Here is a 240,293-nt window from a genome sequence, read left to right on the forward strand (position 1 = left end):
CCGATAATATCAAACAATACATATATTGGAGCTGATCCGCTATACAACATTCTTAATCCAACCTCTGCCAGCGAAGATCTCAGCCGGACTTTCGCTTAATAAACCAAATATGGGGTCCCAGCGAAGAACTCAAGCCGTGTCTGCCCCGAAGGACCGGGTCTCAGCGAATATCTCAAGCTGTATCTACCCGTTCTGTCCATATCCAACACTACACTACAGGCACATCAACGCATGCACACTGCTCCAAATTACTACAAACAACATCCATGGCACTTTAACAATTGTGAATACAATATAAAACGTATCTAGAATTTAACTACATATATATATATATATATATACACACATATAAGTGATGCATGGGCATGCTTGAACATATAATAATATCGAAGTTACAATTAAAATTAATATTTTATTCACAGACTTAACAATAATCGTGGCAGTATGGAAGAGAGGAAGGCATTCGTAGACTCATCTAACAATTTTTATCACAATTATTTAATAAATTTGACTCAATACAAACTAAGAAAAAAATCAAAGATGTCCTAAGTCGTACCGAAAATCCGGCAGAGTCTCCCTTATACCTGTGACCTACCCAACCTGCAAAAGGACTTAAAACGCATTTCTATATTCACAAACTATACACCCACAACTCAATCACATCACACAGCCCCTCCTGGGCTCATCCAAACAGTCATCAATCACAATATGTAAAATTACAGTTTACTCCTCATAATTTAACCCTTTTGCAAAAACTACCCAAATGAGTTCTAAAAATTTTAAAACTTTGTCCTGCGGTCCTTAGCATCATTACTAAGCTAATGCAAAAGGAATTATAATTTTCTAAGTTACTACAAATATTTTATGAATTTTTAATCCAATTCAAGCACTAAAAAATTACAAAAAAGTAAGGTTCGGGTTTACCTATGCCGATTCCTACTTCGGGGACGCGCTCAGGACGTCTGACAATGAGGGGATAGCCAAAATCTCGATCAAATTCCAAGAACTTTTTTGATAGCCTGTCTGTCTGGCCGGAAATTTATGGACACGGGTAATCGTGGAATTTCCGCGAATTGAAGGTACCTACATGAAGCCCACAACACGGGAGTTAGTGCAAAATTTTTACGAAATTTTCTAAACTCATTTAGTACTCTGAAAAATACTACGAAGTTTTCCTGGGACCTACCGAAAAACGGTGTCAAAAAATTTTAAAATTTATATTACCGCGAAGCTCTCGATGAGTGGAGGGCTTTGGTACTCTCGGTTTTCTCTTGGAGTTCACGATTTGCGAGAAATCTAGCTCAAAAGTCGAAATGGGCTAAAACTTTCTGAACAAAAATTGGGCAAACTGCTAGATGGATTTTGGTGTTCTTGGTGTCTATGGAAAGCTCTCGAGGTGTAGATGAGTATAGACATAAGACCCGGACCAAACGGTGGCCGGATCAATCGGACTTTAGCCAGGAAGTCGAAACTGCGCGAGAGCCTAGGTGGGTTTTCACGCGCATTTTCCGGCCGCTTGGGACGTTGGCTAGTCGTGGGGAGGCACTGGAGTGGCGCGCCGGTGAGGTGGGGAGGGCTAGATGGCGACAGCGCGGCGTGGGGAGGAGGGAGGAGAGAAAAAATGGGAGAGAGAGAAAGGGCGACAGGAACGCGCAAGGGAGGAGAAGGCCGGTCCAATTCGATCGGTTCGATCTGGTTCGGTTCGATTCGGTCGGTCTGATTCAAAATACAAAATTTTCATATTTTTACTCTGCTTTGGGATCGAAAATTAGGCCTAAAAATTTCGAAAAAATTTTAAAAAACTCAGAAAAATTCGTAGAGTCTAAATATATTTTTAGTTTTGCCATGTGGTCTTTAAATTAATTTTTAAAAATCATTAAAATTTTATATTTTTGAAAAATTGAATCCGATTTTTAAAATTCGAAAAATTTCAAATAATTTTCTCAAATTTAAATAAAATAAAATATTAATATTACTCATAAAATAATAAATTTAAAAATTATAAATGTTACAAATTCAATAGTAAACATTCAATTTGTAAAATTTGAGTTCAAACTTCACTCAAATTTAACATGTGTAATAACTATTAAATTTGATTTCATTACAAAATCAATAATATATTATTTAAATTTATTATATTAAAAATAAAATATTTAAAAATATATAACTCGTTATCATTCTTCAATTCAAATATTTAATTCATATGCGAGTTTAATAGTATACTTAAATTTTTATATAATTTAAAATATATTTCATAAATATAATATATAATTAATAATTTATAATTTCAAACATTCAAAATGTTATTTAAATTTCTAATAATAATAATAATCCAATTGATATTACATATATTGAATTGTAAAAATTATTTAAATTTAATTTTATTATAAATTTAAGACATTGTCCTGCATAGTATATTTTCATTTTCAACATCCCCGTCAAACAAAATCCTAACGTAAACACAACCTTATCCAATTTGGATTAATTTTTTATATAATATGCATTTTTTTTTTTCTAATTTTGTGGAGGGTTGGAATAATATACCGAAATTGCATCTGGGATTCAAGGGGAAATGAAAAGGTCAAATTGGTAATTTAAGCAGAAGCAAAACCCTAGAAAGCGCCCTTTATAGATGCCGAGATAGCCTCAAGCATTTCCCCTTACAGTTAGGAGGTCGCGTGTGTGCTGGCTCTCTCTCACTCTTCGGCGACCTCTCAGGTAACTGACTCTCTCTCTCTCTCTCTCTCTCTCTCTCTCTCTAGGGATCTTTCCTGCTTTTACTCTTTTTGCGGTATATATGTTTATATGATGATGATGATGATGATGAATCATTTACCACCTGTGTTTGACTTCCGAGAAAATGAGCTGGGCTTTGGAAATTGCTGTGATTTATTTATTTTACTCTAGAAAATTGAAAAATATCATGGCCTATTGTGCATGGGTTGTTGTGATGGTGGATCTTTGTAAACTGGAGATTTTTACATCGCATATTATTGTCCTTGTAGATCTCGTTGTTTCTTTCTTTGTTTATTCAATTGTTGAATATCGCTGTTCGGTGTTTTGAAATATAATTTGGGACCTTAATTACACTATTGAGTGGAATGTGCCAATTTATTGAGCTTAATTGGTTTTGAATTTGTTTGTGTTTTAATTTTGAGTTAATATATTGTTGGATTTCAGTATTTTTGTATCTACCCATTCTCTTCATATTCGGATAGGCTGTTTGTTTACTGGATAATCTGGGTCAAACAGAAGTGAGTGCGATCTTGATACTTGATTTACAAGTTGACTTAAATTTCTTTGCAAGCTGGATAATTTAGTTGTGCTCTTTTGGTTTGGAGCTTTTTAATGATTCAAGGACGTGTTTTTTAGTATGAATCATCAATGAAATGGTGTTTTACAATTCCTTTATATTTAATTCAAGTGTTTTTTTTTTTTAACACTTGGTTCTTTATTTTTCTTTAAAGGTTGTGCGCTAGCTTTTGGTTGCATTAGAGCTGAGACTTGAGAGACAGTCTTATAGAAAATGGTGTACTTTGTGAAATGATGTCTCATTGTAGAAGTTTATGTTGCCTAGGTGGAAGAAGGCAACAATTGAGGAACAGTTTACATATCTTCTTGCTGTGTTGATTTGTTTTGACATCTTGAAGTTTTGTATTAGATTTGTTACTTCAGAAATGCATACAAGCAAATTTCTTTCTGAATTGTAGTAAAATGAGTTTGAGTAGCAAATTCATTAATTTTATTTTGATGTCTTGTTGAATCATAGCAAATTCCTTGTTGATTTTGATTCTTTGTTTTGTATCTGGTAGCAGTTCTAGCTTATCAAATATGCTTTTGTACAATCCTTAAGTGAAGAAGGTTTTGTAAATGTAGAAGTGAATATAAGTTATGTAATTGCATGGTGAAGCACCAAATATGGTGCTATTAACATGTCAAATGGCCGTTGGCTATTTAATATAAATGTATTATATTATTCCAAATAATATGGAAAATTTTTTTCCCATGATTTTCTTGTAAAGCTGCTAATGCAGATTTATATTTGTATGTTTTCCTCCTTGGCTAGTGCTATCATGTTATAGCTTGTTATCAGGGTTTACTAGCTCTTCTGCTGTGAAATAGGTCATGTTCGTTTTTGGATTAGTTCCCTTTTGCTTTAGGCATATTTATTTCATATATATGCTGTGAATTTTTTTTTTCTTTTTTGAAGACATAAATTCAGAGGAGTTTCTCTGAAGCTCATCTGTTTAAATTGTTCATATGATTTTACATTTTCTTTTTAGGTCACCATCTTGAGTTGCAAACATGGCGGATGGATCATGGCATCCATCAGTGTATCATAAGATAAGTGGGCAGTCTTCTCTTATTTCTAAGCATTCACCCAGCTTGCACAACAGAAATTATGCCATGACTGGTGCACACGGAAATGGTCAGCAAAACCATTTGCATCCTGCACTTCATGGCACTGGTCTGGCACTTTTGTCACCCCCCTCACCTGTATTTGTCCAAGCACCAGCTGAGAAAGGTGCTAGTGGCTTTATGATTGATTTCCTCATGGGAGGAGTCTCAGCAGCTGTCTCCAAGACTGCAGCTGCTCCAATTGAGCGAGTTAAACTGCTGATTCAAAATCAGGATGAGATGATCAAGGCCGGTCGATTATCTGAACCATACAAGGGAATCACTGATTGCTTTGCTAGAACCATCAAAGACGAAGGTGTACTTTCTCTTTGGAGAGGCAATACTGCTAATGTTATCAGATACTTCCCCACCCAGGTCATTTCACATTTGCTTTTTTTTTTTTTGTTTCAGTTGTTTTTATCCCTTGATAGTTGTTTTTATCCCTTGATACTTTTCTCTTTGGGTTTAAAAAATGTGCATGCCCTGTAGCAATCACGAAAATCCAATTTGGCATCAAAGCTAAAGATATTTAATTTCCTAAGTGAAACAATAACTAGTATAATTCACTCCCTTCATAAGGAAAGAAACAAGGGAGAAAAATAGGAAATGAGTTTATAGTGTCTTTTAACTTCTCTACCTACTCATCTGGTACCTTTGTATGCATATCAGGCTCTGAACTTTGCATTCAAAGATTACTTCAAGAGGTTGTTTAACTTCAAGAAGGACAGAGATGGCTACTGGAAGTGGTTTGCGGGGAATTTGGCATCTGGTGGAGCAGCTGGTGCTTCATCCCTTCTATTTGTTTATTCCTTGGATTATGCTCGAACACGGTTGGCCAATGATGCAAAGGCAGCTAAAAAGGGCGGTGAGAGGCAGTTTAATGGTTTGGTTGATGTTTACAGGAAAACCATTAAATCAGATGGTATTGCTGGTCTATATCGTGGATTTAACATATCTTGTGTTGGAATTATTGTGTACCGTGGGCTCTACTTTGGAATGTATGATTCTCTTAAACCTGTTGTTCTGGTTGGTAATTTACAGGTATGATTTGTGCCTGTGGCACGCTTCCCATCTCTGTCTCTCATATTTGTTTATTATTCCAAGTTCCATGTAGTTTCTGTTGATGGCTTCTAAGGATGGGTAAGGAATAGCTACACCTGTGTTGTTTGGAAACCTTGACCACCTATGGCGGTCAAGTGCCATGCAACTTAAATTGGGAACTTGTCAATTATGTCTGTACCTTTTAAACATTGTTTGTATGAAATTCGCCCCAACACTTGATTGATGTTATACTGATTCAATCTCAATGCGTGTAAAGTAGGTTACTAGGGTAGGTCTTTGTTTGTTTCTCTTGTGTTTGAATATAAAGGTAGACTGCATGTTTAATGCTGCTGCTTTTTTTTTTGGGTCTCAACAGGATAGTTTCTTGGCTAGTTTCTTGCTGGGATGGGGAATCACAATAGGTGCTGGATTGGCCTCTTACCCTATTGATACAGTTCGAAGAAGGATGATGATGACCTCTGGAGAAGCTGTGAAGTACAAGAGCTCTTTGGATGCGTTTTCACAGATTGTCAAGAATGAAGGTTCAAAATCCCTCTTCAAGGGAGCTGGTGCAAACATCCTGCGTGCTGTGGCAGGTGCTGGTGTGCTTGCTGGTTATGACAAACTTCAGCTCATTGTCTTTGGCAAGAAATATGGATCTGGTGGTGGCGGCTAATATGGTTACTAGTTATGATGATGACGATGATGAAGAGTGATGCTTGTTTAGGTTATATTTTCAAGTTGAATAACTTTTGGAGGAACGTTAGTGATCCCAGTATTTAGGGAGTTGATATAAAGCGTATAGTTGCCTAGAACACTTTCAATTTTGAATGTTGTTAGATGGTCTTTATTTTGTTCTGTGTGTTCTTTGAGTGAGAATAATTAGACAATGTTCCTTTGGACTGGGCTTATTTTGTAATAGTGTAGTGTTTCCTAAAATTAAATATATCTTTCAATGTTGTTTCAAATATGACGCCTCTGCAGGTTTGGTTCAATTTTCTATTATGTGATTGATCCGGCATCTTCAGTACGAGATCGGTCGAAAACTTGATCCCGTATTACTAAACATCTGGAGTACATGATCCTGTATTACTAAACTCTGGCACAAGACGACCATTCAATGTGTATACCATTAGCTCAGCGACTAAAGTTTATCCTTGTAGTATAGATCATCAATTAATTATCTACTCATAATGTCCAAAAAATGAGCTCTAAAGAGGAAGAAAACACTCTTATGGTTCATTTGGTTTTGATTAGAACTTGAATTGTTGGAGATTTTACAATCCTTTAGACAGGCTCACGAATCATTAGGACCAAGTTTGAAGAAGATCTCAGACGAAATTTGTTATCGTCTAGATCACTCTCTCTGGTGTTACACATGTTTATTGATTGCTTCAATTGCAAGAAAAATTACGCCCTTTTTTCTTCACGGGGGGAGCTGTCTTTCTCCTTCTCCACTTCAAACAAACTGTGAAAACTACCCATAAAAATATGGAAGGAGGTAAGTCCTTATCATGCGCATCGTCTTCTCTTAACCCCATTTTTCTAAACCCTTCTTCTGCAACTAATTCTTGATTAATCCTATGGAAGAAAGAAAGTTTCTTGTTCAAACTGTATCCATCATCACCAATTCTTTGTCTGCTACTATTGCCATCTTAAGCCTTACAAAAAGACAACAGCAACTGCAAGAATGAGACACAATTGTTTGGCTGTTCTGTAATGCTCATTCTTATCTACTTCCCAAAACAATATGTTTTAAGGTTTTATGTGTAATGTAACGGTTAACTGTCGCTGTAATGGGTCGTTGAAAATTTTCTTTGTAATCTATCATCTAGAAAAGAAAATCAATGTTTTCAATTGGACATGAGCAGCATGATTAGAAGGAAGACCAGAATAATTCCAATTTGGCAAGAGGTAGCTCCTTACATAAACAGGTAGAGCTTACTACCTTACAACCTTAAACCCACATTACACAATGGCTTCTTTTTGGCTTAATCCTATTCCTTTCCGAGCTTTATTAATCCTCTTACTTTTGCACCTATCTTGCTTGTTCAACAATGTAGCTGCAAAGCATGGCTACTCTGCCCGTCATAGCCACCACTCTCACACATCAAACCGGAGGCTGCAACGAGCTTATATCGCTCTTCAAGCATGGAAACGTGTGATCTTCTCCGATCCTAACAACTTTACTTCCAACTGGGTTGGTCCTAATGTATGCAAATATACTGGTATTTATTGTACAGCTGCTCTTGAAGACCCCAAAATCAAAGTTGTAGCTGGAATAGACCTCAACTTTGCTGATTTAGCAGGTTTCCTTCCTGATGAATTAGGCCTCTTAACTGATTTAGCACTCATCCATTTAAATAGCAATCGCTTTTGTGGCATTATCCCACAAACTATATCCAATCTTTCTCTTCTCTATGAGCTTGATCTTAGCAACAACAGATTTGTTGGTCCTTTTCCTTCTGCTGTGCTCTCTCTTCCTATGCTCAGCTATCTTGACCTTCGCTACAATGAGTTTGAAGGGCCATTGCCTCCTGAACTTTTCCAGAAAAAGCTGGACGCAATATTTGTTAACAACAACCGTTTTTCTAATGTGATTCCAGCTATTCTAAGTGGAAGTACAGCCAGTGTGGTGGTCATAGCTAATAACAACTTTGGAGGCTGCCTGCCTCCCAGTATATCTAATTTTGCAGAAACTTTAGAGGAGTTGCTGTTGATCAATACCAGTTTGACAGGGTGTTTGCCACCAGAAGTTGGATATCTCTACAAATTGAGGGTGTTGGATGTTAGTCGTAACAAAATAGTTGGTCCTATACCTTACAGCCTTGCAGGATTAGCTCATTTGGAGATTTTAAATTTAGCCCATAATATGATGAGCGGACTTGTACCTGATGGAGTTTGTGTATTACCAAGTCTGTCTAATTTTACCTTCTCTTACAACTTCTTCTGTGAGGAAGAGGGCATTTGCATGAACCTGACATCTAGAGGCATTGCCTTCGATGATCGTCGCAACTGTTTGCCAGAGAAGCCACTGCAAAGGAGCAAGGAAGAATGCAACCCAGTGCTTGAGCATCCTGTGGACTGCTATGAGGAAAGGTGTGCTGCTGGTGGTGGAATTTTTGGTGGTGCAGCTCCTTTTGGTCCTGCAGTAGTGCCTGCAGCAGCTCCTATGTTGCCACCTTCCATTGCTCCAAGCTCTACGTAAATAATCTAATAATATAGTTATCATAAATCAAAATAAGTTTCAATCTTCAGTTTGCAACTGGCCTTGTAAATAAGTTTCTTTTTTTTTTTTTTTTATGTATATATTGCTTGGAAAAACTGTGCTTCACAGCCCACGTCCTCCATGACCACAGATATAAAAGGACAAAGTCAGTTTTAATTAATTCTCCAGTTTTCTAGTTTTCTAAAGCATACCCAAATCGTGGTCACAAGAGTTTCCTCTGTTATGTATGCCTAATATGGGATGTTTCAAGAACTCATTGGAAATTTAATCATGGCTCTCTCCTTATTTCTACTTTCATGAGATCTTCCATCAAGTCACTGTTAGAAACTTCCATATCACATTTTCCACCTTCATGAATCAAATACCTTCTTACATTTCCAGTATCTGTAAGTACGTATCACACATCGATGTGATCCTCACAGGTGATACAAAATTATTCATAGGACAGAAGTCGAGTCGTTTGGTTAGTCAGTAGACCTGCTATTTTTTAGGCAATGGCCTGGCTTTAGATTTCTTGAAAAAGGAAAAAAAATGATCAAATGTCTAAAACACCAACATTAGCTCCACGTCCAAGAAGGCTATTATATCATTATCCATCAACTGAATCCAATACAACAATTTGGATGAGGGGAGAGGGTTTGTGAAGTGAATGGTAACCAAGGCTACAACTTCTATGGAACAGAAACACCATCAAGCACTCGGCCCAAATTGCATATGCCTGACCATAAGAAAATTTATTTGCAAAAGTGGGGGAAAAATGCAGTGCGCCAACAATGAAATTGAAAATAATTTGCATTTCTGAAATTTCCATGAGTGTGCTAAAGATATACATTATACAATTACTACAAGAGATGTCAAGTACAATTTGTTGCAGCATCAGTAAAGTTCAATGTTGCTTATGCCTCTATCTCAACTATCTTCTGAAGATGTACCCAACCAAATATAGGGGTTCTTTTCCCAACCTGAAATAAAATAGATATGTGAGTACAGGATATGAAGAACATAATCTGATTACCAAGGCCAGCAACATGAGATTATGCAGTACTAGATCAATTTCCATTAGAGAACCATTATTTACTCAAAGCAAATGATGGATGAAATTTACATAGGCCAAGGATCTATATTGATGAGGGAAAAAAAAAATAATCTCACATAAATGTCAATGAAATTTGAAATTTGATGAAAAAGAAATATTAAGTATCCCTTGATCTGGAATCATTAGGAAACTAATGGAAATGGCAATATCTGTCATCTGCTTAATTACATGAAAATTTGAACTACAAATGCTGTACAAGACCTAAATGGGAAAAAGAAAATCTAGGGCCAGTAGCTCCCTAATGGATAAGTACAGCTATTGTTCAATCTGTTCTACTTTATTTGAAGGGACCTGGCAGCCTGCAACGGATAAAGGTATCTTCAAGTTTTTAACCCTTAATCCAATGGGTCTTCCAATGGATCCAAGAAGTGATATAAGGGGATATCAGTTCCCAGGTAACCAAAACTCTATTGCAAGAATCTCAACCTAAAAGTAAAAAGAGTACTTCAGGTTTGCATCAGGTCATTACCTGAATTAACAGTTGGGAAGTGCCAATCAATCCTATGTAATATAAATGGAAGTGGAATAATCTCCCTAAGCTGGTGGCAGTGGTCGCCGGCAAGTTGGGCATTCCATTTTGATATCCATCCACCTTTGTAGACAACCAGAATGAAAAAAATGATCACATGGAGTCACCTGTCAGAAAAATGCAACCTGAAGTGACTCAAGTGAACAAGGGAGGGGAAAAAATAGAACACAAAATCCCAACAGTGTACCATGCAATCATTAGAACGCTGAGTGAGATCAATTGCAGTCATGCAAATAACACAGTCTGTGGCCTGATTTGTATCCTGGTCAAACCTTCTATAGTAGCTATATTTCTCAGGCAGGATCTGCAAACAAGTAGACCACAGTGATTCTCCATAAACAAAGTCATAAAAAGCTTTAGAAGAAAAGAAAGGGATACCAAGAACTCCTATTGAAAACCTTGCCACATTTCAATAAAAAACAAGGTTTCTACTAGTCAGAAACATAGAATGTCACACCACTTGTGGTGCTGTTGTTGTTGTTGTTGTTGTTGGTTTTTTTTTTTTTTTTATTATTATTATTTTTTTTTAAGAACAAGATGAAGTAAAAAAATAATCAAGTATAAAGGCATTGCTGAGTTCCTTTACATAGATCCAGTATGCAATGCCTATCAACCAGAAAGCACAGCAGGAAAATAATCTAAGGTGAAATTAAACCTTCACAATTATATTCATCAATAAATTCTGGAAAATCCATTATATGTGAAGAAGTTTCTGCATCTTTAATTGGAAAACAGGACACTCAGGCGGAGCATCAAATGTGTGCACATCATACACTTAAGTTTGTGTACGAGTAAATAAAATAACCATAATAGTGAACATATTCACAAAAATTTCACATAATTTAATAATAAGATACACACACACACGCAAGCACACACACGTGCAGAAACGAGAATTTTGAAAACTGGTGAAAAAAATTTCATAGAGAACCAGATATTGAGTATCAAAATTGTTCAGCCAGGACAAATAATATAACTTCAGAAATTATTGCAATGAAAACATTCAGGTACATGCACTATGCATTGCTCAGTACCACATGGCTTGATCATCCAATGTACTCAAATTGCCTTCTTAATATATAATGCATAGTTTCTGTGTTTGCGCATGTGTGTATTGGCACATATATGCATGTGAAAATGTGAATAGGCACACTCATGACACAAGTTGACAAAATCCATGGGTAAAGTAAAGGAAATGATTTGGCACAAACAAAGAAAATATCTAGGATTGTGTCCAACCTGTCGAGGAATGAACCACCGAGACCCAAGATAGTGTTGAAGAAGAAGAACTGATGCTTGAAGTCCGATAAATATACTCAAACACATACACCAAGTCTTGTCAGGCTCAATGCGCATGAAGTTCTTAGGGCATCCAAATATATATAATGGGACTGCTAGCCGAGTAATGGTCATGCCTACGATATAATGTGGGTGCAAAGATTTTCTTGAATCACGAATAATATTAGTGATTATTTGAGGTATCCAAAAGGAGTACATCAAGAGCAGAATTGGTCGCAGAAAATTATGGAACTCATACATGACCAGAATGCCTCCCAAAAGGATCCCATCTGCAAATAGTAATAGAATTTATATCAAATTAGCCCAGGAAAACGAAAAAATAAACTCAATAATTTAAGCTAGCATTTGCATTTGCAAGCACACTTACACATATATGTATACACATATGTATGTATGTATGTATGTATGTATGTATAGCAAAATGTCAAGGGAACTCAAGAATGCATAAACCATAACTTCCAAATAGATTAATTTATCAGTACAAACGAAAAGCAATAACAATAGGTGAGCCTGTAAAAAATAGCAGAAGAGATATACCATAATGTGTGCATAAAAGATACAACTTCAAGAATGTTATGTACATCAGTGCATGGGTCTTTTTGCATGTGTGTATCATTGTCAGACAGTAGATCCAAAAAATAAAATTTCCACCCATAAAATTGATGAGTAGCATTTCCTAAGTGTTACTTACAAAAACGACTATATAGAACTGAGAGCTCGCGCCTCATTGTCTCCCAACCCTCCCCACTATTCATGGGCCTGCTTGCTTTCCAGATAGCAAGAAGATATCTCATCTCAAAAATTGAGAAGACTACAAATTTGAAAAATGCAGCAGTTGCAAAAGCATTAAATAAGGATTCTGCACAGCAAAGAACAACAGGTGAGAAAGAAAAACTTGGCAAAAACTAACGCAATAGGTGAAAATCGGCATGATGAATTAATCAGAAAAAGATTGTTGTGCCAATTCACATGATAAGCAAGTGCAGAAACAATAGCAGGATTAAGATGCCTCAAGACATAAAAAAATTAATAATAAAAATGTGAATACTATTCAAGCTTAAATGAGCAGCTCGAATCAGGGAAACCCCACTTGGAATTTCAACATGACACTTGCTGGTTTTCCTCACATGAACCATCTTCACTTTGGCATTAGAAAATTTTGAGGAAGCAATTCTAGGTAGACTATGTCTATGTTTAGCTGTAGACTAAGCCAATAGGAGCATGCCACATAAGCACAACTTGTACTTAATCATGGTTGAGGATGAGATTTAACCATGAATTTTGCTGATGTAGTGCAATTCTATTGGTATAGGCTATAGGCAAATTATGAACTGATTCTAAGAATAGATTTTGGGACAAATGGTTGCATCAGATATACATAGTTTGATATTTCCCAACCTAAATATATTCCATTTGGAGTCTGTAGGATGCATAGAGATACACAAATACATGTAGGCATAGTGTTTCAAGCATATCCACTCACAATTCTAAACTGAAAATACATAAAAATTGTTGGTAAGGGAAATGTCATGACATGAGTAAAGGGCAGGAGAAGAAAGTTATAATAGAACTCTCCATAACCATGCCTTTACTTTGACAGCTCCATACTAGAGATAATTTCTATAAGTATACCACAAGACCTAATATACAAAAATTTCAAAACATAAAAAAAAAAAAGAGTAAATATAAGTGATTTTGGACTTATAGTTGCCAAGATTACCAACTAATATTCCTGCTGTCAAATGTAAAAGGCAAAGATAAGCATCCATGATAGCCTGCTGCCCAATCATTAATATTGAAACTTTGGCAGCTCCCTGATTCAGGAAAATGAGAACCATTGTCACTTAATTGCAATCATACGATGTCACAAATATTAAGAATTCAGAACATAGAAAAAAGTTCAAAGTAAAAAATTAATTGCTTATAACATCCATACAAATTAATTGCTCATAACAGAAATACAAAGTATGGATCTTACTGATTGAGTGTTGCTATGTTCCATTTGTCGGATCAACAGAAGAACTTGGAGGAAAGAGACCTGATGAAATCATGTTAAGGAATCCACCCAACTCTAGCTAATAAAATGACAGCATGAATCCCAAAGAAGAATGATATATTAAGGATACAAAAGTGACCATCAAGGTATAGTTCACTGCTTTATTATAGTATACTTCAATGTTGACAGAAGTAGCATTTAGTAGTAAAGGTGAGAAGCAGTCCCCATCATCATCCACAGCAGGACTCTCCATTAACCCTTCCATGTGATAACGATCACGGTCTCCATCTACAAGAATATATAATAACATAATAAAGCATGTATACAAATTCTTGTTACACTTTATAAAAGTCAATTTTACATAAACAAGAAAGGGTAGAGATTTTCATTCCACTATGCATAAGCCACACAATTAGTTGTCTTCTGTTTATTCTTATATCTGTTTCCTATTGTGGACCAAATTCATCAAAAAAGGAGGGGAAAAGGGAAAAAAGGGTCAGGGATACATGTAACATTGAGCTTTGGTTCAATGGTTTAGTGCTAGAAGAGAAAAGAAAAAAAAAAATAGGGGAGATCATATGGTATAATGTTAAAATTAAGAAAGAGATCAAATAAAAATACTAACTCAAATATTAACTACACATCAAATAGTAAAGCAATGCAGAGAAAAAATATGGAAGTTTCAAAAATTAGGGGCCATTTTCGACATCCAAATTTGTTGCACATCCATACTTATGGTCATGTGCATTCATGATTCCCTACTTTAATCAAAGATAATTTACAGATAAAGTCATAAAGGAGTCCATATAGGAAACTGGCTACCGTTCAAACTTCCTATTCCAATTATTCAAAATGAGAATAATTAGCAATTAACTATTTCCAAATTAGTAATGAGTGCTGGAGAGACTACACATCATCAATAACCTTTAAATAAAAGAAATAAGTCTTGGAATTGATAGACATCAGTTGTGAACAATAAAAAGAAAATAATATGCTGAGAGAGCAAGTGTACCATTTTGGCTGGAAGAGACACGATTGATTTGGGCTGCAATTTCAATATTACAATGTTTCTCCATCTCATAAATGGGTGCTGCAAAACAAGGTAAAATTAACTGCATTTCTTAATTTTAACTTAAACATCAAAATCAGGTACAGAAAATTACAATTTTTTCTCCTCCATATTTTATCTCTTGTAGATTCTTGGAACACTTGAGATGAGAAAACTCCAAGCTGTTCAACAGAGCTGTAGGTTAGAACTCAACATCACCTATCAACCATTGAAAATTATTTAATATGATAATGCTAAGTTTTTGGTCAATCAAAATGAATGTCTCTGCTAATGCAAGTATTTATCAAGAAGTGGACAAGCTTGAGAGAGTCCAGCCAGAGTCCAGTGCTGCATATACTTTCTGCCAATACCAGTCCTAAAGCAAAACTAGATTCTACCAATACCAACTCAACACCAACTAAAGCATACACTCTAAGTCCATCCTCCTAGTTTGAATTAAATTAAAAAAAAAATAAAACTAATAAGATCAATTCGCCAGTCAACTTACACATGTACAAATAGTCAACCTACCATATTGCCAGATTATATAACCAAATAAAATGTTCACACAGGAAAAAGAATAGAAGGCATGACTAAGTGACAAGCAATCTTGCAGCAAGAAAAAAAAAATTGCAAAACAATAGGAAACTATCCTATAAGCATCTCTAAACAAAATATGTCACTCAAAAGCAAATTAGGAAGTATTACCAAATGATACGGGTTGGATAAAATATAATCTTCTTCTTGGCTCAACTCCCCCTCTTTCCCACTGCCATAGTGCATCAATAATAGAACATTAGTACTGAAATAAATCTAATTAATCATCTACATAAGATATATCTGCAAGGAAAATCATGCAAATATTTAGCAACTAAAATCATGTGTCTCGTCAGAAAGAACAAAAGGCAGCATTTTTCAATGACAACATTCTGAAAAATGCATTTTTCAGAACTTGCAGAGTGCAGATGATATGCTAACATCAATGAGACTCACCTGTTAGCCACCATTCGAAGTTGTCTAAAGGGCCATATATAAACACCTTCCACCCTGATTTGAGCACCACCAACATTATGTGTATTGTCAAACACATCATGGAAAATAATAACACCCTGTTGTCAACAACATGAGCAAGGAATAACATTTTTTTTAGGGAATATATGAATGTATCAAGAATAATCAAATATTAAAGCAAATAAAGATATGATGAAATTAACTTAAGTGAAACAATTTATATCCTAAGCGAATAGTTAGCATTTTGAGCTCTAGTTGTAAGCCATTCCATCAAATGAACAGGAAGCAAAGGTCCTAATGTGTGAAAAAACAATAGTCATGTTCCAGCAGTACCACAAGCTTCAGCGATGAGAACAGAGAACATCCAATGTAGAATACCCAATTACACCAGTCTAGATTCAGTTGTTAAACACTTGAGCAAAAGTCCTATGTTTCTTGGTCTTTAATACAAAATCGAATACAGATATCCAAATTTGCATAAACTTCCACTGAACCAATATGTTAAAGTGACATACACAAGTTCAACAAGACTTATCCCGCACAAGTTCTACAGAGTAAAGCAATATCAACCATCCAGCCCCATAACAAAAAAGTTGCACAAGAGCATTTTCCTACTATGTTAAAATTGCACTATTAATGAATGCTACAATCATCTAAAACACATATAAATAAGCTACAATTTTCATCAAATAACTTTTTATATGTAATTGTTGCATGCAAGTGTAGTGTCCCTTCATTCCATTCAAAATTGATGTACTATGCCTATCCATCTTTTTGCAAGCACTGTTTGCGGATGGTCAAAGCTCAACTAAAGAAGGCATAGAGGCCAATCAACTATAGATAGTCAACTTTTATACAAAATTTCAAGGTAGTGTGGCACACACCCATAAATAAATAAATCCAAGAAGAAGAAAATAGAAAATACTTCTACACACAAATGAATTTGAAGAAAGGAGGATCCTAAAATGAGGGGGGAAACAATCACCTGGACATAATGTACGCCAGTTATTTTTGTTGGTGTGCTGACTAATTCAATGACAGATTCTCCGGTGGATTTCCTGAAATCTGGAAACCTGGAAGAGCCATTTGTAGAATCTAGGGATTTCCAAGTCCCTGCAATCCAAAAAAAAAAAAAAGAAAAGAAAAAACAAATATGAGAATCACAGAACACATGACCCAATTATATGCAGATTGATGAACTGGCAATTTCAAATTGCAATGCATGAGATTCACCCAGTCACTTTAATAGTTTTGTGCATACATTTTAAAATGCCTCAAGCAATTCATAATCTTGCTATAAATTTTACTTTGTTTCATAGAATGCTAATAATGATTTTGAGTTATTATGGACATCTAGAATCACATGCCAAGCGATTAATCAAATTCAAGTGTATATCCTAATATATTTGCCAACAAATTGCCACTGATACCCCCCATTATGCCAAGCAACTTTAAAGGCTGGATAGAACATGATTAAAAGCTTCCTGCCAAGATTTGGGATCAAACTGAGAAATTCTGATATACTATCAAGATTGTTGAAATAGCCAAACACCAGAACATGCAAAGTACTATAAAAGGGAAAAAATGCATTTTGTAACTAGTACATTTTTATGAAAGGTATAAATGTGTTCAATATATGACCAAGAACAAGAATCACAAACCTCGGTAAGTTCCAGTTATGTTCCATACAGAAAATGGACCCAAATCATTTTCATCTTTTCTAATAAATAGCCACTGCAAAAAGCAATACCAGTACACAAATGTTAGGTTCAACCATATCAATGCTGCAGTTTCCTTAAAAATTTTAGCCATGAAATATGGTAACTTTCCCTCTTCCCTTCAAACAGAGAAAGGAAATATTTTATCCAACATGGTTTAGCTTAGTATATCTCTTTGATGCAGTGAATTAAACAAACAATTGAATCAAATGGTACAAGGCAAAGAAATATTTTCAAATAATTGGCTTGCTTGACATGAGTGAAGTTCAAAAGTCACATGCAGCAACAAAATATTCTAAATTTATTTCATCATAATCATCAATGCATCCAAACTGTATACAAACTCACATGCACATAGTTGTGAAGCCCTAGTGACTTCTTTTCTAAAAGGATGACAAGAGTAGGTGCCTTTTCTTTCCTTTTTCCCCTCAAGTTGTCAGTTAGTATATTAATTTAAAATATAAAAAGCAAGTTAAAAAAAAAAAAAAGAAGTCCACTGTTGAATTGAACTCCTCACAAGAAGTGAAAGTTATCTCTCCAAGTTTTTTATTTGACTCCAATGAACGAGTCCTCACCCAGACTATCTCTATAGGTGGCTTTCCAAAGTCCAAATAACTTAAATATATCAGTGAGAATGAAAGTAAAATCAGCACAACACGAGTCTCAGTTCCATAACATTCCTCTACAGTAACCAAAAAAAAAACTTATTGATTAAAGATTTGATGCCATCATTCAACTTTTCTAATTTTTAATCTGGGTACTAAGTGAGGTTTAGGCATAAGATGTACTTTTGCATACTCAGGAATAGACTGCTCTTTCTTCTAATCATCCACAAAGCAGCTGACAAGTATGTCATACAATGTGATACAAGCTTAAACTTTTTCACTAACTAAAAATCTACAATCATTAGGCTAAGTAGAGAAGATCCTTTTCTTCCCCATGCTTTGAAACCTGAATAACATTCACTGTGAATATCCCTTATTTTATGGCATTCTTGGCAAGTTGAAATCCAATGTGCAATAAAGTCTTTACTAATAATACTTCTAAGACATCCTCATCAACCTCACTTTCGCAGCATTATATATTCTCTTTTACCATTTTATTCCCATATACAAATTTGCTTGTTTGTTAATGAAAACGGTATTACACCATTGAGCTATTAAACTTGGCATTCACCATTCTCATTTCTGAAAATCGTCTTCAGGTATACACCAATGTAGCGCGTCTGATGTAATCATCTAGAATTCACTACTCATGCCCATCGAAATTTTACTTGGAGAAAAAAAGCACAATTTAAGTAAATTTGAATTTAAATAAGATTGTCAATAAAAGCTTGCCAAAACAATCTAAATTTGACATAATTAACAACAAAATTAGCTAATCAAAGGTCAAAATCTTAATAAAAAATTTACAAACCTCACCAAAAATTCTCATTAAATCAACAAATTAATCCACAATTAATCACTCAAAAAAAATTCTTCAAATTCCAATACTAACCTCATCGCCCCACGACCGATTCCGTTCCTTCAAGGGTCTGAGACCCGCCACAGGACGTAAAACCACAAACCCAAACCATAACCCAAACACAAGCCGAAAAACAAACCCTAACCGTCTCCTCCTGTGAACATTCAAAAAACCCAAATTCTCACAGTCAACCATATCAACAAAACAGCCCCCTTTCACCACCCACCAGCTCGAGGAGCAGCAAGACCTGGATTTAGCTCCAATTGGTTTCCAAAAAGGACCAGTCTTGAATAATAGAAAAGCAGATAGAAACAAAACACCCCATTAGATAGCAAGCAAAAGGGTCGACAGGAAAGAGGTTGCTTGAACTGGAGTCAAACAAACAAAATGGGAACTAACGACCTGACGAGAAAATGAGAGCTCAACAACTTAAATTAGGAGATTAATTAATGGAAGTAATCACCAAACTAAACAAAAGATAAGCCTTCACTGGAAGATTCTTGAACCAGAAAATCATACCCAGAAATCTACACGCAAAACTATTATGAATAATAATAATAATAATAATAATAATAAAGAGAGTAGATCAGAGCGTTAAAGTAAAGATGGGTTTTTTAGTAGTTGAATGTTGACATGGCTGATGACTGATAGCTGGCTGCTGTTTCTCTCCTCCCTTGCTTCTCTTATTTTGTTTTTGGTAAAATGGAGGTCAATAGAGAGAGAGAGAGAGAGAGAGAGAGTTCGGTTGGGGGCTGGTGGGGATACGCGCGAGAAGGGAGGTGAGAGTCACTCTCCAGTTCTGTAAAATCTTACCTTTTTTTGCTTTTATTTTCCCATGGAAATATTTTTGTGTGAGATTTAAATTAAAAAAAAAAATATATATATATATATATATATATTTGCCAAATTATATGGGTTAGAAGGAAAACTTTTGTCATTCAAAATTTAGTCAATTATCTCTAATTTTCCATTAATTATCTTGTTTATATATGATTTTAAATTTAAAAAAAAAACTGATAGATTGATTTTCTTTAATTTTTAAAGTGTAAGAAAATAAATTTTTTTAAATCAAAATTAAAAAAATAATATTTATTAACAAGAAAATTTTGTTTCTCTCATAAATCCACATATCGTAAAAATACAAATTCAGATAATTTATAATAATTTTTAAATTAATTTTAAAAATAAATTTAAATATTAAAAATATTAAATGAATTCAATTAAATTAAATTTTATGAATATTTTATTCGTTATTATCACTAATTTTAATTCTCTAAACATTTTACTTTTTTTAATAACATCCAACAAGTCTTTACCCTCTATTTTTCATAATATGAAGTAATCTTTTATATATGTGTCATTTAATTTGTATTACAAAATTTATTATTATTTATTAAAAAATAAAATATTATATATTGGAATGATATTTTCCACTATGCTTGGAAATTGACTTATCATCTTAAATTTGAACAAGTCTTTGCTCATTTAAATGAGAAAGATATAAGAAATCCTAGTACAAGTGCTAATCATTAGCAATCTTACATTAAAAAAAAAAAATCATTAGCAATCTTACAACATTAACCAATTCCATAATGTGTTGATGACATTAATGTGCACTCAAACTTGGTTTATATAAAAAAAAATGTCATCTTCCCATTAAGATTTTGTCTTGTTATCATTCTTATGTGAATTGAATTATATTATAATCATTCATAAAAATTGTTTTAATTTAAATGGGTATAAATTCATTTAAGAATATTCTCATAATAAATATAAAAACAATAATATTAAAAATATTTATTATTTTAATTACTTGAATTATGGTGAGAATTGGAATTTAGAATCTCATACATAAATTTGAATATGAATTCAGTTATTATTTTCAATATTTGAATTTATTATAAATTTTATTAAAATTTGTATTAAATTATATGAATCCATTTTAAACTTATTAGTATTGTTATTATCTTAATAAATTCGAATTTATTTAATTTTATATATTTTAATTAATAATATATATAAATATATGGACAATTTTTAATAAATTTTATATTTTACAATTTAAATTTTATAAAATATTTAAATTTTAATTACTTAAAATACAATACATAAAATTATAAATATTATTTTTACAAGCATACTTCCACGTAAAATTGACATTATAAGGGTATTATTTCTCATAGAGTGCCATTGTCACCTCTACTTGTATAAGGAAAAAAAGGGACCAATGTCCCAAGCAATGCGGTGCGTTTTGAGTTTCATTGAACAGTCCCCCTGCTGCTAAGCCCTCGCTGTTCTCTCCGCTTTTCCTTTCTTTCCCACGTCTCAAATTCTCCCTCCCAAAACTTCATTAGCAGCGCGAACTTCTCTCTCAAAAACAACAATGGAGGAGCCAGCGAAGGGAACGGTCACACCATTCGCTTCGATGTTTCCATTTGACGAAGCAAAGAAGGCGGTGAAGCGAGTGGAGGACGCGATTGCAGAGAAGCTGAAGGAGCTCGAACGCCACAAACAATTCATCGCCGATAACACCAATCTCGTCAACCTCGTTTCCCGTCTCCCGGACGAGCTCCACCACGACGTCATGGTAATTTCACTCTTCTCTTTATCTTCCTCCACCTCGCTATAAAGTTAACTTTGATCGTTTAAATTGTTATAGGTTCCGTTCGGAAAAGCCGCGTTCTTTCCTGGCCGATTGATACACACAAATGAGTTCGTGGTAGTGATTTTTTATTCTGAATTTATATATTTTTTAGTTCAATTTGAATGCTTGGACTAGATGCAGCTTAGAAATGGTAATTGTTTTCTGTGAAGGTTCTTCTGGGAGAAGGTTACTACGCCGAAAGAACAGCAAAGCAAACTATTGATATTTTGACAAGGAGAGGGAAGGCTTTGGATTCCCAAGTTGAATCTCTTAAGGTTAACATAAAGGATCTTAGAGCTGAGGCTTCGTTTTTTGGTTCCACAGCTGCTGAGGCTGCGGTGAGTTTGGTTAACTTTTACTTTTTGATATTGGAAATCTTAATTAAACACAATTTTTTTTCTTTTCTTTTTGGGTGCCTATTTGGGAGGTGTTTTTTCGATAGTTAGATTAGTGTTTGTCTCATGCTTAGACAATTATGTGCTTAATTGTTTCTATCAATATGGGCAACAGGAAGGCCTTGTGGAGATAAGAGAAGATTATGTGGAGAAAAGTTATACTGAAGAACAATCTAAATCAGGCAGGTTCTTGGCTCATGATTTTGTTGTCAGTGGCTTGTTTTGTAAACCTTTGGCTGCAATTAAATTATTGAAATGTATCAAGGATGTGGTTTCTATTGATGTGCAAAGTTATCTGTTCTCCATCTTGTTATTAGGCTTCAACTTGAAATTCTGGTGCTCACTATTGCAATAGTTAGACTGAGTGAAACTGCTTTTGGTTGTTACAATAAAATTGAAAGGTTCAGCAATTCAGATGATTTTATTAATTTTTTCCCAGAGAAAGTTGACAAGAAAGTTAGAGTTGAAGACGATGAATATGCTCATATAATGTCCAGGTTAGATGAACTTGAGAAAGAAGAACTTGCAGCTGAAGGTGATAACGAGAGTGATGAAGATGAGCATACTAATACAGCTGAAAGTGATAATGAGAGTGGGGAAGATGAGTGCATCGATATAGTTGGAAGTGATAATGAGAGTGATGAAGATGAGCAAACTGATGCAGCCAAAAGGGGTAGTGACATTCACGAATATAATCAAACTGAAGCTACTTTTAATAATTTTGCATCTCAGACTCATTTGGAGGTAAGGCCTGTGTTTTTGGCTTCTTGCAAATTGATTACAGTTGGATCATATTTGTGATGAGTAAATACTCAATTTCAACTTCTGACTAAATTTGAGTGTCAGACAAGGAAAGCACAAAAACAAACAAAAGTGGAAAATTTATCTGTTGAAGCATTATCAAATAAGTTTCACCATCAATTAGATACTACTGATCAGCCAAATGTAAGAGACAGCATCTTCAAATTATTGTCTTTCCTGTAATTTGTTTGATAAATCTTCATCAACTATTGATTCTAATATTTGATTTGCAGTGCACAGGTTTGACAGTACAGCCTGTACCCAAAGGTTAGCCCTCAACCATTTCATGGTGCTTTTATACCTGACTTCTGCATAATGCATATTATTTAAAATGGAACCCTGGGGGGTTGTCTGTCTGTGAAAGGGCAGCTCCCTTAAATGGAAGAGCTATGAAAGAAGCAGAAGAAAAATAATATAAAGATAAATGCAAACAAGCACAATTCTTGTTAATCTTATGAATGTTCTGATACTTCTAAATATCTTCCAAACATGCTTACATGACTTATTTCATTCGCTTATTGTATCTACAGATGATATGTCAAGTAGCAGAAGTTTGACTCAGATAAAGAAGTCTGTTCCTGCTGAGAAGGATTTAATGCTTCCTGGAGTGAAGGAGAAACTTGAAGCAGCATCTTCATCTACAATTGAGGTATCAAGAAAATTCTTGTGATAGGCTGTTTGCAAAGATTATTTAAGAGATGAGCCACTTATGATTTAATTATGTTGTGGATGAATTTAATCTGTATCATACAAATAGCACATTTTCATAAGAGAGGAAGATAAATAAATAAATCAATAAATAAAGGAATAATTTTAAACTATCCTGATTAAGATGCTTCTTTTTTTGCAATGCTCCCAATTGACAGTTTGCAATTGCAGCTAGATCCTGCTTGAGCTTGATGGGTTTTCCTTTCCTTTTACCCCATTTTCTTGTTTTGTTATTCACTCATAGGTGCCCATGTGGACTCCAAAATCCAGATTTGATAGTTCAAAGGTATGTTTTCACATCTGGTATCATTATCCTATCGGTTGACTAAAATATACTTCCATTAATTGTAAGGTTTCCTTGCTAATTGTTATATATTATTTGGTGTTTCAGGCTTTTACAGGCTCTATTGTGGAGCACTTGAGCAATATAGAGAAAAACTCACAAAACCAAACTGTGACCTCATCACAGGTATTATTCCTTACTTCTGGTTGGGGTCATGATTGCAGGTTACTGATCGATACATGATGTGATTTTAAGTGGTTTGTCTTGAAATCCTAACTGCTTAATGTTTTCTGTGCCGACCTCAAGACACCTGTACGGGCTTCAAGACCAGGATTCGACAGTTCCAAGGTATTACTGTTAATTTTATTTTCTGAACTGGGTGCTCATCCTTACCAATTTCCATCCATGTGCAGTCTTTCACAAGTTCAATAGTGGAGCATATTGACAACATGCCAACTTCACAAGAGCAAACCGCGACTTCATCACAGGTATAGTATTACTCATCTAATATGGTATTATGTTGTTTTTGACTTACTTTACATCCTAATAGTGTTATTGAACTTCGCAGTCACCCAATGCCCAGCCCTCAAAGCCAGTTTCTAGATTCAAGATGCAAAGAAGATAGCTCCTAATAATGTTAAAAATACATGTAAATGCAGAAACACCAGGGCTGTGTTTTGTATTGTGAGCAATTTGTAAGAAACTTGCTTGTGTTGAAGTAGCTCATTGGCTTTGTTAACATTTGAACAATCTTGATTGTTCGCACACCCATAAAAAGTTTAATGAGAATGTTTTTCTGGTCATACTCATTGCTTTTCGTTCACACTCCACCCTGGCATGATTGTTGGTTTGTAATGCAAAATAAATGGCTCTGCACTCTGCAGGTCTTTTTATTTAGACATGAAATTGACTGATTGAGTTTGATATTATCCCTATTCTAGAGATTAAACCAAAAGGCAACTCCAGTTGCAGCAGTATTTATAATATGGAATGTATTTTTCCGTTCCATGTTCAAGTTTGTCTGATATTGCTGACTGCTGAGTTATGGTGGGCATTTTCGAGTAAAACATTTAGTGCTCATCCTTCTGTTGCTAATTTATAATTGTTTTGTGCAGTTTATCTTCTATGGTTTTTCTATGTTGTGTGTGTTGGTTCGCCCGCTGGCAAAACTAACCTATAATTATATTGGCAAGCAAAGGCTTTGCACTGAACAGTGATACAGACCAAACACCAAATCTTGAAGCTCAAGGTCCCGGTTATCAAGTTAGTCAGGACTTGCTCATTTCATCAACCAACATTGGATGAACAGTACACCTACTTGTTTCGACGAATGCCACAATCCACCGATAACCCTTAAACTATTCATATAAAAGCTATAGAAATTCAAGTCATAAAGATGAAATGTAACTCAAACAAGCTAAACGGCTTGAAACTATGATGAAATACATTTACATTGGAATCACCACTGGATGCCTATTTCTCAAGCTAGTAGAAGGGTTATAATACTACAGTAACTATACAATGAATCGGATATACATAGAGCTAAAGTTAAAAACAAATAGAATATGTACTATACAGTTTTTTCTTAACATTCTGCGAGAAGACTATCCTTCAACCATTGGGTACCTTCTTTCTCTTCGTAAATTGTTGAAGCACGTTCTCCTTTTCTCCAGGAGTTGCAGATAGTACCCACTTGCTAAATTCAACCTCTCCCATACCCATGAATTCTGCAAGGAGGCTATATTGGATCTTTTTCTGATCCTTGGATGACGAGGCATTTTCTTTCTCACCTCCGTCATCTGATTTCCTTCTCTTAGCAGGGGCAGTCAAGCTAACAATTTTTGAGATGCTTTCTTCCTTGCTCTTTCTGACGCCAGGTCGACAATTGATTATGTCCTCATTACGGTGAGCATATAGAATACCTGAACAATAATAGTGTCAGCAGATTCAACAACTTGCTCAATCCAGTGCTTGCACTTTGATTCCTCTCTCTCTCTCTCTCTCTCTCTCTCTCTCTCTCTCATCCATACTTGTATATACACCCATAAAGATACTTACAGTCTAGGAAAAGAAAACAGAGAATCCTCAATCACTGCAAGACCCAAATTTAAAATTAGCTACATTCCTACTCTTTCCATCCATTTTTAGCAATTTTTTGTTTTACTCATTTATTTAGATGTTCCCTACAATTCTTCAAAGTATCTCCCTTTTCAACTTTTCCTTCGTACTATCTCAAAGTCAGAATTATTATTGTTTATAATGACATACTCAATGGTCATCTGTGATAAATCTATCATAGCAAATTCTCATCCATATCAATTGGTGCAACTGCAGCCTTTTTAGGAATATCCTCATTCTTACAACAAAATTATTAACCAGACCAGTGTAGCACAAGAATGAAAATTAATAGGGAAAATGAAGAGAACTATGCAGTATCTCAGAAGATAAGAACGAAGAATGAATTACAGCCTTAGCTTCATGCAGTTGAACATTAGCCCATCTCAAAGAAATAGGTAGAATTATAATAGCAGAAGAGATGGAAAATACAGAGGAAAATAAATGAATTTACCTAACTCCTCAAGAACAGGTTTATTTTTGGTAGCACTGTTATCATCACTTGACCTGTTGATCTCCGACTCCGATAAACTTGTTGCACCAACTTGTTTCTGAGGAAGAAAACAACTCGCAATTTCAGGAAGAAAACAACTCGCAATTTCAGGTAGTTCATGCTTTGTAGTAGAGCAATGTCCATCATCTTTTCCCTGTTTCTCATGCAATTCAATGATTTCACTGGTAAAAAGCTTATCAGATAGATCACGGAACAGATTGCAGACTCCAAAAAGCTCACCCTGAAATTGCTTACAATCCTGGAAAGAAGCCAATGGAGTGAATTGTAAGAACTCAAAATTTTCTAACATGCCCCAGTAACCAACTCCCTTCCAAGGGAAAAGAAAAGGCACCTGGACACCTTCAAAATAACGTTTTTCAATTTTCCCTGAGACAGCAATGTTTGACAGCTGCTGTTTGTACACTTGACGGGTATAAACAAGTTCCTCAAATGACCCAGCTGCAAGAAGGCGGAAAACTACAACATGCCGCTTCTGCCCAAAACGAAATGACCTGTCCTGGGCTTGCAAATCATAGGCAGGATTCCAGTTTGGATCAAATATAACCACACGATTTGCACTTACAAGATTCAACCCAAGCCCACCAGCTCGAGTTGAGATGAGGAACACCTGAAACAAGAGATGTAGTCAGGAAGAATTTGGAGCATGAACTTATTATCATCTTTTCACTTGAAAGAATCTAACTACCTGTTTGCTTGGGCTCGAATTGAAGTCATCAACCATAGACTGGCGCAAGTTAGTTGGAGTAGAACCATCAAGTCTCGAAAAGCTATACCCTTTACGTATGAGAAACTTTTCCAATATGTCTAGCATCCTGCAAAGCAGTTCAATTTCAGCAGCAGAAAAAAAGAGACAATCCAAACAACAGAAAGTAAGCAAAGGAAAATACTCCCATCATAGATATTGTATATACTTCATTGACAACTGCATAAACAATTTACTTCATGAAAGAGCAATGAAACCAAATCCCAGAAAAAAAGAGTCTAACAAATATAACATGATTAATCCATTGCACTTGCATTCAATTAATATTGCTTCTGTTGTCATAACCAACAATCAAAACTCCATCTTCCCCCCCATCACCTCCCTGTCTCTCTCAATTGTGCCAAAAGAAAACAGTATTTACAACCAACACCTTTTGGCTGTGGAGGAAAAACACTTGTGCGAGCATCCAAATTCCATGATAACACCAATAAGCAGAACTCAAGGGGGAGAAAAATGATGAAGTTACATGTTCTTAAGTAAGTTTCGACATGGCTCCAAATCTAACCAGCTATTTTGAAATCCATTTACTCATTTGATAAATTTGGGAAGAACATAACTACAAATGGAAAACTAAATTTGTACTGGATGTATTACCAAACCATGATTTTAACAACAAGAATAAAAAGAAAGAAATTCTACCAATGAAGGTCCTGTTATGAGTTAAGAAATGGAACATACCTCACTGAGTAGCTGAAGAGAAGAAGTTTGTCACCTCGAGAAGCCCAGGAGGACATTAACTTTTCCAATGCTCGCATTTTTCCACAATGTTTAACATCACTCAGGCCCATGAAACTCTCAGTCTGGGCATTCCCTCCCACCAAATCAATGTCAGTACCAAAGACAGCAGAGGCAAACTCTGCATCTTTCCTTTGTTTGTCTGGTTCATCCCTAGGGTTAGGCTTAATCAGCTCTAGGTGATTGCTTATCTGTTAGTCATATCAAGATATAACCATAAAGAAATACAGAAACATACTACAAAATATATCCCGACATGAGCAAAAGCAAATTCTTTTTCAAACCAATAAAGAAGCAGTTGACCTTCCCATTGAGCAAATAAATATAAACAATATACAAAGTAATAATCATAATAACAACAATAGAACACAGAAAAATTCATTAAATATATTCACCTGTTGGAGCTTGATAAGGCAAGGAAGTACAAGGCAAAAGGGGCAAGAATCACAACCTTCAGGGTTATCCCTGTGAAGGTAAGGCCATATAATTCCATCTGGTACGATCCTTTTGCAGCATTCTACTTGTTTAAGGGGGCTACCACAACTACATGGAAGGTCCTTATTTATAAGACACTGGACCTCTGGCGTTTGTAACATTCTCGTATAAACCCGTTTTTGTAATTCACTCATGGCACAGAATACAACATTATCTTCCTTTCCCAACAACAGATGCCCAATAGTCTCCTCCTTTGTCCTCCTAAGCATATATTTCTGAAGAACTGCCACCAGGTGCTCTTTACGCTCATCGGCAACCCGGACAAATCTTTCAGGTGCAGTTGCCCTCTGGCCATGCTTAAGAGGTTCATCATAAAACTCCCTAAAATGTTCTTTTGTTCCCAATGATCCAGGTGCAACCCAGTCAAAGAGATTAAAAAGTTCCATAATTTTATTCTGCATAATAGTTCCTGTTAAACCAATTCGTTTCCTAGTGTTAATTTCTAAACATGCTCCATACAATTTTGATTTCTCATTTTTAAGCCGGTGAGCCTCATCAACAATGACAATCTCCCATTTAAACTCTGACAAAATTCTCCCATGAATTCTGTATGTGTCAAAACTGGTAATCAGTATTTCGGCTCCACCTGCTTCTAATCTCTCAAGAATCAAATCACGGTATGCACCATTGTAAAGAGAGACATTAAAGGTTGACCACCTGGAGAATTCAGTCTCCCAGTTATGGATGACAGAAGTGGGGCAAATTATTAGCACAGGGCCTTTTTTCCCTACCTGATCATCCCTTAATATTATGGAATCAGCAGATTCTCCATCTTTCCCAAAAACAGCTGCCAAGAATGCTATTGTCTGTATAGTCTTGCCCAGCCCCCTGTTCCATGTTTCGATAACAAATAACAGCTTCATTAGCTCACCAGAAAGTGAGCACAAATTCACAAGTGCATGGATCTGCATATTCATAATTACATATACATACAAACTAAAAGCTTAAAAATAACTATATGGGATCAATACAGCACAAGAGTAGTCAATTGCTCTATTCGCTTGCTAAATAGAAAAATCACCAATATTGCCCCAGAGGCAGTCAGTTGCAATGGTAAAGCTTCCCAGAAAATGAGTTCCTTTGCAGATACTCCACAACAATCTATGACTCATATGTCACAATATTTAATGAAATCCGATCTGATGAAATGAAACTCAGATATATTATATACTAAATGCAGGAAAGCCAAGTTTATGTTCCATTAACCAGTAGCCTACCCTTATTCATACCCACACATTTATAACATGAGAATTCCTAAATGACAAACAAAATCAATAGAAAGAAGAAAGGATAATATCGTCTATGAAGAAACAATGCTGAAGGTGGTCATAGAAGACCATAAATATAATTTAGAAAATCACTAGGTTGCTATTATTTCCATCCACTACTGAAATCCTAAATTATAATGAGCCAATCTATTAAAGACTCAGCATAAAAGAGTATACTTTTGTACTCAATCAACTATAACCCTATAAAGCCACCTATAAGGAAAATTGCATATAATGAAACTATGAAAGAATATGGACTGCTAATGGTCAAAGTTGAAATCAAAAATTGGTTAGGTGATCATAAACATTGATACACTGTGTACACTTACATGTCATCACCAAGAACACCTCCATGATTGTTTCTGTATAGCTTATACAAGAATTTTACTCCCTCCTTTTGATGTTCAAACAACCTGGAGTTGATAGATGCAGGAACCTGAAATCAAAAGTACACTTCTCAATCCATACGAAAAAATGTTCACATTTCAAAACATTAAAAAGAAAAAAAAAAACGAATTGAACTCAAAAACAGTAATTACAATGACTCAAAAGAATAAAATCATATACATAATTAGTAATTACCTGTACAATAGGTACCTCTCCAGGCAAAGAAAGGACCAATGGCTCAAAGGGTCCTGTATGATCAAACTGAAACTGATCCAATTCTGGTCTCCCAAAATTCTCAAATTCTCTTTCCTCCTCTTCTTCCTCCAATTCATCTTCATTTTTCTCAACTTGGGATTGGTTTCCGAGGCTCGGGAGCTTTACGGACTGTTGGGTATCAAAGTGTTGTGATTGAGATTGTTGCAGCGAAGGGAAACAGTCTCCAAGACGTTGAATCTGCTTCGAAAGAGAGGATTTTGGAGGCTTTCTTGGGATAACTATTTCGGTTTCTGATTCTTGCGAAAACGGTTCTGCAAAAAGTGAAGAAGATGATGATGATGATGATGATGAGAGGTTTTTACAGGACCTTAGGGTTTCTTTAAAGGCTTTGAAAGTGGAAAGTGACATATAGGCAAAATTGAGAAAATTCGTTGCAGCCTATAACAATAATTTTCAGGAACTGGATTCCTCTGATTCTGTAATTCCTATTGATAATTTCCAGGAAAACAGAAACTGAGTCAACGTCTTACAGCATTTGCATTTAATCGGCAACTAACGATTCAACAGTGAGTAGCGAGCGGGGCTATCGAGCTCTAGTACGACGACGTTTTCCTCTGTTCTTTTTTTTTTTCTTATTATAATAGTTATTTTTCCTCTTAAACTTAAATCAACAAAAATTATTTTGCACTAAAAAAAATTATAATAAGAAGGAAAGTTATTAAAATAACCATTATTTTGCACTACATTCCTTGTTGGAGCAACGGGAGAGGGAAGTGGAACTCAATCAAGCACTTGTTAGGGGAGTAATATATTTTTAATTATTAGATTAAATTAAATTAAATTTAAATTAATTATTTTATATTTAGAATAAAATGAGTTTTATAATGAGTATAAATATGTACTTATTAAAATTTATTTAATACACTTATTTTTATGAAAAATTACAATTGATGTTTTTATTTATTACACACTTAAACTAATTCAATACTTATATTTTAAAAAATTATGATATTTGAGCTCCGTTTGTTTCACATAAAATAACTTATTGTAAAAAATATTTTTCAAAACAATATTTTTTCATAAAATATTTTTTATTATTTAGTTAAAATATTAAATTAATAATATATTTTTTTTTCATACACGTATAAATGTATTCATATTTTAATAAGATTATTAACGTTTAAAAAATGGAAAATGACATTCTCTTTTAAAAAATAGAAATTATTTTCCTTAAAAATGATTTAGTTTTCCTTTTGGTCAGAAGGAAAATATTTTTCATTAATCAATTTTTTTTTAGCGCCCCAAACACCAAAAAGTGTAAAAAATATTTTTTAAAAAAATATTTTATGTGAAACAAATGAAGCTTTAAATATAAAATTGTATAATCATGTTCTCACGTGATGCGAGTGAACGCACTTTTTTATTTTTCATTTCTACAAGCTTTTTCTTCCTTTTTAGACCCCATTTGTCCTCAAAGTAAATTACAAGTCCATTCCAGAACCAGAGAGAGAAGAGTAGCGACCGTAGACGCAGAAGAAGGAGTTTTCGTCATTATTGTTGGCAAGATATTTAGCATAAACCAAGAAGAATTAAAGAAGAAGAAGAACTTGAAATGACCTTGAAAACTGATGTTCCTTTCATCCCTACTTTTCCATGTACATGGAAAAAACTTTCTCATCTTTGGGAAAGTTACTTTATGTATATGGTTTGGAATTAAACTTTCCAGGGAATGTGAGATTATCATAGAAACCGAACCCCAAAAGTTAACATTCTCGAGATACTTTCTTAAGTGATTCTGTTGAGGCAGTGGGTGTAAAATAGGCTTTGAAGCGTGATGAATCACTATCTTTAAGGTATTAATTGTCCCCACTAGATTGCTGTAAAGTTATGGTAATATACCTCCAGGATATAACAAAGCCTGAAATCTGTAGATAGCAACTCCTGAAGATTTTCCTTAATAACTCTTTATACGAACCGAATTTAGAGAGACTAGAAAAAAGAAAAAATAAAAGTAGTATATTTTTTTGGATTGAAAAATTCATCTATATTTATAAAGAATGAAAAATTATAGCACCTTTTCTATACAGACATATCTATATATCTTCAATAGATATAACTATTTGTGTACAAATAGTTGTGACTGTTTGTATAGAATAGACATGTATGTTTGTTAATAGACACCTATACAAACAGTTGTGACTGTTTGTATAGAATAGACATATCTATTTATTAATAGACATATCTACTTGTTAATAAACACATTTGTTCGTAATTTATTTACAAAAATTACAATAAGATAATTATTTTATTTCACACATATTCATACCAAATGCTATAATAGAATAATATATATTTATTTGTATATATAATTCTATGCACATTTCACTTTTGTCATTCTTTTATTTTCTTATATTTTAACAACATAGGAATTCTCTCTCTCTATACTATCTAACATACAAGCTATTTATAATAATCCTCCACTTAGCTTGTATTGTTAGATCCCATTATTTTATGCATAATGAAAAATATCTTTTAATTTAAACTTTTTCTTAGTGTAAGCATTTCAAAGTTCTAAAGAAATCATGGTGACCTTAGTTTAAACTTAGATTCCTATTAAATAGAATCGAAAATACTACACACACGAATCAATTAGTTCGATTTAAAAAGTTCACCAAAATTTTAGCATGAATATGACCTTGTGCTACCTCCTATTTTCATGAACATTTACAAAAGTTATTCTCACTTTTGTTGAAGCGGCACCACTTCCTATGTTCATATAGGTGAAGTTTCTTTTGTAATAATATTAAACTTCATTAAGAGTATAAATACTCATCATTATTCCATTAACTTAGTATACTAAGTACTTAATTATAATATTTACTAATGACTTATTGTTACCCTTTAAACTTTATTTAATAATAATACTATAAATTAGGGTTTCTATCAGTACTAAATTTAATGGAATATTCTAAACCCTAATAAGCACATGTACTTATAATCATAACTCTCGAGAGCCCTTTTATTAAAGAATTTGCTAGATTATTATAGGATTTAACATAAATATAGTAATAATACTATTAGAAACTAATTGTCTTATATTTTTATGTCTTAAGCTTATATGTATATACTTTCAATTGTATATTTTACTATAAGCTTTAGCTTTCATGATTTGACTATCAAAATATAAAGAAATATATGACATGGGTTGTAGCCATAACTTAATATCTGGTAACAAGTTTTTTAGCCATTCTGCTTCTTTGGCACAGATTGTGGCCACAACTTAATATCTGTTAACAAGTTTTTCAACCACTCTGCTTCTTTACGAACATTTGCCAAAGTTATAAATTCGGATTCCATCGTAAAATGAGTTATACAAGTTTGTTTCTTTGATGCCCAAGAAACAGCACCTCTACCTAAAGTGGACACTCAACTAAAGGTTGACTTATTATCCTTAACATTAGTTATCCAACTGGCATTTGTATAACCCTAAGATCTCCACTATAATTGTTTCACTAGTCTACCATGCAATTACATGTTTATAACATGAACTACATAAATAATTCACAGTCTAGATATGTACCTTATTTGCAGAAATAAATTGCTCCACAACTTGTTTAAAATGAGAGCATCCAACAATAAAAAACCAAGCTAAACTTGCACACACACACAAATGCATACTCATTTGTCCTTTTGTCACTTCTTACAAATGACTTGTAAGGCTCTTATATTTACTACTCAAAATGTACCAACCATTTGGCCAATAAATTCATCTCTTCATACATGTAACTATTAAGAAGAATTACATCTTTTGGCCAAGGGATACAACTCTTTGCATGGATACAATCTTTATATGGTTTTAGCACAATTGGAAATTTATTGCAGAATAATCTATAGTTTATAATTCCTTTTTTAAATATCCAAAAACCCTTGAAATTTATTTCTAATATTCCACACTAAGATTATTAGTATATCTTGACAATTTACATACTGTAAAAACAATATCAGGAGTAGTGCAATGCATAACATGCATTAAACTACCAATAGCACTAGCACGCTCAATTTGAGCAATTGCCCTATCAGAATTTTTCAGTTAATTTGGAAGAAACATCATATGAAATTTTTTTGCTTCTTTGACTTTTAAATGATTAAATTTATTTAATATTTTCTCAACATAATGAGATTAGCAAAGAGCAAAACCCCCACTATATTAAAGCTGGGTAGTTTAAGTAGATTCCTCCAGGATAATAATCAAAATATAATTCTAGATAATAATTTTAAAATTCTCCCAATAATGAATTAAAGAATAATAGTGTTGATTGTAGGTAGAAATGAAGAGAAGAGACAAAAAAGAAAAGTTAATAGATTTTTTTTTGTTCCAAACTGCTATTTATGAAGCATTTACATCTTTTCAAACGTGTACAACAGTTCACTTTGTATCTATTAGAATAATTACATCTGTTTACTTATACATTTTAGAACAGATACAATCATTCACTTTGTATCTCTTAGAAAAATTATATTTGTTCATTTACACATTTTAAAACAGATATAACTATCGGTAATAAATAGTTTATTTTGATGTCTTTTAATGAATAGACATAACTCTTTTAAAATGAGACAAATTTTCCTATCACTTATATTTTTAACAATATCCCACATAGTTAGTGATAGACACAATTAATATGAATTATGATTTATGCATATAAAAAGTGTTTTTCGACTTACGCATATAAATTTTATTACCTTCTTTAACACATTCACCATGAGCTTTAGCATCATAATATAACCTTATATCTCTTCTAATTATAAGTATGTCATCAACATAAAGACAAATTATCATATAAAAAACTTTTTAATGTGTAAGTGTTTCTGAATCTATTTAAGAGAAAAGTCGTATGTCGCATACAATAATTTCTTCCTATAATCATTCAAACTAGAAGTATGATATGCTATTATTCCTCCTAATTGCAATGATTTAGAAACTACCACTTTCAAATCCTTAAACTTTAAAACAAAGATATGCAACTCATGGACTTATCCATAACAAGCATATTATTAAGTATTTAGAATTCAAAATATTTCATAATGATAAATTTATTCATATTTTTTTTCCTGTATTGTATTCGAATTCTAACAAATTATAGAATTCTTTTGGAGACTTGACAGAGGTAAACAAATCTTATAGCCTATCTGATGAGTTGTTGAGAATATGACCTCTGCATGACAATTTATCTTCTTTTCCTGATCTACTTTCACCTTCTCAGTGAACATAATTTGTTCCTTAAAACGATCAAGTTTCACTAACTCTTGATTCATCACGGAAATAACCTTAGACTCCATTGTGATTAATACCTTAAAATTGTTGAGGCAGTGGGTGTATAATAGGCTTTGAGACGTGATGAATCACTATCTTTAAGGTATTAATTGCCCCCACTAGATTGCTGCAAGGTTATGACAATATACCTCAAGGATACAACAAAGTCTGAAATTTGCATACAACAACTTTTGAAGATTTCCCTTAAGAACTCTTTATACGAACCGAATTTAGAGAGACTAGAAGAAAAGAATAAGAAGTAGAAGTAGTATATTTTTTTGGATTAAAAAACTTATCCATATTTATAAAGAATGAAAAGTTATTGTTTGTGTAAAAGACATGTCTGTTTATTAACAGACACCTATACAAATAGTTGTGACTGCTTGTATAGAATAGACATGTCTGTTTATTAATAGATATATCTACTTATTAATAAACACATCTGTTCGTAATTTATTTATGAAAATTATAATAAGATAATTATTTTATTTTACATATATACGTGTCAAGTGCCATAATAGAATAATATATATTTATTTATATATATATAATTCTATACACATTTCACTCTTGCCATTCTTTCACTTTCTTATATTTTAACAATATAGGAATTCTTTCTCTCTATACTATCTAACATAGAAGCTATTTATAATAGATTCTAGCAACTAAACACCTCCAGGAGTTTACATTACTGTCTATGTGCTCGTTTTATTTGGTGCATGAAAATTATCGGTTAATGATATTAGATTGGGTTGTCTTTTTTTTTTCTTTTTTTACTAGTTTTATATTGGTTAAAGCTTTTTATCATGTAATCTATTTTAAGTCTTGTTATCTTTGATATTTAAGTTCAATTTTCTTGAAATTTTTCTGTTCAGCTCAGGTATTTTTTAGGAAAACTTAAAAGCTTTTGGTCATTAAATAGTGATAGGGGAGTCCACTTCCATTCCCATAAAAACATGTGTTAGCTTGTGTTCCTGGGTAATCAACTTGCAATCTTGTACAGATGAATGAAGGTCTCTTCTACCCTAAAATTCTTTGTTACTTTAGGTTGCAATGGAGAAAGCTTTATTCGAAAAGTTGGAATGGTATTTAACTGTTCCTCACCATACGTCTTCCTTGTTAGATACATCAAAGCTACAGTTCTATTTGATAAAAAGATGGAGAATATGGTGTTTTTCCTTATTGAAATTGGTCTGATGCAATTCTGATAAAAAATGACAAAATGGCAACTCCAATGTTTGAGAGATGGTTTACTTGATAAGTGTGTAGATACTAAAGTGTTTTAGAACACCAATTTGTACAATATCTCGAGGAATAGTTCCTTGTTGTTTATTACTTTACATATTCAAATGCTTCAATCTAATTACACTTGGGAATTGGGATCTCTACTGTTTTTTTTTTGTTGGAAGGAAGGAATCTCTACTGTTATTTAATATCCATCCACTTCAATTTGGAATTTTATTTTCCAATAAATCATGCAAGTATCTGTCCCAATAAAACTTGGCATTATAATCAGATAAAAACTAATTGGTCTTATCATCAATGCATCTAGATTCATAATAAGTTGAAAGGAAAATTTTACTGTACAGTCATACGACCGGCTATGTTATATGGTAGTGAGTGTTGGGCACTGAAAGAGTCGTATGCGTCTAAGATAAGGGTTGCAGAGATGAGAATGTTAAGATGAATGAGTAGCCATACTAGACTAGATAAAGTCCGTAATGAGAGTATTAGAGAAAAGGTAGAAGTGGTGCCAATCGAAGATAAGTTGAGAGAAGGGAGATTGAGGTGGTTTGGTCATATAAAACGTAGATATACGGAGGCTCCAGTTAGACAAGTAGAACACATTAGGTTAGATGATAGAAATAAAAAAATGGGTAGACCTAAATTGACTTGGAGGAGAGTAGTACAACATGACCTAGAAGTATTACACATTTCTGAGGATTTAACCCAAAATCATTTAGAGTGGAGAAAGTAAATCCATATAGCCGATCCCAAATTTTTGGAATAAAGGCTTAGTTGAGTTGAGTAAAATCCATATATAAGAAATTAAACACAATATTATATGAGAACGAAATTAATAATTATTAAACTACATATTTATATTAAAATTTATCATTAGATTATATATTAATATTGAAATTTATGTAAACTAATTAAAACATATATAATAAATACATAAATTTAAATATACTCATACACATGCAGTTATGTGTCATGATAAAATACAGTATCACAAGGGCTAAATTTTGAGTTAGGCATGATTAGTGATGGATTTAGAAATTTTTTTTTTAGTTAATATATAAAAATTTTACTGTGGTTAAATTTTTTAAAATAAAAAGAATATCAATTGACTTATCATTTGCATGAATAAATCTATCATTAAAAAAGAGATTTAATAAGTCTGTGAGTGTTGAATATATATATATATATATAGATAAACAATAATCTATTTGAATGAGACGAGGTCATACAGTGTCAAGAATTCTGAAGGGGGACACAATAAAGGAAAATAGCCTATTCAAACAAATTATTACTGGATGAAATTCTCCACATATTTGGAAAATTTTGAGGGTTAAGCATTGAAATCTCAATAAATATGATATTATGAGGTTACCAATAAATCTATCTATTTATATAAAACATGGAGTTTTAGTGTTGCCATATAGATAAATATTCTGTTGATGTTTTCATATCACTTACCACGTAGATATTATCATATTTTATATTTATAGTCATTATTATCTCTTGTATATGTTAAGTATTTTTTTTTATTTAATTATCTTTTAATTTTCCTTTTAAAATTAATATCATTGTTAACACAATTTTTATGATTAAATATATTTAATTAATTGTTAAAAATTTATAAATTTCTTATTTAATTTTTAAAAAATTTTTAATATTACATTTAAGAATGAATATATATATGTATATATAAATTTTTTGGTGTTGTCATTTAGACAAATTTTTTCTCAGGATTGATACATGGCACACTTACTATATAGAGATTATTATATTTTATAATTATAGTAATTATTATCTTTTCTACTAAGTATTTAATTTTATTTTTTATTTAATTATCTTTTTATTTTCCTTTTAAAGCATCTTTATTATCATTGTTATCTCAATTTTTATGACTAAATGAATTAAAAATATTCGATATTTTTAATTCATATTTATTTAATAATTAAAATTTTATAAATTTCTCATTTAATATTTTTTAAATTTTTTAATATTTCATTTTATTATAAAAATTTAAGAATCTATATATTTATATGAAGCGGATAGAAAATTTTTCTTGGTGTCGCCAATTTGCTATATAGACAAATTTTCTCTTGGTGTTATCATATTACACTTACCATATAAATATTATCCTGTTTTGTAATTATAATAATTATTATTATTTATACTAAGGGTGTGTTTGGTGAAAAATTAAAAAATAAAGAGTTAAATGTTATCCTCATAAGTTTTAACTTTTAAAGAGGATAATTGTTAATTTAGGCCTTTAAGATTAACATTTAACCTCCCAATAAAATATAAATATTAATAAAGTGAAATGCTAATTTATTCTTTTTTAAATATCTAAATAGCATTAATAAATATTAAAAATTATAAGGGTAACAATTACCCCTTATTAATCTCGTGTCAAACACCTCCTAAGTATTTAATACAATATATATATATATATATATATATATTAAAATTAAAAATATATATAAATATCTTGTATATTAAAATTATTATTAACTACGTAGTAATTCCCTAATTCAAAAATAAAGAGAGGAGTTATAATTTCTTAAGATTTTCCACCTCTTCTCTTTTTCAAATATTGGATGATGTTGAAATTTAAGTACTGTAAATTATATGATTAACAATATGAATCTATTTTCGTTAAGGTTGTCAAATTCACTTTTTTAATCTAGAATCAGTGAAGGATTGCAAAATGGTATCATAAAATCATAAGACTTTACAACTTATCTAAACACCTTTTAAAAAAATATAATCATATGCATAAATAAATTTTAATATACATTTAAGGATAAGAAGTAATAAAAATACTTTTTAAATTTTATATTTAAATTATTTTAATTTTAAATGAATTATTTTTTTTACCGAATTATCAAAATGAGAATAATTAAAATTATATTTATATACATATATAAACTTCATATTTGAAAGTATAACTTCAAAGTCTTCAACTTTTAAAGATGTAAATACAAATAATAGAAATATTTGATGAATAATATATAAAAATTAGATTATATTTATAATAACTGAAATCTATTGTTAAAAAGTAATATAAAGAGTTATACTATATACACAGTAAATACTATAGCAGTAAAAATAATAGTTGTTACTATATTTAAACACTTAAAAAATTTAGAAATGATGATAATTTTGATAAATTAAAAAAAAATAATTGTAAAGTTTTTTAAATATATAAAATTATAGTCATACAATCATAAATTCATAAAATTGTGTTGTTTTATTATTTAAAATCTTGATTTTGTCTCGATTTTACTTAATTTTAATTTTATATATTTTTAACTATTTTGGTATTTCACATCGTAAAATCATATGAGTCCACCATGATTTTAACAACTACATATGGTTCTCATACATATAAAGCTGGGAAATCTGTGTATTTTTCATCTTCGCGTGCTTTTCCAGCTATGATTTTGGCTGCTTCTGAACAGAAGTCCAGAGTTACAAGCATGCAGGTAGCTAGGAAGCAGAGGCAGCCCCTTGTTTTCTTCTCATGTCCATTTCAATTTAGAGCTTGTTTCATTCCATTCTGTGAAATTTAATTGAATTCTATATTTTTTATGTTTGATTTGAAAAAAGAAAATTCAGGAATTCAAAACACAAAAACTACCCTCTCATGACCGTTAAGTCCCTTGCATGTTGCAACGTGTAATTCTCTGTAGCTCAGACATAATGCCTTTTTTTTTTTTTTTTACCAGTAATGCTCTTTGCCTGCTACATTTAATCACTCCTCTATATATTCACACTAGCCCTTACCTCATTCCCCATATATCCATATTCTCTTTGCATAGCTCTCTCTTTCTTCAGAAGTTGTCTGGTTCTTGAAGGTTCTTGGTGAGAAATCATTAGTCAACTATGGGGTCTCAGAGATTTCCTGGGTTTTTGCTTGTGATGTTCTTGATGATGGTGATGATGGGGTTTCTTCTTGGGTCATCCCAGGCTTACCAGTTCCATGTTGGTGGTAGAGATGGTTGGGTTTTAAACCCTTCTGAGAACTACACTCTCTGGGCTCCTAGAAACAGGTTTCAAGTCAATGATACTCTTTGTAAGTTCCAACTTTTTCATTCTAAATATTTCTTGAAATTTAATTTTAATTGATGATTATTTAAGTGTTAATTAATTAATTAATTTCATGCAGTTTTCAAGTACAAGAAAGGATCCAACTCAGTCTTGGTGGTGATCAAGGACGATTACTACTCATGCAACATCAAGAAACCTATACAGTCCTTAACAGATGGTGACTCCATCTTCAAATTTGATCGTTCAGGGCCCTTCTACTTCATCTCTGGCAAAGCTGATAACTGCAATAACGGCCAAAGGTTGATCACTGTTGTCATGGCTGTTAGACCGAAACCTCAACTTACTCCTGTTCCTGCTCCTCAATCTCCCTCTCCAGTGGCAGCTGCTTCGCCCACTAGTTCTCCTCCATACCTGCCAGAGACTCCGGCGGAGTCTACCACAGATAACCCAACAGATCCAAGTGCTCCAGCACCAGCACCAGCACCAGCAAATTCAGGTTCTGGGTGTTTTACTGGTTTAGTTGGGCTGGTTTTGGGTGCTAGTATTGGGTTCAGCAGTTTGATGTTGGGTTAGCTTTGTTGGGATGGTTTGATTTAGCTGTCTGCTTGATTAATTATTTTTTGTTCTTTATTGTTTTTCTATTTTAGCTTTTGTGATCAATAAGAATGAGCTAGTTTGTGGTTATTGAATTTTTCTTTTCAACCCAAATATATTAATTAATCATAATCAATTATTGGATTATAAATTGATTTTTAAATCATCAAACTTTATTTTTCAATTTTTTCAATAAATTTATATTAAAATTTAAATTCGAGACTTTAAAAATAAAATAATTTAATTTTATTGAGCTTCCATCCCAAACTAAATCATCTCATTCAAAACCTCCTAGCAGGACTCAAAAATTCATTTGCAACCCAAAAATTTAATGGTAAAACCATTAAAAATTCCTATCATAAAATCTTAAAAACAAGTGCTTATAAAATGTTGTTTTTTATTATAATTTGGTTTGATATGACGTAATTGAAAAAATAATGTAATTATGATGATATTATAAATTTCATTTCGTTATTGGTAATATTAAGCCACATATATTATTTTTAACAAGTCATGAAAATGAATGAAAAAAAAAAAAATTGGGGCACTTCAAAGACCAAAATACCCCAAACAAGTGAGGAAAGAAGAAACTGTCCTTGGTTTCGAAGAAACTGTCCTTGGCAATATCCCCATTTCCCTTGGAAAGTAAATTCCTCTACTGCCTCTAAATTCTAAAATTTCCGTCCTTTTCTCTCAGTCCCTCTTCAACTTCTTCCTGCACCACCACACGCTCGAAACCGCCGGTAACATCAACCGGAATCTTCTTCGTTCGAAAATTCAGCATCAATTATCCAAATCAATGTCGAGGGTTCTGTTTCCCTCTCCTCGCCACTGTTTCTCACTTAACGGTGCACCGCTTACACTGTCTCCACTGAGATTCAAATTTTGCCTCGCGTTTTAAGCTTGATTACGTCTATACCTTTATTGGATGATGAATTCAAGTACAATACCTGTATATAGAGTTAAATTAGAAGGTGAATCGATTTGAGTTTTGGAATTTGAATTGGTGGCAGTGAGAAGTGGGAATTTTTGCAAGATTTTGTCAACTATTGAGTTAAATGGCAAAAAGTCACTGCTTTGCTTTAGATAATCTGAAGTAATTGTTACAGTTTATCATTGATTTTTATACATTTCTTTTTTATTGAAATCCAAAATACAGTAGCAATGCTTTGCTTGTTCTTTCCTTTATTAAATGCACTTTGGGAAATCTTCTGCTTATGGATTCTAGGGGAAAAGGTGTGCGTGTCAAAGATCTCCACACCTAGGTGTACCAACTAAGCCAACCCAGTTGGCTCTTTTACGAGTAAATTAGATGAGGCACATTAAGGAGTAATGAAATCTCTCTGTTTGATTATCATAATGAATATTTTCTATGCTTGTTTCATATATCTCCCACATCTTGGTCTTTCTGTTTTCTTTCTTCGTTTCTGAATGTTATATTCTTCAATTTTTATTGTTTAGATATATGCTTCAAAGTTTTTGATTATGGAAACTCAAGATCCCAATAAGAAGATTCAGGACAAGAAGATGCTCCCACCACCGATTGGGATTTTTCAGACTCGTGAAGAACTCCTCAAAGATGTTCATGACTTTCTGACACAGGGTTATATGGTATCCATTAAGGATTCCTCCAAGGATAGGTATGTGACCATTGCTTGTGATCGAAGAGGTGTTTATCGCAAAAGGCTTAAGACTGGTGAAAACATGCATCAAAGAAAGACAGCTTCTCGCTTAACAAATTCTCCATTTGAAGTTGTTGGCAAAAAGGATGAAGACCTATGGGCACTTAACGTTAAAAATTTAGAACATAATCATGAACCTTGAAAAGATTTTACTGAGCATCCTTCTTGTTCTTCGTTTTACGGAAGAAGAAGTATTAACAATAAGAGATATGACTGCAGCTGGTAAGTGACCATGGCAAATACTCAAGACCCTGAGGCAAAGAAATCCTCATCTTGTATCAGATTCAAGGAATGTTTACAATGTCAAAGCTGAGATGCGTCGAGAGAGTTTATCAGGTGAGGCAAATAAACATGAGGTATATTTCATGATGTCTTTTACCTTTTCATGTGTTCCATCATCCCATGTAACTTAAACTAGTCTATGATCCTAATAGTTCTGCTTAGCTACCACTGCTTCCACATGCGCGATCAAATACTTAATAGAAGCTAGGATGGTGGGTTCTGCAATTTGCGTGGCTTATAGATTATCAGGAAACATTAAGTTTCTACTTTCTTCTTAGAATAAGCATGTTAGTTGTGAGAAGATTTAGGCCTCTCTGTTGCAAATGGAGCTAGAGTTTCGGGACAGGATTATCCACATGTGCAAATAACCTTAGTCAACTGATTTTACTTTGTGGAACTCTTAAATTCAGATGTAGAATAAGAAATCGAATAGAAAGATTTGTGAGAGATTGAATTCCTAATTTAGACAGGGTCTGGGGATATGTCACCTCTCCACACTTTTTCTACCAAATGGGGCTGCTCTACGAAATGGTGCCATTGCAAAGTCTCTGAATTACTGGCAGATATGGGGTATAGGAGTACTATGCAGCTGTTTCAACTGGCTGTGCATTGTTGTAATTGCTGGATCTGTCATACTGGGTCCTATTTGTTTTGCAGGTTGCTTCCCTGCCAACGTCCATGGCAATTGGCAAACATTATATACTATTTTCATTTTTCCACTCCATCTGCGTCTTTCTTCTTCTCTCTCTCTCTTTTTTTTTTTTCTCCAAAGGCATAGATAATTGCATTGATCATTAAAAAGTGACTTGTGCTGTTACACTAAAAAGGCTGTGAAGAAGCCGAGAAAAACTAAAGCTCATACAAAAGCCCATTGGCCCACAAATTAGAAAACCCTGGAGCTAAGACTAAGAAAATTAAGAAGACCAACTACGAACGCCGCCACCATGCATCTTCAACAACAAAACAAGCAGGACCACAAACTGAAGTATGAAAATGGCATCATGCCAAAGAGTCAAGTCGTGGTCCAGGAAAATAGAGAAACCCACAGCTAGACATTCTACTCGCCCATTTCTCGACCTTCCCAGCTGATGAGGGATAGAAAACCTGGCAATTTTTGGTACATATTAGAGCTCACGGCGTTGCACACGCCTGAAGGGTCGGCCATCGGACAAACAGCGGTCGATTAACGTAGTGGCCCCAGAGATGCCAGGCACAGGAATAAGCTAAAAAAATCCTCCATAGCCCAATTAAAGATGAAGCTCTCTCAAAGTAACACTGGACTTGCAACTCAAACCAATACAATTAAAAGAGTATGTACAGCTCAACCCGAAGGTGAGGAGGGCGAAACCCATATCTAAGTCAGCGAGGAGCCATCCCTTGCCTGGAAGGGATAGTGGACGGCTGCAAGTGACGGCCAAAGGCAAGGGTAAAGGACCCTAAAAAGACTACGAAAAGAGAGAAATTTCTCTCCATCTGCTTCTCTCTGGCTGAAGAAAATACTGGAAAGTCGGTCGTTAGTTTTTACATATTTTGTATTTATTTAAGGCATTTATTTAAGAATTTTTGTTTATATATTTATTCTTATTTTTATTGTATGATTTTAATACAATTTTGTTAGTTTAACTTGATTAGGAATCTATTTGTTAGCTGTAATTTTTTATATATATCTTTGATTTCTAGGACAATAAATATCAAAATTTTTATTCTAAAATTTCTTAATTCTTTTAATGGTATCAGAGCCATGGCTGATGAAAAGAAAAATGAGAGTTCTGAATCAGGGAAGAAAACTTATAGTTCTTACACACTGAATTCAAATGACAACCCCAGTAACTTGATTACCCAAGTAAATTAAATTATCAAAAAATTAGTGAAAAATCGAATCAAATTGATTTTTGATTGATTTTTTAATTTAGACTTGATTTTCAAGTTATTTGGTCTAATTTTAACTTTGGTTTGAACCTAATAACCATTAATCAATGAGATTAAATAATTAATATATATAAAATTAAATATAATTCATAAATTTTCCATAAAAATAAATTAATTCAAAAATCGATTACTATATAAATCACTATTCGGTTCGTTTTTCTCTTCTTTATAAATTAAAATATACCCAAGTTCAGTTGAAGGGCGAGAATTACGAAGAATGGGCGCGAGCTATGCGAACTACATTGCGGGCCAAAAAGAAATATGTTTTTATTGATGGATCTGTTAAGCAACCAGCAGATGGCTCACTGAAACTCGAAGATTAGTGGACATTTAACTCTATGCTGGTTTCTTGAGTGTTTAACACCATTGAATCGACGCTTCGCTCGACCATCTCTCACATGGAGAACGTAAAGGATCTGTGAGAGGATATTAAACAGATGTTCTCGATTGGGAATGGTCCACGAATGTAGCAACTGAAATCGGATCTGGCGAATTGTAGGTAGGAAGGTCAACCGATCGTGTCCTATTTCGGAAGACTCAAAACGTTATGGGATGAAATAAACAACTATGATCAGATACCAGTGTGTATGCATGCGCAGTCGCATGCAATCTTTCCATTGAATTGGAAAGAAAGCGTGAAGAAGAGAGACTTCATCAGTTTTTGATGGGCTTGGATGAAGAAGGATACGAAACAGTGCGCTCTAATATTTTGAGCACTAAACCCTTGCCCAGAATATCTAATGAATTATAACTCATTAAGTACCCTACAAGGAATTTTAAAATAATTTTCTTATTTTTGATAAGTGGTGAGCATTTCTAATAAGTATTTAAAACATGTAATTAAGTGGAATGCTAGTTGGAAATTTTGGCCCATTTTATTTTTCCGCAAATTTTATAAAAATTTTGATATTTTGATCTTCAAATACCTGTAAAAAGCACTTCTAAAAAATTTTTTCAACTACTACTTCAATTTCACAATCAAACTCAATCAATTTCACAATCATTTTAATAAATTTCTCAAGTTCAAAATTCAATAATCCTCAGCATACTAGCAACACATTTCATTTAAATTAAATAAAATAGTTGTACTCATATTTCATTAGAGACAAAATAATTTATATACATTCTTACAAAATTTACATTAAGAGAGTTTTAAACTACAATATATATTACAACTTTATACAAATTTTATACAAACTACTCAAGACCCATTTTTACATGTCCATACATTTATGTGCCATATATATACATCAAAAGAAATATTTGTATAAATTATATGATCCTCAATCTTGAAAGAGCGATCTCTTTGCTCCTCCTTCTCTCTAAATAATCATGAAAAATAAAAGCTATACTAGGTAACTAGGACTCGGTGTGAACATACTAAAATAATCTTTATGCAAAATATAAATCACATTTATTCAAAAATTTGACTAAACATGAACATTAAACACAAAACATGAATTATGAGGTTTTAATGCAAACCAAGTTCATTTCGAAGTATCAAAACACATTTCATAAAACCCTAGATCATGCCATTGAAACAAATAGAATCTCAGGCTAAAGAGAAATCACATTACAAGGCTAGCTAGCTCAAATATATGGATATCTATTCACATCCTCTTCTACACCTCAACACTTCTCCAGAAGGAATCAAAATTCGAAACTAATTACCTCCACTAGTCGTGCTAGTGAGGTGTTCAAATATATGGTCATGACACTGTGGTTTCAAAACTTATCTAACAATTTGCTAAATATTGTCATTTCAAATATACACAATAACTTTCAACAATTTCGATTAAAGCATCATAAATAATGTCTCAATTCACTTTTTCAAATCATTCAAAACAATATCCAGCAAAAAATTTATAAAAAGTACACATTGTGCACAAAACTCAAACATTCTTTTCCTGAAACACACAATTTCACAATGTTTACCATAACTTAGCATAAATCCAATAATAAATTTACCTTCACTTTTATGAAATTTTGTATTTGTTACTATTCACTATTCAAGTCAAATTATTGACTTTCTAAGGCTTAATAGGTATGGGAATTCCACCTTCACCCACATACCACATTTTGGTCACTAAACTTGTTGGTTTTGGTCATTCTCTCAAAACTTAGGTCTTTTAGGCAAAATTGCCAATTTTGTGTCCTTAATTTTGAATTTGACAAAACTTTCTTCATAGAAAATGTTCCTTAGTGTCTTAAGTTTATTCTCCTTTTTGAATCACCCCATTTGGAGTTTTGTAGCTCAAGTGATAAGCAAATAATGTTTATTATTGATTCCAAATTAATTTGATCGTCCATAATTTGGTCTAATTTTCTTCACATGAAATGTTCTACTATGTCTTATGTTTCCATCGGTTCAAGAATCGCCTAAATCGGAGTTTTCTAGAGAGAGTAATAGCCATTGAAAATTTACTGTTCATATGGCAATCAACTTTACTCAGTAATTTGATTGGGTTAATGGCATAATTTGGGTTGGTGTTCTTCATGAAAGTTTAGATCTATATCTCATATAACCCCTGGTAAAATTTCAGGTCATTTTGACCTGCTTAGCTCGAGTTATAACCAAATGAACCAATACTATTCATTTGGTCCACTTTGTTCACTAGGTTTTAGTCACTTTTTGGGCAGGCTTCCTGAATGAAAATTGTGTCATTTTATGTTTATTTTCATCCCCAATTGGTCCCATACCAATTGAACTTATAAAATTTCAGTTTTGGTCCTTCATTTAGCTTTCACTCCAACCATTCCAACACAACTCATTTGGTCACAAATGACCATTTTTCACTTCACAATAGGTCCAAGATACCATTTACTCATTTCTTATATTTTTTGTTCATAAACCCTAAGTGCAAAACCCTAACTTCCATGTTTAGTTCATTTATTGAATTATAAATGCATATTTAGTTCTCATTCACTTATTCTCACTTAACTACTTTCTAATTTGCATCAAATCACCCATTTCAAACATAAACCCTAGCTGGTTGAACTCATATATAGTCCCTCAATAATTGTTTTCTTTCTATTTAAAGTTAATTTCTAACTTATATCAATTACTTAAACAAAAATTCAATAGACAATTTGAAGAATTTGTCACTAACCTCTTGTGAAGTTTCCCCAAGCTTCAATTTCCCTTTTATTTTCCTTCAAATTTCCTTCTCAATAGGCTTGCCAAGATCTAAGAACAAGTTTTATTTAGGAAAATTATGGGATTTATTGGGTTGATTCAAGCTTTAAAAGCTTGAAATTAAGTAGCCATGGAGGATTTAGTAAGAAAAGGGAGAGGGATGAGGATTTGAGTTTTAACTTCTTATATTCTATTTTTCTTGTTTATACTTAACTAATTGGACATTACTAATTATTTGTGTTTATTGTCTTAAGTATGGTTCTAATCCCTTAATTGAATACAATGAAATCTATCGTTACACCCACTTTGAATCATGCCTATGCTATGGTTGTTCAGCAAGAGCGGGTACGAACTTTGACACGAACCAAGGAAGAAAGAGGCAATCCTATGAGTTTTGCAATTTGAGCAGGAAGTCGAAATTCAGGGGGGGATAAAGACAAATCCTCAATTTGTTCTAATTGCAACCAAGAGGGACATGATGCTGAAAGTTGTTTCTAGCTGATAGGTTATCCAGAATAGTGGGGTAATAGACCACGTGGAACTTCTACTGGATAAGGAGGTGGTCAAAAGCATGGCAATGGAGCAGGACGTAGCAAGGGAGGAGTTGCTCGTGCCAACGCCACACAAGCAACTGGAGTTGATGGTGGGCGTGGAATTGTGACAGATTCAGATCGAAAGGGTCTTAGTGGATTAAATGAAGAACAGTGGGCTGCTTTGCTGGGCATGTTGAATTCTTATCAGAATGGTGGCAATGAGAGGCTGACAGGTACGCAGAAGATATTTCCTTGGATTATTGACACAGGAGCTTCCCATCATATGATAGGAACGTTGGCATTTTTTAGTGAATTGCGTAACATTGTGCCATGCTCAGTCGGGTTTCCTAATGGATAAAAGACCTTGGCGGTGAAAGAAGGAACTGTGTTGCTTGGAGGAGACTTGAAATTGCAACGAGTCCTTTATGTGCCAAATTTGAATTACAATCTGATCTCTGTATCACAACTACTTAATGATTCAAATTTAGTTATTCAACTCACTAACAAAATTTGTGCTATACATGACCTAAATTCGAGGAACCTTATTGGAGCGGGTGAGCAAATCGAGGGGCTGTACTTTCTCAAGGGGGTGACATTGGTACATGCTTGCAAGGTAACTGATGTGGGGCCTTTTGAGCTTTGGCATAAGAGAATGGGTCATCCTTCTTATAAGGTGGTAGAGTTAATTCCAGAAGCTGGTAGCATAGTTAGGAAAACTAATAAAACTCATGAAGTTTGTTTTAGAGCAAAGCAAACAAGAGAGATTTTTTTTTCTAGTGACAATAAAGCTGATGGTTGTTTTGAATTGATACATTGTGATTTGTGGAGACCTTATAGAGTCCCAATTTCTTGTGGAGCAATTTACTTCTTAACAATTGTTGATGATTACTCTCGTGCTATTTGAATATTTTTGCTGAATGGAAAACAAGAAGTAGCTTGTGTTCTTAAGAAATTTGTTGTGATGGTTAAACGCCAATTTGAAAAAAATGTGAAAATTATCAGAAGTGATAACGGAAGTGAATTTATGTACTTGAAAGAATATTTTGATGAACAAGGGATGTTGCATCAGACTTCCTGTGTAGGAACACCTCAACAAAATGGCCGAGTGGAAAGAAAACATCGCTATATTCTTAATGTGGCAAGAGCCTTGCTTTTCCAAGCAAATTTACTCATAGAATTTTGGGGAGAATGTGTACTTGCAGCCGGGTATTTGATTAATAGGACTCCATCTATGTTATTAAATGGTAAAACCCCATATGAGATGCTCTTTGGGAAAGTACCTTCTTACAAACACGTTCGGGTTTTTGGTTGTTTGTGCTATGCGCATAATCTGAATCGGGATAAAGATAAATTTGGTAGTAGAAGTCGTAGGTGTGTTTTTGTTGGGTATCCATTTGAAAAGAAGGGATGGAGATTGTATGATTTGGAAACTAAAGAATACTTTGTATCAAGAGACGTGGTATTCACTGAAACAGAATTTCCATATGCAAATGAGAAAACAATGGGTGATGAACTCATTAAAAATGGAGTTGAGGAGTTGGGTGATGAAGTTGATGGTTTAGAGAACAACTTGGGAAAGGAGCACGATGAAAGTGTGGGTAGAGAAAGTGAGGTGAATCCTGAAACGGAAGAATTGATCCATGAAAACAGTGAGGGAGTGGATAGAGGTGAAGTTGTTGAAGAGCAACTAGGTAGGGGACAAAGGGCCAAGCAACCTAGTGTTCGTTTGAAGGATTATGTGACAAACGCCATCAAAACAAGCCCCTCGATATGCTCACCTTCCCAATCTAATTCCTCAGGTACGCCTTACTCTATAGCACATTATGTGGGTTATGATAAATTCTCTGCACAACACCGATGTTTTTTGGCAGCCATTACTACAGGACATGAACCAAGCTCTTATGCAGAAGCAGTTAAGGATGAACGGTGGAGAGCGGCTATGAGAAAAGAAATACAGGCTTTGGAGGATAATGGTACATGGACAGTTGAAAATCTGTCATTTGGAAAGAAAGCAATAAAAAGCAAGTGGGTATACAAAATTAAAGACAATTTTGATGGAAGTGTTGAATGATACAAGGCGTGGTTAGTGATATTGGGAAATAATCAAGTTGAAGGCATAGATTATCAGGAGACTTTTGCTCCTACAGCAAAAATGGTTACTGTGCGCACCTTTCTTACCGTTGCGGCTGTAAAGAATTGGGAACTCCATTAGATGGATGTCTAAAATGGTTTCGTACACGGTGATTTGGAGGAAGAGGTTTACATGAAGATGCCACCTGGATTTGCTTCTCAATCACCAGGGAAGGTTTGTAAACTCCGGAAATCTCTATACGGTTTGCGGCAAGCACCTAGATGTTGGTTTGTGAAATTGACTGCATCTCTGAAAGCTTATGGATTTCAGCAATCATATTCAGATTACTCTTTGTTCACTTTTCGAGCTGGGACTGTTCAATTGAATGTGCTTATTTATGTGGATGACCTTATTATCTCCAGCAATGATGTTTCCGCTGTATAAAAATTCAAGAACTATTTGAGTCGTTGCTTTCATATGAAAGACTTGGGGAAGCTGAAATTTTTCTTAGGGATTGAAGTAGCCAGAAACTCGAATGGTATTTTCTTGTGTCAATGTAAGTATGCGTTAGATGTAATTTCAGAAGTTGGATTACTGGGTTGCAAGCCAGCTAAAACTCCTCTTGAATGAAATCATAAGCTGGCCCTTACCGAGAATGATGATGTGGATGACCTTGCTCAGTATAAGCGTCTGGTGGGATGGCTTATTTATCTAACAATAACTCGGCCCGAGTTGTCTTATTGTGTGCATATTCTTGCTCAGTTCATGCAACAATCGAAGAAAGCTCATTGGGAGGCAGCTGTTAGAGTTGTGCATTATTTGAAAGGAAATCCAGGTCAGGGTATACTACTGCATGCCAATTGTGATATCAAATTGTCTGCTTACTGAGATTTTAATTGGGCTAGCTGTCCTTTGACGAGACGGTCTTTGACCGGTTATTTTATTCTTTTGGGTGAATCCCTTATCTCGTGGAAGACTAAAAAGCAACAGACAGTATCTCGCTCATCCGCTGAAGCTGAATATCGGTCTATGAGTACTATAACTTGTGAACTTAAATGGTTGAAAGGATTATTGAATTCTCTTGGTGTGGTGCATACTGAACCTATGAATTTGTATTGTGATAGTCAGGCAGCTCTACATATAGCTGCTAATCCTGTCTATCATGAACGTACTAAGCATATTGAAGTGGACTGTCATTTTATCCGTGATAAGATATTGAATGGTAACATTCAAACAGATTATGTACGTAGTTCAATGCAACCTGTGGATATCTTCATAAAGGCGTTGGGAAAAGATAAGTTTGACTTTCTTTTTCGCAAATTGTGCATTCGAGATCTCCATGCTCCAACTTGAGGGGGGTATTGGAAAGGGAGCTGTTAGTTGCCACTTATTTTGCATTTATTTAGGGCATTTGTTTGGAAATTTTTGTGTACATATATGTTTTTACCTTTTATTGTATGATTCTGATATAATTTTGGTAGTTTAGCTTGATTAGGAACATATTTGTTAGCTCTAATTTTTTATATATATCTTTGATTTCTGAGGTAATAAATATCAGAATTTTTATTTCAAAATTTCTTAGTTCTTTTACAGAAAAGGAGATCGTTGTAAATACTAGTGTAAGCACATTTGCCATATCATTGTTAATACCATATTTTAGGTATGCCTATGGTCACTTTTGTTGGCTAAAACTATACCCAATTTTTACTTCTAGCTGGGCTTTGCAGAATTGCTGCCAGTTATATGTTTGTATATTTGATTAGTTTTAAACTGCTTTTGTATTTTTTTTAATTTGACTTCAACTGCAATCAAACTCGAGACATTATAGATTGGATTAAACGGCTTTTTTTTTTAATTAAAATAAAATAAAATAAATCCTAGTCAACAAGCCTTGACATTCTATTTCTGTTCAATCATGCTCGTTCGTGGACTCTTCCGTGGACCATTTTTCTTCAAGATGGGCCAAAATTGGCCCAATTTTGTTGGGCTTTTATAATTAATAGCCGAATTTATGGAGAAAGTTCAAATCTCATCTTCAGATGCCAAGCTTTTAACTACACGTACACGTGTCAACCCTCAATTGAGGTACACGGAAATCGTATGACTTCGATGATTAATTGCGAGGGAACGGAGCTATGAATGATTGAACGTCCTTTCTGTTCTTTGTTTCAATGAACACTATCTCTAATGGCTCAAACTCCAAAATTTAACGTTTCCTCTCTCCTTTTCTCTCCAACAAGAAGGCAACAAAATGGAGCCTTCATCTTCATCATCGGGAGCAGTGAATGGGTGTAGTATAATGAGGATGACAGAATCGCTTTCGCAGCAAATTATGATCCGAAACGACATGGCAACCACGGCAAGGTCTCAGGCGTATTTGGAAACCAAAGCAGTGAGTGATGCCAAGAGCTTAGTGGCAGAGCTGTGCCGCCAATTCTATACGATGGGGTGGGTTTCGGGTACTGGTGGAAGCGTCACCGTCAAAGTCCACGATGACTCTGTTCCTCGGCCCCACCAGCTTATTGTCATGTCCCCTTCTGGTACTCTCTCTCTCCCCCCACATTAAGTGTGTGTGTATAGCTGCCTGCTAGCGTTGTTTTAAATTGTGGAGTTAACCAATCGATTGTTACTCCCTTCAATGGGTGTTGTTATTTGATCATCGCATTGATCAGGTTTTTATACTTGGTGTTTTTTGATGGCTTTGGGGAGCATCAATCTAATAATGCACTTATGTAATGTAAGTCCTTCAAGTTCCTATGTGAATGTGATGAAAGAGCTAGTTTTGGTCTAGGTGTCAATGTAATCTGAATTCAAAGAAAGATGAATATGTGCTTATGTATGATACATATATAAATTATGTAACATTTTTTTTCCTTTTACAGATTTTTCTGTTTGCATTTTGTGAAATTTGTGTAGGTGTTCAGAAGGAAAGAATGGTACCAGAGGATATGTACGTGCTATCATCTGATGGGTTTATATTATCAACTCCTACCCCTAAGCCATATCCTTATAAGCCTCCCAAATGTACTGATTGTGCTCTTCTCTTCATGAAGGTCAGAAGGTTCTTGTTCAATAGGTGATTTTTGGTTTTTAGTGCTTGTGAGCTGGTAAAGATTTTCATGTCACAAGAATTTTTTTTTATTACTTTTGCAGTAAGTGGGGATTTGTAGTGTATAAAATAGAAAATCTCTCCTTTTTTATGCTAGCCATGGGAGCCATGTGCACATTTTGATATTGAAAGTGATCATGTTTGCCACCTACATTATTTTTCAAAAACAGAAAGTTATTCATTTAAATGTTTTTGCTGGTTAAAATTAAAAAGTTTTTTTTTTTTTTGGAGACAACATGTTTAAGAAATGAAAAGTGAAATTTCTTTTCCAGAAACTGAAATTATGAGAGCATTATGGAAAATCAAAATTGCTGTTTTTTTTTTGCTTAAAAATTTTTGCCCTTGTTTTTCCTATGATTCAGTAAAAAGGTGGTTAGCACATGCTTCAATCCTAAATTTTCATTTTCTATATATTTTTTATTGGTTTTATCCTATTTATATATTCCTAAATCTGGTTCTTTCAGTTTCTTTTTTGTTCACATTATATTTATATGTTGGGCATTAATTAAAGACTAGTTCTTTTCCAGAAAGATAATTTTTTCGAAGCTAGGAGTCATTGAATTTGAACAACACGATGATAGTTGTTTTTAGTTATTTTTCCTCAATACTTGTTTCTTACAACAGTAATTCTTATCTTGTTTTTTTGTTCAGGTTTATGAGATGTGTAATGCTGGGGCTGTTATTCACAGTCATGGAATGGAGTCATGTCTTGTAACTATGATCAATCCTTTCTTGAAGGAGTTTCAAGTAATATATTGGATCTTGAGAAGTGAAATTTCTCTCCTTCATTTTTTTTTCTCTAGAAAATTCCTTTTCTTATTAAAATTGAAGATTTAACTCTTGCTTTTTCTTATCTTTCTTATGTGATAAATATTTGTTTTTACAGTGCTATAGCATATAGTATATCACATTTGGCTGCATACATTATATGATTTACCCTCCTTCTGAGAACAATGTTGTCCAATTTTTGCAGTTATTGTCAATTATAAAACCTCTCGTGTGGAGGAAAATGGTGATTTGTATAATTGGTGAAGAATATTAATGATTTTTTAGCATCTTCATTAGTGCATGGTTATTATTTCAAATGATGCAAAGTTATTGCTTCATATTATATTTAATCCTTTGGTTTACGTTAGCAGTCTATTAAAATCTTGCTTTTCTGTTGTGAGATGATCAAATCAAACTATGTGCTGAGCCCATAAGATTTTCCCCACACACACACACACACACACACACACACGTTACTTGGTATGAATTTTTGTTTGTGTTGCTGTTCTGGCATTCACCATGCTACACTTAATCTGGGAATGAGATTTTTTTCTTGACCTGCTAATCTGAAAATATTTTTGCCAACAATGAAATTTTAATGCATCATATGCTCCTCTAACAGTTGAAGTTTTTCATTGTATTTTCTGCTGTGCATACTGCAGTTGATTACACACTGATGGACATGTGCACAAATTAATGCTGTTTTTAGTTGGTTATCTTATGCAAGCTTTCTCTAATTAACAGATTACTCATATGGAGATGATAAAAGGAATTCAAGGGCACAGTTATTCTGATGAGCTTGTGGTCCCAATAATTGAAAATACTTCCCTTGAAGGAGAACTGACTGAGCCAATTACTGAGGCGGTAATCTTTCTTCTTCCTTAATTGCATAATGTATTAAGGTTCTCCTTAGCCTTTTGAATATCAATCTCTAGCTGTTGATGCTCTGTGTATATGAATAGATGTATGTATATTTCTGATAAGTAAGCTTCCCATCACATAGGCTTTCAAGAAATTAAATGTTCTTTTGAATTACTCCGTGGCATTCTTGTGCTTGGTTACATCACAAAACTCTTGATGCATTGCTGGACTTTACTCTGTGATTATGTGTTTTTTTTTTTTCAAAAAATTTTGCAAATGGTGGTTTGATGTATTTAGTTTCAGAATATTTGTTATACTGTTTGATCTTAATCTACTTACTAATTGAATCCTTTACAAGAAAAGAAATTGAACTACTTGACAAAAACAGGTTGTTATAGATTCACATGCTAGTTCAATGAAACTTGGAGTTCAATTCAACAGTGTCAATATGCTAATCATCAATCTTTTAGGATAATCCAAATATCTAATGGATTGCATTTCTTATGGTCCTACAGTAGCCCATATTCATGTTCTAACAATAACTTTCGAGTCAAAATGGGAAATTAACGATGTTAAATTGTTGAAATGAATTGGATTATGCCATGCTCCTGGAAAATCTTTTGACCAAATTGGGTATGTTAGTGCCTGAGGATATATCTGGATTATATTCATAAATATGGGCACAACCTTTTCGTGCTTCAACATAAGCACAGCATGTGGATGTTGCAACTCAGATATCGCCATCTTCTTTAACTTTCTACTGTTTGGTTGTTTTACTTTCTGTTTGGGCAATTATGCAGTAGTCAATCTACCAATGTTTTTAGTCATCTGGGTTCTTTATTGGTTAAGGAGTACGTAATGTGCAATTCATTGATGTTAAGATCCTAAATAGAAGGTTGGTTTGTTAGGTTTCTAATGTGATATTAGGTCTGTTTGTTTGATTAACTTTTGGCCTCATTCGTTCAGGTCTTGTCATTTACTTTGTAAAAGGATGTGTGTGTGTGTGTGTGTGTGTGTGTGTATGGATTTTTACAGACCAAAATTTTATTTGGTTGAAGAAATTTGGAGTGTGATGACTTAATTATGAACAAATGCCATTCTATGAGGTATGAGGAGAAGCCAAAGAATGGTTCTTTTGGCATAATACAATGATAAACAGTTTCATGGAAGGAAAATGCTCTATCTATTCCATGTTGATTATTAAGATGTACTAGTGTCTAAATGTCATGTTCAATATCTGTAGTTTCCCCCCATGGAGGTGCTGAAATGATTTTTTGAAATTTCTTTCTGACATTAAATCCTCTAATTAATTTCCTGCTACATTTTTTCCAGATATTAATTTAACCTTTATATTCTACAGATAAGAGCTTACTCAAAGACAACAGCTGTGCTTGTTCGCAACCATGGGGTGTATATATGGGGAGATTCATGGATCAGTGCCAAGACTCAGGTCAGTTTTTGCCAACCAAAACCCTTTTACCTATATAAATTTTGTTGAAGGTGGGCAAGCTTCTTTACTGGTAAGGGGGTCAGATTCTGCATGCCAGTTCCAATAATGATGCATTGATGCTTTATGCTTCCAATAAAGTAATAATGAAGTTGAGCAGCGAACAAAATTAAATATTGTCTCTATCATGTTGAAGTAATACTTGATGTTAAATTGTTAATATATTCAGATGTTGTTTCATGCATTAATATTATTGCATTAAGAAATTTGTTCTCTTCTGTTGTCTTTATGCTAATTAAGTGAATGTATTGTCACCAAAATTTGAAGCATAGTGCAGGATGACTGGAGACTGAAATTACAGTCCAATATACATACATTAGATAATAAATTAGGTGACAGCCTCTTGCGGAAGTAAACCACAATTGATGGAACATATGAAAGATTACACCATACAGAACAAACAACCCTTGAGTAGGGGATCTTCTTTCTTACCTCAGAAAGATTTCCTTTAGTCAGTTTCTTTATACTATTTGGCCTTTCCTTGTTCTCCAGCTAACGATAGTTCCATTCCACCATTTCAATCATTAGGCTTCTTCAGAATATAGAGTTTTGATTCCTGTCATCAGGTCCATGATATATTCTATAAACATGCAGGTTTGATAGCAACCTCATGTTCATTAAATTTGAAGGAGCTATAACAGATTTGTCTTCTTATTATTTGCTACTGTCAGTACAACACAGTTCACTTGTTATTTTTGCCTGGTAAGTTTCTTCTAATATATGATGTTATACCAGGCTGAATGTTATCATTATCTCTTTGATGCTGCTATCAAGCTCCACCAATTGGGGTTGGACTGGTCTACACCGTGTCATGGACCCATTCACAATTTTAATGGAGTTTGGGGATCTGGTGGAAATCTCAGCAGGAGTTTCAGAACAGGGGCTTTTGGTTTAGATTACATGATTGAGCCTTCCCAAGTAAGTTGCAGTGTATCTCCCTCCAAAGTAGAATGGATTCAGAACTTGATTGGAGCTTGTTTTTTAATTTTTATGTTTTAATTGTGACAGCATTGCATTCTGCTCGACAATGAAGGGACAGCTACTCCTATAACATTTATTACCAATGTTCTTGTCCCCTATGCACTTGATAACTTAGGAAAACATTTGGCTGCAACATATGACAGTGAAGAAACTCAAGAAGATATCAATTTGCTGCGTTCTCAAGTAAGATAATTTTTTTTCCTAAAGAAATATTAAATGGTTAAATTTATGGTGGCCTTGAAATATATTGTTATGGGGCTTATGTTTTTACTGGCATCATGTTGCTTATTTTGCTTTATGGGTTCCTTCTTACACTAGTATGGATGAATGATAGGATTCACTATGGGCAAGACATGACCTTGGGCATTACATCAACATTGATTTGTTTTCTGAATCATAGTTACCAGATCCACTTGACCCCCCAGGCTCAGAGATCTGGTTTGTCTGTCCCAATTTGCTAGGGGTCACGATCTGGATCGCTAAAATGGGTGGTCAAAATAGCTCAATAATTATTGCAGAAAAAATTCAGGGAGGAGGAGAGGGAAGGGAAGCCGTGAAGAAGAAAAAGAAGAACAAGAAGAAGAAGAAGAAGAGGAGTCAAATTAGAGAACTAGAAAAAGAGGAGTATAACTTCCTGTAAGTCTATATGTTTAGGTGGGGTTAGGCAAGAGATTTAAATGATTATTTAATATCTATCATGGGAAGTGGAAAGGTTCAGCTGTTTTTAAATCCTTAGAAAATACAATCACTCTAGTATTTGATAAAGGTGCAGTAATTATATATTCTAAAATGTCTAAAAATTATATGATTTTAATAATTTATGAATAATAATAATAAAAATACTAATATACTATTTTAACAAATAAAAATAATAATAGAAAAAGCCCAGTGAATGTATAGCAAACTGAATTGGCGTACCAATTAAACTACCCCTCAGTAACCTATATTAAATAGCGTGCCCCGTTACCATACTACAGCTAGAGACGTACCCATATTCTAGTTAATTATACATCCTACTTTAAGAAGAGATTGATTTAAACAATTGCAAGGAAGAACAAAGTAATACTACTTCTTTGTGGTTCATTTGCATTTTTTAAGTGCTTGTGAACATATCATGTGCTTCATTTGCATTTTTTGAGTGCTTGTGAATATATCATTGAAATAATGGCTTGTGAATGTTTTTCTGGTACGTGTTGAGATCCATAGAACCCAAAAAGTTTGGAGAGAATATTTCATGATGAACCCTTTAACCACATTCATGGGCTTGACACCTCATCAAATCCAAAACCATATGACAATGGATTTATAGGTCCTTCCTACTTATCTATTCTTCACTCATCTCATTCATTTCAATATGGAAAATCTTATTTCCACACAATTCACAACTCACACTTGTATTTTTCCAGCTATCTCCCTCTCAAGTGTGTATCTCTTCTACATTGGGCTTTACAAGGCCTACTTCCCCTGAATGGAAGCCTTTCTCTTAACTTGAGTATTTATAATGTCATAAAGAGTCTAAATACTCCACTAAGCCCATTATGAGCCTACTATCAAGCTCACTTTCACTCGAAGCATGTGCCTTTAAGGGCCATGATAGAGCCAGCACATGTGCTGGGAGTCACCACTCCGCCAATGTGCTCTTCTTCAGAAGCATGTGCCTTGCTGGCTTCTTTACTAGGAGTCACCATTCTACTTGCCTACTAGAAGTTTTGTTGCTCTTCTATCCACTTGTGGGAGGACTACAAGAATCACTGACCATTATCTCTACACTCGTTCATGTGAATCTTCAGCTTTGGTAACACTTTTGCGATCTGGAGAGTCCAAAATGCTTGGAGAGAATCCTTCTTAATGGGCTTGGGAAAGAACTGCACTTACGGACTTTACACCACATTCATTCTAGAACCTTAAGGCAATAGGTCTATGGGTCCTTACACTTCTGTGTCCTTCACTTATCCCATATCATTCCAATGTGGGAATTTTTTATTATCTCCACACAACTCACAACTCACTTGCGTTACAGTATGTTCCATATGAAATGTGAAAGCCTTTCCAAATAAAAGATGTTTCATGGGTTTAGTAAATTTTTCTTTCTGTGCCAGATTCAAGATGATTTTGAGAAAGGTGTTGTTGGTGCTGTGCCTATTCCACCTGATTATGTTGGGAAAGAGCTGGTAATTGCTTCTTTGGTTGCTAATGTGGAAGCAATGATGAGAACTGATAGGAAAGTCATTGCACTGAAACAATTGCAAGTGAGTTAATTATATGTTTAATTGTGTATGTTTCATTTGAAACTATATTTTGTTTCCACTACATTTTCTATGTGCAGGGTCATATATGGAGAACTGGATTTCAAAGCAATGAGTTGGTTGGTGTTGTATTTGATGATGTGCAAGAAGCTCTTCAAAAGTGGCATGCTTCAGGCATCAAGGTACCTTCTCTCTCAGTCTCATGCTATGTTTGATTTCTGGTCATTGGCCATTTGGAGCATAAGAAAATGATCCTTGAAATCTCTTTCATTTTTCTTCCTCTCTTCCTTTCCTTATTCATTTTCATCTTTATTGTCACAAAATATTGACTGCTTTTATGTGCATATGGTCCAGTTGCTTCAAGTTGTAGTTTTTGATAGGAACTGCAATGTAAGTTTGGAAAGCTATAATATATGCTTGCTTTGGTCTTTAAGCAAGGAACAAAATAATAGTGTTCTTTCATTATGTTGTATTCTAGACTTGTACTCTTGGTAGGTATAGGATTACGTCATTATAGCTGCTTTCTGGATGGAGCCAAATAATACATTTATTTATCGGAGCATTCCTTGCACGAGCTCAAGGCCTTGTCTTCCCTTTAATTGTATGCATGGATGCTGGGTTCTATTCGTTTTCTTCCTCTCTGTTAAATATTGTAGATTCTTTACATTTTTAATTTCTATTTCTAAGATGGTTTATCTTGTATGCCTCAATGTAGCGCTTGGTTATTGCTTGAGCACCAGTGACCTATTTGCTTTTATATTTGAAGTGCTAGATTCAGGTGCTGATGGGATGTGCTACAATTGGCTGATTGTGGAGTGGTTGGTTCCTTTAAGAGCCTTTGAGCAACTCTCATGAAGTAGTTGAGGAAAAAGAAATAATGAATTACCTCAAGAGCCAGAAGTTATTATTGAATATTTTGAAGTGCATCTTATCTCTTATAGAGTGAAAAAAAAAAAAAATCGATTTGCATGGCTAACTGTCATTGCTTCTTGTCTGATTTAAGGTGTATGTATATTCTAGTGGTAGCAGGGAATCACAACAACTCCTTTTTGCCAAATCTAACTACGGTGACTTGAGAAAATACTTCTGTGGATTTTTTGATACTACAGTGGGGTAAGTTCTGTTCTCAAGTCCTACTATCATATTATACTTGCTATGCTTATGATATAGTAAAATTATTTTGCTTGTGATGTTCAGGGATAAGAAGGAAACACGAAGTTATTCTGAAATTTTTAAAACAGTGGGAGTTGATAAGCCATCAAACATTTTATTTGTGACAGACGTCTTTCAAGAAGCTTTGGCAGCTAGGGCTGCAGGTTTGTGTTCAAAATGCCCATTTTTAGGCTTACTTTCACCCATCTTTACTTAGCACTAGCAGTTAATTTTGGATGGCGATTGAACTTCAATTTGTTGCAAAAAAATGAGAAAATGTTTCATTTTTTTATTGCAATAGTTTCTTTGATGCTAAATTCTGATCAATAGCTGCTAGAAATCCACTTGCATTGGATTAAGTCTAAAGTGTGCCTGATCTTCTACTGTAACTTGTTTCACTGTTTGGTTAATTTCTGTGTGATGAAATTAACTTGTTTTCATGTATAACTACTAAAATGGGGAAACTGAGTTGTTATGAACTTCGTGGTTTTGGTTTTATCTGGAGTGGCTTGGACCTACCAAACCTAGCACAAGCATGGAGTTTTTAGAAGTCGATATGAGGGCAGGCGTTCCGCCTGCAATTTTATGGCATCATGTCTAAACAAATAAACGAATTTCCAAATTCATCCATCACATAGTAAGAGTGTTGATTCTGTTGAAACATGGTTTCAGGTTTGGAAGTCATACTCTCACTCCGGCCAGGAAATGGGCCTTTACCTGAGAATCATGGATTTAGAACTATTGAATCCTTGTTGGAAATCTAGTTATTATTATGGTTATCTTGTAGTCTACTACCCAAATGTATTTTGCAAATTTATTGCTGGTTTTCTCGTCTTTAATAGAAAAGTTCTTGCTTATTAAAGTTTCTTCATTACATTGGAATGGCTGTACCGTTTTAAATATAACCCTTCTAGTCAAGTCCAAAACGTGATAGGTGACAATTCTTATTATGTTTCCTGTGAAAGATCAGAAGGTATGTTGCCATTTATTACCATCTAGGTGAAGCTGCAGTTGGAAGATGATGAAGTTGCAGTATAATTGCGTGTCATTAAGATGCTAAGCAGGGTGACCATTATTTGGTTTTGAGCTGAAATTGAACCGATAAAATTTATTTTTTTATTTAATTATTTTCATTTTCATTTAATTTTTAGAATTTTATTTTATTAATTTATAATAAAAAATGAATTAATTGAGGTGATCAAAATTATGTATGATAAAATATTATATAAAAATAATATAGTTTTAATCAATGAACTTTAGATTAATAAACATGAAAGTTGTCTTGAAAATTGTGGCATGTGAGGTCTTGAAGCTAAATGAGTAAAAAAAAAAAGTAAATATATTTAACAAAAAATTGAATTGAATTTTTTTTTTATTTTGGTTTAATTTTTTTTTTAAATTACTTGTTCAGTTTTTATTTTATAAATATTTTCAACCTAATAAATAGAACCGTCTGAGAGGGACTTTTTGATCTTTTTCCGTCCATGGCGACATACTAAATCAAGGAGTATCCCATGTGAAGTATTCTCTGATTTTATTAATGTATACTTAGATTTCATCCCACACACTCTTCATCCTCCCTGCATCTCTAACACCACATTGAGACTTTGAGTTCAACTTAAAAGCTAACTCAGGAGTTAAAAATCCAAAATCTTAACTCTAATAGACTTTAAATATTCAAGCGATATGAGATGCGGCGCCTAAATCAATAAGTAACCATGGCAATACTTAATCTCAAGGCATTACCTTTTTTATATTATTATATAAATTAGATTACAAAGACCGTGTTAAATGAATCATTGATCTATGTATCAAAAAATACTAAATCAATGAATCATTAGCTATAATCTTTCTAATTTGATTTATATAATAATATAAAAGAATAATGTTTGAATATTAGGTATTACTATAGTGATTTATTGATTTCAACACCATATAAATATTATTATATTTATTAGGTTGGAAGGCTCACGATCAATATTGGGTAGCAAACAGATCATTCATACAGAGATTAGAAATGAGCAAGAATGGAATGTATGTATTGATTTGGCTTTAGTATTCCAACTCTACTCAAGAAAATGGGAAGTAAGACAATAAATCTGTGGCCGACAATTTATTGATAAAACTGTAATAGTTATGAACTCAAGCCAAGCCGTACGTATTTTAAATGAAAAAGTTTTTGAGTAAGTCAATGCATCTGCTAACTATTTTAATTGGTTTCACTTTTAATGGCTGACAAACCCTATTCATAGCATTTGCATATGCTGTCATTGTACAATTTAGACTTCTTTTAGCATTAAATCTTAAGTTTGAGAACTCGTGACCTCACAGCCAAAAGGCAACAACTAGGATAATATATTTTCCCTACTTTTAGTTAGGGGTGTATAAATGATTGGTTCGATTTCGAATCGAATCGAATTGATAAAATTAAAAATTAAAAATTTTAAAAATCGAATTAAATTGATTAATGTGAAAAAATTAAATCAAATCAATTTGATAAATATCGATTCGATTCAATTTTAAACTAATCAAACCTAATTTTATAAAATTTTATATTTTCAACATTAAATTTAAATAACAAAAACATAAAAATAAAAAAAAATTAGAAATCAAAGCTAAAAAAATCTTAGGGTTTAGTTTAGTTTTCTTTGATTTTTCTTGATATATATATATATTAATAATTTTGGTTCGATTCCGTTTTTTTAATTTTTTGTGAAAATAACTAAACCGAACCAATTAATGGAAATTATCAAAAATTATAAATCAAACTAAACCGATTAAATTTTAAAATCAAACCGATTGAACCAAATTGACTCAGTTCAATTCAGTTTTTCAATTTAAACCTAAATATGCTCTCCTCTACTTTTAGTTACCTTAATTTTAATTTTTTTTCTCCCCTCTTTGCCCGTAGCCCCAACAATTTAAATTGCTCAAATCGATATTCCAGTAATCTAAAACATTTTTTTGAAAATTATCGATTCATAAAAATATAATTTTTTTATTGGATAAATATCACATTATTATAAATAATTTATAAATCAGTTACTAAAAATCACAGATATTTTATTTTATTTAAAATAAATTAAAATTTTATTTTACAAATTAAAGTTTAGGTACTTTATTGTTATATAATTTTAATAAGGCGTTTGATACGGGATTAATAAAAGTAATTTTTAATCTTATAATTTTTAATCTCTCAATAATATTGTTTAAATATTTAAATAAACTAAGTTAACTTTTCACTTTATTTATATTCATACCCTCTTGAGAGGTTAAATGTTAATTTTAAAGATTAAATAGACATTACTTTGAATGTTAATTTTGAAAGATTAAATACACATTACTCTTACATAGTGCTTGGGACGAGATTAACAAAGCATAGTTATTATTCTTGTAATTTTTAACTTCTCATAAATGTTGAGTGTTAACCTATAGAAACTAACTTTTATCTTCTACTAAATAATCTTAAATTGAAATACGTATAATTTATTCAAAAGGAAACGGCATATGGCAAGTTGCATGTGGAGTCTGGATTGCAATATTGCACCGAATTCCGACCCCAACCATAAATCGGGCTAACCACCCAACATCAAAACCAAAGCTCACAATCGACAAAGAAATAAATATTCACATGCATTTCTCTAGCACCCAACTCATTTGTAACCTTTATTTGTTGTGTCACTTGCATGAGCATTCTTCTCCAGCTATATATAATAGCTTTCAAGTTTACAAGAGTTGAAGCCAAAGTTTATGGGAAGTGAAACTCAAGAAAACATATCGATGGAGCGCTCGAAGCAAGAAGAAGAAGGAATGGCAGAACCTGTGAGTCCAACAGGGCAATACTTCAATAGCTCAGTGCTTTCAATTTGTGTTCTTGGTGTTTTAGAATCAGAAGTTCCGATTGATGACTCGCCTACCATGTCTTTGCTTCAAGATGTTTTCCTCCCTATCAGCCCTCGATTCTCCTCCATCATGGTATCTATGCCCCTTCCTCTCTCTCTCTCTCTCTCTATAGATCTCTGTATATTATATATGTATCCTCATCGTAAAGGAAAATAAATCTCTTAAAGATGTAAAACTTAATAAAGAAATCGATTTTTTCTAATGAATACAAAATTATATTTATTAAATTAATATGTTTATTTATTAATAATTTTATATTAAAAATTACTATATTGCGTCAGAAATAGTATAATGTCACATAAAAAAATATAAAATTTTATATTTTCTATACAAAATTAATAACAAATAAGTATATTAAATAAACTTGATCGAGTAAAATGATGCACTCTTAGAAAAATCAATAAACGAAACACCAACTTGTAAGTCTTGCACGAAGATTGAGAGTTAACTAAAACCCATAAGAGCTCGCATTTATTAGTTCAGGCTTATTCAAAGCCCTTACCTACCAAGATGCAAAATTCTTTCAAATATTTCTAAACGGAAGCTGATGGAATCTTTCACTTTCATTGAAAATTTAAGCTCATAAACACTTCAAAATTTTATTGATCCAATTCTCTGACATTTTAGTTGACACCCTACATGAACAACATTTATATTTTGTACTTATGGAAATTGTTGTTTTTAATTACCCTTCTCAATAAATCATTAATGTTGCTAACTATTGAGGATTATGTAAACAGATCAGTGATAGAAGAGGTGAAAAACAATGGAAGAGAGTTGATGTTAACCTAAAAAACCATGTAAATGTCCCCACTTTCCCTGCTGGATTATCACCAAAGTCTTATGACAATTACTTCAATGGCTATTTATCAAAAATAGCTTTGGAACCTCTTCCTCAAACTCAACCCTTATGGGAAATGCATATCATAAAATACCCTACAAGCAATGCAGCTGGCAATCTCATTTTCAAGCTTCACCATGCTCTTGGAGATGGATTTTCTCTTATGGGAGCTCTTCTTTCTTGTCTCCAAAGGGTAGAAAACCCTTCTCTTCCCTTGACATTTCCTCCTCTTCAACTACGCTCCAAACCTGAAATATTCAAGAGTAAGAAGAGTACGGTGTCTGAAACTTTTAGCTCAATCTTTAATACCATGTCTGATTTCGGATGGAGCCTTCTTAAGAGCAGTGTGGTTGAAGATGTTCAGTCCCCTGTAAGATCTGGGGATGATGGGGTTGAGTTTAAGCCAATTACCATTTCAACAATGACATTCTCTCTTGATCAAATCAAACAAATCAAGACCAGGCTTGGAGTGGTAAGTTAATTAATCCTTTTCTTTTTACTTACATATGAACTGGGTTGCATCTTTTGAATTAATGTTAGACTGGATCATTACATCCATAGACATTTTCATTCTTGAAATTGAGAACTTCAAATTTTAACTATTCATGCATCTTATTGCTTAAGGTTTTCAATTAAGTTAATTACGTGAAAACTACATCAAACAAGATTGATTAGTATAATACATTTGAGATAATTTGAGCCAAACATCTTTATCAGCACTTGTGTACTTCTGACTAGAGGTTTCAGTGTATCAGATTAAAGCTTTTCCCTTAATAAATAGAACTACTACTTATCATTGCTGTGTAGTTGGTTTTGTTGATGAAGTGGGTCCCTAGTCCCTATCAATTTTTTTCTTTTCCTATTAACCATAAATCTTAATTTTCTGAAGATTCCAAACATACAATTCGAGTTTTTTCTTTTTTAATAATTGGCTTATACTTGAAATCTCACGGTACAACTCCAGTGCCACAACTATCATTACCGGTATTGGGCTATTAATTAGTCCATTGGTCAAGTGCCTGTTTAACTGCATTATAACACACAGGTTAAGTTAGCAATAACTCAACCGATGCACATTCTACAGCATTGTTGATGATGTCCATGCTAAGTTTTTCCTTTTGAATGAACATGGTAATTATAACACAGGAGATTAAGAGTTCTTGGGGTAAAAAAGCAACTGTATTAGTCAAATTTTGAATGAACATGATAATTATCCATGGAATCTAATATTTTCATTGTTTATTTTTGCTCTTTGCAGACGATAAATGATGTGATTACTGGGATAATCTTCTATGGGATTCGATTGTACATGCTAGCAGTTAGCAATAACTCAACCAATGCACATTCTACAGCATTGGTGTTGCTCAATACGAGGATCATTGGTAGCTACAAATCGGTAAAGGAAATGGTGAAGCCTAATGCAGAGTCACCATGGGGAAACGAATTTGGATTCCTGCATGTTTCAATGCCTGAATTAACTAAGGCTGCAGTAACTAATCCACTTCTGTTTGTTGAGAAAGCACAGCAAATAATCAAGAGAAAAAGAGGCTCTCTTGCTGTTAACCTCACTGGCAAGCTCCTGGAGGCTGTAAGGAAACTTAGAGGCCCTGAGGTATGTGCATTATGTTTGTGGTTTTATAAAGGATGGGGAGGGAAACAAGGACTTTAACTCGAACTCAAACATGATATCGTGAGCTCTGGAGAGTGTAAGATGCACACAGCTTCATTTAGTTTAGTGGTATTAGAGTCATTTCCTTGATTGTAAATTTTCGAGTATGAATTTCAATCAAAGCCAAATAGGTAAAAAAGAAAACATTACATTCAAAGACTCGTGATGTAAAGACTAGCATGCATCCAATGCAATTTTACCAAGTGATGAACTTATTTTCATAAATTAGAAGTAAGACTTGACCAAGAAACTGATTTGGAGAACAAATTGTTGTTGGAATGGCAGGCAACAGCCAAATACATCCATAGCACACTCAAGAACTCAAGCATGACAATCTCAAATGTTATTGGCCCAGTTGAGAGGATGGCTTTGGCTAATCATCCAGTTAAAGGTTTATACTTTATGGTAGTTGGTGTACCTCAGGTATTTATACATAAATTATTTCTTCCCTTTGCAAATTTTTACACACAAATGGGAAGACCTCTAAGTTTTCGTAACTATAATATTACTACCAGAAATTACTTATCTGAGGCATTTTAAAAAGTTCAAGGATTCAATTGATAAAAATAACAGTTGAAGTCCTTACCTAAAAATTCAAAAAAAAATTGAAAACTTCTAGTATAATGTTTATACAAAAGAAATAGGTTAACTTTCTTTTGATTGTGTTGCAGAGTCTTACCATAACCATGGTGAGCTACACAGGAAAGTTCAGAATTGCTGTGGGAACAGAAAAGGATTTCATAGATCCTCAGAAGTTCAAATCATGCATAGAGAATGCCTTTGAGATGATATTCAAGTCCTCTTGTGAAGCACTTTCAAGGGCAAATTAGTTTAAGAGAGATCACAAATATATATATATATATATATATATATATATATATATATATATATATATATATATATATATATATATATATATATGTTTGTGTGTGTGTGTGTGATAATATGATATGTGGGTGTGTTTTGTAAATCTTCTGTTGTTTCTTTATGTCTTGCTCATATAAAGAAAAGGTGAAATAGGTTTTTTCACATGAAGATTCACCAGGCATTACAATTAATATATGACTCTATAGTCATATACATTATAATTACTATTCTTTGATTTGCCATGAATTGCAATTATTTCAAAAATTCTGCACTGTTGCTAATTTCTTGTGGTATTGGAAACTGGATTTGCCATTTTTTTTAAGGAGATTTTGAGTTCAATTCTTGAAGTGTGGGAGACTCAAGGCAAAAGAAAAAAATGACCTCTGATACAAGGAAAATTTAACTCCATTAGTAATTTTATATATACATATATATAATTTTTTAAAAGTAATTCATCTTTTCTTAATATAATTAAAAATTTAATAAAAAATTATTAGTTTTAGGAATATATAATATGATGAATATAATTTTATAATGTTTGAGTTGTAAATTTAAGAAAATTTTAAAATTCTTAAAAAATATACTAAAAATAATTTTAGATTTTAATAGTTGAAATAAGATTATAGTAGTTGAAAATTAAAAATATTTAGATTTAAATAAAATTAATATTTAATACAATAATTTATTTTTTATAGATAAATTTAAAAATTATAATAATAAAAAAAATACTACATGATAATTTTTTAAGCATGCTTATTGATCTACAATAAAATCTTTTATATATATATATATATATATATATATATATATATATATATATATATATATATTCTTTCAAATTAAGTCTTATAATCTTTTTTAAGGATTTAAGTTTGACCATTTAAATTTTGAGTTTATTTAAGATATTCACTTATTTTGAGTTAAAATATTATTTTTAAAAAAAAGAATTAATTTAGGAGAGCATTTGCTATCCATTATTAATTTAGACTAATCCTATAAATAGATGTCAATCAATTAAATGCTTATATTTGAATGGTTGTAATTTAATTCAACTATTGTTTAGTCAATTCCATGAACAACCTTATTAATTTTCTACAATAATGAGATCTTGTTCAGTCAATTCAATCAACAACCTTAATAATTTTATTCAAAAATAATTTAGAAATATGACTTTTGTACTTAATTTTGTGTTTCTTTTCCCTCTTGAATGAAGATGAGCAATTAAATATAATATCCAAAAATTAAAGAAATTATTTAAATAGTTAAATATCTTACTTGAGTGTATGAAGTTAAAATTCAATTTTTAATATTTCTCCATTCTTTAAAACTTTTTAATATTAAAAGAAACTCCTTAGAAAATTATAGAAAATAAAATATAATTATCTTTGGGTTCAATTTTTTTCTTTTAAAATAACAAAAATCGTCAATCAGATAATCATTATTCTTCCTTCATCTTTAAGGTATAGAAATTGAAGAGATCTCGAGTTTAAGTTTTTTCAATTTCCTATTATAAGATAGTTTATCTTTATAGTGAGAAGGGATACAGCTACCTCCCGATATTAAAAATATTATTACAATTCATTGGTTTTGATTTTAGTTTCATTTCAGTTTGATTTTGATTAAATTGATTTTTTTTTTAAAGGGAAAATTTTAATTTCAGTTTCAAACTGAACCTTCTAGCCTATTTTAAATATGATTTCAATCCATTCAAATTTAACCGGTTTAGTTTCAACCCGAACCCAGTTAAGGCATAAACTACTTCACACCCTTCTCAAAGTATAGACCCAACCTAAAGGATTCGGGTCAGGCGGATCCCAAACCCATGAGACGGTCTAAATCTACGACAATAATCATATTCCCAAGCCCAAAATGGCAAAGCCGATGAAACTGTCAGTGGGCAACCCCAATAGTCTTCGAAAAATAATCAATGCAAAAGTGAACTTGACAGTACATAGGTGGACCTATTATATGCATTGTTGGAAGGGCTATGGCCTCCCAAATTTTGTGATATATAACTCTTTAATTTCTAAAATTTTTATATAATTTTTAAAAAATTTTATTATCATTTTTAATTTAATAATTTCTAATCCCTTAAAATATATAAAATTTTACTTTTAACTCTTGAAATTTTTACATTTTATTATTATTATTATTATTATTTATATTTTAGATATATTAATTATTAAATATAAATTATAATTAATTTGAAGAATTCATAATACGATTTTGTTATGATATTTTATGAGATTCATAATAATAATAAAAGAATTAAGCTGAATAAATTAATATAAATATTATCAATTTTATCTATTACGATAAATTATGAGATTTGAGTAAATAATTAATAATATTTTATTTATTTTTATTTATTATTTTTTAAAAATTATTTTATTTAAAATTATTTATCATTTTAAGAATATTAAGATGCATTGATTAATTTTTTTCAATATCAACCTATCTTTATTAAGTATAATAATTATTTTTATAATTTTTTATAACTCATCTTACCATTTTTTTTCCTCTTTTATTTAGATAAAATAAAAAATAATTTAGTTAAATTAAATATTATTTTATTATAATTTAAAATAAACGATAGATAAAAATTGACAAATAAAAGTAGATAGAATGAATAATTTATTAAAAAATTGATAATTAATTAAATAAAAAAAATTCCATCAAGAAATCTGGACCAAAGTAAATTGAAATTTAACTAATTTCTGGAAAATGTTGAACAACAATAAATAGGCAATTATCAAGAACAACGTTTGATAAGAACATGAAATTAATTTTGTTGTCATTTATTAATTATTAACGACTCGTCAACTGTACTGATGGAAAACCAAAAAAAGAGAAGATAGCCTCTAGTTGGCGTTGCTATCTGGTTATTGTTAAGCAGATGGATGCATATGGGACGTCTCTTTTTAGACTAAAAGCTCAGTCCCACATCTTGATTTCCTTGTGATTTTTCTATTGAAAAAGGCAAATCCCTATTATATATATATATATATATATATATATATATATATATATATATATATATATGAGTCTTGTATATGTAGTCTATTATATAGAAGATTGGTGCTTCAAAATTTCATATTTACTGTGTAAATAACTGATTTTTTAAGATTTTATATCAAATATAAATAGTGCGTGTAAGCGATTTATATGAATTAATATATCTTAATAAAATTATCATAATTTTATAAAAAATGATATGTCATCTTTCTAAATTATATGTATATATATATTTATTTTTAAATAAAAAAAAAGAAACTTTTTTTTTTTCAAGATAAAAAGGACAACAACAAACTTATAAGAACCATCATAAAGAATATTTAATCAATGGAATTAAATAGAAAAGACGTGTCATGCATGCAAAACTTGACTAACAAGCGGGTAAGCTGCTTAATTGCAGTTTCTGTTCATAAACAAGAAGGAGACCTTCTAGAGAGAGAAAGCCAAAGCCAGCCACTTGATGTTCCCTGTTTGACAATGTACATATGTGTATCAGTGAAGCTCCCATATCAATTATTTTACCTGGTGGAAGTTTATGTTCTAAGAAAGTTAGTTGAACCAAACAAGGCAAAAATAATAGCTAGTGCCTGAAGTGAGAAGCATAGAAGTACAGATCTTAATTTTATTTGGTAATAGTTGGAACTCCAAATTGAATTTCTTTCTTTCTTTAAAAGATATAAATAAATGTTGCAACAAGCAGGTGGCAAGTAAGAGGGCGTGTCACGCGTGTAATTGTAAATAGACTTTCATTATTCTATTCAAGGTAGTGAACGATGAATGCTGGTGGATACATCTAATTTCTATTAAAATGTTCTATATAACAAATTAACAATAAATTTACATATTTTTTTATTATTCTAAATTTTATTTTTATATTATGAGTATGTAATTTATTAAATATTTTGATTTAAAATAATAATAAAGCCTTTGAGCTCAACTCAAAAAGTTAATTGTTAAATTGAAAGTTTTCAAAGAATACATAAGTCTGGTGTAGGAGTGAGAAATATTCGGTTTAAACTAAATAAATGGAACCAAACTTCCTTAATTTAATTTGATTTTAAGATAATTCAGTTTAGTTTGATTCGATTTTTAATTTAAGATTTTCAATTATTTCTGTTAGGTTTGATTTTAGAAAAAAAATTAATTTAACCGAAAAGAATCAAATTACTTTCTTGATTTTTAAATTGATTTATTTTTATATAGAATTTAAGAATTATATGTAATTATATATATATATATATATTATTTAATTTCATTGATTAGTAGTTATTAAGTTTAAACTAATATCAAAATCAAATCAAATAACTTGAAAGTCAAGTATAAATTAAAAAATTCATTAAAACTTAAAAACTGATCGATTTAAATTGAACTGAATTAAAATAGAGCGGCTCGGTTCAATTTGATTTTTCATTCATTTTAATTCCATTCGATTTCTAAAATTCGGTTAATTTGATTTTAATGATTCGGTTTAGTTCGATTTGAACCGAATACTCAGCCCTAGTTTGGTGGGCGTTATATATTCAAACGATGTGGGATTTCATTCCACACGCCCTTCACCATTTTTTGCAACCAAGACTCTGTTACCACTTTGAGCGTTTTAGTCCAACTCAAAAGCTAGCTTATAAGTTATAAGTCCTCAAAAGGTATATAAATCTAGTGAGCGTTAGATATTAAGCGATGTGATATTTCATTCCACACAACCTTATTTAATAGATAATAAAAATAATTCAATATAAACTTATAGGATTCTCATTGATGCTTTAATTTAGCATAATTATATCATATTAAATCCATATCTTTGACTTTAATTTTTAGTCCTAATAAAATTATTTTTTTTTTTAAATAGTTACCTAGTATTCCTAGTAGCGATGTGAACCTAATTAAAATTTGAAAATTAATACGAAAGAAACAGATTCTTATTTTTTAAGAATTTTGAGAAACATTAATGTATAATACAATTATCTTTTTAATGAGTTTGACATTTGAGAAATTTTTAGGTGTATACCATTTATAACTTCATTATTTGACTAAATTAATAAAATTATTTTATAATTAAAAAATTATGAATTAAATATATAACTTTTTTATAAGCGATTAAATGTATTATTTAATCTTAATTTTTTTATGTTTTAATTATGTATATTCGTTTGAGATAAAATAAAAAATTTAAATATAAAAATAAAAAAAATAATTTTTTAAAAATTAAATTTAAGAAACGCACACACACATATGATACAGGTTATTCATTAAGATAACTTTGAAAATTAAATTAGATCGACTCTGTTTTCTTAGCTTTCATACTTAAATGTCAAACTCATCATCTAGGTCAATGCAGATTTAAATATGAGGGCCCAAAATTTAACAGGAATGACAATGATTTCCGACTCAATCCAATTCACCTCACATTCAAACTCTGCCCGTCGCCGATGTTATGTGAGGTAAGGATGGAGAGACATTTTTCCGATCTCAAATCCTTGAAATTTATCCTGATAATAATATATTATTTTTTATTTAAAATTAATTTATTTTTATATCTTTATGTAATTAAATAGTAAAATTTTAATATATATTATTAAGATTATATTTAAAACTTAGCATATAATGTAATAAATAAATTTATATTATTTAATGATAAATTAAAATAAAAAAAAACTCCATGAAAAAATTTACCCAGACCCTCATCCTCTGCAGGACAAGGATGAGAGGAGCATTCCCCACCTTATTGCCATCTTTAAAATTTAAGTAGTCATATAATTATATATTATAATTAATAAAAAATTATAAATTACACTATCATCAAACAATATAAGTAAAATATTCATACAAATAGACCAAGGCTTAGATTTTATATGTCGTACAATCCAAAATCATTGGTACACATACTTTCAATTGAGAAGATTTTGCAATATAATTGTTCTAATATTAGATTGATTTTACTTTATCATTTAAGAACCTAACATATATTATAAAATATGATTTGATTTCACTTACCTTCGCTTTAGAGTTTGTGATTCATTTTGCAATAAACTGAAACTAGCAAATTGAGCTTTTATAAAGGAATATATATAAACTTTTTCATGATATTTCAAAAGTGAAAGATCTCATATTCTGACTGTCTTTAGAGTTAAATAATTCATTTGGTTTGCTAATAATGTAAAATTTTAGAGTATCACTTTGTTGCAAACTAAATATCAAATCCTAAAGTGAAAATGAGCAAAATTACAATAAATTTTTTTATAATTTTTTTTTGTTTCATATAAATAAATTTCTTTTTTATATCAATACTTTTTACTTAACGTTTGGCGTCTTTTAATGAAGAGAGGATGAAAAGTTATCATTTACTAACGATATGAAATCTCAAGATATTATTTTATCAAAAAGTGAATCACAGACTCTCAAATGAAAAATGAATGAAACCATTTTTTTTTATAATTTTTTCTAAAAAAATTATCAATTAATCTCTTATAAATTAAGCATATAATAAATACTTTATTTTTAGAATATTCTAAACATAAATTCTCACGTTATAATATTTAATTATTATATTTCATTTATAAAATATTTTTTAGCATAATAATATTTTAACTCTACAAATTTATTATTATTATTATTATTTTTATTATTTTTGTTTTAGAGTTAATGTGTTATATTTATAATATTCCAAACTTTTTATAAAATGGGAGGGGAAGACCCACTTATTTTTAGGTCCATGACTTTAGAATTATATTATAACATATAATTTTTAAAATAAATAAATAAATTGAGGGGCGCCACCCTTGGTCTTCGGTCCACCCCTTCCCATCATGCAACACAGTATAGATAAGATGTTCAGTCTTGCTTTCTTTGGGCAACTGTAAAGAAAGAGAAATAATGGAGATCGAGCAAGAAATAGAAGTTTCAGAACCTGTGAGTCCTACGGGACAATATCTGAGCACTTCTATTTTATCACTTTGTATTATTGGAGTTCTGGAATCTGAAGTTCCCATCGATGACTCTCAAACTATGGCATTGCTCAAGGATGTGTTCCTTCCTATCAATCCTCGTTTCTCTTCTGTTATGGTACTTACTCTCCCCCTCTCTCTCTCTTTTCTTTTTAATTCATATGATATAACACAAAAGAAAAGGAAAATTATTGATTTCCCTGGATTCAAGAGAGAATTTGGTAACAGGTTATAAACAAAAAAGGAGAGAAACGTTGGAAGAAAGTTGAAGTGAGGCTCAAAGATCACGTAAAAGTACCTATATTCCCAGCTGGAAAGTCAAGAAAATTTTATGACGATTGCCTTGACGATTATCTATCAATGATAGCCATGGAAGAGCTACCACAAAGCCAACCATTGTGGGAAATTCACATAATAAAATACCCAACTAGTGAAGCAGAAGGAAATGCAATCTTCAAGCTTCACCACTCGCTCGGCGATGGCTTCTCTCTAATGGGAGCTCTTCTTTCATGTTTAAAAAGGGCTGATAATCCTGCAATGCCCTTGACATTTCCATCTGTTCAGTTGCATAATAATAAGTTGGAGGGAAAAAAGAATAGCATATGCAGAAGCTTGCTAAGTTTTTTCTCTTGGGGGTTGCATACTATATCGGATTTTGGTTCAAGCATTATAAAGAGTAGTTTGGTTGAAGATGATAAATCTCCTATCCGATCTGGGCATCCTGCAGTGGAGTGTCTGCCTGTTTCTGTTGTAACATTGTCTTTCTCTCTTCATCATATCAAACAAATCAGGACCAAGCTTGGAGTGGTAAGTTCATCTACTGCAGTTCTTTTTTCTAACTGTTAGTATACATTTAGTATAAGCTTAAAAACATAGGTTTAAGTGTTAATTACCCTTATTAATCTTCTACCAAAATCCCATAACAAAATTTCATACAGAAGAAAAAAATTTAGACTTATGATTTATTAAGCTTATTAATTAACTTTATATCAAGAGTTTTTTACCAAACAGATGTAACGGAAAAAATAATATACTAAACAAGGGTGAGTTTGAACTTAATTATCAAAAGGCTGAAATTATTCTAAGTTAGAAGATTTAAGGGGGGGACACTAATTATAATAGTGCTTTGAAGACAGGATGTTAATTATAATATCGTTTTGAAGGCAATACGTTAATATATATATATAAAAAGATGTATTTCTAAAGATATGGTACGTGATACTTTTTTTTTTTTAAATTTACCATGTGTCATCTTTCATAAATACTATCTTTTATATTAATTATTATTTAATTTTTTTTCTCTTTTAATTATCATTATTATTTATAATACTACCTTCACATTTATGATTTAAATTATTATTTTATTTAAATTTTAATTTTTAAAAATTAAAACATTTTATAAATAAATGTAATATTTAAAAATTATTTATATTATTTTATAAATATTAAATATTATTTATTTTTTTATTTTCCTTTTAATTATCATTATTATTTATAATGCTATCTTAACATTTATGATTTAAATTATTATTTTATTTAAAATTTGATTTTTAAAAAATTAAGACATTTTATGATTAAATGTAATATTTAAAAATTATTTATATTATTTTTTTATAAATTCATTTATATAAAAATATTATTTACTACATATTTTCTTAATAATAATAATAATAATAATAATAATAATAATAATAATAATAATAATAAGGTCATTGATGGCCACTAGTTTCAAAAAATTGCCTATTAATATGTGATCTCATAATCAATCATAAATATTCTTTTTTATACTAATTATTATTTATTTTTTTATTTCTCTTTTAATTATCATTGTTATTTATAATATTACCTTAACATTTATGATTTAAAATATTATTTATTTAAATTTTAATTTTTAAAAATTAAGACATTTTATAATTAAATATAATATTTAAAAATTATTTATATTATTTTATAAATACTAATTATTATTTAATTTTTTTTTATTTCTTTTTTAATTATCATTATTATTTATAATACTATCTTAACATTTATTATTTAAATTATTTTTTTCTTTAAAATTTAATTTTTAAATTTTATGATTAAATTTAATATTTAAAAGCTATTTATATTATTTTTTATAAATTTATTTATGTAAAAATATTATTTACCACATGTTACCCTTTATTATAATAATAATAATAATAATAATAATAATAATAATAATAATAATAATAATAAAAGGTCATTGATGGCCATTAATTTAAAGAAAATTGACTATTAATTTGTGATCTTATAATCAATTATCATATAATTTAATCAATCTTAAATTATTTCATATATTTAACAAATATTTTTATTATATTATTATATTTTTTATTATTTTTATGATAAAATTTTTATGAAAATTTTTGAGAGACAAAAAGTGTATATATAAAATATTAAAAAAATAAAATAAAAAAATTTAATTTATTTATAATTAGTATGCATTATTTTTTATATTAATAATTTAATATTCTTTTTATTTTACTTTTTTAAAATTAATTAATGCTTATTATTATTATTATTATCATTATAGCCAACTTCTAACAATTTAATTAAAATGATCAAACAAATATGAAGCATTTTACTGTTATAAAAATTGAATTTGAATGTTTATTACCGTTTTTCAATTAAATAATATTTAATTATAAATTAATTTTTATTTAAATGATTTTTATTTGTTTATCTATATATTGTATATCGAGACATTTAATATACACTAAGTATTTTTTTTACCAAATATTTTTATTTTACCTAAATACTTTTAAAAATTTTTTTTATTTATACTATTTTTTATTATTTATTTCAAAGTTATTAGTTATCATTCCTAAAATTTATTTATTTAAATCTATTTAATTAATATTTATTCAATTATTAATTTCTTATAAATTTCTTATTTAATATTTCTTAAACTTTGAATATTTTATTTCATTATAACTACATATTAAATGCAATGATAACTAATATTTTGATTATTCATATTTTATTATTATTAATTTTTAACATGATTATTTTTAAATTTTAATTAAATATTTATATTTTTATGCATAAATTATCTCTCCAGTCTCAATTATATTTTTATATAAAAATAAAATTTCAAAAATAAATTAAAAAGGATTGCATAAAAAATTTAGCTATAAATAAAAATGATTAAAAAAAATTAAAGTTATAGTATTAAAATTATGGAATTTGTTTTTTGAAAAATATTATGTATTTTTAATATTTATTATATTAATAAAAAATATGATATTTTAAAATTTTAATTTTTATGAAATATATTTATTTTATATTATAAATTTATATAAAGTGATAAGCATTTTTGTCAAAAAATTATTTTATAAAAAATATATTTGATTAATAAAAAAGAATTTATACTTTCACATAATATTTTTTAAAAAATAATATAATATAATATTATCTTTAGTTAATAATAATGTTATATATTTTCATTACTATTAAAATCAAATAATTTAATTCATTATTAGCCATTTAATTTTTTTACTATATTAATAGCAAAAAAATATTATATTTATATATTTTTAAAATAATATTATTTTCTCATTAATTTAATATATTTTTTGTAATTGATAAAAAAATAAATATTGATTAACATAAATTATGAGATAAAATATAAAAATTTCACAAAACTTAAATTATTTTTTGAATAAAATATTTTTATTACATTTTAATTGAAATAATCATGAAAACTACAATTAATACATGTATGAAAAGAATTAAATATGTATTTTCATTAATTATATCATAAATTAATTAAAATTTTATTATTATAATAAATAAAAATTTATTAAAATTAAATTAAATAAAAAAAAATTTTAATTTAAAATTAATTTAATATTAATAATAATTTATTTTATTTAAAACATAATTAAAAATTAAATTAAAAAATAAAAATTATAAATTAACTATGCATAGCATAGACATTATGTTAGTTATAATAACATTTAAAATCGAATGATTAAATAAAATTAAAGGAAAGCTGCACGCTACCATAGCCAATATCAAACTTTATTGTTTTATTAATTGTTTTATTTTATATTTTTAAATAAAATATAAATATTATTTTACTAAATAATATTATAATAATTAATATTGTAGACTATAATATTTTTATTATAAAAATTATTTTTTAAATTAAAATTAAATCAATTTTTAATTAATAAAAAAATAAAATATAAAACGTTATTAATTTTGTTTAATAATTACTTTCAGAGAATAATAAATTACTAAATATTTAATTAAATTTTAAATTAAATAAAAAGTTACAATAGAAAATATTGTTAATTTTGTTTTAATAATTATTTCAAAAAAATATTTAATTATTAAATTTAAATTTTATTAATTTTATTACTAATTATAAATAAGTATTATTATTAATTTTTTTCTAATTATTAATTTTACAAAATAATTCATATTATTTCATAATATAATGATTAAATCAAGATTCGACTCCAGTTAAATCTTAACTCTTAAATCTTTTGTCTTCACTAGTTTAATTATTGAATCAATTTTAAAAAATTTATTTGTCTCAATTAATGTGTGCATTTAATCAATATTAATTTTATTACTATATATTTAATTAATTTTAGGCTAAATGAAAAAAAAAACCTTTATGTTAATTATTAATTTTAACTAGGGGTGGCAATAGATCTAGTATTCACGGGTACTCGATTTGAGTAAACTCTAATTGAATAAATTTAGGTAGTATATAATCAGATTTGTGACGAGTTTGAATTTGAAAAATAATATCTGTGATGGGTTTGAATTTAGGTAGGGCGATTTTCGCTAGTACTTCACTTATTATTATCCGTAATTTTAATCAAACCTTTCATTTTTATCAATTTAATCATAAATTTTTCATATTATTTTCAATTTTAGCAATTATACATAATTAAAAATAATTAAACTCATCAATTTACAAATTATTCAAATATTTTCATTTATAGGTCAGTTTTAGCTCATCTATTTAATTTTATTAATTTATGCAATAAATTTAATACTTTTATTATTTTTAACAATTTTTTTGGTAATAAAAATATAATAATTGAATAACATATTTAATATTGAAATCTTAATAATTGAGGAAAATTAATAGTAATGCTTAATTAAAATTAGTAATTTATTTTTTTTGAAATAATTATTAAAATAAAATTAATAACATATAAAATTAATAATTAATTATTTTTTCAAAATAATTATTAAAATAAAATTAACAATATTTTATATTGTAATTTTTATTTAATTTAAAATTTAATTTAATATTTAGTAATTTATTATTTTTGAAAGTAATTATTGAAACAAAATTAATAACATTTTATATTTTAATTTTTTTATTTAATTGCAATTTAATTTAATTTTCAATTAAAAATAATTATTTATAATAAAAATATTATGGTCTGAAATAATAATAATTGTCTAAAATAATAATTATTATAACATTATTTATTAAAATAATATTTATATTTTATTTAAAAATATAAAATAAAATAATTAATAAAAAAAATAAAATTAGACGCTACCACAGAAAATGTCCAATATTTCTTTAATTTTTTTAATTATTTAATTTAATAATTTTTAACTGAAATCAAGTGCACGATATTATGAATAGCGTCTGGCTTAAAACGCCATTATAATTAGCATCTCGTTATCAAAATATTATTATAATTAGTGTCCGACTCTCAAAACTTTCCACAATTTCACTCCTTTTAGTAATTAAGTTCAAACCCACCTTTCTTGATATATTATTTTGTTTATTGCACCTATTTGGTAAAAAGCTCTTATATTTAACTCTGCCTTCTTACATGTTCAAGAATAAAATTCTCTTATTTTATTAATGATGGTAGTTAGCTTTTTAGACCCTTATGTTATTATTAGTTAATTATAATAATTAGTTTTTAATGAAATAATGTTTGTCTCATCATACAATTAAATTAAATTAATGGTCGATTTTTTTTTTAATTTTGAAAATATCTAAAAGACATAAAAATAAAATATAAAAGCTGAAAATAAATATGAAGTGATAAATATTCTTTTGGGCTTTGGTTTGATTGTCAGAAATGTCTTCACCACATTCGCTCTCCAACTATTTATGAGTCTCAGCCATTATTTAAAGCTCAAATTTGATGTCTCAACCACTTGATGATCAGTTCCTATGTCTTTTTTAATGTATCTGATTTATGATTTATTTATTTTTATTATCTTCTAAAAAATATAATATAAAATAAAATTTTCACGATGCATTTAATATATACTCGATCTATTATAATAGCAGCAGTTTAATTTGTTGTTGTCTATTGATAACAGACGATAAATGATGTAATTACGGGGACAATTTTTCTGGCAACTCGATTGTACATGGAAACAGTGAAGCAAGGTTCAGGGAAGGCACGAACAACATCATTGGTGCTGCTAAATACAAGGATGTTTGGAGGCTACAAGTCTGTCCAAGAAATGGTTAAACCTGATGCTGAGGTGCCATGGGGCAACCATTTCGCATTCATGTCTGTGTCCATTCCAAAATTGAGTGCCTCAGATGTTAAAGATCCTCTCCAATTTGTTTGGAAAGCTAGGAAAGTCATCCAAAGAAAGAGAAGTTCTTTTGCCGTTTTCCTCACTGCTAAATACCTTCAGCTTGTCAGGAAATTTAGAGGCCCTGAGGTATGACATATGTACATACATAGAAACTTTTGAACTTTTGTTCACTGATTCTGAGTGTTTGATAAGGAAATGATTTTGCAGGCAGTATCTAAACATCTCCATGGCACATTGAAGAATACAAGCTTGGGAATCACAAATGTGATTGGACCAATGGAACAGATGGCGTTAGCTAATCATCCTGTCAAAGGCTTATACTTTGTGGTCACTGGTGCACCTCAGGTAAACAACTCTGCTCTCTACAAGCATACAGATTTTACTAGGATTTATAAACGACACACATGTTTTTTTATGGAATTGCAGAGTCTGATGACAGGGGTGTTAAGTTACATGGGAAAGCTTAGGGTTGCTGCTCTAGTAGAAAAGGACTTCATAGATCCACAGAACTTCAAATTTCATATGCAGAATGCTTTTGACATGATATTCAAGGCTGCATTTGGCGCTTCTCCTTCACCAGCCAATTAAAACAAGACGCATAGTTTCTGTACCAAACTTTCCTTTCCTGTTCTTAATTCCCTCCCAATCACAGATAAATATCCGGTATATCATGTATTCATATTCAAGATACATGTGTAAGACCCATATATTTAATGAGTGGATTCCATTACTTGAATCCATGATAATTTGAAAATTTTTTTTTATCATATATGAATATGACAGATATCAAATACTAAATATGATAGATATGATAACTGCAAATAATTGTTTCGCTGCCAAAATTTATATAAATTTGTAATATAATGTTATTATTTTATAATTTAATTAATTGAATTTGCAAATTCTTTAGTTTAAATTTTATTATTTTGATTTTTATTGAATGGAGGAGATTAATTAGTTTATAATATATAAAATTAATATTAGAAATGCTTAATAAAACGGATTCGAACTAAAAAAATAAAAAATTAAATTGAAAATTTTCAGTTTAATTCGGTTACATCTCCTGTTGGATTCGGCTCAATTTTTTATAATTAATAAATTTAATTTTTTAATTATTGGGTTGAAATCGACCGAATGCTTATCCTAATTGGTACACAAGAAATGGTGGGCTGGGCTACATAATGAGGCCAATCAGTTCCACGTGAGGCTCAAACTCATTTCTCTTCGCAGTCCAATTAAGACAAGCAAAACCCCCTCAAAACCTCAGGCCCCGGTATAGGGTTTTCCCTCGTCTCCGATCTCATTTCCACCTCCGCCATGGCCCGATTCTCTAGAGGATCCGCTACATCGCGTCTCCTCTTCTCCCTCTATTCTTCCACCGCGAAAACGACAGCGACAGCTCCAGCTCCGCCGTCTCATTCCCCGACCGCTGCCCTGCTCCTCGGCAACTTCAGCCTCCGCCAATTCTCCAACGTCGCTCGCGCCAAGGAAGAGGAGCCATGGTGGAAGGAGTCCATGGAACGCCTGCGGAACATTGGAATCTCTGCTCACATCGACTCCGGAAAGACCACTCTCACTGAGCGCATCCTCTACTACACCGGCCGTATCCATGAGATCCACGAGGTCCGCGGCCGCGATGGAGTCGGCGCTAAGATGGATTCTATGGACTTAGAAAGAGAAAAGGGCATCACCATCCAGTCCGCCGCCACATATTGTACTTGGAATGGCTATCAGGTAGTTGAGAATTCCCTCACTCATCCAATTAATGCAGTCTTAATTCTTCGAGTGAATGAAATGATTTGGTTTGAAATGGTTTAGATAAATATAATTGATACACCGGGGCACGTAGATTTTACCATAGAGGTGGAGAGGGCTTTGCGAGTGCTGGATGGTGCAATTCTTGTGCTTTGTAGTGTGGGTGGAGTGCAGAGTCAGTCTATAACGGTGGATAGGCAAATGAGGAGATATCAGGTCCCTAGACTTGCCTTTATTAACAAACTTGATCGAATGGGAGCTGATCCGTGGAAGGTTCTCAACCAGGTGATGCTATTTTCTTTTTAAATTATTCAAATGGATGTGTTAATTTACTTGGTTGAATTTATTAACAGAAGAAAAATGTAATATTATTTTTTGTTATTTTTAGTTGCTTTGTGCTTTTATTCTTGAATTTTATTTTGCAAAAATGTCATTTTCTGTTCACATTTTTTAGCCTTGCAAGTTGCAATGATGTTATCCTATTGTAATTGTTTGTTCTATATCTCAGGCAAGGTCTAAACTGAGGCATCACAGTGCAGCTATTCAAGTTCCAATTGGCTTGGAGGATGATTTTCAAGGCCTTATTGATCTTGTGAAGTTGAAAGCTTATTATTTCCATGGTTCCAATGGGTGAATTGCAATTTATCGTTTTTGTCTAGTTTCTATGGAGCAGGCCTTGTACTGCTTTATTTTCCTTTTTGCTTATCTGTTTTATTACCTGTTGCAGTGAAAAAGTTGTTACTGAGGAAGTGCCTGCTCATATGGAGGCCATAGTTGCTGAAAAACGACGTGAACTTATAGAAGTTGTTTCTGAAGTTGACGATAAACTTGCTGATGCTTTTCTTGCAGATGAGCCTATTTCATCATCAGATCTTGAGGTATGTCAAAAGGGCAAAAATGGGTTTTCATTTCATGTATTTCTCCATGTGTTAAAAGGAACATTACGCTGGCTAATGGCCTAATGATAGTGTTTATTTGACTGTTTGCAGTAGCTATTGCTTATTTTACTACTGTGTGCCATTGTTTTCATCCTATGTGCTACCACATATTTAGTGTTTTTTGCTCTTTGTTAGTGTCTATATTGTACTTCTTACTTGCTTTTCACAAGAATTTAAATAGCAAGTATGCATAATTGCTGTGGTCTTGAAATGTAGAGTTCATTTGTCTTGTTGAGTAGGAGGCAATTCGCAGGGCTACTGTAGCAAGGAAATTTATTCCAGTATTCATGGGAAGTGCATTCAAGAACAAGGTAGTTTATTTTCTTGCATCTCTGAATCAGTTGTGTATTGTCAGTGGTAACCGTTAATCTTATCTGTCTATTAATTATACTCTTCATATCTGTCATTTTTACTGCAGGGAGTTCAACCACTTCTGGATGGTGTGCTTAGTTATTTGCCTTGTCCTACTGAAGTTAGTAACTTTGCTCTTGACCAATCTAAGAATGAAGATAAGGTATTTAGTTGAACAATTTTATCATGATTTCTGTTTATATTATTTGTCTTTCAAAAATCTGATTAAATGAGGTGTAGGTCTTGTTGGCTGGAAATCCAGATGGACGACTTGTGGCATTGGCTTTTAAATTAGAGGAAGGGCGTTTTGGTCAATTGACATTTCTAAGGTGTGACTTAAAGTTGGTTTAGTTTTATTTTGAGTCTTTTCCATTTTTGCATGGGTATATTCTTATGTATCATTTGTCTATGCTAGAACATGTGTAATTGTCCACTTAAACATTTTTTTTTTATTATTTTTTTTAATTTCTTGTGAAGAATCTATGAGGGTGTCATTCGCAAGGGTGATTTTATAGTGAACATAAACACAGGCAAGAAGATTAAGGTGAGTTCAGGTCTTCAGGATTCAGTTGGGTGTTAGTTTTTTTTTTTTTTTTTTTTTTTTGTATTTATTTTCTTTTTGTGATATTGTGAGCCTGAGGTCTTTCCCTATAACGGTGGCTAAGTGAGTCTCTCAGACCTGTAAGCATAGGCGCTTATAATTCTAATTGTTTAATTAATGACACCGTAGATTCTACATTCCTATAAGCAAGCATATATGTTGTCTGTTTGTTGTGGACCAGTGTTCTATATGATATTAGCTGGCCTGTTAGATTTTGAAAAATTTTAAAATTTTATTTGTCAATTAATTGGAATTTTTTTTGCTATGTCATATGGTACACTATTTAAACATGTGACCAGGTTTCTGAGTCCTAGTAGCTTGATAATGTTCTAATAACATTTTTGGTATAGGTTCCTCGCTTGGTTCGGATGCATTCTAATGAAATGGAGGTATTTCACTTAATATTTCTCTTAGTTCTTTGTGCAATTGAAATTTTGGATCTTCATAAATTTGACTATGAATAAAGTATTATCTTTACATGTCTTTAGAGAGGCTAATTGTTTTAAATTCATTTAAAGTTCTCTTATCTGTTCTTGGGGAATTTTTATGCTATAGGACATTCAAGAGGCACATGCTGGGCAAATTGTTGCTGTATTTGGAGTGGATTGTGCTTCAGGTCTAACTCCCTCCTTCACATGTGTGCATAGAAATGTTAGTCTTATTTTATAGTTGTCTAAGGGGAATAAGCATAAAGTGAGAAGTCACAAGTAAAATATAATTGGAAAATGCAAGAATAGGCATTGATAGTGTAGCTGCAAAAAGTTTTATGGGACAACTATGGAGTGAAAATAGTTGAGATGGGCATTGATTATTATTCTTTCTTCCTATATTATACATCTTGGTCTCCAGTTAAATTTCTTATATTTCCTATTTTTGAATCTTGTTTTAATTAAATATTTTATTGGATCAACAGGAGATACTTTTACAGATGGATCTATTAGATACACTATGACATCCATGAATGTTCCTGAGCCAGTTATGTCATTAGCTGTTCAACCTGTTTCAAAAGACTCTGGAGGACAAGTGAGTACTTTTGAAGGAAATGCATGTTTCCCTTGTTTTGCATTGCTACCAATTAATCTATGCATTATTTTATATTCCTTTTCCAGTTTTCGAAAGCTTTGAATCGTTTTCAGAAAGAGGATCCTACTTTCCGTGTTGGTTTGGATCCTGAGAGTGGGCAGGTTTGTACTTGAGATCAGTTTCTTCTTTATTGGTTTCTTAATCATACAGTTAGTCATTGGTGTAATGTCCTGATGTCTTTGACAGACAATTATTTCTGGGATGGGAGAGTTGCATCTGGACATATATGTGGAGCGCATTCGGAGAGAGTACAAGGTATCTGCCTCTTATGACTGGAAATAGGGTTTCCCTTTAGTAACGTTATACTGATTGAAAAGTACTTTCTATGTATTCTCTCCATAACTTCTCCTTGAACAGGTTGATGCAACTGTTGGGAAACCTCGTGTTAACTTTAGAGAAACTGTTACTCAGCGTGCAGAATTTGATTATTTACATAAGAAGCAAACTGGAGGACAAGGCCAATATGGAAGAGTAATTGGGTAAGCAAATATGATTTTCTTCTGGGGTTTATCATAATTGAGCTAGTTCAGAAAACCCCTGTATGGAAATCCAGTTGCCAAGAGCTATGCATCTAAATTCAATTTCCCCTGTTTATTTCATTGTTTTTATGTTGTTTTTGGTGCATCTTCCTCTCTATGCATCTGTGGGAGAAGAGGTAGGATTTTTTTGTTTTTGGTGAGGGGTGGGCTGTGGGCATATTGCTACCTTGTAGGAATTCCATTCTCATGAAATCTCAACTTTTATTTTTCATCTGAATTGTGTATTGTTGTGGAGTTACTATTGATTATGGTTTATATTCCACATCTCATGCAATTAGTATAACATTTGGCATGATCAAAGCGCCCAAAGGGCGCTTGATAAAAAGCATTTGTTACTGATTAATTATCTCAAAAAATACAAAGACTGCTAAATTTAGATTAACAATTTAAATGGAGTATTAATTATAATTAGTTATTTCTTAAAAATGACAAACTTAATTAAATCTACTACGAGTTATGTGTATCAATTATATTTTTGAAAAAAAAAAACTATCAAATGACCTGCGGAAAAGAAATTTTGAAGAACAATATGATGCAATATTTCTGTTTTTAATTAAAAAAAAAAAAAAAAACCTCTCATTCTCTTTTTCCTAGAAATTAAAATTTGTGTTATCTATACTGTTATGGTAATATTAATTAATTATTACTTTGTGCTTGTTATGGTTAACAAGGTTTGTATATGCTGTTGCCTTCGTATGTTTGGTTTTCATTTTTCAAAACCTTTATTACTGTAAACTGAAGAATTTTAAAGATCGGTTTGTTGTGACATCAAGTAGATTAAGTAGATTTATATGTTGTTATGATGGATTTTTTTTTCCACTCCATGGATTTTTTGTTTTTCTTTTTTTTTTTTTTAACTTGTATTTCCTTGTGGGCAGGTTTATTGAGCCACTTCCAGCAGACTCGCCTACCAAATTCCTGTTCGAGAACATGATGGTTGGACAAGCTATACCATCAGGTTTTATTCCTGCAATTGAAAAGGGCTTTAAAGAAGCTGCCAATTCGTGAGTTCTCTTTGCTGTCTAATAGAGATAATAAGTGATAACTGAATACAAATTTGTCATTGCATACACCGTGGCATCTACTTTTATCCTATTTTTCAATTCTTGTATCCTGTTATTGTATGTCACTAGAAAAATGTACACTTGAAGAAAATGAAAAAGATACTCTAATTCAAAAGGCATATTATGGTACTATTGAAATATAATAGAAGCAACCTATTGATCCAATGAATTGCTAGATAGGCAAGGATACTTCAAAATGATTTCTAAGTTGGATAATATACCCAGTTAATCTGATTTACTTGTCATACCAGATTGATAGATGTAGTTGCATACATGGTGATAAGATGCTTATCAGACAGGTTATGTGTATAATTTGGTTCTTAGTGTGTTAGCTGCCTACCTAAAATGCATGTAAAATATGCACCTGGTGATCTGATGATTGTCAGATGGGTTATGTGTATTATCTGGTTCTTAGTGTATTTGTGATTATATACCTGATTCATGTGAGTACAGATAATACAACTACGGTTTTGTTGGCTTTGATGTACAGAGGCTCTTTAATTGGGCATCCAGTCGAAAATGTTCGTATTGTTTTAACAGATGGTGCTTCCCATGCCGTGGATTCTAGTGAACTTGCATTTAAATTAGCATCAATATATGCTTTTAGACAGGTCCTCCTCATATCCTAATGTTTATGGGGTGAATTTTTATGTAGAATTGCCTATCTTTTGAGGTTAGGCCTGATCTTCCTTCTTTCTTTGTCTCTCTTCTTAATCAGTGCTATGCAGCTGCAAAGCCCGTTATACTGGAACCTATAATGCTGGTGGAACTGAAAGCACCAACAGAATTTCAGGGTACTGTAGCTGGTGATATTAACAAGTGAGTGCTTTTATTTATTTTTTTATTTTTCTTTGTAATAAGTTATTGAGGAAGCTTCTTCTTTTCTGAAACTTAGCATGTTTCTGTATTTGGTGCCATAGGAGGAAAGGTGTGATAGTTGGAAATGACCAGGATGGTGATGACTCTGTAATAACTGCCCATGTAAGCATAGCTTATCTCTTTACCAAAATTATATATGTGGAATTTGATGGCATTGCTCCCAAACGGTGAAAGGGAAAAAAATTTGATGGAATTTTACTACAAACATGAAATGATTGGTCATGTTTATATCACATGCTGATTATCTAACTTTGGGACATAAAACTGTTAAACTGACCTTATGGATTATGTCATTCTCTAATTTACTTCAGGTTCCCCTAAACAATATGTTTGGGTACTCGACATCCCTTCGTTCCATGACACAGGTATGCATATGGCAGAAACTCCAATGATGAGTGCAAAATGTTTCAATGCTCAATATCTCTATCAGTAGGATTTGATAATCCATGTATTTGTGCAGGGTAAAGGTGAATTCACAATGGAATACAAAGAGCATTCGCCTGTTTCACAAGATGTGCAGATGCAATTGGTGAACACCTACAAGGCCACCAAGGCTGCTGAATAGATGGGAATTTTGTTAAAGCTGATGCCCCCTACACAAGTCAAATTTTTTCACTGAAAGATGCTATAATTTTTTCATACATATATAATCTTTGCGTGATAAAAACGTGAGAAATATTTATTTTTTATTCAGTAGCCAATGGGTCAATAGCAAGGATGAGATTCCAATAGAGATGGGATTAAAGGATATTTTTTAAATGCAAATGTCACATTGTAATTGTAATAATTATTACATCACCTCGAAAGTTAGTTTTGCAGATTGTTGACTAAAACATCTGTTTTCAGCTTGAAACTGGACAATTTCTTTGCTGTTATGAATTTGAAGGAGATGATTACGTCCTTCTTCTCATGCTGTTTTCTTAGTATATGCGCTTGCGAGCTTCACCCTTTCTTCAGGCTGCTGCTGCAATTTTGTGTGCTTAATTTCAACCCTAGGTGCTAAATTCATCTCTCTTAATTCCTCTAATTCCTTGTCTGTGAGCTGCAATAAAATGAACGTGTATGCCGTTTGATGTTTTCAGAAATCATATTCAGGAAAGGATCACAGGAAAGTAAAACTATGTAAGGCTCTTTTTAATCATAAACTTCCACACCTTCCAAGGAATAGCTTGAACCAATGTATAATCTTCCTTGACTTCCATTTTTACTCTTAAAGGTGTTTTCCAGCAGCCAAATTGTTGGCTTATTCATCTCTCTTGGTATCCATCGGAGAAACTTAGCTTGTCTAAATCTAGTTTTAGAGGATCCAGTTTCTCCTGCCAAGTTGCATCCTTTCTGAAGAACCAAACCTTTTCCAACCTTGAGATTACCCCATCGATCCATCTTTCAAAGAAAACCAACAAGACGTGTAAATTCTTGATGTTTGATCTACGCCACCCGCCATTACTTTGTTATAAAGAAAAGAATCATTAGAGAAAGGCAGAAATCAAGAAGTCTGAAAGCCTTTTTGTCCTTAATTTATCTTCTTGGAAAGTTGTTTGTCATCCATAATTGTAATAAGTTTCTCAGCCTTTTCAATCTCACATTTGAAAATTGGGTCTTCACATGGCCCAAAATTGAAGAGAGAATATTGATGAGCTCTATTTGGAACCTGCTCTGCAAGAGCAAAATTAACTTCCAAGTCCTCCATGGCCCCCATTTTTTGCTTAATCTCGATAGGAAAGAAAGGAATCACATAAGTTTAGTTATGTTGAACATTTCAATCACATAAAATATCCATGAGATCAGAAGAAAGAAGAGAAAGATGGGAATTGAAGAACATTAACTAGGATGGGATTGAGAAAATAGGAATTTATGGAGGATTATCAGAAGGGAATGAAAGAAATTTCGTCAGGATTCTTGAATGTTACCTTCTGAATGTTAACAGCTATTTCAACAAACCAATCAACTTCAGCTTACTAGACAACTGATCCGACAGCTGATTGAGCCACTGACTTGGCAATAGCTTAATTAAATTTTTATTTATCTTACATCATTTTATTTTTCGGTCTACTAACGTGCAGCAGCTGATAAGCTACTGCCAGCATGAGCCAGAGTTTATTATCTTATGGCTTCCATAATCTTTAACCATTTGAAATCCTCCTCTTTACTTTCTAGATCTTCTTTGTAGGTACGAGGAGCATAGCATTCCCTTGTGGTATCTACTTTTGTTCATTGCTTTTCCTTGAATTCTTTTCTAGAAAGTAATGCAAATAACAACATCTATGACAATTATCTGTTTCCAATTGTAGCCAAAGAGAATTTTCCCTTTCTTTAGCCTCTCCTCTTCAATCTTTAAGTTACTCATCAGGAATTACTTTCAAAGATAGTTTGATAGGAAAGTTGGCATCCTATAGTTGCCCATATTATTAAAAGAACAAGAAGGCTTCTTTGCTGTTATCATACATATCTATCTATAAAATGTAACGTATTTCAAGTACCATCCAGATTCAAAACTACAATGGAAATCTTTTAAAATGCCCATGTCTCAGGATGAAGATCATTAAAGTTCCATAGCTCTGGTTCTGATTCTATTTCACTTGTTGATCCATTGATAAATCTGCTCAGTCTCTCACTTACTTTTGCAGCTCCAAAACTGAAATCAGATTCTCTCATCTGCAGAAAAAGAGAACCAGAAAAAAAAAAATTCAAATCAATCATTGAATTCCTTACAATAACGAATTAGTATTTATGATTATATATACATAGTTAATTACCTGTGCATGAACTACATGGAAAATTGAATTGCCAGAAACTGAAAAACTAGCACTAGCAATCTCTACACCTTCATCTTGAAGAATGCGAATGATATCATAGAAAATGAACTGATTATCTAGCCCACTTATCAAAACTATCTGTAGAGAAGAGCCCATTTCTCGGATTTGTAATTGAGGTGCTCTTGAGGTTGATGTAGATTCAAAAGAACTGGTGCAATTAGAAAACGGTCTTTTTCTGCCTGATAAGCTTTCTTTCTTTTCCTTGGATTTCTTCAACTTTGCCTCCAGACTTTTTATGTAGTTTATAGCTTCATCTATCTGATCAGGAAGTGACAATGCTTCCTGCAGGGACCAAAATCAAATAACTTTCATAAGAATCATTGCATTTGTAATTCATTTCCAATTTTCTTCAAGAAACAAGTAAGAAAAACTCTAAATTGAAAAGGAAAAACACATGCAATCATAAAATATTCATGAGAAACTTGAATTATGATGTCATATAAGCACACCAAAAAAATCAAATCATGGCATGTTAAACAAGAATTTCTCTCAAATTCTAAGTTGTGGCCTTCATCATATATTCACCAGGCTAATTACAAATAAGGGTTATGATTTATGAATATGAAATTGAAGTCATTTTTCCAGAACTATAAATAAAAAAAGGAAAATTATAACGTTCAGAGAGACTGAGAGAGAAAGAGAGAGAGAGAGAAAACCTTGGACGTTTGTTTAGGGAGGAGAGAATTAAGGTTGGAGAAGAGGGTCTTCATTTGAGTTCTTCTATTTTTCTCTATGACCTTTCTTTCTGTCTTTCTTGAAGAAGTAGAATGAAGCATAACAGTTCTTGAAGAAGAGTGACTCATCTCCATTATTGTCCCTCTTGAGTTCAGTAGCACGTCTCCCATAAGAAAACCTAGATGTGTGAATATGGTAAAGAATCATTGGTGCTGTATAAATACCCCATCTGAACAAAGCACAAAAAGAAGAAAAGAAAAGAAAAGCTTGAAATGGGTGAGACTATCAAGCTGATGTCAGGTAACGAACGTCACCAATCACTCATCAGCCACCATTATGGACTGTTATGTGGTTTTCTTTGACATGTCTTTAATCTTTATTATTCAGTCTTTTCTAAAAATGAGAAATTTGATTCCATTAGGCAACAAAAACAATCGTCCATTTAACTTTTAAGATAACAACGAAAGTCTTTCCTTTTCACTGTTATTAGAAAGAAATCAAGAATCTTTTCCCTGGAATTGTCTTGAGGGCTAGGATGACATAACAACAGCTAAAATACTCACAAAAATTATTATATTTAAATTTAATTAGTAATTCAACATATAAATTCCTTTCTAATTTAATTTAAACTCAACCTAAACTATTCATACTCATTTTAAATTCAATTATCATTATTCAAATATTATCCAAATTTATTTAATTTTACATATTTTAATTAACAATTTATATAAAAATATATTTTTACTAATAAATTATATTTTAAAATTTTATCTATCTAAAATATAATATTTAAAATTATAATTATTATTGTAAAATATTTATTAATTTACATAAATGAATTTAATAACAATACTCAACACAAAATTTAAACTTGACACATATTATTTCATAAATTTGAACTCATCCTAACCTAGATTATATATCATCTAAATACATCCAAACAGGACTTGGTTGGATGAAATACCTAAAATTATTCAATCTATTATTATATCTATTCATAACTCTAAATTATCAAATTCAAACCTTAATTGGAATAAGTGAAAAAAATATATTTTTTGAAAATAATATATATATATATATATATATTCTTTAGATAAGTACAATAGATTTTCTTTTATTTTTAACATAGATATCAATTTTTTTTTTTTTTAAAGAAGGGATGTCATTTTCCTTAAAAGCCTTTAAAAGGCAAATTACAATACAAGAAAAATTTGAAAATATATGAATGATGATATAAATATTAATAACAAGAATTGAAAGTTAGAGTCTTGTTTATATTATAATATAAAATCAATTGCATTTTTTTATTTCATAAATAAAAAGGATGAAGTTATTAACATTTGAATTTCTAGCATTCCTCATAGACACTCAATTAAAGTCATATAGTTGGTGAAGTTTTTCATTGAATTATGACATGGGCTAACGCTTTTCATTCATGAAATAAAAAAATAAAAAAGGTTGGAATTATGGAGTAGATATCAAGTATGTCCAATAAGAAGTTCAAATTGTGGCAAATAAATTATAATAATTTCAACAAATCAATCTATTGTTGTGATAATTAAGGACTTTCTTTGTTCGCTCTTAGAATTGAAAAGATAATTCTCTCATTAAATTAACAGAGTTAAAAGAGTGAAAACTCAAACTTAAGTCTATCAAGTAAGTGATACACGTTTATATTTATTAATTGACAAAGTATGTTTAATTAGAAAACATTGACCTGCATAACATAGACTTGAGTCAAGTTAATGCCATGATCCATTACAATAATATTAAAAGGTTCATTAATTTTTGTTTTTCTTCAATTGTAATCATGGCAATAAGCATGCTTATTATATATAGTTAAGATATCTCTACCTTAAAAGGAAAACTAGTTAAAATATTTCAGTAGCCATTTCTATTGACCTTCCCCACATGATCAGCCAACATAAATTCTTATTAGTAGTTGGTCATTTTAACCAAACTCTCGTGTATTTCATTCATTTTGTTTTTCAATTTTGACATGCTGAATATCATTTAATAAATCTTTTTAGATTGACACAATGCAAATGCAATCAAGCCTCACTTTAATTTAACATCTGATCAACCACTATAGATTAAATCTTTCCTTAGCATTTAAGGTAAAAAGTATTTTCGAATTAATTTTTTGTGCATCGAAATTAAATTTCTTTTTCAGGTGATTTTAACAATGTATTCTCTCACATTTACTTAATACATTTAAGATAGATAATTCTTAAATATTTTTTTATAAAATTGAACCCAAATTGACATGGGAAAGAGATTTTTCTTTTCTTATCAACCAAATTAGACCGATTGAGTTTTACATTATGTTTGGATTGGAGGAAGGAAAATAAGTAGAGAAAAATAAAAAAGTTAATAATGATGAGGAGAAAATATATTTTTTATTTTCCCCTTTATGTTTGGGGAGAGAAAGAAAAATATAAGAAGAAAAGTTATTTTATAAATAGTAAAATTATAATTTTACCCTTAAGTTAAGAAATAAAAACTTATATAAACATAAGGGTATATTTATAATTTTTTTATATTTTCCTCACACTTTCTCTCCAAAGTAGAAGTGGATAAAAAATTTTTTTATTTTCCTCTCAAATTTTCCTTTTCTCTTAATTTTCTATCAATCCAAATACAAAATGATAGAAAATTAAATTATTTTACTCTCAAATTTTATTTCCTCTCTTATTTTCTCTCTATCTAAACATAGTGTTAGAGTTTTTTTTTTTTTTTTACAACTTTTTAGCTCTTTGAATATGATAGTTATAAATTCTTTAGACTCGAGACTCAGAATCACCAATTAACATCTTCAGTTTAATTTAACTTCATAAAAAAATGATTTACCACTGAATCTGATATGGTATCTCGTAAGAGACGACATTGGATAATCAGTTACTGACTCGTTCACACTTTAAAATAAAAATAATATTTAGTCATTAATACTAATGTGAGCTATTAAATTGAGGTAAACTAACGTGATTTGATTTAGTATGATTCTATATTGAAATTAGAAATTTTTTGTCTTTAGAGTTGTGAGCTTGGCATCGGACCACAAGCTCCTCTCCATTTTGGCATTGATTCCAGTTTGATCTTGTTTGCATTAATATTCAATAATTGAAAATTATTTTTAGAGAAAAAAATATCGATTGAAATTGAATTGGATCTGCTTAATTTCAGTCTAATGTAAGAGGATGAAGAAAATAATTAAAAATTTTAATTAAATTCTATCTGATTTTGAGTCTGAATGAGAATGTGGGAAGCTGTCAGGAGCACTAGAGAAATCCAGCAAATGGGGTATGTGGCAATTAGACACAGTTTTGGTAATGGCACTTTTTTGCTTTTTTTTTTTTAAGCCAAATTGATTCGTCGGTTCTTTTATTGGAATCCCACTGTACAAATTTCGGCCATCAAATTGACAAAAACTTGACTTGACTTCCATTATAAGGTTACTTTTTTTATTTTTATTTTTATTATTAGTATATCTCCCTGTTGGTTTTCTGGTTTATAGAAAAGGATTTGATCCCCATGCCAAGAAATCTCCCACCAATATTAAATTGCCTGGAAAGATGAGAATGAGTGGATATATTCGTTGACAATACTATAGGATGCTCCACTCTCAAGTCAATTCTTCATGTGGGTAATTTTATTATTAAAGATTATCAGTTTTATTTTACCAAACTTCTTCTTAAATAATTTATTTTATTGTCATTTCATATCTTAATAACACTTGTTGTTCTCTTTGGATTTAAGCATGGGATGGGATGTCATATCTTGCAATGCTCTTCGATCGGCCTTGTTGAACATCAGGAAAAAAAAAAATTATTTTAATAATAAAGAATACGAAGTATTTTCTAAAGAAAAATGGAACCATAAACCAAGAATCTCCTCCCTGGCCATGGATTTGCCTTTGTGTCTTTCCTTCCACTGGCACACAAGGTGCTAGCTCATCTCATTATTGGGTCTCTTTAACCTCACAAATGGTGGTAACCCTGATAACCATGTTTTGGGGGTTGAATTTGATACATTTATGAATCAAGAATTCAATTGTGTTAATGATAACCATGTTGGTTTTGATGTAAACTCACACCCAATGCACAGGATGAAGCAGGTTTTTGGGGAGAGGAAGATGATGCGTAGTTTGAGGAGATGAAGCTTAATAATGGGGTTAACTACCAAGTTTGGATTGATTCCATGGATTCCAGGATTAACGTAACTACAGCCAATGGAGGGGCAGAGCAGACCTTTGATAACGGAGTTTGTTAATCTCTCTGGGGTATTCTGCGGCTGCAGGTAGGCATTACCAGAACTTTGGTAATCGAGAACATCCAACTTTTGATGAAATTTTGCCGCCTCTCTAGCTCAGATATATCCCAAAGAACCCAAAATTTCGCTTGTTCCACGTTTGTTGTTGAACAGCTTTATCGGGTGTGAAAGATTATATTTAAATAAAATCTTAGAAGATGAAAATCACAGCACCAGTGGTCTAGTGGTAGAATAGTACCCTGCCACGGTACAGACCCGGGTTCGATTCCCGGCTGGTGCAATTTTCTTTTTGCTCTTTTCTTCAATTGGTTACTCTAGATGAGTTCCGAAATATCAAATCCACATTTAAATAACAATCATTTTTAAACTAAGAAACAAATCCTATTTAATTAGATGTAATAAAATAAATTATATAATAATATAGTATCATCCCTAAAATCGAATAAATTTTCACTGGGACGGGCTCTTTATACCTGACTTAATCTAGTGTAGACAGGCTAAATCATCTGAGCTTGACATCGACAGTTCAATTAGGATAGCGTTCGGATAGAGCTTTGTTTGTTAGAGGGGAGCTCTATCCGAAATACATAGATATAGGGCAAGTCGATAGTAAGCATAATCATTGTCGATAATCAAGCTAACAAGGTTTCATAGAATATGGCTTTACCTTTATTAACTAAATCCCCGTTATCACGTTGAAAATCTCTCATCAGCTTTCAATAAGTTCCAAACACCTATCCTGGTATGTTTTTTACATTCTATATATTTTCTTTCTTGTGACATTAATTGTCGTAGCTTTCTTCAAGTTGAGCGTCGGAATAGTTGCCTTTAGCTGCCGGCCTCACTTTCTCTTTGATTTCAAGCAACACAGAATCCAACAACAACTGTGACTTGAGAATATCAATCAGTATCATATAATAAACTGTGATTTTATATAAAAATTCAATACCCAGCAGAACTAATAAGAAAATAACTTTTAAGAGAAATATATTGAATTGATAAATCAAAACAATATTGAATTGCCGTTTCTTGTAAACAATCCTATATCCAACTAAATAAGTCATTTTAAATTTTTACAAGAAATCACAGCTTCATAATATAATATCCCAATTAATATCTTCCTGAATACAATTAAAAGGCTGAAGTGTAGTGTTTCCGAAACCATGCATTCATTCATTGCAAATGCAGAAGATTAACCAATACCATCTGTCTTGAACACTAAATTTTCCTCAAATATCATCATTACCAACTCTTCAATGGTTTTAATTGATTTTTCTTTTATGCTATGATGTATGGATAAAAATGGTACAGACCTTGCCTCCATAAATGTTTCATTCGATATTGTTCCAAAGAAAAAAAGAGGCTTCAAAATCGACCTGGATTTGATTTTTCTATTTTTTGTGTAGAAATTTAAGAGATATATTACTAAGGCATACATTATATATACTACAAAATAATTATTTAAAATAGTTGGTTTTAAAGAAAATGCACCCTCTGTACAGTGCGCCACGAGGTAATTAGCTATCCCAACGGTCAAGCCGGTTCCTTGCAAAGAGAAGTCGAGGTTTCATTGTTGATTTATCCACCTGAGTTCTTAGAGATGTACATCAAATTCTCAGTTGATTGCCTCGCCTGGATAGTCATTTTCCCATGTTTTGTCTTGTCCAGTCGTCTTCGAGCATATTCTTGAATCTTACGATCATGATCTTTGAGCATTTGCTCCACATTGTTTGATGGAACAAGTAATGGACCAGAGACATAAATCTTGCTTCCCCTTGGCCCGCGACCACACTGGGAGAGAAACATGAACAAAATGTTATGATCATATGGTTAAAGAAGGTCCAGTCCTTAGATATAAATTGAAAAACCCCTGAAATGCGTTGCTGCACGCTCAGAGAATCATCGGACTTTCATTTAATGGGAGATCAACAAAAATCAGGTCAGCCATGCATATGCAGCGGGAATCATTCTTTGGAACGATGTCAAGTAACTTACCAGACTTGCTTCTCTGGATTTTTCGCTATCTGCCTGAGGAGAATCTGCAGGCTTACGCACTTGATGTTTTTGATTCTGCTTTGTTGTGGGCTCTAATCCATTTGAAGATCCCTGAAACCCACCTACCTGTTTCACTGCTTCTGGCTGTGAACTACTAGGCTTTCCCTGCTGATCATCAGCCAATGAAGTTCTAGCTGCTACTAAACCAGATATGGTTGATAGGTTGGTTCTGATTGATGCCACATTAGGATTATCAAGATCCTTTCCAGCCTTTGTCCAGCCTGTCCCCTGGACCAGTGGCCCGGAATGAGAAACCTTCTTGCGTTGATTCTCTGGGAAATCTTTCCTCCCTTCTTTTGCAGCTTGAGTTTGTTTAGAAGGATCAACCAGAAAACCAGAAACAGTTTGCCCCTTGTGAGAGTTGAATATTTCACCTCTGCTATTTGCATTGGAATGTCGTCTTTCCTGTTAATATAAAGCAAAATGTCACTGTGTTGAAAAGAACTTAAAATTAAAGAGAAAATGAAGCAATATGAAATAAGATAAAAAGAAAAACTAGCATACCCCTTATGCATGCACATAATCCATGATTATGTTGCAAATTTTAAAGAATATGGATATCTACAAGATTGCCACTTCGTTTAACCAGGACTGGGATCCATGATAAAATGAACATATAAACCATTTTTCAGAATTTACCTGCATCAATGTTGCTATTTTGGAATTGGTATTACATGCTAGAACAGCACCAGATTCACGTGGTCCATTCCCCCCCACTCCAATTGCTCCTTGCCTATGAAAATTAATGAAGATGTTAACTGTATATACCACTTCTTCCATAGAAAGTGAATCTCCCTTTGGAGCAACTAGAATTGTGTAGCAACTCAAGAAGACAAAATCAGCAACTTCATCACATGTAAACTCAAAATAGAACCAACCAAAGCATATAATCAAAGGCAAAATGTTTAGTTGCAGACTACGAAAACCAGTCAAATAAAACAAAAGAGTATTTGATAGAACACATGAATTCTACTTGTTTTTCAATATTTCCCCACTCCCTAATATTGATTTTAATGTTGTGTTTCTGCCACCAACACAATATACTTCCTTCTAGTGATGAGTTAAAGCAAAATGCTAATTTTCCACTCCAAAAACTAAACAAAAAGGAATATTGATTGTTAAGAAATGACAACCAACCAAAAAGATGTACCTTCTAGCTTCTTCATCCCGCAATTTAGCATCAATCTCCTTGCTCGGAGGATACTTGGGCAAACTTGAAGGATCACAAGCAAATGGTTTTGATCTGAAGAACTGTTTTTGAGGGGAGAGAGGGGTCAAAATCAAAATCCCACAGAATGAGGAACTGTACAATTAGTTATTCATTCAAACATCAGAAAGCAAATTAGCAAATCAATGCTCAAGAAAATCATGAGAAATTAAACTAGAGAGTTATATTTCCCCACAGGATTACAAAGGGAATAATAGCTCAGAGATTAAATTGACAACTGATAGTGCAAAACAATTTCTGCAGACAAAGTCCAGTAACAAACAAAAGGATGCACAAACAATTGCATAAACACATGCCTCTTGAGCAACTCATCCACCACAGTTTCGAGTAAGAACAGAAACTAAAATGAAAGCAAGTTATGTGTGAGTAATGTGATTTTCTTCAAAATACACACAACTCATTCTTCTTCTTCTTCTTCTTCTCTCTCTCGCTCTCTCTCTCTCTCTCTCTTTGCTAAAAGAAGAAAATTTATTGAGAAAGACCAAAAGAAAGTACAGTGTGGAGGACAACAGATCCTCCTCAAAGACTCAACAAATATTTATTGAATTCCAAATATCAAGTTGTGCATACCTTGTCCCTAAGAGCAAAAGCTGCAGTTCCACGGTTGGCTGGATCCATGGAAAGCAAGGTCTCCATAAGTCCAACTGCAGAAGCGGGTAAATCTTTAAATGTTTCTGCAACACATCGTCTATATGGTCGTTGAGGCTTGATTACAGATGAATGAGGTAGCTTCAGTTTTCTCCAATAATCCTCAGAAGGTGAACCACAGAGCTTAAAAATCTTATGCAGTTGCTCAACCTACAAGACAACAATTTAAATTATAGTAACATATTGAACTTTTGCCTAAAATTTATAGCATTTCACAATATACAACATAGAAATAAGCACACAGCCCAAGCATGTAATTTATAATTTCTTAGAACACTACAGCCTCAGGTGGCGAAGAGCCGACATTGAGGTGCCAAACCTTCCCGTTGATGTGACTCTTGGGGAAGATCAGCCTAAACCATAAGTTAACAATGCCTGGAACCTGCATAGAAGCATATCAGGCTCCCATCTGAAGAAGTAGGTTCATTGTGAAGAAAATTTCCAGAAACAGCATTTTAAATATTCAAAAACTCTCACTATTGAATATCTCTTATGATAAGGAATGAAAAGAATAAGTTGAGTACTGAAACTAAACCCATCTTACATTTTATATAATTCTAGTTTTTTTTATGAAACCCACCATCCACCCCTCTATTTATTCTGTTTGTTTTCCAATGCGTGTAAGGCAGGAATCTTATCTGCAATTATTAGAATTTTCATTGGAACTCATACCATGACAGCAATTACATCCAACAGGTAGTAAACAGCATCAATAAAAAGAATACAGAATTACAAACAGATACCTCAGTTCTTCCTGGCAAAATAGGTTTGCCAGCGTACAGTTCCCCAAGAATGCAACCAGTACTCCATAAATCTACAGCAACTCCATAGCAAGAGGCTCCAAGTAAAAGTTCTGGTGCTCGATACCAAAGGGTCACCACACGGCTTGTCAATTGAGCACTACCTTTAGGATCAAAGAAACTTGCTAAGCCAAAATCCGCAATTTTCAAGATGCCATTGTCATCAATAAGAAGATTAGAACCCTTTATATCACGATGCAGAAAACCGTGACTATGGCAATGATCAAGTCCACTTAAAAGTTGCTGCATGTAGCATTTGATCTAACAGAAACATGAGCATAACATAAGGATTTAAGACACAGATGCTTATCAACCAAATAAGAATTGCATCCAAACGTATATCTGATTCAAAATCATACAGAAGCCTGAGAGAATAATATAAAACATGACAAGAGTACCTGTGGTTCTGTGAACTTGATGCCAGGAAGTGAGGCAAGTCCAGTAAGATCATGTTCCATGTATTCGAAGACAAGGTACAAACTTGAAGATGTCTGAGATGTTATCAAGCCTTCCAATTTAATTATATTGGGATGATCCAGCCTACGCAAAATATGAATTTCACGGGCCATAAATTTGATGCTTTCTGGATCACTATTATCAAACCGAACCTTTTTTATAGCTACAATTTTATCATGAGTGACATCACGGGCCTTGTAAACATTACTGTAAGTTCCTTGGCCAATCTGCAAGAATAAGATGCCATTCCGACAGAAATAAAAAAAAAATAAAAGGTGAGGAAATCAACATACAGTACGTACAGTGACACATACAGAAGAAAATCACTTCCCAAATCCAAAGTGTGGGATTTCACAAAATGTTAGCTCAAATGTGGAATAAATTTTATACAACCTATTCTGCATTCTCCAAACAATTGAACATCAAACTGAAAATTTAATGCCAATCTGTATGACAAAGGGGGTTCAGAGGAGATGGCATACTGGGAATATAGATGCATCAATGAATTTCATGCTTAGGTATTATTATGCAGGTATTTGTGTGTGATACAGTGAAATGATCTCATAAAGCATTAGACATATCATAAATCGCTCATTGTTGACTGTTGAGCTATCGCAAAATTCTTTTTTTGAAGTGGCAAAGTAAAAGCATATATTCAAGCCCTTTTATCTGTTGAACACTTAATATTCCAAACGTGTATAAGTGTTCAATTTATTACAGTTTCTCTATTCAGAGAGAAAGAGAGAGAGAGAGAGAGAGTAGATGAAATAAAGAACTCCAACTGAAGAGTATTAAACAAAAATAATTTATACCCTCCTAACTCAAGTTGGATATCTTTCAAATAGCTCAAAGGGATTGCCCCTAAGAAGAAAAGAAGAATAACATTATGAATCCTATCTCAAAAACACAAGATTTTATTTATATCAAAGACTATTTTAACAGAATCTAGACAGCAGATTTATTTGCAAATAAATAAGCAAAAAAATGATTTACAGCACTGATCACATATTGAAGTAGGCATAAATTAGGCATCAATTAAAGAAGGGAACGTACTCTATCTAATTTCTCAAATGTATTAGCACGTCGAGGCAGCCATCCCCTGATAGCTTCTCCAGCTGCTGAGGCAAGCCAAGATGGCCATCCTGCCGCAACCTGCTCTGCTTCCAAACTCTTTGGCACCCTTCCCCAACCCGGATGACTACAAACTGAAACATCACACTTCTCTGTCTTCGTTCTCTCAATCTGAGGATGCCTTATAACAGCAACTTCACAATTCTCTACATTCTTTTTCTCGATCTGATTCTCTATTTGCTTTTTCTCTATCTGATCATCATGTAACCTATTCGAACCATTTGTTTTCTTATCAATTAGCACAACCTTAACATCTCCGCTATCTGATTTAGACTTTGACCGAATCCCATCATCCCTTCTAGATGAATTAACATGAGCAACACGCCTGTCCAATGATCCTTTACGTGATAGCCTCTCTTTTGGGCTGTTTGGCCTACTATCCTTAGAAGAAATGCAACCCATGTTGCTGCACTCCGAAAAACAAAATCCAAAAAGTATCCTATATATCTGATATTTCCTTCAAAATCAAAATTCAATACCAAAAGTTAAACATAAGCTCAACCAGAACTCCTTCTGCCACCTCCATTAATATAAGCCATAAACTTATCTCAACCAGTTTATGAACACACAGATGATCAAATAATCCAAATTGAAGACCCGTGAATTAAACTTTTAGAAAAATTGACTATGAGGACCAGAAATTCAAAGTCACCACCCAGTACCCAAGTTTCAATTACGAGTAAACTAATAGATATCGAAATCAAAAAAGAAAAAGAGCCATTACAAATCAATGGATGACAAGTACCTTAAAACCTCTACGGATTGAAATTGAGAAAGAGAGAAAGATCATTACCAAGAAAGATCGGATTTTTTTTTCTGGGGTATAGTTTAATTGGCTGTTCAACGCGTATAACACTAACACGGCACACGGATAATACATTACACACACACACATATATATATATATATATTATATAAAGACGGCTTTAGCCGGCTGTGCTTAGTCAAAAGAATCGACCACTCTCAGCTTCTTTCTAAAAAAATTTTGCTCTTTTCCAATTCTGTGAAGACGTAGAAATGGAGGAAAAGAAAGAGAAAGCTGAAAGCAGTTAGAAGCCGGTTTTGGGTTCAAAAAGTAAATCCAGTCTAAATTGTTTGCTCGTTTCGTCTTTTGAATGCTACATTTAACGGACATGATTTTGACACATACGAGCTACAGCGATGTCTTTTCTGTCTTTTTATTTTTCTAAATTTTTTATTTTTAATTTATATTTATTATCTTTAAAATATAAATATAATTAATTTTTACCGTCGAGGGGTTCACCTAATCAATCAAAACGAATTCACTCACTATTATACCTAATGGGGGGCCGGTTTCGGTTTGAATCGGACTAAATTCGACTCTAGTTAAGATACATGGCCTTGTTCAATGGTTTATAAGCTCAAATTGACTCTCATACTTATAAAGGAGTCGATTTTTAAGTTTTTCTTTTCAACCCTAAATCAGAATCGATAAATTAGCATATTAAAAAGGCTCTATTTAGATCAAACCACTTAAGAATTAAAATCATCGCAAATTGAAATTCTATTGAACTTACCGAACCTAATCTTAAATTATCTTTAAAATGATTTTTTTTTCTTCTTAAATTATTCTTCCTCTCTAATTATGGTTTTGAATATTTCTTTTGAATGGGGTAGATTCAATTTTAGTTCATCTCCTTCTAAACCTTAAATTACTCTGATTTCAGCTTAAAATTGACCCGAACCAAACAAATGGCTAGATCTATCCACTATTTCATTCATATTCATCCCTATGATAGTGTCTAAATATTGACCATTTCAGTTCAAAAAAAGATGTTTGGGTCGACATCTACAAATTGAGCTTAAAGTTAAATAATTATTGTGATTCATTAAGAAAAGGACACATATTTTGATAATTTTTGGTGACCGTCTTATGAAAATGGCTTAAATTAAGGAAATATATATGGGAGTTTCTATACTTTTTTTCCATATCCAAACAAGGCCTTGGAATTGGGATTGTAGACTTAGAAGAAATATTCAAAACGGTGCGTGTAACTTGATAATACTTCTTAATAATAAATTTTAGAAGATATTGTAATTTCAATCACAAAATAAGTTTATATGTAATAATAATCATTTTAAAGAAAAAAGTTTCAGTAAATAATAATCATAAAAAAAATAAATTACAAAAACTATATAAAAAATTTGCTTTATTTAAAGAATAAATTGTTTTAAAAAAATTTAATATTAAAAAAGAAAAATAAATATTATTTATTTTCCAGTTAATTTTTTTCCTCTATCAACATAAAAATAACTTATCCTTTAAAATAAAATGTCCAAATTGAAATTAGAAAAGAAAAAATTAATTAGAAAGCAAAACTAGAAAGTTGATTTCACTTTCAAGCAGGAAAAGAAATGAAAAGGAAAATTAGTTAAAATGGTCAAAATTAAGAACTTACTGAATGAGTATATTACAATCAAAAGATAGCTAATCACTTAATTAATGAAAATCAAGCAAAAAAATCAAAAGCATTTTCTGCTAAAATGCTTATGGCCTTTTCTCCCCACTTATGGGTATACAAATGAATATGGCAGGTGGAAAGTTGAAATAGGTCATTATTATCTTAATAATTCATCATCAAATCTTTTGAATACCTTCTGATCAGTTTGTCATGGACATCCATTAATTAAGATTTATTATTAAAATATATGCAAAGGAAACTAATCCCTAATAGCTGTTTGGCATTGAATTTAGGGGATTAAAATTATTTTATTTTTAATATTATTTTAAATATAATTAAAAAAATAATTTACAAAATATTATTTTAATATTTTTATAATTAAAATTTATTAAATTTAATTTTAAATTATTTTTCAATACTCATTAATTAATATATTAAAAAAAATTTAATTGCAACTCTAACAATAATGCCAAACAAGTCATTAATTTCTCCTGTCTAGCTACATTATGAATTTCACAATCTTGATAATTCAAGTTAAATGTTATTTTTACTATTGAAAATATAGATTACATTGATGGGATTTGAACACTAACATAAACTTTTTTTTTTATATAATTAAGTATATTAAAATTCAAATTTGAAATTTCATAGTTCTGAAGATCACTTTTGTAATACTAAACTAAATATAATAAGTGTTATTAGTTTATAATCTAATATTCATATAAAAATTCTTTCAAGAAATTTGGGTAGTGGAGAGCACACCAAAGTTTAAAAAAAGGCAAAATCTTTACTAAGATATGAAAATCAATTTCTTAAGATTGAAGCCTTTATCAAGTCTAAACTCAAATGTTTACCTTTCATCTTTTTTTACCTACCTAAATTTGTCTTGTGTTATCATAAAACTTTCAATCCAAGATTTCATATGGACATCAATTCCACCACTAATTTATAGTTATCATTTTGTCACACATTGTATGTCTCTATAAAATTTAAAGATTACCATTATAATTGAGATTAAATTTTCTATTTAGGTCAATTGTTAATAAGTGTATGTTGAATTATATGAGCATAAAGATTCCTCAAAATTATCATATTTTGATATATGGTCTATTTACATCATTGATTTTGGGTGTACATATCCATATCTATTTGACAAAAAAAACAAAAAAAGACGGCCATAGAGCTAGGATAGTGAGCCCTGATGTGGCCTAAATTGTTGAAATTCTCCTTTACATAGGGCATGCTAATTTAGGATCCCACACCAATTATGAATACGTGTGTATTAGGTTATATGAAAACAAGAATTTCTTTAAAATTATCATAATTTTGAGATATAATTTATTTACATAACTGATCTTGAGTGTGTATATTTCTACTTGATAAAAAAAGAACTTTTTATTTGAACGATTTTAATGACGTATTATTTCATATTATTATAATGCATATTAAAATTTTTTAAATAATATTAAAAAACTCTCTGGTAAAATGGGACCTGATTAATAAGAAAATGAGTTATCATTCTTACCGTCTAAAATAATCTTATTAAGTGTTGATAATATATAATTATAATACTTTTTTTGCTATTCCCACACCAGAAATTGTTAATCGAATTACTATTATCCTATTCTTAGCAGGAAGCAATGGAGCGAGAATAACGTTTTTTGGAGCGCTAACAGTGCTTCATTGCCACACCAATAAGCAGACAAAATCAGAGAGCAAAGCGCCAAATCCAGCTGCCACGGGACAGCACACATCTCAATAACCCCGCCAATTTGTCCTCACAGCTCCTTCGGTGATCATTTCCAATTACAGATCAGACTCTCTATGCATCCACATTGAAACTCTCAATCTCATAGCAGATCTCAACACAAGAATTCCACTATAAATCCATTCAATTTTATGGCCTTTTCAGGATGAGAAACAGTCCTTCAATTGTTCATTAAAGGGTTCGTTTCTCTTCTTCTCTGATCGTTCTCTTCTGTGTTTTTAAGGTTTAATTCTTAGTTTTCACCAATATTGATTATCAAATTACTTGAGTTTTTAAGGTTTAATTTTTCATGGGTTCTTTGGCTTATGCTGTTATGGGGTTTTTGTGATGAATCTATCCATATATAAGGAAGATAGAAACAACTGCGCTAGGGTTTGCGTATCCTTTGTATTGATGGTTTCCTCTATGTTTACTATCATCTGTATTCTGCATTCTACAGTTGCAATAGCATGTGGCTCCTCAATAATGTTCTATCTTAAGGACATCTCTGTTCTTGGTCATGGCACTGAGACAGCTCAAAAGCTTTTAGGTTCAACCCCACATGATCAATTACTGATCCAAATATCCAATTCCTTTGCGGGTTTGCTTCTGTTTGTAATTGGGTTTTTAGTGTTCATGGTAGCATTTGTGAAGGATAAAGAGTTTCAAAGCTTTTTTGCTAAAGGGTGTGTGCTTCTCCATGTAGCAATGGCTCTTTGGAGGTTTTACTTTGAGCGGAGGCTTGAGGATTTGGCTTGGCATTGGCCAAAGCAGGTGATTGGAGATCTTTTGCTGGCACTTTCTTGGGTGTTCTTTCTGGTGTATACTTGGAGGGAAAAGTATGATTAGTCTGAAGAAGAACTGGAACTAAATCATTTGGAGCAACATTGGATTTTGAGAGCTGTCACTGATGAATGTAGGTGTGGATCACAGCTTTTAAGTTCAAATGGGATTAAATTAATTAAGAATTTTCTCAGTTCTTGCAAGAAGCATCTCAATGTGGGAAATTTTGCTGATTGCCACTGTAGATTTTTCCATCCATATTTTCACTTGGTTTGGATTACTGTTATGGATCATAGCAGGAGAAAAATTCTAGGGATTTCTTGTTATCAGTTTTGTTTCAAAACCTTGTGTAAGAGTACTTAATTGTATTACAATAAATTTTACATTTTGGAACAGATCTTGAGCTAATAAGAGCCTTAGAATCAGCGAAAATGTATTTAAAATAATGTTACCAATGAGTTTTAATTTATTAGTGCTGGATCTTCTCCAAAGCTGTAAGGTTTGGGGTTCGAGTTACAGCCGGAGCCAATTGTACAAAAGAAAAATGGATTGGCTTCGCCATTTTTCAATCCAATGGTTTGGAGGTTGGAAAGTCCTTTTTATGGGTACCATTTCAAGTTTTTCAAGTAAAATGCTGTATAAAGAGAGAACAGTTATAATGTGGAGGTTCTAACTAATAATTTAAAGGGAAGGAAAAATTACCTTCTGTACTAGCATGAGATGATGAAAATAGGACACCTAATGCTAGCTATTTATTTACCTTCTGCTAAACTCGCATGAAATAGTGAAAAATAGTAGGATACCTAATATTTGCAATTTATAAGAAAATTAAAGTTAAATGTTGCAGATTGTTGTTCTTGGGTATTAATTGTTAGTGTCATAAAGTCTTCAACTTCCAAATATACATTCAAAGCTTTAGCTCGTTAGCTGACTGGAACTTCTGAACTACTAGCAGTAAGAGATGTGATGTTCCCATTGAATTCCATTGGTAATTTTTTGGTGCTAAGAAGAAGAAAACAATTGCAGCTTTGCTTATGAAAGTTGCCTTGGAAGAAATGATAATTCAAGGTTAAATTACTAATCCAAGTGGTAAGCCATATTGATTTTTAACTATTTGTTGAACTTCCTTACGTTTTTTTCAATTTAGTTAACTTGTCCACCATCCCCACATAGAAGGTTCAAAGTTTCAAGCTTATCTCCAAATTCCTTATTTTTTTTCAATTTAGTTGACTTATCTCCATTCTGGTCTGGCAGAACACATTTCTAGAAGCACCATTCTATATTTATTAATTGCTGCTAATCTCCACTTTAATTTTGTTAAATTTTAGACCATTTTGCATGGATGCTGAAAGATTCATAAAGAGGGGAAAGAAAAAACACTACAGGGGAAAAGTAGCCAGGTTGCCATGGAAAGGAACTTTGAAGATTCTGCTTGGTGCAAATTTAGAGCTTGGCAACTCTCTTAAGAAAACTGCCCTTGAGGGTATGCAAAAGAGGCAAAGCAGTGTCCCCAAATATTCTCTGTCACAGTACAATTCAAATTTGAGATCACATCAAAATTAGATTATTTTCTTTTATATTTTAAATTAAATTGAAATCAAATTAAAATAAAGTCAAATTGGTTTGATTCAAATAAATTTTTTAGACTAAATAGAATTGAATTAAAATTAAAATAGAAAATTGGAGCATTACAATTCAATTTTGAGCCCTTGACTTTAAGTATCAAAGTTGATGATTTTAACTCAAAACCAGACCAGATTGGCTCGCTACCCAAATGCCCAAATTGGAGTTTGGTCCAAAGCCATTAGCATAAGCTCCAAAATCAAAGCCCAAATATAGCTGGTTATTCTGACAGGCAACATGATTCAATCTAAGAAAACAAATAGACTGTCACTCGCATCCCTAGCGAGTTCATATTCCAAATCAAATGATTTGATTCCAAAATTTCTAGTCACTCTATGGTGTGACAGTGATTACACGCGCTACAACTGCAAGTGCTTTTGATCCTATAGACCGTGGTAATAATTCTGTCAGCTTTACCTTTCTCATCTCAGGACTCGACACAGTTGGGTACTCAGAAATTAACGAAATCAACCCAAAGTCCAGAAACCGATAAAGACGGAATCCAAGCGTCAATAGAGAAAAATCAAAGCTTTGTTTGAAGGGTATATAGTTTTACAACAGGAACATGGAAAACCAAGAAGATGATACTGCACCACCAACTGCAAAGCAGCAGCCATCATCAACATACCATTTATTCCTTACAATTATGAGCAAAAGGACAACATGGGTTTGTCTTTTTGTGTTAGTATATGCAATCCTCTTATCATCCTCATGGAATTTCCTAAAATCTGTACTTTCTTGGTACAAAGAACAAGCACAAGTCACTTCTGCAGCTTCTTCTGGGTGGCCTGCCTTGTATGCATCAGTTCTTCTAGGGGCTGTTTTTGGTCTCCTTTCAATGGTTGCAGCTCTTGCAGTGGCTGTGCCAGCCACCTTGGTTATATGGATCACAGTTCTGGTCTTATTGACTTTCTTTGGAAAGCCAAGGAGGGCGTTGGTGATTGAGGGAAGGAAGATCACTAGAGATATTGTTGGGTTTGTATTCAAGATTTTGTTAAAGGAAGGGAATGTTGTGGCTGCTGTTTGTGCTGTTCTGGGCTACTTTGCTCTGTTTAGAAGGAATTCCGAAGGTAATAATTGAAGGGTTTCTTGTTTCCATTAGGTGGGTTAGTTGTTTAGGGCAGATGGGAATGGATTTGGGGAAAATTTCCCCTTGTCTCTGAGGAAGTGTTTGATAATTTTCTTTTTGTTTTATGGGGTTTGAATGAGGGATAAGAACTGGGAAAGCTAAAGGGTATGTGTAACAGTATTACTGGTTACTTTACTAATTCTACTGTAATATGTTCTTTCTAATTAATTTGGTGGGCAGTTTTTTTTTCAATTTTTCAATACAGAATTTTTTGTCATGGAAACTAATTATTAAGTGCATTTTCATGAGCTGCTTTCTTGTTGAACTGAGCATTGGAACTGAATGACAGGAGAACAAAAAAGTAAAAAAAAAAAAAGAAGGTTTGGGTTCTAATTAAGCATTGGAAATTGATATATTGCCCTATTAACTCTTCTTCACTATATTCATTTTTTCTTTATTTTTTCCCCATCTTATTGTACAAATTGCCAGGATTATATAAGGAGGGCTCTTCTACAATTTGTCAGTACCATATGCTTGCAATTGCATTATGTGGAAGCTGAAGGAGAGGACAGTCTACATAAATGGGACGTTTGTGTGGCATTCTGCAAGTAGCATGCCTGAGTAACTAGTGTCCATAAGCTGCCTGTAACCTGCCAGGGAGCAATTAGAACAACCCTGGTGAGAAGATAATAACAGTCTCGTAAGTCATTTAGGAACAGAGGAAATTGCAGTTCATGAATGTTGTGATTTTTGCCATTCCAAAAGTTCTAGGTTAATAGGAAGAAAAAAAAAAAGAAGAAGAAGAAACTATTGGCTAACTGGATAAGCCTGAATGACTATTTACAGAAAAAACACCCATAAAATGTTCAGTGTGAAATTTCGAATTTGAGTCTCCATTATCTATCTAACGATGAGATAAAAATTATGAAAAAAAAAAGAATTTACAACCATTTTTGGAAAAGCAATGGAACAGAGAATCAAAGATGCAAAATGATTAAAATTAGCTTTATTTTGATTATATTCATGACTACTGCTATCACTTGAGGCTGCATTAGTTTGCTTATCTTCATCACTTTCAACTGTATTAGTAAGCTTATTTTCACCTTCAACCACAAGTTCTTTGTCAAGTTCATCCAACCTGGATATTAATCAAGCACATGCATCCATCATCTTACCATTGAGTCACTAGCTCAGTCGAATGTTTATCTTGTAGTGTAAGACGTCAGAGTTCAAATGATGTAGTGTTTATAGTAGTATTCAGAGGTTAAGAGAGCATTTTGATTAGGGTAAATAAGATGATACAATTATTCTTTATCGAACACTTCTATTTTAAATCACTGTACAAACAGCTAACAGCTAATAAAACAACAGATAACTATTAAAACAGTTATCGGCTATTAGAACAACTAATATTGTGACCTTAAGCAATTATGATTATAGTTGAGCAATCTAGAACAACCTTCTAATTAATGCAACAATAAGCAGAAAACTTTCATATTAAAGTTTAATAACAAGATATTTGCATATCAACAGAATCCAGAACCATCATACAGCTTATAAATTTAAGGGACCAATCTGAAGCGGAAAAGCCTAACCAGCTGGGCCAAGCCGATACTGACGAATCAACTCTGGAGTCCACTATCGTTATAACTTGAGCCTCGAGTAATTTTGGATTACTCATTGAATTATTATATATAATTTCAAATAAATTTAACTTATTTAATTGACTATTATTTTCGTTAACACTCTTAATTCCTTCACTTTCCATTAATTTACTTATCCCAATTTATTTATATGGAGATAGAAACTCCCCCAGTTGTATAAAGTCATAATCTTTTAAGTTAAGACAAGAGATGCAGAAGAGACCATATTTTAATTTACTTAAACATTAGTGGGGCTCAATGGCTTTCGTTTCACGTACCTCCTTAGCGTCGGTGACTTCTTTCATTAATTTGAAACTATTCTCCTTATAGGAATCATCAATTATTTTATTTTTCCATACACCTATGGTTTAACTTAAATGGTTGAGATCCTCTTTTGCGTAGAGCGTGTCCATTTGAGATAGTCCTTCAGGATTCCACATCAATTGTAAATGAGTGTATATATTGAGTTATATAAAAATAAAAATTTCTTTAAAATTGTCATAATTTTGATGTGTGATCTATTTCTATCATTGATTTTAAGTGGGTATGGTCATTTTTTCTTGGCGAGAAATATTAATCCGTTGTAATCCCGAATTTGATCGGCTGATTCTGGACCCAAACCGGCCCTTTGGGAAGCCTACTTTCACATGCTAAATGCCTAGAGGGATGAAAGGTGACCAATGAGCCAAAACCCAGCGCTAGAGATTGGTGGACAAAATGACCATTTTGTCTTTGTCGTGAGCTTGGGGGCCTGCTATGGTTCGGCATAGTAAAAAAAGAGAACATAAAAGAGGAGAAAGAAAGTGAAACATGATAGATAAAAATAATATGCATTTGCTTTAAGAAATTGATTCATTCGATTTGACAGGTTTTATATTTGAATTTCGCAATTGACTTAACATATCTATGTTTAATGTACAGTAAAAATACTCACATATTTTATCTTTTAAAAATAAAATTAATTATGCGTCTAATGAGGCCAAAATATGCCCATAGTTTTCTTTACTTGCCCCTCTATTAGAAGTGGTCCTTCTCTCCCCACAGATTACGCCTTGGTAACCGGTGATTTGGTGATCATTGTCTTTTAAGTCTCTTTTTTCCTTTTTTTTAAAAAAAGTTATTATTTCATTGAAAGAGCTATTTGTTAAGTATTGTGATAAGACACACTATGTTTGAGAGAATTATTATAGACATGAAAGCATAGTATTAATTTTATTATAAGTAGTGATTCAGATTGTAATTATATATGCCTATATATCAAATTTTATAAATTAATTAATAAGGAAAACTTTAACAAATTAAAGTAATTTGAAAAGCTTAGCATCATTAGTTTGGAAACTGAGAATCATGATGAACCAAATTCTAAGATTGTAAATGAATGCATTGGAAGGTGATGATGGTGATGATAAAGAAGAGAAATCATTCCATTGTTGGTTAGACTGAAACTTCTCCAATGAGAAACATGCAATTCATTACTCTTTCTACTTGAAAAAGACTCCTATTACTTCATTTGGAATTATTATCAAAAGATTGGAAAGTATGTATATTCAATAAAATTATTAAAAATCAATTTATTAACAAATATTTAATTATTTTAAAATTTGTATATTAGAATATACTAAATTTAACTTAAAATTAATTTTAATGGTTTTATAATTAAAATATTTAAAAATCACATTTAATATTTTCAGTTGATGATTATGATTATATAAATAACTACAATGAATGAAAGATTATGCTTTCTTCTAAAAGGTAGAAAATTGGAAAATAATAAAAATTAGGTCATAAATAAAAAAAAAACAATTGTTTTATTATAAGACAGTCTATTCTGTGAGGAAATTTATTTGGAAAAATAATTAAAAAAAAAAGTGAAAATGGGAAACTGTAAAAGCGAAAGTGCCTTGAATTGGCAACATTTTCTGGGCTTTCACATGGGAGCAGTTCCAATATAATTTGTAAGGTCTACCAATCCTAGAGATTATAATCTGACTATTCATGCAATGCTAAGCACTTCAATTATATACCAAACAATTCTTTAAACTTTAAAGATGCAAATAATTTGTAGGATGCAATGGAATTTGAATCAAGAACACACATGTGCACATGAGATCTGAGATTTTCCCATTTCTTTATTTCTTGTTTTATATTTTTTATGTTTCTTTTTTTTTTTTTTTTAGCAAACTAAATTTGGTAGAGGAAATTGAGAGATAGGGCAATCAGATATGGGGCCATGAGCGTTGAATGAAGTTGGAAACTTGTCCTGTAGAATATTCAAATTGAAGGAAACTGAGAAAAATCAGATGCTTTAGATCTGTTTATCCATCAGGTTGATACCAACATTCCACCTCACCACCACCACCACTTTCTTCTTCTTCTTCTTCTTCTTCATGCTTCTATCTCTCCTTCAGTCTTCGATGGTGTTGACCTGTTAGGTGTCCGTTCTTTATTTCTTAGACTTCATTTTTATTTGAATCTTCCTGCTTAAGGACCTGCTTCTTTTACTTGTTCCATATAAATACCAAAACCTTAAGCTCAGGACAGCAACATGCAAACCCCTCTCTCTCTCTCTCTCTCTCTCTCTCTGTAGTTTGATGTGGTCTGAGCTTTATTGAGGGCTTTTATTTTTTGGTTTTTGGGGTATCCTTTTCAAGGAAGGATCTGGGTATTCTTGCCATTTCTTATTACATGCATTTCTGCGTAAAGTTTCTAAAAAAATTTATCGTCTGGGTATCTGTAATTGTGAGAGTCTATTGAAATAGAGCCGTAAGGTATCCAAGAATTTTATTGCGTTTTGTTAAATTTTGGTGTTTTACCATTTTTCAGATCCTATACACGATATATAAGAAAAATGATGGCTGGAAATGGGCTATTTTACCCAATTCTCGGTTTTGCCTCCTGTGTGGCATTCATTTACATGTCTTTTGGTGACTTGATGCTTACTTATCATCAAGAACCAGAGTTAGCTTTTGTGACTAGAAATGGAACCCAGTTTATGGTGGATGGTAGGCCCTTTTACATTAATGGATGGAATTCTTATTGGTTGATGGACCATTCTGCGGAAGATGATAGGAAACCCAGGGTTAGTGCAATGCTGGAAGCTGGTGCTAAGATGGGTCTCACTGTTTGTCGAACATGGGCCTTCAATGATGGTGGCTACAATGCTCTCCAGGTTTCCCCAGGTCGATTAGATGAGCGGGTCTTCAAGGTATGCAAATGGAAAGTTGATAAATCTTTCCACATCTATCTGCCTGAAATTTCTCCCGTGAATTACTGGCTTATTTGAGTAGAAAAATTTAACTTTGAAACTTTTGAATTTAGTTTGTTCTATAAACTTAATGTTACAATTATGGGTTATTTTATTTGTCTGGTGTTCTGATTTTGTGTCTATTTCTATTATTGTTTAAAATTTTTGGTTTTATTTAAAGAGTCTTCATACACGTGAACTGTCAGTAATGATCAGTGACTTTACTGGTCATAAAGTAAGATGATGAAGCGTAACACAAAGAGAGTTCATATGGGTTGTTTTATTTGTTCGATGTTCTCAACTAATTAGGTGATTCATCAAATGTTTGATCAAAGATGATATGGTTTTTGAGTTATGAATGAGAAAAAATAAAATAGAGAACAAAAAGAAAGAACTATCCTGATTGTTTTAATGCCTTCTGAAAGTTAGAAATGTTTAATTAAAGGTCAACAGAATTTTTAGTGCTTGTCCTCTTCTTTTATAAATTGAAAATGAACAAACTAAAAATTTAGAAATTTCTTATTTTCAATATTATAATAATTTTTTCATATTGGCTCGTTACCTCTTGGCTCATCCTTCCTTTCTCTGCTACAATTACAAAATGTAAGAGGTTGCATGGCTGAACATAAAATTTAGTTTAATAGATTATTTATGCTAAGGCAAGTTTAAATCTTTTGTACCAAGACTTTCCTTTCTTAACTGTTTACATTGATGATCATTGATAATTCAAGTTGTCAGCATTTTTTACCTTATCGTAGTTCCGCTGCTAGTGTCATTGAGGATGATGGTGGCATTTTCCCATTCGCATTCTTTATTTTAATGACTCTGATTGTGGCAGGCCTTGGATTATGTCATTGCAGAAGCAAGACAACATGGAATCAGGCTGCTTCTCTGTTTAGTTAATAACTTAAAGCCATATGGTGGGAAAACACAGTATGTTAAGTGGGCATGGGAAGAAGGCATTGGTTTGAGCTCTTCGAATGATTCTTTCTTCTTTGATCCAACCATCAAAAGATATTTCAAGAACTATGTAAAGGTAAATGGTTATCTAGCTTTCAAAAGGCAATCTATGAGATGTTATTTTGCTAACAAGCCAAATTAATACTGCACTGGAGTTCTTATGTTCAATAGTAGAAATTATGCATACCATATAATTGGAACAACTGAGTGCTCTCTTTCCAGTTCTATTGAAACAGAATTTTGTCCTCTTGCATCACAAGGCACAGGTAAAGGCAGTTTGTGAGTAGACTATTCAAATTTGAAAAGCCCCAAAACTAGAAGAAACTAGACACTAAAAGTGGGAGTCTGTCAGTGAAAAGGTCTAACCATTTACTAATTGAAGGCCCTTAGGATTTCTCTCTCTGTTGCTGAAATAAGCTATATGAACTAAGTACCTTGAAGCTGGCGTCTAACCATGAATGTAATTAATTGCCACAGAGTGACAGAGCACTGCCCCTGGCATCACAATCTGTAAAGGGAGAAAAACCCTCAGCTATCGCACACGGACTTCGACAAAGTTATGACTTGTCGAAAAGTATTAAGCTAACACTCATATGGATCACAAAAGGCATGGTCATGTAAAGAAAAGTTCTTATAATAGGTTCTTTTGTTAACTCATTAATTATTTTGCATTCCTCTCCTCATGCACTTCAAGGTTTGGTTTTTTTTTTTTTTTTTTGCAATTGAATTTCGTCTTTAATCATGATAATTGTCCTTTTGAATTCCATAAGCATATGATTACTAAACAGATACAGGACAGTAGATTTCTAAACAGTGCACTATAGGCTATTTGTGCATGGAAAAAATCAGATGTGTAAGTCATTAAAATTACTTCTTTCCTTATCTTCCTTCTCCAAATACAAAGCTCATAGAAATTTTCTTACAGTGATTCTATAGTTGCATCAATTCATATGCCAAATCCATTCCTCCCATTTGAGCTATGCGATTGATTTAGATCAGTAATTGCATGCTTTTTCGCTTTTTAAAGCATTTTGAGGTATTTGTGAAATATATGAATCTAAACTATTGTAAATATCTTTAGCTTTGAGAATATTTGGTCAATTCTAATTTAAGTCCTCATTCTAGACTTTGTTGACTAGAAAAAACACCATCACGGGGATTGAATATAGGAACGATCCCAGCATCTTTGGATGGGAGTTGATGAATGAACCTCGTTGCATGTCTGATCCTTCAGGTGACACTCTCCAAGTAAGTTTGTGAACTCCTTACTCCACTATAATCTCGTAAGTATCAAGTATGGAAGGGCTTGAGTCATCTGATTTACAATAAATCTTCTAATAAAATAGTAACTTTTCTGGGGAGTTTATATTATTCTGGGCCTGAATTAGGTCAAAGACTTCAAGGATATTGTTTGAAAACTGCTATTATTATGTGCAATTATGACCTCAGCCTTATTTTTTCTGAATGCAATTTTCTTTTTGACCTCAACTAAAATGTTGCTAACATCATGTGGAAAGTGTATGCTTAGATGACTAGTAAATGTATGTTGAACTCCGTTTTATTGATTGTGCTTATTTCCTTGACAAAATCTTTCCGTTTCTCTGGAAATTTAAGCCCAAAAAAGCTCCTCTTTTGGCACCTTTGCTTAAATAATTTCACAAGTCAAAGGTTTCAAGATTCGTTGCTAGAACTAGTTGAATTAGAAATCACTTTCTACAGAACTTATGCAGGCATGTGCTTGTATGTGCACTTAGACAGGGGAAAGAAGGAGAGGGAGAGAGGTTGGTTTCCCCCCTCCCTATTTTTGATTGATCTTTGTGCATGCATTGACCTTATGGCATGGAATTGTAGGACTGGATCGAAGAAATGTCAGCATTTGTGAAATCTATCGACAAGAACCATCTGCTGACTGTGGGCCTGGAAGGATTTTATGGTCCCAAAAACCCAAAGAGGTTAACTGTGAACCCAGAAGATTGGGCATCAACCTTTGGATCTGATTTTGTTCGCAACTCCAAGGTCCCAGACATTGATTTTGCCTCTGTCCATATATACCCTGATCATTGGTAACATTGCATTTCCCTTAACCTTACACGTAATTTAAAATTGCCACAAATGTTTCTTTTTGGGTGTTTGGTTTTTATCATCTGCTGTTGCAAATTTCCTTTATTTTTTTTAATCATCTTTGTGGCTGTATATGCTGTTGAATTTTGTTTATATTGCTCAATGTGTGTTGAGTCTTTTGTTGCTCATACTGCTTACCTATATGAAATTGATCATTTTTTACTAGGATTCATGATCGAACGTTTGAAGAGAAGCTGACATTTGTGTCCAAGTGGATGCTTTCTCACATTGAAGATGCTCATTATGATCTAAGAAAGCCGGTCTTTTTCACTGAATATGGATTCTCTAATCTGACCAATGACTTCCAGCATTCTCAACGTGAGCAGTTTTACAAAACTGTTTTAGACATTATCTATAAATCCGCAAAGAGAAAACGAGCTGGGGCAGGTGCATTGGTCTGGCAATTGTTTGTCGAAGGAATGGAAGAGTTCAATGATGATTTTGGGATTGTCCCTTGGGAAAGATCATCAACATACAGGACTTTTACCAAACAATCATGCAGGTTAGCCAGAATCCAGGGAACTCTTCTGCAAAATCAAATTTTTAGAGAGTTGTGTTTGCAGAGACGGTGAAAATGAGTTCTGTTAAAATGTTTAAAATCTGTGGGAAAATGTTTCTCATTCGTTGTGCTGTTTCGCCCTGGGAAGAAATGTGGGTCACTTTTTGCTTTCATATTCTTGATTCTACACAAATTATGTAACTCGTGTTGGGTTAGACAAGTGTAGGTACATTGCAGCAGAGATTATAGATACTGCTGCAAGAATCTGTGTTCAAGAGCTTGCTATGAGAGATATATGTGTTGAAATCTCAGAGAGTGCAGTTAGGTTAGGGATTCTGTTTGCCTGTATATCAATTTTAGCTGTGATGATTTCGGGATTGCAAATTAAAGGTTAAATTATCTCATGCTTTGCTTTTAAGCTTGCCAGAAGTTTCATGTCATCGTGGGCATCTGGAAATAAAATTTTGGCCAGATCTGTCTCAAGATCAGGGACTTAAGGAATGAATTTGAAACTACCCTGTTGTACGCTTGTCCATGTAATAATAAGCCTAGAACAGGGAATGTAAACAATTCCATGCAAAGTTTGCATATAGTTTGAAGTTATAGCTTAAGCCTAAACCATTTCTGCTGGGATTCTACCAGATCGTATCTGGTTGCTAAAGCTCTAAAATTAACCCCAGGGAACAAAGAATGAAATCCAACAAGGCTTCAAGTAGCAAAACAAGAGATTTGCATTTGTTGCACAACTGGTGTGTACTAAAATGAGGATTTAGAAGGCCCAAGGAACCAAAATGAGGGGGTTGTTGGCAATCAAGAACATCAATAGGAAAAGGACAAAGAGGATATGAAATTGAACCCATTTAGCAAGGCAAACTGTATTAATAAAATTTAGCTAGAGTATTATGAAAAATACATTCAAGAAAAACTAATCCCTTGTGTTCTCATGAACATCAATTTCTGAAACAAGGAAACTGGAAAAAACAAAAAGAAGAAAACTAGAACTAGGCTATATGATTATATCAGGATCAACCTTAACATACATCATAATCACAGATCTAATTTTGACCTTTGTTTTGCCAATCTTGGCGAAGTCCTAACACCATTCCCAGAACTGGACCCATTCTCCCCATCACTTTTGCCCTTCTTTCCACCCTTCAATTTCTTCACCCCAAAATCCTCTCTATTCAACTCCTCAACCACCTTCATCACCGCATCACCCACACCACCGGTACCGCCTTTCTCCAACCCCCTTCTCCTTGTACTTACCCTGACCGCATCACTAGTCTTTCCAATCTTATTCACATCATTCTCCTTAGCTACCTTTTCGAAGTCTCCCACAAGCTTTCTCACCGGCTTCTTCTTACCAGAAGCCTCCACCTTCTCCGTAACCTGTTGTTCTTCCTCTTCACTATCCTCGTCAAACAAATCCATAAATCTCCTTCTTTTTGTCACCATAGGAGCCGGAGGCGGAGAATCAGAGCCAACCCTCTTCCTGTTGTTCTCGTTCTTAGCTTTAACCCCACCTGGTAGTGGACCTCTTGAGACTTTGGGGCTATTACTGACTTGTAACTTTGCTAGTTTCTCGCGGTGCTTACGGAGCTTGTTGACATTGCCCTCGATGCGGCCTTGAAGGCGGAGACGCTTGAAGCTAAGACCACCCATAGACCAATGAGCCTCCTCTGCCCAGGAGAGCAAGGGGTCCATGACGGGCACAGGTGGATCCACCCTATGTGGATTCAGCTTTACGTCGGTGTAGATACGAGGGCGAGGGAGGCTACTACCATAGAACTTGCCGGGACCTAAAGAGACTACCATGATCAATTAGGCTAACAGCTAGTATGAGGGTGGGCTGATTTTCTTGGGGAAATTTCAACGAATGGTTGGTGGTTTTCTTGTTAGTCGTTTGGGTTATAAACAGAGAGCAGTAGGTGGCGCGGGGAACCTTGGCGGGAGGACTTGGCGCCAAAAAGTTGGCGCCATGGATTTTTGGGATTGGAAAATTGGGCTCTTTTGAGTCGTATATAAAAGTGAGCGAGAATTTTTCAGTGAATTTGGCGGCAACGAAACATCTCCAAATCGAATGGTAATAATTTTAAATTGAGATGAAAATTTGAAATGCTATAGCCGATAGGCTACAGAACTCGAGGCTAATAAGTGGATATAATTGTAGGTATTTCAAAAAGGAAATTTCTTAATAAGGGATCGATTCCCAGCTGATTCTGATTTGAAATCGATAATTTCTGTTCACGGTCAAGCTTGGCTCTAAACTGAATTTTATTTTATTTTTTTTTATTTTTATAAATTTAATTTAAATTGATTCTACTTTTAAATATCTGGATACTCTGAATATAGAGATTTTTTCTGATTAAAGAAAAATTAAATTATTTTTTCTAAGTTTCAAATTTTATTAAAATATAAAATCATCTATATACATACATGTGATATAAATATTTATTATTAATTTAACATTGTAACTAAATATAAAAAATAATTTTATAAAATAATTTTTATAAATATTCTTTATATGCAAATAATTTTTTTTTTAAAAAACCTTAAATGATTTACATTTATAAATTTATAATTTTATTGATTAGTTTTAATTCATAATATCATAATAAATTTTAAATGTATAAATTATTGAGTTTGAGTTTCAATCAAACCTTATATAAAAAAAAAAAAAATCTACAATTTTGTTCCCTCAAATGAAAGAAAATATTGATTAATATCCAAGTTCTGTTAAAACTAAAGTACTGAAGTGGGAAAGAACTAATATGGTGCAAAGCCTTTAGGTTATTGAGACATAATTGTCTATTTTCCTTTAGGAAACACAATATAAAATACATCACCTTATGTACAGGGTTTTCTTCAATTTCAATATCATCAACCAAAATGTTGGAATCAAGATTCAAAGTTCATTTATATATATATATATATATATATATATATATAATTTCATTTTTTAAGTTGAGGTTATTTTTACTTTATAAATAACATTTTTCACCGTATGAAATGAAAAATAAACCAGAATATTTATATAAAATGATTTAATCAACTATAAGCAAGTCGTATTTCTATATGATTCAAAAGAAAGTTCTAATTTAAATCTAATAATTTTTCAAGATAATTGGGAAAAAAAATTGAGAACTTCACAATGCAAATAATTGACAAATATTCTTATTGTATTGATTGATTATTTGCACTGGAAGCAAGAAACCAGAAACATACATATTATGTAGCAACAAATTTCCTAGTTGCCCATGGGAAAATGGGACTGCTTCAGGATTTACATGTATGCATACACAAGAGTCCACCTGAACAAATACTTCATGCTGATTGAAGAGAGGGTTGAAGTCATTTTAAGAGGAGCTGCTTCAATCAATAATTTTCAATTTGCAGACTCAGCACCAGGTGCCGAAGCAAACAAGCAAAACATTCCCTGCAGTTCTTTCAATCTTTGCCCTAATTAACTAGGATGAACTATGTTAAGAAACCAGAAACTGCAACAACAGCAATGAAGATTTCAATAAGATTTAAATACATCACATCACGTAAAGAATACTTGGCAAGAGACGCTGTCATTAAATTCACTAACCAGAATTACAGATTAAAAGGAGTTTATGGTTCAGAGGACTGATTTTGACCGAGCTCTGAGCTCAACATATGGTGGAGGAGCATATCAACTCTTTGACTACGAGTTTTTGTGCTGCATCAATCAAAACAATAAGTTCAGAGTTCTGTTAGCACCTAATATGTGAATTAAGTATATTGCAGTTTTTCACTTCCATAAACAGCTAAGGACATACCCAACATATCGGTGCCGAGGCCTTGCATCTCTTTCATCCTAGAATAATGTGGAAAGTAAAAAAGATATCATTTAGATTCAGTAATTAGCAAAACTGTGACCATCATCGGGTGATAAATCTAATAACAAACACCATAATTGTAGAACAAAAAAATTGCAAAAACTCAAAACTTGATATGGATAAGAAGCAGTATCCTAATGATACAAACCGGATAATAGGGTTGTAAATGAAACAAGTTGAGCTTTGAAGAATTTAGGCTCGGGTCATTAGATTTTTACTGAGCTCGAGCTCAGATTTGAAGGTCGAGCTTGGCTCATTTAGATTTATTAGGCTCAAGCACAGCTCACATTTAACTCATTTATCAAACTCATGAGCGCAGCCTGCATTAAACTTGGTAATGCAGCATTCTATATCATGATCTACTCACAAATAAGACTCAGGTTTAGCTTTCTTAAAACAAGCATACAAGTCTTCTGAAAAAACAGAAAAAGGGTTTGCAACAGGTACCCACCTTATCTTCGCCTATCTCTAGTTCCATTTCAGCAAAGAATGCCTCCAGGACAAAAGCAACAACCTGAAATGCATTGGTAACATTAAGTTATACATTTAGCTACAGCCTTAAAGTACGAAAAATGTGCATTCCAATAAGCAATGTAGCTAAGAAAATAAGGACCCACAACATATCGGCCAATAATATCACAAAAGAAAGATCCAATTCAATGACAATTAATTTCCAACTACCATGTTACCAATCACAGGAGTGCAATTCCAGAATTTCTTAAACCTCAGCCCTATCATGATTAGGAAATACTGAAAAGAAAATCATCCTATCTTCAACTTTTTCTATTCATGACCATTGCACCGTGGGTTAGCATTTATCCATGTTTTGATGTTTGATAACACATTTGAGTTGTTCAAACTTTGAATGCTAGATTGCTTTCTAATGATAACATATATCTTCTTTATCATTCAGATGAACCATCCACGCTAATGTATCATTGAGAAGCTTCTGGAGTAGCCAGTCACCAATTTTTCACATGTTGTGAGGCTCATTGGATGAGAAGAATACCCACCGTGCAATTGAAATGACCATTTGCTTATTTCAATACTTGAAATGCATATCATTTTACAAAGGAATGTGTTTAAGGTATTGATGGAAATTTTCTTTTAGAAGTAAAGACTCAGCATCCACACCTCTGTTATGAGTAATAAGGAGAATAAGGGGTGTTGCAAATAAATAGAGGGCCTTTGGGGTTGAAATTGTAATAAAGGAATAGTATGGAAATTAGTAGGGACAGTTAGGAATTAGTTAGAGAGTGGCAGGAACAGTTACTAAAGAGGTCTATAGCTGTATAAACAACAGCTATTGTAACAAGAGAAACTATTCCACAATATTATCAATGAATTTCTCATTCTCCTCTCTCTAATTTTGTTCTTTCTCTTCTCTCTCTGCCTTTTCGCTGCTTCTTGCTCTTCTTTTCCTATCCTTTCCTCTGTATTCTCAGCTATACTGGAGAGTAGGGTTCTGTTACATAACAACCTCTCTCATAGCTAATGTGTTCTTTTTCCTGCCAATGATAAGGCAAAAGAGTAGAACTCTATTCAGCTCTACATTAGTCATTTATCTTCAATGGAAAACTTCATGTATCTCTAAGCTGTTGCTTTTGTGAGACAGAAAATAGATATAAAAAAAATTCTAGAAAGCTGAAATACTAAATAGACTTACCAAATTCAAAAGCAGTAGAACAGTTATAAGGTAGAAGCTGATGAAATATGCAAGGGACCAAGAGCTTCCTGTCAAGTCCTTATAGCTCTGAAATGGTATGGGCAAATGACGGATCGAGTAATTATAAAATAAAGGAGTAGGAAAGTTAAAACAGATAAAGATATATTTTAACAGGTAAAGATTACTTTTGTGATGTTGAATGTCATATGCAATGCAAAATATCCAGCATGTAACATATGATGTTCCCAGAAAATTACCACAGAAAGACAGCAAAATCTGGTAATTATGATAATAAAAGTGAAAAGAAAAAATAGGAAAGGTGTAGAAAATCAAGAAATAATTATGTTACCTGCATCCAAATTTGCCAATTTCCCATCACTAGCAGATTAAAAAGTGTCACCATTCCATTTGGATAGTCATTAAAATTGAATAGTATATAACTGATTTTGTCAAGGATTGTGAGTTTCAGGAACCAACAGTAACCCTAAATAAAACCTATCAGGGGAAAAAAAAAAAAAAAGAAATAAAGGCAAGTAGCCTAAATGAAAATGCAAATATTTAGCTAATTTTTTATATGATCACGGGAAAGGACATCCTCTCACAATTACACATCAGCAATCCACAGGCAGATTAGAGGCTACTTATGTTTTACAGTGCCAAAGTATTACAGTTGTATGAAAAAAGAAAATGTTCAGTTTAAGATAAAGCCATAAAGGATACTCAGAATCAGCAAGATCTGTGTCTTCCAGATTGGGGTTCCCAGCATTGACAAGTCCACCAAAGATCTACAAATTTAAACGAGTAGAGAATATTATAACATTAAATGGAATATCACCTAATGGAGTGAATAGAATCCCAAAGATATGCCATTCAAAGAAATGATGATCAGATAACACAAGTGATCAAGCAACGAGCAGATTGAACAAAATGATGAAACATTTAACTTAGGGCCAAAATTATATTAATCATTCACATAATTAAGTCCAAACTGTTTTATCTTGTAAATGTATTAAAATGCTGCCTGTAGATAAAGAACAATTTTCAAAGCAAAATAACTTGGTTCTAAATTTTCATGTTGAAAAAAAAATATAAATAAGTGGATGCAATACATGTTAGAAAGTTTTTCTGCACTTTACTTTCCTATTACTGGGAAGCATAAGTTGACGATGAAAAGAAAATCCTATGAAATAGAGTGCAATTTGATTGATTTGATAGGTAAGCAGGTGAAGAAAGCACCCAATGTACCTGTACACCAAGAGAACAATAGATACATAGTACACAAAATATTGTGCCCAGATATGGCATCAAACTTGGTATGAGGGTTAAGAATGTGGCCACAAAAGCTCGGTAACTTCGGACATGCATCAACAACCTTATCAATCTTAACATTCTTGCCAGGAGAAGGTAACGAATCCTGTCAACAAAAAAAGAAACGATCCATCACAAATGAAGAATTGATATTTGTATCTAATGAAATTTACAATTTCCTATTAGAAAACTAATGCTCACAGGATGAAGATAACAAAATAAGAGCAGAGTGAACAATGTCAAAATGCAAATTCACATTTGATTTGATGAGCATCCATCGTACACATGTATGATATCAATGAACCAACAAAGAAAAAATATGTGAGAAAAACTAATGCTCCTGATCATATATGAATATATGAGGGCACAGACATGCAACTGTCCTACATTACCTAGTTGATCATTGCAATCTTTCGATAGGTAAGGCTACCAACCAGGAACTAACCCTTAAAACCTGGGAAATTTACCACAAAGAAACTGTAGACATCTCTTAAGAATTCACTCCATTGCATCAGCAAAATTTTCAAAAGAATTCAAGTAAATAGATCAAACAAGTTTACCCTAATCATCCATCTCATTTGCCATTACTCATTGAAAAATCTAGTAAACAAAAGTGAAAATGAAAGAAGTATGATGCAAAATATTTAAAGATATGCATTAGCCAGAGATTTGAAGAATCAGTAGTCCTTACCATTCTCCATTTGAAAGAAAAGTGAGTCCATGAGGCGATGCAAAAGTTAGAGTTTCTCCAATAACTGCAAATATAAAATTACTGTCATGGTTATATGTTGCAGCCTAAAATACCATGAGTCCAGCCAACAAATATTTTCTTTCTTGACATTATGTCAAAAGCAAGGAAAAATCAACATGACCAAAGAAAATTGTCCTTAGAAAAATTGTAATGTACATAGCAAAACATCTACATATTTTTCTTTCTTTCTTTCTTTCTTTCCTTTTCTTCTTCTTTTTGCTGTAACTAAGAGGCCAAAGATCCAAGCAATCTATATTGCTGTTGACACACATTTTATGGCTATTAATATTTAAAAAAATAAATTGAATTACAAATTGCAATCTCTTTTGGATGCCCTACTGTTGGAAAGCTTAATATTTTCCTTCCATTGGGGATTTTCCATTCCTAATTCTAGGTTCAAATTTGGAACTGGATATCTTAACAAACTTATAACTTTGTGGTCCTTCTTGGATCCAAACATAGAAACTAGAATAAGAGTTATGGAAAGGAAATGAGGCAATAATCCCATTCCAGGCAACCAGCATTAAGATACAAAAAGAAGTCTCCATCCAAATTATCTATCCAGTGTGACGAAAAATTGAGACAAAGGAAGTAATTATTCTGATCAGATAATCCTACGTCGTCATAAATTCACTCACTAAATGATAAAAAAGAAAAATGACTCTAATTAACTATTTCTTTGTTCAATGAACTCCAAAGGATAAAAAAACTATAATAGTTTTTTACTGAAATAATGTCAGAGCAATAATCACTAGAAATGAAAATGTTAGGAGAAAGAAATTGTGGATTAAAGGAGAAAAAGGAATTAACTCCTGGCAATGGTTATGCAAGAGAATTACCTATTACCCATGTGATCAGAAAATCAAAACGATTTTGACCATCCCTCCAGTAGTTCTCAAAACCAAAAGAGTATACTTTTAGTGCCATTTCCAGAACGTAGATCCAACCTGATGGACAATATGCAATCATGAAGCTGATACACATCTAACTTTTGTATCATAACTTAAATCATTATGAAATACCAAGACAAAATTTATATTATGATGTTTTTGAGTTAAGAGGCAGTTGACTCTTGATAAATTAAAGCCCATTTTTCACCTGAAATAGACATGATAATTAGTGCAACATCATATGCAGTACATATTAGGGAGAGAAGAAAACAAACATACCGAAGACAAATTCCACCACCTGCCACACTTTTTGAGCAGAATTATTTTCTATATCAAGCTGCAATATAAGGTTTGTAAAACTGAGTCAGCATTTAGATATTCAAAGTCATTAAGAAAGTAACTACATTAATGTTCTCGATTGTTTGAAATTTTTGGTTTTGTGACCAAGACAAGAATATCAACTTTTCGAGCAGATAATTAAGTAAAGTCTTAATTATCCTTTTTCATATATGTCAGAGCACAGTAGGATTCTAAAATGCCTCTCATTGATCCCAAAGCTTCTTACTGTTGGTCTTCTCATAGAAGTCGCTTGCTTAAGTTTATCTGTAGATGAATTCCCTATGTTCAATATATTATGTAAATTAAATGCAGAATTTATTTGCAAATTCAATCAATTTTACTTAAGTCAGATTTATAGTCTTACCAGTATAAGATTCATTCACAAATTTTACCAGTCTTGTAGAATTTGGATCAAGTATAACCAATTCCATGTAATTATTGCGGTATGATTCAAAATGAGTATGTGTGCATACCAACCATGTGGATTTACAATTAACTCCATCAAGCCTTCTGGCATTCATTTATATCAAACAAACTATTAGCAGAATTTGAATATGTGGAAATCAAACTTTCTAGCAGATTTAACTCTATACATTGATCATGAAAAGATGACAAAATTGTTAAGGATTAGCTCTGTTATATTACCGTTGTTTCGATGATAACGGCAATCAGATTCACAAGAAGAATGAAGGATATTATATAGCCAAATATGGGGCTCCTTACGAAGGCTTTCAGATTTTCAGAGAATGCTGAAAGGTAGATTGAAGGACAATTCTCAAAGATAGACGGCTGCAACCAGAATCCAAAGTGTCAAAGAGACAACATAAAATCTCTAAGAAGTTTCCTTAAGATTTGGTTTCAGAACAATACAACTTACAACATCTTCTTTTTGGAATCTAAGAGCAATTGCATTGCAAAGGTCAGCAAATTCTTCCAAGTTGATCTACATAAGAAAATAGATGAAGTCCACAAAGATAAAAGGACAATAAGCAATCAATAAATGATAGCCAAATTACATCACAAATGGCAGACAGCATTTTAAAGAGGAAGTACACCAGCTAGAATGTATGAAGTCAACTTTTGTTTTACCAATGGTGAGGTAAGCACAAATCTTATATTAACTATGATTGATAGAATAAAAAATCCTACAGCATCATATTAAAAAAAAATGTTTAATTATTTTCTCTATATACAAGTGCACTGTTCACTTTAAAAAGCACAAACAGGTCAGCAAGATTCACACTTAATAGCAAAAAAATGTTTGTAAACACATACTGAAGCTTTTCAGTGAACATTTCAATACTTAGCTTGTGCATACATATTATTGATGGTATTTTTAATAAATATGAATTATTCTTCTTTTTCTTTTGTTTTTGCTTTTGTTCATCTGCTTATTTTATGAATAGGAATGTAGTCAACATGATATCAATGGGAAAAAAGAAACTGTAGTTTTTTCAAACAAAGAGAAGAAAAATAAGAACCTACCTTGAAATCACGAGTATCATCCAGCTCATCAAATATCAACTCGAATTCTTCTCTTGATATTTTTGGCAGGGTCCTAACCAAAATATAATGAAGGTTTGTTTTCAATGCATATATTAATTTTAAAAAATAGTATGCACAAACCCTTGATTACATAAGAGAATTCAATATCATGTAGAAAACTACACACCAAATATCAAAAAAACCATATATGCATCTTAGATTCCAATGATAAATGATGATTATATCATGTCATGGTTCACCAATTAAGCTTATTTTCATCAAATCAATGGAGAAAGAAAACAAGAAATATCTCACACTCTGAGGCACCTCTTCATTTCATGTATGGTATCTTCTCCATTCTCAGGCATCACATGGGACAAGTTAAGGTTCTTAACATATCCACAAAACCCAGATTCAGATTAATGGGTCATGTAGTGTATTGACTATTGACGATAGTAACATAAAGTTACCTGTATTTGTTAAGTTCTTCAAACAAATGAATACATTGCTCCTTATTAAGATATCCAACATTCTGTAGTACAAGAAAGCAATCCCATTAACGATGATGCAACAACAACAATATAAGTGCAGTAACAGAAAATGGTAGAACTACAATTAGCAGGGAAAAAGTTGCACCATATTTCAAATGTAAAGAATTAAAACTAGTAGGCAAATTTTAAAAAATAAAAATTGATACCATCCAAGTATAAAATTACTGTTCCCTCATAAACTCATACTTATCCACTCCTTTGTGATAATATATTGATAGGTCTTTGTTGCATATTCAAAATGTTTTAAACAAGTTACCCACACTGACTTAAAGCCTATTCCTTACAATGATATGGAACAGACTGACTTGAATTCCAACCTAAAATGCTATCTTGAAGATACCACTAAATGAGGACACCGCACTGTCATATAGGCTTCAATTAAGCATTTTACAACAAAATTATTCATCTTCATATCTGTTAATGGAACAAAAAAAAAAAGGGCACCATCATTACACAAAGGCCAAGATATTCTTCTATTATGGTTCAGTTTTATCAAACCTCTCAAAGGGTGTTGTGCGTGTTTTACGGGTGTATTCTTCTAATAATATGCCAATCTTAAACCAGAGCTCTTTAAGATTTCCTGCTAATATGTTATGGGTGTTGTCTAAAAGTGGAAATCAATAATTTATAAATGAACAATTTGGAAACATGCACATATTTACACACACATGCAAATTTCGTTGCAACCTCCATGACATAAATTAGGCACTTGTGAATTGAAAGGAAAGATAGTTGAAGAGCAGGTGAAGAGGAGATTTAACTGTGAAGTGACATTATACTTACATACTTATCAATGAGGTTGAAGGCTTTCATCAACATTCTTTCTTCCATTCTCATGGAGGCAGAAACTTGTGTTTTGCAAAAAAAAAAAAAACAAAAAAAGAACAAAAAAAAATAAGGATTTATATATATTTTTTTTTATTTTTTTATATGAAATGAAAATTGAACTCTCCTAAGTAGTTTTTGCGCTTAGCCCCCAAGAATAAAGGAGGAGGGAGGAGGGAGTGACAAACCAAAAAAAAAACAAAACACACCTGGATATATATGATATAATGATATAAGCGTTGATATAAACTACGAACGACGCTAATACTAGTGGTGTAGGTGAATAGTGTGTGTGTGTATAGGCATGCAGGCGAGCGCGACGCGCCGCGCCGCGTGTGTGGTGGTGTGAGTGTTAGTGTGTGGTGTTCCCACATCATGGGTGGAAGTTAATCCATGGGTAAATAGAGTAGAGGAGATAGTAGAGTAGAGTAACAGAATACAAGATAGAGATAGAAGACAATAGAAGAGAGAATAGAAAGAGACCAATTAGGAAGGGAGAGGGAAGGAAGGAGGAGGGGTTGGAGGAATGTTGGATCACTTGTTGGAAAAATTATGGGATGGATAAATTAGAAAAGAAAGGATGGGATTGGAGATGAATTGGAATGAGAATGAATGAAAAGAAAGAAAAAAAGTAAAAAAAAGGGTATTAAAAAGTAGTAAAAAGTGAAGAGAAAGAAGAAAAAAAAAAGAATAAGAGAATAGAAGAGACAGAGACAAGAAAAAAAGAAAAGATAGAGATAGAGAGATAGAAGAAAGAGATAGACTAGAGAAGAAGAAATACTAAATAGAAAGTAAGTAAATAGAAAAAAAAAATAATAGATGCAGAGGACTAGAAAACAAATAAAAACAAAGGAATGAGAACAAAATGAAAGGTTAATGAAATATGAATGATTTTTTGGAGATTATTGGTGATGATTGAAATAGACATGTAGGAAGTGATAGAAATAATTGATGGTATGTAGATTGGGTTTGGAAATTTTTTGAGGATGGAAAATTTTTGGTTTTTTTTTGGCAATTGCTTTGAAATACATTTATATTTTTTAATTTATATAATTTAGCAAATATACTTAATAATAAAAAATTTATAAAAAGAAAAGTTTTCAAAAAAAAAAAAAAAAGTGGCCAAATCGGAACAAAAAAAACAAATGCAAAAGACAATAGACAGAGGAGAAAAAGGATTGGAAGAGGTAACAAGTCAAAGTCGTAACAAGTCAACAAGGTAGTCTGGGAGTCAACAGTTCAGTCAGTAAGAAAAAAAGTAAACAAGTGAAAAGGAGTAAAAAAAGTAAAGTAAAAAAAGAGAAAAAAAAGGAGTAATGAAATGAGGTTGGAAGTGAGGATATGGAATATGGATATATGTGATGATAGATGGGATATGAGAAGATATGGAAGTAGAGTAGAGAGAAGAAGAGAGAAAGTGAGAATGGAGTGGGAAAGAGAAGGAGAAAGAAGAGGAGGAAAGAGTGGAAGAGAAAAAAAGAAAAAGAGAAAAGAAAAAGAAAAAAAGAGATGAAATAATAATATGAATAAATAAAATGATAAAAGAGAAGCAAAGAAAGGCAAAAAAAAGAAAGAAAAAGGCAAAAAAAAAGAAGCAGAAAGGAGAAAAAGAAAAAAAGATATAAGAGAAGGAGAAAGAAAGAGAAGAGAAAGAAAAAGGAAGAGAGAGGAGAAAGGATAGGAAAGGAGAAGAGAAAGAAAAAGTTAATAATTAGAGAGGAAAGAAGAGAAAGAAGAAAGAAGAAAAGAAAGAAGAAAGAAAGATTATAAAAATAATTAAAATAGAAATTAAATAATAATATAAAAATAGAATAAATAGAAATATTAGATTATAAGAGAATAGAAAAAAAAAATAAAGAGAAAAAGTTGAAAAAGAGAAGTAAAGGAAGCAGAAAAGAAAATAAAAAAGGAAAAGAAAGGGGGATGAGTGTGGGAACCATGAAAAGTGGAATGGTTTGGGAGATATTTATTTAGATGAAAAAAAAAAAAGAAAAAAATAAATTATTAATGAATAAGAAAAAACTCAAAAGAAATTGGAAAAAAAAGAGAAGTATATATATTAAAAAAAAAAAGAAAGAAAAAGATACTCAGTTACTATAACTATAGAATGGTAGAGTTCAGCTATACCATATTTCAGAGAGAGCTATTCTTCTCATATGACCATCTTTCACTTCTCCTCTCTCAATCAATCTTGGTTTTTTTTCATTCTCAGCTCTGATGGAAAAAAGAAGAGATTTAGAAAGATCTGAAAGAATGTTTTGAAAGATGAGAAAGAAATATGATTGGTTTTTTTTGATTTTGTTGGAATATGTGTTAGATAGAAAAAAAGAGAAGTATTAAAAAATGTGTTAGGTGTTGAGAAAATATATGGAAAGAGAGCAACTACTATGTGATGTAAATGATGACATTTAGACTAATTTTTTTGTCAGTGTTTGGACAGCACGAGATCTCCTTTCTCATTTGGATTACACACAGGATTTTATAATAAGCTACATTTTATTCACAACAGTTAATTAAATTTAAAATTATATATAAATGATATTATGATTGAGTGATGATGTAGAGAGATGATATTGTTCTAAAAGAGAAGAAGAAGAGAAAAGAGAAAAAAAGGTAAGTTAAAGCAGAGAAGTAGAGTAAGTAGAGTGCAAGTTAAGTAAGTGAAGGAGCAAGAAGGCATGGTGTTAGTGAGAAAGGTGTTTGTGGGTAGTGAGAAAAGAGTTGTTTTGAATGGAGTATCACTTTAAATAGATGGGTTTTCATGATGATGGGAGGATGGAGGAGGGATGGGGGATGGGGATGGTGGGAGGAGAGTGATGGTTTTAGTTTGATGTAAGAGAGAGATTGTGATCGAAGGATAATGGAAAAGTTGAAAGTGAAAATAAAAAATGATGTTGACCATAAAGAATGTAATATGTATAATAGTATATGGTAGTAGTTAGATGAGAGAAGAGAGAAGAAGAGAGTGAAGGATATGAGAGAGATAAGATGAGAAGAAGAGAAGTGAGAATGAGATAGATGAGAAGAAGAGAGAATTGATGAGAGAAGAGAAGAGTAGGAGAGAGAGAAGATGATTGAGGTGAGAGTTAGAGTAAAGAGATAAGTTGAGAGAGGTTGAGAGAGTAGAGAGCATTAGAGGAAAGAGAGAAGAAAGAAGAAAAGAAATTGGGAGAGAAAGAGGACTTGGAGGAAAGTAGTACAACATGACCTAGAAGCATTATACATTTCTGAGGATTTAACCCAAAATCGTTTAGAGTGGAGAAAGCGAATCCATATAGCCGACCCCAAATTTTTGGGATAAAGGCTTAGTTGAGTTGAGTTGAGTTGAGTTGAAAATTGCTATTGAGATAGTTAAAAGACACCATCAAAAAGTTGAAAATGAGACGAAGACCAAATAAATAATATTAGTAGCATGTCATAGTGTTCACACTCACAACTTTACCTGACCTTTGAAGCTATCATATACAACAGCAAGGATCAAGTTTGTGACAAAGTACACACCCAGTAGCACGTAGAGAACAAAAAACAGGCAATACCAACGGGAATCCCTGTAAATGAAAATAAGATGATAAACAATAGAATCTGAATTTGTGTACAAGAAGTATTTAGTGATCATCCCACCTGGCCTTGGTTAACATAGATTGAAAAAAAAATGGCATGACTTCTATTGTAAGAATAACCAAAACAGGCCGGGACAGGAAAGCAATAGTCAGTACAAATCTTTGAGGAGATTGTCATTTACTCCAAATAGAAAGAGACCTCTGTTGTTTACAGACAAATCAGAAAAATAAGAACAGAATAATCACTCAAATACACAAAGTAATGTCTTCAACAGGAAATGCAGCTTATAGGTGAGCTTATCTAACAGATTAGAGGTGCAGAGCCTGAAGGAGCACAAATATCTAATTAATTAGACATAATATTGGGCGACATGGAGCTTCTTTAATGTTGCTGTCAAAATATTGTTTATGCTCATATTTGTAGCCATCTCACCCCAACTTGTATACCAATTATCACTAGCTAAACACAAAGCATCATGTGGAACTTAGTTTATATCAGATTCTTACAAGGCTGTGCTCTGTTACAAGGATCTGATGCACACGAATCTCCAGTTCCAGTGTTTCCAAAACGTCTAGCCTTTAGATTCTGCTGTTTGGGGATGCCTTAAAACACCCAAGATGAATGGCTTTAGATTTATAACTTTGTTTGTTCAGTTTCTTATGTTGCCATGGAGTAGGAGTAGGTTTACAGGGATATTCAACTTTTGCTGATGCCTTAACTTATATCTAAAATGTTTTCCTTAAACAGAACTTCTTCTTCTTCTTCTTCTTTTCTCTCTCTCTATTAGCACACATCAATCTTTATATCCTCATTGCAGTTGTGCTTGTTTCATTCTCTCTCTCTCTCTCTCTCTCTCTCTCTCTCTCTAATATATATATATATATATATATATATATATATATATATATATATATATTAGCACACATCAAACTTTACGTCCTCATTGCAGTTATTATTATTTCATGGACCTGTCTGGAACCTGGATTAGGCAACAGCTAACAGGATTGAAAACTTAAAATAAGCAAGTAAAATAAACTTTCCTAAACAACTTTCCAAGCTTACTTGTATGCAGGTATCCACACATCTGGATTGTTGGATGTTGTAAATAAAACAAACATCTGATACAATGTGGTGCCATATGAAGTAAAAACTGTTTTCCCCTGCTGGGTATCTTCAAACATGACATACGCTAACCAACTGGAAAACAGAAGAAATAATAGCCACAGAGCCTGCAGTTCAAGAAATCAGACAGCAATGAGTCATGAAAGAAATGATAACATAATGTAATATGTACTTATACAGCTAAAGAGCATATCAGATTCAGAATATGATATAAGATAAATATAAGTAAAATATCCAATGAATTAATAATGAAAGAATATTACTAAGTAATATTGGTTGCAGGTCTGGCTGCAATAAAAATAAAGATAGGATGACAGGATTGTGAACAGACCAAGACATTTACGTACGTTCCAAGCATTCCAGCCAGTATGATGATGCCATTCTGCAAGTCCCTGAGCTCATGACAAAATAAACACTCATCAAAAAAGAAGTGTAATTTGTTTGACAGCCCAAAGTAATATTAAACACGTGTTCACTATAGTGACATAAGAAAGCTCAGTCATGATCTTTAGACACCAATCTTATTGCGTTTTTTACTTCACAAAATGATTCATAAACTCTTTATCAACCTCTGGTCCTTGGGCCATTAGAAATTCAATATAGGCCTACCAAGTTATTGTATCTAATGATTCTTTTAATGGGTGGACAAGAAAAAATTATGCAAAATAAAAGATTTGTGACCCCACAACATCTGCATTTATCCATTTAAAAAGAAGGAAAAAAAATGGCATTAGGTCTTTGCAGATAGATTGTTTCCATGGCTCAAACCTATGACTTCCACGTCACAAATGGAGTAATTTTATTGTTACAATAAAATTAGCCAACAATTTAATCTTCAACTTTAAAGAATAAGTTGATGCATCATACACTAGAAAGTCTCAATGCTTATGGCAGTGCTTTGCTTAAATCTAGGTTTCACGAGGATGGAAAAGCAGATATAACATAAATAAGTTAGCATGAGCACAGGATAATATTATCACATGATACCTAATGCTCAGGATAAAAAGGATAACTCTTATATATGGGGCAATCCTGACAGGAAGATAATCAATGGCCACAGGAGACAAATAGAGAGAATAAACCACTAAATCAGCCACCAAAATTGATAGGCAAATGACCTGAAAACTCAACCCCAAAAAAAGTCACTATTAGGCTGAAGAAATAGAAAGCATGCGCTTAAACATAACATTTAAGCCATCAACTAATTATAAAATATTGTAACATATAGAGCAAGGCTGTTCAATCAAGATGGAGATATAAGATGAAATAAAGTCATACAAGTTCAGAGACAGGGAAACAGGAAAATAAACATGAAGCCATTCACACTTATATTTTGAAAGATAATGAAAACGCAGAGATAGATTTTGATGCAACACAGTAGGAAATAATAATTTTCAAATTGAGTTTAAGCAAGCCTATTATCTTCAGAATTTAGATCTGTCAGTAAGTGCAGATAACAATAATAAACTATTTGTAAGTACTCTGTTGACCAAATAGCAAAATAGAGTTGAAGATTGTACAGTAAAGATACTAATAATTTTCTAACTGATTATATAGCTTTGGGCAGTCAACATTTTCACATATCAATTTACAGGAAGACGAGATCGTTGATGCTGGGTTTATGTTTTGATGATAAAACAGAACCTCAGCGCATGTCATTTAGTTGCAAACATAATTACATATGCAGTTGTTCAGGCTGCTGGATAGGCCAACGCAACCTTAATTTCATTACCATAGTACAAAAATGCACAAACACTTCAATTATGAGCAGAAGCAGCATATCTTATTGTACCGTTTCCAATAATATAAATATAAATATACACTGTGTTCCTTTACTATATTATTTATTCAAAAGGGAACTCTACCTAACAAATTGAAAATAACAACAATCAGAAAATAACTTCCAACAAAGAAACCGTAGACAAGTACCTTCAACAGATTCAAAGGATTTCTCCAGAAGATACGGGACCCTTCATATGAAATTGGAAAGAAAATATTCGCTATGAGTATAACGAGTGTTATGCCCTGCAGAAGAAACAGAAACCATATAAATGGCAAAAGAACATATCCGGTGAGTGAGACGTTCCATTAATGGAACACCACAAATGCATAATGCAGACAAGAAGAAACCAAACCCAAAAAGAAATAAGAGAATAATTATCTTAATGATACCTCATAAATAAGAGATTCTGCAGCAGTTAAGTAAGGCAACTGCCCAAGAAAGTAGTAGTCCCTAGCATTCTCACAAGAATGAGCAGGATAATTTAAACACCATAAAGGTTTCTGCACAGGTTAACCACGGAAAGAATAATAAAAATCAGAGGGTAGTAAATAATTAGAATTAAAAGGTAAGCAACATTTGGTACTATTAGCAATAAAAGCGCACACTAACCTCCAAGAAATTGAGTACTATCAATGCAAAGTAATTGAGAGTCCAAATGATATCAAATTGAGTATAGATAAAGTAGAATTTCGCAACGCTTTCAAAGTTTGATTGATCAAGAATTTGCTCAGGTAGACCAACTCCGTCCTCAGCCTGGATAAATAATTCTCAACCGATCATTTAAAAAAATAATAATAATACGGCACTCGCAATGAAGCATTATGTAAAACGACGATAATAATGGAATGAAACAAGGAGATAAAGAGCCTACAAGATCGACGAGAGCAGCAGCCTTCTGAAAACGAGATCCGCGAGTGATAGCATCAGAGCGGCGATTAAACGTCGACGTTTGATCTCGTTCCTTGAAGCTGCCATCGCCGCTAGTTTCTCCAAGCAAAGGCTTCTCCATGTTGTTCAGTTGTTCCTCCTCCAAGAGAGAGAGAGACTCTTCTTCTTCTTCTTCTTCTTCTTCTTCAGCTGCTTCTGTTGTCTCGTTTTGATGTAAAAAGAGACGAAAGCGACGGAGAGAATTTATTGTTATATAACGAACAGATCGGTGGAGGGGAGGGAAGGAGGAGATGGAGATCCGCGTAGTAAGAGTGTCTGTTACGACGTGGAAGCAGATATGCAATAAATAATTAACATATATATATTGGAAACGATAACGGCGTAATCGTCGTCCAAAGTCAGTGTTGGGGCCGCAGTATTAAGAAGCGTGGGCCACCGCGTCCGGTGCCGTGCAGGGAAACGGAGTGAGCGAGAGGAAGCTCCTTGGATATTCGCTTTTTGTTTTGGCTGAATAATGGATTCTGCTTTCGGTTGTGCCTTATCTTATTTTTCTCATTTCTTACAGTTCAAGAAGCAATCAGTGAGGGAGAACAATGCTTTTTTTGTTTTAGTGCAACCCAAAATGAACAAATAAAATAAAATAATTATTTGGTATTAATAATGTAGATAATAACAAGATAATGGATTATGAAAGTCGTATAGGACTGCGACACCTTCTCAAATGTCAAGGCCCCAGTGACCTCTAACGGTGGTGACGTGGTGTCGGCAAGGAAGCTTGACATATAAAATATGAACAGATAGGCAGTTGGAGTGGCCCCGGTATGTTTAATAGTTTTAAGAATAAGATGATCGAGATCGAGGACGGGGTTCAACTTTAATTTTAGGGTTTAATCAAGCTAACTAATTACTTCCGTGTTTTAAAAATATATTATTTAATTTACATATTTTATTTTTATTAATTATTTATTTTCCTTATTAATTTTTTATTAATTAATATATTTTAATAATAATTAAATTATTATTTAATTTCTCTTATTTAAAAAATTAATTAATTTTTATATTTTAAAAACACATTAATTAATTCTATCATTTAGTTCGGTAAACTTTTCAGTCTTTCTATTTTTTTTTAGCTTAAATTGGCTTAATCCTCTCTTGTTTCTCCCCCCCTATATTTTTTTCTCTTTACATTAATATCATTCTCCTCTATAGTATTCATCTTTTGATAAAAGAATAAATTGTCTATGTATTTTCATATAATCAAGTTAATAATTTAGAAAAGTGATTTTCTAATAGAGAAAATATAAAAATAATACTTAGATAATTTAAAAAACATATATTAATTCAGATTTAGCTATTATATAATAAATTTTCCACATTATTTATGAATATATTTTTTTAATTATTGTATTTAAAATAGAATGAAAAAATAGTAATATTTTTCTACATATAAAAAATAATTAATTAATTTTATCAAAATAAATATATTAAACAGTAACTTAATTAGCATTAAAATATGTTCACTAATAAAAAAATTAATAAAAAGTTAAATAATATAAATAAAATATATAAACTAAATAATATATTTTTTAAAATATAGTAAAGACATGCAACAGAGAGAAAAAGAAAGACGGATCTCATCGAACCAGGTGAACCAGTAGTGACTAAAGAATCAAACATGAAACATCAGAATTTAAGATTTCTTTGGAAAGAAAATAACGCGAGATTGCGCTGATACCATATAAAGAAATGCAATAGAGAGAGAAAGGAGGAATTGAGCTTTACTGATCTCGAAACCATAATAAAATTACAATAGTATGTGTACAATTATATAACTGCAGCTATATTTTTTATTTTTAAAAAAAAAAACTGCAGCTATATTACAAACTAAGCTACTCTAACTATCATACACGTGATTTTGGCACCAATCTTGACCTTTGCTTTCTTCTGCTTCTCATTGGTTAAATGAATTAATAGTTAGTTTTGTTAAAAATATAAGAAATAAATAATAATTTTTTTATTTTTAATTAAATTTAAAAATAAATTTATTTGAAAGGGAAAACTTAATTTTAATCCGAATTTAAATTAGATAATTTTGATTTGATTTTTGGTGCGAATTAGACTAGTTTAATTCTGGACTCAAAACAAAATTGTATACAAGCATAATTGCCAAGTAGAATCGGCATTCAGATAATCGAAACTAATGAAATTAAATTGAATTTTAAAAAAATTAAGCATAATTAAATCAAAATATTTGGTTTAACCATTTAGTTATAGTCAAAATGATTGAAAAATTATAATTATAAATTTACAAGTTATTAAAAAAATATCATTATATATCATTAATAAAAATTATAAAATATATTTTTAATTAAAATTTCAATTATTTTAATAAATTCAATTACTATTTTAAGAGTAATCCAACCATCACATTTCAAAATAAATTTTTCTTATTATTTAATTTGTAATAAGAAAGAACTAGTAGATAACATTGAAAATTTCTGTTTATTAACTAAATTAATCCTTGATTTTCCCACATCTAAGGCAGATTAGAGACATGCTGATTTATTGGGAAGCAAATCGTTAGTAATTAGTTTACCATGGTGGAAGGTCTACTCCCAAGATGGTGTACATCCATCTGTAAGTACCATGCTTGCATGGACCAAAAACTATTTCATTAAGCATGATTAGCACATAGCTGCAAGGGCAATCCCTCTTATGTCATACAAGAATGATTGGGTGTATTCAGCATAAATAAACCCTCATAATCGTATATTTTAATTTCCCAAGTGAATCTCATTTCATTATGACCCAAGAATGCTATGCAATTGGCATGGTATATATATTGTCCAGCCGACAGTTTCAACCCACATGAGCCCAAACTAGTATACCTTTGGACCTACATGTGTGAGACTTAGGGGCTCATAGCTTTCCCAACCCCAAGAATGCTATGCAATTGGCATGGTATATATATTGTCCAGCCGACAGTTTCAACCCACATGAGCCCAAACTAGTATACCCTTGGACCTACATGTGTGAGACTTAGGGGCTCATAGCTTTCCCAACCCCAAAGATACAGACCCACATATCGAAGGATGAAAAGACCATTAGATTAATAGTTTAGTAGTGCTAAATAAAGAAGGTAATCAGAGGAAAGAAACGGAGAGGCAAGGAAAAAGCACAAAGAAAGGGCAACGTACGTCAGAGGCCTCAACCAAATTCCACATCAATATCATCACTTTCGTATCTCAAGACTAAAGCGTGAATACTGTTGTAGACCAGCAAAAAGATAAAAGGACTCGGGACAAGGAAATCAAAGCAAACTACCGAGTTAAAAATAAATAAATAGATAAATAAAGCTGCACATCTGTCAAAAAGAATAACAAATACTCTAGCAAATCACAGACTACCACACTAACCTCATTTTATAGACACCATACGTGAAGAGCTGTTGTTTCAGAAATGTGGAACGTTAAAGCATGTATAGCCCCCCAAAATAAACATCAATGGAAGCATGAGATATCTCACTAATTACAACAGCAATAAAAGATGATTCCCGAATGAAGAACCAAATAGAATTATCCCCTCGCTCTTACAGAATTTTTGATTGCACTGGTAGCCACCCATGTCAGACTTGCACAATTGCACAGAAGAACTGAGAAAATCTGGCCAATCCATCTGTATATGCCGCATAATGACTTAAGAGCTGCAAAATATAACCTGGCCCTCTTAGAAATAAATCAATTATTTGATGATCCAAATAGCTCACTCATCAGTAAGTTAAACTAAAGACTGTAGGCATCTATACATGAACAGCAAAAGAGCAAATACTTGAACTTTATGCTAGCAGCCACTGATAGAAAAATATAAATCTTTCAACATAATAACTTCAGGACCCTTCTCATATCATGCCACAGTATAAAAAAAATATTCAAGATTAAATCATCTTGTTCTCTGATAAAATTGCAAGGCACTATCACCCAATGTCATGTATATTCTCCAGTCACACCAACTCTCAGCCCTTTCTCTTCTCATGATAAATAAAAAACAATAATAATAAGAGTGAAAAACAAAGAATGGCATTGCAGTGCAAATCAAACTTGCACGTATTGACGCTATCAAATTCAGTAAGTTTGAGATTCAATTCCAACTTCCCCACATCAGCATATGAAAATCTAAGTCTACAAATACAATTTAGGACTGTGTAGAAAAAGTATATGAGCATCTATTGAGGAAATAATTATTAATTGGTGATGCCCTTATCTACAACCAAAGCCAGGCATCTAGTTTTCATCTCTCAGCCAGCTAATGTCACCTAAAAGATGAAAAACCTAGAAACAAGGGAAATATATGAACCTGCACACCCAAATATTTCCACTCAAAGCACATGTTACACAAATTAATATGAAAAGGTGAACTGCAGCTGGTGCAATGATTTCCCATAAGCAAATTAGCACTGAAGTTTCAAACAAATGCAAAAGCCACTTAGGGTAGAAACCAGGGATGCAACTGGTGGAATAAACAACTCAGAAATCATGGAGAGTTTACCATCATACATACAATCTTTACTTAACAACAAGATGGGGGAGTGAGTCGAAAATTGTACAAACACTAGGTGGATAAATAGAGATTTATAAACTAATCAAGAATTTACGTCAGACAGAATCTCTGTAATGACCAAATGGTCAAAGAGTTTTATAAATTATAAATCACTCTGATTCAATTATAACTGAACAAATGCAGACACCCTCTCAGTTGCTAGCATTGTCAACTTTCTTTGGGTAAACTTGAGAACAAGCAGATAATAAAAAACAAAGCATGATTAAAGAACTACGAAATTTCTCTTTAAGATGAAAATATTGAAGTTCGGATTACCTCAAATCACACATCAACCTTAGATTTTTTCCCTGTGAGAATCTGGAAGATTCTGAGGCCCCTACTAAATGCCTCATTGAATAGGATCCTTGTCTGCATTGATTGGAACCCAGGCATCCATGAAAGAAATGCCACAGGGGCCATAACTATCACTCCAAACATTATGTCGTAAAGCCGAGCCATGGAAACAACTGGGCCCCAAAGTGGAGTGGACTGCAGAAAGGGGCGAAGTACTTGGGCAATCAATAACATGCCCCATCCAGTGGGGATAAAAGCAAGCAAACTGGTGAATATATCCATAAATCTGAAAGATGTAAACTCAAGCAAGGCTACTATCACAACTATTCCAAGTGTGATGATAAGAAACTGGACCAGTCGATAGTAGATATGTTCTCTTGCTGCATATTTGTTCCTAGCATATGCTATCACCCAAGAAATTGCAAAAGCAACAATAACATAAATCCAAGACAGCAAGTAAACAGCAATGCTGGTACTGTTATCAGAAATGCCTAATTGATAGACAATGCCATATTGGAAAAAGAAGAAACGAAGGTCCAAAACCATCTCCAGTAACTTTCCCCACAGCCCAGTTGTCCTCAAATGTTCTTGCTCCTCACACCACCATCTTTCCCAACTCTGTTCAGCTTTTGCAAACACACCACCTTTGTACCAAATCCAGTTCATAAAATCATCAAAATCATAAACTGTCTTCAACCAATCAAAGCCAGACGGATTGAAAACAAATGGAGCCATGATCCATGACACAACCAGGAACCAACTAAAGATGGTCATGGCTATGTAAACGAAAGTGTCCTTAGCTATAGCACTGTGTGAAGCATAAACTGTGAGTATCAGCCCAAGCTCAATCGCCTTCACAAAATGACTACGGGCGTAGAGTCTATAATTCTCTGCAAAACCCTTGTGCTGCACAACAAAACCACGACCAGTCGCCCGATATTTTGCACCTCCATGAAGGATAGTTCGACCAAAGAAGTGAGTTTTAGTTCCCATGGAGAATGTGTAGAAAAAAGATGAGAGCTGAAGTTGCATCGTCAAGAAATCCCAGATAGCTTGGAGGAATCCATGCTCAAGAGAGTTCTCTACTATCATCGGAAGTGCAGTGAAAAGGCCAAGTTGGATTATGAATTGCTGATTCAAAATAGCACCAAGTGCTTTATTATTGCTGCTGTTACTGGCCATAGCAGAAGCCTCAACACCACTAAGAGCCAAATAGAGCCGGCCCCATAAAAATGCATATACTGTCAGAACGACCATCATTGTGTTGAAATAAAATCCCACAGTAGTATAAAAGAAGGATAGCATTCGGAAGAAATCCAATCTATGGCCCAACCTATAGACATCTCTGCTAAGAACCTGCTCGCCGTTTCCACTGGCAACCTTGGCTTCAAACATGGAAACTTGATTGAACCCGACATCCCTTCCCTTACCAACTTGTATATATTCCTGGTGTGTGACATTGCCTCCTCGCAAAGTGCAGTTAAAGCCAGCAAAAATGTCTTCGCTAATGTTAATCACCCTAGAAGCTTTACTGATGCCACCACGAGTCAAGAACCAAAACCTGTCAAAGACATCTGGATGGCCATAATGCATTCGAACTTTCAAAGGGTTTGCCAAAACACGCTGTCCCAAGGTGACAAAACTCATTTCCTGGGCTGACATAAACCATGCCAGCGATGAGACAGAACCGGTAAAAATGTGTTCCCTGACTCCCAAGATGGTAGGCTTCCGAATTCCATAGTAGCGCCTGTATTCTTCCAAAAGATTTCTCATTTTGAGCGCCTCCTCGAAATAGTTGTCCTGGTTCATATCAATAGTCTGCACTGCATCGCCACGAGTAAAGATGAGAGCATGATTTTGATTCTCTGGTTTTCCTTCCCCAAGTTTCAAGGGGCCTGGCAATTTGATCCTGTAAATTTCAACTTCCTTGTCCAACTGCTGATCATATTTCACAAGCACAGAGTAATACTCCTTCTCATCTCTCCCTGTGTTCACCTCATCTACATAGGCAACTCGAAGGGCCTCATTAGTTTTCATCAAATACAATATTTCTTCAGCATGGGGATCCTTCTTTGCTTTTTGAGTCCCGTATATCTGGCAGGCAACCACATATGAGTATTTCATCAAAGCAGTACCATATTCATGGCCTTTAAACAACAAACTGACAGAACTACTATTCCTGCTTAAACTATTGAAAGAAGGAGATCCTTCAGATTTAAAGCTATCCGAACCACCATCTCGCCTCATTGAACCAAGTTCTCGTGAACCTTCCCTGATGTCCACCTCCGCAGCAGAATCAAGAAAAGCCAGCATCTTAAGAGCACGATAATAATACATCATTCCCCTCACTGTACGAGCCAACGTCTGGCCTCTATAAGATGCCCAAAGCCTAAGATCCCTCATCCTGGTTGTCCATAGCTCATCTTCCTTCACCATTCCTTCTCTGCGCATCCTTTCAATAAAGTTCTTCCATTCATCATTGTAAATTGTTTGCAGATAGTACCATATGGAAATCCCATCTTCATTCTCAGTTCGAAGCTGTTCCCTGCTGTACAGCACTTCTTCATTGTAATAAGGGGTCAGGACACTAAAAGCCATCATTTTCTCAACTTGGGGAGCATGGGGCATGTTCATAAATAGGGAATTACTAAAAAAGGCAATTCTACGTCTGGCCTCAAGATTTTTTGGTATATTTTGCATTGAATCCCTAGAGGTAAGAATAGTGTGCAACCGTCGTACCTGCCGATAGAAGGTTTCATTACTGGCATCAGGCAATTCAACTGCATTCTGAAAAAGCAGACCTGCCATGGCAGCAGGATCATGAGGAGCCAAACCATCCTCCCTCAACTGTTCTGTGCTCCTCTTGTCTTTGAAAAAATCTCGCACAGCAATCTCATACAAAGCCTGAAGTGTATTCACCACCTGGTTCAGATCTTTCTTAGGCTTATTCAAAAGCTCAACAAGTTTTATCAACTTGGTATGAAAATGAGGAAGAGCAGTCATGTTGAAAGTCTTAGTAAACTTCTCAATCTGCAATGAGTGATCAATTTCCTGAAACAAGACTGTGATAATTGAATGCTCCTCAGTGTTGATCTTGATGGTCTCAAGCAACAAGTGCTTGACGCTATCATAAGCTTCTATAACAGCACAGCGCCTGTACTCGTTCTTGCATATCTTATACCAGAGCCACTTATCAGGAGCATCTACCAACTCTTTGGCCTGGCTAAGAGCAAGTAGCAGCTCGTTACAAAGGAGAAAACATGGCCAGCGAATAACTTTCACATTCCAAGAATTTTGTGGTAGTTCCAATAATTCGAGCTCCCTATCAGAGATAATATCCTCTTCCCTGAAGGTTGTTATAATTTCATTCCAGATCAAAGCAAACTTGTTTGCCTCGACCTGGTTAGACTCCAACTTCTTGAAGGGCCGGCCAAGACCGTACCTCAACTTCAACCGATGAATGGCATCTTTGAACTTGCTCTTCAAAGTCCCCCTCGCATTTAATAGCTGCTCTTCTGGCATGAGATTAAACTGAATTGCACTTGCAAAGAACTGAAATCTCAACGTCAATTGTTGGATGTTTCTGATTTCACCCAAATGCGCCAATAAGCCCACTAAGGCACCCACAAAAGATGAATAGATGGAGTACCAAATCTGCAAGTCCATCAGGTAAATCAATACCACAGGAAGCCACAACAATCCTACTGCAAACCTGTTGCTGCTTTTGAAAAACTCATGCCATTCATAAGTCACATCCCTAAGATCCAACAACTGCCTGGATGGCTTAATCATGGGTTTAATCTGCAGAAAGTAACTGAAAGCAAATTTGGTGGCTAAAACTACAACCCAAAACAAAGTATACTTGATATTATCAACAAGCCCCTCCCTCAATCCACGACCAACGAAACTCCTACTCTGAAACCACCACGAGAGCAAATAAAAGATCCTCCAATTCCTATTCTCAAGAAAATTCCTAATCCATGGGATTATAAAGAAAGCCAGTGCCAACAACTCAGGCAACACAAACACCAATGCCACCTCAAGAAAATTGACTATCCTCCTGTTAGCCTCACTAGACCACCTGCCATCCCTGTTCTTCTGACTCCAAATTCTGCCATAAAACACCCCAAATACAATAATCCACCCCGCGGCAACCGCACTTTTCAACAACATTCTAACCCCAAGCCACATGGTCTCCCTAGAAACCAAACTATACTGCATCCCTGCATCAAGCAAAGACTGCAAGAACCGCAACCCACTCCAAGTAAAGAACAGAGTCAAAACCCGAACCTGAACTTCCCGGTCTTCCAATGCCTGCCATGGATATTCCTTCCTTTCCCACGCAACAATAATCGCGAACTGTAGAAACAGTATTAGCATCACCCATAGCCTGTCGAAACTCCTTAGCAAGTTCCAAAACGACCTCTGTTCCACAAACCCCGTCTTCCCTACATGCTTTCGCCCACTTGAAATCACGAAGAAATTACTCCCTATATCGATTGGCCACTTCAATTTGGCGAAACACCTTTTCGTCCAAAAATACTCGTTTAAATCATCATAGTTTCTCCAAGCACTATGTGGCGCCGTTCCATTCTTGCTGCTCTCTACCTCCTTTTTGATCGTCTCGTAAATCGGCTTGACGACGCAATTGAGAAACGCGTTCTCGCCGGAAAGCGAAGGCATCACCGGCTGTCCCGTGTTCTCGTCTATGTAATCCTCGAGTATCTTGTTCAATTCCATGGCCATATTGTGGAAAATGTAACAGATACATTCCGGCATGAAGCGGAGATTCGCAGACTCCCCCCAGATTAGGAGATAGAGAGATATATACAACAACTCGCGACGGAGATCGGGATGTGACCGGTCAGAGATCCAGATGTTGGATTTCTTATTGAGATAAGAGCACCAGTTGGTGTAGTTTTTCAGCAATTTCCGGCGGAATCTCCGGAGCACGGTAGCGTCAAGAGTGTCGATGTTGTCAGGAGGAGGAGTGAGGCGCATCTGGGCGTTGGCAAGGTGAAGGACTATATGCTCCCGCTGGTTCCTAACGTTGTCCTTCTGAAACCCAAAGAAAAGAGCCAGCCAATCCAGCAGGTCCATAGAAGGGTGCCATTGGGAATACGGCGGCTTCCGGAGGTTCCCGACAGTGCGCAAAGCAGCAGCGGCTGCTCGCACCTCAGGATACCGTAGTGAGGGGTGGTCGGCTAAGAGGTTGTGGATGGGTATGATGTTGTAGTGCTCCTCTTCCGGTTCTTGTGCCCGGTTAGACCGGTTCGGTCCAGGTGGAGTGCGATGGCGGAGAGCGGACATGGCATGAGGAGCGGCAAGTGGGAGTACAGACTTTTTCAGAGAGAATGCGTAGAAGAGAGAAGAAGAAGAAGAAGAAGCAGCGGGGGATAAAGATGAAAGCGTGAAATAGAAATGAGTGAAGGGTAAAACGGGAAATGGATTAATGGAGTTGGTTGCGAAGGTTTTAACTGTCTAAGACTAAATATGAAATTGCATAATATCATATTAGATCCTTTGTCAATATGTTTTTTAACCAAATGCCCATGTTTGGTCTGTTTTATTAGAGAAGATAGCCTTCCTGAATATGCAATATTTGATTCAAGTTAATTTAAAAATATTTTAATTTATCTCAATTAAATTTATGCTCATAAAATTTTATTGAATAACTAAGCCTCATTTTTTAAAATTTAAGTATGATTATTGGTTAGTATATGAAACACATTATCATTAAATTAATTAACATATTACAATTATCTAAAATACACGTTAAAAGTGCAAAAATAAAACTTCACAAAGCTTAATTGATGATTTTATAAAATTTTAATTTAGTCAAATCAATAACATATTAACTTCATACAAAAGAGAAGCGTGTTTGTGATATTTGAAAAAGTTCAGGGATAAAAATGAAAAAATTTCCCGGGAAACGTAAAATAATAATAGAATAAAAAGACATAGTTGGCTCTTTGAATTGACCAGTTCGTTTGTGAAATTTAAAAAATTATGGGCTCTGAAAAGGGAACGTTCTGTCTGCTCTATAATCCAAACGGAGCCGTTCCGCTCCGTTTCGTTTTGAGAATTCAGATGTACGCTCCCTCTCTCTCTCTCTCCCTGTCCGCTTTAGTCAAACGCGGTATTTTAAAAAATAAACTTTTAAATTTGAATTCTGGGCCCATGTGTTGTGGGACCCTTCTGCCATCAGTCCACCACTTTCTTGCTTTGATCCATGCGCAATAATATCAACTTCCTTCCTTGCAAAAATAAAAAATAATTCTTGTCCAGTCCCCCGGCCGTACCGGTGACGGTTCAAGCAATTGTAAAAACATATCCGATTGAATTCTATTAAAAATAAATTTAAATAGTAATAAATAATAAAATTTTTAGGATCATTTGGAATTTAAAATAAAAATAATTACAAGAAATTAATTTTACATCTAATATGAACTTTATTTTTTATAAGAAAATTCCTAATAGTATAGTATTTTAGTTAAATATTTAAATTAAATATTGAAAATAGAAATTGGAACTTTCTTTTATAGCAAAGAAACCTTAATTATTACGAAATAATAAATGAAAACTTGGTGAGCAGGAAAGTGGCTGTAAATTGTGTGAAGTTTCCTACGGACTTTTCTGAGTTGACAAGCAACAAAATTTGGATCGAGTTGTTCAATGCGTAACAAATTCACATTAGCCGTCAACTTAAACCGATCAATTTAACGATTCACGCGATTTCTTAAAGTATGCTTATATTGCTAATTTTTTAGAAAAAAAAAAAATATATATATATATATATATATATATATATATATATATATATACATGAAAAAAAAAAATCAATCAGGCTAAGGAATCATGGGTATTTTTATAACTCATCACCATTGAAGAAAATTTTCAAATTTTAATTTTATTTTAAAAAAATGAATCTACAATAATAAATTTTTAAATTAAAATTTTTTTAAATTACTATATGATATTTATAAATATAGATTTAATATTTTTTAATAAAAGATAAATTTTTCTATAAATTGATTTAGTGATCCAAGTGATCAATATCTTTTCAATATGAGAAAAAAAATAAAAAAAATAAATTTATTTTTTAAATTTACAAATTTATTGGGGACATTTGAGAAATAAATTTAAAATTTTTAATAATAAATTAAAATAAAATAAAAATAAAACACACGACAAAACTTAACTATTAGATACAACCTATATAATATTTATAAAAATAAATTTAATATTTTTTGATAAAAAATAATTTTTTTTATAAATTAAAATAATAATTGAAATAGTCCGCATCTTTTGAAAGTGAGAAAAAAGAAAAAAAAAAGAGATAAAAAGAAAATTTTATTTTTTTAATTTATAAATTTATTGGAGAAATTTTGTGAAATGAAATTAAAATTAAATTTTTTTTAATAATAAATTAAAATTAAAAAAAAAAAAACACATACACACAACAAAACTTAAGCTTTAGATACAAAAGTCACCCGGGAATCATCAATCATGATATTGGGTTTAGTTACTCTATAAAGAAAAAGGTTGAAACTGGGGCACAAGGCTTCCACATGGTGGCACTACAAAAGGTGGGTGAATTTGGTGGCTAGTGGCCACCCACATGCATATCTTTGCAAAAGTAGTCTTGGCTTCCTTGATTTGATCCATTATCCACTATAATAAAGATATTAAATAATTTTTAAGGTCGCCTTCTGAGGATGAAACTCCCCGTCCACAGACCATGCCATGTTGTCTATCTTCTCTCAGCCACAACATGAAAAGGCCAGAAATAATCACCCAAAAACAACAAAGTTAGAATTTAAAATGACTATTATCCTACAATAAACACTTCAATTTTAACATAAATTAAAATTTGATATTGTTCTAAGATAGGCATCAAATGGACACAAACAAGAAAAGGCCATGCAGAGGGACCGTGAAAGCGAAACTTTATTCAAAGGAACCATAAGTGCCATGCTTGGCAAGCCTAAATTTCACACAAATCTATGATCCTTAAAAGGCCTAATAATCCAACTGGATTTTTCCCCTCCTAAAAAAATCACAGGGAGAAATCCATAACACTAGCAACAGAGGAGGAATTAGCAAAATATGACCCTTCAAGATACATGATATACATACTACTCCAAGAGATCCTGCATCATAACAGCATTTATTCAAATTCAAGTCTAACTTACACATCATTGTTACTACAATGGAAGGTTTAAAACCCAAATCACCCTGACCATCCCCTCTGAGGACCTCCAGAAGAATGCACATTCAACCGATCAAGCACGGCATTAAAATCCACAGGCTGACCGCTCTCCTCCATCCTCTGTATCACACTCACAACAATATCACCTCTGAAACCCATGTTTACCATCTTCTCAATCAACTCACTATAGGGATGGTTGCGAATATAGTGTGAATGGCTTGGATTGCGAGCTAACATATTTGTGCCAGTAGCTGGCAGAGGATTTTGGAGACCAATATTTGCCGGTGAATATCCAGCCTGTGGAAAGTGAGGTTGTTGATGTGTTCTTCCCCCTTCACTATCATAAATCATGTATGTACTCCCTGTGGGAAGTGCGGAATGGGGACCAGCAGTTGCATATCCATCACCAGGTTGTGCTCCATAAGTGCCCTTAATTTGCTGTGGTGGGGGTTGCTGAGGAACAGTTCTACCGGCTCCAAATCCATAAGGTATGGCATCAGCACGACTAGGTAAGGGTTGAGGTACCGCTGCATACGACACTTGCATAGGCATGCTGTTTGGCAGTGTCTCTGGTGGGGATGAATTCGTCGGTTGGCCTGGGGGTGGATAAGTAGGATAAACTGATGGTGATGAGGGCCTTATCTGCGGCTGTATGGCAGACTGTTGCGATGCTTGTACCTGCTGTGGTAACTGTTGCTGTGGTAACTGTTGGGGCCACTGCTGCTGATACTGAGGAAATTGTTGGCCCTGTGGTGTCTGATTTATTTGATTCTGTGTTGGCTGTGGAGCCATCCTAGAGATGTCTTGCATTTGGGGTGTTCGATATTGAGGATCAGAAGACAGATATTGGCTCTGAGGGTGCTGGGTTTGGGCTGGAGGCAAATAATAAGATTGCTGTTGGGTCACGTTCTGAGGTGGTGCTTGGGTCAGTGGGGGCACAGGTGCAGGCTGTTGCTGTGGCACTACTTGGCGGGGCAAAGCAAGAGCCAACTGTTGGTTATGTATTTCAGGTGTGTTGTCGGCTTTCTTGGATTCAGAGGCTGGTGGTGAAGTTTTTTCCTCAGATTGGGAATGGCTTGATGAAGAGGACTCCTTCTGCACAAGTTGAAGCTTCGCTAATTCTTTTTGAGTCTCAGCAAGCTCTTGTTTGTCTCTCAGGATCTGGACAGACCTGTGCACCTGCAGCAAGCATCATAAACAACTTATACTCTTGCATATGCTGAGACTCAAACTACTTCAAAATCAGCATAAGAAGAAATAAGACACAGATTTCCTAGTTCAATTGTCAACAGAAAAAGAGACTTCTTTTTGCCACAGTGTAGACCCTTGTTTTGTGATGAGTATGTGCATTGAGACTGTGGGAAACCCGATGATTAAAAATTGTATGACTGTAAGATATAATTAAAGACATGGAACTGAATTATTAATTCCGTGGCATGATCTTGAAAAAAAAATAATAATATGATTTTTTGAAAAATTAATTTAATTTAAATAAAATTTTGTTTTGTTTAAATTTAATATGGGTAATTCTTAAATGGACCTAATTAAGTTTAATTGCGCCTCATAGGTCTAAGAAAGCCAATTTAGGAATTTTAAATAGAACCCGTTTAATTTATTTTCTGAAAATTAGAATAAAAAAATATCTTTTTTTCTCTCCCTTCCCCATACAAACTCTCTCTCTCACTTAGACCCACTCTCTTCCTCACTCCCTATTGGTGCTGCCCCCTTTTCCCTCTCTTCCTATTAGTTGAAATACCTCACCCATATCCCAATCTCGCCACAAATTACTCAATTCCAGTTGTTTAAGTTATCTAAACCTTATCACACTAGTTCTTCAAACTCTTTGGCCTCACTCTCTTCCTCACTCCCTATTGGTGCTACCCCTTTCCCTCTCTTCCTATTGATTAGAACACCTCACCCACATCCCAGTCTCACCCAAATTCTGCAACCCTAGTTGTTTAAGTTATCTAAATTTTATCACCATAGGACTCCAAACCCTATCACAACTCTCTCCCAAAACTCCATAAATTCCATACTAGGGAAGGGAAAAAAAAAAACAAAAAGGAAGGAGGAGAAGACAAAAAAAAAAAATTGAGGGGATACATATAAGTATAATGTTTAATTCTATATTCCTTATTTTTAATTTATTTTGTATGTTCATATTGATCATGTTTAATTTGAGAGGATACACAACTTTACACATGTTCAGTTTTCTGTCTCTCATATTTTTACTATTTTTCATTATTTTCTGAATCGGTAAAAAATTAGTAAATTATATTCATATTCTACACGAAATTCTATTAATTTTAGACTCAAGAATCACTAAAAAAAGCTATAATATTTTGTAAGTTATGGCTGTTTGAAGTTAGAGTTCCTATAAAATTCGATTTGTAGGATATCCGACTTATGGAGTCCATATCTCCCTTGTTTTTTAATATTTTTGTGTAAATCTAGTGTCTAAAATTAAGTTTGAAATCTTGTGAATCTTTTCCAATTAGTTTCGCATTAATATCTATTATGGTTGGTGAGTTATGAATTTTACAAAAAAGTAGTGCGATTCTGTTACTGAAAAAAGTTACGACTTGTGTAAACCATTCGACTAGGATTTTGTTTGATTTATAAATTTTATGATGTTGTATGATATTTTGGCTATCTTTTGTAATATTTTCATCATTTTTAGGCGTGTCTAACTATTTTTCAAAAATCAAATTTTTTGCTACTGTTAATCTACCAGAATATGAGAATTATATATTTATTTATGTTCTTGTGTGTTCTTGAGTTCTAATTAATATTTGATTTATTTTTATGAATTCTCTTAATTCAAGAAGTATTATGAAGTGTTTGGATCATATTAGAAGACCTAGACCCTTAAGTAGTTGTAACTAATTAAGAATTTTAACCCCTTAGGAGACTAGAGTTAGAATCCAATATGAATTGTTATTAGTATTTTCTTATTTTTTTTTAGTTTCTTTACTTTTTAATTTCTTTATTTTATTACAAACAAAATTAGTAAGTAATCCTAAGATAAGTATCAAAAAGGGCATTTGCGTAGAGCTTATATGGAGCTAAACGGGAGTAAGCCAGAGATATCATTACCATACTAGAAGAGAAGACCATTTTTTAAGGATAACTTGCCCCAATGGCAACTGCAATTACTAACAAGTAAGTAATCATAAATTCCTAAAATAATCATTAGCATGAAATTGTAGTAATAATAGGATTTTTATTTAGTAAATTAAAATTAACTTTGTTTTTAATTTAACTAACTTTTGCATGTAATTAATTCAAATAAATACTTTATAAATTAAAATTAATCTTGTTTGTAAATTAAACTAACCTTGGCATGTAAAATAAATTTAATTTAATACTTGGTAATTGTAAAATAAATTTGTATGTTAGAAATCTTTATTAAGTTGTAATTGTCTGGGCCTTATGTGATATTAGAATAAATTACACATGTACATAATTAATTTAGTTTAATTATCCTTAGGGTAACTTGATGAAAAATTAATTAATTAGGTGAAATAGAAACTTAGAGTTATTTGAAATTGAATTTATTTGTAAATTAAATTCTCAATAATAAATTAATTTGTCATCTGATAAATATCATTTAAATAATTAGCAATCGCATAGATAGGAATTACTTGTGCATGAAAATTGTTTGTAAACAACAATCCTTTTGTGAATTACTTGTGCATGAAAATTGTTTGTAAACAACAATCCTTTTGTGAATTACTTGCGTGTGTAAGATTAGAATTGCATTTTTAGGATAAAGTTTAATAAAGGAATAATAAACAAGACTTCTAGAAATATTAGTAAAGGATTAACACTCGAACTAACGAGGTTAGACCAGATGTGAGGGGTGTCTAACACATTCCCCTTACGTACCCACTATCCCCAACCTAGACATTGGGCTATGGTAATGACAGTTGTGGAAACTCTACAAGAAATAAGTTTTCATCCATAACCCTCGGAAGAAACATTGAATATATCTCGGTTTTTATCCAGGTGGCGACTCTTGTCTATCTATGTCTTCGTGGCATAAATCCTTAGTACCGTGATAGTGTTATAGGAAAACGGTACTTGCCAGTGATTTGATTCTAATAGGATTGTATGAAGTGCATATCTAGGAAATACTGTCTAAGGATGTGGTACTTAAGTGAGACCATTATGACTCCACCATCTTTCCTAGGCATTACCTAATGCATTTTATATAATTTTAATGGATGATATTTCGCCTCACACCCAACGCTCCTACACATAGCAACTTCCAATTCTTCTCAGTCCAATTTCAAGTACATTGCAATATTATATGTGCAAATATTATGACTCTCCTTCACTTAGATCATCCAAATATACATTTTCACATGCAGCTTCATAATAATAATAATAATAATAATAATAATAATAATAATAATAATAATAATAATGACAACAATAATAATAAAGGAACATAAATAATCATGAAATAGTATTTTCATTTGAAAGTTGCAGTCATCTTAGGATGTGCAAATAATCCAAATTAAAAGATAGGAAAAAATTCTAATTAACCCTATAGTTTTGGTGTGATTTCAATACTGATCTCATCATTCATACCATTTCAAATGTCAACCAAACATAATTTTATTTTTTCCTATTCGATGTATTATTGATTCTCAGTGTGTGAACCTAACACAAAGCTTGTGTCAACACATGCAAGTTATATTTCAAAACAAAAAACAACTTTCTAATCAACGCACCGCATCACCCCTTGATTTATTTCCCTCACTTTCCCCTTATCGCCTTTTCGTTAACCCCATGATATATTTTAACCAATGTAAGTCCAATTATTTCTTCAAACTTTTGTATGTAGTCCCTATAATACCATTTGGTACAATCAAGTTCTTGAACAATAAAATGTTAAGCAAGTAATATCTTTCAATCACACCAAGAGGTAATGTTGAGTGAAAACTTAGATGACATCTGACATTTCCTTTTTATGCAGATGTAGCACAGCAACCACACAAATTAAGGTAATCAAACCTAGCTCAACCCATTTAATGCATTGACCAATGGGACAAATAATATTAAGACTCACAAAACCAATTTAATATAATAAATTAAAAAAAATTATAAATATATTGAGTTTGATTACTCTTAATTTGTTGAGGCAGTGTCACAATAGTGGCATCATACCTCAGTATAATATGATCCTTCAGAAGGCCAGTTCTTCAAACCACAAAGGCTATATGGCCTGTAGTATCAGAACACATATTGAACCTAGAAACACCTTCATGCACATGCCAGAGAATGTGCCCACACGTGTGTGTGTGTGTTGTGGGCCCACGCACATGGCGCCAGGGGGGGTTGGTAATTTTTTGCGCAACAACTGGGGAATATAAATAGATCACTATAGGGCAACAAAAACCATATATAAAGGCATAAATCAAATATCCCCAAGATGACTGTTAACTGGTACCCTCTCTCTCTCTCTCCATGCACACCAAACAAGCTCCAAATTAAGAGAGAGAGAGAGAGAGAGAGAGAGAGAGAGAGAGAGAGAGAGAGAGAGAAGAGGGGGGAGATGAAGTTTAACGTCAGTAGAACAATTAGATACTTCAAATATAGATCAGAATAGCATGAACAAACAGGTTTACAATAACTTCATTATGATTCTGAATTCCTTAACCCTTTTATATGCTTGTCATGACTTTTACCTCTGTTTCTTTTCGAATCATAAATTCTCCAAGAGACACCTGACCTAATGGCTATTGGAACCAAAAAAACATGCTCTAAACTAATCATGTAATTTTCAAATAACAGCTTTTCTTTCTTTACTTAATTTTTCTTAGCGATTGTTTAGCTTTAAAATATAGGAAAATTCTTGGCTAAACTTGGTGTATTAAACCAAGCTAATAGATAAGTGCCAAGTACAACTGAGAGTGTGACAATTGGATCATTGGCAATCATTCATTGGAAAAGTGTAAAGCACTCAAGTACTTGGCACTCATCCATGTGTTTGGTGCAATCCTCTAGTGTAGGCAAGTCAAATCCTAAAATATAATTTGTTGTGGTTCACGTGCATACCATCACTCTTCTCCAACAGATATGATAGCGAACTGATGTCAAAAAAGTTTTTAGGGTACACAAAGAAGCCATCATAATTTGACCCTATGATCACTAACCAAAAGCCGCCAACCCTCCCAACTACCAGAGCTAGGCCAAGGGCCTTCACATGCATATGGATGTGGTAGACATCAAAAGGAAAAAAAAAAAAAAAAAAAGAGAGAGAAAAAACCTGAAAGAATGAGGTTGGAATTCAACTCAGTATTTAATTTAGCCTCTTGCCAAGTCATGAAAAGAATGCACTTAGCTCTGGATCTAACAGTTAAACTATGAAATGACAACAAACTAGGGGAAATCATTTGAACAACAGATACAAATCAAGTACCCCCATGTGACTTTTATACTTCATACAAAGAAAAGGTTAAAAAGGATACAATGTAAAACATGTGCTATGACTACCAACAGACAAGAAGTGAAAGATCATGATTATTTAAAAGCAGGTCATCAAATGATTGTGCATTCCTCAGTCATGAAAAGCATAGAAAAGTATTAGATATTGCTACAGGAGAAACTTCAATTCTCACCCAACATGAAGTTGAGTGATCTTATTCTTTGGATCCCATCAAATGCCAAGGAATATTTAATCTGTGAAACGTAATAGTGCTGCATTTTACATCTGATACCAAACAAATAAAACACAAACTGTCCAGCTATTGATGTATCATATATATAATTTCATAATTGTAACTCACCTCTTGAAGATGTTTCTCAAGAGATTTAAGCTTTGTATCTGCCTCTCCATGGTCACGAACTAAATCAGATCGCATTTCTCCAATTGATTTGTCAAGGTTGTAGCAATACAATTCCAATTGAGACATCCGAGAGCTGATCCCTTCGAGAAAGCGCATTAGGTTATCCGTATGTTTTTTCATGCCTTTCTCAAAAATAGAGATAATATCTTTGTTGAGAGAATCTTCTGGCTGGCCATAGGAAGTGGCAGGGAACACAGATGACCTTGCCATTCTACTTTTGTGAAAATCCTGCTTAAAGTGAAGCAGCAGTACTGAGTTAGTGAAAATGTTAGAAATTCCACTTGCGTAAGAGGATTAATTGAAACTATAAACACTAGGCATTCAAAATAGAAAGAAATGGATTTTTTATAATACAAGATGCTGATCCCAATTCAGAATTCAATTCCTGAATCCTGATAGACGGTCATATTTTCCAGGAATACAAGAGTCACAGGAGCAATTTAAAAAAAAAAAAAAAAAATCTTGTGTAGTGCGTTTGATCAAACAAACTTTACAGGAATAATTTAAAAGGCTTCACCAGTTATCATCATAAAATTTAAATTTGCAGGAAAAGAACATTTTACTTCAACATCCAACAAGATTATCCACTGGTACTCTCTAGACTTCTATTATCTACAGTGCCACTTAGGTGTTCTCAACAGAGACTTGGAACTAACAAATACCCATTAGAAGTCAATAAAAGGATAAGGAAGAGGGGGCAGGGGGAAGGACAACACGCTTAAAGAGTATGAGTAAGACCTTTACTGCCTATCATTCTCCCTCGCTCAAGAAAATATTAGGGTATAAGACAACTGTACAGAAATATCTGTTTCAAACAGCATTTTCCTTGAGGGAAAAAAAAAAAATATTAGGCCCTCAATTTAGGGCCATGTGTTCTGAAATATACCTTTCCATTTTAGTAGATACTGACAACACAGAAAATATAAGCAAGCATAGTTTCACTGCAAGCATAGAAAGCAGTGCTTGCTAATTTTCCACCGGCCCACTAATGAAAGAAAACTAAAATGTCTCTCCTGCTTTTCCGATAAATCCAAGAGCTGTACAATATTTCATTTTCCACAAAAAGCCAAAAATTAGTGTCCTCACACATATCACTATATTCCAACTCAACCTCACAACAGCAGCATGCCATGGTAACACATTTAACATAATAAAACGTTGAAAAACATTTCCAGGGAAGCAATTTCGATATTAAATACAGTGGGTTCTGTGCTCAGAGATGAAAGGACCCTGAAGTAAACGCATATGATACTGCATTCTAGCTCAAGTGAAGTTAAACTACCAACATTTTTACAATTTCTTCGTTTTGCCCTTTTTTTTCTTTTCAATTTTAGAACTTCTAATAAATTTTCGGTCAAGCGTAAACCATCTCTAAAGAAATAGCTCAAAAAAATATCTACCCAGAAGAATAATCCAATTCCAATGAATTAAACTATACCCAGCTCCAACTAATCTCATCATTCGATTCCAAACGAAATGAAATGGCAGTATTCAATTTCTATAAAGCAAAAAATTATGCAACTTCATTAATCTAAAGCAAACACAAACCAACTAATTTTCTCAGATCAATAGCCAACAACGACTAAGTTCCCAATTCCCAAAACAGAAAAGAACAAAAAAAAATATATATTTACAGTCAAGCCACCCAAAAGCTTAAAATTTGAACAAAAAATTATACCTTGCTGGAATTAGTACCGATCACAGGATCCGAATGAGTTCCATTGGAAGAGTCCTGATTGCCGTAATCTTCATAAGAGCAAAGAATGTCATCGGACCCAAAATCGAATCCCTTCAAGCCCGAGTTGGCACGACCCGACGATCCAGATGCCATTTTGGGAATAGAAACTCAGATTCGATCAAAGTCCGAGCCTTTTCTCTTCCTTGAACAGAGAAAAACAAGGGTTTTTACCGATAAAGCAGGGAAAGAGGCGAGAGATAGCGAGATGATACAAAGAAAGTTCTCTTGTGGCTTGGCTTCGAAGGAAGTTGCAGGCTTTTTCTTATAATTATGCAATGGGCATATTCAAAGGAACGTTTTTTATGTGGCAGATAAGGATGAGGATCACCGATACCGACCTTTTTTTTTATTATTTTCTCTGAATTTTTTTAATTTGTAGATTTAGCCCTTGGATTTATATGTATTTCTGTTGGCGGACAACCTAAAATAATTCATTTTATATAAACTCCATTTTATAATAATAAGTTTAATATTAAAATAATAAATATACAAAATTTAATATAAATATTTAATTTATAATTTGTCAAATCTATTTTTATATAAAATAAAATAAAACTTATAGCAATAACAAATGAATTGAGGCACATAATAGAAAAATGTGTGGGGACAACAAATATAAGACATGTTATGGAATTGTATTCATTTTATTGATTGAAATATTAATAATGATTAAGGTGGTTGTGCTTAATAATGATTCTTTTTTAATCATTTGGACATGTAATATTATTTTTGATAGATAAGATATCTTCTATATTCATTTTATGATTCATAAAAAATTAATATTTTTAAATTTTTTTTAACTGTTTCTCTCAAATATTTAATATTATAAATAGTCATTGAGGTGTAAATGAGTTAAATTACACATCAACTAATTGAGTTTAATATAAAAAAAAAAAATTAAAATTAAATTGAATAAACTTAAATTTTATAGGAAAAAACTTAATTAGTTATAGTAGATTATTAATAAATTAGGGATTTTTTGTTCTATCAAAAGGAAATGATTTTTGTAAACTAGTCTTTGTAATCACTAGCTTGAATGCTTAACAATACATATAAAAAATTATTGTATATTTAAAATAAAATGTTCTTCAAACTCTTATATTTCATAAAGAAGGAGGTGAAAGTCATCATACCTATACCTTTGGGTTGGCTTGATAATTATAGGGGCAGAAAGTATTTTTCCCCTTTTTGACATGTGATAAATTTGATCATATAGTATGAAACCAAAATAAATACTCTAACAAAAAAAAAAAAAAAACCAAAATAAATACCCATTTCAAAGTTAATGATTACAAAAATAAAGAAGATTTGAGTTATATTTGGTATTATAATTTCAGCCTATTGTTAAAAAAAATATGTTATTTTAAAATAAAATATATTATTGAGTCCACATAATTAGTATTTAAATTTTTATATTTTTTAAAATATATAAAATTATTCTTAAATTTTGATTATCTAGTACACTTTTATTTTTCATCTAAATTTTTTTATTTTTTATAATTAATAATAAATACTTTCATTCATAAATATTTGATCATTATAAACATATTTGTCTCGTGCGTATTTTTATCATTATTAATATTTTTATTTTTCATTGACCACTTGTTAGTCCATTGATTTTAAATTAAATTGATAAAAATGTGTGAAATAATTAAATAATAATTTATCCACACTTTAAATGTATTAATTAAAATTCATTAAATTTTAATTTAGGTTAAATTTAACATGTTTTAAGCAATAAACAACTTTTTAAAATGTTATTTATTAATATATAAAATAATATTTTTTTAAATAAAAATATCAATTGTAACAATTCAGTAATAACTTTTAAAGTAATGATTAATATTTTGATCATAGTTAAAATATTATATATCTTATTTTATTTTGCTTGATTGTATAGTATCTATGTTAATGTTTAGAGATTGAGAATGTGATTTATAAAAGATACCCTCATAGATAGATTGAGTAAGCATTTTAACTAAGATCATCAAGATAATACACTATTTTTTACATTCAGTAAATAATTTAATAATTATTTTTATCAAATATTTGTACTTTATAATTCATTATATAAATAATTACTATCTAATTACTAACAACTATCGAAATAACTAGTATTACCGAATAGGATCTAACATTCAAAGTACATCAGTAGTAATCTAATATAACATCACATGAAGTATGGAGATCAAAGAAATTAGCTTTTAACTTCGAGCGGTAAATTAATTGAACTATTCATGAACTGTTTGATGTTTCACTCAATTCAACTTATTTAGAAAATGAGTTAAGTTCAAACTCGATTTTTAATCTCATTTAGTAAACGAGCCAAACTCATACTCCACAATAGTTGAAAAGCTAAAACTCTTAAGTAAATTTATTTATAAAAATATTTATATTAATTATTATATTTATTATTCGATTTTCTAATACTCAACTCAATAAAAAAAAAAAAATTGATGAACTAAATAAGAGATTTTCAAAAGTCGACTTGTTTCAACTTTGATGGCCTCTGACAGTCTCAGTCTCCTTTAAGAATTTTCAAAATATGTAAAAAGAAAACGAAAAGAAATTTAGTCAGTGCAAAACCATGAAATTTTCAATGTGAAAAATAATGGCTTAAAAATTCGTTCAACCGATCATGCGATGGTTGGACTGTGCAAACCAACCATTTCCACGAATTTTATGCAAAAATACAATTTGTTTTTTTTTTGTTTGAATTTGCTTTTTAGGAAAATATATATTCTAAAAATATATTTTTAGAAAAATACAAAGTACAGATTTTATAAAACATAATGAGTTTTTAATTAAATTTTAAATAAATAAAAATTAAATAATTAATTTTTATAAATTAATAATTTACCTTCTTTTTTAAAACGAAGGAACAGAGTATACAATTTAAAAATCCGAATTCTCGCTAAAATTTAAAAGGCCTGTGGACCGGTATATCGTAAATGCCCGGTCCGTTTAGTAGGTTTTGGATTATAAAACGGCGTCATTTCGAACCCTAAAGCCCTGCCGGCATATTTTAAAACGTCAAAAACTTCAAAATTTCTTATTAACCAAACTGAAAAAGGAAAATGTCGCACTCCTTTTCTCACGCTTCTCTCGCCACAACGTCAAAAGTCTCCCCCTCAATTACCCCAATAACAGCAACAAGAAGAATCACCAATCTCCGCTCCGCGAAACCTCATTTCAAGCTCGCTCCACCGTCCAAATCCTACGCTCGGTCTCTCTTCACCGCAAAAACCACTCTAAACCCTGTACTCAAACCTCGTTATTCAACACCTGCCATCCGATGCCTATTCACCGGCATCATCGAAGAAATGGGCGAAATCAAACACCTTGGTACCATCCAGGACGGCGGATTCGATCTTAATATACGGGCAAAAACCGTCCTCGAAGGAGTGAATCTAGGAGACAGCATTGCTGTTAATGGGACCTGCTTAACAGTAACCAGTTTTACTAATGAAGAGTTCACTGTTGGGTTATCCCCGGAAACACTGAGGAAAACGTCTCTTATAGAGCTGGAGCCCGGGTCGCTGGTCAACTTGGAGAGGGCCGTACAGCCAACGAGCCGTATGGGTGGGCATTTCGTGCAGGGCCACGTGGATGGTACGGGTGAGATAGTGGAGAAAGAGCCCGAAGGGGATTCGTTGTGGGTGAAGGTGAAAGTAGATAAAGGGTTGTTGAAATACGTGGTGCCGAAGGGGTTTATTGCGGTGGATGGGACTAGTTTGACGGTGGTGGATGTGTTTGATGACGAGGGATGCTTCAATTTCATGCTGGTAGCTTATACACAACAGAAGGTGGTGATTCCTTTGAAGAAAGTTGGGCAGAAGGTCAATTTGGAGGTGGACATTTTGGGGAAGTATGTGGAGAGATTACTTAGTAGTGGGTTTGTTGAATCCATTAAGGCTTCCTGATACCAAAAGAGGTAATGAATGTAACGTTTCTCTTTGTACTTCGTATTTGCGTTATTTGGGAAAATTTGAATAAAAGAGATGCTATTATTGTTCAAATGTTATTGGCGTCTGTCATAGATTTGCCTGGTAGGTTTATTTTTTATTTTTTATTTTATGCAAAGTAGGCGGCCCTCACTCCTTAGGTGGTAGTGTGCTTTTGATTGGATCAACTTGTTGAAGGAGATCTATGATCAAGTAGATGACAACAATGAGAGTTATATGATGTGACATTTATGGCAACCGTTTGCAAAAGTTTGGTCTAAAGTTGTCATATTAGTATCCTGAGGTTGATGAAATGATTAATTGTTAATTAATCTAATCCATCTTGTTTTTGATGTAAGGCTAGTTATAAGTAGACAACTAGTGCTAGTTATAAGTACTACAACTAGAGAACAGTAACATTTGCCCTTAGCTTTTTTCAGAGAACATAGTTCATAAAAATGTGTTCTTGGCCTTAATAGTTGAACTGATTGAGATTGTTTTTCCAGCCAAGATCATCAAAATGCAAATCTTGGCAATATTTTGTAATTCTATGCTATCTGAAAGGAAAATTCTGAAGAGTTTGCAATAATTGAAGAAAAAGAAACAGTCATGTGTGTTTGTTTCTTTTCTCTTTCCTTCTAATTCTGTGGTTTGATCAATGAACCATTGAACCATTTGGTTATTCATAGTGTTAGGAATACATTTATCTTATCAAATTTTCTTAAAAGAAGATGGTCAAACCAACACCACGCATGATTATGCAGTAATTGTAAACTTGATGCCTATGAATTTATATGAAATGATTAAAATTTTAAGGATATCAAAACTGTAAACATGCATCTGGACAAGGAGACCATTTGTGGTGCAAAAAAAGGTAGAAGACAAGTGTCTCTTAGAAGTTTCAGTTTTATGCTTTTTTCTGTGATTTAAAATGTTATCCAAAAAATCAAGGGAGTTGAGAAAGGGTTGATAAACCTACACTATGTGGCAAGGTTCTGCATTTTCTTTTCAGAACTGCTGTCCATTAACATGTAACAATATTATGGCTTCGGATAATAGATTTAAAAAATGGTCATTATGTAATGTAACGGTTGTTATATAAAGGTTATGGGAGGTACCTATGCTGTTATCCCCATTATGTAAAGGGAAAAACTTTTTGTTGTTATTGTAACAACCATTTCCACTGTTATGTAAAGGTAAAGGCCATGACAGCCATTAGCATATGAAACTTATTATTTTTTTTTTTAGACAGTAGCCCGCTTTCCCAAGCTGCCAACACACCCATTTCTTAACAACATGGTTGTCAAATCGAGGTTTGAATTGAGAATTGAAATGGTCATTTGTGAATTGAGAATTGAATCGAATCGTAAGATTCTATATAAATTCTTCAAATTAATTAAAAATGACGTGTTATAAAAAAAAGTTAAAAAAAATTACACAGACATTTTAATAAATATAAATAATCATATAGCTAATTAGAATTTGGAAGTATGCTTTATAATAGAACGATATATTCTTATTATTTTATATGGTTTTATATTATAAATTATGAACTCTTGAATTGTAGACAATGGTTATCATTTTGCTTGTGCTGAAACTCTCATTTAAATTTGATCAAATGATGAAATAACAAAAAAGGATAGCAAGTTAAATTAAATGGTTAGAATATATTAATATAAAATTCTATAATTTAACAACTATAATTGGGGAAGTAAATTAAAAAGAAAAAGAAACAGAGAAAGAAAAGAGAGGGAGAGAAAAAAGAACCGCCGGTGGAAGAAAAATAACTAAGAAGAAGGTTTTGTATGTACTTCTATAGTAAAAATGACATGAAATCTTAAAAATTTTTAAGATATAGGGTCTAATAACCCTCTAGAAAAAGAATCGATCGAATCAGTCGATTCATATTATTCACCCGATTCACCATCTAATCTGAAGACTTGGTCATGATTTAGGAATATTTATGATTCGCCTCATAGATTCGAATCACTAGGATGGAGAATCGAATCTAATCAGATCGAATGATTCAAATTGAGAACCATAATATTCTAGCAACAGTCTTAAAAACATTCCTTTGAGTTGCTGGTTTTCATTTCTTTAACCCACTTTAAAATAATTCCACATTTTGTTGAAGATCAAGAGAAATATCATGTAGAAAGGACTAAGGAGTTATTAGTTAAGGTTAGATTTGTATACATTACTTTGCCTTACGCTAGTTGGTTAAAATACGTCTTGATGAAGAATGCAACAACAACAATAACTAAGTCTTACTCTCAAACTAGTTGGGGTTGGTTGGCTATATTGTGGATGATGAATGTATATCATTAATTCAAGGTTTTTATTTAATGTATTTATGCTTATTAGTTAGATGGATTTCTTTATTTTAGTTGATTCTATCATCTATCAGATTCGGTTCTATACATTTTGCAAATTAAAAAAAATAAAAAATTTGCATATCGGTAGGATGTTATATGTTATAGCTGTGTGCTAGGGTTCTTGATCCCTAACAGAGTTGGTTTCACCTTTAGAATGAGAACAGAATAAGAAATAGGGAGAGAGATAGAAGAAACAGATTAGGAATAGAGAGAAGAAAAGAGGAAAAGAGAGGGAAAAGATTATAGTTTGTTACTGAATCTCAACATAATCAACAACAGACTGAAATGCCTATATTTACACAGGCATGGCTATTGAATTAAATGTTCTTGCCAATTATTCTGCCCCTCCATATTTCTGGTACAAGTTATAACTTCTTCCTAACACTTTCTTAGCTACTCAAACTAGTTTTACTTCTCATCTTCCTTTAACTATCACTAACCTATTTCTTCGTAAACCTGGGTCTCTGATATTTAACACCGTGATAGCTCCGTTTCTGTTACACACAACGACAATTGTCATTGTGACCATGATCACAATTTAAATCCATGGTTTTAGTGCTTTTGTTTGTCTTTCTGCATAATTAATTTTGACTAACGTGCAGTAAAAAAAAATGAAGTCCAAATATGGCATATTTTATTTGAGAATGATAATATACAAAGTTTACCCTTTAAAACTTAAAACATGACTGTTCATGTTTCCATGTCTTTGCTTCCACCCTTGTTTTTGGCTTTTCATTTGTTTAAGTCCTGCTAGCAGCCGCCATATTTGAGAGAGCACAAATACACAGGTTTACAGAGTGTGATTAGTGTCTTTCTTGTCTCATTTTAGTAAGATGTTTAAAGAATATGGATCTTGAGGTGCATCTGATAAAGCATTCACATTGCACAATTATGATGGCTATTCTCTATTTTTGGAGTGGCATTCATCCAAAATTTTTCTGCTTTTGACCAATTATCCTAGGTTTGACTGTATAAAATTCTAACAGGAGTTATAACTCTGAAATTTTATGCTGTTCTTGATCTTTTGTAGGCCTTGATTGTGTACATACTGAAAGAATGTGATGCACCTGCATGGATCCTATGAGTTCTAAAATAGAAACATGCGGAGTTTCTGGATGTTGTTTTTGGGATTAGTTTCCATCCTTAGACAAGCATAGGAGGCTGGTTACAAAGAAAGTGCATAAGACAAGTAATAGTTGTCAAAGAGCATTGTTATGAACTATTTAGAGATTCATCAACCCCAATCAATTTATTGCTGGATATCTTATCAAAACCAGTTATCATACTGTTGAGGAACCATGATTTCATTTGAAGATGACTAAAGGCTAAAGTGTCTGCTAGGAACTTTCCTTGGCCTCCCAAGAGTAGTAGTTTGGTGGTAAATGCATCCAGTGTCATTTCTTTGCATTTTTGTTCACTTGTGTTTTTATGGGTGGGCTGGTTTGGGGAACAAGTTGTTTAGTGGTTTATGGACAGTCCAAGCAGTTGTCTCTCACATGCTGGTGCAGTTTGTCATCTATGTGGGCTACATAAGTCAAATTCACATAATAACAACAAAGAAGTATGAAAATGATTTGTTTATCGTATTTCAATCTGGCATTGCTTTTTCCCAATTTGGTCAATTCCACCATTGCTCCATTATGTAAATTGGCGATATTATTGTGAATTTCTTTGGGTGGGTTTTTGGAGGAATAATTTTATGGCAAAGTGCTCAGTGCCTGAATATTAAAATTTTTTTTTCCAGAGTCTAATTGATCTTTTACCTGTATTCTGTCTCTCGCACTTCTAATGGCTCATGAAATTTTGACTAAATATTCAGAAGATAAAAAGCATTGCATTTTTTGAGTTCATTTATTTGTGTTGATTATCCAGGCACAAGCATGAGGCATCTTCAAGGAAGTATGGATGAGCCTCTGAAAAGTCAGATTTATCATGTGCTTTGACTCTTTATTACCTTGAAAGGTCCTATACCAAGTAAGTTTACTGGTGTTTCTTAGAATTCAGCCAATCTTTTGATCTTACACCTGAGGAAGTTGGTTTTTCTCCCACAAACATTGGACTAGAGACGGAGCTATTTAGCATCTTGCCTGATCTGTTTATGAAATTTGACAAGCTTCAAAATAAGAATGAGTTTGTTTCTGGTCACGGACAAATTGACATAAATATGTGATTGAATTGTAATAATGACGTCTTGTGCCAATGCATGAGTTGCTAGCTAGGCCTATCTTTCTGTATTTACAAGCCACAACCACATAAACAGAAACCATTTGATGCTTTGACCATAAAATGATGTTCATCTCATCTGGTAGTATGGTTTGCTTGTTCTGTTTTCCTTCCTGAAAGATCAACAAAGCTAACAAGTTTATAAACAAGGCTAATTGGAGCAAAATATATGCAAGTTTCTTTGCACCAAATCAATTTATTGCTTAATAAAGGTAAGCCTCAGAAAAATCGATATAATTATAATAGTTAATATAATGAACTAATGATTTTCAAAGTTCTCTTATAATTGAAAAAAAAAAAATTGTCAAAACAATAATAACAACTAATCCTTAATCTTAAATTAATTGGAGTTGACCATATAGATTTTTTTTTTTTTTTTGTCGCCATTCAATTTTGTTAAACACTATGTTCAAATCAATATTCAGAATTTGTAAATCCTTGAAAAAATTTATCAAAAGTTAAAAAAAAAGTTCTTGTTTTTTAATTTATAATTTGAGCCTAAAAGTAATATCAAAATCTAATAGTAATTTCGATAGGCTTCTTTTGGATAGGTATGAATTTTAAATAATGAGGCATTTAAATTAGATATTATGTTAAAATTTTATAATTTTTCACGTGAAACACAAATTCAAATCCTCAATTATTTTAAATGCATCCCTGTCCATACGATGCCAAGCTTACATGTGATAAGTGAAACGCATCCACTTTGACCTCTTAAGTCTGAACACGGTGCCGACGGCTCTTCATGGCCTTCCCTCAACTATTTAGTTGGCTACTGGTTAGGTAAGGTATTTTACTATTGTCCCGCTTTTGTGTGGTTGGTTGCTTAGTTGTTTATGGACAATCTAGCAGGTTGCAGTTTCCATGCTCTGAGATTAATTTAACAGGGTTAAGTGGGTCTAATTCTTATATGATTACGTAGCAAAACAACTATGAAATTAGTTTCTTTATGGCTTTCTTTTTTGTGCCTCCTAATTTTGCTTTGTCAGCAATGGATATGCTTGTTGCCTCGTTATAAATTACTTTCAAAAGCTTAATTTTTTTTCTTTATGATTAGCTTTATTCTTATGTATCCCTCATTTCTTGTCGTTTATATTGCGTTGACTCCACAGATGGATACTTTTCTTTCTTTTTTTTCTTTTTTCCAACTTTGAGAAAGTTTAATGCTTTCTTAGCTATTCATTTGTTTAACTTCTGGCCTGGATGATGAAATCATATGACACAGCCCGCACAAGCTTAGTGATCATTTGTTGGATTTCATTTCAAACATTTAGAAATTTAATATTGTGTTAAGAAAGCTAGCGGTGTTAATATTATACATTAAGATTATTCTATGGTGCTCCTGCTGTTCATATAGTTGTGCGCTCCACTAAGGATCGCATGGCAAGTAGAGGTGGCAAAAGGGTGGGGTCGGGGCGAATTTCGGTTTGAGTCAATTGGGTAGTGGATTTATTCGAGTTACCCTTTGAGTCGCTCTATAAAAATATTTAAACAGATTTGAATCTGTTTGCATATTGTTGATATTTTTCTTATCAAAATTTTAATTTTTAGGTCAAAATTCAAGTTAATTAAGTCAATTGAAATGGGTCTATGTCAAATAAGCTCGTACGAGTTGTTAGATTAATTATCAATTTTGTAGGTTATTTGAATTGAATTACTTTGAATTTTATGCAGTTTGAAATGGTTACAAGTCACTTTGGATGGAGAGAGTTCAGATTGAAGAATCAAGATTTGCAATCTCTATTGGCAAACTTATTTGTTTATGGCAAATTTAAGGACTAAATTGAGATTTTTCTTATCAAACATATAGTACCCAACCTCGTTTCTTGCAGTCCATCCAAAAAGAGGGACATAAATGGATTGGTTGAGTGGTAACTTGATTTCCAATCTTTTTGAAATCCATCTTACACTCTAGTTCCAATAATTGTCAAGTACATGTAAGACATAAATAAATTGCACGTATCTTTGCATTTATTTGGGCGTTCAAAAGATTTTTCACATTGAAGATATCAAAGAAAGCTTAAAAAATCTCCATTTCTGAGGTATCCAATGTATATGAACCTTTTGAACCATTGTCATGCCTTGTTTTCTTTCTTGGATCTAACACATATTCCAAAGGCCTACTTGTCACAGGACTACAAGATGACAAGGACAAGCTCGCTCATCTTTGCCTAGCGAACTTGGTATCTGCTTTCTTGTGCCGTGAAAATCAGCTTGGCTTTGTCTTTTAAAGGGTGGTTGTAAGATCCCTTGCTTCTCAAACTACCTCCACTCAAATTGACAAATTTTACCATTTAAATAGTGGTTCACAAAAACACTTGGTATGACAGATGTCATAAACTTAGATGATTGACAACTTTTAGAGATATTTCAGTATTACAAGCACATACTTCTTCTCTTGTAATACCATTAATTATTAAATATATTAAAATTAAAATTAGAAGATATTATAGTTTGATTCCGGTTTCTTGATTCTAGAAATTAAAGTTGATAATTTTGGCCTGAAATCGACTAGGAGCCACAAGAATAGAGAAAACAAAAAAAAAAAAAAAATCTCATGTGCTTGTCATGGACAGAAAATACACTTGCAAAATCACCATGGTGTGCTTGGAATCTTTTTATTTGATGATGTATTGCATTTTTCTGTAATTTTGTAGCTTTCATATTCAAAAAAGTGGCTTTTCAGGCATGACAATTTAGAGTTAGAGATGGTTAATTTATTTTTATAAAAAGAAAAAGCATTTTCAGTAACTTTTTTTTCTGAAAGGTGAGGTGATTGCGTGTTGTTATGTGGACCATACACGTGGTAACCTATAATTGCTTCTGGGTTGAAAAAACTATCATGGCCAACTTCCGAGCAAGTCATTTCCTAGACATCAATATCGGCCTGCCGCGAAAATCTTTTTTTACCATATTACCCCTATCTCGGGTCATGAGATTCTAGAAACAAAAAAATTCTTTTACAATGTTGCCCTTTGCCTCTTTCTTTTTCTTTTTAATAGTATTTTTTGGGTGAGGCAAAATTCGGTGGAAAATGATAGAGAGAGCATCTACAACAGTTAGGCCTGGCCGTCTGTCTGATCTGGACTAGTTTAGTTAAAATTGGTGATTTAGGTTTTGGAGAGTAAGTGAATCAGCATCAATTTGGATCAGTTAGATTCCAATTGATTCTAGTTCTTAATAGATTTTAAATAACTTTCATTTTAATTCTTATTTTTGATATTTTTTATTTTAATTTAAAAAAAAGTTATTCTATGTGTGACACTCTTTCAAGTTATCATATTTTAAAAAAAAAATTATTTAGATTGATAGCTCGAATCATCAATTTTGATTTAAGGTTTGAAAGAGAATCGAAATTGACTTTCATAATTAGTCTAATTTTGATTCTGATGCTTAAATTGTTGACTCGAGTTAGTTTCAGGTTTGACCTAAACTAGTCCTAGTTCGATTAAGAGACTGGACTTACTCTTTATTAGATTTAATAAGAGTATTAAACGATTTGAATCGATTTAAATTTAATATTAAAAGAGATTGAAATTATATAATTTTTTTATAATTTAATTTAATTTTAATTTTAATTTGGATCTGATTTAATTTTAGTATATTTAATTATTAATTTTTTAAAAATTTTGATTTTAAACTAAATCACCCAGTTTCAAAATTAATTTTTATATGGGGAAATTATTAATATTCGAAAGAATAAAAAGACAGCAAGGGCATGGTTGCCGCGTAAAATATACGATGTTACCGCTGACCAAAAATCCCTCTATAAATAAAACTCTGATTCCTTACCTCACCTCATCACCACCTCTCATGCCTTTGATTATTTCTCTTTTCAACTTTTCTTTCCAAGAAACCAAACAAGCAATTTTCTCGGGCGTTTATCAGAACCAAGTTACTACAATTCCAATTCCCCATCTCTCAAAATCAATGAAGAAATCAGGCCTCTTCGCTGCTTCTGTTGCTGCTGCTTCTGCTACTGCTATATCTGCTTCCTCTTCTTCTTCCACCTCAAATTTTAGCTGTAATTCTAATATGCAGCTTTCTCCTGAGGTAAGTCTTGAAAATAATTATTTTTCTCTCTTCTTTGGAAAATCTGAGGCCTGCTGCTTCTTTTTCTTTTCCTCTTTTTCCCCCCTTTTTGGATTCTCTGTTTTGGTTGTTGGTTTACATGCTCTGCTGTTCCAGTTTCGATGTTGATACTCGAGAAGTTTGGAATTTTGCTTAAAATTCTCCGAATTGATTGATTTTCTTGAGATTTGGGATTTTGAGGCTTCCCTTTTATGGGTATTCTTTAGATTTTAAATTTATTCATTTTTCCCCAATCAAATTAGGCCCAACTCTTTTTCAATTTGAATTCCAACATGGTTTTTATTTTTTATTTTTTCTTGATATTAATTATTGTCTGATTCTTCTTGCAGGAAGCTAGCTCAAAGAAACATCAACAGAAATCACCTTCCACAGACAAATTTGCACCAAGGTTTGATGGGTTGAGGTTTATTGAAACTCTGGTCACTGCTCACAGATGAAGTTCTCCTTCTGGCTGCAGAGCTTCGCCATCACTAATTTTAACTATCCATCCTTTTCTTTTTCTCTTTTATTTAGAAGAAAAGAATGAGAAAAACAAAACAAAAAAACAAGAAAAAAAAAAAAAGAGATGATGTTGAAGAAAGTCTTGACTTTTATTTGTGTTTTTATTTATTCACCCTTCAGCAGATATGTATAGGAGGAGAAAACTGTAATATTTGAGTCAAGTTCTGTGACAACATATGTTCACACCAAATATATATATATATAAATTTTATGTTAAGGACTTTGTTTGTGTTGTGTTTGCATCAGTGAAAGTGCCAACTGGCAGAAAATGATTGCTTGTTAGAATGATGTGTTTTCTGATGAACGCCATGGTGGGTTTGGCCAATTCAAATTCCCACTGGACATTTTCAAGATAGGCAGCTTATGGCTCCAGATTCCTCATGAGAAATTCCCCATGCTATAGTAATAGTGTTCAATGGCTTTGGAGCTCTAAAAGGAAAATGATTGCTAGTTAGAATGATGAATTTATGCTAAAATCACCTACAAGATTTTGAGATCTTTTAATAGAATTGGAAATTATTAATCCATTTTTCACTGATAAAACTAGAAGATTGAATATGGTAATGTCAATGGCTTTATTGTCTAGCCTTTAGTGTTATATTCTTCTTGCAAAAGAATAATGAAATGAAGCAAAATTTTCAATTCTAACCCAAACAATGGGAAGGCAAGCACAATATATATTTGTTTTCAACAAGTGGGTTGCAAAATTAATCAAACCTCTCACTTCCCATAAACACTCACCCCTTCCAATGATTCGAACATGAGAATTTCAAAATTGCTTAGCTTAGATTCTTGACTAATGATTTAATTTGATTATATGATTTTCTTGGGTAAAAGACATAAATTACTTTTGCCCCAAAATAATAATTTGGTGTTAAATCATCCATCAAATCAATTGGTTTTTTTAACCATATTATTTGGCTGATTTCATTTTGATTGAAATTAAAATTTGAGGCCTTATAATTTTAGATATAATTTTCTAACTATGTTCATGATCATTAGCCATGCCAAATATTTGACATTTCATAATTTAAATTTATTTTTATAAGTAGATGCAATCACAATTTGATTTGAATTTGAAATTGGATTGGAGCTTCACGGCTCAAATTGAATCAAAGTGATCTTAGTTCAATTCGGCTCAAATCGTTTTTTTTTTCTTTAAAAATGTAAGAAATTTAACAGTAGAATTGGTTCCAATTGAATTAAATTGAAATTGGATTAGAATCAAAATTGGGAGACCTAGTGGTTCGATCTTAAATCCTCAATTCTAGGAACTAGAATGATGATTCTGACTCAAAACCGAGCCAGACAGGCTGCTGGCCAGGTCTATCCTCAAGAGCATCCTTTTCTTGGACTATTCGGCCGAAAGGCATAATCATTGGCTCTTGATGGTGAAGTTTGATATGAAGGATTTAGAAAGCGCACAAGTAGAATCCAACATTTAAATTGCAAGTTGAAACTATTCCATGGGTATGATCTTATATATGATTTATTTCATAGCAATTGAATCAACCCAAGAGATAAAGATTCCATTCATGTTAGGTGTTACCCTTGTCGCTTGCTTTCTCTATTGGGATGCCGACAATAAGCTTTGCTTACTGGGATGCAGAACTTGGGATTTGGTTTGTCCTTGGTGTAGAGTAGATCATTGAAATTTAGAATGCAAAATTGGGTGACGTAGGATAGTAACATGGGATGTTTAATAGTTAATCAAATATTTTGAATTGTTATGCTTTGTATTATCGCTTTAAACATATTTACACTAGAAATCAATGCTCCTATGGAGTTGTCTATTTCATTACTTTTATGTTTCAATATGGAGAAGATAAAGAAGAAAGCAAAAAGCAAAGGTGATGATGACCAAAGAGGAAAAGGAGGGATGCTCATTAGAGTGGAGGTAGAGACTTCACAGTCAATAGATTGAAATCATTATATCCAATCATCCACACTCACTTCCCTACGGGATTCTCTATCTTCCTTGTCTAATTGACTCTTTTCCTTTTTATTTGACAAGAGCTGAAAAAAAAAAAAAGGATGAGACCCAATACATATTTTACTGTTTTCTAGGAAAAATATCAAGCCAAAAGTGGAAAGATTTTTTCTTCAAGAGTGTAGATAGAATGCAACTCCGCCTAAGTAGTTTGCTCTTAGCCGGTCCCAAGCCCGGATAAAGAAGGAGGGTTGCGGTAGGTAGGTGACAACCAGCGTAAAAATTTTGTCACACCCTATGATATGGATTCAAATGATATAAACGTTGGGGCGTCCTCTATTAATGACGCGCTACATCGGAGCCCGGGTGTAGTGAGAAATATGCAAGGGTGTAGGGCGTTCACCGAAAGCGATGCACCATGCCGGCGCTCGGATGTGGTGTTAAGTGAGCAAGGGTTCCCACATCATGGACGGGTGTGGGTAAAAAAGTTAGTCCATAGGATAGACAGTAGAACAGATAGTGGAACAGAACACAAGATATACATAGAAAACAATAGAAGATATCATAAAAGGAGACTAATTAGGAAGGAACAGGATAGGGGGAGGATCAGGGTTGGTACTTAGAATGTTGGATCAGGAAAATTAATGGAGCTTGTGGATACCTTGGAAAGGAGAATGGTGAATATTGCTTGCATTCAGGAGACTAAATGGGTAGGAGAGAAAAGCAAAGAAGTGGGTAATTCATGGTACAAACTGTGGTTTACTGGAAAGGAGAGAAATAAGAACGGAGTGGGCATAATCATAGACAGGACATTGAAAGACGCTGTAATAGCTGTGAAAATAGTAGGAGATAAAATTATACTAGTAAAGCTAGTACTAGAAGGAAAAACAATAAATGTAATTAGTGCTTATGCCCCATAAATAGGACTAGATAGTGAGAGTAAACAAAGATTTTGGGAAGATATGGATGATTTAATGCAAAGCATACCAAATGAAGAGAATATTTTCATTGGTGGAGATTTGAATGGACATGTAGGAAGTGATAGGCAAGGCTATGAGAATATTCATGGAGGTTTTGGTTTTAGCAGTCGAAATGAGGAGGGAAAAAGCATCCTGGATTTTGCTATGGTATACGACCTAATACTAGCAAATACCTACTTTATAAAAAGAGAGTCACATTTAGTGACTTTCAAAAGTGGGCAACATAGAAGCCAAATCGACTTCCTCTTAACCAGGAAGACAAATAGAGCTCTATGCAAGGATTGCAAGGTCATTCCAGGAGAGGCTTTAACAAGTCAACATCGGTTAGTGGTCTTGGATGTCAAGTTTAGGAACAATTCAAGTAAGGTCAGAAGAAATAGTGCAGCTCGAACAAAGTGGTGGGAGTTCAAAGGAGTAAAGCAAGTGAAGTTCAAAAATGAACTTCTCGAGTCCGAAACATGGAAGCTGAATATGGAGGCCAATGATATGTGGATACAGATGGCATCAAAAATTAGAGAAGTAGCTAGAAAAATACTTGGAGAGTCTAAAGGACATGGACCACCCTCAAAAGAGAGATGGTGGTGGAATGAGGAAATACAAAAGGCAGTGAAGAGAAAAAGAGAATGGTATAAGAAATTATCTAAATGTGATAATAATGAAGCATATGAACAGTACAAGATAGCAAAAAAAGAGGCAAAAAAGACAGTTAGTCAAGCAAGAGCACAGGCCTTTGAAAAGTTATATGAGAAACTTGGAATTAAAGAAGGGGAGAAAGATATTTATAGATTAGCAAGGAGGAGAGAAAGGAAATGTCAAGATCTCAATCAAGTTAGGTGCATTAAGGATAAAGAAGGAAAAGTGTTGGTGAAAGATGAGGACATTAAAGAAAGATGGAGAAATTATTTTAATGATCTCTTTAATAATAGTCAAAATGGTAATAGCGTGAATATAGACTATAGAACGATAGAAAAGAATGTGAATTATACTAGAAGGATTAGATCTTTAGAAGTAAAGGAAGCACTTAAGAGAATGAAAGTGGGTAAAGCCTGTGGACCCGATGGAATACCAATTGAAGTGTGGAAGTGTTTGGGAGATATGGGAGTGGCATGGTTAACTAAATTATTTAGTAAGATTCTAAACTCAAAGAAAATGCCTGATGAATGGAGGAAGAGTATTTTAGTACCTATTTTTAAAAATAAGGGAGACATACAGAGTTGTTTGAATTATAGGGGAATTAAACTCATGAGCCATACTATGAAGTTGTGGGAGAGAGTTGTGGAGCATCGACTACGTCGTGATACTTCTATCTCTCTCAATCAATTTGGCTTCATGCCCAGTTGTTCAACTATGGAAGCGATCTTTCTCATTAGAAGCTTGATGGAGAAATATAGAGATGTGAAGAAAGATCTACACATAGTTTTTATTGATTTGGAGAAGGCTTATGATAGTGTTCCAAGAGATGTCCTATGGAGTGTGTTAGAACAAAAGAGGGTATCTATTAGGTACATACAAGTGTTGAAAGATATGTATGAAGGAGCAAGTACTATTGTGCGCACAATGGGAGGGGATACAAGAGATTTTCCGATCTCAATTGGATTACACCAAGGATCAGCTATAAGCCCTTACCTTTTTACATTAGTTTTAGATGAATTGACGAAACACATACAAGAGAGTATTCCTTGGTGCATGATGTTTGCGGATGATATTGTTCTGATAGATGAGACGCGAGAATGAGTCAATAGAAAGCTAGAGCTTTGGAGAAGTACTCTAGAGTCAAAGGGCTTTAAGTTAAGTAGAACGAAGACAGAATACATGCATTGCAAGTTTAGTGAAGGCCAAATTGGCGATAGGGAAGAAGTTAGTTTGGATGGAGTGGTACTGTCCCAAAGTAATCACTTTAAATATCTCGGCTCAGTCCTTCAAGTAGATGGGGGATGTGAGAAAGATGTTAGTCATAGAATTAAAGCCGGATGGTTGAAGTGGAGACGTGCCACGGGAGTTTTATGTGATCGCAAGATTCCCAATAAGTTGAAAGGAAAATTTTACCGTATAGCCATACGACCGGCTATGTTATATGGTAGTGAGTGTTGGGCATTGAAGGAGTCGTATGCGTCTAAGATGAGAGTTGCAGAGATGAGAATGTTAAGGTGGATGAGTGGCCATGCTAGACTAGATAAAGTCCGTAATGAGAGTATTAGAGAAAAGGTAGGAGTGGTACCAATTGAGGATAAGTTGAGAGAAGGGAGATTGAGGTAGTTTGGTCATATGAAGCGTAGACATACGGAGACTCCAGTTAGAAAAGTAGAGCACATTAGATTAGAGGATAGAAAGAAAAAAAGGGGTAGACCTAAATTGACTTGGAGGAGAGTAGTACAACATGACCTACAAGCATTACAAATTTCTGAGGATTTAACCCAAAATCGTTTAGAGTGGAGAAAGCGAATCCATATAGCCGACCCCAAATTTTTGGGATAAAGGCTTAGTTGATTTGAGTTGAGTGTAGATAGAATGCAAAATAACAAGAAAGGAAAAGAAAGAACAATTTAATTAGAGAAACTATGATTTGGAAGGGCATATGAAACATCCTGAGAAAACTATGCTACTCAGTTGGCAATTTAGCATACAACAGATCTAGAAAGGAATGGCCATGTGAAGAGAGATAAATGCTCCTTTGGAAGCAATAATTGTTTCTATGTAGAAGATGCCTATGCATTCAATTATCCAATCATATGTGGTCCTCTCATATATAATTTTCCCCTGAATACTCAAGTGCTTAGGACTCAACTCTTGCATTTACAATGCCATAGCTCTAAATGAAGGGAGGGAGAGAGAGAGAGAGAGAGAGAGAGATAGCATTGACATCACACCAGGCTCTTCAATTATAGTAGGGGACAAGTGAACAACTAGAATCACAGTATCATAGCTCAACACCACCTGCTTTTTATCCAGTGGTGTCTTTCCACACAATGCTTACATACCGGTCTTTTCAATAATTTACAAGATCTTTTTATCTAAAGAGGATTCATAGTCGAATCATGTAAATCTTATTTTTGTTTTTTTTTTCTTCCCTACATATTGTGCGCTGTGTGTGTCCTAAATTTGTGCACCTGTTACAACAGTCTCAATGTCATAATCTATTGTATTCTATCTAGTGATGCAAAAAGAAATAGATTATGAAAATTATACCGTTGAGGCAAACTATAATAAGAAGAAGAAGAATACAAACTCTAGCACACATTGTGGAGAGACGTATTTTAACAATGGAAGAAGATGTATATGTTGTCTAGACCACGGGTATATGTTACCTATGAGCCCAACAGAGAGCATCAGGGATGAGGAATGAATAGCTGCAAGAATTTTGCACTGATTCGCAGTTGAGACCTTGTTGACCTTCTCTGCACTCATTGGCAAACAATCCAGGAGGATATTTTCCATAGATGTTGATGTAGCTGAACATAGCTTCTGCATAGTAATTTATTCTGTCGTTTAAGGCATCAACATAAGGGCAAGCAAATTGCCTTAAAGCATCACAACAATTCTTGACGGGCTATCAAGGTCCCTTGCAATTCTTTGCGAGGATAGTGTAGTCCATATTCTCAAAACTCACATTGCAGGCTGTGATCATCAAGAAAAAAAAATGTCAGTAGGAAAAATGCCAATGAGTTTTCGACCACAGGATTGTGAGTTACAAGTTTGAAACCCAGTTGAAGCAAAATTAAAAAAAAATGTCAATAAGAAATAGACCAATGAATTTTCGACTCCAGGCCTTTGAAGTTACAAATTTGAACTCGGTTAAATCCCAATCAATCAAAAAAATTTTCAATAGGAAATAGGACAGAAATCAATATACCATTAGAGAGAACATTTTTATTAGCATTTTGCATCTAATTATGGAGGAACAGCATCTTTTATGGCTAATTTCACGCATTTAGCTCAAAATGAGGCTTGAACTTGATTAGCATTCTGATATTAAATTACAAATTCAACAAGAAACAAGCCAAATTCTAATAACCATGTACATTTAAGGTACACAAATATCCCCAAGAAGAGAAATTGAAAGAAATAAATTACATTCCTTGGCCTGAAGAAGGGTATGGCCAGAATGTCCATCAGCATCAAGTACATCATCTGTGAATTTTCAATTGAAAATGAAGGAGAAAAATAATTATTATTAAAAGACAAAAATAGAGAGAGAATTCATGCAGAAGATGAAGGAAGAAGAGGTGGCTAGTCCATTAAGGAGGAAGAAGAAAATAAGATAAAACCATGAATTATATATAATGATTACAAGCCATAGATGTTGCTCTGTGTTGAATTTTTAATTCAACCTGAGATACATTATAGAAGACAAAGGAAGAAATGAGAAAATTTTCTGACATAGGACCATAATCCAGTTGTTTCTGACATAGGACCATAATCCAGTTGAACTAGAATGCTGCTAATAGAAAATTTAAGTTTGTGCTAAGGCATCAAATGAGATAACACATGAAGAAAGCAATTCACTTCATTTTCATTTCCCAAATTTTCTCTGCAACCAAACAGAGTTATTTGACAAAATTACCTGAAGTTTGCCACCTGAAGTCAAAGGTCATCTGGGCATCATTGGCTCTCTCCAAAAGCTTTAATCCTCAACAACTTCCAAACTTTGATCCTGTAAGGTTATAGACCCGTCAACAGTCTCTTTGGCATCAACTTTTCCTGGAGGAGAACGAGAAGAAGAGTTAAAAAGGTGTTGCGAATGCTACCAGGTGGAACGACATCAAAAAATGTAAACGACCGCGTGTTTAAAAAGGCGTTTAAAATGGACAACCCAAACGATTGAGCTTGGTAAACCTCACCTGATTATTCAACGACGAGTCGTTTTAAAACAGTTTACACAGATGTAAGAACAATAAAGTAATCAGAGAGACGGAGAAGATGCAGCTCTTTTAGCTAACCTTCAAAACCCTAACGTCTCCTCATCTTCATCCCTCTCGCATGTTCTTTCCTCTTCAATTTCCATATCTAACTTTCATTCCTTCACCGATCTATCGCTTCTCTTCTGACCATAAATAAGCTATACGATCTTACCATCTCCTAATTCCACTCTCCAATGGCTTCAACCATGCCTGCTTACTCTTCATTGGCTTTCTCTCCCTCTTCGCTCTTGAAATCCTCCGTCCCGCATCCCTCGCCTGCGTTTCCTTCCTCCGGCCGCTGCTTGCTGACTTCCTTCCCGGAATTCAGAGGCTTGAGGATCCAAATGCCTTCTTCCAAGTTGTCCTTGCTCTCCACCGTTGCGAGGAATTCTAGGGTTTCTCGACGGAACGTAGGGCGCGTTGTCTGTGAAGCTCAAGAGACTACGATCGATAGTAAGTTTTTTTATTTTTTATTTTTTTTCCTTCGGCTTATGTTATTAGTATAAAAAATTTGAGTTTCACTATCATGTGTATCTAAGCTTGTTTGGCTGCCAAAGTTAGGTACTTTCTACTTGTCAGATCCTTTGAATAAAGTATAAATCACTAAAACTGCAGCAAAAGGAATGCTTGCAATTCAGATTAATTATATCTCTTGCTAGCAATGATTTCTTAATCTATCCTCAATTGGGAAGAGTGGTGGCCTTAAACAGATTGGCCTTTAATGTTTTTAATCAAGGAGGATCTAGGCTGTAAAGTTTACTGAAACAATTGATTGGTTCTCAACTGCTGAAGAAAATTTTGTGGTGACATACTTTGTAAGTGTTAAGATGGGATGTGGCACCCATTTTGCCTAAATGGGAACTGACTTATGACTTGTGTATGTAATAGGTGAGGGAGTAAAAGAAGGAGAATTAGAGGAAGGGTTTGATTGAAGTGGGATGGTGCCGTAATTATGGGCAGCTAGGCAGCTTGCATTGCAAAGCGAGGCTGTGAATAGAAGGATGTTGTAGGCAGAGGCCTATAGTCTATAGAGCAGGCACGTACTCTTCTAGTTTCCTTGGTGGCTATAAACCAGCAACTATAAGAGTTCAAGGAGTTTGGTGGAGAAGAAGCCCGACATTTAGATTGTAGAGCTTGCTTGGGCCAACTTTAAGGGTGGCTTGAAGTTAGGTTGAGCTCGGGCTTGATACTTTAAACCCAACATGGCCAAAGATTCAACTTGGTTCATTAATTCTTTATGAATCTTGTAAAGGAAAAAAAGAATTAAGAATGTTGTTAAGACTTGAATCTTTGAACTACCTTTAACCTACTCCAAATCTTGATCTACTCAATAATAATTAGCTTGGTGATAAAGTTTAAAGCAGAAAGTTCAGTGAATTTTTCAGTCCAGTGTATAAGAAATGGCATAGATCTATTGAACTACTCAAGTTTATATCTTAGGATTTAAGTTTGATCTGGGCTTTGGCTAGAAAATCATAGCTGCAGCCTAGCTTAGGATTTAATTCATTATATTCAAAAGTTATGCTAATTTTTTGATACATTTTTGTTAAGTATCTCATATTGGTTATGTATGTGAGTAATGTGCACCTTATAAAGATTTGAGCAATCCTTCCCTCTTGAGTTAGGTTTTGAGATTGAGTTAGGTTTTAAGAGTGAGCTATGCCTGGTCCATTTTCTTTGCATAGTATCAGAGCCTTCCTAGTTGATATTCCCATAAGTGTTTTATGCTCCAGGTGTTAGCCTTGGGCATGAGGGGGTCTGTTAAGTATCCCACATCAGTTAGGTATGTGGGTAATGTGCTATGGCCCTTTATAAAGACTTAATCAATCGTTCCCCTTGAGCTAGCTCTTAAGAGTGAGTTTGTCCCTACCCATTTTCTTATCATTATCTCATTTTTCTTTGCCCTCGCCACCCCTTGGTATGCAAGACAATTGAGGTGCTGAAATAAAAGTTTGGAAAGGAGTTTATACGTTAGAAAAAACCTCAATCATTATCTAGGACCAAAGTCCTATGTCCTTTAAGGCTAGTTTTGGGTTGTTATAAGGGCCATGCTGATGTAGGGTAGTTGGGCTTGTATTTCTAAGATTGTTATGTGGGAGTGATCTTGGCCTACTTCATCCTCTTCTTGTAGAAACATGAAGGTGAAAATCAATTAACTTTTTTCTTTTTTATTACTTCTAAGTTATTATGCCTATGGTTGGGGGTTTTAACAATAAATTTATTGAATTTTCAAATGTTGTATGAGAAAATTGATAAAAAGAAAAAGGCCAATGTTGCAAAAGGGCTATTTATGCCCTTTAAATTATGTCAAATAATCACAGAAGTCCTTAAAGTGTTTTGGAGTTCAATTAAGCCCTTTAACTTTTAACAAAGATCAAAGAAGTCTTTTAAATTTTTAGAATAGATCAAATAAGTTATTTTACTATTTTGAAGACAAATAAATACTTTAACTTTTAAAAATAGATAAAAAAAAAGACTGTATTATAATTTGTTTCTAATATAAATCCAACTAAGATCATAAACGAAGATCTTCTAGTGTAGGGGTCCTCGTCTGCAATTTTGCATTTCTGATTTGCAACATTCCGGTTGATATTTGTTGTATTTTGGAGCAAATTGATAATTAGTTATTCACCGAATGGTCAAGAAGGTTTTCTATATAAACAATGATGAAAATAATGAATTCATAGATAAGTTTTTTTGAATCATTCAATAAAGAATAACTTATCAATATGCTCTAAGATGTAGTAGATATTTACTAGGATGTTACAAATTAAATACACAGGATTGTTGATAAAGACACCATACACTAATGCATGACCTTGGCTTGATTTATGTTAAGATGCAAATTATAATTTAGTCTTTTTTTATCTATTTTTAAGAGTTAAAGGCTTAGTTGTTCCTAAACTAGTAAAAGGACTTTTTTAATCTATTTTTAAAATTGAAAAGACTTATTTAATCTTTTTTTAAAATTTAAAGTTTGTTTGAAACTCGAAACACTTTAAAAATTTATATGACTATTGGTAAATACTTTAAGAGCCAAAATAGGCTTTTTGCCTTATAAAAAATCCAAAACTTCAAAAGTTTTTGCAATTATAGCCTTTTTTTTTTTTGTCTATTTTGACTTAATTTAAAATTTTAGTATTAATTGTGACCCATGTCTAGATTGGGGATTTTGGGTGCTGATGTGGGAAAAATATTAATTTTTTATATGTTATTGTTAACATGGCATGAACTTTAATTTTTATTAAGTTATTGCTGACATGGCAATTAACATGGCAAAAATATTATTATTTTATATTTTATTGACGTGGTGTAATTGTAGTAATAAAAAAGTCAAAACTTTTTGGCTTTTGTGAATAGTAGCTAATTCTATATGTGTATTTTATTTATAGCAAATTGACTAATATTGATCTAACTTAATCAAAATTAATATTTATTTATTTAATATAATTATAAAAAATAAATATTTATATTAAGTAGTACAATGAAAAAAAATTCCCTGCTTTCTTCTCTTTTTTTGTGTTATTTAGAAATTTATTTATGAAAATAGATAAATTTTTTTATTTATTTAAAATTAAAAATATTCCTCCACCCATTTTTTTATTTATTTAAAATCAAAAATATTCCTCCACCCACCTCTCTCTCTCTCTCTCTCTCTCTCTCTCTCTCTCCTCCTCCCACCCACTGCCATCAAATGATATATTTACACGTTTAACCGTATGTTGATTATTAATATATATGTGCTAAAATAATGATTATTGTTATTATTGACATTTGTACATGCATTTTTAATTTTTAAATAAATAAAATAATTTTATCTATTTTCATAAATAAGTTTTATAAATATATTTTTAAAAAATATGAGGGGAAAAAGAGAGGGAAAAATTATTTTTTTATTAGACTAAGTAATATAAATATTTACTTTTTACAAGTATTAAGTAATAAATATTAATTTTTAACTAATTAGGTCAAAATTAGTCAATTTGCTATAAATGAAACATGCATGTATAATTGGCTATAATTCATAAAAGTTAGAAAGTTTTGACTTTTTTTATTATTATAATTACACCATCTACTCAACTCAACTAAGCCTTTATCCCAAAAATTTGGAGTCGGCTATATGGATTTGCTTTCTCCTCTCTAAACGATTTTGGGTTAAATCCTCAGAAATGTGTAATGCTTCTAGGTCATGTTGTACTACTCTCCTCCAAGTCAATTTAGGTCTACTTCTTTTTTTTCTTTCTATCCTCTAACCTAATGTGCTCTACTTGTCTAACTAGAGCCTCCGTATGTCTACACTTCACATTACCAAACCATCTCAATTTCCCTTCTCTCAACTTATCTTCAATTGACACCACTCCTACCTTTTCTCTAATACTCTTATTACGTACTTTATCTAGTCTAGTATGGCCACTCATCCACCTTAACATTCTCATCTCTGCAACTCTTATCTTAGACGCATACGATTCTTTCAGTGTCCAACACTCACTACCATATAACATAGCCGGTCGTATGGCTGTACGGTAAAATTTTTCTTTTAACTTATTGGGAATTTTACGATCACATAAAACTCCCGTGGCACGTCTCCACTTCAACGATCCGGCTTTAATCCTATGACTAACATCCTACTCATATCCCCTATCTACTTGAAGGACTGAGCCTAGATATTTAAAGTGATTACTTTGGGACAGTACCATCTCATTCAAACTAATTCCTTCCCTATCACCAGTTTGCTCTTCACTGAATTTGCAATGCATGTATTCTGTATTCGTTCTACTTAACTTAAAACCCTTTGACTCTAAAGTACTTCTCCAAAGCTCTAGCTTTCTATTGACTCATTCTCGTGTCTCATCTATCAGAATAATATCATCCGCAAACAACATGCACCAAGGAATACTCTCTTGTATATGTTTCGTCAATTCATCTAAAACTAATGTAAAAAGGGAAAGGCTTATGGCTGATCCTTGGTGTAATCCAATTGAGATCGGAAAATCTTTTGTGTCCCCTCCCACTGTGCGCACAATAGTAGTTGCTCCTTCATACATATCTTTCAATACTTATATGTACCTAATAGATACCCTCTTTTATTCTAATACATTCCATAAGACATCTCTTGGAACACTATCATAAGCCTTCTCTAAATCAATAAAAACCATGTGTAGATCTTTCTTCACATCTCTATATTTCTCCATCAAGCTTCTAATAAGAAAGATTGCTTCCATAGTTGAACGACCGGGCATGAAACCAAATTGATTGAGAGAGATAGAAGTATCATGACGTAGTCGATGCTCCACAACTTTCTCCCACAACTTCATAGTATGGCTCATGAGTTTAATTTCTCTATAGTTTGAGCAATTCTGTATGTCTCCCTTATTTTAAAAAATAGGTACTAAAATACTCCTCCTCCATTCATCAGGCATTTTCTTTAGTTTAGAATCTTATTAAATAATTTAATTAATCATGCCACTCCCATATCTCCCAAACACTTACACAATTCAATTGGTGTTTCATCAGGTCCACAGGCTTTATCCACTTTCATTCTCTTAAGTGCTTCCTTTACTTCTAAAGATTTAATCCTTCTAGTATAATTCACATTCTTTTCTATTGTTCTATAGTCTATATTCACGCTATTACCATCTTGACTATTATTAAAGAGATCATTAAAATAATTTCTCCATCTTTCTTTAATGTCCTCATCTTTCACCAATACTTTTCCTTTTTTATCCTTAATGCACCTAACTTGATTCAGATCTTGACATTTCCTTTCACTCCTCCTTGCTAATCTATAAATATCTTTCTCCCCTTCTTTAGTTCCAAGTTTCTCATATAACTTTTCAAATGCCTGTGCTCTTGCTTGACTAACTGCCTTTTTTGCCTCTTTCTTTGCTATCTTGTACTGTTCATATGCCTCATTATTATCACATTTAGGTAATTTCTTATATTATTCCCTTTTTCTCTTCACTGCCTTTTGTACTTTCTCATTCCACCACCATCTCTATTTTGAGGGTGGTCCATGTCCTTTAGACTCTCCAAATACTTTTCTAGCTACTTCTCTAATCTTTGATGCCATCTGTATCCACATATCATTGGCCTCCATATCCAGCTTCCATACTTCGGACTTGAGAAGCTCATTTTTGAACTTCACTTGCTTTACTCCTTTGAACTCCCATCACTTTGTTCGAGCTACACTATTTCTTCTGACCTTACTTGAATTGTTCCTAAATTTGACATCCAAGACCACCAACCGATGTTGACTTGTTAAAGCCTCTCCTGGAATGACCTTGCAATCCTTGCATAGAGCTCTATTTGTCTTCCTGGTTAAGAGGAAGTCGATTTGGCTTCTATGTTGCCCACTTTTGAAAGTCACTAAATGTGACTCTCTTTTTATAAAGTAGGTATTTGCTAGTATTAGGTCGTATGCCATAGCAAAATTTAGGATGTTTTTTCCCTCCTTATTTCGACTGCCAAAATCAAAACCTCCATGAACATTCTCATAACCTTGTCTATCACTTCCTACATGTCCATTCAAATCTCTACCAATGAAAACATTCTCTTCATTGGGTATGCTTTGCAGTAAATCATCCATGTCTTTCCAAAACCTTTGTTTACTCTCACTGTCTAGTCCTGTTTGTGGGGCATAAGCACTAACTATATTTATTGTTTCTTCTTTTAGTACTAGCTTTACTAGTATAATTCTATCTACTACTCTTTTCATAGCTATTACTGTGTCTTTCAATGTCCTGTCTATGATTATGCCCACTCCGTTCTTGTTTCTCTCCTTTCCGGTAAACCACAGTTTGTACCATAAATTACCCACTTCCTTACTTTTCTCTCCTACCCATTTCCTTACTTTTCTCTCCTACCCATTTAGTCTTCTGAATGCAAGCAATATTCACCCTTCTCCTTTCTAAGGTATCCACAAGCTCCATTAATTTTTCTGTAAGTGATAACATTCCAAGTACTAACCCTGATTCTCCTCCTATCTTGCTCCTTCCTAATTGGTTTCCTTTTATGATATCTTCTATTGTTTTCTATGTCTATCTTGTATTCTGTTCCGCTATCTGTTCTACTATCTGTCTTATGGATTAACTTCTTTACCCACACCCGTCTATGATGTGGGAACTCTTGCTCACTTAACACCACACCCCGGCGCCGGCATGGCGCGTCGCTTTTGGTGAACGCCCTACACCCTTGCATATTTCTCATTACACCCGGGCTCCGATGTAGCGCGTCGTGAGTAGAGGACGCCCCAACGTTTATATCATTTAAATCCATATCATAAGGTGTGACGAAATTTTTATGTTGGTTGTCACCTACCGCAACCTTTCTCCGGGCTTGGGACCGGCTAAGCGCAAGCTACTTAGGCGGAGTTATTATAATTACACCATGCCAGCAAAAATATATAAAATAATAATATTTTTGTTATGTCAGCAACAACATAATAAAAATTAAAATTAATGCCTATCAGCAATAGCATATAAAAAATTAATATTTTCATCGCATCATCATCCAGAACCTCCACATTAGTACCCAAAATCTCCAAATCTAGACCCGAGCCAAATTAATACTAAAGTTTCAAATTAAGCCAAAATTGACCAAAAAAAGAATTGACTATATTTGAAGTTTTGGATTTTTTTGATCATTAGGCCAAAAGAAAAAGAATAAGTTGTTTACTGCTGCTTGCACAAATCCACAATGCATATTTAATTTAAATTTTCAAAAAGGGTGTAGACTTTCTGTAAATTTTTGGTGTTTCAACAGCATGTTTGGATTTTTTTTTTCCTGGTCCACCTATTGACTCTTGAGCCAAGATGGGCGTCTTAGAATTCACCGTGAAATGCAATTGAGCACCTGAATTCACTTTTGCTAGCAGGCACTGTCATTTGATTTCTAACAGTTAAAAACCTTCAAAATGGTTCTGTAATATGGTTGAGTGAATTGTCCTGCTAAATAGAATTAACAGTAAATAGTCAGATGGGCAACTATTCAAATTTTTTTACCGTGGATATTTAAGTTTTTTAATGAATTACCCTCCAACTATTTGGGTAAAACCTTTAGGGTCAGGGTTATCCACCTTCTGATGTGGGGAGAAGCTTCCAATTGGCTTACCATCTTATAACAAAATGAGTGGAAAAAGAAATTGGCAAGTTTTTTTAATAAGAAATTGGCAACTTTAATTGGTTATTCTTGGACGTCATTCTTGGGAAGGAGTATAAAGGGGAAGTTACTGGATCAAAACTCAGTCAAGTTTTTTGGTTGTACTTTTATTTCTGATTTCCAGTGGTTTTTCTCACTCTCAGTTCAGTTATACGTCTATAAAGAATTGCCTTTGTAGTTTTCTGGACCTTTAGTTAAGAGCTACTTCCACTTGTGCTATTGATGATTATATTTATGTGTTGCTACTCTATTGTGAGTTAACTGCATTAATCTTTGCTGAAGGAATGAGTGTTGGGCAATGAAGGAGTCGTATGTGTCTAAGATAAGAATTGTAGAGATGAGAATGTTAAGGTGAATGAGTGGCCATAATTGATTAGATAAAGTCCGTAATGAGAGTGTTAGAGAAAAGATAGGAGTGATGTCAATTGAGGATAAGTTGAGAAAAGTGAGATTGAGGTGATTTGGTCATGTGAAGCGTAGATATACGGAGGCTCCAGTTAGACAAGTAGAGCACATTAGGTTAGATAGAAAGAAAAAAAGAGGTAGACCTAAATTGACTTGGAGGAGAGTAGTACACCATGACCTATAAGCATTATATATTTCCGAGGATTTAACTCAAAATTGTTTAGAGTGGAGAAAGAGAATCCATATAGTTTACCCAATAAATTTTTGGGATAAAAACTTAGTTGAGTTTAATCTTTGCTGAAAATATTATTGTTTTGTTGTTCTCTGTCATGTAATATCATTTGTGCGTGAAGTGCGCCATTATCATTGCCTTATAGAATAGTTGAATTGACCTCTTTCCTTGAATTTCAAATTTCAGTTCCTGCTGTGACTGATGCAACATGGCAGTCGCTTGTCCTCAAGGCTGATGGGCCTGTGCTGGTTGAGTTTTGGGCTCCTTGGTGTGGGCCATGCCGAATGATTCATCCAGTAGTCGCTGAATTATCAATGCAATATACTGGAAAACTGAAGTTCTTGAAATTGAATACTGATGAAAGTCCTTCTATTGCAAGCAAATATGGAATACGAAGCATTCCAACAATCATGATCTTCAACAATGGTGAGAAGAAAGATGCAGTCATTGGTGCTGTGCCGAAAACGACACTGACTACCACCATTGAGAAATTCTTGTAGAGGAAGGTTAGATACTGTTTTCCAAGATCTTCTGTTCTATATTGTTTGATGCTCTCTTTTCTTTCCCTTTTTCCTACGAGTTTGAAAAAGTAATCTTGCATAATTATGGATCCTGCACATTTTCTATCTTTTGTGACATTTTTACTTCAATTGACAATAAGTGTTTTCTTGCCTGAAGATTTGCTTCGAATGCCTGGCAGCTTTGTCAATGAATGGTTTGAAAACTTGAGTTCCTTAGTCCCCAATGTGGACACATGTCCCATCTTCTAAAGCTTTATCGAATTTTCTTTGCTTGATTTTTCTAAATCAGCGCTGTAGGATTTTTCACTAATTTTTCTAGCAGGTTCATTGAAATTGAATGTTGACTCCATGTTGGTCCGCCAAAGCTACTGCTGCTTGTATTGCTGTCAATTGCCGGCATTGAAGATAGAATGCTGGTTAGGAATGGCGTTTGAAATTCCTAAAGGACTTAAGATTCATCTACTTTTTATTTTTTTTATTTTTTTGGTTTCACCTAGGTCATTTCTACTTTATTTTCTTGCTTTTGGTGGAGATTTTGCTTTCTTGATTTTGATGGGTTGTTCTTGTTCAATTAATGCAACTGGCTTTTTCCAGGAAGTTGGATCCCATGTTTTCAATTTTCTTTTGCTTTACTTTGTTTTCCACAAGCCACGGTAGTGGAGAAGGGATTAATGTTCAAATTTTAACTTGTATTTAATGGAGATGTTTAATTTAATTTATTTTTAAATTTTTATTTAAATTAGTACATAAATTTTAATTTAAATTAAAAATAAAAAAATAAATTTATTAAATTTTAAGTTAAATCAAGAAATTTAACTAAAAAATCAATAAATTAATCTAAATAAAAAAATTAACTTAAAAATAATAAAATTTAGGTTAAATTTAACATAAATTAATTTTATAAAAATAGACTACAGAGAGTGAAAATCAAGATTTAGCAATTCAAGAAATCTGAGAGAAACATTAGCTCTAATCTTTTGAACATCACCTTCCTAATTCACTATCCATTAATGGGTCCTCAAAATTCTTAGAAACTAATAATTATTTCTATGGCATTACTGTTTGCGATGCTATTATGAACTAAGAAAATTTGATATGTTTTAATCATAAAAATTTTAAATTTAAATTACTATAATTGATTATTCATTCCTAACTTCACATATACACATCAATGCCTACTAGAAAGTAATTGATGATGAAATGTATTTTTTTTACTTTGTAACAAAAGGAGTCTCCAAAACTATCTTTTATGATTGAAATGCACTTAAAAGTCTTTGCTTCTAAGGAAGATGCTGACAACATCACTTGAATATATGGAAAATTCTTCCATAACCATAATTGCCATTAACACACAGCAACAGCATCGCCGGGCTTCCCAGGATCAGAGCTGATGCAACAACTGAGTGATAAGATTGGAAGCACCCAAGGCAAGTTGCAATTCTCATAGTACAAGCTTGAGAAATTCCAACCGTTGCTGGACCTCAACAGCCATCGGTAACTTAGTAACTTAGAGGGTACAATATGAAAATATAAATTAATGATTAATACCTAAACAACACTGGTGAAAATGATGGCTGACAATTTTGCCACTTCATTAGGTTTTGGTGATGTATTGATATTGTTTGCTTGCGCTATTGAATTTTCAACAATTATGGACATTCCATAATATGAAATTGATAATTATTTTATTATTATTATTTGATAAAGAGAGTTGCAGGTGTTAGCAGATGAGGAAATGGCCATATAAATAATGTTGAAGAACCTGATAAATTAAACAAGTATTAATTGGGTCAAAAGTCGTCCCTAATTAACATATATGAAAATGAGGAGTGGAATAAAGGCTATTTCTGTTGAATTTATGATGTCTAAGCATATCAATTAAGTCAATTCTGATAATTATTTTTTTTAATGTAATAATTAATTTATTTTTTTTGTTATTTTATTATATGTTTAAAAAATAAAAGAAAATTTATTTTTATTGTTTAAAAATTTGAAAAATATTCAATTAATTTTTTATTATTATTAAACTTTTTTTATTGAACCAAAGAATATTTTGCTTTGATCAATTTTACTTATGATTTGGTTTTAATTTCCCCTTTTTTTAAAAAATAATTATTATATTTAATAAAAATCAGATTAAATTGAAATTTAAATTAAAATTAGAAAACTTTTTAATTAAATTTTATTAAACACTTAAAAAATCAGAAATTAAGAAAATATCCATTCAGATAATCATCAATTAAGCACATTTATATTTAATAATACATTTTAATTTAGATAATTATCAAAATCTTTTGGCTTGATTATTCTGTCTTGTTTTTCACTGGTGGTCAAACATAATAATATTTAATCATATAATAATATATTGTAATTTATATATCTCATGAGCAAAGAAAGAAGGGGAGAAAGATAGCAAAGAAAGAAGCAAAAAAGGCAGTTAGTCAAGCAAGAGCACAGGCCTTTGAAAAGTTATATAAGAAACTTGGAACTAAAGAAGGGGAGAAAGATATTTATAGATTAGGAAGGAGTAGAGAAAGGAAATGTCAAGATCTCAATCAAGTTAGGTGCATTAAGGATAAAGAAGGAAAAGTGTTGGTAAAAGATGAGGACATTAAAGAAAGATGGAGAAATTATTTTAATGATCTCTTTAATAATAGTCAAAATGGTAATAGTGTGAATATAGATTATAGAACAATAGAAAAGAATGTAAATTATACTAGAAGGATTCGATCTTTAGAAGTAAAGGAAGCACTTAAGAGAATGAAAGTGGGTAAAGCCTGTGGACCTGATGAAATACCAATTGAAGTGTGGAAGTATTTGGGAGATAGGGGAGTGGCATGGTTAACTAAATTATTTAATAAGATTCTAAACTCAAAGAAAATGCCTAATGAATGGAGGAAGAGTATTTTAGTACCTATTTTAAAAAATAAGGGAGACATACAGAATTGCTCAAACTATAGGGGAATTAAACTCATGAGCCATACTATGAAGTTGTGGGAGAGAGTTGTGGAGCATCGACTACGTCATGATACTTCTATCTCTCTCAATCAATTTGGTTTCATGCCCTATTGCTCAACTATGGAAGCGATCTTTCTCATTAGAAGCTTGATGGAGAAATATAGAGATGTGAAGAAAGATCTACACATGGTTTTTATTGATTTGGAGAAGGCTTATGATAGTGTTCCAAGAGAGGTCTTATGGAATGTGTTAGAACAAAAGAGGGTATCTATTAGGTACATACAAGTATTGAAAGATATGTATGAAGGAGCAACTACTATTGTGCGCACAGTGGGAGGGGACACAAGTGATTTTCCGATCTCAATTGGATTACACCAAGGATCAGCCATAAGCCCTTACCTTTTTACATTAGTTTTAGATGAACTGACGAAACATATACAAGAGAGTATTCCTTGGTGCATGATGTTTGTTGATGATATTGTTCTGATAGATGAGACACGAGAAGGAGTCAATAGGAAGCTAGAACTTTGGAGAAGTACTCTAGAGTCAAAGGGTTTTAAGTTAAGTAGAACAAAGACAGAATACATGCATTGCAAGTTCAGTGAAGGCCAAACTGGTGATAGGGAAGGAGTTAGTTTGAATGGAGTGGTACTGTCCCAAAGTAATAACTTTAAATATCTAGGCTCAGTTCTTCAAGTAGATGGGGGATGTGAGGAGGATGTTAGTCATAGGATTAAAGCCGGATGGTTGAAGTGGAGACGTGCCACGGGAGTTTTATGTGATCGTAAGATTCCCAATAAATTAAAAGGAAAATTTTACCGTCATACCATACGACCGGCTATGTTATATGGTAGTGAGTGTTGGGCACTGAAAGAGTCGTATGCATCTAAGATAAGAGTTGCAGAGATGAGAATGTTAAGGTGGATGAGTGGCCATACTAGACTAGATAAAGTCCGTAATGAGAGTATTAGAGAAAAGGTAGGAGTGGTGCCAATTGAAGATAAGTTGAGAGAAGGGAGATTGAGGTGGTTTGGTCATGTGAAGCGTAGACATACGGAAGCTCCAGTTAGACAAGTAGAGCACATTAGATTAGAGGATAGAAAGAAAAAAAGGGGTAGACCTAAATTAACTTGGAGGAGAGTAGTACAACATGACTTAGAAGCATTAAACATTTATGAGGATTTAACCCAAAATCGTTCAGAGTGGAAAAAGCGAATCCATATAGCCGACCCCAAATTTTTGGGATAAAGGCTTAGTTGAGTTGAGTTGAGTTGAGTTTGCTTATATTATATGGTATTGAAGCTCCTTCAACCACAAAAGACCTATTAGATCTCAAAAATTAGTGTAGCAAATGAAGTTTTACCAACATCAAAAGCGATTGAAGCATTTAGGCTGCACTTAAGTCAATCAACAAGTGGCTTATTCCATCTCACCCCATGCTTCTGTTACATAGTATGTGTTGTTTCAGAAAACTGAGCCTGCGCTTGTTCCTACTTCTAACGGTAGTTCAATGCCGAGGAAATAAGCTTTTGGGCCACACTACTCCTTCCTTGCCGAAACAATAAATCTTTTTTTTAATAATTTTAAAAGATGCATTTTATGATCTTGACTTGATATATTTAAGATTTTTAAATAATTTTAGAGTATTTTCTAATAGAATTAAACTTTAAGTGATCAAAAAGAAAACTTTTGTTCTTATTAATTATAATAATTTTTGAATAATTACTAAATATTAATTAACAAAGCTAATTAAAGTCTAATATCCAATTAATCACTTTATATTCTCAAAAAACATAAGAAATGAAAAATGTCATGTAAATTTCTTTATATTTCAATATAATATCTAGAAGTTTTCACTATATATTATCATTATTAGAGTTATTCCTTTATCATATAGTAGTGGACATATAATTATTTTTTAAAAAAATATCAAACATCAATTTTCAAATGCACCACCAAAAGCTATTCAGAATCATTGCAACTTATCTTGTCAATTATTTGAGCATTGACTTCACCCTCAAGACAGTTCATGTCAAGCATTAAACAATTTTTAATCCCAATTTAAATAGACAATAACCCCACTTCCCTGCTTTTTTAAGTAACATATATTATTTTTTTCTTAATTAATTTATGCTTATTATTCTTAATATAGACACGTATGTCAACTGGATTGAGTTTCTTGAACTTATATTATTATTTGAAAATAATTTTTTAAACTGGTTTCAGCTTCCCTTCCAGATATACCATACAGTAACTGACAGCAGTAGACAAAGAGAGAGAGAGAGAGAGAGGTAAGCAAATGACAGTAATGGCAATGTGATCTGGTGCCAACTTGTTTCTTTTTTTAATTAAGAGTTGTAGATATCATCCATATTTGGCATTTCCAATATACCAAAAGCCACACATGTTTAGAAACATCTCTCAATTTCTGGAAAGCTTATCGTTGACAAAAAAACTAAAAGCAGGAAAACGACATAAAGTTGGATATTTACATTGAATTATCAGAATGATCATTTTTATTGCAGATACTCTACAGGTTCTCTGCACAAGTGCAAGATCCATAGATAATAACATTCTTAATAGTTGCCATGGATTTTCCACATTGGCAACCACGACCTTATAACTTCGTGTATCTGAGCTTTGATGCAGAGAATGACAAAAGTTGCCTTCTTATTCTCTTTTTATTCATATATAAAAAGAGAAAGATAAAATTGGGTGAATTTTGGGTCGGTTAGGTGTGCCCTTATCGCATGGTTATCAAAAGGCAGCACGCAAAAGAAATCCTATTCATATGGCTAAAAATTAAACTGGAAGTAGACACAGTACGCAATTGATATTGTTTCCTTTCGTGATCCATTACCTAAGAAAACCAACCCCTTTCCATCCAATCGCCATGCATGCGTTGCTAAGCCACGTTTTCAACTTATTTTTTCATAATTTTAAACATATTTAATAATTATATTTTAGTTTTTCCACGGAAGATGAAAGTTGAATGTTCCCTTTTCTTTCACGAAAAAAGAATATTGGTGGGGAAGCTATAGAGAGAATTGAGTTGGCCATTGGAAACTACTTTTTAATTAGGTCCTCAAGAAATGAAGCCGTTGTAATGATACCATTTCTTCGTAATTTTTGATTTTGTCGTTTGTGTAATCGAATAATCACTTGTTTGTAAATTTTGATATTTTCTCTAATTAAGTCCGTTATGTTTCAGTCCGATTTTAAATTTGAATCAAATTGTGATGAAATTTATTTCATATACTTTACAAATTGATAATTTATGATACTGAGACATATGGTATAAACTTAAGTAGTATAATGATTTATAAGGTATTGCTATACTTGAGTGATATATTTTATGTAACCCTTTTAGGTTTAAAGATAAATTATCACAATAACAGTGTCGAAGCTAAGATTTTATTAAAGGTGCGCATTGATTAATCACTTAAGATGTAAAACCATAATTATATAAGTAAATTCCTATGTTTATTTTAAAATTTGAGATAATAGATTGTCTATTACATAATGATAAATCAAATTATTCATAATTGTCTGCTTTTGTATTTCCTTTCTATGCCACCCCACTCATTAAAATTTATTTAACCATGCCATTTATACATGTAATAGATATTATAATATTGCAATTCACAATTTGAGTCATTAAGTAGTAGAACCCAAATTTATACCAGTCAAATTGTTGCTGCTAATAAAATAAAATTTATTCTAATTAATTATTATATCATGTGTATAGTGCAATTAATATATAAAACATATATATGTTGACTTTGACTAAAATAAAAGAAAACAAATGGAGATATATAAACATAAACTCATTCCCACCATCAAGGGTAGTTATATAGTAAAACTGTATTTGCCTATTTGGTAATTAATAAATATTTTCTATTGACAGGAAATATTAATTACTACAAGACCTATGGATTGCTACTTGTTTTCATCTGTTCTGTGTATAAATTTCAGTAGCTGCTCCTGTTTTCTGCAAAGCCATATGTGTGTGTGTGTATATATATATATATATATATATATATCAAAGCAGTTGCATTACATTTATAAGCTACTAAAAGTGGTTAGTCCACTGGCTTCTAAATTAGGATTTGTTTCTTCTATATAATCTACACAAGTTGGGTTGAGACTTTGGAGCTCTCTTAAGTGTAGACATCATATTTTGGCCGATCAATAAATTCATAATTCCCCAAAAATGACAATTCTAGTCTAATCAATATGCAATTGCTTTATATCTGTTGAAGTTTTAATGTTTATTAATTTCATGTAGTCAGTTTCTGAATCGGGGTTCGATCTCACCATTATCCGATCTCGATTAAGGTTACAATTCTGTTGTAGTCCGATCTCTAGATTGCCCAAACTAAATTATACTGGTTTTAAGCTCAATCATATATACTTGTTCGAGTTTCAGTTTATCGGGAATTTGAGTGCTGATTATCTGATCTCCAAGCTCATTCTTGTTTTAGTTTTAATTGAAATTTGATTTCTTGGTTTAGGTCCAATTTCCATCGGTAAATAACCCGATCTCAGTAATTGTTCTTATTTTGTTCTATAGTCTGATCTTCAGACCATCCAATCTCAATAAAGTTTAATTTTTTATACTTGCTTAAATTTTAATTTTGTTCTCGATTGAAGTTCGGTATTGTTTAATTTCCAATTTCTATGCTGTTTGTCCGATCTCTAAAGCTCATTGCATATAATTGAACTTGTAATTTAACGCCGATCATGTGATTATTCAATCTCGATAAAAAAATGAAAAAGACTGATCTTAAAGAAATATTTTATTTCATTAAACATTTGATTACATCACTCCGCGGACGGGTCCTCCCCAGCCCGCTCATCAGTTGCATTGTTTACATCCTCTCCCTCCAGTTCGCTCTCGCTCTCAGCCTCAACACCTGGAGCAAGCTTCTCGAACCAGCTAAAGTCTTCTTTAGGATAGCGCTTGATGAGCTCGGCTAGGAGATCGCCATGGGCCTGCACATAGGCGCTGGCTTCCTTCTCCAAGGTTTCGTTCTCCTTCGCTTTTATCTCCTCAGTGAATTTAGCCAAATCGGTAGCTCGACTGGCCTGGGCATCTTTGAGTTCCTTTCGTAGCTGAGCTATTAGCTCTTCAGAAGACTTTGCCTGTTGCTCTAATTCTACAATCTGGGCATTTGCAGCTGAGAGTTGGCTCTTAGAAGCCATGGCCTCCTGAATCGCCTAAGAGATCGCCCTCCTCAGAAAGTCCACTACATAGGAAGCCCTCTAAGCCCAACTCAAAGAACACTGGTGAAATCCATTTTGAACCCAAGTTAAGGGATAAGAAAAATAAACAAAAGACCAAACAAAAGAATAGGCTGAAATTAGTGAAAAAGGACTTTGATAGAGCAATCTATGTGGAAGCCAAGGGAATGCACTTTGAGGTCCACTATAAATTCATCAATGAGCCTCATATTATACTAGTTGAGATTGCTAAGAAGATGGCGAAGAGTCCACAGTCCGACTTCACCTGGAAGAACCAATATCCATCATTCCTTCATTGGGCGAGCCGATGAAGTTCAGCAAAAGCTTTCACTGTAGGCTCTAGGCCTTTAGCTCGGCCTAAATCTCGGAATGTCACCACATCCACTAGGAGAGCTTCTTTCCTTAGGATTGGACCTTGTCCCTGGCTCAGCCTGGCGGGCTGGTTAGAGATCGGATAGACTGCTATTTCAATTTCAGGTCGCCTAATTGGTTCGATCTGCTCACGCTCATCGGAGGTCCATGAAATGTCACACCTTACCCCTCTGTAAGGTATAACATGATCTCGTAGAATACTTAATGAACTACCAAACTTCACATATTGATAACTCATTAAGTACCCTACAAGGGATTTTAAAACAATTTTCTTATTTTTGATAAGTGGTGAGCATTTTCTAATAGGTATTAAAATCATTTATTCAAAGTTGAAACTAGTTAAAATTTTTGGCCCATTTTATTTTTTCGCAAATTGTATAAAAATTTCGGCAGAGTTCCGTCTATATTTTGAGAAAATAGTTCTTCAAATACCTGTAAAAAGCACTTCTAAATATTTATTTTAACCACTTCTTCAATTTCACAATCAATCTCAATCAATTTCTCAAGTTTCAAAATTTAACAATCCACATTTCTCAATTTCCAAAAATTCAGAATTCAACAAAATACTATCAATCCGTAATGATAGTATTAGAGAAAAGGTAGGAGTGATGCTAATTTGGGATAAGTCGAGAAAAGGGAGACTGAGGTGGTTTAGTCATGTGAAGCGTAGACATACGGAGGCTTCAGTTAGACAAGTAAATCACATTAGGTTAAAGGATAGAAAGAAAAGAAGGGGCAGACCTAAACTGATTTGGAGGAGAGTAGTACGATATGACCTAGAAGCATTACACATTTCTGAGGATTTAACTCAAAATCGTTTAGAGTGGAGAAAGATAATCCATATAGTTTACCACAATAAATTTTTGGGATAAAAGCTTAATTGAGTTTAATCTTTGCTGAAAATATTATTGTTTTGTTATTCTCTGTCATGTAATATCATTTGTGCGTGAAGTGTGCCATTATCATTGCCTTATAGAATAGTTGAATTGACCTCTTTCCTTGTATTTCAAATTTCAGTTCCTGCTGCGACTGATGCAACATGGCAGTCGCTTGTCCTCAAAGCTGATGGGCCTGTGCTGGTTGAGTTTTGGGCTCCTTGGTGTGGGCCATGCCGAATGATTCATCCAGTAGTCGCTGAATTATCAATGCAATATGCTGGAAAACTGAAGTTCTTGAAATTGAATACTGATGAAAGTCCTTCTATTGCAAGCAAATATGGAATACGAAGCATTCCAACAATCATGATCTTCAACAATGGTGAGAAGAAAGATGCAGTCATTGGTGCCGTGCCGAAAACGACACTGACTGCCACCATTGAGAAATTCTTGTAGAGGAAGGTTACATACTGTTTTCCAAGATCTTCTGTTCTATATTGTTTGAGCCTCTCTTTTCTTTCCCTTTTCCTACGAGTTTGAAAAATTAATCTCCTTGCATAATTATGGATCCTGCACATTTTCTATCTTTTGTGACATTTTTACTTCAATTGACAATAAGTGTTTTCTTGCCTGAAGATTTGCTTCGAATGCCTTGGCAGCTTTGTCAATGAATGGTTTGAAGACTTGAGTTCCTTAGTCCCCATTGTGGACACATGTCCCATCTTCTAAAGCTTTATCGAATTTTCTTTGCTTGATTTTTCCAAATCAGCGCTGTAGGATTTTTCACTAATTTTTCTAGCAGGTTCATTGAAATTGAATGTTGACTCCATTTTGGTCGGCCAAAGCTACTGCTGCTTGTATTGCTGTCAATTGCCGGCATTGAAGATAGAATGCTGGTTAGGAATGGCGTGTGAAATTCCTAAAGGACTTAAGATTCATCTACTTTTAATTTTTTTTTTTTTTGGGTTTCACCTAGGTCATTTCTACTTTATTTTCTTGCTTTTGGTGGAGATTTTGCTTTCTTGATTTTGATGGGTTGTTCTTGTTCAATTAATGCAACTGGCTTTTTCCAGGAAGTTGGATCCCATGTTTTCAATTTTCTTTTGCTTTACTTTGTTTTCCACAAGCCACGGTAGTGGAGAAGGGATTAATGTTCAAATTTTAACTTGTATTTACCGGAGATGTTTAATTTAATTTATTTTTAAATTTTTACTTAAATTAGTACATAAATTTTAATTTAAATTAAAAATAAAAAAATAAATTTATTAAATTTTGAGTTAAATCAAGCAATTTAACTAAAAAATCAATAAATAAATCTAAATCCAAAAATTAAAAAAAAAATGAACTTAAAAATAATAAAATTTAGGTTTAATTTAACATAAATTAATTTTATAAAAATAGACTACAGAGAGTGAAATCAACATTTAGCAATTCAAGAAATCTGAGAGAAACATTGGCTCTAATCTTTCGCTCATCACCTTCCTAATTCACTATCCATTAGTGGCTCCTCAAATTTCTTAGAAACTAATAATTATTTCTATGGCATTACTGTTTGCGATGCTATTATGAACTAAGAAAATTTGATATGTTTTAATCATAAAAATTTTAAATTTAAATTACTATAATTGATTATTCATTCCTAACTTCACATATACACATCAATGCCTACTAGAAAGTAATTGATGATGAAATGTATTTTTTTTACTTTGTAACAAAAGGAGTCTCCAAAACTATCTTTTATGATTGAAATGCACTTAAAAGTCTTTGCTTCTAAGGAAGATGCTGACAACATCACTTGAATATATGGAAAATTCTTCCATAACCATAATCTTGGCGAATAAGTCAGAATACAAAGTGGCAAAGGCCTAAACAATCAGTCTCTTACAAGCAATCCAAACCTAAATTCATAGAATCCAACCCCAGGAAAACCATCCCTACCCAATAAAATCATCGAAAACTTGCTGCTCCACAGGAACAAGAAAATTGCCATTAACACACAGCAACAGCATCGCCGGGCTTCCCAGGATCAGAGCTGATGCAACAACTGAGTGATAAGATTGGAAGCACCCAAGGCAAGTTGCAATTCTCATAGTACAAGCTTGAGAAATTCCAACCGTTGCTGGACCTCAACAGCCATCGGTAACTTAGTAACTTAGAGGGTACAATATGAAAATATAAATTAATGATTAATACCTAAACAACACTGGTGAAAATGATGGCTGACAATTTTGCCACTTCATTAGGTTTTGGTGATGTATTGATATTGTTTTCTTGCTCTATTGAATTTTCAACAATTATGGACATTCCATAATATGAAATTGATAATTATTTTATTATTATTATTTGATGAAGAGAGTTGCAGGTGTTAGCAGATGAGGAAATGGCCATATAAATAATGTTGAAGAACCTGATAAATTAAACAAGTATTAATTGGGTCAAAAGTCGTCCCTAATTAATATATATGAAAATGAGGAGTGGAATAAAGGCTATTTCTGTTGATTTTATGATGTCTAAGCATATCAATTAAGTCAATTCTGATAATTATTTTTTTTAATGTAATAATTAATTTATTTATTTTTGTTATTTTATTATATGTTTAAAAAATAAAAGAAAATTTATTTTTATTGTTTAAAAATTTGAAAAATATTCAATTAAATTTTTTATTATTATTAAACTTTTTTTTATTGAACCAAAGAATATTTGCTTTGATCAATTTTACTTATGATTTGGTTTTAATTTCCCCTTTTTTTAAAAAATAATTATTATATTTAATAAAAATCAGATTAAATTGAAATTTAAATTAAAATTAGAAAACTTTTTAATTAAATTTTATTAACACTTAAAAAATCAGAAATTAAGAAAATATCCATTTAGATAATCATCAATTGAGCATATTTATATTTAATAATACAATGAATTCATGAACCAAGAAAGTAGATTATTCTCACTAATAGTCCATGGATAGATAAATAATAATAATAATAATAATAATAATAATTTTTATTTTCCAATTATTAAAATCTATATATTAGTGTTTAATTTCTTTCTTTGGCAAGACTTTTAACAAGGCAATGAGTGATGTTGCCACCACATCAGATCGAAATTGACCAGAATCGGACCGGCTACCAGCACTGGCCAGGCCTAGGTAGACTGCATGGAAAGTTATAGTGTTTTATCTCTTACTATAAGTTTAGATGCAAGAAGAAGAAGAAGTGTTGCACTTTGCACTCATTTATAAGCTTATTTTTAGGTTGAATTGCTTATATTATATGGTATTTAAGCTCCTTCAACCACAAAATTTAATTTTTGAATGGTGAATACGCCCCTCTCCATTAAACAATTTTTTTAAAAAAATTATAATTTTATTGAAAAATAAGAAAAAAACTTAACAAATTAGGTTCAAATCGCAAACAAAGCCAATAGGCTACTTCAATACCTTCATTTATAGAGTCCAAAGTGTTAAGCGGAAAAATTTCGAGCAACATCAGAAAATAAAACGTTACAAAGACAGTGTGGAGGTTTAAATCAAAATATGAGACTAGAATATAAAATTGCTATCCTAGCAAGATTATGAGATGTCATATTAGCTTGTCGCCGAATCCAAGCTAAAGTCTAATTGACCTTGTAAAAGAAGTTGCTTACAAACAATATGGACAAATTCAAAATTCTTTTTTTCTAAGGAGCTAATTGCATCTATAACTACTTTTGAATCCATCTCTAGATTCATCCCATAGAAATTATTATTGCCCACCTAAAGTAATATTTCACGCAGGCCAAGAACTTCGGTCATACTTGGATCATGGACCGAACCATAAAAACCAGAGAAGCCTGACACAAAAGACCTATTAGATCTCAAAAATTAGTGTAGCAAATGAAGTTTTACCAACATCAAAAGCGATTGAAGCATTTAGGTTGCACTTAAGTCAATCTTCTCACCCCATGCTTCTGTTACATAGTATGTGTTATTTCAGAAAACTGAGCCTGCGCTTGTTCCTACTTCTAACGGTAGTTCAATGCCGAGGAAATAAGCTTTTGGGCCACACTACTCCTTCCTTGCCGAAACAATAAATCTTTTTTTTAATAATTTTAAAAGATGCATTTTATGATCTCGACTTGATATATTTAAGATTTTTAAATAATTTTAGAGTATTTTCTAATAGAATTAAACTTTAAGTGATCAAAAAGAAAACTTTTGTTCTTATTAATTGCAATAATTTTTGAATAATTACTAAATATTAATTAACAAAGCTAATTAAAGTCTAATATCCAATTAATCACTTTTTATTCTTAAAAAACATAAGAAATGAAAAATGTCATGTAAATTTCTTTATATTTCAATATAATAGCTAGAAGTTTTCACTATATATTATCATTATTAGAGTTATTCCTTTATCATATAGTGGTGGACATATAATTATTTTTTAAAAAAATATTAAACGTCATTTTTCAAATGCACCACCAAAAGCCATTCAGAATCATAGCAACTTATCTTGTCAATTATTTGAGCATTGACTTCACCCTCAAGACAGTTCATGTCAAGCATTAAACAATTTTTAATCCTAAAGAGAGAGAGAGAGGCAAGCAAATGACAGTAATGGCAATGTGATCTGGTGCCAACTTGTTTCTTTTTTTAATTAAGAGTTGTAGATATCATCCATATTTGGCATTTCCAATATACCAAAAGGCACACATGTTTAGAAACATCTCTCAATTTCTGGAAAGCTTATCGTTGACATAAAACTAAAGGCAGGAAAACGACATAAAGTTGGATATTTACATTGAATTATCAGAATGATCATTTTTATTGCAGATACTCTACAGGTTCTCTGCACAAGTGCAAGATCCATAGATAATAACATTCTTAATAGTTGCCATGGATTTTCCACATTGGCAACCACGACCTTATAACTCCGAGTATCTGAGCTTTGATGCAGAGAATGACAAAAAGATAAAATTGGGTGAATTTTGGGTGGGTTAGGTGTGCCCATATCGCATGGTTATCAAAAGGCAGCACGCAAAAGAAATCCTATTCATATGGCTAAAAATTAAACTGGAAGTAGACACAGTACGCAATTGATATTGTTTCCTTTCGTGATCCATTACCTAAGAAAACCAACCCCTTTCCATCCAATCGCCATGCATGCGTTGCTAGGCCACGTTTTCAACTTATTTTTTCATAATTTTATACATATTTAATAATTATATTTTAGTTTTTCCACGGAAGATGAAAGTTGAATGTTCCCTTTTCTTTCACGAAAAAAGAATATTGGTGGGGGAAGCTATAGAGAGAATTGAGTTGGCCATCGGAAACTACTTTTTAATTAGGTCCTCAAGAAATGAAGCCGTTGTAATGATACCATTTCTTCGTAATTTTTGATTTTGTCGTTTGTGTAATCGAATAATCACGTGTTTGTAAATTTTGATATTTTCTCTAATTGAGTCCGTTATGTTTCGGTTCGATTTTAAATTTGAATCAAATTGTGATGGAATTTATTTTATATACTTTAAAAATTGATAATTTATGATACTGAGACACATGGTATAAATTTAAGTAGTATAATGATTTATAAGATATTGCTATCTTTGTTTGGCACTTGAGTGACATATTTTATGTAACCCTTTTAGGTTTAAAGACAAATGATCACAATAACAATGTGGAAGCTAAGATTTTATTAAAGGTGCGCATTGATTAATCACTTAAGAGATAAAACCATAATTATATGAGTAAATTCCTATGTTTATTTTAAAATTTGAGATAATAGATTGTCCATTACATAATGATAAATCAAATTACTCATAATTGTCTGCTTTTGTATTTCCTTTCTATGCCACCCCACTCATTAAAATTTATTTAACCATGCCATTTATACATGTAATAGATATTATAATATTGCAATTCACAATTTGAGTCATTAAGTAGTAGAACCCAAATTTATACCAGTCAAATTGTTGCTGCTAATAAAATAAAATTTATTCTAATTAATTATTATATCATGTGTATAGTGCAATTAATATATAAAACATATATATGTTGACTTTGACTAAAATAAAAGAAAACAAATGGAGATATATAAACATAAACTCATTCCCACCATCAAGGGCAGTTAAATAGTAAAACTGTATTTGCCTATTTGGTAATTAATAAATATTTTCTATTGACAGGAAATATTAATTACTACAAGTCCCATGGATTGCTACTTGTTTTCATCTGTTCTGTGTATAAATTTCAGTAGCTGCTCCTGTTTTCTGCAAAACCATATATGTGTGTGTGTATATATATATATATATATATATATATATATATATATATATATATATATATATCAAAGCAGTTGCATTACATTTATAAGCCACTAAAATATATCAAAGCAGTTGCATTACATTTATAAGCCGCTAAAATATATCAAAGCAGTTGCATTACATTTATAAGCCACTAAAAGTGGTTATTCCACTGGCTTCTGAATTAGGATTTGTTTCTTCTATATAATCTACACAAGTTGGGTTGAGACTTTGGAGCTTTCTTAAGTGTAGACACCATATTTTAGCCGGTCAATAAATTCATTATTTGGCAAAAATGACAATTCTAGTTTAATTAATATGCAATTGCTTTATATCTGTTGAAGTTTTAATGTTCATTAATTTCATGTAATTAGTTTCTGAATTGGGATTCGATCCCAAAATTATCCGATCTCGATTAAGGTTACAATTCTGTTATAGTCCAATCTTGGGATTGCCCAAACTCAATAATATTGGTTTTAAGCTCAATCCTATATACTTGTTTGAGTTTCAGTTTATCGGGAATTTGAGTGCTGATTATCCGATCTCCAAGCTCATTCTTGTTTTAGTTTTAATTGAAATTTGATTTCTTGGTTTAGGTCCAATTTCCGTCGATAAATAACCCGATCTCAGTAATTGTTCTTATTTTGTTCTATAGTCTAGTCTTCAGACCATCCGATCTCAATAAAGTTCAATTTTTTATACTTGTTTAAATTTCAATTTTGTTCTCGATTGAAGTTCGGTATTGTTTAATTTCCAATTTCTATGCTATTTGTCTGATCTCTAAAGCTCATTGCATATAATTGAACTTGTAATTTAATGACGATCATGTGATTATTCTATCACGATAAAAAAATGAAAAAGACTGATCTTAAAGAAATATTTTATTTCATTAAACATTTGATTACATCACTCCGCGGGCTGGGTAGGGCGGGTCCTCCCCAGCCTGCTTATAGTTATATTGTTTACATCCCCTCCCTCCGGTTCGCTCTCGCTCTCAGCCTCAACACTCGGAGCAAGCTTCTCGAGCCAGGTAAAGTCTTCTTCAGGATAGTGCTTGATGAGTTGGGCTAGGAGATCGCCATGGGCCTGCACATAGGCACCTGCTTCCTTCTTTAGGGCTTCGTTCTCCTTCACTTTTTATCTCCTCAGTGAATTTAGCCAAGTCGGTAGCTCGACTGGCCTTGGCATCTTCGAGTTCCTTCCATAGCCGAGCTATTAGCTTTTCAGAAGACTTCACCTGTTGCTCTAATTCTACAATTCTGGCATTTACAACTGAGAGCTGGCTCTTAGAAGCCATGGCCTCCTGAATCGCCTCAGAGATCTTTCTCCTCAGAAAGTCCACTACATAGGAAGCCCTCTAAGCCCAACTCAAAGAACACAGGTGAAATCCATTTTGAACCCAAGTTAAGGGATTAGAAGAATAAACAAAAGGGCAAACAGAAGAACAGGCTGAAATTAGTGAAAAAGGACTTTGATAGAGCAATCTATGTGAAAGCCAGGGGAATGCACTTTGAGGTCCACTATAAATTCATCAATGAGCCTCATATTTTACTAGTTGAGATTGCAAAGAAGATGGCGAAGAATCCACAGTCTGGCTTCACCTGGAAGAACCAACATCCATCATTCTTTCATTGGGCGAGTCGATGTAGTTCGGGAAAAGCTTTCACCGTAGGCTCTAGGCCTTTAGCTGGACATAAATCTCGGAACATCACCTCATCCACTAGGAGTGCTTCTTTCCTTGGGATCGGACCTTGTCCCCGACTCAGACCGGCGGGCTGGTTAGAGATCGGATAGACTGCTATTTCAATTTCAGGTCCCCTAATTGGTTCGATCTGCTCACGCTCATCGGAGGTCCATGAAACTTGTACTGATGGTGGGTTCCCAGCTCTCTGACCATCGGTGCTACTCATTTTCAGTTGAAGATGGAAAATGTACGACGGAAAAAGATCAAATACTATACCTTTGATGAAAATCTCGTCGGAGATCAAGAACTAGAGAGAAAACTCATCGAAGATTTAAGAGAGAAGAGAGAAAGCAGAAATGCAAAATGTGAGAATGACAGCCTCGCCCGCCCACCCCCCCCCCCCCCCTATATATATATAGCCCTGGCATTTAATGCTTGCGAGACCCGAAACAATATCTCGATTAACAAAAATATTTAATATAAATATTTTCCTGGTATTCAATGCACACTGGAAAAGACCGGATAAGGATAGATTGGATAAAGGGGATCGGATGAAGGGCTTTTGAGTGATCATGTAAATCAGACTAAAAGAGTTAGAATAAAGGGCGATGTGGAGAGACCGCAGGTTTTTAAGAGATTGGAGAAAGTGACTTCATAAAGGGAGACAGGATAGATCAAGAGAGGTCGGATGAGGATGTTTCCGATTACTGAAGATCAATTCAGACAGAGGCGATTTATTTCATATATTTGAATCAAATTGTGGCGAAATTTATTTCATATACTTTAAAAATTGATAACTTATGGTACTGAGACACATGGTATAAATTTAAATAGCATAACGACTTATAAGATATTGCTATCTTTGTATAGTACTTGAGTGATATATTTTACATAACCCTTTTATGTTTAAAGACAAATGATCACAATAGAAGTGGCGAAGCTAATATTTTATTAAAAGTGCACATTGATTAATCACTTAAGAGGTAAAACTGTAATTATATAAGTAAATCTCTATATTTATTCTAAAATTTAAGATGATCGATTGTTTATTACATGATGAGAAATCAAATTATTCATAATTGTCTGCTTTTATATTTCCTTTTTGTGGCACCCCACTTATTAAAATTTATTTGACCATGCCTTTTATACATGTAATATATATTATAATATTGCAATTTCACAATTTGAGTAATGAAGTAGCTAGACCCAAATTTATACCAGTCAAATTGTTGCTGCTAATAAAATAAAATATATTCTAATTAATTATTATATCATGTGTATAGTACAATTAATATATATAACACATATATGTTGACTTTGACAAAAATAAAAGAAAATAAATGGAGATACACAAACATAAACTCATTCCCACCATCAAGGGTAGTTAAATAGTAAAACTGTATTTGGCTATTTGGTAATTAATAAATATTTTCTATTGACAAGGACTATTAATTACTACAAGACCCATGGATTGCTACTTGTTTTCATCTGTTCTGTGTATAAATTTAAGTAGCTGCTCCTGTTTTCTGCAAAACCATGTATGTGTGTGTATATATATGTGTGTATATATATATACATATATATCAAAGCAGTTGCATTACATTTATAAGCCACTAAAAGTGGTTATTCCACTGGCTTCTGAATTAGGATTTGTTTCTTCTATATAATCTAAATTCACAAGTTGGGTTGGGACTTTGGAGCTCTCTAAGTCAAATCTGTTTATATATATTTTGCACTTGCATTTACTTGTAATTTTATTCTAACTTCCACATTTTGACATATACCAAAATAACTGGTGGGAGAAAAAAAAATAATTGACTTATGAGTAAAATAAAAGAAAAAAAAAAGAGTAGAGATAAGATAAAAAAAACATAAATCCATTCTCACCATCAATGGTAGTTTAATATTTCAACAGTATTTGCCTATTTTTGCTAATTAATGAATATTTTCAAGTATGAGAAGAAAATATTAATTACTACAGACCCATGGATTGCTGCTTGTTTTCATCTATTCTGTGAATAAAGTTGTATAGCTGCTCTTGTTTTCTGCAAAACCATGTATGTGTAACACCATTTTCAAAGCAATTGCTTCTGAATTAGGATTTTGTTTCTACTTTCTACTATATAATCTAACTCCACATGTTGGGGGCTCCCAAAGTCAAATCTGTTTCTATATATTTTGCACTTGCATTTACTTGTAATTTTATCAATAATCAGTGGGGAGAATAAATTAAGTTTTAGAGTAATGTTTAATAAAATTTAAATTATAAAGTTTAATAATTAGAGTTTCAAAAAGGATATATATATATATATATATATATATATATATATATATATATATATATATATATAGAGAGAGAGAGAGAGAGAGAGAGAGAGAGAGAGAGAGAGAGAGAGGGTAGTTGGTTGTCCATTATATGATAAAAAACTCATGAGTGAAGAGGCATGCTAAATTTGTGAGTTTTGTTTTAGTAATTTTGAGGGTGAAAAAAATAATTAGTAGCTCTAATTATTTTTTTTTCTTTGTGGATTTGATTAATGTAGTAAATTTACATTGAATCACATTAAATTACATCTAAGAGAACCCCTTACAACTGGTAATTAGTTAGTCCTTTCAATCTCCTCTAGATATAACTTAATATATTTACTACTACAACTACTATACAATAAAGGATATCGTCAACTACAATGAATAATAATTCTTCCTTTTTAGATTATGTTCTTTTTTGAGCCTCTCACTAAATAGAGTTAAATTCTCAGCAATTAGCAAAATTTCTCTCCATGCGCTGAAAGACACTCTCCGTGCGCAAATCCACCTCTATAGGCACAATCAAATAACATTTCTATAATACTTCTATGTATAGTGTTAGTGTCCTAATCTAATTAGAAATTTATCTCAATTGATGAATAATATTAAAATAAGAGTTTTATTATATATGAGAAATATTTCTCCCACTAAAATTAGGAAAAATATCTTTCAAATCAATTAGGATTTTAGATATAACATTAAGTATAAAGTAAAAATAAAGGTGATAAATTTTGATTCGGCTTATTTATCTATTTAACTCAAAGAAATTATCTATAAAAAATTTGAATTTTTATAAAATTCGAAAAGATTTAAATAATAATAACTCGTAAACTTATTGATTAACATAATCATCATATTATGTAACTTAAAGTTAATTTATTTGAGTCGATTTGATTAAATTGTATTTTAATTAAAAATTAATTTTTTTTATCATTTTAACACGAAGAATATATATCCCACAAATTATCCTAAATTTAATCTGAAACTTTTTATATCGGTAACCCAAATCAACTCATAATTTGAATTTGTTGGAGAAAAAAAAATTAAAATATTAGAAATTCATGAAGCCGTCTTTGCAATGCAATTACCAAATTAATTATTTTTTATTTACAGCATTTGTCGTTTGAAGTTAATTACAAAATTAAGCAGAATTTTGTTGAATATTGAAGTAGGTAGAATTGATCATTGGCGGCGATTCATAAAATTCCACTCTGAGGAAATTAATATTTTCCATATGTTTGAATAAGCAAGAGAAAATTCTAACTGGAAATAATTTTTATTGGTCTAATTATAATATTAAATATTCATTTTTATAAAATAACTTAAAATTTATCTTTATTAAACACTTCAAAATCAATATAATTTTAAATTTATTCAATGGGAGACTTTTAACTTGACCTGCTCATCACCATTATAAAGAACCATGGCACTAATTTAACATAATAGTCACATGCTTTTAAATTAATTTTCATAAATTATACTAAATAAAATTAAAAAAAAAAAGGGAAGCATACCTTTTTTTTATTTTCTTTATTAGTAAAAAAACAAATCTTGTTCACACCAGTTTATTTTAACCTTCATCCCATCCTTTCATTACTAAGATAATCATATTAAACAAAATCCATTATTAACATAATTAAGAAATTAATCAATTTAAAATTTCGAATTTAAATTTTATTGAAAGTTAATTATGTAATAAAAATAATTAAGGAATTAGATAAAATTTTAAACCATGGGGGAAGCTAAAAGATGTGATAAAGAATTATTATCCAGAAATTAAATTATTTACGAGAGACAAATTCGGGAGCAATGAAAGTGTGCCACGTCACCAAGAGATAGAGAGAGAAAGGATGAGCGTGCAACAAGAGCAATGTTTATCCTTTGTTCTATTGTACTTTGTCTTTATATAAATCTCTTCATCCGCTGCTTCTTCTCTCGTCTTTCAATCATCACTTAATCGTCCTTTTCTGCCATTGTTGTGAAACCTTAACTGTTCGCTCTATTCACTCTCTCTTGTCTTTTGCTCTCTCTGTTTCTGTTCCCTCTCTCTCTCCCTCTGTGTTTGTTTTCAGTGCCAGGAGCTCTGGTTCTGCAAGAAGAGATTCCGATTACAGAGCTGCGAGTTTCTTTAGCAAGCACAACAATTACACACCTCTCTTATTGGTATGTTTTTAATACCCTTTTCTGTGTTTTTATTATTTCTGTTAATGGATTTTTATCTGAACGCAAACGCAGAAGGAAAGTTTGGATCTTTGTTTTTAATTTCTCTGCATGACAAGGTGCCTAAGGGTTTGTTTTAGAATTAGATAACGTTGTTGAAACCGAGTTCTACATGCTCTTCAAGTCTTTCTTGAACTTGGGGATTTTTCACGTTTTGAATGTCTATGTGATGCTATTCTTGCAATTGCTCTGTTTCAATCGTTAAAACTCTGTTTTAGGCTTAGTGTTTAATATTTTTTGGTGGTACTGAAGTACAAGTACATGAATAAGTAACGCCTATGTTTGCGTACTGGCTCCTTTGCTACAAGGAATCGAAGAGAAACGATTCCTTGCTTCATACATAATTTTAGTTTGGCTTCCTTCCTCTGTATCATTAAAAGCTTTTTCTATCAATCATCGCTCCATTTATGTAGATGGGAATCAAAATGATGAACTTCGAGGAAAATATGAGAATCCCTCAATAATATTTTAGTTTTGTTGGATGGCGACGTGGGTGGGTGGCTAGTATTGGGCGGTGGGATATGATTAAATCACCACTTACTATTTACCTTTAGAAGAAGAGACCTGCTTCTTTGAAATATTGATTATCCATGCCAGGAATTTTATGCTTTTCTGTCATTTGGTTTCCAAGTGTTGCCAATAGTTTTCTAAGGTGGCGTTGGTTTCGTTTCTGTTTCTATTTTTTATATATATGTATACGTATGCTGCCTTATCTTTTTTTTTTCTTTTCCTATCACCTGGTTATTACAAGACACTTTTGTTACTTTTATCATCTGAAAAATCAAAGGAAATCTTGGCTTCTGTGTAGAAGAGTGACGTTATCATCTTCTCAGAGCTTGCATGAAAATTTTGTTTGCCTTCCATCACTATTTTCCAGCTGTTTTTGCTTATGTCTTTTTGAGTCATGGTTTCTCTAGATTGAGTCTGTTGTTCCAAATTAACAAGCTGATCAGTTAATGTCACTTTGTTAGTACTAATTATCTGATTAAATTGGATTCTTTATATCATGTTGTTTAGATTAGTTCTTACTTAATTTGCAGCTGGATCTTGATACAGAAGATACCATACAATACAATTACACCATTATCTGATGAACTAAGTAAGGATGATGTACAAACAAGTGTTTTTATATAACGTGAATCTTGATTATGTTTGTTGTTGTCTCATTCTTTGACTACCAACTTCTACTTTTTCTTCCTTGAGGGGCCTTCTCTGCTAGTGACTACAATAAATTAATGACAATGACTAAATAATTCAAAATCAAATCATTCACACATGATTTTCGTGGCATTAATTGATCGATGCCTCCAATACTCTAGAAATAAGGGATTTTTTCATTTTAGTTTTATTCTTGATAACAAAATTGATAATTATGGTCATCAAGAATTAATTAGTCAAGAGGTGGGTGAATGGTTGATGAAGCAAGTAGGCTTTGTGATTAGTTGGATTCTGTGTTGGCCTAATGCTCACCAACCATTTACTGTTCTTTCTACAAAATAGATAGATTGCAAGCCTCACAAGTAGGTAGACTAAGTAGGAAATTCTACCACTTGAGTAGATCAATCTGATAGTTTAACTCTTTGTGAATATTTAGTACTTTGACATTTTGTAGATTTGAAGTTTTGAAGAAATTTATGCAGAAAGATTTCTGTAAGACTGATATAGTTTTTATGATCAATATGCTTGCAAGGCATAGATTTCTTTAATGTCCCACATATATAAATATTATAACTCACTAGGAACATTAATATGTGAAATTCTTACCTCAACCTACGTATTTATGACTTGAATTTATAATGAATTCAGATAAGTTTTTCCCCAATAGTATTCTATCTAATTTGTGATGCTTCTGTGAAACTTAATGCAATTTGTATTTGTTTGGAGATGTAATAGTGGGGACCCATGTTTCAATTATTATAGCCATCTTGCCCTCTGGTGCCTGGTGACCCATGTTTTTCTGCCTTGAGCTCTTCAAGACATCTAAGAAAATAGAAATAGCCATATTTGGAAAATTTTTAATTTATTTTTTGGTTTATGAATAGGATTAGAACTTTAATCTTTAACCAAATTAAGAGGTACACCTGCCATCAGGCTAAACCTGCAGTTTTTTACTTGTTTATTTTTGTTGTAGTGTCATTGATCTTATTTTTTGTTAAACAATTTATGTCTGACCTCTATTGTTTGGCATATGCTTTCAGATATAGGCAGCAAAGGAAAGCTTTTGTGAAATGGACGCCATGGCTACAGAGCAGTATATTGAAGAAGCAGTAGCTGAAAATGATTATAACAGAGAGGATAAATCTCCTCTAGACATCTGCAAGTCTTCTGACACTCTCGTAGATTCCGATGATAGCCCCTGTAATGGATTCGATTGCAATATTTGCCTGGATTCTGTACAGGACCCAGTGGTGACACTTTGTGGTCACCTTTACTGCTGGCCCTGCATGTACAAATGGCTTCATTTCCAGAGCATCTCCACAGAAAACGAAGATCTGCAGATGCAGCAGCAATGTCCTGTATGCAAGGCTGAAGTTTCTGAAGGCACCTTGGTTCCACTCTTTGGACGAGGCCAAACAACAAAACCCTCTAAAAGCAAAGCCCCCAATCTGGGAATAATTATTCCTAGAAGACCTCTTGGTCTTGCATGTGGATTTGATTCACCAAGATCATCTTTTACCACAAGTAGTAATCCACGTCCAACCCAGCAAATTTATAATCGTGATTATTCTCCTCATCAATCTCAACTATACTACTCTCAGCCTGGAATAAGTTACCCTCCTGCTTCTTCAATGCTTACCCCACGAGTTGCAACAGCGAACATGTACGATCCAATGATAGGAATGTTCGGGGAGATGATTTATGCAAGGGTCTTCGGTAACTCCATAACCAATATTTACGGCTACCCTAATTCATATAATCTTACAGGAAGCAGCAGTCCTAGAATGAGAAGGCACATATTGCAGGCTGACAGGTCCCTTAGCAGAATCTGCTTTTTCCTCTTCTGTTGTGTATTTTTGTGTTTCCTCTCATTTTGATATGTTGTTTATATATATATATATATATATATATATATATATATATATATATATATATATTCACAAAGTACATGATATACACAGAATCAGCCGGATGTATTTGGTGCCATAGCTATTGCATATCCTGTGCTGTGCATGCGGTATTTGTAATTAGTTAAAAGAGTTTTCTTGAGCTTAATGATTGAATTAATCTTCTCATTTATTTTAATGAAGTTCAAGAGTTGGAATAATTCCATGCATTACCCTTTTTTTGATCCATTGTGAGGCCTGCCAATATATTTTAGTATAAAATGAGAGACAAGTAAGCCATCTTGCTCGTGCGAATGCGTGTAAATTAATTAGCTCAATACTCGAACCAACTTGTAATTCTATCAATCAATTACAGCGCAAGAAGGCAAGAATTTTTCCATTTGGGTGGCCACCCAAATTAGGCAGACCGAACTTTATCTCATCTGGGATATGCAGCTGCTGCTTCAGGAATGGATATAAGGTACGCTGAAGATGAACCTATTGTCCTGATCAGGCATATTCAGGCAGCTGGCTTTAAAAAAGGGCAAGTTTCGAATCTTGATCATCATGCACGATAAGGTTAAATGCTCAAACCTTCGGCGGTAGTGATTGTCTGATTAGTCACTGTCCCTGAGTAATTGGTTGGAAGATAATGGCGGTCGCATCTATGCAAAAAATTAATTGCCTAGGTATGCCTGCTAGTGCTAGGAAAGGAATAGTTTGCCAAGTTATGGCAGTAGGGACTACTCCCAAGGGAAAATTAAGCCTAGTGGTCCAATTCAACAAATGTCAATTTCTTTCCCTCTGTGTTTGGTGCATCATGCATCCTTTTTCTTCAAAGGAATTAGATTTTTAGGTATTTGATTCAGCTATTTGATGTAACTACGGTTGAATCACTGTGTTTAATTAGCCCTTGAAAAACAAAAAGTAGTTGATAAATGATACTATACATATAAGCTGCATTAATACGAGTTGTTCATAAAATGCAGTGCAATTTTTTTCTTATTTAACAAAAATAATCTTAATCCTAATTTAAAAAGCAATTCAGCTACTATGATCTTATTTTTTTTTTTATATTAAAAGCTAAACCAAACAAACTCTAAAATTCTTAAATGTGAATTTGGGTTTATTGGTTGCAAGTAACTATAAATGGACATTTTTGTTGTCTTGTCCACACGTATAAAGGAATCACGAGAAAAAGAAGAAAAAACCAAAAACTTGATGTGATGATGAACAGTGGTGGTGGAGAACACTCCAAAAATAGCAATATCATGGTTTTGGCTGGGTTCCGTGGAAGTCCACCGCTCTTGACTCTTCTATTTTAAGGTATGGAAGAAGATTAATAGAGGTCACAACCACCCTTGGAGGTGCATGTTGGCTGCGTTCCATGGAAGTCCACCGCTCTTGACTCTTCTATTTTAAGGTATGGAAGAAGACTAATAGAGGTCACAACCACCCTTGGAGGCACATGTTGGCTGCGTTCCATGGAAGTCCACCGCTCTTGACTCTTCTATTTTAAGGTATGGAAGAAGACTAATAGAGGTCACAACTACCCTTGGAAGTACATGTAAATAGGTCACCCTCACTTTCTCCATCTCATCCCTACGTTTCTGTGGTTTAGCTTGGATTAAATATATGAGTGAGTTGGATATAAAGCCATGTTTGGTTCGCTATGAAAATTGGTATTGCAATGCAATTCTTATAAAATGAATTTATTTTTTATTCATAATAAATTTATTTTTATGATATATTTTCATTTTTAATTTCATAAGAAAATAGGTTTTGAAATTTTGTAATTGAATTTGGTAGAAAACTTGCATATTTGGTTAATTACCCATAATCATATCATTTTTATTAGTGATAATAGTGCTAAAGTTTAATTAGGCTTTAATGGGTAAATGATTTGACGAGCCAACCATAATGGTTTCTTTTTTCCTTCCAATTTCCCATCAGGCTGAGATGACATTACACCGGAAGATGATTGCTGAATTAATTGGTTAACCTTTTTAATTTCCATATCCACCTATATATATACATATTTTTCTATTATAAATAATTAAAAAATTAAAATCTTTCATTCTTTCTCTCTCTACACAGGAAAAAAAAATCTATGTAAAAAGGTATTTAACTTAAATTATAAAAAACAACTTAAGTTAATTTATATTTATAAACATTTAAAATTTTAAAAAATTAAATATTTGATTAAAATGTATATAAATGATTGATAAATAGTTAATGTGATTAGTAAAAAAAATAATATATAAGCATATTTATTATTAAATAATTAAAAAATATATTAAATTAAATTTATGGTGAAATTTTAAAAATCAAATGAGAATAATATATTAAAATACTTTCTTAAATTGACTTATAAGTAAATAATTTATAAATACTAAAATAAAAAGTTGAGTCCTTTCAATTTATATTTTTTTTAGCTTATAAATCTAAAATTTATTATAAATAAACAAATAAACCTATATTAAACTTTATAAGCTGATTTGATTAACTTATAAGTTAAGACAAATATCATCTTAATAAGATATCAAATGTATAAAATTTGACCTAATTTTATTTTTTCTTCTCTGAGCAGAATATAAAATATACTAAAGTATATGCAAAATACTATTAATGAACTTTAATTTAGAGGTTTAGAGTTATTTTTAAAACTAAAATATCTTGAATTCAAAAATTAATATAAATAAAATAAAAAAATACACATAAAATATTACTCTAAAAACTCAATATAATTTTTATAATGTAAATTAATATAATTTTCAGCATTATAAAATAGGTATTATTGAACCATCGGACTGATATCAAGCAACTGATACTAGTTGATGTTCATGGTTGGTGTTATGACATAATCAAATCATATATATACTTGATTGGTTTGATGAACAATTACAGTTTGATTAATTACCAAACCCACATATATTTATATGCATTAGGTGTGTTTGCATACAATTATCAATTTGATTTTGGTTTAATTAGGTTTAACTTTGCTTGTATTAGTGACATTTATCTCATTGCAAACCAAATGATAATTCTGCACCAAAACTGAAAGGGAAATGTTGGCAAACTCCTGTTAATCTTCTCATCCAAACTTATGCTTCTAAGTTATTATCATATTCTTTTCATTGTTTTCTTATTTTATTTTATAAGAAAACAATATAATCAACTAACTTTCAACTATAAAATTATTTTTATGTTAAAAGAAGATTCATACAGAATAATAAATTATGGTTTTCATCTCAAGATTAAATAAAATCTTCCTTATTAAGATATACACATTACTGTTATATATATATAAGAGGGAAAAAGGGAGCTAACCCAATAAGAAAATTAATACTCCATTCGTCCCATTTCAATAATTTTTTTAAGATTTTTTTACAAGAATTAAGGAAATAATTGAATAATATCATTTTTATAAAAAAAATTACTAATAATTGACTAAAATATCCTCATAATAAAAAGGTGTTAAAAAAAGAGATAAATATATTAATAATAATAATAATAATAAATCAGGGTAAAATTATAAAAAAATAATTAATAATTTCTTATTTTTTAAAATAGTAAATAAAGTGGAATTTTTTTTTTCTAAATCATCTATTATATATAGTAGGATAAAGAGAGTAGTAAATTTGTTTTTTTAGTATGGAGATTGAAGGAATGAGAACTCTATCAAATAAATAATAAATATATATTTAGCCACTAAATGAATATAGATTAACAAAAACTCATGCCAAAATTCATATCAAAAAGATGAATTTCCAAGCCAAAAGTTCATTTAATTATCATTTATTTGCCTTTCTTTTTTTTTTTTTCCTTCTCAAACACTGGCACATGTGGAACTTTTGAAAAATTGGAATGGTCCAAGATACATTCCTATCCACCTTTTCCTATGCTCAATCTCTGTATTATAAGGCTGACCTACTTTGAAAGGTAACCTTCTAATAACCATATGGTTGGTTATGGCTTTAGGTCTACATTGGTGTGCTTTTGGATGTGTCTTGATGAATTATATTGATTTCTGTAGGACACTTCTTGATTGGGTCAATGTCCTTTTCTTCTTCTAACAAACCCCAGGGCATTCTGCACAAGATTGTGTCCTGCATAAATTGCAGTCTGATAGTAATAACAATGCTCTTTGTCCATCAACATAAAATCTAGCTTATCAATTGTAGATTTATGGTAGACCATGCGAATAGTGTAACAAAAGAGACTCCAATAAAATTATATTAAAGATCAAGAAGTTTAGCTTGATTTAGTTCAATGACCGAAAACATATCACTCATTTTTTTAATTTTATTATTTAAAAAAAAAAAGGAGAAAAGTTCGTTCCCTAATTATTTAAATCTTATATAGTTATTTCCAAACTATTATAACATAATTTTAATTCTATAAGCATACCAAGAAATTAAAAGCCCTTTTAATCAATTCAATAGTTTTATATAATAGATATATATGTGTGCGCGCGCATGCGTGTGCATACATAAAAAGTCTATTTAATATTATTATTTAAATTATTATTAAAATATATATATACAAAAAGTGAGTTGGCAGTGATGTTTGAACTTAATATTATTAATTACAAATCATTAAAGAGTAATTTTAAGTAAAATTGATATGTTGTAATTGTAAAAATTTCAAAATAAATAAATAAAAATTTAAAATTATTTTCAACAACATCTAAAATACTTTCTATTGGTATATTTCAATCGGTTCTTTCACTTTATAATTTTCCTACATATTTTTAATTATAATAATTATGCTTTTTTAATTATTATTTTTCAACTAATTTAAGTTATGCTTTCTTTATTTCTAATTGTTGTTGATATATGTATTATATTTTTTGTTGGCTATTTATACAGTTTTGTTTATATTTAATCCAAAAGAGTAAAACTCCAGTTGAAGTCTATTTGCATAGCGTTTTTCCTTGGTTTGGTTGCCGGTTGGAGATAGCATTCAATTGGTTTGATTTTGAATTGAATCAAATTAGTTAGTGAAATAAAATTCAAATGAAATTTTCAATTGCTAAACTTTGAGTTTGGGCTAATGGACTAGAGAAAAGAGAAGCCCTTTAAAAATCACTTCATTCAATTTTTTGGTTAATTAAAAAAAATAAACTAAAAAATTAAAATTATTAATTAAATCAAATCAATTGAACCAATTAATCAAATTGAATATAGTAAATTAATTTGATTTAATTTAATTTTATTATAACCCATATTGTTCCACCCTAATCGTCAATATCATTATCTTCAAGTTCCTTTTCAATTATTTCATAAATAATATTTTGAATTTAAAATTTCTTATGCTGTGATCCTTTTAGGATAAATATATTCAACTTAAAATTTCTTGATCCTTTTAGGATTAATATATTTAACTTAAAATTTCTTTCAGTTTAATTATTTCAAATTTAATAGTAATTAATTGTGAACTATTTACAAATAAAAAAAAAATTAGTTCAGTATTTCATAACAATCAAAATTACTAAAAAAAATAAATAAAAACTTTTACACACTCCTATATATTTATTTTAATTTTAATTATTTACAACTATTAGGTTACTTTTTATGTATTTATTTTAGTTTTAATTAGTTATCATTATTATGTTAATTATTTAATATATATAAAAACTGTATAATTAAAATTTATACACCAATGAAAAATTTTCAAGCTAAATCAGAGTCAACATCTATGATAACTAATCCTAACTTCTAAGCCTCCCTTCAATTATTCTTGGAAAAAATTAGTACCATTCTAAAGTCATAATGTCTATGAATTTAATTGCCACAAAAATGATAAGGTACTCCTACCATGTTAATTCAGTTAGTAAAGGTGAGAGTTTATATTTTAGGCTTCATTCGGTTTATCGATTTTGAGTTATTTCATTACCAAAATTTTAATTTATATCATAAAAATACAAATATCATTCAAAATCTCTTTGATCAAATTCCATTGGATATTTTGGCCAAAATTTGGTATCAACGCTCGACACAATAAAATGAAAAATTTCTTCTTGTACCACTGGAGAGAATCTATCTACCACTTGAAAAACGTAAGTAAAAAGAGAAAAAATTAAAAGATAAGTGATTTCATTTGCTGGAGTTGAGAGAGAGAGATTGTTCTTCATAGGTGGCAGAGATAATTTTATTGTGTTTAAGGTGAGTAAAATTAAGCTAGTTTTTATCAATGAAAATTTAATTATATTACAAAAACTCAAGAATTATTTAAAAATCATGATAATGCAACATGGCTTAAGCTTAAATTGTTTGAGATTGCCTGGAGTATCAAGATCTCATTAAGGTCAATACAGGGAGTTATAGTCGTCTAAAAACTTGATGATGATGTTGCCATTCCCGTTTCTCTCATTTCCTGCACAATAGCTTCTGCTTTCTGAATATCATTTTCTTGCACATATGGTGAGAAAAGCACCATAGACACGGTAATTTTTCAACTTATCTGAAAGTTCCTTGAAATACGTTTCTGCGTGTGCAGATCCATAAATTCTGTTGATTAAGTTCAGCCTAACTGCAGCATCAGAGAGAGATAATGTGAAATGCCTCCGATCAGTAATCCACTGTGATTATCTGAAAAACAGGAGGAAAAGATAGGTCAGGAATTGATAATATAACTATATGAATATGAAGCTACAATTTAATTGTTTATTCATGGTTAAATGCGAGGGAAAAATGATTCGTGTAGATGGTGCCAATTAATTTGGAACTATGGCTTAGTTAAGTATTCACGGTGGCATGCTCAAATACCTCATCTACATCACCATATGGTCCATAACTATGTTGGAGTCTTAATGCTAGAATAGTTATTTTTTTTTTTTTTTTAAGGGATTGGGGAAGTAGAGACAATGATATCCGTCAGATGAGTGACATGTTTTAGCCTCTGGACTAAACCAAGCTGAATAAAATCCTCATCAACTAGAAGGCAATCTTGGTCACGAGTAAAGCTCTGAAAAAAAAAAAAGAAAAAAAAACAAAAAAAAGCAGCTTTTGGGACTCTTGAACTAATAATGATAAAAAACATACACCTACATACATATGCACAATGCATAAACTAAACAAAAGTAAAAATTTAAAATTAAATAATAAATTCGGATTAATGCCCACATTTGAATAAAAACAAACAACAAAACAAAAAAAAAAAATTTTCTTCTTTCAAAGCTAAAAGATAAAAAAAAAAAAAAAAAAAACAAACAATTGTTGGGCATTGAAAACTTCATGATTTTAGCGATCAAGTTAAGAAAGTCAAACGGAGTTATGCAATTAAGAAAACAAAATTTTCAGACCCACTCTTATTCTTATTCTTGGGTTCTACCTAAGACCCACTCTCATCTACGTGTTTTGTGTTAATTAATTCTTGCATACATGGAACCACCTTTAGCATATAATTTTCCCAAGCTAATACCTCAAACTAATGGTGGGGTGCAACTTGTTTGTAAGTTAAAGTACAGGGTAGTGGACTAATATTAAGCGAAGACGCAGTAGCTTGACGATTTTTCTTTGTTTTTGGTTTTCTTTTAGGAGTTTCAGGTCTCCTTTCCTTTGCTTGTGCTGAGGCTCCCTCTGCCCGAAAGGATGGTTTTCTAAGAGATAGGAGTTGAAAGGTTTGGTTTCTATTGGTTTTCTTTTCTAACAGCTGACTGGCGCTCTTCCATGGCTAGATCTGTGGGAGGTTATGCATTTTTTGAGTTGATGGTTCCTCTGTGGTCTTTAGCCGGACTATGTCTACCTTGGCCAACCTCTACGAGTACTGTGTATAAAATAAATCTAAATAAATCACAACAATTATAAGCATAATGTGAATTATAAATGTAAGATTCAACTATCACTCTAATAATGAATATTGAACAAATAAATTCTCACAGATCTAGAAAACGTATCTGATGCGGAGTTTAATTGACCCATACTAATGATTGAGAGAGACCCTTTGATTCGATAAACTGATTTCTCCCCCCCTTGACTCTTCTTAATTCACATACAAAACTTTATTGATGAAAAGACTTTCTTGAGATGATCCTAATATCTCTGAGTTTATAAAAGAGAATGTATGTAAACTTATGGGTAAAGAGAGAACCAGCTTATATATATATATATATTCAAAGCTTAATCTGGTATGTCTATCAACTATCCTTATACAATTAGAATTATGATTTACTTTAATTAAAGTAATCATTATATAATTATAATTTGTATTAATTAAAATAAATATCAATTAATATCGGGCCAAATTAAAGGAATTGATTTTGGTCCATATGATAATATTAATTACCGGACAAAATCTTATATTCTCCCACTTGGCATTATAATTAAGTGAGATAAACTTTAACATCATAAACATTAGGCGCGCATGGAATAAATAAATCATTTTTCATAATATACTTCATAATTACCTTCCTATAATAAATTACTAAGTGTGGGTTATGGCGGTTGTACAGTGTTCAATCACATACTTCCTTCCATATACCACGATACTAGCAACTTACAATAATAAGTATATAATGGATATATGTTTATCACATCATGGTCCATAATAATGTCTCAAAAGACTTTTCTTGTTATCATTCATTCAAAATATTATATGTACACAATCATGAGAAACATAAAATAATTTAATGTATATCAGAAACACATCAATGAGCTCAGAGTATCAAAGTTAATATATTATACATTAATACAATTAAGACCCATTTTAAGAAAATATTCTTTAAATGTCTTAGGCTGTGAACCCTTAATTAATGGATCTGCTATCATGAGATCAATACTATTATGCTTAATAGACACTCTTTATTTCTGAACTTTCTTCTTAACGATAAAATACTTTAATTCCATATACTTGGTATCTTTGGCATATTTATCGTTTATGGAGAAAATAATGTTACGGAATTATCACAATAAATTTTCAGCGGCTTGCTAATGGTGTCGACTACCTCAAGTCTGAGATAAAATACCGTATCTATAATGCATGAATTATAACTTGAAAATATGCCATAAATTTTGCTTTCATAATGAATGAAATAATGACAAACTATTTTTAGCATTTTTCTATAATACTATTCCTTTAACTAATAGGAACAAGCAGTCAAAATAGACTTTTATTGTCAACACATCTAGAAAAATCTGAATATGAATATTCAATCACTTATAAATGATTAGATATCCTATAAGTAAGCATGAAATCTTTGATTCATTGTAGGTACCATAAAACTTTCTTAGCAGCTTTCTAGTAATCAATTCCAGGATAAAGAATTGTATAGGTTTAAGCATGCATCAAATTGCCCACAACTGAAGCATAAGGAATTGATTCAATTTCTAATTGAGACTAAATTTTTTCCAGGATAAAGAATTGTATAGGTTTACATTCTATATGATTCTTTGGACTTTGATTGAGACTAAATTTATTCCCTTTCTATATGAGAACAATTCCTGCTGAATATTTGTGTATATTAGATTTCTCTAGAATTCTATCGATATAAATTTTCTGAAACAATTCTAACAATTCTTGTGATCTATCACAAAAAATTTCTATTTCAATCACAAAGGATGCCTCTTCTATATCTTTTATTTCAAAATTCTTTGAGAGAAAATATTTAGTATCACATAATATGCCCAAATCATTTGCAGCATGTAAGATATTATCAACATGCAGAATTAAGAAAACAAACATACTCCCACTAATCTTAAGATATACACATCAATCAATGACTCTTTCTTTAAATCAAAAGACTCTATGGTATCATTGAACTTAATATACCACTAGTGAAAAGATTACCTAAGGTTATATATTGATTTCTTAAGTTTACACACCATATGGCCTTTTTAAACTTTTAGGTTGGTCTATATAAACTTTCTCTTTAAGTTCTATATTTAGAAAGGTTGTTTTCACATCAATTTGGTGCAACTCTAAATCATAATGAGTCATCAATGCCATAATAATTCTTAATGAGTCTAACTCTTTAAAAATGGTGAGAAAGTCTCCTTATAGTCAACACCATATTTTGAGTATAACCTTTGGTAATAGGTCTTATTTTATATTGTTCGACTTTGCCATTCAAGTCACGCTTGGTCTTAAAGACCCATTTACACCCTACTCATTTAAATCCTTTAGGCAATTCAACGAAATCCCATACTTTATTCTGTTCCATGGATTTTAACTTATCTTTCATGGTGTCTAACCACTTGTCAAACTCAGTAATTTCCTACAGCTTATGAAAATGAAACTGAATCTTTATTGGTTCCTTATATCAAAATTAAACTCTTCTAGGAAAATCACACAATGATTAGCAATTACCAATCTCTTTTCTCTTTGAGATCTTCTTGATGGCTTTTTTTTTTTTTCACAATTGTTAGTTCTCCATAGGTTAGCTTCTTAAGGGTGTGTTTCATTATCATGTTGTGTAAATATTCAACAACTACTAGAACAACACCTAGAGTAGGGGTGGATATAAAAACATTATTAGGCAAAAAAAAATCAACTTTAATTTCCTGTGTATCTACATCCTGTCTTTCAACACTCTCACTAACTTCATCATTCTTCAAGGAATTTAGCATTAACTGTTTCCACAAATTTTCAGACTATGGTTTGGAATATAAAACCTATACCCATTAGATTTCTTTGGATGACTAGTAAAGTATCCACTTATCATTTGAGAATCTAATATTTTTTCATGTGAATTATAAATTCTTGCTTTCACTTGGCAACTCCAAACATGTGGGTGCCTTAAACTAGGTTTCCTTCAGTCCATAATTTATAAGGTGTTTTTGAAACTGCCTTACTAGGAACTCTATTTAACAAGTATATAGTGGTTTTAAGTTCATACATTCACAAAGATATTGGTAAAGAAGAGTTATTCATCATACTCCTAACCATATCCATTAAAGTCTAATTTCACCTTTCTGCCACCTCATTTAATTGAAGAGTACTTGGCATAGTATATTATGCACATATGCTATAATTTTTTAAGAACTTTACAATGGACCAGGACATTGTCCCATTTCAGTGTGTTTCGCATAGTATTCACTACCTCTATCTGACCTTACTATTTTCACTTTTCTATCTAATTGCCTCCTAACCTCATTTATGTAATTGAGATTTTTCATTAAGCAAATAAATATGTTCATAATTTGAAAAATCATCAATAAAGGTAATAAAATACTTTTCCCCACTAAAAGATGGAGTATCAAAAGACCTACATATATCAGTGTGTATAATTTCAAGAAGCTATTGCTTCTCGTGGCTTCTTTCTTATTGTGTTTGGTTTGCTTTCTCATAATGATATCCACACACATCAAGATCAATAATATCTAAACTCGATAGAATCTCATTCTTTATTGGCCTTTCTAATCTTTCTTTGTATATGTGACCCAAACGCTTATGCCACAAGAAAACAGAATTTTCATTCAGTCTACTATGCTTAATTCCAATATTGCTATAAGTGATAGGCAATAATTCAATAAAATTATCATCAAGTTTCAGTATATATAGATAATCAGTAAGAATTCCAAAAAAAAATAATGGAATTATCATTATTATTAAATAAATTGAACCATCCTTGCCCAAACTTAACATTAAACCAAAATTCATCAAGTTTTGAAACAAAAATGGCATTTCTAGAAATTGAAAGTACATAGAAGATTTTTAATATATCTAGTTGATAGCCATTATCTTAGACTAAATGGTAAGTCTCTATGCCGTCAATTGGAGCCTTCATATGGTTGCCCATAAATAGGAAGTCTTAATTGGGTTTTCAGTTTGGATCGTAAGGAATCCTTTCATCATATTAGAGACATAAATAGTAGCATCAAAATCAAATCACCAAGTATTATTAGGAACTTCAAATAAGTTTAATTTGAAACATACCTAAGCATAAATATTATCTTTCTTTTCAAATCAAGCTTTATTTTTCAAGCAATCTTTCTAATAGTGTTCTACTCTCGTACAGAAGCGACACTTATCTACCATTTATTCATTTTACTTGGCTTAAGTAATATTTGAAGATCCTTTCTTTTTCTTCTTAAACTTATAAGCTTTAACTTTAAGTACTTTATTAGCTTTTTGACCCATAATGTCGACAGAATGAGTCCCTTGATTTTTCAGTCTTATTTCCTCTTAAATTAGCTTACTAGCCAATTCATTACCATTCCACTTTATCCTCAATAGTGTTATAGTTAACTTGAAATGGCCCATATTCAAGAGGTAATGAGTTCATAATGAACTACACCAAGAAGGAATCATCATACATCATCCTTAAAGTTTCTAGTTTTACTGCAATATCACTCATTTCAATAATGTGCTCTTGCATACTATTTGATCCATCATACTTCATGGTCGTAAGTTATGCCATTAGAGTACCAGTGAATGACTTAGCTTCAGAATAGAACATATATTTCATAAGTTTAAGGTATTCTTTTGCATTTTCAGTTTGTGAAATTATAGTCTTAATGTTATTGGCAATAGTCATTCTAAAAAATATAAGACTTAATTTGTTTACTAATTCCTATTGCTTATGGTATAACTTCTCTTTTTCACTGCTTGTATCCATAATAGTAGAAGGTTAGCCTTCCAATACTGCGAAGTCAAGGTCCAAAACATCTAAATGGAACTTGACTTGCTTACACCATTCAAAGAAGTTTAACCCATTAAAACAATAATAGATTAAGCATGCGAATAAAAAGAAAAAGCTGCAATATTATATTTATATGCTTAAAATAAATTCAGATAATTTTAATAATTAGAGTATACTATAGTTTTCATTTGGATAGATACTATAATATACTATCCTAAATTAAATGCCTTTAAACTTAATTGGATAATAATTAACTTATATTAAATATACATGTTGTCTTTAGACATCCAATATATATTTGATAAAATATTATTATTTTCATAATTCTCACTATCATAGAATAATTGATTTATCTTTGGGTAAAATCCTTAAGTTCTGATGACTAGTGGGTACCAATTAATCCATTTTTCATCATAAGCATTTATGAGTAGGGATAATTGATAATTTTTTATGTGCATGTAAACATCATTCATAGTTCGGCCACTTTGATGACCAACAAACTATTTAACTCTACTCAACTCAACTAAGCCTTTATCCTAAGAATTTGGGATTGACTATATGGATTCTCTTTTTACATTCTAAACGATTTTGGGTTAAATCCTCAGAAATGTGTAATGCTTCCAGGTCATGTTGTACTACTCTCCTCCAAGTTAGTTTAAGTCTACCCCTTCTTTTCTTTCTATCTTCTAACCTAATGTTCTCTACTTGTCTAACTGGAGCCTCTGTATGTCTACGCTTCACATGACTAAACCATCTCAATCTCCCTTCTTGTAACACCCCCGTTTGCATAGCCTGGTAGATTTTACTATTCCGGTGACCGGTGTCGGTCCAGACAATTAAGGGGATTAGAACCACACTTAAGACAACTAGAGAAGCTATAAACACAAATAATTAGTAATGTCAAATTAGTTAAGTATAAACAAGAAAAACAGAACATAAGAAGTTAAACGAGCCGAGAGTCACAACAATGGGTGACCTTCTCGGGAACGACTGCGAAGTCGTTTTAAACTCAAATTTCAAACCGTAAAAAGTGACGCTGCGGTTCTTAGGACCCTTATGAACACAGTGGAAAAGAGAAAATCATGAAAAAGAATTGTTAAGCTAGTCAAATAATTAGGTCATGGAGCCAGAAGAAATATGGAATTAATTACAAACCGGGATGAACCGGCGAGGGGCAATTTGGTCAATTGACCCCGAGAGCTGACTCCTGACCTAACTGTTAAATAAAATTGGAGAAAAGAAAACTTCGGGATCGAGAATTAAATTAAAGAACTAATAAAAAAAAAGAAGAGAAAATGAAAAAGGTGTAGGGAGATGACATCATGCATGATGCCATAAAGAATATAATTAATAAATTTACTTAAATTGATTTTTGGTCTTCTTAAGACATAAAAGAAAAGAAAAAAAAATAAAATAAAACACAAAAGTCTTCTTAAAAAACGTCACTCTCCCTCTCCCACACCAAAACCTCCATTAAAGCTCAATTTTGAGCTTGCATATTATAAGATTTCACCATAGAAAAGTAAGCCACCATAGTTAAAGCTTGTCTAGGCAACTTGAGAAGAAGATTGGTCATCAAAGAAAGAAGAAAAGAAGAAAGAAAATTGGAGAAAAGGAGAGTTAGAAGTTGCTACACAAAGGTTAGTGATTTAAGTTGCAAATGAGTTTATTACTTGTGTTTATAACTTAGTTAACTTAGAAAAATGCTTAAAATGAAATAAAAATTTGTTGAGGGACCATGAATGATTTTCAGCCAGCATGTATATGGGAGTATATTTGCATGGTTTGATGGATTTAATTGGGTATATAAACCTTAGTTAGTTGAATAACTATGGTTAGAGGCATGGAATCAAGTAAATGCATGAGGTTAGTGAATTGGGGTTTGGACATTAGGGTTTAGAGACCAAAAATGTGAAAAACTTGTAAATGGTGTCTTTGACCTAATGTAAAGTGAAAAATGGTCATTTGTGACCAAATGAGGTGTGTTAGAAGTGTTGGAATTAAAAGCCAATTCGAATTGGATAAGGTCATGTGCTGGCAGCATGACCAAAATTTCCTTTGAGGGACCAAAAACGAAATTTTATAAGTCCAATGGATATGGGACCAATTGGGGATGAAAATAGGCACTAAATGACATAATTTTCATTTAGGAATCCTGCCCAAAAACTGACTAAAACCTACTGAACAAAGTGACCGAAATTGAGAAATCGCAGGCTGCCCTGCACAACCTGACCAAATGAACAGTGTTTGTTCATTTGGTCATAACTCAAGCTAGGAGGTCAAAACGACCTGAAATTTTATCAGTGGTTAGATGAGATATAGATCTAAAACTTTTATGAAGAACACAAACCCAAATTATGCCATTAACCAAATCAAATTACTGAGTAAAGTTGGGTCACTGAATCTGCAAACTGCAGATTTGCCATTTGAACAGTAAAGTTTCAATGGCTATAACTCTTTCTAGAAAACTCCGATTTAGGTGATTCTTGAACTGATGGAAACCTAAGATATGATAGAACATTTCATATGAAGAAAATTAGATCAAATTATGAACTTAACTTGATCAAATTACTGAATGAAGTTGGATCAACAAATTTGTAGAACCAAATTCTGTAGCATGAACAATAAACGTAATTTGCTTATAACTTGAGCTACAGAACTCCAATTGGAGTGATTCAAAAAGGAGAATCAACTTAAGACAATACGGAACATTTTATATGAAGAAAGTTTTGCCAAATTTCAACAGTAAACTGACCAATGAAATAGTACAATTAGGGACACCAAAACTGAAAATTTGGCAATTTTGCCTAAAAGACCTAAGTTTTGAGAAAAGGACCAAAACCAACAAGTTTAGTGACCAAAATGTGGTATGTGGGTGAAGTTGGAGTTCCCATACCTATTAAGCCTTAGAAAGTCAATAATTTGACTTGAATAGTGTAATGAATAGTAATCCGAAATACAAAATTTCAAGAACGTTGAATTTTAGCACGTTAGAGCTAGGTAAAAGTGAAGTTAAATTTATTTTTGGATTTATGTTAAATTATGGTACTGAAACACTGTAAAATTGTGTGTTTCAGTTGAAAAGAATACCGGGAAAGAACCCGAGGAACCGAGTCGAGGCCAAGAGGCGACTCGCTTGAGGTTTGTGCACAACGTATACTTTTTTTTTATAATTATCTTCTGCATACTGTTTTGAATAATGTGAAATATTGAATTATGGAATTCTTATGATGTTTGATTTAAATTGTGAAAGTTATTGTGTATATTTGAAATAACAATGTTTAGCAAATTGTTAAGATAAGTTTTGAAACCACAGTGTCATGACCATATATTTGAACACCTCACTAGCACGACTAGTGGGGGTAATTAGTTTCGAATTTTGATTCCTTCTCTGGAGAAGTGTTGAGGTGTGCCAGTAGAAGAGGATGTGAATGGATATCCATATATTTGAGCTAGCTAGCCTTGTGATGTGATTTCTCTTTAGCCTCTGGCTATTGAGATTCTATTTGTTTCGAATGGCATGATTTAACTGTGGGTTTTATGAAATGTGTTTTGATACTATGAAATGTGTTTTGATACTTTGAAATGAACTTGGTTTGTATTTATAATCTCATAATGCATGATTTGTACTTAATTCTCATGTTCAGCCAAATTTTTGAATAAATGTGATTTAAGTTTTGCATAAAGATTATTTAGTATGTTGTGCACCACTGAGTCCTAGTACTCAGCGATAGCTTCTATTGCTGTCGCAGATACAGAGACTAGAGGAGAAGCAGACTGAGCTGCTGAGGTGTGAGGAGCTATCAACTTAAAGTCATCGGGTATAATTTATACCCTAATTGTAAATATTTCTTTGGTTGTATGTATTGCATATAAAAGTATGGACATGTAAATGGGTCTTGAGCAGCTTGTACAAAATTTATATGAAGTTTGTAATAAAGTTTAGTTTGTATTTCTTTTAATGTAAATTTTATAATAATGTATATAAACTGTTTTGTCTCTAATGAAATAAGAGTGTAACTATTTTATTTAATTTAAATGAAATGTATTGCTAGTATTCTGAGGATTATTGAATTTTGAACTTGAGAAATTTATTGAAATGATTGTGGAATTGTTGAAATTAATTGAGTTTGATTATGAAATTGAAGTAGTAGTTGAGATAAATTTTTAGAAGTACTTTTTACAGGTATTTGAAGAACTGTTTTCTCAAAATACAGAGGGAACTCTGTCAAAATTTTTATAAAATTTGCGTAAAAATAAAATGGGCCAAAAATATTAACTAGTTTTAATTTTAACTAAATGTTTTAAATACCTATTAGAAAATGCTCACTACTTGTCAAAAGTAAGAAAATTGTTTAAAATCCCTTGTAGAGTACTTAATGAGTTATCGGTAGGTGAAGTTCGATAGTTCATTAGGTATTCTACGGGATCATGTTATGCCTTATAGAGGGGTAAGATGTGACACTTCTTTCAACTTATCCTCAATTGGCACTACTCCTACCTTTTCTCTAATACTCTCATTAAGGATTTTATCTAGTTTAGTATGACCACTCATCTACCTTAACATTCTCATCTCCGCAACTCTTATCTTAGATACAAAGGGCTCATTCAGTGCCCAACACTCACTACCATATAACATGGTCGATCGTATGGCTGTACAATAAAATTTTCCTGTCAACTTATTGAGAATCTTGCGATCATATAAAATTCAGCCTAAATAGTTTGTATTTAGTCGGTTCCAAGCCCGGATAAAGGAGGAGGGTTACGGTAGGTGACAACCAGCGTAAAAATTTCGTCACACCTCATGATATGGATTCAAATGACATAAACTAACAAACTATTAATTTTATTTTATTTTAGTTTAGCCACTTTGATGACTAACAAACTAAATTAAATATCATAAAGCATGCATATAAATTATATATCTGAATAAACCTAATATTTGTTCATTCATTAGGTTTAAATACAAATCTTAATTAGATTGGGTAGAAAATATATATATTTTTTTGCTTTTCTTGCTTTTCGGGAGAAGATGTTCCCAAAAGAATTATTGTTTCTATCACGTTTTTTTCATCATGTTAAACTTTCATGGCCTAATTAAATTTGGGCCAAAACTTTAATTTAGTAATTAATTAATTAATTAATTAATTTTAAGCATCTTTCATAATAAACATATTTTCACATAGTTTGAAATTTATGGCCAAAACAATTAAGCCACTTTGATATATAATTTTTTTTTCTTTTAATTTCTTTCTTTTGAGAAAATATGATCTCAAACTTAAATCTCTTTATAACACGATTTTTCGTAGTATTAATAATTCTCATATCCAAAACTTAATTGGGTCAAATTTTAAAAATATTATTTTAATTATTTTAATTATTAACATTAATCATCAAACTTTCACGATTTGCATTTTAATTCTATCCATATCTAATAACAAGTAAGAACTTTAACATTATGTTTGTCATCATAAATTTGATGAAAAATTTTAATTATTCAAAACCAAGGACTCTGATACTATATGTAAAATAAATCTGAATAAATTATAACAATCATAAACATAATGTGAATCATAAACATAAGACTCAACTATCATTCTAATAATGGATCTTGAACAAATAAATTATCACAGATTTAGAAAACATACTTGATGCGGAGTTTAATTGAGTCATGCTAATGATTGAGAGAGACATTTGATTCGATAAACTGATTTCTTTCTCTTGACCATTTTTTATTAACAGACAAAATTTTATTGATACAAGACTTTCTTGATATAATCCTAATATCTCTTACTTTATAAAAGAAAATGTATGTAACTTTATGGATAGAAACATGACCAGCTTACTTAATCTAGTATGTCCATTAAATATCTTTACAATTAGAATTAAGATTTATTTTAATTAAAATAATCTTTGTATAATTAGGATTTGTATTAATTAAAATAAATATTAATTAATATCGAGCCACATTAAAAGAATTAATTTTGGTTCATATGGTAACATTAATTACGTATAAAATCTTACACCGTGAGCTCTACCACCTTCACCTTTTGCAACTTTTGGTTGGCTGCGATGGTTGCCTCCCCTCGACCTCACATGTCCATTGACATAGTAGATGTACCCATCCCAGTGCTTTCCGCTGTGGTTCCCACCCTCTCCAACGGCGCTGCAACATTGGATTCTCGTTGCTTCTTGTTGGTCTGGTTTTGCCCATATTGTTTAGGGTTGTATTCATGGGCTTTAGGCCTTTTTGTTTTGGGTTTAGCTGTTGTTTTGAACCAGGCTTTCTCATTTATAAATTTTTTGAGCCAAGAGTCATGTAACACCAATGTCGATATATAATATGCTATCTTATGAAAAAAATAAAAAAAAAAAGAAATGAAGTACAGGATAAAATTGAAAAATTTTTAGGGACAGTGGCAAAAAACAAAAAAAAAAGACTTCGCACTTCTTTACGGTTACACTCTAAATTAAAAATTTTTATAATTACTTTCTAAAAAAAAATAATAATTACACCCTTTAAAATCAAGGTACAAGATCCATGCTGACAGTTCTCTTTAAGATCATTGCTGGGTGTTCTAGACTATCTCAAAAAAAAAAAGTTTTCAATGCTGGGAGTTCTCTGTAAGATCAAGGTCTCCTTAAGATCAATGCTGGGAGTTCTAGTAGTCTATAAACTTGGCTTAGCTTCCAGGATCTTGTGTGTCTCTTCATCAGCAACAAAATCATGTATCTTCATCTGATCGAGAACCTCAGTGACTGATTTTCCAGCAGCAATATAAGTCCTTACTAATCTATGATATATATCCCTGGTTAGAAGTTCCGAGCGCTTTAATGACTTTATAATTTCCTCCATTCCTTCAGCATCTCCTTGTGCTTCCAAGTAATTCAAACATGCAGTCAAAGTGGTGGGATTTGGCTTCCAACCATTCCTTGATATTAATGCTCTCTTCAACATCTCGACTGCCTTGGACATTTGATTGTATTCTTTATACCCCATTGCCAATACGCTCCAGGTGGATGCATAGGGGGTTCTTCCCTCTGCAGCTTTCTCTACAGCTGCTTCAGCTTTCTCAAAAAGCCCCTTTTTGCAATAAGCAATCAGAAGACTATTTAGCATACGAAAGTTATAAACGGTGCACTGGGACTCCCACTCCTCAAAGATCTTTTCAGCACCCTCAATATCATCCAGCTTTGAGAGAGATGCAATCATGCAGCCAAATGCTGTGTCTCTTGATTCTATTAACGGCTTGTATGTCTTCCAGACTCGGTAAAGCTCATCTTTTTTACCAGTTTCTGCATACTGTGTCAGAAGAAAATTAAACACTACTGTCTTCCTTTTAGAGGTCATCATCATTCCCTCCATTTTCCTTAACTTCGTCAAAGCTTTGTCAATTGACCCAAATTTCAGATACCCACTTGCAGCAATTGAATACACTTCCCAGTCAAGACCAAGCCGAGGATTCTCTTCTATCTGATTCAAGATTCTTTCCATTTCAGAAATGTCAGACACAGCAACACAAGTGGCCATTAGGTTCCTCATTGTGTACTTATCTTGAGGGATTCCACTTGTTTCCATTTGCTGTACCAATATATCGATTTTCTTAAGGTCTCCAGTTTTAGCATAAAGGTTGATAAGTATGTTATAGGGAAAAGATGATGTTGCCATTCCCTTCTCTCTCATTTCCTGCATAATAGCTTCCGCTTTCTGAACATAATTTTCTTGCACATAGCCGATGAGAAGAGCACCATAGACATGGTAAGTTTTCAACTTATCTGAAAGTTTCTTGAAATAAGTTTCTGCATGTACGGATCCATAAATTCTGTTGATCAAGTCCAACCTAACAGCAGTATCAATAGGTGATAATGGCAAGTACCTACGATCCGTCATCCAATGTGATATCTGAAAAACAGGAGGAAAAGATAGGTCAGGAATTGACAATATAATTAACATGAAGGAACAATTTAATTGTTTATTCATGGTTAAATGCGAGAAAAAAATGATTCATGTATACAATGCCAATTACTTGAGGAATTAAGGTAGCATGCTCAAACACGTCATCTACATCACTCTACGGTCCATAACTTTGTTGGAGCCTGAATGCTTCAATAGTAGGTTAAATGTGGTGAATAGTGAATAAAATCCTCATCAACTTTAAGGCCATCTTGGTCATGGAGTAAAGCCATTGAAATAGTTGATGCTACAAAATTAAAGCTAAAACATATCAAATTATGATTTGGGAATCTTGAACTAATCATATTGTAAGCCTTAATCACCCACTACATGGCACATGAACCAGAACATTACTGCTAAACAGTGTATAAATGGCAAATTTAACGGTTAATCTCAGATTGATGCTGACATATTAAATTTATGAACATTTGACAGGCGGAAACAGCAAATACACATTTAAAATGACTTACCTTTAACCACATAGCTCAGATACATAAAATGATTTCAACCCCCCTATTTCTAATTCACAAAACAATTATTGGACAATGAGAACTTCATGATTTAGGGATTAAGTTAAGAAAATCAAACCAAGTTATGCAAAAATGTTTAAGCTTTCTGAGAAATAGTTCCATGAATGATTCACAAATTCACATAATCCATGTAATTTGAATTAGCAGGATCCACAAAAGAAAATCATCATACCAAAAGAGGTAGAATTTTATCCATTAATGGTTTATGCTAATTCGAAGAAAGACGAAAACAGGAAGGGGAAAAAAAAGGGACCTCTAAAGCATGATTGAAGCGCCTATAACACTTCATGCGCCGAACAAGAAACTGAAGCTGTTCTTTTTGAACAGTGTTTCCTTCACTGACCCATTTCTCGAGCACTGGTGCTACTGAGGCTTTTGGGTCTCTAACGCGTTCAATCCGACGATACAATGCTAAAACTCGTGGAGAAGAAGAAGAGGGACGGTAAGGTTGGGTTTGGGCTTTAGTGGAGAAGAGTGAAGCTAAAACCCTTGAACAAATGTAGATTTGGCGAACCGTAAGTGATCTGGGAAACGATTTGGTTGAGAAATGAAGCTTCATTTCGTCCCTCTTTGAGATTTCCCAGCGATCAGAACTCAGAAGAGGGTTCAAGACTTGGGTTAGTTTACAAGTTAGTCCTTAGCTATGTTAAAAATTATATATCAAATCTCTTTATATTCAAGTGTCAAATATGTCAAACCTCCTTTGACCAAAAAAAAAAAAAAAAAAAGTTCAAACCCCTAAAATTTTATTCTATGAATAAATTGATTCTATATTTAGTTTTGACCTAATTTAAATCAATTATAAATTAAATATCCTAAATACCTTTGATTATATTTTTAATTTAAAATAATTACTTTTTCAAATTTTATTTTATTAATAAAAATGTTCATTTATTTAAATTTTGTGTAGATAATTATTTTAAATAGTTATATAATTTATATTTAAAATTAATATATATATATATATATATATATATATATATATGTATTATGTTTAAAATATAATAAAGTCAATTATGTTCTTTATCTAATGGTAGATATATCTATCCATTTTAAAAGAAAAAGTTCTAATCTTCATTTCTCCACATTTATAACAAAAATACATTTCACTATTAGAAAACTATGGCTTAATTTCACCTATTATTCTTTGACTTTAAGAGTTATATTTAATTAATGGCATTTAATTTCATATTAATGGCATTTAATTTCATTTTGTAACCCACAAATATTCAAATTTCAATTTAATACTATAAAGTTTCTCTGACTAGATTCCATTAAGTATTTTGAGCATAAGCTAATTTAGACATGTCTAGGTAAATTAAACTCAATAAAAAATAATTCATGATTTAATTTGTTTAAAGATAAAAAAAATTAAATGAAATAAAAAAGTTATCAGTATTTCATTTATAATTAGAAACCGTTCGCTCCATGTGGCATAATGAGAAATATTCTCTTCATGTGGCATAATAAGAAATATTTTTTATTATATTTAATCAACTAGGCATGTCGAGATCAATTTCCGATCAAAACATCCAACAGAATTTGACTAAAGAAACGCTGGGTGATATTATATTAAAATTTAAAAATTTTTATGATATAAATTAATGTTGAGGGGGTAATAATGAAATAACCTTAAAATTGAAGAACTGTAGGTAAAATTAAGCCCAAAAACTAGAGTGGACAAAATAGTGCATATTTAACGGTTTAAGGGTAAAGAATGTGTTGGATATTTTATTTATGCTATCCTCTTTGCGTTGTAGATTTTGAAGGAGTATTTTGAATATAATAAAAAAAAATTTATATTTAAAAGTTAATTTAATAGTTTTTTTTTATTAAACACTATTACTTCAAATTATTATGTGAATAACTAATCACTAATAATTAATATCTAATCGCTAATAATACAGCTTATAACTATTAAAATAGTTAATATTACTAAATAAATCTAACAAGTAATTAATCATCTACTATTAGTTGTCACATTAATTTTAACTTTTTTGTTATTTTTTTTAAAAGATTGGGATAATAAGAACTCAAATCTAACCTACCTTTAACCATTAGATAATTCAGGCCAAACAACATTAACTTTAGTTAATTAAACAAGAAATATGATAATGAATTCTCAACCATATAGTAACTATTTACTGAAATAAAAATGTAAAACTACATAACATATTTTTAAATTATCTAAAAAATCCTTATGCATAAGCTTTAAGGATGATTTGTATCTTTGTGCCTTGAAGTGTGATACATTCTGATAAACACTTAATCCCAGCTTAAAATAAAAAATGGTTGCAACTCTAGCTAGGGAGCTGACTTTATTTATTTACATAATTTTGGTGGTTTGAGTATCTGAGTCGCCAATTTTCTTTTCTTTTTTAACTCTTTTAAAAAATGCTGGAGATATGTATGGATTGGTTTTCATTTTATTTTAATGGCTTATTCAACTATGATAATGAGAAAAATTAAATGTATATATCTATTCATTTTATAGTTAATATATTATTTAAAAATCATAATGTATTCTTATTGAAAGAAGAATTAATTTGATGATTTGGGTTATAAATAATTAATTAACTAAAAAGATGTGAATATGGTGAAAGATTTAGATATGGCATTGGCAGTTGCATCGATCAAATAGAGCTGAATTGCATACAAAATATATATAAAATTAACAACAGTAATTATTATTGAATCCAATCCATCATCTCATAATTAACTTAGTCAAGCATATATATATAAAAGTTATACAAATACATTGCCTTTCTCTTCAAGTGCAAAATCAAGAACAATCGTATATATAGCTTTACAAGTAAAGAAGAAGAAAAAGACTATTATCTAAAACAAAGAATATTAGAACAAATTCTAAGCGTATGTATAACTTAATAAATTGCAGGCAACAATGCCAGAAAAGCTTACATTAGTTGATTCCAGGGCTAGGTCCGGATGGTGGCAAGGGTCCTTTTGGCAGCATTGCCACAAGGGCATTAACCCTCGACTCCAGTGAATTCTCAGTTGTGAATCCTGAAACCTTCTGAGGCAGTGGCCGAGCCTGCAGAGAACCTCCAAGGAGAGAACAAATCAAAGCTAGAGTAATCAAGAAACGTATGAAACTGTTGAACCTGCAGCTTGAGCAACCCATCTTCATTAGCATGTACTGCACTGAGGATTGATGATAGGTAGAAAGTTATATATATAAAGGGGTGGTGTGAAATGGTCAGGTATTGCATGCATGAAAGGTGGGCCGGCAAAATGATGCGCCAGTAAGTTTACCTTCTGATGATGATGATGATCCTAAAGGGTTTTTTTTTTTTTTTTTTTTCAAATATAAGCTAAGAGTGTTAAGAATTCTGAAGGGCCGGCTTTTTATTGTATTTCTTCTCCTGAGATAATTGAGCATAAGGGTTTCACATTTCTGAAATCCTAACTTTGAATAAATAATTTTTTTT

General features: G+C 32.4%; 25 protein-coding genes, 3 long non-coding RNA genes and 2 other non-coding genes across 51 annotated transcripts; 19 read left to right on the top strand and 11 right to left on the bottom strand.

Moving 5' to 3' along the window:
• Positions 1-2,562: 2,562 nt before the first annotated feature.
• LOC110665412 (ADP,ATP carrier protein 3, mitochondrial) lies at positions 2,563-6,407 on the top strand. The gene is made up of 4 exons (XM_021825503.2): positions 2,563-2,718; positions 4,284-4,773; positions 5,068-5,439; positions 5,816-6,407. The coding sequence occupies exons 2-4, from the start codon at positions 4,306-4,308 to the stop codon at positions 6,113-6,115; spliced, it is 1,140 nt and encodes a 379-aa protein (XP_021681195.1). The 5' UTR covers positions 2,563-2,718; positions 4,284-4,305; the 3' UTR covers positions 6,116-6,407.
• An 830-nt stretch (positions 6,408-7,237) lies between these two features.
• Positions 7,238-8,828, top strand: LOC110665411 (leucine-rich repeat extensin-like protein 4). The gene has a single exon (XM_021825502.2). The coding sequence runs from the start codon at positions 7,415-7,417 to the stop codon at positions 8,645-8,647; it is 1,233 nt and encodes a 410-aa protein (XP_021681194.2). The 5' UTR covers positions 7,238-7,414; the 3' UTR covers positions 8,648-8,828.
• A 614-nt stretch (positions 8,829-9,442) lies between these two features.
• Positions 9,443-19,571, bottom strand: LOC110665410 (transmembrane E3 ubiquitin-protein ligase FLY2). The gene is made up of 15 exons (XM_021825501.2): positions 18,863-19,571; positions 17,309-17,381; positions 16,633-16,760; positions 15,630-15,745; positions 15,345-15,405; positions 14,752-14,818; positions 14,601-14,678; positions 13,719-13,876; positions 13,571-13,630; positions 13,313-13,406; positions 12,284-12,451; positions 11,533-11,861; positions 10,481-10,597; positions 10,234-10,400; positions 9,443-9,630 (listed from the first exon to the last, which is right to left on the bottom strand). Exons 1-14 carry the CDS (start codon positions 19,022-19,024, stop codon positions 10,299-10,301), a joined length of 1,713 nt encoding a protein of 570 aa, XP_021681193.2. The 5' UTR covers positions 19,025-19,571; the 3' UTR covers positions 9,443-9,630; positions 10,234-10,298.
• Positions 19,572-21,066: 1,495 nt separating this feature from the next.
• On the top strand, positions 21,067-24,463 carry LOC110665407 (uncharacterized). Its single transcript, XM_058128393.1, has 13 exons — positions 21,067-21,416; positions 21,489-21,548; positions 21,644-21,811; positions 21,984-22,050; positions 22,308-22,612; positions 22,715-22,813; positions 22,903-22,936; positions 23,200-23,318; positions 23,622-23,663; positions 23,769-23,846; positions 23,967-24,008; positions 24,074-24,148; positions 24,229-24,463. The coding sequence occupies exons 1-13, from the start codon at positions 21,213-21,215 to the stop codon at positions 24,283-24,285; spliced, it is 1,350 nt and encodes a 449-aa protein (XP_057984376.1). The 5' UTR covers positions 21,067-21,212; the 3' UTR covers positions 24,286-24,463.
• Positions 24,464-25,057: 594 nt separating this feature from the next.
• On the bottom strand, positions 25,058-30,680 carry LOC110665406 (switch 2). Its single transcript, XM_021825496.2, has 8 exons — positions 30,133-30,680; positions 29,880-29,986; positions 28,183-29,110; positions 27,731-27,978; positions 26,975-27,101; positions 26,621-26,896; positions 26,230-26,527; positions 25,058-25,582 (listed from the first exon to the last, which is right to left on the bottom strand). Exons 1-8 carry the CDS (start codon positions 30,559-30,561, stop codon positions 25,272-25,274), a joined length of 2,724 nt encoding a protein of 907 aa, XP_021681188.2. The 5' UTR covers positions 30,562-30,680; the 3' UTR covers positions 25,058-25,271.
• A 9,837-nt stretch (positions 30,681-40,517) lies between these two features.
• Positions 40,518-41,437, top strand: LOC110667442 (early nodulin-like protein 4). Its single transcript, XM_021828277.2, has 2 exons — positions 40,518-40,778; positions 40,872-41,437. The coding sequence occupies exons 1-2, from the start codon at positions 40,589-40,591 to the stop codon at positions 41,324-41,326; spliced, it is 645 nt and encodes a 214-aa protein (XP_021683969.2). The 5' UTR covers positions 40,518-40,588; the 3' UTR covers positions 41,327-41,437.
• Positions 41,438-41,742: 305 nt separating this feature from the next.
• Positions 41,743-44,028, top strand: LOC131169269 (uncharacterized). Its single transcript, XR_009140394.1, has 2 exons — positions 41,743-42,195; positions 42,809-44,028. It is a non-coding gene; the product is annotated as an uncharacterized LOC131169269 (long non-coding RNA).
• Positions 44,029-53,074: 9,046 nt separating this feature from the next.
• LOC110668312 (probable bifunctional methylthioribulose-1-phosphate dehydratase/enolase-phosphatase E1 2) lies at positions 53,075-62,466 on the top strand. Of its 16 annotated transcripts, none has more exons than XR_009140398.1 (13): positions 53,075-53,520; positions 53,653-53,717; positions 53,863-54,033; positions 54,741-54,836; positions 55,602-55,721; positions 57,079-57,168; positions 57,961-58,143; positions 58,234-58,389; positions 60,306-60,425; positions 60,531-60,634; positions 61,219-61,270; positions 61,456-61,565; positions 61,650-61,666. XR_009140398.1 is itself a non-coding variant. In XM_058128395.1 (13 exons), exons 1-13 carry the CDS (start codon positions 53,232-53,234, stop codon positions 62,366-62,368), a joined length of 1,698 nt encoding a protein of 565 aa, XP_057984378.1. In that variant the 5' UTR covers positions 53,079-53,231; the 3' UTR covers positions 62,369-62,466. The 16 variants fall into 16 exon arrangements, 12 of the variants coding, with proteins under 12 accessions (XP_057984386.1, XP_057984385.1, XP_057984381.1 ...); XM_058128395.1 differs by lacking the exon at positions 61,219-61,270 and adding an exon at positions 62,277-62,466 and having other exon boundaries at positions 53,079-53,520; positions 61,473-61,565; positions 61,650-61,768; XM_058128396.1 differs by lacking the exon at positions 61,219-61,270 and adding an exon at positions 62,277-62,466 and having other exon boundaries at positions 53,080-53,520; positions 60,306-60,377; positions 60,533-60,634; positions 61,650-61,768.
• Positions 62,467-65,244: 2,778 nt separating this feature from the next.
• On the top strand, positions 65,245-68,878 carry LOC110668191 (wax ester synthase/diacylglycerol acyltransferase 11). The gene is made up of 5 exons (XM_021829342.2): positions 65,245-65,579; positions 66,248-66,820; positions 67,607-67,960; positions 68,303-68,440; positions 68,689-68,878. The coding sequence occupies exons 1-5, from the start codon at positions 65,355-65,357 to the stop codon at positions 68,845-68,847; spliced, it is 1,449 nt and encodes a 482-aa protein (XP_021685034.2). The 5' UTR covers positions 65,245-65,354; the 3' UTR covers positions 68,848-68,878.
• Positions 68,879-75,658: 6,780 nt separating this feature from the next.
• LOC110668201 (wax ester synthase/diacylglycerol acyltransferase 4) lies at positions 75,659-83,176 on the top strand. The gene is made up of 5 exons (XM_021829351.2): positions 75,659-75,958; positions 76,069-76,647; positions 82,180-82,533; positions 82,615-82,752; positions 82,834-83,176. Exons 1-5 carry the CDS (start codon positions 75,770-75,772, stop codon positions 82,993-82,995), a joined length of 1,422 nt encoding a protein of 473 aa, XP_021685043.2. The 5' UTR covers positions 75,659-75,769; the 3' UTR covers positions 82,996-83,176.
• Positions 83,177-83,641: 465 nt separating this feature from the next.
• On the top strand, positions 83,642-90,437 carry LOC110668219 (elongation factor G-1, mitochondrial). The gene is made up of 20 exons (XM_021829371.2): positions 83,642-84,141; positions 84,226-84,447; positions 84,671-84,792; positions 84,890-85,040; positions 85,340-85,411; positions 85,519-85,614; positions 85,692-85,780; positions 85,929-85,995; positions 86,403-86,441; positions 86,608-86,668; positions 86,966-87,075; positions 87,162-87,236; positions 87,322-87,390; positions 87,493-87,614; positions 88,553-88,678; positions 89,229-89,349; positions 89,457-89,557; positions 89,659-89,719; positions 89,929-89,982; positions 90,078-90,437. Exons 1-20 carry the CDS (start codon positions 83,725-83,727, stop codon positions 90,180-90,182), a joined length of 2,280 nt encoding a protein of 759 aa, XP_021685063.2. The 5' UTR covers positions 83,642-83,724; the 3' UTR covers positions 90,183-90,437.
• Positions 90,438-91,986: 1,549 nt separating this feature from the next.
• Positions 91,987-93,309, bottom strand: LOC110668306 (transcription factor bHLH162-like). The gene is made up of 3 exons (XM_021829499.2): positions 93,090-93,309; positions 92,374-92,715; positions 91,987-92,272 (listed from the first exon to the last, which is right to left on the bottom strand). The coding sequence occupies exons 1-3, from the start codon at positions 93,276-93,278 to the stop codon at positions 92,129-92,131; spliced, it is 675 nt and encodes a 224-aa protein (XP_021685191.2). The 5' UTR covers positions 93,279-93,309; the 3' UTR covers positions 91,987-92,128.
• Positions 93,310-97,586: 4,277 nt separating this feature from the next.
• On the top strand, positions 97,587-97,657 carry TRNAG-GCC (transfer RNA glycine (anticodon GCC)). The gene has a single exon. It is a non-coding gene; the product is annotated as a tRNA-Gly (tRNA).
• Positions 97,658-98,634: 977 nt separating this feature from the next.
• Positions 98,635-104,787, bottom strand: LOC110668220 (probable serine/threonine-protein kinase At1g54610). Of its 2 annotated transcripts, XM_058128405.1 has the most exons (9): positions 104,489-104,768; positions 103,618-104,152; positions 102,507-102,791; positions 102,052-102,369; positions 101,231-101,458; positions 100,583-100,683; positions 100,072-100,165; positions 99,373-99,837; positions 98,635-99,168 (listed from the first exon to the last, which is right to left on the bottom strand). In XM_058128405.1, the coding sequence occupies exons 2-9, from the start codon at positions 104,095-104,097 to the stop codon at positions 98,956-98,958; spliced, it is 2,184 nt and encodes a 727-aa protein (XP_057984388.1). In that variant the 5' UTR covers positions 104,098-104,152; positions 104,489-104,768; the 3' UTR covers positions 98,635-98,955. The 2 variants fall into 2 exon arrangements, with proteins under 2 accessions (XP_057984388.1, XP_021685064.2); XM_021829372.2 differs by having other exon boundaries at positions 103,618-104,787.
• A 3,283-nt stretch (positions 104,788-108,070) lies between these two features.
• On the top strand, positions 108,071-109,043 carry LOC110668321 (uncharacterized). 2 transcript variants are annotated; one of them, XM_021829517.2, is made up of 2 exons: positions 108,071-108,466; positions 108,572-109,043. In XM_021829517.2, exons 1-2 carry the CDS (start codon positions 108,214-108,216, stop codon positions 108,712-108,714), a joined length of 396 nt encoding a protein of 131 aa, XP_021685209.1. In that variant the 5' UTR covers positions 108,071-108,213; the 3' UTR covers positions 108,715-109,043. The 2 variants fall into 2 exon arrangements, with proteins under 2 accessions (XP_021685209.1, XP_021685208.1); XM_021829516.2 differs by having other exon boundaries at positions 108,071-109,043.
• A 1,503-nt stretch (positions 109,044-110,546) lies between these two features.
• On the top strand, positions 110,547-112,058 carry LOC110668190 (uncharacterized). Its single transcript, XM_021829341.2, has 2 exons — positions 110,547-111,341; positions 111,830-112,058. The coding sequence occupies exons 1-2, from the start codon at positions 110,837-110,839 to the stop codon at positions 111,898-111,900; spliced, it is 576 nt and encodes a 191-aa protein (XP_021685033.1). The 5' UTR covers positions 110,547-110,836; the 3' UTR covers positions 111,901-112,058.
• A 2,741-nt stretch (positions 112,059-114,799) lies between these two features.
• On the top strand, positions 114,800-120,211 carry LOC110668223 (mannan endo-1,4-beta-mannosidase 2). Of its 2 annotated transcripts, none has more exons than XM_021829374.2 (6): positions 114,800-114,938; positions 115,807-116,188; positions 117,066-117,263; positions 118,313-118,435; positions 119,039-119,250; positions 119,475-120,211. In XM_021829374.2, the coding sequence occupies exons 2-6, from the start codon at positions 115,832-115,834 to the stop codon at positions 119,878-119,880; spliced, it is 1,296 nt and encodes a 431-aa protein (XP_021685066.2). In that variant the 5' UTR covers positions 114,800-114,938; positions 115,807-115,831; the 3' UTR covers positions 119,881-120,211. The 2 variants fall into 2 exon arrangements, with proteins under 2 accessions (XP_021685066.2, XP_021685067.2); XM_021829375.2 differs by lacking the exon at positions 114,800-114,938 and adding an exon at positions 114,970-115,309.
• A 455-nt stretch (positions 120,212-120,666) lies between these two features.
• LOC110668224 (uncharacterized) lies at positions 120,667-122,014 on the bottom strand. Its single transcript, XM_021829377.2, has one exon. The coding sequence runs from the start codon at positions 121,620-121,622 to the stop codon at positions 120,855-120,857; it is 768 nt and encodes a 255-aa protein (XP_021685069.2). The 5' UTR covers positions 121,623-122,014; the 3' UTR covers positions 120,667-120,854.
• A 1,301-nt stretch (positions 122,015-123,315) lies between these two features.
• Positions 123,316-139,459, bottom strand: LOC110668225 (two pore calcium channel protein 1). Its single transcript, XM_058128406.1, has 23 exons — positions 138,823-139,459; positions 138,561-138,704; positions 138,341-138,451; positions 138,098-138,193; positions 137,156-137,286; positions 136,500-136,560; positions 136,109-136,275; positions 134,921-135,033; positions 131,444-131,514; positions 130,580-130,641; positions 130,110-130,182; positions 129,502-129,567; positions 129,270-129,413; positions 128,565-128,622; positions 128,235-128,342; positions 127,336-127,399; positions 126,582-126,750; positions 126,057-126,121; positions 125,686-125,776; positions 125,337-125,423; positions 124,122-124,184; positions 123,611-123,648; positions 123,316-123,510 (listed from the first exon to the last, which is right to left on the bottom strand). Exons 1-23 carry the CDS (start codon positions 138,958-138,960, stop codon positions 123,423-123,425), a joined length of 2,208 nt encoding a protein of 735 aa, XP_057984389.1. The 5' UTR covers positions 138,961-139,459; the 3' UTR covers positions 123,316-123,422.
• A 2,701-nt stretch (positions 139,460-142,160) lies between these two features.
• On the bottom strand, positions 142,161-149,117 carry LOC110668226 (callose synthase 12). Its single transcript, XM_021829379.2, has 2 exons — positions 143,712-149,117; positions 142,161-142,542 (listed from the first exon to the last, which is right to left on the bottom strand). Exon 1 carries the CDS (start codon positions 149,037-149,039, stop codon positions 143,718-143,720), a length of 5,322 nt encoding a protein of 1,773 aa, XP_021685071.2. The 5' UTR covers positions 149,040-149,117; the 3' UTR covers positions 142,161-142,542; positions 143,712-143,717.
• On the bottom strand, positions 146,000-146,080 carry LOC131170136 (small nucleolar RNA J33). The gene has a single exon (XR_009141077.1). It is a non-coding gene; the product is annotated as a small nucleolar RNA J33 (small nucleolar RNA).
• Positions 149,118-151,661: 2,544 nt separating the features above from the next.
• Positions 151,662-160,824, bottom strand: LOC110668227 (uncharacterized). The gene is made up of 3 exons (XM_021829380.2): positions 160,477-160,824; positions 158,739-159,026; positions 151,662-153,120 (listed from the first exon to the last, which is right to left on the bottom strand). Exons 1-3 carry the CDS (start codon positions 160,627-160,629, stop codon positions 151,963-151,965), a joined length of 1,599 nt encoding a protein of 532 aa, XP_021685072.2. The 5' UTR covers positions 160,630-160,824; the 3' UTR covers positions 151,662-151,962.
• A 2,752-nt stretch (positions 160,825-163,576) lies between these two features.
• On the top strand, positions 163,577-169,156 carry LOC110668304 (riboflavin synthase). 2 transcript variants are annotated; one of them, XM_021829497.2, is made up of 2 exons: positions 163,577-164,470; positions 167,886-168,441. In XM_021829497.2, the coding sequence occupies exon 1, from the start codon at positions 163,614-163,616 to the stop codon at positions 164,457-164,459; it is 846 nt and encodes a 281-aa protein (XP_021685189.1). In that variant the 5' UTR covers positions 163,577-163,613; the 3' UTR covers positions 164,460-164,470; positions 167,886-168,441. The 2 variants fall into 2 exon arrangements, with proteins under 2 accessions (XP_021685189.1, XP_021685187.1); XM_021829495.2 differs by lacking the exon at positions 167,886-168,441 and adding an exon at positions 168,728-169,156 and having other exon boundaries at positions 163,578-164,470.
• A 397-nt stretch (positions 169,157-169,553) lies between these two features.
• On the top strand, positions 169,554-171,052 carry LOC110668307 (uncharacterized). The gene is made up of 2 exons (XR_002497496.2): positions 169,554-169,861; positions 170,753-171,052. It is a non-coding gene; the product is annotated as an uncharacterized LOC110668307 (long non-coding RNA).
• Positions 171,053-172,864: 1,812 nt separating this feature from the next.
• Positions 172,865-173,888, top strand: LOC110668230 (uncharacterized). The gene is made up of 2 exons (XM_021829384.2): positions 172,865-173,131; positions 173,500-173,888. Exons 1-2 carry the CDS (start codon positions 172,892-172,894, stop codon positions 173,605-173,607), a joined length of 348 nt encoding a protein of 115 aa, XP_021685076.1. The 5' UTR covers positions 172,865-172,891; the 3' UTR covers positions 173,608-173,888.
• Positions 173,889-179,452: 5,564 nt separating this feature from the next.
• Positions 179,453-181,540, bottom strand: LOC110668231 (uncharacterized). Its single transcript, XR_002497479.2, has 3 exons — positions 181,420-181,540; positions 181,143-181,279; positions 179,453-180,196 (listed from the first exon to the last, which is right to left on the bottom strand). It is a non-coding gene; the product is annotated as an uncharacterized LOC110668231 (long non-coding RNA).
• LOC110668228 (uncharacterized) lies at positions 181,492-191,513 on the top strand. 3 transcript variants are annotated; one of them, XM_021829383.2, is made up of 3 exons: positions 181,492-181,932; positions 190,460-190,779; positions 191,114-191,513. In XM_021829383.2, the coding sequence occupies exons 1-2, from the start codon at positions 181,674-181,676 to the stop codon at positions 190,771-190,773; spliced, it is 573 nt and encodes a 190-aa protein (XP_021685075.1). In that variant the 5' UTR covers positions 181,492-181,673; the 3' UTR covers positions 190,774-190,779; positions 191,114-191,513. The 3 variants fall into 3 exon arrangements, with proteins under 3 accessions (XP_021685075.1, XP_021685074.1, XP_021685073.1); XM_021829382.2 differs by lacking the exon at positions 191,114-191,513 and adding an exon at positions 190,952-191,107; XM_021829381.2 differs by having other exon boundaries at positions 181,494-181,932; positions 191,117-191,513.
• An 8,434-nt stretch (positions 191,514-199,947) lies between these two features.
• On the top strand, positions 199,948-200,946 carry LOC110668218 (uncharacterized). The gene is made up of 2 exons (XM_058128665.1): positions 199,948-199,967; positions 200,321-200,946. Exons 1-2 carry the CDS (start codon positions 199,948-199,950, stop codon positions 200,697-200,699), a joined length of 399 nt encoding a protein of 132 aa, XP_057984648.1. The 3' UTR covers positions 200,700-200,946.
• Positions 200,947-212,425: 11,479 nt separating this feature from the next.
• LOC110668318 (E3 ubiquitin-protein ligase RMA1H1) lies at positions 212,426-215,998 on the top strand. The gene is made up of 2 exons (XM_021829512.2): positions 212,426-212,676; positions 214,932-215,998. Exon 2 carries the CDS (start codon positions 214,962-214,964, stop codon positions 215,766-215,768), a length of 807 nt encoding a protein of 268 aa, XP_021685204.2. The 5' UTR covers positions 212,426-212,676; positions 214,932-214,961; the 3' UTR covers positions 215,769-215,998.
• An 18,820-nt stretch (positions 215,999-234,818) lies between these two features.
• LOC110668317 (pentatricopeptide repeat-containing protein At2g20710, mitochondrial) lies at positions 234,819-237,481 on the bottom strand. Its single transcript, XM_021829511.2, has 2 exons — positions 237,098-237,481; positions 234,819-236,263 (listed from the first exon to the last, which is right to left on the bottom strand). Exons 1-2 carry the CDS (start codon positions 237,401-237,403, stop codon positions 235,031-235,033), a joined length of 1,539 nt encoding a protein of 512 aa, XP_021685203.2. The 5' UTR covers positions 237,404-237,481; the 3' UTR covers positions 234,819-235,030.
• Between the last annotated feature and the right edge of the window lie 2,812 nt (positions 237,482-240,293).

Source organism: Hevea brasiliensis, chromosome 10, assembly GCF_030052815.1.
Source record: "Hevea brasiliensis isolate MT/VB/25A 57/8 chromosome 10, ASM3005281v1, whole genome shotgun sequence".
In the NCBI taxonomy this organism is placed as follows: domain Eukaryota; kingdom Viridiplantae; phylum Streptophyta; class Magnoliopsida; order Malpighiales; family Euphorbiaceae; genus Hevea; species Hevea brasiliensis.

Bases quoted from the DNA above. Each gene is read 5' to 3' on its own strand.
- LOC110665412 (XM_021825503.2), top strand. From the start codon at position 4,306: ATGGCGGATGGATCATGGCATCCATCAGTGTATCATAAGATAAGTGGG. The intron at 4,774-5,067 runs GTCATTTCACAT...TATGCATATCAG, and splicing joins TCAGATACTTCCCCACCCAG to GCTCTGAACTTTGCATTCAA. The intron at 5,440-5,815 runs GTATGATTTGTG...GGGTCTCAACAG, and splicing joins TTCTGGTTGGTAATTTACAG to GATAGTTTCTTGGCTAGTTT.
- LOC110665411 (XM_021825502.2), top strand. From the start codon at position 7,415: ATGGCTTCTTTTTGGCTTAATCCTATTCCTTTCCGAGCTTTATTAATC.
- LOC110665410 (XM_021825501.2), bottom strand. From the start codon at position 19,024: ATGGTTGACTGTGAGAATTTGGGTTTTTTGAATGTTCACAGGAGGAGA. The intron at 17,382-18,862 runs GTTAGTATTGGA...TGCTTTTTGCAG, and splicing joins ATCGGTCGTGGGGCGATGAG to TGGCTATTTATTAGAAAAGA. The intron at 15,746-16,632 runs GTGATTGTTTCC...TGTTGACAACAG, and splicing joins CTGGCGTACATTATGTCCAG to GGTGTTATTATTTTCCATGA.
- LOC110665407 (XM_058128393.1), top strand. From the start codon at position 21,213: ATGGAGGAGCCAGCGAAGGGAACGGTCACACCATTCGCTTCGATGTTT. The intron at 22,051-22,307 runs GCAGGTTCTTGG...ATTTTTTCCCAG, and splicing joins TGAAGAACAATCTAAATCAG to AGAAAGTTGACAAGAAAGTT. The intron at 22,937-23,199 runs GTTAGCCCTCAA...TTGTATCTACAG, and splicing joins AGTACAGCCTGTACCCAAAG to ATGATATGTCAAGTAGCAGA.
- LOC110665406 (XM_021825496.2), bottom strand. From the start codon at position 30,561: ATGTCACTTTCCACTTTCAAAGCCTTTAAAGAAACCCTAAGGTCCTGT. The intron at 27,102-27,730 runs GTATGTTCCATT...ACTGCTTTGCAG, and splicing joins CTCTTCAGCTACTCAGTGAG to GATGCTAGACATATTGGAAA. The intron at 26,528-26,620 runs GTGCCTTTTCTT...GCTTCTTTCCAG, and splicing joins GTTATTTTGAAGGTGTCCAG to GATTGTAAGCAATTTCAGGG.
- LOC110667442 (XM_021828277.2), top strand. From the start codon at position 40,589: ATGGGGTCTCAGAGATTTCCTGGGTTTTTGCTTGTGATGTTCTTGATG. The intron at 40,779-40,871 runs GTAAGTTCCAAC...AATTTCATGCAG, and splicing joins TCAAGTCAATGATACTCTTT to TTTTCAAGTACAAGAAAGGA.
- LOC110668312 (XM_058128394.1), top strand. From the start codon at position 53,232: ATGGAGCCTTCATCTTCATCATCGGGAGCAGTGAATGGGTGTAGTATA. The intron at 54,034-54,740 runs GTCAGAAGGTTC...TTTTTTGTTCAG, and splicing joins GTGCTCTTCTCTTCATGAAG to GTTTATGAGATGTGTAATGC. The intron at 58,144-58,233 runs GTAAGTTGCAGT...TAATTGTGACAG, and splicing joins ACATGATTGAGCCTTCCCAA to CATTGCATTCTGCTCGACAA.
- LOC110668191 (XM_021829342.2), top strand. From the start codon at position 65,355: ATGGGAAGTGAAACTCAAGAAAACATATCGATGGAGCGCTCGAAGCAA. The intron at 67,961-68,302 runs GTATGTGCATTA...TTGGAATGGCAG, and splicing joins GGAAACTTAGAGGCCCTGAG to GCAACAGCCAAATACATCCA. The intron at 68,441-68,688 runs GTATTTATACAT...ATTGTGTTGCAG, and splicing joins TGGTAGTTGGTGTACCTCAG to AGTCTTACCATAACCATGGT.
- LOC110668201 (XM_021829351.2), top strand. From the start codon at position 75,770: ATGGAGATCGAGCAAGAAATAGAAGTTTCAGAACCTGTGAGTCCTACG. The intron at 75,959-76,068 runs GTACTTACTCTC...ATTTGGTAACAG, and splicing joins CTCGTTTCTCTTCTGTTATG to GTTATAAACAAAAAAGGAGA. The intron at 82,534-82,614 runs GTATGACATATG...ATGATTTTGCAG, and splicing joins GGAAATTTAGAGGCCCTGAG to GCAGTATCTAAACATCTCCA.
- LOC110668219 (XM_021829371.2), top strand. From the start codon at position 83,725: ATGGCCCGATTCTCTAGAGGATCCGCTACATCGCGTCTCCTCTTCTCC. The intron at 85,412-85,518 runs GTAGTTTATTTT...TTTTTACTGCAG, and splicing joins GAAGTGCATTCAAGAACAAG to GGAGTTCAACCACTTCTGGA. The intron at 87,391-87,492 runs GTATCTGCCTCT...CTCCTTGAACAG, and splicing joins GCATTCGGAGAGAGTACAAG to GTTGATGCAACTGTTGGGAA.
- LOC110668306 (XM_021829499.2), bottom strand. From the start codon at position 93,278: ATGGGAGACGTGCTACTGAACTCAAGAGGGACAATAATGGAGATGAGT. The intron at 92,716-93,089 runs GTTTTCTCTCTC...TGGTCCCTGCAG, and splicing joins TCCCTAAACAAACGTCCAAG to GAAGCATTGTCACTTCCTGA. The intron at 92,273-92,373 runs GTAATTAACTAT...CTTTTTCTGCAG, and splicing joins TCCATGTAGTTCATGCACAG to ATGAGAGAATCTGATTTCAG.
- LOC110668220 (XM_021829372.2), bottom strand. From the start codon at position 104,097: ATGGGTTGCATTTCTTCTAAGGATAGTAGGCCAAACAGCCCAAAAGAG. The intron at 101,459-102,051 runs GTATCTGTTTGT...GTTGTCTTGTAG, and splicing joins TTTTGCCAGGAAGAACTGAG to GTTGAGCAACTGCATAAGAT. The intron at 100,684-101,230 runs GTATGCACAACT...CCTCAAAAACAG, and splicing joins CTTTTGCTCTTAGGGACAAG to TTCTTCAGATCAAAACCATT.
- LOC110668321 (XM_021829516.2), top strand. From the start codon at position 108,214: ATGAATCTATCCATATATAAGGAAGATAGAAACAACTGCGCTAGGGTT.
- LOC110668190 (XM_021829341.2), top strand. From the start codon at position 110,837: ATGGAAAACCAAGAAGATGATACTGCACCACCAACTGCAAAGCAGCAG. The intron at 111,342-111,829 runs GTAATAATTGAA...ACAAATTGCCAG, and splicing joins GTTTAGAAGGAATTCCGAAG to GATTATATAAGGAGGGCTCT.
- LOC110668223 (XM_021829374.2), top strand. From the start codon at position 115,832: ATGATGGCTGGAAATGGGCTATTTTACCCAATTCTCGGTTTTGCCTCC. The intron at 118,436-119,038 runs GTAAGTTTGTGA...ATGGAATTGTAG, and splicing joins CTTCAGGTGACACTCTCCAA to GACTGGATCGAAGAAATGTC. The intron at 119,251-119,474 runs GTAACATTGCAT...ATTTTTTACTAG, and splicing joins CATATATACCCTGATCATTG to GATTCATGATCGAACGTTTG.
- LOC110668224 (XM_021829377.2), bottom strand. From the start codon at position 121,622: ATGGTAGTCTCTTTAGGTCCCGGCAAGTTCTATGGTAGTAGCCTCCCT.
- LOC110668225 (XM_058128406.1), bottom strand. From the start codon at position 138,960: ATGGAGAAGCCTTTGCTTGGAGAAACTAGCGGCGATGGCAGCTTCAAG. The intron at 138,452-138,560 runs GTTAGTGTGCGC...TAACCTGTGCAG, and splicing joins TAGTACTCAATTTCTTGGAG to AAACCTTTATGGTGTTTAAA. The intron at 129,568-130,109 runs GTAGGTTCTTAT...TTTCTTATGTAG, and splicing joins ATGATACTCGTGATTTCAAG to ATCAACTTGGAAGAATTTGC.
- LOC110668226 (XM_021829379.2), bottom strand. From the start codon at position 149,039: ATGTCCGCTCTCCGCCATCGCACTCCACCTGGACCGAACCGGTCTAAC.
- LOC110668227 (XM_021829380.2), bottom strand. From the start codon at position 160,629: ATGGCATCTGGATCGTCGGGTCGTGCCAACTCGGGCTTGAAGGGATTC. The intron at 159,027-160,476 runs GTATAATTTTTT...CACTTTAAGCAG, and splicing joins TCGGTACTAATTCCAGCAAG to GATTTTCACAAAAGTAGAAT. The intron at 153,121-158,738 runs GTGAGTTACAAT...TGCTTGCTGCAG, and splicing joins TTGAGAAACATCTTCAAGAG to GTGCACAGGTCTGTCCAGAT.
- LOC110668304 (XM_021829497.2), top strand. From the start codon at position 163,614: ATGTCGCACTCCTTTTCTCACGCTTCTCTCGCCACAACGTCAAAAGTC.
- LOC110668230 (XM_021829384.2), top strand. From the start codon at position 172,892: ATGCCTTTGATTATTTCTCTTTTCAACTTTTCTTTCCAAGAAACCAAA. The intron at 173,132-173,499 runs GTAAGTCTTGAA...TTCTTCTTGCAG, and splicing joins ATATGCAGCTTTCTCCTGAG to GAAGCTAGCTCAAAGAAACA.
- LOC110668228 (XM_021829383.2), top strand. From the start codon at position 181,674: ATGGCTTCAACCATGCCTGCTTACTCTTCATTGGCTTTCTCTCCCTCT. The intron at 181,933-190,459 runs GTAAGTTTTTTT...TTCAAATTTCAG, and splicing joins TCAAGAGACTACGATCGATA to TTCCTGCTGTGACTGATGCA.
- LOC110668218 (XM_058128665.1), top strand. From the start codon at position 199,948: ATGATAGTATTAGAGAAAAG. The intron at 199,968-200,320 runs GTAGGAGTGATG...TTGTGCGTGAAG, and splicing joins ATGATAGTATTAGAGAAAAG to TGTGCCATTATCATTGCCTT.
- LOC110668318 (XM_021829512.2), top strand. From the start codon at position 214,962: ATGGACGCCATGGCTACAGAGCAGTATATTGAAGAAGCAGTAGCTGAA.
- LOC110668317 (XM_021829511.2), bottom strand. From the start codon at position 237,403: ATGAAGCTTCATTTCTCAACCAAATCGTTTCCCAGATCACTTACGGTT. The intron at 236,264-237,097 runs GTCCCTTTTTTT...CCTGTTTTTCAG, and splicing joins GCTTCAATCATGCTTTAGAG to ATATCACATTGGATGACGGA.